Source organism: Tamandua tetradactyla, chromosome 15 (genome assembly GCF_023851605.1).
Source record: "Tamandua tetradactyla isolate mTamTet1 chromosome 15, mTamTet1.pri, whole genome shotgun sequence".
Lineage (NCBI taxonomy): Eukaryota > Metazoa > Chordata > Mammalia > Pilosa > Myrmecophagidae > Tamandua > Tamandua tetradactyla.
This window is the reverse complement of record NC_135341.1, coordinates 74,330,400-74,574,192: the sequence shown is the minus strand read 5'-3', so window position 1 is coordinate 74,574,192 and position 243,793 is coordinate 74,330,400. Positions and strand designations below refer to the sequence as shown.

Here is a 243,793-nt window from a genome sequence, read left to right as displayed (position 1 = left end):
GCCCAATTTATGCATTCCACCCTCTCTGAAGCCCGAACTGGCACAACTCTTCCTAAACAACAAAGCGGAAGGGCCACACTCTGCTTCTGGGACAAACTCATCCTTTCCATATCTGTGGGTCAGTCTGCTCTCTTGACCCAAGGTTTCCTGGCTCCAGACCTTAGTTCTACCTCTGAAGAAATTTTTCCTTCACTTTGTCCCTTTTTTGCCTCTTAGTCCAAACTGACAATGGTTCTGATTACACAGATCCCACAACACTCTTGTTGGTTTTCTATGCAATATGCTGGGATCATGCCCATCAGATGCCTCAAATCCTTTCTTGATAACTCAAGTCTCCAATCCTGGATTTTCTGAAATTGTTGACTGCTTCCACGTTTTCTTAAATTCCCACATGGGACCAACCATATTCACTGAGGTCTTACTTTATGGGAAGCCAGAATGTTTCAGACCATAATTTCTGGGTTTCTGTGTACCCAAGAATTCAGTCCTTAGCTTATCTCTTTTCTGTTGCATTTTACTATAAGCTGCAAAGAGAAGCCAGGATGCCTTTTCCACAATTAGTTTGGAAATTTCCTTAGCTAAGTATCCTCGGTCATCACCTTTAAATTCTAACTTTCATCCAGCAGCTGTACTCAGTTTGGCCAAATTATTTGCCATTTTAAAACAAGGGTCACCTTTCTTTCAGCCTACAATGACACATTCCTCATTTTTGTCTAAAGCCTTGTCAGAAGTATCTCTAGAGTCCACATTTCTACCAACAGTCTCTTCAAAGCATTCTAGGCTTTCTCTATCAAATGCCTCACAATTCTCCCAGAACCTTCCCCTTATCCATTTAAAGAGCTGTTCCAACATGTTTGGCATTTGCAAACTACAGCAGCACCTCACTTCACCGGCACCAAATCTGTTCTAGTTTGTAAACTGCCAGAATGCAATACACCAGAACGGAATATACCCAGGGAATTTATTAAGTTACAAGTTTACAGTTCTAATGCCATGACAATGTCTCAATTACAGCAAGCCTATAAAAACATCCAAATTAAGGCATCCAGGGAAAGATACCTTGGTTCAAGAAGGTCGATGTTGTTCAGGGTTTCTCTCTCAAATGGAAGGGCACATGGTGACAGTCTGCTAGCTTTCTCTCCAGGTTTCTTAAACAGCTTCCTCGGGGCTCTGTCCGTTCTGTTGGTTCTGGTGGCTCTGAAGGTTTTTCCAAAATGGCTCCCTCTTAAAGGGCTCCAGAAAGCAATGCCACCTCAAATGGGTGGAGACACATCTCCATGGAAACCATCCAATCAAGTTACCAACCCCAACTGGATGGGTCACATCTCCAAGAAAACACCCAGAAAAGTGCCACCCAGCAATACTGAATGAGGATTAAAGGACACGGCTTTTCTGGGCTACATCGTATCTTCAAACAGGCAAAGATATTTTCACTTCTTCCACAAATGCCAATACTTAAATTAATTCTGAATGCAAAGAGAAAAATACATCAAATTTCTGTCTAGATTTATCAAGGAAGTGGCTTAGACTTAAATTTTTAATGCTTTCTAAAAATAAAATCCACAAATTTATGCCCAAACTTATGGCTGTATTTACTCGACAGTGTTTACAAGAAATATTACCTTCCTTCCACCAACACACATACCCCTTTGGAGCCATCTGGGAAAGCTTCAAGAGGATGGCTGACATTTCACAGCTGGGCTTTAAAGAACAATTAAGAAGTTTAAGTCTTAAAAGTAGGATAGAGGAAAGAGGATTTCAAGTTGAAGGACAAATGTCCAAAAAAAAAAGACCTGAAAGTAGACCGTGTCAGAGCCTTGTATGGGATGTGAAGCTAGAAAGGTCCAAGGAAGAATTAGGAGTAAAATGTACAAAATCAACACTTTTTCGACTCTCTTGCCATAAGTTACTTGTTTAGACCAAGTAAATATTTTCTAATGTCAGTGCTATTCACTTAGTAGGTTTCCACGCACAGTGAACTTCAGTGTAAACTGTGCAGCTCTTTGCTTAACATAAACTCTCATTTCTGAACAGTGTCTTACTGCAATTATCAAAAAGATGTGCTACTAAGACTTCTATTTTCTAGTCAATAACTTTAATAACAGATTAATTTTGAAAGCTCTATTACAAATTAGGCAGGAATGCTTTCCCCCCTTAGGGAAAAAAAATTGGATTTTGAATTTATACAATTGCCTGTTGTTTCTAACAACTATGCTAAAGAAATTCTGTTTTCAAAAAAAAAAAATCTTATTCCATCAAAGCTGAGTTTACTTTAATTTAGGCAAAAAAATATATACTGATGCTTATGAAGGGAAACTGTTTTGCTACTAGCTTATAATTAGTGAGCCATGACTTCAATCCATTCTGTGCTAGAAACTTCGTATACACATTCACTGGGAAATCTCAAGGACATCACAAACTTCTCGTTTCATATTAAGTTGTCTCTTAATAAAGCCTGCATATTTGGTTATTCTGTCAATTGATCTACCATATAAGGTTGAAGGGCAATAACAAGCATTTTGTACTTTTTCTTTTTCCTCCCATCCAGTCATGCCAATATTCTCTCTATGAAAGGCTGAATTTCCATGTTTTCCTCTCTGACTGCTTTGGCTCAATTATCCTTTTGTCCCTTCCTTCCTTAAGCTTCCAAAATTGCTTGCTCAGTCTCCCCATTTCCAGTCTTTATAATATACGCTCTGCGCTGCTGTCAGCAACAAGATAAAAATCCAAACTTACATCATATTCTTGAAATCCTCCAGTACTCTATGAGACAAAATCAAATGATCCCACCTTCATTCACCACTAGGTCCTGCCTATCTGTCCAATCCCTCACATTATACCGCCTTTCTGAGTCCTTCCTGCCTTAACCCAAACACGCCTTGCCATTTTCATATGTGCCTTCCAACTTCTAACACCTCTGCAAAGGCTATGCCATTTAGTATCAATATGCTCCTGCTTCTCTACTGGAAAGCCCTAGTTTAAGAAATCTTAACTCAGATGCCTCTAGTTTAGGGAAATTTCTCTGCCAACCTCTTCCTGTGAAGTTATTTCCTTACTCAAGCCACTGCAGCAATCTGGACAGCATTTACCACTGTATTCAGATGTATTTCACTATGGTCTCTAGAGTTAAGCTGAGAAGTTCCTGAAAGCAAAATACTACCTCTTATTTCTTTATGCACACAAAACTTAAAACAATGATTACAGGATAATATATCTGCATTAATAAAGGACGGTTAACCTTTATCCATTATTAACAATAACCAACTCTGGCAACCAAAACCCAAAGAAAGGTTGTCAAACAAGAGTCAATAATCATACCAAGTGCTAACTGAACTCAAGGAAACTTAAGCAGGATAATCTGTTTGTTCAGCCACACACCAGTTGGAATTAGTATTTATCCACATCATGTGTGAATCACTACTGTTTGGATCATAACAGCACCAGCTAAAAAAAGCACTTCAAAGATTTTCAAAGATAGTGCCAAGAAAAACTTCCAATTAAATGTATCTGGACACATTTTAATGTAAGTGTACTTTTCAAATACATGTACAAAGACCACCATTAGCTTTCTTGAAATTGTCTGTTGGCAGTTATATCCACAACACCACTGTTCGTGAGCTCCTGAAGGTCACGGATATCATCATTTTTCTCTTCCAAGCACGATCCAGGTGCTCAATAAATGTTGTCTGACAAGATAATCAATTCATCCATTTCTTCGATGAGTGACAGAGGTAGAAAACAATGTGAAGTTAATTAAGATTCCTAGATATATTTTAGACCCGAATTCATTTCAGTGAGAAATTATTTTAAGTATGTTTAATACTCATTTTACCCATGTATTCTATTAAATAGATGAAAACTTAAAATGATTTCTGAAAGACTACCAATGTACAAGATGTACTGTGCATAGGTATGAAAGGTAAAAAATGTGCCTGCCTTGCCCAGGTGAGTTTTGGTCACTATTGTTAAATAGAGTCTTTCTCCTGAAGTAGGGGGTTCTTTTGGTTGCCTGATTTCACTTGTTTCATCTCTAGGGCATGCCATCCATGTTCAGCACAAATGTGAAAGAAGACACTCAGCCTTAATTCTGTGAGGGCAATTTTGATCATTTGAGAACTGTCCAACTAGCCTGGGAATCACCTCAAGTTCCTTTCTATTCTTCCCTGATAATATCCACTTTTAGCCACTTTGGGCCCAAATAACACCATGAGGTAGTTTAACAGGGGAAAAAAATCGAACAAATGAGTATTGTTAGGGACCCTAGCAAATTCCAGAGCTAGGAAATGAGGTTTAAAAGTAAAAATTTTAAATAGTAGGGCATTAAATTATCTAATTTGTATTAATATAGCATAGAAAATTGAAATCTACAGTAGTATACCTGTACTGTACATTTAACTTCTTTTTAAATCACAGACTCTGTGGTATGAGTAGTCTCTGATTTTTGTACCTTCAACATCTCTATGGGTAATTTTTAATGTGAATAGGCCCAACTAGGAGGTCATTAACTTAAGAAAATTTTTTTAAGGTTCAAAATCTAAATGACAGGATAGGTACATCTATTTCATACGAGCCATACTGTAAACCTATCAGGCAAAGCAGGCGTTTACTATATATTTCAAGTCTTCATAATAATGAAAGATAATTACAAGATTTAGGCATGAGATATCCAGTCACTAAAGATAGTTAATTAGAAAATTTCTTCCATGTGAAGTAAGAAAATGGAACAATGTACTTTTGACTATTAAGCCTTAAAGGGTATAGCAGAATAAATGACAGGTATCTCAGCTACTATAATCACTGTTTCGGTAACAAAGACTCAATGAACAGATATTTTCCCTATTATTAAGGACACTGTTTCAGTGCAAGCAACATGAAATTTAATACTGGGGATAAAAGTCAGAGAGTGGTTTATCTTAACAATTTAAAAACTTGTTAATGGTTAGATTATAAAAAACAAAATTCACTGAGCTTAAAGAACAATCAAACCTGTAATAATTGAAGACCTGTTTCTGTTTATAGTAAGAACAAGAAAATGAATTTATAATTTTGAATTTCTGGCCCTAATTTGCCATACACTCGAAACAAGTTACCTACATACGTCTCATCAAGCCATTACAATACTGATGGCATTACACAAAGCAAATCTATTTCTCTAGCAAGCCCAGTGAAATAGAAATAAGAAGTTAGAGAACAAATTGGTAGAAATAAAAGAAGGGATGGACTCAATAGTTGTGCTACGGAATGCTGCAATCTAAGCCGATGAAGCTGCAGGACAATGAAGCACAAGACTGGCATAGAATCTTACCCTTAATCTATTTCATAACCTGTCTGCTTATGTTTGGGGTGTTTTGTTCTATGAAATATATTAGCCTATACTTCCTAAGAACTATGCTTAAAAATAACATTAAAGAAAATGAAAAATAATGAAATTCAGTTATTTAGTTGAGATACTTGGATTTATATTTCAGGAGTAACAAAAAAGATGTTTGACAAGATATACATTTATATTTAACTCAAAAAATAAGCATGACATGGTAGTATAATGTTATAGATTTCAGCCCAAACAGTCTTAAGTGTTTTCGATTCTATAACTCAGAGTTAAATACAGACATTACTACCCTAACTGGAAAGCCACTGGATAACCCTGTGTGAATTTTTCTAGACAAAAGACTCATAACCTAAAAAAAGAAGCAACCATTTACACTTACTAAGAAAAGCAAACATTTACTTCAAATTGTAGTATAGGCTTTTCAATCACAAAAAGAAAGAAAAGAACAGTAATCTGACAGTGGTCACATCCTGTGCAAAAAACTTGGAGATACAAAATGGTATGCACAAGGTATCTGAGCTGCTTACATTGCAGGAAAAAGGAAATACAGTAGCTGAAATATGGCACTCCTGGGACTCGATTTCTCAACCAAACAGAATGCCTTTGAAATAATTAAATTTATTTGCGTATTAGTAAGAAAACCCCACCACCATAAATAGTACAATATTTAAAATAAAAAAAAATAAAAAAAAACCCTGACATCTATCTAAGATAGATAGTGTATTTGTACTGTTAAACTTCTTTAAGTGCAGACGGTAGTTCAGGCTCTGCCTTTTTTTTTTTTTTTAATTAAATAATTGCCCATATGCTTCATAAAGTTCCATTCTATTGAAAGAACCAACTTAAATCACGGAGTATGTTACCAAAGTTGCATAATTTCATTCAGGACTATCAGCAGGTTCAAGTCTCATATCAAGTCTTTAACATTAACACATATTTAGTCAATGAAAAGTTATAAGGTTCTTGAATCTTCATTAATCCTCTTGAACTTGCCCTTCTAAATGATTCTCAGACTGCAATTCCTAGTTTGCAAATAAAAGAATGCAATATGCATCATACTTCAAGAAAAGACGACGGTGTCGAAGTAACATGCTTCTGGATCTTTTCCCTGCTCCTTTCAACTTTCTTTATAATTTCTGCCACTATGCACACTGAAGAAGTGAGACCCAAAAGAAACAGCAAATCTGCAAAAGAAAATGAGTTGGGGTTTTACAATTCTTTGAAACTCACAGTTGCAAAACTTAATGGCTTACTTTTTTTTTAACATTTAACCACAGATTTTAAATATATTGTTTCATAACCATTCCATTAGGTAGACAATCATCTTCGGTTTTAAAGATGTAAAAAATAAGACTCAAAGGTATTAAGTGACTTATACATAGCCATATAGTTAGGAAAATGGGTAGTCAGAACTAGACGCCCTCTGACTGGTTAACCTCATTTGGCTAGTCTTTAACACAGGCAGAGTGAGGAGTTTTCTACTTATTAATCATACAACTTATAAAAAGCATTTTCACATAGTGCATATTCAAGCGGAAATATGCACTATGTGAAAATGCATAGTTGACGATTACTCAGATATCGGCATCTATTTTTCAATTTCAAAGCACAGTTAAATTTCAGAGATCATCTTTTAAAGACCATGTATTTAAAATACTATCCATACCATCTCAATCTGTATTTGTTGCTTTAAAAAATCTCAGTTGTCTCAACGGTCAAATTTTTTTTTTTTAAAAAGGAAGAACTAAACATGGAGTTAAAATATAGAAATTAAACTAGTTCAACTTTAAGGTAAATTTTAATTTATAGTAAAAATACAGTCAGGCTGTATCACTCATTTTCACAAATATACCAAATTAATCAAAAAGCCCAAATATTAAGGGTAGCATTAACATAAAATACTTTCTGGTACCTTACATTTACATAAAATTAATTTGTAAATATACTGTATACTGGTTTAATGCATATTATGTGAAAGAATAACGTCTAACCTTCCACAGAATAGTAATGAAACTTTCTACTTTTAACAGGGTCTGACCGATATTTCATGAACTTAGAATTTGCAAATTAGCAAGTAAGAATAGTGACATAGCTTAACATACAAAATTTTTAATTTTAAAGAGGAGCAATTTCTGTTTAGTAAACCTAGGTCTGTATTGTTTTCTGGCCACATAAGACTGAAAAGTATATAAACAGTTTAAAATAAAATAGATTTTGATTTGCCATGCTTCAGAATTACCAATGGTTTCTTAACAATTGATACCTATAAAAAAAGTAAAAATAAGAAAGAGAAAAACAAAAGGCCTCAAATTAAGAGAATGATTCCCTGAAATTCCCCAATTGAAGAACTATACCAAACTCCTTTCTCAAATCAAGTTAGTCTTTTTTATATTTCACATTTTAAAAGATGAAATGTTATTAGACTAAATGCATTAGAAAGCACTTATGACAATTCATGTAAAATAAACAAATTATAAACATAAATTTTTTTTTACCCAGTATGCTTAGGCCCTCTGTCTGAAAAACTTTCTGAAGTGGAGGAAAGTAAATAACTAATAATTGTCCCATGATAGATCCAAGAACAGCATAGCAAAACATTTTATTACTGCAGAGTCCAATCTCAAACACAGATTTGGTCTGTTGACAGAACAAAAAAGTTCAATTATTATTCCTCGGTCACAGAAACAACTTCTTTATTGTTACATTCACCTCCACCATTGTAAGAATCTAGAAATAGTACTTCTATTGAGTTACATTAAAAAATTACATAAGGACTTGTGTAGTCACTGAATCCTATAATCAATGACTATAACCTTGTAATGATTATAGGGTTATAATAACTACATAATCCGATAATGACTATAATCCTATAATGTCAGTACCATGAAAACTAAATTTCAACTATTATTTCGGAATAATTCAGAATAAGGAGTAAGGGTAAATGCGAAAAGTTTCAATTTTTCAAGAAAAGACTCAGTTAAAAAAAAATGGTAGTATATGACACCAAAGGTAAAGGGGAAACTTACCTTTCCAAAGCATTAAATCAAATCACTTCTATCCATTCATTAATGGACAGAATGGACCTACTATTTATATATGTAGTGAGAAAGTCAAATTGTCTTTTGTGAAATATAAAACTTTCATTACAGGTCCTTCAAAAACTAGTTCAAATTAGTCACAATTCACTGTACAAAGAAAGATCTAACATGGCTACTAGTAATAGATAAGTTTAGGATTCATAAAGTGTTTTAAAATTGAAATGAATAGGATCAGGCCTCAAATGTAACTAGTTACATTTCTGCAAAATGGTATGTTCTGAAAAATAAGGTCCTAGCCTATTATTTTCCTTCAAAGCACGTCATTCAAGAGGCAATCATTTTCAGATACAACATGGGAAGAAAGGCAAATTTAAAGTATCTTAAGCTTTGATACACTGACAGAAGTCATGGAAAAAATCAATATGCACAAAATTAATCTAGCACTTTCAAAATATTAGTTCCATCTCAACAGAATGAATGGGGTTTTGTTCTAGGCACTCAGATAATATTAGCTTGAACCTATAGTATAGCTATAGCTAATAAAAGAATGGAGAAAAATCAGATGACAACAGCTATGATTTGTCTTCTGGTGAAAGGAAAAAGGAAAGGCTTATTTCCCCACATACCCCACCCTCATTGTGACCAATGGCACCTGTCTGTAGGAAGGCTTTGTCTGGGGATGTAATTATGATTACAACATTGAGCAAGGCTAAAAATCTATAATCCTTGTCTATTTATGATTACAGCATTCTCTACACAATTAAGTCAATCAGCTAAGATCACTTGAGCATACCTGGGATCTGGAACTTAGTGCATTGAACATGTCAAAAAACACAAAGCACGTAAAGGTCATTGTTGTATCTCGAGGTGTTATCACATTGTCCCGTAGCTGAAAACAAAATGAAACGACTTTTCAGCAGCTAAATATTTTTGTTTTATTTTGGTTTTTAATTTGGTGGTTTTATGTTCCATGGCTGCTCTGATGAGAACCAAGGCATACATGAGGCATAACAATGGTGGCAGAGATGAAGACAATTGAAGGAATACTGGGCCTACTGTGGAGTATGCCTGAATCATACTCTGGGGTGCTGTCTGGTTTATAACGACAGGAGTGATAGCATTATCACCTGCATTAGCAAGAAAAGAAGAGGAGGCATGGGGAGGGGCCTATGGCCTCAGCTTAGGTAACCTGGGGTTCAAAGAAAACGGGCTGGAATTCTTTGTCCATCCTGTCCTGCCCTCCTTTCCTTCCTCTACATCAGAGGAGGCTCAGAGTCCATCAATGCCAGTTCCACCCTGTCACTAGTTGAATTAAATGAACAATACTGCATATTTTTAAAGGGTCAACATTTTATCTCAATTAGGACAAAAGAGCTTTAATGTATGAAACATAAAAGCTACTCAAATGCCATTTAAGGAAGTTGTCTAGTGAACAGGTAGTCTGCACAGTGAAAAGTAAAAAACCTTCTCATGAACTACATGTTGCATGTTGAAACAACTTTCTTTTTCAATGACAAAAAAGTAGCTACATTAAAGACTCTCAGATTTCTTCATTTCTCCCCTAAATTTTCATACCTAAATTTCTATTGTATTTGATATTTCTGCAAATTTAAATTATTCTAATAAATCAATCAGGAATTCTATCAACCCATAAATACCGAAATTGAACTATTTTTAAATTTCTTTACTGTCATTTATCTCCAAGAGCTCTCCTACCTTATCAGCTTTTGGTGTAAAATACCAAACAAATAATTTTTAAGAATCTTATACAGAATTCATGCTAATAAAGTAGCTTATCCAGTGAATATACCTCCCGCCAGAAGACAAACAATGTCCCACAAACAATGATTATTGATGACACGAGTATTTTAAGTATCAAATTTTTGGTCAAAATGCTGTCCTTCCAGTTGCGTGGAGGTTTACGAATGACATCTTTATCCACTGGTTCTACTCCAAGGCTTAAAAACAAACAGAAAAGTGAGTTATTTTAAAGTTTTAAGGTTTGGATTTTTTACCTTCACAAACCTATTAACCTCAATTATCCAGTAAAGTAAATGCTTTCTAATGGAAACAAAATGTTGAACGAAGAAAACTTGGCTATGATTACCCTTTTACTCTATTTATCTGGCACAGTTCTCAAGGAAATTATTAGTTAAATTTCAAAAAGTTATTCCAATTTCATTTACATCTAAGTTTAGTTCTGTTAAATATGATCTGAACTACATGACCTACCAACTGCGCTTTGAAATATATTATATTCAAAGAGGTTTTGACTAGCTTAACTTATTGCAATGGTCAATAATGTATCACATAACTACCCCTTGAGATTGGGAAGCAACATATGTGGCCCTATTTTTATAAAAGGGAATAGTTAGACCCTTAGGTACTTCAATACTTTCTCAAAGTCTCTAAAATTGATAAGAGGACTTAGGTATTAACATTGAACTCAGAGATTTTTCTACTTCATTGTATTCTTAGTAACAAAAAAGCTTACTTCCTGAGGGCAGGGACTGTGCCTGTTCCATGATCTGTTCCTAGAGTAAGGCTGGGCATCTAACACAGTGTAAAGGTTCAGGTCCATACTGCATGAACAAGTACCCAAAGAGAACAAATGACATGCACACATCACATGATTAAAACAAACACGTTGCTGCAAAGTTTTCTGATGCTACTCATGAAAGAAGTTTTAAAACTAAATTATCACTAAATTGGGTGGCCATGGTGGCTCAGCAGGCAGAGTTTTTGCCTGCCATGCCAGAGACCTGGGTTTGATTCCCAGTGCCTGCCCATGCAAAAAAAAAAAAAAAAAAAAAAAACTTATCACTCTATATCATGCTTTTCTTGCCTTTCCAAATTTATGCATTAAAAAAAACTCTAACCTCTGAGCTGGAGGTCCATCCATAATAATATTGATCCACAAAATCTGCATGGCATTGAGAGGATTAGGAAAGTTCATTAATGTAGCCAATGATATTAAAGTTAATGCTGCTATACTCCTATTGAAAACAAAAGTCATTAAAAAATTTGTCAGCATTGTAAATTTCTAATGCAATATCATGTTCTAAGTGTTTAAAAATCTTTTTACTACTGCGTAAAACTTTATTAAGAATGCCTACATTTCCAGTAAGCTATGCTTCATACATATGAACATTTTGAAGCCAAATGTATGCCTTTACAATCCACAGTATTTTACAAAAGTTTTGCAAAATATTGTACAACAGCAGCAAAGAGAGGAACACTTTAAACCTGAGTTCAGAATAGCTGTTGCTATGCAACAGTTAACAGCTCAAAGGATATTTTGGTTAATTGTTTTTTTAACTACAGAAAAGCCATTCTAGATGTGCAAAAAGATACCATGAGAAAACACTGAGATTTGACACCCTTTCCCTAGGAATCTTAGGAGTAATTAAATGAATTACAAGGCTTTATATATTTTGATAATGGAATAGATATCTAATTATCACATTTAGAAACGATTCATTATGCCATCTTAAATTTCAGAATACAATTAATTTTCATGTTGGGAAATTTCCATGTGAACAACCCTCAAAAACAGAGCCCAGAAGCTTCTAGGCAGTCTGCTTGAATTCTACTTTTCATACAATTTAGGTAGAAGACCAATGGTGACAAACTTCTGACAAACTTCTTACAAACTTACGTGCTCAGTTGGAATCTAACAAAGTTTTTAATATTGTTATAAATCCCTTTACCCTCTTCAATTGCAGACCTGAAATTAAGAAAATAAAGATGAAGCAAGAAATACTATCACACAAAAACAAAGATACACCTATACAAAAATATCACAAAGCTAATTTTGAAAAAATTTCCAACTGATATAATACATGTAACACTAAAAGAATATACTATTTTTTTCACGTAATTAAGATTAGGAAAAAAACCATTTAGTTAACAAGGAATAAAAGCCAAGCCTGCTAAGCTCTCCCAATTTCATTATATAATACAAAAAAAAAAAATGTATCCTTAAAACGAAATTTCAAAATTAGAATCATACAATGTCTCTCTATAGAAGACTCAATTCATAATATCAAAATGATGATTTTTTAAAATCCCTTTCATTTCATTTTTCTTATAAGGGTTTAGATTAGTGTATACCAGCAATTAAATGGCAAATCAGATATGTAACAACTATGGAATTAAAGTTGTCTGTTGCTCCAACACACAATTACAAATATGTTGCAAAGAAATTATATAAATTTTGTAAAAAAATATGGTTTATAAAAATTCATGTAAATGCTCTCATTCATTTGGCTGATCTCTAGGAAAATATGTGTTTATTAAACAACTTCCCCCTTCTTTCATGATTTTTATACATATCTAAGAATGAAAAGAAGAAGAAAGTCTTAAATCCTTGCAAATGCTCAGGAGTCCTGGGTTCCCACATGCTCAAGTTTAGGCCACAGTGAAATAATGTATAACCCTGGGGCGTGAAATTTACATGTATCACTTAACTGAGTAGGACCCAGTCATCCAATAGTTGAACATCAAAAGAGCAGGATTCAAGTCACCCACCAGAACACTGAGAAACTAACACTGCCAGTATTTACACTGGAATCGTCAATCAATTAGAAACTGGCTGAAAGAAACACCACTTCTAAGCTATTCAAATTTAATAAATTACATTATGAAACCAGGGCATCAAGAACAATTACTGATATTAAGAAATAGGAATGTATAGGGAACCTGATCAATTTTAATACTGGCAAGGCCCTGTACAAGCACAATAATTCTGATAGCACAAATTCAACTAAAATAAAAGCCCATTAGGATTCACTGCTGTATCATGCTAATCCCCAGAAAAATGTGATACTTGGCTAGCACTCTAGAAATATTCTTAAATGAATGGTCCTACCATTTATTATGCTCTTTCCCTTCCACACAGATCACTGTCTCTAGAACTACACACTAAGGCCATAAGATTAATCTAGTAAAATGGCGTAGGTTACCTGATATTTAAATACTGCTAATTCTTCAATGGCTGAACTGTCTGGAGATGGAAAGTAGTAAAGAAAGGAGAAGGTTCTTCAATGTGCATTCACTAAAACAAAACTTACATTATGGTTTGGAAATCATCATCCACTAGGATCATGTCTGCTGCCTCTTTGCAAACATCTGTACCAGTCTGGCCCATTGCAACTCCAATGTCTGCAGCTTTCAGAGCAACTGCATCATTTACTCCATCTCCTGTCATGGCTACAACTGACCCATTCTTCTGGAGAGACTGGAGTAGGGTGGGGATCACGAGAGGTGGGTGGAAGAGTTCTAATAAAAATGGTGCTTACACAAAAAAGGAATAAACAATTCTCTCAATTATTTTCTTCACAAAACTAAGTTTAGTTTTTCAATGAACTTAACATATGGAGGTATTACGATAAGTTTTAGAAAAGGTTGTCATGAGTATTCCCGTTTGTAAGATGATATGTCTAAAGTCTGACCCACGATCAACTATACCAGTTGTTCTCAACCATGGGCAATTTTGCTCTCCTGGGGACATTTGGTAATGTCTGGAGAGTTTTGTTATCACAAATGAGGTTGCGGTGCTACTGACATCTAGTGGGAGGCTGGACCAGAGATGCTGCTAAGCACACTGCAATCATAAAACAAACTCCCATAACAAGAAATTATCCTGACCAAAATGTCAATAGTGCCAAGGTTGAGAAGCCTTGAAGAATATAATGGCAGGCAACTGTAATTAGTAACTTAAGTCCAATAACTGATGAACACTATGTCAACTGCTTTGTAGCTTTTTAAACAGTTTGCACTCTTCCAACTTTTTTCTTGTTGTATTTATTCAGTTTCTGATATTATTTACACTGGGATGATGCGGCTATGGAACACTATTCAGAACATACATCCATACTGTCAACTGTTTAAAAACACTTAATTTGTAGATATTTCACTAAAGTTTTTCTCTGCATCTTCTTATGCCAATTAAATTTCCTAGTGGTGTTTCCATTACAGACTTTAAAAAAAAATACCTGTTTTGTTTCAAAGTACTTCTGACTTTAATGCTCTATCAATATACCTACTAATGAATAATGAAAGACAAGAAGTAGCAATTTATGAGATAAAACAACATGATTCTTAGACACCCACCTTAATAATTTTCATCTTGTGTCTTGGACTGGCTCTATAAAACACTGCAACCTGTTAAAAAGAAGACATGCTAAAAATCTTTAATGTTAAACAAAATCAGAATACCCCAGGCACTTATAACCAAGCATGATTTCTCACTTACTTGACCTGTATTTAATATGCCAGAGAGATCAATCTTAAGTAATACATCATATATTTCTCAGAATACCTACTGCTACAATCATTTCAAACTTTTACCAAAGGTACCAGAGTAAATGAACAATCTAAACAAATCATCCAATTTACCACATTATGTTTAAACTCTAAAGGATAGTCTTATTTTGGAAAAGTTTCAGAGGCAAAGGAAGCACAAATTCTTTTGCATCTGTTTCTTCATGACACTCATGTACAACTTAAATGGCCTTTTCCCTATGTCTATCTTCACAGGAGATAAAGAACAGCAGCTTCCCAATGCCTGTAGCACCATCCCTTTCCATGTCAAGTTTCTGCTCATTTTCCTTTACGTTAATTCATTAGTCTCTTTATCGCTAAACTGGTTCTATAGCCTTATCTCTCCAAAACATCTATTTGAACGTTTTTCTGATCTCTTCTCCTGGTGTCCTGAAATCCTTTCACTGTGCCACAAAGTCAAGTCATCAACAAAATCCCTGTATCCGTGACTCTTGCCTTCTTGCTCTAACCTGTTTTCTCCATAAAATATTGCTCCTCAGACAACCCTCTCTATGAGAACCACCAAGAAGAGCCTGAAGGGGGAGGAGGTGTTCTCCATTCTCACTTGCTCTTCCATAAAATCTCCATAAAACTAGACTATCCCATTAACTAATCCTAATCCAATTTTATGGAGGCAACATTTCTCTTGATTCTCATTCACCACTGTAGGTTGTAAACTTCATGAGATTATCTCCATGGAGATGTGACGCAATTGTGGGTATGACCTTTTGATTACATGGAGATGCAACTCCATCCATTCCAGGTGGGTCTTGATAAGTTTACTGGGATCCTTTAAAAGAGAAGTATTTTGAAGAGAGTCAGAAACTATGGAGCCTATAGAAAAAAGCTTCAGCACTGATAGAAATTTCAAAGCAGAGCTGACACAGATGTAGACACATGGAGAACAAGACATAGATGTTTGGAGATGCATGGAACCCAGCAGACATTGCCATGAGATGTTAAACAAGCCAGAATCTGGGGAGAGCCAAGGGAAGCAAAGAGATGAAAGCCAGCCCCAGAGAAGCAAAGTGAGGAACCCCCACAGGAACAGAGAATGAAAGCATGAAGCCCAGGAGCAAGGGACCAGCAAGAGACAAGCATGCCTTCCCAACTGACAAAGGTGATCTATATGCATCAGTCTTTCTGGAATTAAGGTATCTCTCCCTGGATGCCTTAGTTTGGACATTTCCAAAGGCTTAGAACTGTAAACTTATTAAATTCCCCTTTGAAAAGCTGTTCCAGTTCTGGTATGTGCATCCTGACAGCTTGCAAACTAATACAACAGACAAAACTTAAGCCCTTTAATTTCCAAATAAAATTGTCCCTTCTTATCCTCTGTTAATGTCAACCATATCTTTACAGTTGCTCAGTTTCCCGATTTTGAGAGCCATCCTTAATTCCACTTTTTCTCTCACATGCCACAAGCAGTTTGGCAACAAATCCTGTTGGCTCCACCTTTAAATATATCCAGAACTCAAGCACCTTACATCACAAACATTGCCAACACCGTGTCAACACATCTGAACCAATCTTTTAATCTCGATCCTTGCCTCCTACAGTGGTCAGAGTGAAACTTAAATCAATTAGATTGTCTCTCTTTTGCTCAAATCCTTCCAACAACTTCCCATGTTTCTCTAAGTAAAGGCAAAAGTCTTTTATGTACTTTAGGGACACCCAAATCAACAGGCCATGCCCTCGATCCTGAGACTTACTCTTGTGAAGCTAATGTAGGTAGCAGAGAAGCTTAGACTATCTATAGGCATGCCTAAGAGTTACCTCTGGAGGATCTACCTCTATTATTGCTCAGGTGTGGCCTCACTCTCAAGATCTTAAGTCTAACTCTGCAAGGGAAATCACTGCCCTCCCCCCTACGTGGGACATGACATCCAGAGGTGAAAGTCTCCCTGGCAACATGGGAGATGACTCCCAGGGATGAATCCTGGCCCTGGCACTGCGGGATCAACAATTCCATCCTGATCAAAAGGGGGAAAAGAAGTATAACTTATAAAGTATCAGTGGCAGAGAGAGTTCAAATAGTCGAGAGACTACTCTGGAGGTTATTCTTATGCAAGCTTCAGTTAGATCTTACTACCTCTCATAACCTGCCAATCCCCAACCAGGACCATACCAGCCAGTCCTAAAGAACACCTAGGGCAATATATAAGATTCCACAAGGATTCCATGTGCTAGAGTAACTTTCCAGAAACCTACAACCTCCAGATGGGTCCATGGTCCAGATATGTTCTGAAACCTAGAGGACCCATCCTCTCTAGAACATGAGATAGTTTCCTCTCCCTACCCCATATTAGTGACAGACCCTCCCAATATGAAAAATTTAGAATGGCCATAGCCCGAACACCCCTAAAGAGAGGAATGGAAAGATCAAAGGTGATGGTGGAGTTATACAGTGAAGATAGGATTTAACACATGAATGTGAATGCTAAATCACTAAATTGATAAATCTTTTAATCTCCAGTATTTTAGACCAGCTGGAAGTAAAAACCTAAAATTGTGAAATTGTAACCAATATCAAACTCTGAAATATGTTCTATAACTAATTGTGGTGCTGTGCTTTGAAATTGTTTTTTTGTATATATGTTATTTTCCACAAAAAAAAAAAAAAGGAAAAAAGTCAACTGTGATGATGAAAAAATATTTAAGCCTTCTAGCCTCCTATATTCTGGAGCAGCTAGGAGGAAAATTATGAGAGGCTTATATGGTAGCCCATGACAAACTCTGGGATCTGTCCTGTAACCACTTGTTGAAGAGTACTTTGAAAACTACTGGTTTTTTTATTTCTTTGCTTTGTATATATGTTATACTATACAATTTTAAAAAGAAGTCTTTTATGATCTACCAAGTCCTACATGAAGTGCACTGCACACCCATCTTCCACTTGAATCACACCAGCTTCTCCACTGTTTCTCAAACATGACAGGCATACTGGCCTCAAGGCACTGTCCCTTGGTCCCTCTGCCTAGAACATTTTTTCTCAGTTCCACATGGACTGCTCCTTCATCTCCTTTAGGTCTTTAATCAAATAGTAACTTTTCAGTGAGGTCTTCCCCAGGACAGTTAACTATAAAATTTTAATCTCCCTCTCTAACCTTTCACATGCCTCTTCCCTGCTTTTCATTTTTTTGGTAGGGAAGCACTTACCTAAAATAATATATGTATCAATTACCTCAGAATATAAGCTCCATAAGGGCAGAGATTTTTGCCCTATGTCCCCTAGTACTCTATAATACACATATAAAATGGCTGAATGAATCTTTAGTATTATCATCAAACGTTCTAGTTTCTTTCCCCATTTTAAAAAAGTTCTAAAATCAAAGCAGTCTTTGGTCTGGACCAAACTCTGGACCAAAGACTCAGTTTGAACTATTATAAGACATTACTGATTATTTCTAGGTCTTCCAGGTGCCATGAATCACATAAATAATATGTGGAGAATATTCTTCCTTAAAAAAAGAAATTTTAATTCCTGGAGCCTACTCATGCCAAAAAAAGAAAAAAAGAAATTTCATTTTAAACCAAAAGATACTGTTTCAGTTAGCTAAATGTTGCCAGAATGCAATATACCAGAAATGCAATGGATTTTTAAAAAGGAGTTTATTAAATTACAAGTTTTCAGTTCTAAGGCCATAAAAATGTCCAAACTAAGGCATCCAGATAAAGAAAGTTTGACTCAAGAAAGACCAATGTCTGCACATGGGAAGGCACATAGTTGGCATCTGCTGGTCCTTGCTCCCAGTTCTGTTGTTTCCAGCTTCTAATGCCAGGAGTATCCTCTTTAAGCATCTGTGGGTATTTACTTAGCTCCTTTGGGACACAACTCTGGGTTTTGGCTTAACATTTCATAGGAAGGAACATGGATCTCTCCAAAATGGTTCTTTCAAAATTTTTTTGAAGGATTTCAGTAAGTCACCCTCCTTGACTGGGCAGAAACACATTTCCATGGAAATCACTTAATCAAAAGGTCCCACCCCCAACTGGGTGGGTCAAATCTCTATGGAAACAAGCTAATCAAAATGTCTCACCCTAAGCAATACTGAATCAGATTAAAGAACATGGGTTTTATATGGTACACGAAAGTTTCAAACTGGCATACATACAAATAAGTTGAAAGTGAAAGGATGGAAAAAGATATTCCATGCAGGCAGTAACCAAAAAAAAAAAAAATTGCTGGAGTAGCTATACTAATATCAGAAAAAATAGACTTTAAATGCAAAAATGTTATAAGAGACAAAGAAGGACATTATATATTAATAAAGGGGATAATCCACCAAGAAGAAATATAAATACTTATGAACTTAAATGCCCCAAAGTACATTAGGCAAACTGGAAAAAATGGAGTAACAGACATCTCTACAATAGCAGAAGACCTCAACACACCACTCTCTTCAATAGACAGAACATTTAAACAGAGGATCAATAAGGAAACATAAAGCCTAAATAATATAACAAATGAACTAGACCTAATAGATACATACATAGAAAATCGTAGTGCCAAAGAAGAAGATATCCATTATTATCAAGTGCTCATGGAACATTCTCCAGGACAGAAATATGCTGGGACACAAAACAAACCTTAATAATTTTTAAAAGACTGAAATTATACAAAGCACTTTCTCTAATCATAATGGAACAAAAAAGTTGGAGACCAAGGCCTCAATTTTGAGGCTTGTCCTTACAAAACTTATTTTTCTAATAGTAAACCCAACCTATTAGGATTAGTGCCTAAAAGTCATCTCCAGAAAATCTCTGCTGTTTCTCAAACGTGGTCACTGAGCCAAACTCTGGGCGTCCCCCCAACATGGGACATAATTTCCAGAGGTATAAGCCTGGCACTGGCAGCATGAAACACAACTGGCCCTGGCACTGCAGAACATAAGTGGCTCTGGCACTGTGAGCCAAGGATAAGCCTGGGCCTGACATGGATAAACGGACCAAAAGAGGGAAAAATAATAGAGTTTCAATGGTTAAAAGATTTCAAATTGCGTCAAGAGGTCAATCTAGAAGTTATTTTTATGCAAGATTCAGCCAGATACTGCAAACTGCCACAATATGGCAAACAACCAACAGTGTTTCTGGAAACCCTAAAAGACATCCAGTGTTCTATAAAATTTTACTTATTAAGTCTGTTTTTCAGAGACATGAAACCTTCAGATTGTTCCAATGCCAGAGAATCTCTGAAACCCAGAGATACTGGACTCTCCAAATATAACAACTGGTTACATTAGTTCATCCTTTGCCCCTTAATAGCAATGCCCTTTTTGCAGCCGTGAAGCAGTTAGAAAAGTCATTGTCCAGATATCCCTCAAGACTGAGAGACAATTATCAAATGAGAGGGAGAAACTGTAACCGAGAAATTAGATTTAAGGGATGATTTTGATTACTGAAACATTCCTTTTTGCTTTCTGGGATACTGAAATACACAGGGGAATATACCCGAAAGCCCTAAAGTATAATTCAGCTGCCCTGATATCTGAAATAAGTATAAAAGCCTTTATCCTGTACCTTTGCGACTATAAAAGCTATTTCACCCGTTATCTGGTCATTCTCTTGTAAAACAAAGGCCTTAATGTTAATGAAGTGGGCCATTAACTACTTCCTTCCTTTCGTTTACATCTTTAGTACTGAAGTGATAGCTCTGCCTCCCCTCCTTTCAACTTAAGTTCTCCTCTTGAAAAGATAATGATAACACTTGTCTCCTTTTCTGCTTTGAACTTACTATCAGAAATGACCTTATTTTCTCTTCCTAAAAATCCTTAAAAATCTTGAAACACCTAAACTCAGGGAGACAGATTTTGGGCTGTTAGGCTCTCTGCTCTCCTACCAAGCAAGTAGTAATAAACTCTTTCTTTTCTCTCTCTGAAAAAAAGAACGGCTAGAGAACCAGAAACACACGAATATAAAGAGGTTAAACAACCCACTTTTACACAGTCAGTGGGTCAAAGAAGAAACTGCCAAAGAAATCAGTAAACATCTTAAAATGAATGAAAACAAAAACACAGCATAACAAAACTTAAGGGGTTCAGCAAAGGCAGTGCACTAAAAGAAAAATTCACAGCCTTCAAAGCCTATTATAAAAAGAAGGAAAACGCTAAAATAAAAGCCCTAGCTGAAACACTGAGAAACTAGAGAAAGAACAGCAAACTAATCCCAAAGCAAGGAGAAAGAAATAGCAAAGATTAGAGCAGAAATAAATGAAACTAAGAACAACAAAACAACAGAGAGAAGCAATAAAACCAAAAGTTGGTTCTTAGAGAAGTTTAATGAAATTGACAAACACTTTAGACTGAGAAAGAAAAAAAAGAGAGTGAAGACGCAAATATATATAACATCAGAAATGAAGAGGGAGTCACTACCTCAGAACCTGGAGAAATAAAAAAGGTCATAGGAGGATATTATAAACAACTGTATACCAACAAACTTTAATTATCAGAGGAGGAAATCAAGACAAAAAATATCTTTCACAATAGTACCTAAAAAATTCAAATATCTAGGAATAAACTTAGCCAAGGATACAAGGAACCAGTATACAGAAAACTACAAAACATTGCTAAAAGATACCAAAGAAGAATTAAACAAATGGAAAGGCATTCCTTGTTCATTGATTGGAAGGCTAATTGTTGCTAAAATGTCAGTTGTGTCCAAATTAATCCACAGATTTAATGCTATACCCATCAAAATTCCAATAGTTTACATTACTGAAATGGAAAAGCTAATTATCAAATATATTTGGGAGAGATGGAGATCTTGAATAGCTGAAAACATCTTGAAAAAGAAGACTGAAGTGAAAGGATGTGCTGGTTTGAATCTGTTATGTACCCCAGAAAAGGCTGGGGGCAGACCTATTGTAGATAAGACTTTTCAGTTAGGCTATTTCAATTGAGGTGTGATTGAGACCATTCAAGGTGTATCTTAATACTTCACTGGAGTCCTATATGAAAGATAAAAGGCAGATAAGTTTGGAGGGGAAAAAAAAAACACCCAGAGACATCTGGAGAGAGCCACTGAAACAGAACCAGGAGAGAAGGACCCAGCAGGTGTCACCAGGTGCCTTCCCATGTGACAGAGGAACCCTGGATGCCACCAGCCTTCTCTGAGAGAAGATATCTCCCACCTGATGCCTCACTTTGGACATTTTCATGGATTTAGGAATATAAATGTATAACCTAATAAATCTATATTGAAAAAGCCAACCATTTCTGGTATATTGCATTCTAGCAGCTTTAGCAAACCAAAACAGAGGACTAATACTTCCTGATTTCAAAGCATATTGTAAGGCCACAATGGTAAAAACAGCATGGTACTGGCATAAAGACAGAAGAAAATGGAATAAAATTTAGAGTTCAGACACAGACCCTCAGGTCTATGGTCAATTTATTGGTGGCAGGGCTCCAAAGCCCGCTCCACTGCAACAGAACAGTCTCTTCAATAAATGGTGCTAGTAGAACTGGTTATTCCTATCCTAAATGAAAGAAGAACCCTATCTCACTCCCTACACAAAAATCAACTCAAAATGGATTAAAGACCTAAATATATGAGTCAGAAACATAAAACTCCTAGAAGAAAATATAGGAAAACATCTTCAAGATCTAGTGATAGGTAAACAGTTTTCTAGATTGTACAACCATAGCACATGCAATTAAAGAAAACTGAATATTTCTGTGCTTCAAAGAACTTTATCAAAAGGGTGAAAAAGCAGCTTACTCAACAGGAGACAATATTTGGAAACATATGTCTGACAAGGGCCTGATATACGAAGAAATACTACAGCTAAACGATAAAAAGATAAACAACCCAATCAAAAAATGAGCTAAAGATGTGAATAGACATTTTTCCAAAGAGGAAATGCAAATGGGTAAAAACCACATGGAAAGATTTTCATCTTAACTAGTTATTAGGGAAGTGCAAATCAAATCCACAATGAGATCATTTCACACCTATTAAAATGGCCACTATTAAATAACAGAAACTACAAGCGCTGGAGAGAATGTAGAGAACTAAGAACACTTATTAATTGCTAGTAGGAATGTAAAATGGTATAGCCGCTGTGGAAGGCAGTTTAGGAGTCTTTCAGAAAGCTAAGTATAAGAGTTGCCCTACAATTCAGCAATTCCATTACTCGGTATATACCCAGAAGAACTGAAAGCAGGGATGCAAATAGACATTGTGCACCGATGTTCATGGTGGCTCCATTCACAATTGCCAAAGGATGAAATCAACCCAGGTGTCCATCAACTGAGGAATGGACAAACAAAATGTGGTATATACATATGATGGAATATTATTCAGCAGTAAAAAGGAATGATGTCCTGAAGTATGTGACAACACAGATGAACCTTGGGGACATTACACTGAGTGAAATAAGTTGGACATAAAAGGATAAATATTTATGATCTCACTAAATGAACTGATTACACTACATAAACTCACAGACATAGAATCCAGGATACAGCTTACCAAGAGACAGAATGAGGCTAGAGAATAGGGAGCGGCTGCTTAAAACATGCAGAAATTTTAACTAGGCTGAATTTAAATGAGTGGAAATATATAGAGATGATGGTAGCAATCACTGTAAGTATAATTAGCAGTGCTGAACTGTGTGTGAAGCTGACTGATAGTGGAAGTTTAGAGTCATATGTCACCAGAAGGAAAGCCAGAGGTTAAAACATGGAGTATAACTCAGTAAATCTTGTGGAAAACAATGGCTGAGATTAAAGTATAAATATAAAAAATTTCTTCCATGAACTAGAATAAATACATGAAACTTTTATAAGGAGTTAATAAGAGTGGTATATGGGAAAAAATGCACCTGTTGAAAACTACAGTAGGGAGTACAGGGTATGCGATGTTTTGGGTTTTCTCATTTTCCTTTTTTTTTTCCTAGAGTAATTTAAATGTTTTAAAAATGATTATGGTGATGAAAGCTCAACTATATGATGATACTTTGACTCATTAATTGTATACTTTGGATGGACTGTATGATGTGTGAATATATCTCAATAAAATAGCATTTTAAAAGGAATACAAGCCTTAAATTATAAGGCAGAAAGAGCTTAAGAAAATTCAACATTCTCTAAGACTATATAACTTGCAGCTGAAGAAAAATGTGTTAACTGTCAATAGATGGATAGAAAGTAGCTAATGAAATAAATGCCAGATGATAAGCATTTATACACAAACATATACACAGAAAGATCAAGTAACAATGAGGCCAAGAAATGTGAAACTTTCAACAACTTGTACATAAGAATGCTGCCCACCTCTTCTAGGCATTGCTACGGGACTTGTGCATTCCTTGTGTACCTCAAACCAGGCTTTCTAGGTCCCCACAGAGCGTCCTAAAATAACAGAACAAGTATCTCACATAAGGGGTATCTGGGACTAATGGACTTGTTTTGTGAGATAGGAAATATTTGTTTTTTCCTACAAATAATTTGTTAGAATAGCATTATATGCAAAAAAGGCATCTTTTCAACAAATGGTACTGGACATCACTAGACATGTACTAGAATGGGAAAACCTGACAATCCTAAGTGCTGATGAGGATATAGAACAATCAGAATTTTCAGATATTGCCAGTAAGAAGGAAAAATGATAAAGCGACCTTAAAATCAACTTGGCAGTTTCTTAGAAAAACTTAAATATACACTAACCATGTGATCCAGCAATCACTCCTACTATTTACAAAAGAGAAACAAAAACTTAGGTCCACTCAAAAATCAGCACAAAAATATTGACAGTAGCTTTACTCATAATCACCAAAAGCTGCCAATGACCTAAATATCCTTCAAGTGGTGAATAGATAGGGTACATCATACAGTGGAATATTACTCAACAATATAAAAAGAACAAACTACTAATACATGCAAGCAACACGGATAAATCTCAAATTCATTAAGCTATGTGAAAGAAAGATTGGAAGTCTCATACTGTATAATTTCATTTCTAAAGCATTATGAAAAAGGCAAAATGAAAACCAGCCAGTGGTTGCCAAGAATCGATTACAAAGCAATACAAGAGAATTATGGAGGGTGTTGAAACTGTTCTATATCCTGATTGTGGTAGCAGTTACAAGATAGCATGGATTTGTCAGAACTCAAACTGTACACTTATAAGGGTGAACTTTACTATAAGTGGTACCTCAATTTTTAAGAAAGCATTACATATTAATGCTAAAATCAAAATAAAACAAAAGGGCAAGAAGTATAAAATAACCTATCTTCATCCTCTACTTTATAAATAGAACCACTGTTAAGTTTTATAGTACTTTCCTCATAGGAAATTCAGTACTTGCTAAAGTTAATATTTTTGCCTGATATTCATAAGGATCACTTCACATTATAAATACTCTCAATAAGACTTAAAGATAAGATTTCATTTCACATTTGCACTGACAGATTTGGTGGTCTTTCCCCAGTTGTTTTCAAATAAACAGTTTGTTAAGATTATCAGTAGAAGGCTTTTCAGTGTAAAATGTCTTAGTGTTAACCTACCTTTGGAACTATTTGTGAAAGCTGCTGGACATCCATTGTATCAATTTCTTCTCCTGAGACTGACTGGGAAGTTTTGGAATATAATCCCAGACGACTGGCTAAAGTAAAAAGTAAGAGAAAATGTAATTAACCAATTGTTTTTGCTTAATGGGGAAGTCAACAGAGAACTCATTTAATATGATTTATGTTATCTGCTCTCTTTCTTTGTAACAATAAAGCATATCTATATCAAGGGTTCATGAGACAAATTATTAGGAAGACAAACTTATCTGAATCAGTAAAAAGTCTGGGGTTTTCATTTGACTATTGTGTTTTGTTTTTTTATGTAAGAAAAGGGAGTTTTCACTATGTAAGCCAGTATACATGAGAAATGAAGCTAAAACAAATTCTGCTCAGCAGCTTAATTGTCATGAAGATCAGATTACACAGTGGAGTGTCTAAAGCCAGACAAAACGGGACTAGATCTGGGACAATCATGTAGTTGTATATACATGAAAATAAATGTTGAGGCGTTTTTCTAGGTATGATCTTTCTAAAATTATGTGTCTAGAAAAGTTGATAACTCTTGCCCTACCTTCTTCTCCAAATTAATAAAATCAGAATTAATGGAGTTTAACAAACTGTTTAAATTTATCAGTTATGAATTAAAATTTCAAAGCATTAAGAAACTGAATTTCAATTTCAACTCATGTTTTTCCCTTATTATTTCTTAAGGGAGTCTTAAATGCCATTAAAATGAGATAGATAAAATAAAAATAGATATACTACTATTGAGAATAGAAATATAAACACAGGCTACTTTCTTCCAATTAGGTAGGCGTCTATTTTGAAAATTATACTTAAGTAGAAAGGAAAAACTAAATTTCAAGTTTCCTTTGACATTCATGATCTGGTGCTTTTGTCTGTCAGCACAGTAGTAATCAGAGACTTGAAAATAATCAAATAGCCTTTTGTGAATAAAACAGACATGATTTCACAAATATTCAGCTATTTATTTTCAATAATAGTATGATTTTTAATCTATTTCTGTGACCAATATAAGTGCATGAGCAAACAAATGAGTAGATGATTAGATTTTAATTTTATCACCTCAATATTTCATAGTCACAATTCATGCAAATGGTTCACAAAACTATGTAATGGAGTATTTTAAGAAAAAAACAAAAACAAAAAGAGTAGCTTAATGATACCAATCGCAACTGCAGTCTCCTGTGAGTCTCCAGTAATCATTTTTATTGATACTCCTGAGGCAATGAGTGTTGTCACAGCTTCTTTCACCCCAGTCCTAGGAGGATCAATGATTCCCACCAGGCCAAGAAATGTCAGCTGTCCAAGTTCAGGACCAGAAGCCAAAGCAAGAACTTTGGAAACAATGATAAAATCCAAGTAAGAAAATAGGAGTCAAAAACATTAGAATGTAGCTGATAAAGTAAAACCTGGAGACAGTAACACTTCTCAAATACATCACTTAAGACTATAATATCATGTGTACTTATATAATCTTTCACAATCAAAATTATAACATACTATGACACTTCAGTGGTTGTGGATATGGGTTGCTTTAAGCTAATAAAAATTAAGTCTAAGGAACTATTAAGCAGAAAAGTCATGTGAGGAATAATACAGAATTTCTTCACATAGAACCATATACATATACTTTCAACAGAACTACTCACTCTTTAGAAAATGTAATTAATTATCTGGAGAAATTATGAGTTTGTTAAGCTCTAAAGTCAGTTTCAAACTGACTTTGAAGGTGGCGTCTGCTAACGAATCCTCACCTTTCTATTTTGTAAGTCTTCAGAAAAATCCAATAGCTTAAAGAGAAGGCCATATTAAGTAATTATAACAGCCTGTATCAATTTCATACATGATCTCTGGGGAGGTCGCAATAAACAATAAAGTGGTTATGGTTATAAAGCCATCAATACCAACAACAGTTTACATTCTAACATTCTTTCCGTAACATCAACTGACAAGTCTTATTTGTAACTTTTATTCTCTTAGAGAATATAAATAACACCAACACATCATTACTTATACTTAGTTTCCTATCATACCCAGATACTTAAAATATAGCACAAAGTATTATTCATTCCCAAATATTTAAAATATTCTCAGAATTCTGGAACCTCTGGTAACTCCACTTTGGACCAGAGAGATGTGCCTCGAACTGGGATAATATTAGACTGAACACACAAAATATCACAAATCAAACATAAATACCTCATAGGGGAAATAAAATGTCCCAGGGAAACCATATGAATTATACATTCTTCATCAAGTTTAAGGTATGGAGGATCAGATATATTTGGAAAGCCAAGGTTTACAGGTAAATGACTTATTTTTCCAATGTAAGAGACATACCTAGCCATTTACATTGTGATGTGTACCCTGCAGGCTTTTAATCTGGAGAGAATGAGTCACTTTAGCGTCACTGGTGCTGGGACAGAGGGAGATGGCACCAGAAAGAGACACTAATATGAATTTGCATGTTAGCAAATCCTAAAAAAAGTGACATCAGCTATAGACATTCCCAATGGAGGGATGCCACTCTCCTAGAGACACACTAGCCTTGATACCTTAGTCTTCTTTAAAGACCTTATATTTATTTGCTTACTTCTTTAGCAGTAACAAAGAACTACTGTCACGCTCTGGGACAAGAGGTAGACTTCTTTGGTGTGGAGTGCCCCTGTCTAAAGCATAAAACAAAATATACTCTGATTTTAAAATTAAGGATGACCATATATTTCTAAACATCAACAATGAATAATCACAAAATGAAATGTAGAAAACAATTGCATTAACAGTAGCATCTAAAAGAAGAAAATAACTGGGAATAAATTTAACCAAGATGTAAAGGACTTGTATGCAGAAAACTACAAATCATTACTGAAAGAAATTAAAGAAACTCTAAATAAATGGAAAGATATTCTGTGCTCACAGACTGGAAGACAATATCATCAAGATGTCAATATGATGCAAAGTGATTCACAGATTTAATGCAATCTCAATAGAAATTCAAACAGCATTCTTTGCAGAAATGGAAAATCTAATTATCAAATTCGTGTGAAAGGGCATAAAGGACCACAAATAGCCAAAACCATCTTGAAAAAGAAAAAAAAAATTGAAGGATTCACCATTCCCAATTTCAAAACTTAACTATAAAGACATGTAGTAATGGTATAAGAGCAAACATACAGATCAATGGAATAGACTTGAGAGCACAGAAGTAAGCCCACACATCTATGGCCAACAGATTTCTGATGAGACAATCAAGTCCACTCAATAGGAAAGAACAGTCTCTACGACAGAGAGTGCTGGGAAACCTGGATATTCACATGCATAAGAAGGAAAGTGGGACCTTACCTCACATAATATACAAACTAATTCAAAATGGAACGACATACATATAAGAATCAAAACTATAAAACTCTTAGAAGAAAACGGAAACATCTTCTGGACCCTGTGTTAGGCAATGGTTCTTAGGTTTTACAACAAAAGCACAAGCAACAAGAGAAAAAAATATATATGTCAGACTTCATCAAAATGAATAACTTTCGTGTATCTAAGAACATAATCAAAGAAGTGAAAAGACAACTAACAAAATGGTAGGAAATATTTAGAAATATATGTCTGGTAAGGATTTAATATACAGAATATATAAAGAACACCTATAACACAGTAACAATAAGACGACCCAATTTAAAAATGGGCAGAGGAATTGAATAGACATTTCTCCAAAGAAGACACACAAATGACCAATCAGCCCAAGAAGAGATGTTCAACATTATTAATCATTAAAGAAATGCAAATCAAAACCATAACGATATAGCACCTCACATCCACTAGAATGACTATCACTAAAAAAAAAAAAAACAAACCAAAACAGAAAATAACTGTGGGTGAGGATGTGGAGAAATAGGACTCCTTGCACACCGTTGGTGAGAAAGTAAAAGGGTGTAGCTGCTGTGGAAAACAGCTTGGCAATTCCTGAAAAATTAAAAATAGAGCTATCACAGATATGGCCTCTTTCTCTCCAAGCCCAACTCTGCAAGGAAAATCATTACCCTCTCCCCTATGTGGGACATGACATTCACGGGTGAAAATCTCCCTGACAACATGGGACAGGAGTCCCAGATGAGCCTGGTCCTGGCACCATGGGGCTGAAAAGAAGGATAATAAAAAAAGGTACCAGTTGCTTAAGAGAGTTCAAATAGAGTCAAGAGGATATTCTGGAGGCTACTCTTAATGTAAGCTTCAGCTAGATTATTGCCTACTGCCATAATTTGCCAAACCCCAACCAACATCATTCCTGTTGACTCTTAAGAACACCTAGAGCTCTGAGACTCTTTCAAAGTTTGATGCACTAAATTTACTTTCCTGGAATCTATAACTTCCAGAGGGTTCCTAGGCCAGAAACCCAGAGGGAACAGCCTCTCCAAGATTATCAACTAATTATACCCTCCTATTCTTTACGACTCCCCTTCTCAACCTGTGAAGTCAAAATGGGCATAGCCCAAAGATCCCTATAGATTGGGAGAAGGATCAAAGGAGAAGGAGGAGTTATAACAGAGAAAACAGGATTTAACAAATGAGTATGACTGCTGAAATCACTACACTGATATTTCTTTTAGCCGCCAGTGTTTTGGAGTAGCTAGAAGGAAAAAATTAGTGAATGCTAACCCATAACAAACTCTGAAATCTGTTCCACAACTATTTGCTGAAGCAATAATTAGAAACTTGTTGCTTTTTCTTTCTTTTCTTTGTATATATGTTATATTTCAAACTTTAAAAAAAATGTAAAAAAAGAAATAAAACACTTAGGACAGATTTAACTTAAGAATGTATAGGACTTGTACACCAAAACCACAAAACACTACTGAAAAAAATTAAAGAAGACCTAAATAAATGGAAGGATATACTGTATTCATAGACTGGAAGATTTAAACTTGGTAAGGTGTCAGGACTCTCCAAAGCGATCTACAAAGTCAATGCAACCTCCCAACAAAATCCCAAAGGAAATTTTTACAGAAACAGAAAAGCAAAAATGAGTATCATAATGTGGAATTGCAAGGAACTCTGAACAGCCAAAACAATCTTGAAGAAAAACTACCTGATTTCAAAACTTACTAACATGCTATAGTAATAAAACATTGGGGTCAAGTACAAGGACAGACATATAGTTCAGTTAAATAGAGCTGAGAGCCCAAAAATAAACCCATACACCTAGGATCAATTCATTTTCTAGCACGGCATCAAATCCATTCAACACACAGACCTGGGACAACGGAACACTGACATGGAGAAGAATCAAAGTGGACCCTTGCCTTATACTACAGAGGAACATGAATTTGAGATGGATTTAAAGACCTAAATATAAGAACCAAAACTAGAAGAAGAAATCATAGAAGTAAATCTTCATGTCTTTGGATTTGGCTATGGTTTCTTAAAAATGATATATATAAAAAACCAACAAGAAACAGAAGGGAAAATAGATAAATCAGACTTTGTCAATTTAAGTACTTTGTGCATCAAAAGGTTCAAGAGAGTGAAAAGGCAAAACAGAAGGAGAGAAAGCATTTGCAAATCATATATCTAGCAAGGGTCTAATATCCATAATATGTAAAGAACTCAAAATTCAACAACAAAAAGACAAACCACTACCCAACTAAAAATTTAGCGAAGGTTTTGAATAGGCAGTTATCTAAAAAAGATATAAAGTGGCAACAAGCCTATGAAAAGATGCTCAACAGAATCAAGGAAACGCAAATCAAAATCACAAGATGCCACTTCAGACTTATTTAAGACGGCTATAGTTTAAAAAAAAACAAAGGTAAACAGCAAGGATGTAGCAAAATTGGAACTCTTGTACATTGCTGGTGGAAATGGAAAATGGTGGAAAAGAATTTGGCAGTTTCTCAAGAAGTTAAACAGAATTACCATACGACCTAGCAATTCCACTCCTAAATACATACTCCAAAAAGTGAAAAGTAGGAACTCAAAAACTTGATCATGAGTATTCACAGCAGAACTATTAAAATAGCCAAAGATGGAAACATCTCAAATGCCCATAAATTTATGAATAAATAAATATGGTAAATTCATATAATGGAAAAACATTCAGCCATAAAAAGAAAAGCAGAACTGAAACATGCTACAACATAGATGAACCTTGAAAACTTAAGCTAAGTGAAAGAAGCCAGACACACAAAAGGACACATACTGTTACAACTTCATTTATACAAAATATCCAGAATAGGCAATTCCAAAGTGGTAGAAAGCAGATTAGTAGTTGTAAGGGACTGGAGGGTGGTGGTGGAGGGGACAGAAGTGACTTCTTAATGGGTATGGTGTTTCCTTTTGAGGTTGATGAAAATGTTCTAGAACTAGATAGTGGTGATGATCAAATAACACTGTTAAAGTACAAAATGTCACTGAATTGTACACAACATATTTAAGATGATGAACTTTGTTATGTATATTTTAATCACAATTTTAAAAATCCACGTGTGGAAAAAAAAAAATAGAGCTACCATATGACCTGGCAATTCCATTTCTAAATATACACCGAAATGAAATGAAAGCAGGGACTCACATAGCTGTACACCAATGTTCATAACAGGGTTATTCACAATAGCCAAAAAGTGAAAGCAAACCAAAAGCCCATCAGCAGATGAACGGAGATAAATAAAATGTGATATATCCATAAATGGAATATTACTCAGCCTTAAAAAGGGACGAAGTTGTGATATATACCACACTACATGGGTGAACTTAGAAGACATCGTTTTAAGTGAAATAAGTCACACACAAAGGGACAGATTTTGTCTCTTCATATATCCCACTTACATGAAATAGCTAGAATATGCACACGTATGAAGACAAAGTAGAAAACAGGTGGCTGGTACACGATACCACTAGCAATATGTTAATGCCTAATGGTACACATGATATCACTTCTGTATGGGCTGATGGGAAAGTTCTGGCAATGGATGGTGATGAGGACAATACAGCATTGTGAATGTGATTAAGCTCACTGAATGGTACTATTTGGGAACAGCTGAGATGGGAAAAGTTTGTTGTATGTGTTTCCACAATTGCAGAAGAAAAGAAAAGAGCAACTAACTGAACAGACAGTGACAATTAAATACAATACACGATCCTAGATGGATCTAATAATGATAGAGAAAAGGTCAAAATGGACATTACTGGGACACATGAAAAATCTGGAGTATCAATGAAAGTTTTATATCAATGTTCAAAATCTTGAATTTGATAAACTGTATGTCAGGTGGTGTGGTGGTTAAGTTCAGGTGTCAACTTGGCCAGGTGAAGGTGCCTAGTTTTATTGCTGCAGACATGAGCCAACGGCATGTGAACCTCATCTGTTGCTGATTACATCTGAAGTCGGCTAGGAGGCATGTCTGCTGCTTAAATGAGAGAGCTCAAAGTAGCACAGCCAAAGCAAAGCAGCTCAGTATACCTCATTTCAGCACTCACAGCTCAGCTAAGGCGTTTGAAGATGCATAAAGGAATCACCCGGGAGAAAGTTGTTGGAACCCAGAAGCCTGGAGAGAAGGCCAGCAGAGATCACCCTGTGCCTTCCCAAGTAAGAAAGAACCTCAGTTGAAAGTTAGCTGCCTTTCCTCTGAAGAACTATACATTAACTAAATAAATCCCCTTTTACTGAAAGCCAATCCATCTCTGGTGTGTTGCATTCTGGCAGCTAGCAAACTAGAACAAGTAGTTACATAAGTGAACCCTTGTTCTTAGGAAATATACATGAAGTATTGTGATTTCAAGCAGCATAATAAACATTCTACTCTCAAATGTTTAGATAATTGATAGGCATGCAGGAAGACAGATAGATGATATAAGATAGATGAACTGGTAGAATGATACAGCAAATTTGGCAGGATGTTAAAATTTGTAAATATGGGTACAGGGCAGAGGGTACAATGGAGTTTTTAATGTGGGCTGAGTTTTAGTTTTCAACTGTCCTTTAAGTTTGAAATTATTTTAAAATAAATAGTTCAAACACAAAATTAAGGACCACATGCATTTTATTAGGCAACTTGAATTTTCTAAGTTGCAGCATAAATACTTATCAACCTTAAATTATGACTATTTCTGTTTCTCACTCTGGTAAATTCAGGAAGAAAAGGGGAGTGGCACACAAAGAGTAGAAAATTGGAAGACATAAGGAAGTAAGAGACATGGCCAGAATATTTTCAAAAGCCCTATAAAACAAAGATTTCTCTCCTCTGCCAAATCTAGTCTATTTCACAATGTTACAACACCAAACCACATAAACACAATCCTCCACAACCCTTCAGATAAAAAGAAGTATTCAAAATAAAAAAGCATACAAATTTTTGTTTCAAAAATGAAAGAAAAACAGGGAGTGTATATGGACATTTAAGACCTCTTTAATAAAGGTCTCTAAATTAATCCTGTCTGTGAAATCCTCTCGCTGCAGGCTGTAAGAGTAAAAAAATCTGCCCTTAAATAAAGCCATGAGGATATCCCCACTGTACACTCCTGATACCTTCCCAAACCTAGCTGGTTGTAAGAACAAAAATCCTATATAAACCTATTCAAATTAAAACCAATGAAAAACCCTTGCTGAAGGGAACCACAGATAAGAACATTTTTTTATATAACTTGTTTCTTTTCTCCCAAAATTACAGTGTTTGACTTCCATTTTGTTAAAATAATAAAAATAAGTAAGCCAACTCTTCCACTTTTCTTGAGAGATTTTATAGGTATGCATATACCCGACAAGCCAGATAACTATCCAGAAGGTAAAGAAACAAGTATGGCTTTAACCCCAATCTGCACACCATGTCCCTAAGACAACAGGCCTAACGTGTACATGCACATAACAGATCCTCTCTCCTCGTCATTGTTCAATCAACAGTATAAACATAGTGTCTGGACACTTTGCCTCACTGGGGAAAAACAAGGGAAGAAAATGGTAAATGAGGATAGAGTTAGCAATTAATTCCGTTTAAAAGGACAAATTAGAGACTTAAAATTACAATTTTTAGGAACTATTTTGAGTTCTATTAACAAATAAAGACAGCTAAAGTGATGAAATAAGGTGGGAATAGCATTACTTTATGTCTCTCCATCTCCCTTATCACAAAGTGAACACGTTAAAAATAAAATTTCTATTACCTATTCAGACTCCACTGCAGGTCTGGAAGAACCTAAGGTTTCATATGTATTTTTTTAATTCCCAACTTTCCATGTATTTGAGGCCAGCTAGGAAACTAAAACATAATTCAAAAAGGCAATAGTTCTACCACATCAGACAGCTCAGATGTGAAGCATGAATCCACCTGTAATTAAAAGGTACTACCTTTCTACCCAGGGGAATATCTGAAATGGCATTACCTCTGAGTCCTGCTGAGCCCATCCGTGCCTTCTCTTGTTGATACAGATCTCTCTGCTGCTGGGTAAGTGTCAAGGTTTGCCCTTTGCTGTGGTATGTAGTACAGTACTTAATCACCTGTTCATAAGCTCCCTTCATAAAACAAATCTCTGGTCTGTCCTAAGAAGAAAAACATACCAAATAAATTCAATTTCAATTTCAATTTATACATATCTACCATTGGAGTCTCAAAACAAGTGGCATGTACTTCTCATAATCCCTGGGAAATTTACTCAAGCACAAGGCTTGGAGCAGCACTGAAGATCAAAGGCTCACATTTGGGAGAATTTTATCCCCTCTAGAGAAAACCACATCTGCTCCCCAATCCAACACACATATGTTGAAGGTTATATTATAATAAGCCCTGAATTAGGCACTTTGGGATGATTTGGGGAAAGGCTAATAATATTTCCTTTTCTCACAGGAGAAGGAAAAAGATATAACATCAACCCACAATTAAATGGTACAGGCTCTCTAGTAGCCGTTTATATGTATGTGTGTGTGTGTATACATGTGTGTGTGTAGTTTGTGAGATTCCATTTAATCCTCATACTATGACATAATTAATGGTAATATCGCACTTCTTTTAATTTTTATCAGAGTAAAATAATATATAAAATTACTTATAAAAAAAAAAAAACTGCAGACCCTTGCCCAAACTTTCTCATACCTGCTCCTATTCCATAGAGGCAAACCAATTTAAACTCTTTTAGTTGTTTTCCTTGATATTTACCTCCACATTTAAAAATTTATTTATATTGCTTTTTCTTTCTTCATCAGTTTCAGACATTGCGCACTGGGCAATGGAAATTTGGCAATCCTCACTACTTATTCCCCTCCACTGCTGATCTTCGTACTAGAGTTAAAGCAAAATTTGTCAATGTTCTGTTTACATTATGTCTTCCTACTGTTGAGCCCAGGGTGATAGTCAACAAAGCAATTCACAACATCCCAGGTCTTCTGTCTTAATATGAAGGGTAGGGAGATGCCAGCTGCAGGCATTCTAATTTCCAAGTAGATTTAGGACCTAAAGAGTCCTACCCTTCAGGAATGATCATCCCTTAATACTAAGTTTGCAGTTAAGTCTTAACCTTGCCCTCCACTTTTGTCCCTCCAGTCAGATGTGCTGATATTCTACAGGAGTAAATGTGCTAATGGCATGAGTGCTAATGGCATGACCTTTAGAAGCATAAAAGCAGTTGGGGGAGGTCTAATGTTCCTTATTCAGAATTTCAGTCTACGCCCCTATTTTTAGCTTTGAAGCTTAGGACTAAGGCATAAAGCTAAAAAAGGGGGAAAGAAATGCCTTAGCCCTCACCTTCAAAGGTACCTGGCATCTCAAATCTTTTCCATACTTTGTCTTCATGGGATTACAACTTTTATTCTTTGGTTGGCATTCTGGTAATTGGTATGTCTGGTTTACCTGTGTCAGGCTAACTTCTTTTAGATCCTGAGTGAGGCCAGTGGGTTTAGGCTTTGTCTGTTTGTCCATTCGGTTGTTTTTTTTTAACATGGGCAGGCACCAGGAATTGAACCCAGATCTCCGGCACAACAGGCGAGAACTTTGCCACTGAGCCACTATAGCCTGCCCTGTTTTTGTTCTATAAGAGGGAACTTTCAGGCCAGAAAGTGGGAAGAAGCATCACATAAATGTTTCCAAAACTATATCTTGCCTGCTCTCCCCCAACTCCCATAACTGAGAAGTTTCAATCATACAATGTATAACTTCGGAAAGGTAAGATTGCTGAAAAGTCAAATCATACGAGCCACATTGTTTTGGAGTACTGTGTGATGGATTATAAAATACAGTGGGGGGTCCAACAGTGGCTCAGTGGCAGAGTTTTTGCCTGCCATGCTGGAGACTCAGGTTCAATTCCCAGTGCCTGCCCATGCCAAAAACAAAAAAAGCAGTGAAACAGATCTGCAAGATAAACTTTTATATGTGTTGCTTCTACATAATTATATGGTCAAGGGATACCAACCGAAAATTATTTAAATCTAATGTGATATTTGGAAGCTCTACATTACGAGGTTTAAAGTAACAGGCTTTTTTTTTTGGTATGCTGTATGGTGGGGTCATCTTTCATTCTTTTCCAGGTGAGTATCCCATTATTACAGCACCACTTGTTTAATTTTTTTTTTTTTTCATTCGTTTGTTTGTTTGGGAAGTGCATGCGCTGGGAATCAAACCTGGGTCTCCTGCATGGCAGGCGAGAATTCTACCACTGAACTACCCTTGCAGCCCCAGGCATTTTATTTTTATAGTTTGTTTCTATTTCAATTGATCTCTTTCCCAGGAGTGTGTAAAAGTTCCTTTAACTCACCAAAAGATCCTATATACAATGGGATCCATACCCACGGGAATGGATAAACTTTAAAAACCTACTTTTCTGGGGCACATAAAGCTTCAAACCATCACAGAATCCTTTTCCCCCACCCGCTCAGTGAAGTTATTTTATACATTTTAATACAGTTAAATTCTCTTGTCATTGTTTGCATTCGTTCTTGGGATTGTTCGAATAACTAAATGATTTTCTTCTGAAATTTTCATACATTAAGATTCACTCTTTGAGCTGTAAAATTCTATGGATTTTATTACTAAATAATATTTTGTTGTATGAATGTACCATAATATGTTTACCCATTCCTCTATTTAAGGATATATTGGGTGATTCCAGTTTTGGGAAGTTATGAATAAAACTGCTATAAACATTGGGGGTGGGGGGGGTTCCTTTAAAGCTTAAAGTGAAATCCTTTTCTTCCATCATGAAGAGAGCTGTCTGACAGACTTCTATTTGCCAGAAAAATGTTGGCTTACTTGCCCTTTCTTTTAAACCAATACTGTATTTTCCTACTTTTATGGCTAGGGAGACTCCGCTCATTCCTGTGTAGAGATATAACTGGTTACTCACAGGGAAAACCACATTATCAATCATTAATTACTCTTAATGATTAAATATACTTCTTTTAAGGGCAAAGTAAGTTGAAGACTCAAGCTGGTAATGGTAACCACGAGAGGTATAATTATAAATTGTAGATAATTGAGAAGAGCGTGAAAATTCCAAAAGCATCCAGAAACAAGATGGTAGGATGCATTATCAGTTCATGCCACTTTACCAGTTTGTCAGATGGGTTAATTAATATGAATTTTACATTTGTGAACTATTTTTCTACAAAACAATGTGGTATGGTTTGTTCTGAAGATAATATATTTTTTCAGTGAAAGAACACAGACTGACAACACTGCAGAGATTTACAATGAGTTATTACCAAGAACAAAAATCAAGTTGAGAGAACCTGATATCACAAGCTCTAGTAAATTAAGACCAAGCTCCAGCTCATTTAAGGAAGGAATGTCTGCTCACAAAGTAAACTGGATACATCTATATGTAAATTTTATAAAGTAGTAGTATCAAAGAGAACATGAAAATAAGGGATAAGTGTACTAATATCTATATAAACTTTAAAGCAAAAGATCTTTGTTATGTTCAATGTTTGTTTAAATTTGAAGATGGATGTATTCATCTAAGCTGAACAAGATATTTCATAAGTGTGCTGGTTTGAAAGGATATATGCCCCCTAGAAAAGCCATGTTTTAATCAAAATCCCATTTCAAAAAGGTAGAATAATTCCTATTCAATACTGTATGGTTGAAACTGTAATCAGATCATCTTTCTGGATGACGTGATTTAGTCAAGAATGGTTGTTAAACTGGATTAGGTGATGACATGTCTCCACCCATATGGGTGGGTCTTGACTGGTTTACTGGAGTCCTATAAAAGGAATCATGTTGGAGAATGGAGATTCAGAGACAGCAGAGAAGAACGACATAGCCACAAGAAGCAGAGTTCACCAGCCTTCACCTTTGGAGATGAAGAAGGAAAATGCCTCCAGGGGAGCTTCATGAAACGGGAAGCCAAGAGAAGAAGTCAGCAGATGACACTGTGTTCAGCATGTGCCTTTCCAGATGAGAGAGAAATTCTGACTGTGTTCACCATGTGCCTTCTCACTTGAGAGAGAAACCCTGAACTTCACTGGCCTTCTTGAACAAAGGTATCTTTCCTTGGATGCCTTTGATTGGACATTTCTATAGACTTGTTTTAATTGGGACATTTTCTAGGCCTTAGAACTGTCAGTTAGAAACTTATTAAATTCCCCCTTTTTAAAGCCATTCTGTTTCTGGCATATTGCATTCCGGCAGCTAGCAAACTAGAACAGTAAGTATTCTTTAAAGAGAAGGATACCTGTTGTGTTCGATGTACACATTTAACAGCCATCCACTTTTGCTCAGAACTAAAAGGGTACTCAGCTTTTCTGATATAGTCCTGCTGAAGTCCATCAAGACCCATCTGTATGGCACATACATAAAAAAGTTAAATCTCACCAACATGGGACTTTTTTCCCTTTAACAAATAACAAGGTTCACAACTTATAGCTAAGTGGGATAGACATACTTGGATTATTGTTCAAATAACAAATAACAAGGTTCACAACTTATAGCTAAGTGGGATAGACATACTTGGATTATTGTTCAAATAACAAATAACAAGGTTCACAACTTATAGCTAAGTGGGATAGACATACTTGGATTATTGTTCAAATAAATACTGATGGAATAGCAATGTTTTCTATATATAGACCTTATACCTCGAATAGCAGCATAGATTTTCAACAGAAATGCTTCGGTGTGCAAACACAATTTAAGGCCATAAAACCAAAGCATGCTATCTGGGCTTGTATGTAGACCAAACCTTCAACACATATAATATTAATATCTCTACTGACTCAAATTCTGGAAGGTAGCAGAATACAAAAAAACACAGGTACCTAAGAATTTGGAGTACGTATTTTTATAATCAGTAGAAGTTTCAGATTCTATCCCTCCTATCTTAGGGATTCAAATCTGTCTTATCTGTTGCTACCATGCTAGTTTCTTACTCTCTACCATTTTATATCCTATTACCACTGACATGTCCTATTATATCCTATTACCTCCCAATATCCTTTTGTATCTTCCTCTAAATATTTTTTAAACTACTAAAAACCTACAATTTAATTCTTTTTGGCGTCTACTAAATCACATTCAGACTTCTTCTTGGCTTTCAAAGGCCCTCCACAAACCAACCCTTCACAGTCTATTTAACAATACACTTGTTCACTCAAACACCTTTCATTTCATCCAGATTAGACATCTCATTGACAGCAACCCATCCTGAGCTTATGTATGCTTTCATTCTAGCATTTTCCCCATCTTATTTTCTAAGTACTTGTGACCCTTAAAAACCCAGTTTCCACCCCTGAATTTCCATTGTTCTTTTATGTGGTTCAGTGTTTAGGGCTTTGATATCAACTGTCTTGTGCTGCCTTTATTTGTTTCACATATGTCAGTATTAACTTCCCCACCTAAATTGGGGGGTTCCTGCCCAGAAGGAGATGGTTTCACACTTTATCTTTTAAAGAACCTAATATCCTTTGTTAAGCATGCAAAAAAAGCAAATACTTGTTAATGTTAACTGACTCATCTTTTCAGTAATTTTTAAAAAGATGTACGATGCTATTTTAGTTAAAATTAGACCAAATGATGAAGACATGGCTTTCTGTTGAAGAAATATATACATTTTTAAAATATCAATTTTATTTTTATCAAATTAAATATAAATGTTTTAATAAAATACAATTCTATTTTGGATCTTATTTCAAGCAATCTCTTTTAGAGCCATGATGCTCACGAAAGTCTCAAAGTTTTCTCAGACTACTCCTACTTTTATTTGTGTGTGTGTGTGTGTGTGTGTGAGACAGACTGGAGTTTTATATTTCTCATTAAAACAAATGTAGGACCAAGCAGACAGGGAAATCAATCGGGATTGGGGTCATCTAGAACAGGATTTCCATCTCCCAACACTATTTCAGACTTTACACTCATTTTGAAAAACTGATAAAGGAGGAAAAAAGAAAACTGGGAATAGAAAAGCTTTTCTCATGAAGTTTTCTCATGACCACCATAATATCTTTATGTAGAAATACTAAAGAATGTTGCCTTTTCCTCACTTGACAGTCACTTAAGAGCAGATGAAATCATTTATTAGAAATTATACACCTTCACAAAATTTTTCACACAAAGCCCTCAATAATATGAAAGACAAGAACACTTCCTGATAAGAGATGATGCACTGCTCATTAGCTTGGATCTTGCATCTAAACTAATTTTTCACTGTGAAAAAATTTCATGCTCTCTATTTCCAAGCAAAATAAAACTGGTTCCCAAAAGACAGTAAAAACAACAAAGTGTTGTGAGTCTTTATTCTATACCTAAATACCAGCAATACTGAAATCCATGGCCTCACACTTTTGTGAGGGTAATGTTTCATATGCCAGAGAAGAGAGACTAGATGCTTCACAGAAACATACCTTCATTGCAAGAGCAATCAAGGCTCCTTCAGTTGGCTTCCCCATTAAAGTATTGTTTCTAATTACTGCATCATTGCACACACAGCCTGCCTAAAAGAAAAACACAAACTATGAACCCGTCATTGTGTCCTAAAGTCATTATGAAGAACGTCACCTTCCTGGAGAATATTTACCTCAACAATTCTGCTAACAGATGGGTTATAGAATCCATGAACAACATCACCATCAACAATAACTTCTCCAAACTGATTATAGCCCACTCCAGTAACCTAAAGAATATAAAGTGGGATCATTAATACAAATACTATACACAGATAATGTTTATGAGAATCAAAACTATGATGGGTTGTGTTAACTTCATCTTGTACATCATGATATTGTTAATGTATATAGAAAAGTACTTTAGTTTGTTTAAATGAAGTATAGTTCTATGAATATAGATTCCAGTTTTCACCTCAATGATAAACTTATAAAGGTACTGGGTTGTTCTCTACTTGCAATATATTACAAAAAGAATAAATAAACCATGAAAATTTCTACACATGAATAAGCTAGCTTAAATTATACAACCTTACATTTTATAGCATACAATAGGTTTGCAAAAAATTCAAATCCTATACCACATCTAATTTGAGCACAAACCTGTAACCTTGACAAAAGCAGGATTCTTTCTGCAAACATGCACGTGCAGTGGCATCAGGTGATTTATCCTAACCCCTTACTTAAACACAGCATTTACATGTCAAATTTAAAAAGTAAAATTTGATGAATTCACAGATAGAGACAAGCCAGATACTTATTCTGTGTGGCTAAGACAAACCAGGTCAAACAAAAGCAAAATTTCCCAATAAAAGAGACAGTTTAGAGAGAACTTAGCAAATGGTATATACTTGACATACAAAACAAGGTACTTTGAAAGAGAATTTAATATCCTGCCTTCCATATCTGGACCATATAAGCACATATAACCCCAATGACTCTTGTGAATCATCCAGTGAAGGGCATAGTCACCAACAAAGGATTGGGTATACTTCACTGAATCTCACAGACTAAATGTCAACAGACTCATTCTTTACCTACATATAAATAAAATAAACATACCCAAGTACAACTTTTATCAATTTGTCTAATGCATAATTTGCTCTGTCAATTAGCTGTAGATTCATTTTAAAATACTGTACCCATTCTAAGTAGTGTCAATGAGCGTTCCAGTCAGAAATTCTGCCAAGATTAGGTCAGACGGGAACTCATCCTGAGCAAACTTCAGCATGAACCAATATACACATAGTAAAATGCACTTCCAAACCTTAAATATATAATGAGTAAATTAAATGTATTCATTTATTTATTCATTAAAGAAGTGTTTATTACTATGAGGGTGGGTCTGTGTTACGAAACATGGCTACCGTTCTCTTAGAATTTATAGAATAACAGGAAAAGAGAGAGAAAATTTCACCTGGAATAAGGGTTCAGAGATATGGAGTACTATGATAATATAGGTCCAGTTTTGGGTAGTCAACAAAGTTTTTCTGAAAAAGTGGGCAGGAAGTAAGATGCAAAGGATGAAGAATTAGCCTGCTCTAAGCAACGAAAAGAAAAATAAAGTCTACAAAACAGGAGGAATTTTGTCACACTGCAATAATTATAAAGCCAGTGTATTTATTGCACTGTAAGAAAAGGAGACTATATAAAACTGGGACAGGAAATATAAAATAGAACATGTAAGGCCTTGAGAAATCACAACTCAGGACCCTGGTCACAATGGAAAGCAACTGAAGCATCTATTTTTTTTTTTTAATATTTTGTATTATGAAATACATATACAAAAAAGCAATAAATTCCAAAACACACTGAAACAATTAGTTATAGAACAAATTTCTGAGTTTGGTATGGGTTAGAGTTTCACAATTTTAGGTTTTTCCCCTTCTAGCTGATCCAAGACACTGGAGACTAAATGAAATATGAACATAATGATTTAGCCATCATACTCATTTGTTAAATCTTATCTTCTCTGTTATAACTACTTCTCCTTTGATTTTTCTCTCAATCTCCAGGGATATTTAGGGTATGGCCACTATAATTTTTTCATGTTGGAAAGGTTGTTGATAACATGGGATAGGGGCATGGAACTAGCTGATGTTCTTGGAGAGGCTGGTCTCTCTAAGTTTCAGGACTTAGCTGGCCTAGGAACCCATCTGGTGGTTGTAGGTCTCTGAAAAGTAATCTTTAGTGCATGAAACTTTTACAGAATTTCAGACAGAACCCTAGGTGCTCTTTAGGGTTAAGAGGAATGGTTTTGGTTGGGGTTTGGCAAACCATGGTAATTAGCAATATCTAGCTGTAGTATATATAAGAGTAGCTTCCAGAATAGCCTCTTGACTCTATTTGAATTTTCTTTGCCACTGATACCTTACTTTGGTATATTTCTTTTCCCCCTTTTGGTCACGAAGTCATTTTTGTTCCCACAATGCCATGGCCAAGCTCATTCCTGGGAGTAATATCCCATGTTTTCAGGGAGACTTTCACCCCTGAATGTCATGTCCCACGTAGGGGGAAGGGTAATGATTTTCCTTGCAGAGTTGGGCTGAGAGAGAGAGAGGTCACATCTGAACAACAAAAGAGGTTTTCCAAAAGTAACTCTTAGGTATAACTATAGGTAGGCTTAGCTTCTCCACTATAAAAATAAGCTTCACAAGGGCAAGCCTCAAGATCAAGGGCTTGGGCTATTGACTTGGGAGTCCCTAATGTTTGAAACAGTATCAGAAGTTTTCCTGGTGGTAAAGTTTAATAGTTTCGTATTTTCCACTGAAACATCTCAATTTAGGGAGCAACAAGCTCAAAATCTGGCTAAAAAAAATCCTTCAGGATGCACATGGGGGCATCAAGAGTAGATATAGGAAGGCCAATCATGAAGCTTCATCAATAGCTCAGGTGAGATATTAACATGGTCTAAGAAGACTGGCCATGAAATCAAGAAATGGATGGCTAGGAGAGTTATTTAGGAGATAAAAAATCAGCAGTATTTAGTAATAGACAGACAAAGGGAAAAATAAAAAAGAGGTGACAATAAGGATTCAAATCTTGTGGATTGTGGGACCACAACTGGACCAAGACTTGGTAGAATCATATGGGAAATAATATCTCTGCTGCTAATTAATTTATAGCCCTGTTGAAGGTAAGACACTAGAATTGTTCTGATTGTTAAACACCAAGTTTCTTAGCAAAGGATTAGTGATGTCAAAAAGGGAAAATAAAAAAAAGACCTATAAAATACCTCAGCATGTAGACCATCTGAAGTAAATACATGAGTAACAGTCATTTCATTCTTCGTCAGTGTTCCAGTTTTATCTGAACAAATTACATTACAGCAGCCTAAAGAATAAATCATTAGTTGTCACCAAAAGAATCAGAGAGAGAAATACAGGTTCACAATGAAAACAAATCAAAGACTCTAAGAAACCGTCTTGTTTTTCTAAATGGAAATGTCCAAATTTATTGATACTTTTAGATTAATTTCTCTCATTACGCTTGCTTCATAAGGTAAAAATTTTGAAATACGACTTAAAAATTAGATACTAAGTGATGACTTTTTATTTATTTACAACTGGATTTCTACCAAGCTTTATATAATAATTTTACGTGATAAATATTCTAGAAATTTTGAGGGGTTCCTAAATTTAAGACTACAAATTTTTTTCAGAGAGGAATTTTCAAGGTAATTTGCCTTCTTGGTATTAAAATGTAAATTAGAAATTAAATTTGACATATTTGAATACCCTAAATTTTTTTAAAAATTTAATAGTATACCGCCCATAAAGTTACAACAATATAAAATTCTTATAAGCAATTTCAATTCAAGTATGAGATTCAGAAATCTGTAATTATTCTTATAAGCAATTTCAATTCAAGTAAATTCTTATAAGCAATTTCAATTCAAGTATGAGATTCAGAAATCTGTAATTATCAATTATCTCTCTCGAGATGTCAAAGAAAATACTTTTTAACTTTACTTCTAGGTTTCAATTGCTGAATAGATTTTTTTTTTTTTTTGGTTAAGTTTATTTAATCATCAGAACAGTTCATGATGCAAAAAGATGTTCTTAAAGTTTCTCACCCTGAGTGAAGTGCAACTTTAATTGTTTTTTGGCAGTTAAAACTATGCCCAACATTGACATAAACCGAACACCAATATGCAAACTTCTAAAACAAAAATTCTAAACCCAAAGATAATTCACTGAGGACATGAACTGACACATGCTTTTAACTCAGACTTACCTAGCGTTTCAACAATAGGCAGTTTTTTCACAATGGCCCTTTTCTTCACCATTCTCATAACACCAAGGGCCAGAGTCACTGTGACCACAATGGGAAGACCTTCAGGAATTGCTGCTACAGCCAAGCTATAACAATATGTACATAGTGTTAAACTGTGAATTAAATGGTACAAACAGCATGAATTTGAACTGTATGTTACTTAAAAGAAAGGGTAAAAAAAGAGTAAAATTAATATCATCAATAAAACTTCAAAAATGGCCTTCTCAAAAGGGAAGGAGAGTAGATTACCATTTCCTGGATACCAACTGGCTGCCAGGTTAAGTGTAGTAGTTAAATAATACAGGTTCTTAAGTCATACTCCTTGGATTTGTACCCTTGGCTCTACTAATTTTTACCTGTGTGACCCCAAGCAACTTACTACCCATCTCTGTGAGTTTACTTTCCTCATCTGTAAATGATGGGTAACAATAATATCCACCTGATCAGATTTAATGCAAGGGTTGTTAAATGACAAAGCATGAAATGCATTTAGCATAGTAATACATAGTTATCATTCAATAAATATTGGCTACATTATTTATCACTGTGCTATATCTCACTATATTCTCTCTAAAGCCCCATCATAGATTATATTCCAATCTGAACAATTTCACAGAAGAAAATAAGAGTCACAGGGAGTTTAATCACAAATCCCAGATCAGGGCCAAAATTTAAACAAAGTTCTCCCATTTAAACACCAGGCTTACTTGATTACACTATACTACCAAAATTAATAACTTTTTATCTTTTTTTTTCTTTTTTCTTTTTATTGACAAAACATAACATACAAACACAAACATTCTTAACATATGAACATTCCATTCTTGGTATATAATCAACAACTCAGAGTATCATCACATAGTTGTATACTCATCACCGTGATGATTTCTTAGAACATTTGCATCACTCCAGAAAAAGAAATAAAAAGAAAAATCTCATACATACCATAACCTCTCCCTTCAGTTGACTGCTAGTATTTCCATCTACCCAATATAGTTTAACCTTTGTTACCCCTATTTTTTTCTATACCCCTTACCACTCCCTTTTGTTGAATGACCTTTGATCTTGACGGCCCACACCCTGTACTCATATAATGGAAACTTTATTTCCTTTGGGAAATGTACTTCACATGGTTCAAATACAGGAGATTCTACCCCAACACCTACCTCCACCAGAGGTGTGGGTGTCTAGAAGCTGCTTCAGAAGCAGGCACCTGGCTCTTCAATCTACCCAATCAGGAACGTAACTGGCCTGTTTCTATTAGAGTAACAATCCATTTCTATTAGAATGATCCAGGAAAGTTTCTTTCTTTTGTGGTTATAAAGAAAACAGGATATGAATGTAGGTCTCAGCAAACCACCTTACTTGCAAGAACCTCTTTGAAGAATAAGGCCAAAGCGTGAAAAAAAGAATTTCTAAAACTTTTATAAAATTACTTCAGCCTCTGTGTGTGTGTATCTATCTATCTATCTCTCTCTCTCTATATATATATACTCATCAAGGAAAACTGCTATAAACTGAACATCCCAGATCTGCATGCAAGCCAATAGCATTTAACTGTTACATTAGGCTTGGGTTTTATGAAAGTAAAAGCATCATAAACATACATTTTAAAGTTCACTTAATTATAAAATACAGATTCTGACATTTTACTATATCCATGTGAGTTGTAAAAATGGGCCAATTTAGCTGAATATCTTAGCCCATGGGAAGCTGAAGATATCTCAAATAAGGTAAACCACAAATTCAATATATTAATGATAAGTAAAAATGCCCAATTCTTAGGAGAGCAATTCCCATAATAATAATGAATTTAAGAACACCTTATTTTTATCTGTGAGCCTGACATCACACATAATAGCTCTACCTCAAAGAATACCTACTATATCTTTCAAACATCAAACATACACTGATTTTTTAAAAAGACACAGAATGTTGGTTTAGTGTTAGAATGCTTGCCTTCTATGTGGAAGACCAGGTTCAACTGCAGGACCATGTTCCCCACGACCCCCCCCCCCCAAAAAAAAAGAATGAAAACAAAAAAATAAATAAAAAAGACACAGAAGGTTTTAATGAAAAGAAACTTATGTGTAAACCTTTCTATATTCCTCTCCACAAACTCCCTAGAAATAAGCACTTCTAAGTGTTTGGTTTTAGCTCTTCTAATAGCTACTTCCATAAAACTAAATAATATGCTTATACTCCTATTTCCTAATTTATCTCTAACCTGCCTGCCCCCATCCCTGCCCCCAACTATGAAAGGGTGGATATTTATAAATAACTAAACATGCACCACCATCCCCTCTCCTAATAGTTGACACTGTTAAAACTCTTTCACTTTTGACTTCTTCAACCTGATAATATTTATGAACACCCACAGCGGACATTGTACTCGATGAAAAAGAGAAAGCTTTCCCCCTAACTTGCTCTCACTACTGCTATTAAACATTATACTGGAAGTACATTTTACTGAAGGTTTCACCAGATCAATCAGGCAAGAAAAAGAGACAAAAGGCTTACAATTTAGAAAGGAAGAAGCAAAATTGTATCTGCAGATGGCATGACTTTTTACGCAGAAAAGCCCAAAGAATCTCCCCAAAATACCAGTTAAATCAATTCAGCAAAGTATCACGGTATACAACCAATGTGAAAAAATCAACTGTATTTCTATAAACTAGCAATGAACAACATGAAAAGTAAGTTAGGAAAACAAATGCACTTACAATATCATAAAAAAGAATATATTAGGAACTTTCCAAAGTGATTCATGATAATCCCTATCAAAATCCCAAAGCCTTTTCTTCAGAAATAGCAAAAGTGATCCTAAATCTCATGTGGAATTATAAGGAACCTCTAATAGTCAAAACAGTTCTCCAAAAGAACAAAGTAGGAGGGATTTACACTACACAATTTCAAAACTTACTATAAAGTTACCAAAATCAAAACAGCAGAGTATTGGAATAGGACAGACATATAGGCCAATGGAAAAGAAAGTCCAAAAATCAAAAGCATAACTGATTTCCTACAAGGGAACCAAAGAATTGCCTTTAGAGCAAACAGTAAAGGGACAACTGGATATCCTAGTGCAAAAGAATAAAACTGCACCCTTACCTCACACAACGTAGAAAAATTAACACAAAATGGATCAAAGACTTAAATTTAAGAGATAAACTATAAAACTAATCGAAGAAAACGTGTAAATATTCAAGAACTAGGAACTGGCAATGGTTTCTCAGATACGATGCCAAAACCACAAGCAATAAAAGAAATAACAAATAAATAAAGAATTTTTTACATCAAAAGACACTATCAACAGATTGAAAAAGACATTATTAAGAGACGGAAAAGTCCACAGAACGAGAGAAAATACTTAATATCACTTATCTCATAAGGGTGTCGTATCCAGAATGTATTTAAAAACTCCTAAAATGCAACAAAAATAAACAATCTAATTTAAAAATGGGTAAAGGGCTTGATCAAGATTTCTCCAAAGATGTACAAATGGCCAACAAGCACATGAAAAGATGCTCAACATCATTCGTCACTAGGGAAATGCAAATTAAAACCACAACAAGATACCACTTCTTACTCACTAGAACAGCCAAAAAAAAATTCTTTGATATAATTTTTTTAAAAAGTAAAATAAGGACTTCTGGGCCAAGATGGCAGCTTAGCAATGTGCGCATTTTAGTTCGTCCTCCAGAACAACTACTAAATAACCAGAAACAAAACAGCTCCTGGAGCCATGTCAGTGACTGGTCACACAGCGTACCCCAGTCTGGACCACCTGGACCAGTCGCAAGGCCCCCAGAGCCATGAGTGCCAGCACCCCTCCTCCACAGGCTGCTTCCCAGAGGGGAAAGGAAAGAGATATGACCAGCAGCAGGGGTTGAGCCCAACCAAACACCAACTGCGGAATTAATTAACAAATTCTGACTACTAAAAATAGGACCCAGCTCAGGTAAACCTGGTCAAAGTGGAGGTTGCTCATTTTTGAAAAAGCAAAACAAAAAAAATGAAACAGAGGTTTCTGTGGCTGTGTTTCTACAACGGCTTGAATGCCTTTGGATACAGTGGCAGGACTTCCCAGGCTGCAACTGCCCCAGGCATAGGGAGAAACAAGCTCATTTGAGAGCTTGTCTGGAGCCTGTGTCTTCCCCAGGGGAGGGGTGAAGCCCAACTCAGGTGGAATACCTCCTTCAAGGAATTCAGACACCAGGGCTTGGTAATTTGAAGCCATTAAAACCAGCCTACAACCTCTCCTTTGTCTCCACCATGTCCCCAGCAGAGAGAGTCTGCTAAAGTTAAAGGTACCACATCATCTTATGCTGGTGGGACCAGCAGGCAGACAAGCACCACATACTGGGCAGGATAAGAAAAACAGAGTCCGGAGACTTCACAGGAAAGTCTTTCAACCTGCTGGGTCTCACCCTCAGGGAAAACCGATGCAGGTGACTCTTTCCTCCTGATAGGAGGCCAGTTTGGTCTGGGAAAATCCAGCTGGGCTTTATAATACCTAAGTAGACCCTCCTAAGGGTGGGGGGTAAAAGGGCACCATACAAGCAGGGCAAGAAACAAGAAAACAAGAACTGAAAAATTCTCCTCTATTAAACAAAACCTAAGCTAGAGGTCCAGAAAAAGCTGAACTGAATATCAAAGAACAGATAGACAACAAATTCATCCAGCAAGAAAACCATAGGTAAAAAAAGTGAAAGCAATGTCCAGAATAAACTAATTAATGTAATTAAATGCCTAGACGCCAGCAAAAATTAACAAATCACACTAGGAAAATTGAAGATATGGCCCAGTCAAAGAAACAAACCAACAATTCAAATCAGATACAGGAGCTGAAACAATTAATTCAGAATATACGAACAGACATGGAAAACTTCATCAAAAACCAAATCAATGAATTGAGGGAGGATATAAAGAAGGCAAGGAACGAACAAAAAGAAGAAATCAAAAGTCTAAAAAAACAAATCACAGAACTTATGGGAACGAAAGGTGTGCTGGTTTGAAAAGAAGTATGCCCACTAAGAAAAGCCATGTTTTGATCAAAATATCATTTTGTAAAGGTAGAATAATCTCTATTCAATACTGTATGTTTGAAACTGTGATTGGATCATCTCCCTGGTTGATATGATTTAGTAAAGAATGGTTGTTAAACTGGATTAGGGGACAACGTGTCTCCACCCATTTGGGTGGGTCTTGATTGGTTGCTGGGGATCTATGGAAGAGGAGATATTTTGGAGAATGAGAGATTCAGAGAGGGCAGAACAATGTAGCCATTAGATGCAGAGTCCACGAGCTGGCAGCCTTTTGGAGAAGGAGAGGGAGAACACCTTCCAGGGAGCTTCATGAAACCAGAAGCCAGGAGAGAAGACTAGCAGATGACGACGCCGTGTTTGCCTTGTGCCCTTCCAGCTAAGAGAGAAGCCCTGATTGTGTTCACCATGTGCCTTCTCACTGGAGAGAGAAACCCTGAACTTCACTGGCCTTCTTGAATCAAGGTATCTTTCCCTGGATGCCTGTGAATGGACATTTCTATGGACTTGTTGTAATTGGGACATTTTCTCAGCCTTAGAACTGTAAACTAGCAGCTCATTGAATTCCCCTTTTTAAAAGCCATTCCATTTCTGTTATATTGCATTCCAGCAGCTAGCAAACTAGAACAAAAGGCATGGTAGAAGAGATGAAAACAACAGTGGAAACCTACAATGGTACATTTCGAGGGGCAGAACATAGGATTAGTGAAGTGGAGGACGGGGACATCTGAAACCTGACAAGAAAAAGAAAATATAGGGAAAAAAATGGAAAAATATGAGCAGGGACTCAGAGAAGCAAATGACAATATGAAGCGCACGAATATACGTGTTGTGGCTGTCCCAGAAGGAGAAGAGAAGGGAAAAGGAGGAGAAAAACTAATGGAGGAAATTATCACTGAAAATTTCCCAATTCTCATGAAAGACTTAAAATTACAAATACAAGAAGTGCAGCATACCCCAAAGAAAATAGATCCAAACAGACATACTCCAAGACACTTACTAATCAGAATGTCAGAGGTCAAAAAGAAAGACAGAATCTTGAAAGCGGCAAGAGAAAAGCAATCCATCACATACAAGGGAAGCTCAATAAGACTATGCATAGATTTCTCAGCAGAAACCACGGAGTCAAGACAGTGGGATGATATATTTAAATTACTAAAAGAGAAAAACTACCAACCAAGAATTCTATATCCAGCAAAACTGTCCTTCAAAAATGAGAGAGAAATTAAAATTCAGACAAAAAAATCACTGGGAGAATTTATGACCAAGAGACCAGCTCTGCAAGAAATACTAAAGGGAGCACTAGAGACAGACACGAAAAGACAGAAGAGAGAGGTGTGGAGAAGAGTGTAGAGAGGAAGACTATGAGTATAGGTAAAAAGAAGGAAAATTAGATATGACATATAAAATTCAAAAGGCAAAATGGTAGAAGAAAGTACTACCCGTCCAGTAATAATACTGAATGTTAATGGATTAAACTCCCAATCAAAAGACACAGACTGGCAGAATGGATTAAAAAACAGGACCCATCTATATGCTGTCTCTACTCAAAGGACATGAGGGCAAGGACACAAACGGACATTTGCACACCAATGTTTATAGCAGCATTATTTACAATTACCAAGAGACGAAAACAGCCAAAAAGTCCACCAACAGACGGGTGACTAAATAAAGTGTGGCATACACATACGATGGAATATTATGCAGCTTTAAGACAGAATAAAGTTATGAAGCATGTAACAACATGGATGGACCTTAAGGACATTATGCTGAGTGAGATTAGCCAGAAACAAAAGGACAAATACTGTATGGTCTCACTGATATGAACTGACATTAGTGAATAAACTTGGAATATTTCGTTGGTAACAGAGACCATCAGGAAATAGAAATAGGGTAAGATATTGGGTAACTGGAGCTGAAAGGATACACATTGTGCAACAGGACTGAATGTAAAAACTCAGAAATGGACAGCACAATACTACCTAATGGTAATACAATTATGTTAAAACACTGAATGAAGCTGCATATGAGAATGATAGAGGGAGGAGGGCTGGGGGCATAAATGAAAGTACAAAGAAAGATAAATGATAAAGGCTGAGATGGTTTAATCTAGGAATGCCTAGAGTATGTAACAATAGTGACTAAATGTACAAATTTAAAAAATGTTTTTGCATGAGGAAGAACAAAGGAATGTCATTACTGCAGGGTGCTGAAAACAGATGGCAATTAATATTTTAAAATTTCAACTTATGTGCGAGACTAAAGCAAAAAATGTTTATTTGGTACAAAATTTATATTTTGACTTGTGCATCTCCTAATATAACCTATGTAGACAGTTGATTGAACACCTTAAGTACATGGAACTTTGTATAGGACATGAGATTTTGTTGGTTTGTCCAGGTGATGCCCTGATGAATCCCAGAGTGATTTGATCAGTGAGTGGAAAAGTATTTGCGCAAAAAGTCCCCTTCGGGGAATGGTGAGTACAGGGGAAAACTCAACTTCCCCAAGTTGAATTCTTGATATTCTCACAAGCAGTGTGGACAACCAAAGCTATAGGCTGAGCCCCCAGTCTTGGGGTTTGTTCATATGAAACTTAACTCCACAAAGGATAGGTTAAGCCTACTTAAAATTAGGCCTAAGAGTCACCCCCAACAGAACCTCTTTTGTTGCTCAGATGTGGCCTCTGTCTCCAGCCAACACAACAAGCAAACTCACCACCCTCCCCCTGTCTACATGGGACATGACTGCCAGGGGTGTGGACCTTTCTGGCAACCTGGGAAAGACATCCTAGAATGAGCTGAGACTCAGCATCAAGGGATTGAGAAAAACTCTAGAATGAGCTGAGACCGAGAATCAAGGGATTGAGAAAACCTTCTCAACCAAATGGGGGAAGAGTTAAACGAGACAAAGTGTCAATGGCTGAGAGATTCCAAACAGAGTCGAGAGGTTATTCTTACACATTAAGTAGATATCACCGAAAGGCTGGAGGGAACTGCCTGAAAATGTAGAGCTGAGTTCTAGTAGCCATGTTTCTTGATGATGATTGTATAATGATATAGCTTTCACAATGTGACTGGGTGATTGTAAAAACCTTGTGTCTGATGCTCCTTTAATATACCTTGTCAACTGATGAGTAGAACATATGGAATAAAAATAATAGGGGGAACAAATGTTAAAATAAATTTAGTTTGAAATGCTAGTGATCAATGAAAGGGATGGGTAAGGGGTATGGTATGTATAATTCCTTTTTTTCTGTTCTCGTTTTATTTTTCTGTGTCTCTTTATTTCTTTTTCTGAATTGATGCAAATGTTCTAAGAAATGATCATGATGATGAATATGCAACTATGTGATGATATTGTGAATTACTGATTATATATGTAGAATGGAAAAAAAAAGTAAAATAACAAGTGTTGAGAAGTATACAGAAAATTGGAACCCTCATGCACTGGCTGGTGGGAATGTAAAATTGTGCAGCCATTGCAGAAAACAGTTTGATACTTCTTCAAGGTTAAATACAGAATTACCAAATGACCCAGCAATTGAAAACAAGGGCTCAGAGATTTGTAGACAATTTCATAGCAGCATCAGTCAAATATCCAGAAGGCAGAAACAAGAGAGTGTTCATCGACACATGAATGGATAAACAAAATGTGATACAGCCACATAAACGCATATTTTTCAGCCATAAAAAAGGAAGGAAGTACTGGGTGGGCAACAATGGCACAGGGGCAGAGTTCTCACCTGCCATGCTAGAGACCTGGGTTCGATTTCCAGTGTCTGCCCATGCAAAAAAAAGAAAGAAAAGGAATGAAGTACTGACTTCATGGATGAACCATGGATGAACCTGGAAAACCTTATGCTAAGTGAAACAAGCCATAAATAAAATGGCACATATTGTATGATTCCGTTTATATGAAATACCCAGAATAGGTAAATCTACAGAGAAAACAAAAAACAGATTAGTGATTGCCAGGGGTTGAAGAGATGGGAGAATGGGGAGTACAGCTTGACAGATAGTAGGTTTCCTTTTGTTATGATGAAAATATTCTGTAACCAGAATGTGGTGATGGTTGTATGACACTGTGAGTATACTTAATGCCACTGAAATGTACACTTTAAAATGGTTAATATTGTATGTATTTATATGTATTTTATCACAATAAAAAGTAAATTATTTCACTGTTTTCCCTCTGCAATTTTTAAAAAGAGACATAAGCTTCTATTTCTTATTCCACTTCAATTATTATTGCTTGATAATAATTGAAAAGCACTACTATCCTTTACCACCATTTCCTCCATTGCTTCTACTTCCCAGTTTCTATTACCTACTTCTTCTCTCACTTAATCTAGCTTGACAACACTGGCATCTATAACCATAATTAATTCATTTCTATATCACCTATTTCTTGTAATTACCTTTATATTCACACCAACCTTTAGCATTTGTCTACTTATAAACCATATCAAATAAATTTTAATAAATCACCACACTAGCAAAAAGGGATGGTCCAGATTCTTGTCAAAAACACTGAATGATGAATTCCTTCCTGTAGAAAAACTACCCAGAAGAGAAGATCTCTTCCCTTTTTGTCCTTAGAAACAAACTATTCATTCATCAGTTCCTGCGTTTGAGAAAATATATGGTATCATTATTCAAGGACTCATGGTCTAAAATTTCACTTATAAGATTTGTTTCACCCTCATCATCATGAGACAATACATTCATTTTCTGATTCATTTAATAACTGCGAAAAGTCTTCTGTCAATTATTCTTGTTGCCTAATATTATGGTGGAAAATAAAAAATTCTAAATTCTAAACTTTGTTCAATTAAAGTGATGAGAATGATGATGACTTTATAGTGCCTCAAGCCCTCTTTATAAGAAACTAAAGGATAATGAACCAGTGATGATTATTTTATTACATCAATCTTGAGTCATTCCATATACTTTCATTTTCTTTTTATTTTAATCTCTCTTAGCACAGTTCAGAATAATTATTAAAATAATTCCCAGGGTGATGAAATAGCAAAATGTTTCAAGATACAGAAAAAATAAAATAACAAAAGATGCCATGATGTACCTAAGATTTATAAAAGGATCTACTGGATCCATATAGTAACTGGAAAATAGGAAAAATTTTTTTCTTTTTAAAAATTAGGAAATTTGGGCGGGCCGCGGTGGCTCAGCGGGCAAAGTGCTTGCCTGCTATGCCGGAGGACCTCGGTTCGATTCCCGGCCCCACCCCATGTAACAAAAACGGAGAAACAGAATACAATAAAACAAGAAAATGTTTAAAAATGTTTCCCTTTCTTCCTTCCTTCCTTCCTTCTATCCTTCCTTCCTTCTCTCTGTCTTTCCTTTAAAAAAAAAAAAAAAAAAAAAAAAAAAATTAGGAAATTTTCTTTTTATTTTATGATGACCTTGAAGAAGGAATAAAAGTCATAATATGTGAATCTTTTTAAAAAATTTTATTCTAGTCACATATATACAACCTAAAATTTCCCTTTTTAACTACCTTCAAATATACCATTCAGCAATGTTAATTACGTTCACAGTATCGTGCTACCATCACCACCATCCATTTCCAAAACTTTTCAATCAATCTGAACAGGAACACTGCACAATTTAACCATGAATACCCTAATTTCCTACTCCCACCCTATCCCCTGGTAACCTATATTCTAGATTCTGACTCTGAGTCTGCTTTTGCTAATTATTTCCTATCAGTGAGATCATACATTTTTTTGTTCTTTTGTGCCTGGTTTATTTCACTCAACATGAAACAAGGTTCATCCCTGTTGTTGCTTATATCAAAACTTCATTCCTTTTTTTACAAGGCTGAATAATATTCCATTGTGTTCATATAACACATTTTGTTTATCCAAACAGAAATGCTTGAAAACAGCAAAAAAAAATCAAAAACTAAAACTGGGTCCAAAAAATAGGACATTGAGTATTAATATTTAAATATTTGTATATAATCCAAGTTTTATTCATACAAATTTAAGCCAAGTGTTTTAAAATACATTTACTTCCTTTAAGCAGAAAAAAATACTCCTGTACCATATCACAAATATTGTTTAACTTCTTATACATTCTACCTACTCCTTGTAATCTATTCCATTTCTCTTCTTGAAATCCATTGTATTTTGTTTACATACTTGAACAATTACTTCCTAGGCCTACCAGAAATCTATTACCTAGAATTTCTTTTCCTTAGATACCCAAGTTAGTTCCACCATTTCTTTCATACCAGGTGATCATCTTGATTTCTTTCACCTCTGTTTTGCTGGAATTCATATAAGTATAGGTAGGAGACAGATTTTCTGAGCACTTGGATTATTTATTTATAAGTAATAATGATACTTTGGCTAGGCAGAGATTTATAGACTTACAATCATTTTGTAATCTATAAATCTAATGTGATAAAAACTACTCACTGTCATCTAATGTTATCCAATTGTGCTACAGATGAAGGGTAAACCAAATCTTTTTCCTCTTCTGCTTTTCATGAACTCTCTAGTTCTATTCTTCTAGTGATCTGATAAAGGTATTATGTCAACTATGCTGACAGGGAGATTGCTTATGAGAAAGTGATTCCTGGACTGACAAACTGTCTCTGAAATTGGAAAAGTAGGATTTTATAGGAAGTCAAGGCTCTGCATTTCCTGAGTTTGGTAACTCATCTAACTGGAAATATCCCTGGCAGACAACTGGACATCCTGTTTCAAGAGATGCTGGCTCTTGTGGAACATGAGACACATTAACCCAGGGCAGTTCCTATACTCACAATATTGATATCATTTCCTTGTATCTGAACTATATTCTGCCAAAAGCTGCCCTGCTGTGTTTAGGATACAGGTACCAGACATGGTCTATGAAAGTCTTATGAGTTGTAATGTTCAGAACCTAAAAAGACAGCATGGTGGGAACAGAAGCTGCTAATGAGAAATCTGATACCAGTCTAATTATCCTTCCTTCGTAGATGGCCTAATTGGTTTCAGTTTCAGACATATATAGGTCAGAATTTTTGTCTCTCCCTCTTTGCATTTGGTGAACCCTTTCTAACCAATGATTTCTCACTTAAATACAAGAAAATATACTATATCTTAAGTAATTTCCTATTATCTCTCTTTTGAAACCCCTATTGTTAGACATGTTATTTCCTGAATTATTCTTACTTTTATCTCATTTCCTATTTGACTTTTACTCTTATTTTTGGAGAGACCTCTTCAATTTTATATTATAGTCCTTCTACTGAATTTTTAATATTGGCAATCATAATCTTAATTTCTTAAGTCTTTTTTTTGTTGTGTGATGCTCTTCTAAAGAAATCTGTCCCTTTATTGGGATAAGGTTTCTTCAAAAATCACTAAAAAATCCAAGTATTTTGTTTGTTTATTTTTAATTTCTCTCAATTGGATTTTTCTGTTTCCTCTAAGATTGATATTCAATTTGATTAGGTTAGTCTTTCTCATTCACAATGCTCGTTTTCAACCTGGCAATCCTTAATTGTTTATTTATACTTAAGAACATACAACTGGGTTGATAATTCCAGATAATCTGAAGTGGGTTTTCTCCATTGCCACATATGCATTTTGAATTATTTACAGTATAATGTGTTTCATAAAATACTACTATCATAATCAACATAAGCTATGCTTACCAGAGATAAGAAAGGCAAAATAGATTTCTATTAATAAGCACTCTATTAGACTTACCTTACACTAATAGTAAACATTTCCAAGATATCTTTTCCTAGTAACCAGCCAACCAACATGATGATACCTGAAAGAGAACCAAACAGCTATTTGTCCCTCTTATACAAAATGAACTAGGTTGGAAAAAAAAAAAAGGATGGAATATTGAGTTGAGGGTATTGAAAATGTCCCTGATATAAAAAGAAATGTGTATCAGATCATTATAATATATTACAAAACTCTATTAAGCAGAGGAGAGAAAAGTTAGTGCTGCATGTGTGCGCATATATACACACATGCACAAAATGTTCCCTGTTGTTGCCACTGCCCCCATCCATCCCTTAGAACAATATCGGAGAGTTCCCAGTATAAAAAAAATTACCAGTTTTTTCATACAATGAGAAAAAAGAAGGCAGTACATAAGAAATACAGGTCTTCTATTTACTATCAACTTTGTAAAAATGAGCTGTGAAGCTTTACTTTTTTTTCCCTTAAACTTTTTATTCTGAAATAACTTCAAACTGACAGGACAGCAACAAAAATAATAAAAACTCATATAGGCTCTTTCTCCGACGGCGGCGCTCCCGCCGCCAGCCAGCCCTCCTCTCCCTCTTTCTCCGCCGGCGGCACTCCCGCCGCCAGCCAGCCAGCCCTCCTCTTCCCCCTTCTCCGCATCAGCGCTCCCGCCACCATCTTGCCCTCCTCTTACCCCTTCTGCTACGGCGGCGCTCCATCTGCCACCTTATCCTTCCCTTTCTCCTCCTGCTCCGGCGGCTCTCCAACCACCACCGTGCCCTCTTCCGCCTTCACCGGCTCCTCCGCCACCGACCTCGACAGCCTTGCCACCCTCACCTTTCCTCCTCCAGAACAGCTACTGGGGTAGTGGAGAGATACAGAGCAGCTCCCGGAGCCATGAAAGAGATCAAAGGGACGGCGTACCCCATCCTGGAATGCCTGACTGTCTGGGAGAACCAGCTCCGGTGAGATCGCCGAGGGGCGCGGGATTTCCCGGGCGGGACGGCAAGCGGCCGGAGTCCCTCACTTCCTCCTTCCCAGGCCAGCAGGCAGAATTGGGCAGGCGGTCCCCTCGGGCTGTGGCGGCTGGCGCCCCACCACGCAAGAACTCCGGACCAACTGAGAGAGTTGGGTCAGAAATCCCTAGACTGCGGAGAACGGTGACCGGGGGGGTCCCTTCCAAACACGTGACTCCCCGGTCCGGCTGGGAACGGTGCAATCTCCCGGGCTGCAGTGGCTGGCGCGCTCCCACCACACTTGGCGCCCCGGGCCGACTAGGAAATTCGGTCGGGCACTCTCCCGGGCTGCGGCGGCCGGCGACCCTCCCCGCGTTCGGACCCCCGGGCCGGCTGGCACTCTTCCAAGCCACTTCGGCTGGCGAACCTCCCCCACAGTGAGAGTTTTCCAAAGTTAAAGGACCAACACCACCTTTTACTGGTGGAACCTGCAGACAAACGTGTGCCACGAGCGCCACCTACTGGGCAGGATAAGAAAAACAGAACCCAGAGATTTCACACAAAAATCTTTCGACCTGTTGGGTCCATCACCCAGGGAAATCTGACTAAATGCCCAGACACCAGCAGAAGATAACGGATCACGCTCAGAAAACTGAAAATATGGCCCAGTCAAAGGAACAAACCAATAGCTCAAATGAGATACAGGAGCTGAAACTAATCCTTAATATACGAACAGAAATGGAAAACCTCTTCAAAAACGAAATCGATAAATTGAGGGAGGACATGAAGACATCGGCTGAACATAAGGAAGAAATAGAAAAACTGAAAAAACAAATCACAGAGCTTATGGAAGTGAAGGATAAAGTAGAAAAGATGGAAAAAAACAATGGATACCTACAATGATAGATTTAGAGAGACAGAAGATAGAATTAGTGATTTGGAGGATGGAACATCTGAATTCCAAAAAGAAGCAGAAACTATCAGGAAAAGAATGGAAAAATTTGAACAGGGTATCAGGGAACTCAAGGACAATATGAACCACACAAATATACGTGTTGTGGGTGTCCCAGAAGGAGAAGAGAAGGGAAAAGGAGGAGAAAAACTAATGGAAGAAATTATCACGGAAAATTTCCCAACTCTTATGAAAGACCTAAAATTACAGATCCAAGAAGTGCAGCACACCCCAAAGAGATTAGACCCAAATAGGCGTTCTCCAAGACACTTACTAGTTAGAATGTCAGAGGTCAAAGATAAAGAGAGGATCTTGAAAGCAGCAAGAGAAAAACAATCCATCACATACAAGGGAAACCCAATAAGATTATGTGTAGATTTCTCAGCAGAAACCATGGAAGCTAGAAGACAGTGGGATGATATATTTAAATTACTAAAAGAGAAAAACTGCCAACCAAGACTCCTATATCCAGCAAAATTGTCCTTCAAAAATGAGGGAGAAATTAAAACATTCTCAGACAAAAAGTCACTGAGAGAACTTGTGACCAAGAGATCAGCTCTGCAAGAAATACTAAAGGGAGCACTAGAGTCAGATACGAAAAGACAGAAGAGAGAGGTATGGAGAAGAGTGTAGAAAGAAGGAAAGTCAGATATGATATATATAATACAAAAGGCAAAATGGTAGAAGAAATTATTATGCAAACAGTAATAACACTAAATGTTAATGGATTGAATTCCCCAATCAAAAGACATAGAATGGCAGAATGGATTAAAAAACAGGATCCTTCTATATGCTGTCTACAGGAAACACATCTTGGACCCAAAGATAAACATAGGTTGAAAGTGAAAGGTTGGGAAAAGATATTTCATGCAAATAACAACCAGAAAAGAGCAGGAGTGGCTATACTAATATCCAACAAGTTAGACTTCAAATGTAAAACAGTTAAAAGAGACAAAGAAGGACACTATATACTAATAAAAGAAACAATTAAACAAGAAGACATAACAATCATAAATATTTACGCACCGAACCAGAATGCCCCAAAATACGTGAGGAATACACTGCAAACACTGAAAAGGGAAATAGACATATACCATAATAGTTGGAGACTTCAATTCACCACTCTCATCAATGGAGAGAACATCTAGACAGAGGATCAATAAAGAAATAGAAAATCTGAATATTACTATAAATGAGTTAGACTTAACAGACATTTATAGGACATTACAGCCCACAACAGCAGGATACACCTTTTTCTCCAGTGCTAATGGATCATTCTCAAAGACAGACCATATGCTGGGTCACAAAGCAAGTCTTAACAAATTTAAAAAGATTGAAATCATACACAACACTTTCTCGGACCATAAAGGAATGAAGTTGGAAATCAATAATAGGCGGAGTGCCAGAAAATTCACAAATACGTGGAGGCTCAACAACACACTCTTAAACAACAAGTGGGTCAAAGAAGAAATTGCAAGAGAAATTAGTAAATACCTCGAGGCGAATGAAAATGAAAACACAACATATCAAAACTTATGGGACGCAGCAAAGGCAGTGCTAAGAGGGAAATTTATTGCCCTAAACGCCTATATCAGAAAAGAAAAAAGGCAAAAATGCAGGAATTAACTGTCCACTTGGAAGAACTGGAGAAAGAACAGCAAACTAATCCCAAAGCCAGCAAAAGGAAAGAAATAACAAAGATTAGAGCAGAAATAAATGACATTGAAAACATGAAAACAATAGAGAAAATCAATAAGACCAGAAGTTGATTCTATGAGAAAATCAATAAGATTGATGGGCCCTTATCAAGATTGACAAAAAGAAGAAGAGAGAGGATGCAAATAAATAAGATCAGAAATGGAAGAGGAGACATAACTACTGACCTCACAGAAATAAAGGAGGTAATAACAGGATACTATGAACAACTTTACGCTAATAAATACAACAATTTAGATGAAATGGACGGGTTCCTGGAAAGACATGAACAACCAACTTTGACTCAGAAAGAAATAGATGACCTCAACAAACCAATCACAAGTAAAGAGATTGAATTAGTCATTCAAAAGCTCCCTAAAAAGAAAAGTCCAGGACCAGACGGCTTCACATGTGAATTCTATCAAACATTCCAGAAAGAATTAGTACCAACTCTCCTCAAACTCTTCAAAGTAATTGAAGTGGAGGGAAAACTACCTAATTCATTCTATGAAGCCAACATCACCCTCATACCAAAACCAGGCAAAGATATTAATCAAAAAAAGAAAACTACAGACCAATCTCTCTAATGAATATAGATGCAAAAATCCTCAATAAAATTCTAGCAAATCGTATCCAACAACACATTAAAAGAATTATACATCATGACCAAGTAGGATTCATCCCAGGTATGCAAGGATGGTTCAACATAAGAAAATCAATTAATGTAATACACCATATCAACAAATCAAAGCAGAAAAATCACATGATCATCTCAATTGATGCAGAGAGGGCATTTGACAAGATTCAACATCCTTTCCTGTTGAAAACACTTCAAAAGATAGGAATACAAGGGAACTTCCTTAAAATGATAGAGGGAATATATGAAAAACCCACAGCTAATATCATCCTCAATGGGGAAAAATTGAAAACTTTCCCCCTAAGATCAGGAAGAAGACAAGGATGTCCACTATCACCACTATTATTCAACATTGTGTTGGAGGTTCTAGCCAGAGCAATTAGACAAGAAAAAGAAATACAAGGCATCAAAATTGGAAAGGAAGAAGTAAAACTATCACTGTTTGCAGACGATATGATACTATACGTCGAAAACCCGGAAAATTCCACAACAAAACTACTAGAGCTAATAAATGAGTACAGCAAAGTAGCAGGTTACAAGATCAACATTCAAAAATCTGTAGCATTCCTATACACTAGTAATGAACAAGTTGAGGGGGAAATCAAGAAACGAATCCCATTTACAATTGCAACTAAAAGAATAAAATACCTAGGAATAAATTTAACTAAAGAGACAAAAAACCTATTTAAAGAAAACTACAAAAAACTGCTAAAAGAAATCACAGAAGACCTAAATAGATGGAAGGGCATACCGTGTTCATGGATTGGAAGACTAAATATAGTTAAGATGTCAATCCTACCTAAATTGATCTACAGATTCAATGCAATACCAATCAAAATCCCAACAACTTATTTTTCAGTAATAGAAAAACCAATAAGCAAATTTATCTGGAAGGGCAGGGTTCCCCTAATTGCCAAAAACATCTTGAGGAAAAAAAACGAAGCTGGAGGTCTCACGCTGCTGGACTTTAAGGCATACTATGAAGCCACAGTGGTCAAAACAGCATGGTATTAGCATAAAGATAGATATATCGACCAATGGAATCGAATAGAGTGCTCAGATATAGACCCTCTCATCTATGGACATTTGATCTTTGATAAGGCAGTCAAGCCAACTCACCTGGGACAGAACAGTCTCTTCAATAAATGGTGCCTAGAGAACTGGACATCCATATGCAAAAGAATGAAAGAAGACCCATATCTCACACCCTATACAAAAGTTAACTCAAAATGGATCAAAGATCTAAACATTAGGTCTAAGACCATAAAACAGAGGAAAATGTAGGGAGATATCTTATGAAACTTACAATTGGAGGTGGTTTTATGGACCTTAAACCTAAAGCAAGAGCATTGAAGAAGGAAATAAATAAATGGGAGCTCCTCAAAATGAAACACTTTTGTGCATCAAAGAACTTCATCAAGAAAGTAGAAAGACAGCCTACACAATGGGAGACAATATTTGGAAATGACACATCAGATAAAGGTCTAGTATCCAGAATTTATAAAGAGATTGTTCAACTCAACAACAAAAAGACAGCCAACCCAATTACAAAATGGGAAAAAGACTTGAACAGACACCTACCAGAAGAGGAAATACGGATGGCCAAGAGGCACATGAAGAGATGCTCAATGTCCCTGGCCATTAGAGAAATGCAAATCAAAACCACAATGAGATATCACCTCACACCCACCAGAATGGCCATTATCAATAAAACAGAAAATGACAAGTGCTGGAGAGGATGTGGAGAAAGAGGCACACTTATCCACTGTTGGTGGGAATGTCAAAGGGTGCAACCACTGTGGAAGGCAGTTTGGCGGTTCCTCAAAAAGCTGAATATAGAATTGCCATACGACCCAGCAATACCATTGCTGGGTATCTACTCAAAGGACTTAAGGGCAAAGACACAAACGGACATTTGCACACCAATGTTTATAGCAGCGTTATTTACAATTGCAAAGAGATGGAAACAGCCAAAATGTCCATCAACAGAAGAATGGCTAAACAAACTGTGGTATATATATACGATGGAATATTATGCAGCTTTAAGACAGGATAAACTTATGAAGCATGTAATAACATGGATGGACCTAGAGAACATTATGCTGAGTGAGTCTAGCCAAAAAACTAAAGGACAAATACTGTATGGTCCCACTGATGTGAACGGACATTCAAGAATAAACATGGAATATGTCATTGGTAACAGAGTCCAGCAGGAGTTAGAAACAGGGTAAGATAATGGGTAATTGGAGCTGAAGGGATACAGACTGTGCAACAGGACTAGATACAAAAACTCAAAAATGGACAGCACAGTACTACCTAATTGTAATGTAATTATGTTAAAACACTGAATGAAGCTGCATCTGAGCTATAGGGTTTTTTTTGTTGTTGTTTGTTTGTTTGTTTGTCTGTTTGTTTGGTTTTTTTACTATTATTATTACTTTTATTTTTTTTCTCTATATTAACATTCTATATCTTTTTCTGTTGTGTTGCTAGTTCTTCTAAAGCGATGTAAATGTACTAAGAAATGATGATCATGCATCTATGTGATGATGTTAAGAATTACTGATTGCATATGTAGAATGGTATGATTTCTAAATGTTGGGTTAATTTTTTTTTTTTTCCGTTAATAAAAACAAACAAACAAACAAAAAAAACTCATATAGGATGTGCCACAGTGGCTCAGCAGGCAGAGTTCTTGTCTGCCACGCCGGAGACCCTGGTTCGATTCCCGGTATCTGTCCGTGCAAAAAAAAAAAAACTCATACAGAGAACTCCAACGTACCCCATCCCCAGATACACAGATCTACCAATTTTAATATTTTGCCATATGTGCTGTATTATTCTGTCAATCAGTATATCTTCCTGTTATCTATTTATCCACCAGTTTTCTAAACTTTTGAGGGTAGGTTGTATACACCATGCTTCTTGAACCCATAAAACTTTCATGTACATTTCCTAAGAACAGGATATTCATTCACATGACAACATAAAGTACAATTATCAAGTTCAAGAACTTCAGTATTGATATAAAGCGTACAGTCTATATAATAGTTTTTTCATATGTCCCCAAATCATCCATTTTCTCCTCCAGTATTAGATCCAGTCCAAGATAATGTTTCTCATGTAGTTGTCATAATCTCTTTCATCCATTACTTTTTTTTTTTTTGACACGGGCAGGCTCTCATTGCTCTTTTTTTAAATTGTGGAGACATATATACCACATAAATTTTCTCATATCAACCCCTTTCAAGTATACATTCAATGGAATTAATCCCATTCACAAGGCTGCACTACCCTCACCACCATCCATTACCAGAACTTTCCCATTACTCCAAAGAGAAACCCTACATCCATTGTGCATTAACTTCCCATTTTCCTTCCCCACTGGAACTGGATTTTAAAGCCAGGTTTATCTGATTTCAAAGCATGTCCTCCTATCGGTGCTGCCTTCTGGAAATGGAGTCCAGGTCACTTTATTGGAAGTTGGCATAAGAATAGCCTGATGGGCTAGAGGTGCACTTCCATAGAGACACACAAGAAAGGAGGTGAAGGTGGACTTTGAAAGACAGATGATGCTCACCAGGTGCTGAGTCTATAGGAGGGAGTCCAAACGGCATTCCAGAAGGAGAGCCCCTGGTCAGCTAAAGTCGGGAAAGAGGCAAACCCAACAAAGGTAGATGGGGGGGGGCAGGGTAGAGCAACTTTACTTTCTATAACTTAGTATCTAGATAATTACACATTAAGTTTGTACAAAATACCAAAGAGCCCTTAGAATTTTGCTTAAAGAATGACACACGTTACTTAAGACATCTAAAACCACATCAACATTTTAAAATTACTACTTTCATGGCATTTAAAACGAAAAAGTCAATTAACATAAACCATACAAATGACGCCATGTCCCCTATTTTAATCCTTACTTTAAAAAAGAATGGAGTAAGGAATGTACTACTGGGCTTGTCAGAAACAAGGAAACACAGTAAAATAAAGCCACCTTAAGATTATGTCCTATATCAACATGTATATTTAAAACAAACTTTTCTTCACCTTAGTACAATTATAAAATAATGACTCGAACTGTGTTCTGCTGAGATCTATCTCAAATACTACCTTGAAAAAAGAAAATTATATCCAATGAATTACACCACCAGTAGGCAAATCTGAGGGCTGTTTTTGTAAATAAAATTTTGTTGGAAAATTGCCATGCTCATTCATTTCTATATTGTCTATGGCTGCTTTCATGCTGACAGCAGGATTGAGTATTTTAAACAAAGATCATATGGACCACAAGCCTAAAATATTTACGATCTGGTCCTTTACAAAAAATGTTTACTGATCACTGATCTAGATCTTGACCCACTATGGTCTTACTTTATAATCCTGAAGAGAAAAAAAATTATTGAGTGCATTACAGTAACATAAAACCAGGTTGTCATAAAGGTGAAAGATTTTTATCACTAACTTGAAAGAGTTTTTGGTATACTCTTATTACAAATTAGAAAGATTTAATTGTTTAGAATGCCCTTCAAAGTACCAAATTCACTATAAAAATTCTAGAAAATACATAGAAAGGATCAAACGAAGGGAGCTATGAGACATCCATACCAGTTAAATAAGAAGCACTAATTACCACCCTACTTTGAGTTGTTGTGATAAAAACAGATGGCTCAATAGTGTTAATGTTAAAGGAATTATTTCACCGAAACTGCATCAAGAAATACTGCTATATTTATTTTTTTAAAAACAATAAGCTAGAATAATTAACATAGATTAATAGAAAAGTAGAAAAGATGCTGAGAACTAGGTACAACTGTTTAATGTAAGATAAAGATGCCATTTAAACTCAGTGAATAAAATGTATTATAGAATTGATGGCACTGGGATAACTAATTCCGAAGAACAAAGTTATAACTTTATTCCAGGTTATGTACTAAAATAAAGTCTAAATGCAACAGAAAAATTAAATGTCAAAAATAAACTATAAAATAGTAGAATGATATTTAAATAAAGGTTCTTATAAATATAGGGTAGAGAGAGGCTTTATGACTAGAAAAGATAAAAACCATAATTGCAGAGATTCTTAATAGAAGACACCAATCAAAATCACAGGGCAAAGGGGGTTTCAATTATTCATATCTCTTCCATATTATACATCCCCTCAAGGGCAATTTACAAAATGGAAAAAAATTCTTGTAACTTAAGAGACAAAAGGATTGATATCCTAATTAAACATATTTAAAAAGACCTTACTAAACTATGACTCAAGCCATCAGTGAAGAACAAAAGAGACAGACTGGCACAAGCCACAACAGAACAAAAGAGACAGATCCGCAGATCATAAAACGTAATTAAAAGGACCAATACATATGAAAAATTGTTCAATTCCTCTAATAATGAACTGTAAAATAATGAGAAGTCTTTTATTCACCAGTGAAGTTAGTAATGGCACTCAAAAGTTGGCAAACATGGTAGAAGAGAAACATTTTTATCCTGTTGTCTAAGGATATATTTGGCAATATGAAGCAGAGGCCTTAAAAAACATGCCCCAAATTAAAAAGTAATAGGCACACCCTTCGACCCAATAATTTCACTACTAAGAATTTATCCTAAGGAAATGAAAGGTGTTTACAAAAAGATACCTGCTCTAGAGAGTTATTTACATGAGTATTATTTACTATTTAAATGAGTAAAAAACAAAGAGATCTGATTATATGTATTTGCACAATGAATACTACCTATATATTTGTTTGAGGGGAGCATTTTTCTAATGACAAGTTGTTCATGATAGAATGTGTGAAATAAAAGAAAATCAGTCTATAAAACAATACTGTCACATTTCTTTTAAAAACTCTACAAACAAACACTAAAATACTGACAAATGCTTTCTCTGTTTAATAGGAATTATAAGGAGTTTCATTTTTCCTTTGTATAAAGCACAATAGCAGGGGTCAGTTTTATAATGAAAAAAAAAAACAAAGGACAAGAATAACGCTTCTTCCCACACCTACCGAAATAAAACTATGAGATATACAAACCCACTTATCTCTTACCTATTATACCAAAGGAGTAAAAAGAAAGTTGTTTTCCTAAGAGGTCCATGCTCTTCTGCAAAGGAGTTTTTGGTGCCTTGAAAAATTGGAAAAGAAGTGTCACTGAAATTAATGCACAAACATCATTTTAAGATAATTAAATGCAAAAGTGTATCAAAACAGGTTGAACTCCTGGTGCCTGCCCATGCCAAAGAAAAAACTCAAAAAAAATCCAAATGCTTAAAAATAATACAGGGGGCCGGCAGAGTTCTTGCCTGCCATGCCCAAGACCCAGGTTCAATTCCCACTGCCTGCCCATGCATTTAAAAAATAATAATAATACAGGTAAAAACATTTAAAATGCCAGGCAAATAAATATCAGCTACAATTACTATAATAAACAGAATTTACCAAGCTGTACCAGATTCCAGGGACTCCGCAAAAATGGTAGACATATCAAAGCTTTTAAATTAACCACACAATTCTCCAATAAAGTAAACAGTATTACTCCACTGAGGAAACTAAGGTTAGTGTCCACTGTCACAAGCAAGGAAGGCAAAAACTTTCTATTTTCAATTTTATTTGAAAAGGCCTAATCTCTGTTTCTCTTAGAAGAAAAATTCGTTTTCCCTCCTACCAGTTTCTCAAGGACATCACACCATCAGGTGACCTATTACGTGTTTTCCAATCATTCCCTTTTTTGTATCGACAACACACTAGTAACCCAAGTCTTTTAACCCTGTTGTCTCTCTAATTTGCTACACAATCCCCCTCCATTCTTCTTTTTGCTTCCCTTCACTGCCAAGCTATTTTGAATGATTTTTGGTACTGAACCCCATATATAGAAGTCCTAACAGATTATGTGAGGAATCCTGATGATTTGGGGGTAATATGACATTTGCTGAATGCAACTTCTTTTTTCTATGTATAAGAAAGTATTTTAAATCAAAGAGAACTAGTCTTTCAACAATATCCTTACACATGAATATCATTTAGGCTATTTATTTGGTAATCTTTTTTTCTTGTGTGCCTAAGCAGAGATGAATGATACTCTGGATAACAGGTTGTTTTCAAAGTACATGAGGTAACCCACCAACAATATTCTCTTTTCCTCTACTTACAATAGAGAATTTCAGATTTCAAATTAAAAATCATTAACAAAATTAAGTACTCACTTCTTCCGCTTGCATCATTTTGAAAACCTCCCCAAATTCAGAATTTTCTCCTGTTCCAATGACAATACCCTAAGTGAAAGAATGGAAAATACATTAACATTCACATGAAACTACCTCTCTCAACCATAAAAACAAAACAAAACAAAAAAACCCTCATTACCTTTCTTCAAAGACTTGTCCAAAATGGAGATGTCTCACATACACATCCATGGTTCCCCTAGCAAATTTATTTTTTGATGTTACCATAGATCATTAGTTCGTACCCCTTTCGATGGAAACCTTGTAAGCAAACATGTCATTAAACTTAATATTGCCACAAGTCTGAGGCCTATTTTTCTTCCCGAGGTTATTTCTACTTCATTTTAACACTTCTGAAATCTGAATCTTATATATTCAATATGGACATTTAATGTACTTACTTTCCTCACCTCAAATGCTGTTTAATTGTACGTCTTATATTAGTAGATTATTACAATCAAGGAAATACAATGTTTGACATCAATCAGTAGGTAAACAATATGTAGCTAGAATATTCATAGGACACTAACGAAAATTATATTACCCAATAATGGATACATCCATGAACCCCTATTTCTATCTTAAAAAAGGAACAGGTACTGGGGACTATGTTTTTAAGGGGTTCAATATCTGGTAAATGGCATAACTATGGACAGATCATACTTCAGAAATATACCCTCTTCCCAATCTCATAAATGACTGTCATGGGTTAGGTATTTTAATTCCTTCGTTTCTTTGTCACATATTTTGAAAGACCACATAAAATAAGCAAAAACATGAGAAAACGGCTGAAAATCAAGAAACTTTTTATTCGAAACAAGGAAAATAATTACCTTTGCTTTGCCACATCTGACCAGTGTTCCCATGAAGGCAATGTTACTTCTTGACGCAAGATCTCCATTAGTTGCAGCTGGCTGAGGAGCTGTCACCTTAGAACAAGGAGTAGTCTCTCCTGTCAGGCTGGACTCATCAATGGAAAGATCCACAGCCTTGGAGAACATAGAGCATACCGTAAGTTCAAGTCTGAAATATCTCTCTGCTATGTTTAACATCTCAAGAGGTCATAACTGTCACTGCTTTCTCAAATATCTCTTCCATTCTACTGACTACCCACATTCTATATCATATATCATTTATGGTAGTTAGATTCAGTTGTCAACTTGGCCAGGTGAAGGTATCTAGTTATGTTGCTGTGGACATGAGCCAATGGTAGGTGAACCTCATCTGCTGCTGATTACATCTGCAGTCAGCTAGGAAGCATACCTGCTGCAATGAATGATGTTTGACTTAATTGGCTGGTGCTTAAATGAAAGACCGCAATGTAGCACAGCCCAAACAGCTCAGCACTTGCAGCTCAGTCTTTGGAGATACAGAAAGAAATCACCCTGGGGTAAGTTGTTGGAACCCAGAGGCATGGAGAGAAGGCCAAATCACCCTGTGCCTTCCCACGTAAGAAAGAACCTCAGTTGAAAGTTAGCTGCCTTTCCTCTGAAGAACTAATGAAATAAAATCCCCTTTTATTAAAAGCCAATCCATGCAAGGGTGTGTTGCATTCTGACAGCCAGTAAACTAGAACACCATTACTCTAAGACAGAAAATCATTATAAAAATGAAGCTAAGTCAACAAAATCTGACATATGCAAAGCAGGATGCTGTACTATGAAAACAGATTAGCTAAATTTAAAATACAATTAGGGAAAAGGAGACACTAGCTGAGACTGTCTTTATCTAGGAAAAAAATATGATAGAATTTGATGTCCTAATTTTACCATATCCTAAAGTTTTGGAAATGTGTGTGGGAGATTAAAAACAGGAACTGTACAAATAAAGGGTCAAAAAAAAAAAAGTACTGAGAAAAATGTCATCAGTTGACAATTTTCATGAAATTCTTGCTAAACATCTTTGCATTTATTCAAAATGAAAACTAACGAGACTCAAAAAAATGTATGTGGATGCTTTCATGGAAATCATGAATATCATAGTAACTTCCAACTCTGCAATAGGGTTCAATTCTGAGGGTTTCACTGCTGATCAGTTAGGAATCCACCTACCCAAACCTGCAAAGAATCGTCATTTTATAAGTGAAAAATACTGCAGATGTGACCTGGGCTTTTGGTTTCTCAAAGTAGGGCCCACAGAACAATAGTTTCCAAGGATATTAACAGTCATTTAGAAGTCATTGTGTATAATGTAAAAGACAGATAAACACACATATATTCATACATGGTGATGGGGGGAGAACTATGATCAAAACGTTTTGGAAATACTGAGATAAATTAGAGTTGAAAAGCTTCCTGAACTGCAGTGCTTCTTAATACCTTCAACATATTACTGTGAAACACCTCAACAAGGAAATACTAAATTCAAAGTATTATAACTTTAAATATTTTTTCTCTCTTTTTTATTTTGGGAGGGAGGGGGTTAAATGAATCATATATTTTTAAACAATCATTTCCTCATAAGCACAAATGCTTGAAGTTATCTCATAGAAAATAGTTCTTAAAATGTGATTCATGACACCTTCTCAACCAAAAAGGGGAAGAATGAAGTGAGACAAAATAAAGTGTCAATGGCTGAGAGAATCCAAACAGAGTCGAGAGGTTATCCTGGAGGTTATTCTTACGTATTAAATAGATATCACCTCGTTAGCTGGGATGTGGTGGAGAGGCTGGAGGGAACTGCCTAAAGGTGTGGAGCTGTGTTCAATGGCCATGTTTCTTGAAGATGATTGTGTAATGATGTGGCTTTCACAATGTGACTGTGTGATTGTGAAAACCTTGTGTCTGATGCCCCTTTTATCTACCTTATCAACAAACGAGTAGAACATATGGAATGGAAGTGGATGATGGGGGAACAAATGTTAAAATAAATTTAGATTGAGATGCTGGTGGTTGGTGAGGGGGGGGTGGTGGTGAACGGTGTGGTATGTGTGAATTTTTATCTGTTTTCCTTTTGTTTCTTTTTCTGGATGGATGCCAGTGTTCTGGGAAATGATCATGATGATGAATATGCAACTATATGATGCTATTGTGAATTACTGATTATAGATGTAGAACGGAAAGATCAAGAGTTAAGAATGTTGGCGGGCCGCGGTGGCTCAGCGGGCAAGAGTGCTTGCCTGCTATGCCGGAGGACCCCGGTTCGATTCCCGGCCCTAGCCCATGTAAGAAACAAACAAATAAACAAAATATAATAAAACAAGAAAATGTTTAAAGATGTTTCCCTTTCTTCCTCCCATCCTTCCTTCCTTCTCTCTGTCTTTCCTTCCCTTCCTCCCTCTCTCTTTAAAAAAAAAAAAAAAAAAGAGTTAAGAATGTTTGTGTTTGTTTGGTGTTTTTTGGTATTAAAAAAATTAAAAATTAATTTTAAAAAATGTGATTCATGGATTCTTCTTCCTTCCAATCTCTTAGAGAAAAAAAAGATTTCACTGCTTCATTGATGCTATTTATTCATATATTTATTCAACAAGTATCACTAGTGCTTATAATCCGCCAGACCATTTTCTATAATACAGTGAAAATCAGCAGTGACTAAAAATAAAGCTCTTGCCTTCAGAGATTTTATGCTGATGGGAAAGTGATTTAAAAATAATAAACAAGAGTATATGCTAGGTAGCCACTCCAGAACATCAACTAGCTCCATCCCCCATTCCATATTATTGATAGCCCCCTCTACCATGAAAATGTTAAAATGGGCATAGCCCAAATACCCCTAAAGAGGGGGGGAAAGATCAAAGATGATGGTGAAGTCATACGGAGAAGGTAGGGTTTAACAAATGAGTATGACTGCTGAATCATTATATTGATATTTCTTTTAGTTTCCAGTATCTTAGAGCAGGTAGAAGTAAAAACCTAAAATTGTAGAACTGTATTCCATACCAAATTCTGAAATCTATTCTACAACTAACTGTTGCAATGCACTTTGAAATTTATTGCTTTTTTGAGTATATGCTATTTTTCACAAAAAAGAAAAAAAATGCAGGTAATAAAATAATCTCTATATTAAAAATAAATAAATAAATAAAAAGCCAACCCAGTTCTGGTATATTGCATTTTGACAGCTTCAGCAAGCCAAAATACGTCCCACCCTTCTCTATTAAATGCCTTAAGAGTAAGCACTAAAAAGATATGAAATACGTTTTTCTTCTTTTGAAAGCAGAGAATATTATGCACACATACATCAAGTTTGAGAAACAAACCATTTGCTCTTTTTTCAATCTATTACATTTATTTTAACATTTGTTCCCCTTATTATTTATTTATTCTTAATCCATATGTTTTACTCATCTCTCCATAAGGTAGATAAAGAAGCATCAGACACAAGGTTGTCCACATTGCAAAAAAGATCAAGCATTTAATGGAACTATTAAACTTTTCCACCTGGGAAACCCCTGAAACTCTCTCAAACATTAGGGACTTCCATTAATTGGCCTTGATCTTCAGGCTTGCTCTTTTGAAACTTATTTCTATAGCAGAGACACTAAGCCTATCTTTAATTACCTAAAAGTTACTTCCTGAAAACCTTTATTTTGCTCAGATGTGACCTCTCTCTCAGTCCAACTCTGCAAGAAATCATTACGCTCCCCACTACATGAGACATGACATTCAGGGGTGGAAGTTTCCCTGATAATGTGAGACATGACTCCCAGGGATGAGCCTGGCCCTGGCCCTTGCACTGTGGAATCAACAACGCCTTCCTGACCAAATGGGGGGAAAGAAATATAACAAAATAAGGTATCAGTGGCTCAAAGAGTTTAAATAGGGTGGAGAGGCTATTCTTATTCGAGCTTCAGCTGGATATCACTAAATTGCCAGGGTTTACTAAACCCCAGCCAACATCACTCCTGTTAACCCTAAAGATCACCTAGTGCTCCGAGATTCTACAAAAGGTTCACACACTAAGATTACTTTCCAGAAACTTAAAACCTACCAATGGTTCCTAAATCAGATAAGCCCGGAAACCCAGAGAGGACAGCCTCTCCAAGACATCAACTAATTCTATCCCCCTATCCTACATTGTCAACACTCCTTTTCAACATGAAAAATATCCCTAAAGAACGAGAAAGTTAAAGGAGGAGTTATAACAGAGAAGTTAGAATTCATAACAGTGAATATGACTGATGAATCATTACATTGATAATTATTTTTAGTCTCCAATGTCTTATCTTGGGGCAGCTAGAAGGAAAAACCTAAAATTGTGTAGGAGTAATCCATACCAAACTTTCAAACCTGTTCTATAACTACTTGTTAAAATATACTTTGAAATCATTGCTTTTTTTATATTTCACAATAAAATAAGTTTTAAAAAATCAAGCATTTTAATTAAATCTGAACTCTTTCATCAAAAAAAGAAAGTATAGATTCTTTTTTTGTTGCTGTTCGAAAGGAAAGGTGTGATCACCCAGTAAGAAGGTAGAAAAATTACTAGGAAAATGATTAAGACCTGGAATTAAGAAATTTAGTTTGCAATCCAAGAGTGAAATTCGAAGTTCTCTTTGTTCATGATTTTGAATTCCTCTCCAACTAACCCAATGCATAGTATAAGCTGTGTTTCTTCTAGACCCTCACTATGTAATAATGAATATATATTGAAGCATGGTGCTAATAGTGTTATCTTGAATGCTAAGTGTCCACACTGGGGATATATGGGTAATAGCAAATCTTTCTCCTTTTTTAAGTGAAGAAGCAAGCTCTTACCGAACTTTTTACATAGGTCAACTTGACTGAGGAATTCTTTTATCTTAACTTTTTAAATGCTATCTATGTTAGTACTTTCCCCCTTAGATGCCTAGTGACCCAATTTCCTTCAGCATCTACTGCCATGGTACTTCCTCCCATGTCAAACTCCATATTCCAAAAGGCATGTTTTCATTCCCTCACCTTCTCTTCAGGTCTATGTTCAAGCATTACCTTCTGAAGGAGACCTTCCTTGACTGTACAATTTTAAATCACTACTTTCTACTTCTCGTGTGCTACCTGCCACACGCTCTTTTCCCTTTCCCTGCTTTATTGTCTCCATAGCATTTATCAACATCTCCTTTATTTATACCTTTTCCCTACCAGAATGCAAATCCCTGAGAAAAATCCTGGCACATCAGATTTTTCAGAAATATACCTACCATCCCTCAAAAACCCAACTAAAATTTCTCCAAATTATAGCCAAAAGGAAATAGTTTAATTTAAACAATTAACATTGTGAATATTTTGTGCTCTGCCCAGAATGAGTTTTTTGTGAGATGATGAGGTCATCATACTGACCAACCCTGGATCAGGAACATACTGGATGACTGAGATTCTCAGTTTGATCAATTCCAAAGGTACCCCAGTTGCATCCAGTCTGCCCCCAGTTTCGCCAGGATGCCCTGGATGGAAAGTCACTCTGGGCTGAAAGTCCTACATGACAAGAATGAACCAAGCCTCACAACTTTACATCTCCCCATACATCTCTTCCCCAAGTCCTATTTCACAACCTCACAATATAAGCGACCTTGACTTCCAAAAGACATTGCTGTATCTTCATATTATTTAGTAAAATGAAATAAGTTGTTAAGATAAATATTTTGGTGAATACTTAAACAGGTTTATTCAAGGTGATGTGTCATACTCTAGGATGGATGGAGAGAAGAGACAAGAAGTCCATCCTAGTAGTGTTTTATAAGGAGCTGCAAAGAGACCTTAGGGGCACTACGGAGATTTGTCAACTTGATAAAATGTAGAATCAGAACAACTTGATTCAGTCCTCCATAAGAACTCCTTTTCTCAATCATGAAAGAGAACAAAATGTTCAATTTTTCCACAGATGATCATTTCTACCATGCTTTCATCAAAGCACCAATACTGAGACAGGTAATTTGTGAGGACTGAAAAATACACTTCACTGTAGCCAAGAGTGAACTCTTTGACAAGCTCTACCAGAAATGCCAAGTTTGGAATCAGGACTGTCATGAGGCTATAACTTTCTTAAGATTTCTGAGTGTTGGTGTGTTGAGCAGGAAGCAGGTAGTTGCCTCTCGGCAATTTTTTTTTTTAACCCACACTTCTTGTGTGGTTGGTGGTTAACATCGCAGAACACAGAACAAAAAGTCACCTTCTTTCAATGGTTGAAACTCAACCGATGTAGAGTACAAGACAGCCATAACCTGTATCTATTCATTAAAACTGAATTATATTCAATAAATCAAGCCAAAAACAAACAAACAAAAAACCTAAGAACATTTCAAAACTGCTTGCGCTTCTTAATATATCCTTGCTGCTTCATTTGGAATTAGAATATTTTTTAAAAAATTACATGTTGTTGTTTCTTAGCTGTGATTACAAGAGTTTTCAGTAGGAAGCAGTGTTTTGAGGGAGGAGAGGGAAGGTCAATTCTAAGAAGGGTGATATTTAATACATAAGGCAAGTTGATAACGCTTTAACAAAGTCACAAGTCATGTAAGAAGAACATTATGAGTCAATTATCTATTGCATTCATGAGAGAAAGACAGTATAAAATTAAATTAAAAAATCAGCTCAATAATTCCTAGCCAAGTTTTAACACTAAAACTTCAGGAGAGCTGCTAATGCGTAAGTATCTAAGTTTTACTTTCTCTTCATTTTTTTTCAGGCACTCTGATAGAGGTATGCATGTCATAACAGCTCAAAAAACAATATAATTAAGAAGCAATGTTCATACATAATCCATAATCTGAATACTTAACACCTGCAAAAAAAAAGACAAAAATTTACAGGATTATTGTTCCTATAAAAACACTAGGCAGGTGATGCAACGGTGGCTCAGTGGCAGAATTCCCGCCTGCCATGCTGGAGACTTGGGTTCAAATCGCGGTGCCTGCCCATGCAAAAAAACACTAGGCAGAGGGGGTGCAAGGTTTGTTCAGTGGTAGAATTCTCGCATGCCATGCAGGAGACCCAGGTTCAATTTCTGGCCCATGCATTTCCCAAAAAACAAACAAACAAAACCAAACAAACAAACAAAAACCAACCAAACAAACAATTCAACTGGTGCTGCAATAACAGGACACTCACATGGAAAAAGAATGAAATGTGACCCCTGCCACACAGCATATTAAAAAAAAAAATTCTGCACAGAAAGAAAGCATATGCAGAAGTCACAAAGGTTTCTTAAAAGGCAAAAAGTGATTATTTTAAAAAGGTTAATAAAAAACAATTGGGAACTACAAGTTAAGTTTTTAGAAAATAGTATATAAAGAGGACAACCAAATCAATAGGCTGAGCCCTTGATCTTGGGGGTTGTCCCTATGAAACTTATTCCTGCAAAGGAAAGGCTAAGCCTACTTAAAATTAGGCCTAAGAGTCACCCCCTGAGAACCTCTTTTGTTGCTCAGATGTGGCCTCTCTAAGCTGACATGGCAAGCGAACTCACTGCCCTCCCCTCTCTAGGTGGGACATGACTCCTAGGGCTGTAAACCTCCCTGGCAATATGGGACAGAAATCCTGGGATGAGCAAGGACCCAGCAACAAGGGATCAAGACAACCTTCTTAACCAAAAGGGGGAAGAGAGAAATGAGACAAAATAAAGTATCAGTGGCCGAGAGATTTCAAACAGAGTCAAGGGGTTATCCTGGAGGTTATTCTTACGTATTATACAGATATCCCCCCCCTTTTGAGTTTATGGTGTATTAGAGTGACTAGAGGAAAGTACTGAAACTGCAGAGCTGTGTTCTATAGCTATGTCTCTTGAAGATGATTATAAAATGATATGGCTTTTGCAATGTGACTGTGTGACTGTGAAAACCTTGTGTCTGATGCTCCTTTTATCTACGGTATGGACAGATGAGTAAAAATATGGATAAGAAATAAACAGATAATAGGGGGAACAAAGGTTAAAATAAATTGAGTAGATTGTACTACTAATGGTCAATGAGAGGGAGGAATACAGGGTATGGCATGTATGAGTTTTCCTTTTTTCTTTTTTCTTTCCTTTGCTGGAGAGATGCAAATGTTTAAAAAAATGATCATGGTGATGAATATACAACTAATGTGACAATATTGTGAGCCACTGATTGTACACCATGTATATAATGTTTGTATGTCAAGAATGTTTGTATGTTTGCTTGTTGTGTACTATAAAAATATTTTAAAAAGGGAAAAAAAAATACTACACAGTATACTGCTGAGCCAATCACCTCTATAGAGTTAAAAGCAAATCATTAAAAAAGCAAATTCTGAATCAAAAGGTACTAACTGCTGAGACACAAAACAACACACAGAAACGGCTCTGAAAGACAAGAGACCAAGGTAACACTGGTCTTAAACAAGATCACTGCTTTAAACAAGCTGATCCAAGCCCTAAAGAGTTCTCTCTGCCACGTTTTCTTATTTTTAAACAAAAAGAGAAATACTTTTCAACTTGACTCCCTTAATGCACTTTGCCCTGTTGCTTAAGAACAAGCAAGAGGAAGAGAAGCAGGAAGACAATGAGATGGCTTCCAGATTTCCTTCTCAACATCAACCGAGTTTTCACAACAGAAACTAGAATCTGCTTTAGTGAGATACTTTCCCTGAAAGAAGGCTTATTTTTGGCTGCTACGTAAAGGAGAGTTCAGGGCGTGGCTTCTCAGAAATGGGCACATAGCTAGAACTCATCTCCCAGGCACCGCTGCAGTTATATATAAAAAGTCCAGCCAACAGAATGTGTACAGACTTCATGCCTACCCCTCAGGCCTGGCCCATAAAAACCTCCCTTGTTTCCTTCCCATCCCTACAGGTGGGAGGAAAGTCACCAGACAGAGGTCCTGAGTCTCCACTTGATGGGAAGGTACCAAGGAACACCCACACAACCAAGGACACCACACATCAGACTGTTATAAATGAGAATTAAAACAGTACTATATGGAGGTGGTTTCCTAGACCTTACACCCAAAGCAAGAGCCCTGAAGAAAGAAAGAAAGAAATGTGAACTCCTCAAAATTAAACACTTTTGTGCATCAGAGAACTTTGCCAAGAAAGTAAAAAGACAGCCTACACAATGCGAGACAGTATTTGGAAACAATGTATCAGATAACGGTCTAGTATCCAGAATATATAAAAAAACTGTTCAACTCAACAACAAAAAGACAGACAACCCAATTACAACCCAATTACAAAATAGGCAAAAGATGTGAACAGACACTTCTCAGAAGAGGAAATACAAATGGCCAAAAGGCACATGAAAAGATGCTCAACTTTCCTGGCTATCAGGGAAATGCAAATGAAAACCACAATGAGATATCATCTCACACCCACCAGAATGGCCATTATCAATAAAACAGAAAGTGATAAGTGCTGGAGAGGATGTGGAGAAAGAGGCACACTTATCCACTGTTGGTGGGAATGTCAAACGGTACAACCGCTGTGAAGGCAGTTTGGCGGTTCCTCAGGAAGCTAAGTATAGAATTGCCATATGACCCGGAAATACCATTGCTAGGTATCTACTCAGAGGACATGAGGGCAAGGATACAAACGGGCATTTGCATACCAATGTTTATAGCAACATTATTTACAATGGTAAAGAGATGGAAATATCCAAAGTGTCCATCAACAGATGAGTGGCTAAACAAGCTGTGGTATTTACATACGATGGAATATTATGCAGCTATAAGACAGAATAAAGTTATGAAGTATGTAACAACATGGATGGACCTTAAGGACATTATGCTGAGTGAGATATGCCAGAAACAAGAAGATAAATACTGTATGGTCTCACTGATATGAACTAACATTAATGAATGAATTTGGAGAATTTCAGTTAAGAACAAAGACAAACAGGAGATAGAAATAGGGTAGATATTGGGTAATAGGAACTGAAGGGACACAGATTGTACAAAGGGACTGATTATAAAAATTCAGAAATGGACAGCACAATATTACCTAACTATAATACAGTAATGTTAGAACACTGAATGAAGCTGCATGTGAGAATGATAGAGGGAGGCAGCCTGGGGGCACAAAGGAAATCAGAAGGAAAGATACACGATAAAGACTGAGATGGTATAATCTAGGAATGCCTAGAGTATATAATGATAGTGACTAAATGTACAAATTTAAAAATGCTTTTGCATGAGGAAGAACAAAGGAATGTCAATACTGCAGGGCGTTGAAAATAGATAGTAATTAATATTTTAAAACTTTAACTTATGTGTGAGACAAGCAAAAAATGTTTATTTGTTGTATTTTGACTAGTGCAGTTCCTAATATAACTTATGTAGACAGCTTAACTGAACACCATAAGTACACGGAACCTTGGGTAGGGCATGAGATACTGTAGGTTTGTCCACAGTGATGCCCCAATAAATCCCAGAATGATTTGAACAGTGAATAAAAAAGTATTTGCAAAGTCCCCTTAGGGGAATGGTGAGAAAGGGGGAAAAATTTCCCAAGTGGAGAATTCTTGATATTCTCACAAGCAGTGGGGACAACCAAAGCAATAGGCTGAGCCCCCAATCTTGGGGTTTGTTCATATGAAACTTAACCTCGCAAAGAATAGGCTAAGCCTACTTAAAATTATGCCTAAGAGTCACCCCCAAGAGAACCTCTTTTGTTGCTCAGATGTGGCCTCTCTTTCAGCCAACATGACAAGCAAACTCACTGCCCTTCCCCTCTCTACATGGGACCTGACTCCCAGGGGTGTGGACCTTCCTGGCAACATGGGACAGAAATCCTAGAATGAGCTGGGACTCAGCATCAAGGGATTGAGAAAACCTTCTTGATTATAAGGGGGAAGAGGGAAATGAGACAAAATAAATTGTCAATGGCTGAGAGATTTCAAACAGAGTCGAGCGGTTATCCTGGAGGTTATTCTTACGCATTAAATAAATATCACCTTTTTAGATAAGGTATAATGGAGAGGCTGGAGGGAACTGCCTGAAAATGTAGAACTGTGTTCCAGTAGCTATGTTTCTTAAAGATGACTGTATAATGACATAGCTTTCACAATGTGACTGTGTGATTGTGAAAATCTTGTGTCTGATGCTCCTTTTGTCTACCTTTTCAACAGACAAGTAAAACATACAGATTAAAACATACAGGAGAACAAATGTTAAAATAAATTTAATAGATTGAAATGCTAGTGATCAATGAAAGGGAGGGGTAGGGGGTATGGTATGTATGAATTTTTTTCTATTTTCTTATTTCTTTTTCTGAATTGATACAAATGTTCTAAGAAATGATCATAATGATGAATACACAACTATGTGATGATATTGTGAATTACTGATTATATATGTAAATGGAATGATCATATGGTAAAAATGTTTCTGTTTGTTGCTATGTTTAAAAAAATTTTTTAATTAATAAACAAACAAAAAACTATAAAAAAAAAAGCAAATTCTAAACGGATTTCTTGGAGAAAGATCAAAGGAGAAGGTGGAGTAATAACAGGGAAGATAGGATTTAACACATGAGTATGACTGCTGAATCATTACACTGACATTTCTTGTAGTTTCCAGTGCCTTGGTGCAGCTAGAAGGAAAAACCAAAAATTGTGGAATTGTAACCATACCAATTTGTGAAATCTGTTCTACAACCAATTTGTGCAGTGCACTTTGAAATTTACTGCCTTTTGGTATATTTCTTCACAATAAAGAAAGAAAAAAAAAAGATATCTTTCCCCAGAAAAAAAACTTCCAAAATATTCATCTGTAGATACCAAATCATGAAAAAATTTCTTACTTCTGTTCTCAAAAATTAAGATTCCTCTTACCATTTATTTAAATGAAGGAAAATGCAATTAAAAATTCCTTATGAGCCCTATCTTTTAAATACTCAAAGCCCAGTCAACCAAATATTACACACTATATTGATAAGGCTACATGAAATTGATTTTATCGCACCAAAAATCCATGGATGATGTCCCTTGGGGACTGGGGAAAAAGGAGGCAATATTCAATTTCCTACTTCGGGAATTCCTGATATACTGTACGCAAGCAGAGGAGACAATAAATTCAATAGGCTGAGCTCTCGATCTTGGAGTTTACCCCTATGAAACATTCCTGCAAAGGAGAAGCTAAGCCTACTGATAATTCTGCCTAAGAATCACCCTCAGAGAACTTTTTTGTTGCTCAGATGTTGCCTCTCTCTCTCCTTAAGCCAACTTGGCAGATGAACTCACTGCCCTCCCCTTTACATGGCATATGACTCCGAGGAGTGTAAATCTCCCTGGCAATATGGGACAGGACTCCCGGGATGAGCCAGGACCCAGTATCATGGGATTAAGTAAGCTTTCTAGACCAAAAAGGGGAAGAAAGAAATGAGACAAAATAAAGTTTCAGTGTCTGAGAGATTTCAAACAGAGTTGAGAAGTTATCCTGGAGGTTATTCCTATATATTATATAGCCATCCCTTTTTAATTTATGGTGTACTGGAATGGCTGGAGGGAAGCACATGAAAACTGTTGGGCTTGTGTAGCCTTGATTCTTGAAGATGAATGTACAATTATAGAGCTTTTCAATGTGACCGTGTAATAGTAAAAACTTTGTGTCTGATGCTCCTTTATACAGGGTATGGAAAGATGAGTAAAAAAATAAGAATAAAGAATAAATAAATGAGGGGGTGGAAGTAAAGGGTAAAAAACTGAGTAAACTGAAATACTAGGGGATACTGGGGAGGGGTAAGGGGTAGAGGACGTATGAGTTTTTTCTTTTCCATTTTCATTTTTTTTCTGGAGTGATGCAAATATTCTAAAAATGATCACGGTAATGAATACACAACTATGTGATGATGCTGTCACTGATTGTATCCCTTTATGGACTGTATGTGTGTGAAGATTTCTCAATAAAAATATATCTTTCTAAATAAATCAGGTATACAGATTCAAATTACCGATAATGTAAAAGCCAACATTCAGTTAATGCGTCCTAGGATATTTTACTATGACTACTAAAACAAACTGAAGTTCAAAAAGGGTTCTACTTTTGAAACAGTGCTTTCCTACTAACATGAAATAATCTTAAATAAAAAGACAGTCTCATTGCTTTTTTCACACATTGTCTTTTTAAATTCTACTTAATTCTTTAGCATTTTAAGCATGAGTAGCAATCTTCAGTCTGCACTGTTTTTAAGGCACTGAACTACAAAAATCAGGCAACAAAACACTAAGCAGCTCAAGCTTATATTATCTAAGAACAAACACTCTGCATGTTCTAAGTACCTTTGATGTGATTTTCTGATTTGTATAAAGCTAATACTATACAAAATGTACATCCTCTCCAAAGTCAAATACATGTAATTAAACAGATTTTAGTGAATAGAAATGTTTCTAAATTGCACAAATGTACATCTTTTCAAACTACTAGTCAAATTTTTTGAAGTTAATTTAAAAACTTCACTAACAAAAATATTCATAAGTTGTTTTTTTCCAAGTCAGTTTATAAAGCTTAATAACTCAGCAACTTTTAAAAGCAAAGAAAAAAACTAAAGCACAAATAAGGGGCATCTACAAAATGATCTATTAAAATTACCAATCAAAAATATCATACTAGTAAGAACAAAGGAACGTCAATAACGCAGGGTATTGAAAATAGATGGTAATTAATATTTTAAAACTTTAACTTATGTGTGAGACTAAAGCAAAAAATGTTTATTTGGTACAAAAAATATATATCATACTAAAAATCATTTTTAAAGTATGTTTCATGCAAAGTTAACATTTAAACTTAACTCTTGGATGGAGCAAGGACAGCTCAGAAGTAGAATTCTCACCTGCCACATAGAAGATCCAGGTTCATTTCCCAGACCCTGCACTCCACCCCACCCCACACACACACAAAAAAAAGAAAACTTAACTCTGAGGAGAAATATCATGGAAATGGTAAGAGTACACTGCTCAAAGCATTGGTTCCTACACACTGAAACAAACTAACAAAAACTGACAAAAAACAGACTGATTCAATTTTTCCAAAACTCTGGAATCTAATAAAAATTAGATTTTTAAGCACAATGAAGTACTTAACAAAGAAAAGGGTGGCTAAAGAAAGTAATGTAGGGTTTTTCAATTACCTGTCTACCATCCTCCATTCCCTAAGAGTTGTGGCATAAGGACAGCAACTGGTGCCAGAGGGCTAACACACACCTTGCTCTTAAAAAGTACTATCATCTTGTGTTTTGACCTGGAATGGGTATAGCAGCTGACCTTTGTTTTACTTCCTATTCTCAACCTAGAATGGCGTTGTGCGCATTGGCAGCATTTGTGGAAATATTTAGATATAAGTTAAATGTGTCCTCCTGAGACAAGGGACAGCAGACAGGGACAAGCAGCAGAAAAGCCCAAAACTCCAGTAAAGGGGGCTGAGGGGGAAACCTATTGGATGAATAAGAGCTCATAAGCTCTTATCAAAGATACCAGAAAAAATGAAGTACAATGAACATGTCCATGGACTGATGAATGTTCAGAAGAGACCTGAGAAGACTTTAGTTGTGCACCTCTGACAAATCTGCAGCCTCAATGCAAGCATGAAATGAAACATAAGGCAGAGTTTTAAGTGGCCTAACTTAGCATCAAAGGAATGTCCCAGCTCAGAGCCAAGCTGTAAAATCTGAAAGAGCAGCATAATTTGTTTTTGTGTTTGTTTTCCCCCCATTTTGGCTCTAAGGAAACTTCTGGTAAGGTCATCAGCTGTCTACTGAATAAATAGAAGAGAAACTTCAGTATCCCACATCACAAGAAATATAGCCTTCACAAAATCATTTTGCAAGTCACTGCACAAATAGAAGACTGCGGTCTGAACAATCAACAACAGCAATCCCTAGAGAAGGAAGAGAATGTGATTTCCACTTACCACATGATATTCAAAGTATCACATTTTCAATAAAAAACATTAAAAGGCATACGCAAAAAAAATAGGAAAGCATGGCTCATTCCAAGGAAAAAAATTTGACTGAAGCCATCCCTGAGGAACACAGATATTGGACTTACTACAAAAAGCCTTTACATCAACTGTCTCAAATATGCTGCAAGAACTAAAGGAAACCAAAGACAAGGAATAAAAAGAAACCAGAAAAAGGATGGATGAACAAATACAAACTATCAATAAAGTGGAGGAAATTACAAAGAGGAACCAAATAGAAATTCTGGAATTAAAAAATATATGAATTGACGAAATGAGAACGCCTTCTTGACCAAAAGGGGGAAGAAAGAAATGAGAAAAAATAAAGTCTCAGAGATTTCAGAGTCGAGAGGCTATCCAGGAGGTTATTCTTATGCATTATACAGATATCCCTTTTTACTTTATGGCACATTGAAATGGTTGGAGGGAAGTACCTAAAACTGCTGAGCTGTGTTCTAGTAGCCTTGACTCTTGAAGACAACTGTATAACGATATAGCTTTTACAATATGACTGTGTGATTGTGAAAACCTTGTGTCTGATGCTCCTTTTATAGAGGGTATGGACAGATGAGGGGGAGGATAAGGAATAAATAAATAATAGGGGGTGAAAATTGGGTAGTTTGAAATGCTATGGATCAATGAGGGGAAGGAGAGGGGGAATGGGATGTATGAGTTCTTTGTTTCTTTTTCTGGAGTGATGTAGGTATTCTAGGCATTACCATGGTGAAGAATACACAGCTATGTGATGATGTTGTGAGCTACTAATTGTATAATATGGCTGGACTATACATGTATATTTCTTAATAAAAATAGAAAAAAATAAATATGTCAATTGAAATTAAAAATTTATAGAGGGGTTCAACAACAGATTTTAGCAGACAGAAGAAAGAATTATGAACTTTAACATAATTAAAATTATCCAAACTGAGGAGCAGAAAGGAAAACAGTAAAGAAAAATGAAAATAACCCATAGACCAAGTGATATCAACCAGCATAATGACATATGCATTAAGGGAATACCAAGAGGAGAAGAGAGAGAGAGAAAGGGGCAGAAAGAAAATATTTGAAGAAAAATACCTGAAAACATCCAAAATTTGAAGAAAGACTGTAATCTGCACATCCAAGAAGCTCAATAAACTCCAAGCATGATAAAATAAAACAGATCTATATCAAGACATAGTATAACCAAACCATCAAAAAGCAAAAGACAAAGAGAATCTTGACAGCAAGAAAGAGGTGCCAGGAATCCTCCATAAAATTAACAGAAATCCTGGAGGCAGAAGGCAGTGACACAACATATTTAAAGTGCTAAAAGAAAACTGACAGCCAAGAACTCTATATCCAGCAATACTATCCTTCATATAAATGAAGAAATAATAACATTCCCATAAGGGTGAGGGAGTTCAGCAAAGGAACTGCCCTACAAGAAATGCTAAAAGGTAAATTTGTGCTGAAATAAAAGGATAATAAGCAATAACTCAAAGCCTTAAGAAGAACTAAAGGATTCTGTTAAAGGTAAATACAAAAACCAGTATGACTGTACTCTAGTTTTTAACTACTCCTTTTGTATCCTAGATGATTTTTAAAGTAAATTAATAAACCAAAAGTTATAAATTTATATGGATGGGAATATAAGGTATAATGATATAATCTGTAACAATAACAACATACAGGGATTGTGATAGTTTGCATTATGTACCAGAGGAAACATGTTCTTAAACTTAATCCATTCTTGTGGGTATGAATCCATTCTAAGTAGGGCCTTTAGATGATATTACTTCAATTAAGGTGTGGCCCAATAAAATCAGGTTGGGTTTTAATTCTATTACTGCCGTCCATTATAAGCAGAATGAAATTTAGACACAGATAAAGTCATGGGAAGCAATGGAACCCAAAAGAGAAGGGAAAGGCCAGGAGAGGCCGCCATGCACATTGCTATGTGACAGAGGCACCCAAGACCAAGGATCGCCAACAGCCAGCCCCAGAACGTCAGTCTTAGGGAAGAAAGCAATGCCTTGATGTGGCCTTTATTTAGACTATCTATTAATCTCAAAATCATGAGCTAATAAATACCCATTATTTAAGTCAACTCATTGCAAGGTCTTTCCTTGAGCAGCCAAGGAAACTAAAAGAGAAATGGTGGGGCAGAGGTGTATAGAAGAGTTTTTGTATGCTATTGAAGAAAAGTTGGTATCAATTCAAACTAGACTGCTATAAATTTAAAATAACTCTTATCCCCATGTTAACCACAAGAAAATAGTTTAAAACATACAGAAAAGGGGCCCAGTCCCTGAGCCGCCACCAAAGACTTAGCAGCCTCCTCCTCGAACTCCCTCACCTTCTGATACTCCGTCCCCTCTGTCCACCGTCTCCCGCCACCACCTTCCACAGGTCTCTCCACTGCAAAGGAATCGTATCATATGTCCGCTATCGATAACTTCCACTCTTTCGGCTTCTTTGCTGATACAAGTAAAGGTGATGACCTGCTTCTTGCTGGGACTAAGAATTATATCCATACAAGAATTCAACAGAGAAATGGAAGAAATACCCTTACAACTATCCAGGGGATCACTGATGATTGCAATAAAAAGAAACTAGTGAAGGTGTTTGAGAAGAATTTTGTCCTGCAATGGTACTGTAATTGAGCATCCAGAATATGGAGAAGTGATTCAGCTACAGGGTGACCAAGAACAAGAACATATGCCAGTTCCTTGTAAAGATTGGACTGGTTAAGGACGACTTACTTGAAGGTTCATGGGTTTTAAGTACTTGTGGCTCATGTTTAAGTGAGGATTTCCTTGCAATGAGTAGAAAATTTCCCTTCTGTCCCTTGTCACAAGTTTAAAAACATCATAGTCTGTATAACATAACCATCTAAATTCCGCTCTTAACTTAAACTAGTGTAACTCCTTCATGCAATAAACTGAAAAGAGCCACGCTGTCTATTTAAACAGTCCCTCATTTAAACAGAGGTCAAGAAGCAGACACCTGGCAGTGTTCAGCCTGAAACAAAGCAATAACGTGATGTCTCAGCTACGCCCAGCTATGTTTGGCCAGAAGCTCCTTGGCCCTTCCTATGCAGAGTTACCTGCCCTAAGAGAATGTCACCACCTGACCAGACTTTGGTGGAGCTGAAAAAAGCAGTGGCTCCTCAAGAAGGGAGTCTTTTGGTAGCAAAAGAAAGATACTGGTATCTCCAAGCTGACCAGGTAGGGGGGCAGAGCTTAGAGAGGTCACCTTCCAGCTAGTGAGGTGATAGGACATCTGGCTTACCACCAAGGTCTTTGTTCTTTTTGACAAGACAGAATATACTAGCAAAGAGTTTTCCAAATCAAGAGCCACCAGAATGTGAGGCCAACCTTCTATTGAAGTTTTGACAAGGGAACAAATTTCAAATTGATGTATTGGTCATATAGCTAGCTGCAGAGCTTGCATAACAACACTGTCCAATGCCATGTTGAGTAACACTGGTTTTGGGTTTTTTTTCCCCAACTTCAGTTTAATGTTATGTAATATATTTAAACTTTTAAATAAAACTTGTTTTCAGAGAAAAATATAAATATAGAAAAGGAAAAGAAGAGAGAATCAAAAAGGCACTGTAGAAAAAAAATCACTCAAAGGAAGGCAGGACCACAGAAATTAATTAAAAATACTACAGTACATAAAGCACAAATAACCAAATGTCAAAATAAGCCCTTTCCTATTTGTGAATCACTTTAATGCAAAATGGGTTAAGCTTACAAATTAAAAAGCAGAAACTGGCATAATGGATTAAAAACATATGATCCCAATTCCAACTATATGCTGTCTACAAGAGATATACTTCAATTGAAAAACATAATTAGGTTGAAAGTACAAAAATGGAAAAAGATATTACATTCAAATAGTAACCAAAAGAGAACAGGGCTGGCTATACTAACATTAGACAAAAAGAGTAAGTCAAAAAATTTTACAAGACATGCAAAACATCATTACATATGGACCAAAAGATCAATTCATCAAAAAGTTACACCCATTATTTACACCTACACAACAAACAGACGCACATAATATATTAAAAGGCCTGAAAGGAAAATAGTCAGTTCTTCAATAATAATTGGAAATGTCAGTACAACATTTTCAATGATAAATAAAACATTTAAACAGAAGATCAGTAAGGAAATACAGGACTTGTACAACACTATAAACTAACTAGACCTGACAGATAGAGAATACTTCACCAAACAACAGAAGAATACACATTCTACCCAAGTGCACAAGGAACATTCTACAAGGTGACCATAGGTTAGGCTATAGAAAATAAATAAGCTCAATAAATTCAAATAGACAGAAAACATACAAAACATCTTCTCTGACTACAATGAAATGAAATTAGAAATCAGTAACACAAGAAAACTTGAAAAATTCAGAAATATGTGAAATTAAACAACACACTTAAATAATCAATCAAAGAAAAAATCACAAGGGAAATTAGAAAAAAGAGACAAAAACAAAAAATTGTTACACCAAAATTTATGCAATACAGCAAAAGCAGTGATGTGAAGGAAATTTGTAGCTTTATGCTTACAATAAAAAAAAAAGATCTCAAATCAGTAATATAACACTACACCTAAAAGAATTTAAAAAAGGAAACTAAACACAAAATGAGGAGAATGAAGAAAAGGAGATTTAGTGGCTGCCAGGTACTATAGAATGGAGAATGAATGCTAAGAGGTAAGGGTTTTCTTTTGGGAATGATGAAAATGCTTTGAAACTAGATAGAGGTGGTGGCTGAACAGTTCAACACTGTGAATGTACTAAATGTTACTGAATTGGTCACATTAAAATCAATAAGACTGATGGACCCTTAGCAAGATTGACAAAAAGAAGAGAGGATGCAAATAAATAAAATCAGATATGGAAGAGGAGACAAATCACTGACCCCACAGAAATAAAGGAAGTAATGACAAGATACTATGAACAACTTTATGCTAATAAATTCGACAAGGTAGATGAAATGGACAACTTCCTAGAAAGGCATGAACAATCAACATTGACTCAAAAAGAAATAGACAACCTCAACAAACCAATCACAAGTAAAGAAACTGAATCAGTCACTAAGAAGCTCCCCAAAAAGAAAAGTCCAGGACCAGATGGCTTCACATGTGAATTCTACCAAACAGTCAAGAAAGAATTAGTACCAATCCTGCTCAAACTCTTCAAAATAACTGAAGAGGAGGGAAGGCTACCTAATTGATACTATGAAGCCAGCATCCCCCTCATACCAAAGCCAGACAAAGATATTACAAAAAAAGAAAACTACAGACCAATCTCTCTAAATAATAAATATAAATAGATGCAAAAATTCTCAACAAAATTCTAGCAAATCAAATCCAGGAGCACATTAAAAGAATTACACACCATGACCAAGTAGGATTCATCCCAGGTATGCAAGGATGGTTCAATATAAGAAAATCAATGAATGTAATATGCCATCATCAACAAATCAAAGCAAAAAAACCACATGATCATCTCGACTGATGAAGAAAAGGCATTTGACAAAATTCAACATTCTTTCTTGTTGAAAACACTTCCAAGGATAGGAATAGAAGGGAACTTTCTCAACATAATAAAGGGAATATATGAAAACCCCACAGCTAACATTATCATCAATGGGGAAAAACTGAAAATTTTCCCCCTAAGATCAGGAATAAGACAAGGATGTCCACTATCACCACTGTTATTCCACATTGTGTTGGAAGTTCTAGCCAGAGCAATCAGACAAGAAAAAGAAATACAAGGCATCAAAATTCAAAAGGAAGAAGTAAAACTTTCATTGTTTGCAGATGATATGATACTATACATCGAAAACCGTGAAAAATCCACAGCAAAACTACTAGAGCTAATAAATGAGTACAGCAAAGTAACAAGATCAACACTCAAAAATCCGTAGTGTTTCTATACACTAATAATGAACAATCTGAGGGGGACATCAAGAAAAAAATTTCATTTACAATTGCAACCAAAAAAATAAAATATTTAGGAATAAACTAAACTAAAGATGCAAAAGACCTATACAAAGAAAACTACAAGAAATTGTCAAAAGAAATCACAGAAGACCTAAATAAATGGAAGGGCATACTATGTTCATGGATAGGAAGACTAAATATAATTGAGATGTCAATTCTACCTAAAATTGATTTACAGATTCAATGCAATACTAATTGAAATCCCAAAAATTTACTTTTCAAAACTAGAAAAACCAATAACCAAATTTATCTGGAGGGGCAGGGTGCCCTGAATAGCTAAAAATGTCCTGAGAAAGAAAAATTAAGTCGGAGGCCTCACGCTACCTGACTTTAAGGTGTATCATGAAGCTACAGTGGTCAAAACGGCACAATGCTGGCATAAAGATAGATATACTGACCAATGGAATTGAATAAAGTGTTCAGATATAAACCCTCTCATCTATGAACAATTGATCTTTGATAAGGCTCTTCAATAAATGGTGCCTAGAGAACTGGATATCCATATGAAAAAGAATGAAAGAGGATCCATATCTCACATCCTGTACAAAAATTAACTCAAAATGGATCAAAGACATAAACATTAGATCTAAGACCATAAAATTTTAGAAGAAAATGCAGGGAAGTATCTTATCAATCTTACAATAGGAGGCAGTTACCTAGACCTTATACCCAAAGCATGAGCAGTGAAGAAAGAAAGAAAGAAAGAAATGGGAACTCCTCAAAATTGAACACTTTTATGCATCAAAGATCTTTGTCAAGAAAGTAAAAAGACAGTCTACACAATGGGAGACAATATTTGGAAATGATATATCAGATAAAGGTCTAGTATCCAGAATATATAAAGAGATTGGTCAACTCAACAACAAAAAGACAACCCAATTACAAAATGGGCAAAAGACATGAACAGACACTTCTCAGAAGAGGAAATACAAATGGTCAAAAGGCACATGAAAAGATGCTCAACTTCCCTGGCTATTAGGGAAATGCAAATCAAAACCACAATGAGTTACCATCTCAGACCCACCAGAATGGCTATTATCAATAAAACAGAAAACAACAAGCATTGGAGAGGACGTGGAGAAAGAGGTACACCTATCCACTGTTGGTGGGAATGTCAAATGGTACAACTGCTGTGAAAGACAGTGTGGCGGTTTCTCAGGAAGCTAAGTATAGAATTGCCATATGATCCAGCAATACCACTGCTAGGTATCTACTCAGAGGGCATGAGGGGAAGAACACAAATGGACATTTGCACACCAATGTTTATAGCAGCATTATTTACAATTGCCAAGAGATGGAAACAGTCAAAACATCCATCAACAGAAGAGTGGCTAAGCAAACTGTGGTATATACACACAATGGAATATTATGTAGCTGTAAGACAGAATAAAGTCACGAAGCATGTAACAACATGGATGGACCTTAAGGACATTATGCTGAGTGAGATTAGACAGAAACAAAACGACAAATACTGTATGTTCTCACTGATATGAACTGACATTAGTGAATGAACTTGGGAGAATTTCAGTTGGTAACAGAGACCATCAGGAGATAGAAATACAGTAGACAATGGGTAACTGGAGCTGAAGGGATACATATTGTGCAACAGGATTGATTGTAAAAATTCAGAAACGGATAGTACAATACTACCTAACTGCAATACAATACTGTTAGAACACTGAATGAAGCTGAATGTGAGAATGATAGAGGGAGGAGACCTGGGGATACAAATGAAATCAGAAAGATAGACAGACAATAAAGACTGAAATGGTATAATCTAAGAATGCCTAGAGTGTATAATGATAGTGACTGAATGTGCAAATTTAAAAATGTTGCTGCATGAGGAAGAACAAAGGAATGTCAATAATTCTGGGTGCTGAAAATAGATGGTAATTAATATTTTAAACTTTACCATATGTGTGAATCATGCAAAAAATGTTTAATTGGTACAAAATTTATATTTTGACTAGTGCATTTCCTAATATAACTTATGTGGACAGCTTAATCGAATACCACAGTACTTGGAACCTTGCATAGGGCATGAGATTTTGTAGGTTTGTCCAGACTGATGCTGAAATAAATCCCAGAGCGATTTGAACAGTGAATAGGGAAGTATTTGCAGAGTCCCCTAGGGGGAATGGTGAGAAAGGGGGAAAATTGAACTTCCCCAAGTAGAGAATTCTTGATATTCTCACAGGCAGTGGGGACAGCCAAAGCAATGGGCTGAGCCTCCAATCTTGGGGTTTGTTCATATGAAACTTAATTCCACTAAGGATAGGCTGAACCTACTTAAAATTAGGCCTAAGAGTCACTCCCAAGAGAACCTCTTCTGTTGCTCAGATGTGGCCTCTCTCTCTCAGCCGACACAGCAAGCAAACTCACTGTCCTCCCCCATTCTACGTGGGACATGACTCCCAGGGGTGTGGACCTTCCTGGTAAAGTGGGACAGAAATCCTACAATGAGCTGGAACTCAGCATCAAGGGATTGAGAAAATCTTCTCGACCAAAAGGGGGAAGAGTGAAATGAGACAAAATAAAGTGTCAGTGGCTAAGAGATTCCAAACAGAATCAAGAGGTTATCCTGGAGGTTATTCTTATGCATTAAATAGATATCACCTTGTTAGTCAAGATATAATGGAGAGGCTAGAGGGAACTGCCTGAAAATGTGGAGCTGTGCTCCAGTGGCCATGCTTCATTTTTCACATGGGCAGGCACAGCCATGCTTCTTGAAGATAATTATATGATGAGATGGTTGTCACAATGTGACTGTGTGGTTGTGAGAGCCTTGCATCTGATGCTCCTTTTGTCTACCTTATTGATGGACAAGTAAAACATATGGATTAATAATAACTAAATAAATAATAGGGGGAACAAACGTAAAATAAATATCGTAGATTGAAATGCTGGTGATCAGTGAAGGGGAGGGGTAAGGTGTATGGTATGTATGAATTTTTTTCTGTCTTTTTATTGCTTTTTCTGAATTCATGCAGATGTTTTAAGAAATAATCGTGATGATGAATATACAACTATGTAATGATAGCATGAGTTATTGATTATAAAACAAGAACAGAATGATCATATAACAATGTGTTTTCATGTGGTTATGTATCATAAATAAAAAATAAATTAAAAAAATAAAATAAAAAAAACAATAAAAGGGAGTTGCAGCTAGTGTCTAGATCTTGAAGACAGTTCTCAAAGACACTGATGTAGGTTAACCCTAAGCAAATTAAACCAGAAAAGAAACTATCAGTGGTTTTTTCATTCAGAAAGGAAAGTGAAAGAAAACCTTGCTACCAATTCAGACAATGTATTTGGCTTAGTTACATAGTTATTGCTGAGAGAAGTAAAATATTTTCAACAAAAAACTTCTTTCATTTGACCCTTTTTCTTATACAGGATTATTTGTTCAAATACTGATGTACAGACTTCCCTTACGAAAAATAAACTCTATTTTTCAGAAAGGCAAGATGTTAAGACTGCTTGATCTCTAGTCACTGATCCATCTATGGACTACCAGCAATTGGCCAGTGGTTTCTCTTCTCGCATACTGTTAAAAATTATAATTAAAACCCTCAGTTAAAAAAAGGAAGACATGCTCACAGATCAATTCCTTGAAGTTTTACTATCCTACTTCTACCAGTACCTCTCAGGCTCCTGAGCTGGAAAGGCTACTGCCACCAATACATCTTGTCACTTCCCTGGCTTAGGGAAAACAGACTCTAGCAAGGAAAAAGAAAATAGAGAATTCCTACAGTTATCAGTATTAATCTTCTTTAAAAAGTTTTTACAAAACGACAGTCTCAGCCTATGACGAGATGATACTAGAAAATGATACTAGAAAATTTGTATAGTAGTCCAGTCACTGAACATGCTGAAAAGATGTTGCTAAAGTCCCAATCAAGATTAACACCCTAAATTTAAAAAACAACACCTGAAATTTATAATAAGAACTATGGCATTGCAGCATGACAGTGTTAAAGGAGCAACCTTGGGCCCAGTCTACAAGAAAAAAACTATATATCAAAAACAATGGCTCACTTTTTCTAAAGCAAAATCCAGTTATTTTGCTTGCGAGAAATTCATAATATCCCACAGTTGACTGTGTAATTTTCTGGTACCTTGGAACCCTAATGAAGAGTTTATCTCACATAGGAATACCAAATGACCAACTAGCCTTGCAAAATTATTCAAAAGCCACAGCCAAACTGAGCAAACATAACTCCAATAAGTTATATAAACCCAAAACGCTAGTAGCCTTTGTATCCAGAAGTGAAATCAACATTAGCCTTATTATGCCTTATGTCAGTACAGTTAAATCTAAAAGCAGACGCAGATCTTTTAGAAAGGTTGTCTTAATCTACTGTCAAAGTTATTGCAAAAGCCTTCTTTGTAGTACCAAATAGTAGGCAGAATTGTAGTAGGACAGAATTGGGGAAGGGGAATCAAAAAACTATGAATGTTAAAGTAGATTAACTAGATCAAATCAATGAAACTACAAAACAACAGAATAAAACATGCTCATTAGTATTTGAGAAGTTAACGAGTGGGGAGAAAACACTAATAAAGTACTCTAGAAGGCATATGCTGTGCCAGTTTGAAGCTATTATGTACCCCAAAAAAGCCATATCCTTTAGTCATCATTCAATCTTGCTGGGTGGGAGCTTTCTTTTTTTTTTTTTGGTGGTACATGGAGTTTTTTGTTTGTTTCCATGGAGATGTGACCCACCCAATTGTGGGTGGTAACCTCTGATTAAATGGTTTCCATGGAGAAAGGTCTCCACCATTCAAGGTGGGGTTGCTTACTGGTGCCTTTTAAGAGGGAACCACCTTGGAAAAAGCTTTAGAGTCACCAGAACTACAGAGCCAAAAGAACAGACAGAGCCCCAGAAACGCTGTTGAAGATGACTGGAGGGAAAGCTAGCAGGTGCCATCATGTGCCTTTCCAGCTGAGAGAGAAACTCTGAAAGTCCTTAGCTTCCTTGAACCAAGGAATCTTTCCGCAGATGCCTTAGTTTGGACATTTCCATAGCCTTGCCTTAATTTGGACATTTTCATGGCCTCAGAACTGTAAACTTGCAACTTAATAAATTCCCCGTTTTAAAAGCCATTCCATTTCAGGTATATTGCATTCTGGCAGCTTTTACAAACTAAAACATAGGCTTAATAACTCTTAAAGGATTAACCATTAAGCTTTAAAAAGGTAAAAAAAATTTCTAATTCCTGACTTCACAATAAGTCTTCAACATGTATCGCTGAGTTACATCTTTCTAAGGATAAATTTTAAGTAATGGGGGGGAAAGACCTCTATTTAAAGATTAAATGAAATTTATTATTATAGCTCAAAGGTTCCTCAGGCTTTCCATATGTAAAAGTTCCAGTTTAAAGGTAACATCATTTGCCAGGTATACATGATCTTTAAAAGAAAGAGAACTGCTAACCAGTAAAAATAGAACTGGAGTTTCAAATTCAAGGCCCTCTTGAATCTGAGTCCCTCATACATTTTCTACCTTAACATACCTTAGAGCCCCATATTAAATACTGGAATGCTTGCAATGATCTGAATACTGTTTCTAAATTTTGTCTTCCCCAACTTTCTGTCTAGTACTGTGTACCAGTTTGAAACTGTTGTGTGCCCCAGAAAAGCCATGCTCTTTATTTTACTTTGTTTTCACATGGGCAGGCACTGGGAATCGAACCAAGGTCTCCGGCATAGCAGGCGAGAACTTTGCCACTGCGTCACCATCACCCAGCCAAAAGCGTGTTCTTCAATCCTTAATCAACATTGTTGGGTGGGAGCTTTTGATTAAGCTGTTGCCACGGAGAGGTGACCCACCCAACTGTGGATAGGACCTTTCAATTAGGTGATTTCCATGGAGAAGTATTTCTACCCATTCTATGTGGGGTCACTTACAGGAGTCCTTTAATAGAGAGCCATTTTGGAAAAAGCTTTAGAGCTGACACAGACTAGAGACCTTTGGAGATAAAGAAAACACCCAAGGGGCAGCCATTTGAAATGAGAAGAGAAGCTGGGAGAGAAAGCTAGCAGAAGTTACCATGTGCCTTTCCAGCTGAAAGAAAAACTCCGAACATCATCGGCCCTTTCTTGAGTCTTCCCTGGATGCCTTAGTTTGGGCATTTGTTACAAACTTAGATCTGTAAACTTGCAGTTTAATAAATTCCCTCTTTAAAAGTCATTCCATTTCTGGTACATTGCATTCCACCAGCTTTAACAAACTAAAACATACTGCCTTTACAATTATCACCATCAAAATCATGTTGTATGAGGTATTCTCTGATCTCAGCCAAATCAAAAGTAGCTTCTATTTCTTCCTTTTGAGCTGCCATACCACTTTCTTTGTACTTCTCATACTCACTTACGGAGATCTATCTTTTTTTACAGTGACTGACTTGTGTACATAAATAGTATGCTCCCTGATGACAAGAATTCTCTTATTTTTGTGTTTCTCACAATGCCTAATACACAGGCTACATAAAGACCTGACAATGACTAAACAGACCATTCATTCAAGATTCTGCAAAAAGACAGTTATTTAAAAATGTCCACATGTTATGGGTTGAACTGCGTCCTCCCCAAAAGAAGTCCTGATACCTATTACTGCAGAATGTGACATTATTGTGGGAATAGGGTCATCACAGATGGAATTAGTTAAGACAAGATCACACTGGTGAATGATGGGCCTTTAATACAATATGACTTGTGGTACTGCAAGAAAGGAAGAAAAGACACACATAAGGAAGGCCATGTGAAGACAGGCAGAGATAAGAGTGATGCCTTTGCAAGCCAAGGAAGGCTGAGGATTGCCAGCAAACATCAGGCTAGAAAAGGCAAAGAAGGATTCTTTCCTTCAAGTTTCAGAGACAATATGGCACCTTGATTTCAGACCTCTAGTTTTCAGAACTCTAACACAATAAATTTCTGTTCTTTTAAGCCACCTAGTCTGTGGTACGTAGTTACCAGGTAACCAAGACAATATATATTGGTTTTTAAACTAGAAAATTTAATGTTTCAAAGCAACTATGTATTAAGCCTTAAAACTGCCAATGATCATCCTTTCATCTACATCCAAGTATTTCCATTTCTCACAAATAGATTTCCAAACCTACCTCAAACAAGCGTAAGTCAGCAGGAACTCTGTCCCCAACAGAAAGGCAAACTGTATCACCTGGAACGAGGTCTCGTGCAAGTGTATGCTCCAATTTTCCTTCACGTACACTGCAACACAATACCAAAAATAACCATGGCTGAAAGAAGAAAGCCATGTTACTTGTCCAGAAAAAAACTGTTTCCGGTGGACTTGCCTGACAAAAAACATATTACATTCTTACCACTTCACCAAGGAGATAAATCAAATATAAGAGCCAAGGAAAGGATAATCTCTGTGCACTTTATAATTAAGATGCTCAGAGGGCTAGAAAATCATTGGAAAAAATTTACTAGCTGTTCAAATGCAAAATGTGAAAACTGTGTATTTATCCACGACCTGGCACAGTGCTTAGCACATACTTGTAAACGCAAAAAAAAACATGTGCTGAATAAATTCAGGTCTGAAGTATCTCAAAGAATTTTTAAAGGTGTAATAGTACAATTTGCTACTATGTACAGATGATAAATTTCCACATCAAATTAACAGTTTCTGTATCTTTAAACAAATCTGGGTCACAATGTTGTTTGTACTGGTGACATTCCACTTACATTTTTAAAAGAAGAGAAATCTGTATCAGAAACATACCAATGGCATTCTGGTGGCACAAGTTTACTTAATTCTTCAAGAGATTTTTCTGAACGATATTCCTATTCAAAAGAAAAAGCCGAGGTTAATATTAAGAAAAAATATTTATAAAGAAATGCAATTATATATATGTCCTTATGAACATATTACATGAGAAACACAGTAAAACTATTAATCTCAATCACTGGTTAAAAAATTTCCCCTACTATCTTTTCTTTTGTCTGTGCTACCCATAAAAGCTCGTCTCTTGTTGAGACTCATAAATTATGACAATTTTACCCTTAGTGTTCAAAGACCAACGTAGTCAAAGACAGTTAACTGACAAGACATTTGCTTTGAGGACTGAAGCCCAGTTCATTGGAAATGAAAGCAGGGACACAAACAAATATTTGGACATCAACGTTCATAGTGACATTATTCATATCTGCCAAAAGAAAGAAGCAACGGAAGTGTCCATCAACCAAGGAATGGATAAATAAAATATGGTATGTACATACAATGGAATATTATTCCGCTCTAAGAAGGAATGAAGTCCTGATACATGCAACAACATGGATAAACCTTGAGGACATTAAATTGAGTGAATAAGTCAAACACAAAAGGAAAATATTATATGATCTCACTAATGTGAACCAATTATAAGAAGCAAACGCACAGGGTGGGCCATGGTGGCTCAGCAGGTAAGAATGCTTGCCTGCCAAGCCCGAGGACCCGGGTTCGATTCCCGGTGTCTGCCCATGTATAAAAAAAAAAAAAAAAAGAAGCAAACTCACAGAGTTACAATCTACAATATAGGTTTCCAGGGAAGAGAAAAGGAGTAGAGAAAAGCGAGCTGATACCTTATTTATGCAGAATTTCTATTTAGATTGACTGTAAATGTTTCGAAATGGATAGTGAAAATAGTATTACTGCCAGCGTAATTATCTGTGCTGAATTATGGTGGTGAATGTGACTGAAAGCGGAAGTTTTGGGTTGCGTTATGTTAGCAGAAGGAAAGTTATAAGATAAAACATGGGACTATACAACATAGTGAACCCTGTTGTAGATGATGGACTGTGGTTAAGAGTACGAATGTAAGAATGTTCTTTCATGAGTTATAACAAATGTACAACACTATTATAAGGTGTTAATAATAGGGTTGTATATGGGAAAAATACACTAATGCAAACTGTGGACTATAGTTGACAGTAATATTTTATTACTTTCATCAATTGTAGTAAAAGTACACATTAATGCAAAGTGTCAACAACAGGGGGGTATATGCTGGTTTGAAACTGTCGTGTACCCCAGAAAAGCCAAGTTCTTTTAAACTTAAATCCAGTCTTGTGGGGGTAGACATGTTCGTTTAATCCTGATCCAATATTGTAGGACGGGACATCTTGATTAGGATGTTTTCATGGAGATATGACACACCCAATTGTGGATGGGACCTTCTGATTAGATGGAGATGTGACTCTGCCTGTTCACGGTGGGTCTTGGTTAGTTTACTGGGGTCCTTAAAAGAGCAAACACAGAGCTCAGACAAAGACATCTGGAGATGCTTGGATAACTGACAGAGAAGCTGGAAGCAATGGAACTGAGAAGGACTAACAAATGCAGCCACATGCCTTCCCATATGACAGGCATCAGCCTTTCTTTGGAGACAAGGTATCTCTCTCTGGATGCCTTAATGAAGACATTTTTAAGGCCTTAGAACTGTAAACTTATAACTTAATAAATCCCCTTTCTAAAAGCCAGTCCATTTTTGATATATTCTATTCTGGCAGCTCTAGCAAACTAAACAGGGGGTAAATGGGAATGTTACATTTTTTGCATAACTTTTCTGTAAACCTACAATTAATCTCTCTGATTTGAAAAATAAAAACAATTTTTTAAATTATGCCAAGTGAAAGAAACCAGACACAAAGTACAACATATGGTGTGATTACATTTATATAAAATGTAAATATAAATAAATTTATAGAGGCAGAATTAGATTAGTGGCTACGCAGGACTAGGAAGGACAGAGGGACTGAGAGGTGACTGTTAAGGGGTATGAGGATTTTCTTTCTGGAGTAATGAAAAATGTTCTAAAATTGACTGTGGTGATGAATGTACAACTCTGTGATTATAGTAAAAGCCATTAATTGCATACTTTGGATAGATTGTTATGGTATGTGACTACATCAATAAAACTTTTTAAAATGATGAAACATTACAAAATTCTGCTAAATTTTTGTTAAAGATTTTCTGTTAGAGCATTACAATAGGTTCAATTGATAGTCAATATTATCTTTTCAGAAAAGATTATTTAATTGCTGTTTATATTTTGTCAGTTTCATAGGCATATTAAGGGGAAAAGATCACATCCATCTTAAGAAAACAGATCTACCAATGTGAAACTGGAATTCTCAGACATATTTTGATTCTTCCTTGAGTTTACCATCAAGTAAAACAACAAGATAGTTAGCAAACTGTCTCAGCCATTGCATTTCAAAAGTGTATAATAAACTATCACTGTGTAAAATTCCAACCAGTGGAATTTTGTAGGGTTTTCTTGGGGGTAGAGATTCTCCTTTTAACAGAAAGAACAAACTACAGTTTTCCATATGCAGTGATAATATTTGGAGGAATCATTCTCAAGGGCATCCCTTCTACCTGAAAAATATTAAAGATGCCAGAAAGTTTCAATTACTGGTACAGTACCACTCACTTAGCTTCCTGAATAGCTACTCTGAGTAAGGCCTAGTCTGGAATGACCAATGCTAGACTAACTAGCTTCACCTGCCCAAGGCAACTTTTGTCCATTATAAGCAAGAGGATTCCCTAGAATCAAGATCTCCACTGTTATTCTAACGAAGCTCATAAACTTGCTACAGATGATCTGATTCCACCTCACTTTCTTTGCTACGCTACTATCGAACATACTAAATTAGAGATCACTCTAGGAGACCAGGACACTGATGGGAAATTCCAAGGGAATCATTTGTGAATTTGAGATACCCACAATCACTCAAACTACAGTCAAGATTCAAAAGAGCATGAACTTAAAGATCATACAACAGTACTTCTTTTCTCTAAAATTGGAATGATTCTTCTACTCCTATTAACCATGTTTTAAAACTTTAAGCTAAGAAAATGAACCCTACCAATACTCTCAAACACTTTTCTAAAACTGCAGATGTTATCAATATTTAAATAAACTTAAAACTAAGCCTACATGCTAATTTATGCCCACACTCACTAATAAAAATTCTGATATTATCTTGACATTATTTACATTGCTTTTTGAAAGATTTTTTTCATATGTATTATTTACTGTTTGGCTAAGCTGAATAGGAAACTTGAATCAGATCAGAACTTTCTAAATGTGGAGAAATGAAGAATTTTTTTAAAAAGTCAGCAATGGTAGTGAGAAGCATTTTGGTTACCAAAAAAAGACTTAAATGAGATTTAAAAAAAAGAAATTGAGTTAAATAAACCATTCTGTAGAGAGATCAGTCACAAAGATCTATGGATTACTGACCTTTTAACTTTACACTCATTTCTTGTTACTTCTAGACTTAGCTCTAATAGCTATTAAGACATATGGGGTCATAAGAATATAAACTCTGACTGAAATTTTCTAATAGGAAAAATACAAAAACCTATTACTGGATTTTATTTTCTCTATTATTGTGCTTTTTGTGTCTATCTGTTTCAGTTATCCTTAACACTATCAAATTAAAAACAAGCTTTCTTCACCCCAGTGTTCAACCAAAGCAAATTAGTCCCTCTGAGTTCCCTGGAGAGCTATCTGTATATAAAATTATTTCAAAGACAAAAAGAATAAAATATTTTGATCAGATATTACCAAGCCCCAATGTCTATAGATATTACCTTCAGCCATCTTAATATACATATATTTTTTTTACATGGGCAGGCTCCGAGAAATGAACCAGGGTCTCTGGCATGGCAGGTAAGAACTCTGCCACTGAGCCACCATTACCCCACCTCAGTATTTTTAAGCTACTAATTAAAATACCATTTTCATGTTGGCAAAATAGGTTAATTACTCACCTGAACAAAGGCAACTGTAACAACAATAAGTATTGCCTAAGTAAAAAAAAAAAACAAAAAGAAATAGCCTATAAAATCAGATATTAACTTTAGAAATAATTTTTAAGCACATTTTATTTTTTTGACTCTCATTGCATTCCCATAGTACCAGATCCTAAGCACTGAGAAAAGGTGGGAGTAAAAAAAAATAACACTTGCCCAGAGGCCTACAGGAGAAGAAACTGACAGATGACAGTTCCTTGGCTTCCCCAGGGCAGCTTCTCAATTTTTTTGATATCAGATCACACTATTCACTTATAAAGAGAGGACCACAAAGAGCTGTCCTTTATGGGGGTTATATCTACTGACATTTAACTTTATGGGGGTTAATTTCTGCTTATTGTTTTATCTAAAAAAGAAACCTATTACATGTTGTGCCAGTTTGAATCTGTTATGCACCCCAGGAAAGCCACGTCCTTTAATTTTCATTCAATACTGCTGGGTGGGAGCTTTTTGATTATTTCCTTGGAGATATGGCCCACCAAATTGTGGGTGGTAACTTTTGATGAGATGTTTTCCATGGGGATGTCTCTACCCATTCAAGGTGGGGTTTGCTTACTGGAGCTCTTTAAGAAGGAACCATTTTGGAAAAAACTTTAGAGCCCACTAGCCAGAGACCCTTGGAGATGAAAAAGGAAAACACCCCCGAGGGAGCTTCATGAAACAAGAAGCCTGGGGAGAAAGCTAGTAGACGCTGCCATGTTCCTTTCCAGTTGAGAGAGAAACACTGAACATCAGTGGCCTTCTTGAACCAAGGTATCTTTCTCTGGATGCCTGACATAGGACATTTCTACAGGCTTGCTTTAATTTGGACATTTTCATAGCCTCTGAAGATGTAAATTTTCAATTTAACAAATTCTCCTTTTTAAAAGTCATTCTGTTTCTGGTGTATCACATTCCGGCTGCTTACAAACTAGAACAGAATTTGGTACCAGAGAGGTGGGGGTCTGCTGCAGTTCACAAATACCGAACTGTTAGAAAGGCTTTTTAAATGGATAAGGGGAAGATTCTGGAAGAGTTGTGAGGAGCTTGTAAGAGAAGGCCTAGAAAGCTCTGAAGAAACTGTTGGTAGAAATGTGGACTCTAAAAATACTTCTGATAAGGCCTTAGACAGAAATGATGAACGTGCTGTTCTAGACTAGAAGGAAAGCATTCTTTATAGATGGAAAGCAGAATGTGAGAGCAATGAACTTGGATATTCAGCAGAACATTTAGAAAAATGCTGTCTGGCTGCTCCTTGAAGCTTATTGTAAAATGCAAGAGGGGAAAAAAATGCAAGGGGAAAGAGGTAAGTTGAGAACTGTACTCTTGGGTACAATGAAACCAGAAACTCATGTTATGGAAAATTCTGGGCTTCTGGAAGGGAGACCCTCAGAGAATAGTGTCCCACATGAGGATTTAACCAAACATGGAACCAGTCAGCCATTACAAAAAAAGCCAGGATTAAAGATGGAACTATCCAAGAAGGACTTGTGGAAATTCCTTGTCTGATGGGCATGATCCGAGCCTACAACAAGTCACCAAGAGTGTTGTAGAATCTGTGTAAATAGAATGACTGCCAGTCTGGACTTAAAGGCTCAGAAAAGTGACAAAATGAAGGTAAAATGTGTTCACAGGCAGAACCATGGAGGCTGAGGTTTGAAGTCAAGAAACTTAGGGCCAGAAGAACGGACCCACCCAAGTACTTGGAGAGGGTGAGTTTACCCCGAAGGCAGAGAATGGGTCTTCCACTTCCTTGCGGTGGAAGAATGGTGTCACCTCAGGCCTTGGAGAGGGTGGAGCACATTCCTTGGGGATTGGGGAGAGGCTGGCTGCCATGGAGGAGTTAAGTGTGTACCCTGGAGATAGCAGGAAGCCTCGGTGCAGCTCCAGTGCTTGGAGAGGGTGGAGCCGAGAAAAAGGTGGTCTCCCCAGCGTTCCCCAAGGTTGCACTTGGAGAGAGGAAGGCTGCTACGCAGGTCCTTGGAAAGGGTGGGACTACTGTTTTCTAAAGCCCCAAAGATAAATGAGTATCAGAATATGAAATCTACTGGAGTTTGCCCTGAAGGTTTTCGAAACTGCTTGCATCCGGTGACCCCTGTGTTCCTTCCAATTTCTCCCAATGAATATGGGAATGTGTATCCTATGACTATACCTCCTTGTATGTTGGCAGCAAATAAGCTGCTCTGAGTTTTTATAGGTCCAGAGCCAGAGGAGAATTTTGCCTTAGGGCAGACCATGCCTGTAGCTGACTTGGGTGAGATTTCATACTGTTTCTGACTTTGTATTGCATCTGCATTTTTACTGAAATGGTTTAAGGCTTTCTGATATGGTTATGGAATGGATGTATTTTGCGTTTGGAAAGAACATGTCTTTTGGGGGTCTAAAGGGTGCAATGTGCCAGTTTGAATATGTTGTGGATCCCTAAAAAGCCTTGTCCTTTAATCCTCATTCAGTACTGCTGGGTGGGAGCTTTCTGATTGTTTCCTTAGAGATATGATCCACCCAATTGTGGGTGGGAATTTCTAATTAGATGTTTTCCAAGGAGATGTGTCTCTACCCATTCAAGGTGGGGTTTGCCCTTTAAGAGGGAACGATTTTGGAAAAATCTTTAGAGCCCACACAGCCAGAGACCTTTGGAGATAAAGAAGGAAAATGGCCCTGAGGGAACTTCATGAAACAAAAAGCCTGGAGAGAAAGTTAGCAGACATCACCAAGCTCGCCCAAGTGTCTTTCCAGTGGAGAGAGAAACCTTGTATGTCATTGGCTTTCTTGAACTGAGGTATCTTTCTCTGGATGCCTTAGATTGAAGATTTCTATCACCTTGCTTTAATTTGGACATTTTCACAGCCTTTGAATATGTAAACTTGCAACTTAATGAATTTTCCCTTTTAAAAGCCATTCTGTTTCTGGTATATTGCATTCCAGCAGCTTACAAACGAGAACATATGTTAGCACAAATTTTTTAATGAAAATCGCATTTTTAAAAAAGTTTTGGAGAAAACTGGCAATGTTTTAAATTTTTCTAAACGTTTTATTTTGGGCTTAATAGAAAAACATGTTTTATTTTGGGCTTAACAGAAAGCTGGATACCTAAAGCTGGATTCTGATATCTCCTTCTTTATTCAATTCATTATGATACGTTGCTTAGGTTTAGGTATATGAAGAAAATCTTGCCTCACAAAAATAAGCAGTTGGAAAAGGGAAGAATACATTAATAGCTTGTTAAATGATTGTGGATATTATTCTTAGCTACTACACCAAAATTCAACAAGTGTCAGTTTCTTAAAGATAATTTTTTTGGGGGGTGCATGGTCCAGGAATGGAACCCGGATCTCCCACATGGAAGGTGAGCATTCTACCACTGAACCACCTGTGCACCTCTTAAAGATAATTTTGAATGCAGAATCTGAAACTTATTAATGAACTTCTCAGGGCCTGTAACATTAAAATCCATTATCTATGTTATATTTTGTACGGCTCTTAAGATTTTCTAACAATAACAATAAGTGATTTGGAAAATATTGTTACACTGAGCTATTCAAACCTTTTAAAGGTTGACATATTTCATAAAAGCAAAAAGAATCATATCTTTTCTTTCCACTACTGATCTAATCAGAAAGTTCGCTGCTGATCTAATCAGAGAAGTACTAGGAAACTATTCAGCTCGTGGTGGTAAGCAAAAATCTTCTAAACTCTGACAGTCGTTCAAAAGCTTAAATTTTATCACTGGCAACAAATTCTGTCAGTTGTCTCCTTGGCGTGACCAGGCTTACTCTACATATTAAAAAAATAAAAAGTTTGCCAATTACCTCAGTCTTAGTAACTAGTTTGTCTCCTACAACTTAAACAATTGTCTTTACTTGAAGCAATCATCTTATTTCAATATGTAGAAATTCCTGATGCATACTTCAAATCATCACATACGTTTTAAAGAGGCATGTAATCAAGGATACAGATTCAATAAAATTAATTTTTAACTCTTTACCAAGAACATTCTTAAGAGAAACAGTAACAGAAAACAACGGCTACTAGCAGTTTGGCATCCTTGCCTTGATTTGCAACGTTTTACCATCCACAGCTTTTGTGCCACTGATGCAGATGTCAACACAATGAAAAGTATTATGAAAACAGTTTAACTTCATACACTCCCTGAAGGTCTGAGGGACTCCTGGGAGTCCGCAAACAACACTTTGAGGACTGCTGTTTTACATGAATATCTACTGTAATTTTAAGCATAACTTAACACATCTTTTAATGAATGCTTGTACTTGTTATAAATTTTTACACCACAAGGAAAAAAGGAGCAAGGAAAAAAAACATGAAGAAACTTATCAGTGAAAGCTAGAATGAACTAGCTAGAAAGAATAAAACTGTACACAGTAAATAGTGACCATGATAAAAAATCATTTTTAATTTCACGTCAGACTTTAGTTCGCAATTTGTGAAAACATACTCTCAATTGGAAAGTTTAAAAAATGGAAAATTTAACTGGATAATTATAAAACATTTTATTCTAAAAAACTAAATTCCTAAATAATTTTCATGTGGGCCAATCACCTACTGTTAGACATTACTGGAGACTATAGCAACTAAAAGCAGAATTTGGATATTAATAAAAAAAACTCTGAAGAAACATTAAGTATTTCTCAACTCTCCAAATAAAAACCAATCTTAATTTATATAATGAATCAACAGTTTAAAAAATTGCAGTTTTCCTTACCACAGTGATACTGACAGCATCGTCAAACTGATGCATTAAAATACTGATGACTGCAGAAGCCAGAAGCAGCATAATAAGGGGATTTTTAAACTGCAAGTAAAAACAAACAGCAATTCAACACTATTCAACATGAATGACAGGTCTGTTCTATCTCTGAAAAGCCTTAAAAAAAAAAAACATGGCAGCAAGATTTAAAAATTATAAGAGTACACTGGACTTATTTATCTTTTCAATTTATATTGTTTACACTAAATATACACTTAACTACACTGAGAAGATTCCACTTCATAACAGTTTCTTTTTTAAAGAAAGAAAAATATCACTACTTAAAACTAAGAATTTAACAATTCTTCATAGAACATATATTTTAATCAATTAATAAATATAACTTCTGAATTTCTAGTGGGGCTAGTAAAAGAGGGGAATGATTTTAAGCTAAAGATTTCAGTTAGACACTGGCAGAATAGCTAAATTACGAGATTCATGGGATCAAACATTTCTCATATAAATTAGTGCAGATTACAATTCTGTGACTGATCCAAACACCACAGGAACAAACCTCTGGAGGTAGCTAGGAACAGATAAGTAAGATCCTTTCACAGGAGAAGCTAAAGATTTTCCTCAAGACGGGTTTTCCTGATATCTTCCTAGCTAGACAATAGTATGCAAAGAAACAGGACCATAGCAACAACACTATCAGGCAGCACTTAAATGACTAAGCACCAAGTCACCTCAAATTCTTCCAACTGGACATCCTGTTCCCCAAATGTGAGGGCTCTGATGTCAGAATCTGCTCCTCTGCCAAAGTGGTGCCAATCACTGACAAAGTTGCAAAGTAAATGGGCTACAAAGAGTATATCCCCCCAGACAGCCTCAACACCTGGACAGTATAACCTGAAGGTCAGATGCCACTACCCCTCACCCTCTTTGAGAACCAAGGCTTCATTCCCAGGCACAATGGTTCCAATCCTTCTTCACATCAGAATCATGTGAGGAACTTCGAACAAATCCAATATCAAGGCCCATACCAGACCAATGAAATCAGAATCTCTGGACATAGGGCCCAGGTTTCAGCATTTCTTTGCACATTCCAAGTTGAGTCTAATGCACAGAGAAGATCGAAAATCACTGCTCTAGCAAAATCAAACTATAACTACAATATAGTTCAAGGCTGAAAAATGATAAACCTCACTAAGTCAGAGTGCCCTGGGTTTGAATCCAGTTCCTGCCACCACCTGTATATGATGTTGGTGTTTTTAGGCACCAGGTTCCTCATTTATTATCTTATCCCAAGGTAAAATAGTATCTTAACAAATATTCATATAAATTACACAGTAAAGGAAGAAATAAAAATCTCACCTGAGAAACATACTTCTTCCACAATGGTTCATCTTCACTGATGTCAAATTCATTCCAGCCATGGAAGGCTCGCCTATGACTAACTTCACTTTTGTTTAGACCATTCTGAAGATCAGCCTTTAGATTTTGCACAGAAATTATTGTAAATTTAAGTACGGAACAAATGAAGAAAAATACAAAGAGTATATCTTTATGATCATATCTACAGAAAATTTTACAAGTCAAAACTAATCTAAGGTAATAGAAAGCAGATCAGAGATTGCTTAGGCCCAGCAGTGACAGCTGGGGGGATTAACTGCAAAGGGACACAAGGGGCTTTTGGGTGATGAAAAAGCACCAATTGTGGTTGTAGTTACACAAGAACACAGATTTACCAAAATGTAAACTATACACTTAAAATGGGTCCATTTTATTGAATGTAAATTATACCTCAATAAAGTTTGGGTTTTTTTTTTAAATGTAACCAGTAAGCATTCAGCATACAAACACATGTTTTTCTATAAGGAGGTATATAATACAAACCAGCCACAAGCCTTAAAGAGAAGCAAATATTGATAAATTTCATTAGTTTTTGTTGTTATTGCTGTTAGGCTGTTTTCTAAAATTATTCTTTCCAAAAGAACATTCAATAGGCCATAGATACCTTCCTTGTTCTATAAGCCTACCAAAACCCTGAGGGTGGTATCATATTTGCTCTTGCATTACATAATTATTCAGTAAAAAATTTGTATGATAAATTAATCAAAATAATAAGTTAATAAATTCATAAATAAGATGAATTAATTGGCTCTTGGGACAGACATTTTATGTTTAATGAGTACCACTTACATCCTTCAGTCACTGTCACATGATTTATTATCATAACTATCACTGAAAAGTGAAATATACTGTGTTTTCAAAATAATTAGTTTCTCTGGCCAAAAGCTTTATACTAAAATGTGATCATGGAGCCATTCAAAATTTAATTTATTAAACATAAGTGTTTTTTAGCAGCCGAGGAAGAGGGTGGGTACTGGGTTTCTGTTTGGAATGATGGAAAACTTTTGGTTAATGAATGGTGGTGATGGCAGCATAACATCATGAATGCAATTAACACCACAGAATTGTATACTTAAAGCGGTTAAAATGGAAAACTTTTTGTGTATCTGTTATCACAATAAAAATTTAAAAGAGTATAAATATTAAAAAACTTACAAAAATATTTCCTTCATGTTTTTCATTAGAATGTTTTTTAAATAGAAGAGATTAAATTACATTGTTTGCTGTTCTGAACTTGTACTTAGCTTTTACTTACCTTAGAAACAGCTATGAAAAAAAAGGTAAACTCCAAACTCTACTCATGTTAATAATTAAATTGATACTTGAAATAGCTACATTTCAGTGGCTACTGTAATAGACAGTGCTGAACAGGTATTTTTATCATCATATAAAGTTCTATTGACAGCAATGATCTATAGAACCTAAGTGACTGATTTTTACAATCTTTTTCCTTCTCTACCAAGCACTTACTTGGAGAATGCTTGCCACTTCACTGACTGGTAATTCACTTGCTTTTTTTGATGTCAATACAGGAATCATTGTGTCATTTTCACCATTAGGTATTTTTTGAAAACGTGCAACCTAGGAAATAACACCAAAGGAAAAATATTTTTAATATACCAAACAACTCTAATGCAGGCTGAACAATAAGTGAAATCTGAATATTCTCAGCAACTTATTTTCCATAGTTAAAAAAAAACAAGTATTTTCATACAATTAATGGGTAAAAATAAGAAAATTTTATACTATGTGCTATTTTACCTGAAAGCACACTTCAAAAACTAAACCAGTTTTAACACTAGAGCAAGGTACAACAAAAATGATTTTTACATAAAAGTTAAAAGATTTTATTTCTGCATCAAGGGTAAAAAAGTGCAACAGATGCCCTGCGTAACAGATCCTGATTGACTACACATAGTCTTAACCCTCTAAACTCATTATGTTTAAAACAAAGGACAGCTAAGTTTCTTCATTTTAACTACCCTCCCTGGCCAACTCACTATCCATTCAAAACAGGACATTTGGCTACTCTAACTACAGAAACATCATGAAGCAAGTCAGACTTAAAACGCTATTCTCAAACCATGGGGAAAATGAGAAGCAAAAGATACAAACAGCAGAGGTGAAAAGGTGAGTAAACCGGCTGTTGACAACCAAGTTAATCATATGGTAAAGCAAATACCTACAGAAAAACTTTTAACAGCAATGTGAGAAATAAATCCCCAGTCCAGATTTCTCCTGGGTCCTAAATTGAGGTTCTCTATAGACAAAAAGCTTTGAAAGCAAGTAGGAGACAAAAACTCCAGACTACTGAAACTTTAGAAAAGAAAACTCACTAAATAAAATGATCCTGAATGCCAAGATAAAAGGTTTAAAGCTTTCAGGTAGAATGTTGCCAACCTTGGATGATCAATATTTTTAGGATAACACTTCTTTCAGAAAATGGGATCACAGAATAATAATTTAAGATTCTACTATTTTTAAAAATGTCATTATAGAGTCTTACATGCATAAACATTCTTTGTACTTATTCTCAAAACTGGTAAATAGCTGAAGAAATACATTCTCTCAAGCATCAATGGGTTTCTGGTCACTACCGGAAACATGACTATATTATACATTTTCCAAACTCATTTATTGAAAAGACACTGATGAATGTTTAAGTACCTTAAAGCAAAGATATTTTCTCACTTTAAATGAGAAGATATTAGTATCCAAATATTCTGAAGAAACTGGGAACAGATTACCTTTCCTACAAGCCGAACAACAAATGTTTTGAGATTATTTTAAGGTATAACAGGTTTTACATAATTAAGAAATTTAAAACCTTAGAGAAAATACGGTAAATTTCATATAAATTATGCATGTTTTAAATACCATTCTTTCACATCTGTATAACAAACTAGGATGCAGAAAAAACTTCACTGAACCACCTCCAAGATAAACCTCGAAGAAAAAAAATACCCCTTGAAAATTACATGATACCTAAAACAATGAGTACTAAACCAACTGGCAGGGGTTTTATTTATTGTGTGGGTATCTTGTCTGTGCACTCTCTCTCTTTCAATCTCTGTTTCTAAAGGTCTCTGTATCTCCTTATTTCTTTAATTTTTAAAGCAGTTTTATTGAGCTATATTCACATACAATACAATCCATCCAAAGTATACTGTCAGTGGTTCACAGTATCATCACAGAGTTGTATCACCACATGTTATTTATCACCACAATCAATTTTAGAACATTTACATTAATCAAAAATAAAACCCAAACAAACAATACCATGTACCCTTCCACCACCATGATTAACGTTTAACATGAGTGTAATACGTTACTATTAATGAAAAACTATTAAAATATTACTGTTAACTATAGTCCATAGCTTCCCCCATATATGACTCTATTATTAACTCCTTGTAATAGTGACCTATATTTGTTCTAGTTGATGAAAGAATATTTTTATATTTGTACCACTCACTACAGTTATCTTCAATCACAGGGTTCACTGTGTTATACAGTCCCATGTTTTATCCTCTAGCTTTCCTAGTACTGACGTAAACAGCTCAAACTTCCTCTTTCAACCACAATCACAAACACAAACACAAACCAGAGCTGTTTATTTCTCTCATGAAAATGTGCTACCATCAATGCCCTCTATCCATTTCCAAATAGTGGAATTCAACCTAATTAAAAATTCTCCACATTAAGCATCTGCTCCCCATTCTTTACCTTCATTCTATCTCTGAGTAACCTGTATTTCAGATTTCAACTCTTTTGAGTTTACTTACTATAATTAGTTCATAGTAGTGTTACCATACAATATGATGTCTGACTTATTTCACTCAACTTAATTACTTCAAAGTTCATCCATGTTGTCACATGCTTCAGGACATCATTCTTTCTTAGTGCTGAATAATATTCCATCATATTCATATTTTTGTTCACCATTCATCGGTTGATGGACAGTTTGATTATACCCACCTTTTGGCAAATGTGAATTATGCCACTATGTACATCAGTGTGCAAATATCTGTTTGAATGCAGACTCTCAGTTCTTTGGGGAATATACCTAGCAGCGAAACTGCTGGATCATATGGTAGTTCTATATCTAGCTTTCTGAGGAACAACCAAACTGTCTTCCACAGCAGCTGTGCCATTTTACATTCTCACCAGCAGTGAACAAGTGTTCCTATTTTCCACATCATCTCCAACACTTGTAGTTTTTTATATGTTTAATAGTGGTCATTCTAGTAGGTGTGAAATTATAGCTTTTTACGGTTTGGGTTTGCATTCCCCTAACAGGTAGTGAAGTTGAGCATCTTTTCATGAGCTTTTTATCCAAACATTTTACCTCTTGGGAAAAATGTTTATTCAAATTTTTTGCCCAGTTTTTAATTGGACTTTCTATTGTTGGGTTATAGGAGTGCTTTATGAATTCTGGTTATCAAGCCTTTCTCAAATATGTGGTTTTCAAATACTTTCTCCCATTGAAAAGGCTGCCTTTTAATCTGACAAAGTTCTTTGAAACACAAAATTCTTCAATTTTGTGTTTTTCTTTCACTGCTTGTGCTTTGTTTGTAAGGTCTGAGAAAGCATCCCACCCACCCACCTACCCACCAATAGATCTTTAAGATGCTTCCCTACAATTTCTTCTAGTTTTATGGTACTGGCTCCTGTATTTAGGTCTTTGATCCATTTTGAGTTAATTTTTCATACAGGGTGTGAGATGGGGTCCTCTTTCATTCTTTTAGGTATGTATAACCAGTTCTACCAGCACCATTTATTGAAGAGACTGTCTGTCCCAGTTGAGTGGACTTGGCAACTTTGGCAAAAAAGTGAACCAATCCACTACTGGTAGGGAAACAGAGAGGTGTAGCCCCTCTGAAGCAGTGTGGTGGTTCCACAAGAGGCTAGGGATGGGATTGCCATATAATTCTGCAACCCCACTGCTAGGTGTATATACCTGGAAGAACTGAGAGTGGAGACTAGAATAGACATTTGTACACATCAAGAGGGCATAAATCAAGAGGGCATGTGAAACAAAAATAAGGCCACAGAAATTAAGTAGGATCCTACAGGGTCCTTTTTGTCCTACTATGAAATTTTTATCTTAATCCTAAAAGACAGTGGAAGACCCTGAACTACAGTTAAAAAAAAAAAAAGGCAGTACATGGCCCATGTTGGAAAATAAAAGGAGTGGGAGGTTAAGTGGAGTGAGAGTACATCATTTTCAATACTAATACAAAAGTCTAGGCTACAGAGGAACTAGAGAAAGAAGAGCAAACAAACCCCAAAGTAAATAGAAGAACAGAAATAATTAAGATTAAAGGTGAATTAAATGAATTGGAGAACAACAGAATAAAGAAAGAACCAATAAAAGCAAGAGTTGATTCTTTGATAAAATCAATGGATCCCTCCCTAGGCTGAAAAGGAAAAGAAGACAGAGAATGCAAATAAAATCAGAAATGAGAGAGGGGGGCTGTTACCACGGACCCTGAAGAAATTTTTTTTAAAAATCATAAGAGTATACTATCAACAACGATACACCAATAAACTGGACAACTCAGATGAAATGGACAAACTCCTAGAAACACACAAACAAGCTACACTGATTAGAGAAGAAATAGGTCTCAACAAACCAATAAGAAGTAAACAGATTCAATCAGTCATCAAAAATCTTCCTATAAAGAAAAGAAGCCCAGGGCCAGATGGTTACACAGGAAAATTTGAGCAGACATTCCAAAAAGAACTAACATCAATTCTGCTCAAACTCTTAACAAAAATTTGAAGAAAAAGGAACACCATTTAACTCACGTTAAGAAGTTAACATGAAAAAAAAAAGAAGTTAACAAAACTTTAATACCAAAACAAGTATAGATACTATAAGAAAGGAAAACTACAGCAAAATCTCCCTATTGAATATAGATGCAAAAATTCTCAATAAAATACTGCAAATCAAATCCAATGACACATTAAAAGAATTATACACCACAACCAAGCGGTTTTAATACCAGGAATCAAGGGTACTTCAACACAAGAAAATCAATCAATATGATACAGTACATTAATAAATCGAAAGAGAAAAATCACATGATCATCTCAACTGATGCTGAAAAAGCATTCAACAAAATTCAGCATGTTTTTCTGATAAAAACATTTAAAATGCAGGAATCAAAAGTAAATTCTTCAATATGAAAAAGGCATATATGGAAAAACCCATAACGAGCATCATATTCAATGGTAAGAGATTGAAAACCTTCTTCCTAAGATTGGGAATAAGATAAGGATGCCCTCTGTCACAACTATTATTCATCATTGAGTAACAGCTCTAGCTAGATCAATTAGGCAGGGAAAAGAAATAAAAGGCATCCAAATCAGAAAGGAAGAAGGAAAACTCTCATTATCTGCAGATGACATACTATGCTTTGAAAATTCCGAGAAATCTATGACAAAGTTTCTAGAGCTAATAAACAAATTCAGCGAACTTTGTAAGATTCATATGCAAAAAATCATAATTTTTCTATATACAAGCAATGACCTAACTGAGAAGAAAATAAGGAAAAAATTCCATTCATAATAGCAGCTAAAAGAATCAAGTATCTAGGATTAACTTAACTTGGGATGTAAAGGACTTGCACACAGAAAACTATATACCACTGCTAAAATAAAGATCTAAATAGGTGGACAGACATTTCCTGCTCATATAGAGGAAGACTAAACATACTTAAGATGGCAATTCTACCCAAAGTGATCTACAGATTCAAAACAATACCAATCAATATTCCCACAACCTACTCTGAAGACTCAGAAAAGCTAGTTAAATTAATTTGAAAGGGAAGTACCTGAAACTGTTGAGCTGTGTTCCGGTAGCCTTGATTCTTAAAGAAGACTAACTATATAGCTTTTACAATTTGACCATGTGATGGTAAAAACCTTGTGTCTGATGCTGTTTATCCAGGGTATGAGCAGATGAGTAAAAAAAATAAGGATAAAAAGTAAATAATAGTGGAGAGCTAAGGAGTAAAAAAAATTGAGTAGACTGAAATACTAGTTGTCAATGAGAGGGGGATAAGGAGTATGGGATGTATGAGTTTCTTCTTTTTATTTCTTTTTCTGAAGTAATGCAAATGTTCTAAAAATGATCAGACATCTATGTGCCAATACTGTGGGCCACTGACTGTATACTTTGGATGGACTGTATGTGTATGAAGACAGATCAATAAAAATATTTTTTTTAAATTGACCAATAAATAAAATTAATTTCAAAGGAGAGACCACAAATAGCTAAAAAGATCATAGAACAATGTAGGAGGATTAACACTTCTTGATTTTAAAGCTTATTATAAAGGCACGGTGGTCAAAACAGCATGGTACTGCATAAGGATATAAGTACTTATCACTGGAATCAAATCGAGAGTGCAGAAATAGACCATCAAATCTATGGTCTTTCACAAGGCCTCCCAAACCCACTGAACTTGGACAAAATAGTCTATCAATAAATGGGCATGGAAGAACTGCATATCAATAGCTAGAAGAATGACAGAAGACCCTTACCTTACACACTATACAAAAATTAGCTTAAATTGGATCAAGTACCTACACACAAGAGCCAGTATCAAAGAGCTCCTAGAAGAAAATGTAGAGAAACATCTTTAAGACTTAGTAATAGGAGATAGCTTCCTAAACTTTACATCCAAAGCACAAGCAACAAAAGAAAAAATAGATAAATGGAAACTCCTCAAAATCAAATGCTTTTGAGCCTCCAAAGACTGTCAAAAAGTTGAAGAGGCAGCCAACTCAATGGGAGAAAATATTTGGAAATCACACATCACACACAGGCTTGATATTCTGTATACATAAAGAAATCATACAACTCAACAACAAAAAAACAAGCAACTCAATTATAAAGTAGGCTAAAGATATGACTAGAAATTCTTCTGAAGAGGAAATACAGATGGTTAAAAAGCACATGAAGATATGCTCATTCTCATTAGCTATAAGGGAAATGCAGATCAAGATTACAATGAGATACCACTTCACACCTATAAGAACAGCTGCTATTAAACAAATAAGAAACTACAAATGTTGGAGAGGATATGGAGAAATCGGGACATTTACACACTGTTGGTGAGAATGTATAATCGTACAGTTGCTATGAAAGACAGTCTGGCAGCTCCTCAGAAATTTAAATAGCAAGTTGCCCTATGACCCAGCAATACCACTCGGAATAAATCCAGAAGAGCTGAAAGCAGTGATACAAAACAGACATTTGCACACCGATGTTCATAGCAGCATTATTCACAATTGCCAAAAGATGGAAACAAATCCAAGTGCCCATCAACAGAGGAGTAGATAAACAAAATGTACACATAATGGAGTATCATGTAGCAGTAAGACTAAATGATGTCCTGAAGCATATGACAACAGGGATGAACCTTGAAAACATAATGCTGAGTGAAATAACCAGACATAAAAGGATAGATAATACATGATTTTGATTTTATGACCTTGGTAAATGTAAACTCAGAGGCTTATAATACAGAATACAGGGAACCTAAAGAAACATGGAAGTGAGAGATGGATAAATAGTTAGCCAACAAGGTTGAACTTAAATGTAAGGAAATGAAGAGTAGTGAAGACAATTCATTAGTGGGTCTATAAGTAATACTTCCATGTTGAAGGTAAACATAATGGAAAGGAGTCTTACAGAGACATGTATTCCACCAATTAACACTACACACATACAAAGTAGTTGCACGAACTACTTCAAAGGTATGAATCTTGTTCAAAGAGTTTATAATATTGGGGTATATGAGAACAACTATTATTGCATGCTATGGCCATCACCAGTACCACGCAATACCAGTTGTAAATAATGGGGGAAAGGACAAAAGTTAAGGGGAGGTTTGGATTTTCTATTTGGTGAGGGTGTGTTTATTGGTTATTTTTCTCTTGGGAGAAATGAAAATTGTCCAAAATTGAGAATGTTGATTATACCACTAAGTAAAGATAATGTGAGACATGGACTGCTGACTTTGAACATTATACATGATGCCCAATGGATGGAGTTGGCTGAACAATGCACTAAGCAGCAGATTTTCTTCTTCACAATGCAAATTGTAGTGTATATATATATATGATCCACTATTGTGCTGCCATAGAAAGGTATGAATTCCTGAAGCATACAACAATGTGAATGAAACTGGGGGACATTATGTGATACAAAACAAGCCAGAAACAAAAGAGCAAATATTGTATGGTCTCATTTATAAAATACTTACAAGAAAATTGGGGCCTAGATTATGAGCTCATATAGCTGTCACCATTTAGTCCGGAGCTGTAATTATTGTTTCTGTATTTTGAGAGGCTGTGCTATATATGTATAACCTGGTATTTCTCTGGAACTCTGAGTACCTATGTGATACCTAAGACTCAAGAGTAGGAATTCTGCAAATCTGAAAGTCAGGACTGCCATACAGAACAACTGTTAAACTAAAAAAGAGATCAAACTTCAATTAGTGATAAGAATGAAGCCAATAGGGGTCAGGACTAAGTAAATCAGAATACAGGGGTAAGGAGGACATTGTTCGTATTTTCAAACTTCATCTACTCTTTGAGACCAAAGGAAGAGGGGCTGTTTTTGTCCAAAACCTAAATTTTCAGTAGCATATAATCTAACTCAACCTGTCTGGATAGTTTATTTAAACAACACAAACACATGGAACCCAGAATGGAAATGAGGGCTTGTAATTCTCCATAGCTTAATGTAATGCCCAGACACATCCCAGAATATGATGAGCAGATAATTTTAAAATATTGGCAAAGTCCACTAGAGGGATCGGAGAAAAAAAAATATGTTAGTAACTATTAAAAGTCTTGGCCTAGACATCAGCATCACTGCCCCCAACTTCAGTAGAATGTAGACATCCTCTGTCATGCATGGTAACTCTTCAAGATGGAGAGACTTTAGCACAAGTGATAGAAGAAAATTTGAACTGTCTTGGCCATTTAAGCACTATTATTTGTGAAGCAAATTAGGAACATGGCAGTAGTTTGATGAATCTTGATTGGAGTTGGTTAACAGAATGATCTGCTACTTGTTCACTGTCACCAAATTTATGGAAGATGTCTCAGCACATGTTGGAAATTTGTTTTTCTCCCATGAAACTATTCTGCAGAACCAGCCAGTGGAAGAAATGGTTATTATCAGAAGTCACTCATGATTTTACCTGTGCAATGCTTTGAGTTTGATTACTTTTAACCTCCTTAAAGACAGGATTTTATAAAAAGTCAATGGACTTGTTCAAATACTACGGCTACTTAAGAGCATCTTTGTGACCCACATGTCTCCAAATCTGGTATAAACATTACTTATTTAATGATTAAAAATGCCTTTTAAAGTTTTGCCTTTTGGGCATAAGGCTGAAAATGTATATAGAGAAGAACACCTCAACTAACATGCATATTAAATGTTGTCTGCCTGTGTTTCTGTTGGGACTGCTGCAAATAAAATTGAACTTGAAGAATAACCTGATCTCCTTGTGTTGAACTTAACAAGTGCTCTTCCTGGCATCATAAGCAGTTGGTTTAATTCCATTTTCAGTTTTAGGGCACATCTGACAGGATTGTGCTTCTGTCTTTAAAACAGTTGACTCTCATAAAAATTGTTAAATGTGCTATGTGTACTGATAACGTATATTATTTAAGATGTACATTTAAAAATATCAAAAGGAATTCACCCACGTTAATTTATAATGTATTTGTAAGCTTATGTTTTTCCTCTTGTAAAAATGCATCATTTGTTGAAAGGATTTTTCATGTCTTATCATATAAATTTATAAAAGTCTGCACTCCCTTATCTGTAATTCCAAAACCCCAAAAGCTCTGAAAATGAAATGTTTTTCATAAGCTTGGTGACAAAATTCATTTGCTTACAAATCTAATCTGAAATGATACTGAATCTACTTATCCCATTTAGTGTGAATATTCATTTTATTTGTTGTTGGAGAAATAGTGATGTATTTGATTATGGGGTGCTGCCACAGACCCTGCTGGGGGGTTATGTAGTATATAGTGTATGCATTGAAGTACCTTTCTAAAATCTGAAAATTTAAGAATTATGAAACATCTGGCCCCAAGAGTTTCAGATAAAGGATTGTGGATCTCTGTTATCTGTTAAGTAATTTAGAAGATATTACTTGTTTTTTTAAAAAATGTGAAATGTTTTTGTATTCAAAACAGTTTTTCACTCATTGTATTAAATGATTTTTAAATTACAAAAAAAAAAAAAAAAGTCTTGGCCTAGGGATAAATGCAGCTTAAATCATTCCCCTTGGGATATGGGAATGGCAGAAGTGGAGATAAAAATGACTGGAGATGAGGCTTTCCAGGAAGATAGCAGAATATGATAGGTTGAGTTCACCCCTGCCCTGTGGAACAACTAGAGAAGTGACAGAAAACCAACCAGGAAACAGTTTCAGGGTGCCTGTGACCAGAGAAGGTCTTCAACACTATACAGGGAGATTCTGGATGCAAAAGCAGAAAAATTGGGATGGAGAGAACAGGGTGAGTGTGCTCTGTCATGACTCTACCTGGGTGGTGTGCAGGAAGGAACGGGTTTAGAAGGAGCAGGGCCAGCCTATGCAGCTAGCTTGGGAGATCTCCCCTCTCAGCTCCACAGCCAGGAGCTCCCATAGGGAACCCAGAAGCCAGCAGACTTGGTTTGCCTGCACATACACTTTCCAGCCAGTGTACAGTGCCAGGCTCAGATCCCTGAGACAGGCCACTGTGGATACCTGTCTTGTAGGCAAAGACTAGGGGGGTGGAGGGTTTCCTTTTGGGAAGAGGGGGAAACACAGAAAGAATCCAGTCTAACTGGCTAGGGAAAGAGATTCGCTGGGTCCCACCACTGACTGCTTCCCTTTCACCATGGAGGCCTGGAGCCCTCAGGTGTATATGGACAGAGAGGCAAGGTTAAAGAAGTGAGCAGAGTTGAACTACACAGTCAGGCTTTTCTGGGTTGGCTGAGGGCAAGGACAGTTGAAATACTCAGTCCTGAAGTCCAAGATCATTCCAAGTGGGGGCCTGGCAACCATCAGACCCACTGGGACCCAAGCAGATTCTCTGCAAGGTACACAATGCCCACACCCCAGCCCCATAGTTGGTGACTTTCAGTGCACACTGAAACCAGCGGCCTTGGCTTCAATTGCACCAAGTCTCCATCCTGCTAAGCCAGCTGCCATAGCTGGGGAAAAGTGGGCCTGAGAGGAAGAAGTGGCCCAAGAATTCCATCCACTGGGAAGACATGGAAAAGTTTTCAACAGATCTTCATTAGAGTTGCATCACCAGCATGAGATCGGGGTCTTGGTTTGGCAGGAAATTACTGACAAACCAAGAGCAAAAGGAGACCTTCAACATAAACCCAAGAAAATACAAAACCTTAGACAAGCAAGAGAAATCAACTTTTAAAATAACCTTATCAAGATAATCAAATGCTTGGAAGTCAATAGAAAATCACAAAGCACATGAAGATGCAGATAGATATGGCCCAGTCAAATGACCAAATTAATACACTGGAGGAGACACAGAACTTGGAATAACTAAGCAAAGACATTCAAACAAATCTCCTAAATAAATTCCATGGGTTTGCTAATGGCATAAAAAATATCAAGACGACACTAGAAGAGCATAAAGAATTTGAAAGAATAAATAGTAAATGGAAAAACCGTGGTTTTAACAGACACTGTAGACAAAATTAAAAACTTACTAGAGGCACACAACAGCAGATATGAAAAGGCAGAAGAAAGAATAAGTGAGGAACGTACAACTGAATTTAAACACACAAAAAAACAAATGGCAGAAAAGAACTGGATCTCAGGGAAATGATGCACAACACAAAGTGCACAAATATAAGAATCATCAGTGTCCCAGGAGAAGAGTAAAGGGCAAGAAGGATTAGCTAAGGAGCTAATGAAGGAAGACGTTCCAACCCCTATAACAAGCATAAATACGCAAATCAAAGAAGCCCAACAAACCCAAATAGAATAAATAAATCCAAATAGACCCATGCCAACACAAATACTAATCAGACTTTCAAATGCTGAAGAGAAGTATAAAGACCTGAAAGCATCAAGAGAAAAGCAACTCACCATATACAAGAGAAGCCACATAAGACTAAGTTCGGACTACTCAAAAGGTACCATGGAGGCAAAAATTCTGAAAAAGACTTCCAGCCAAGAATTCTTTACCCAGCAAAGCTGTCCTTCAAAAGTGAGGGAGAGATAAAAATTTTTACAGACAAATGCTAAGAGAATTTTTTTACAAGATACCTGCCATACAAGAAATACTAAAGGGAGTCCTGTTGGTTTGAAAAACAAAAAGATAGGAAAGGGAAGTCTGGAGGGGGGCACAGAATTGAAGAGTATCAATAAGGGTAACTTGAAGGATAGAAAGAGAAAGTGGGAAAAGAACATATAGATTTGACAGAAAAAAAAAAAAAAAGGACATGATTGAGGATTCAAGAACTGCCTTTACAGTAATAGTTTTGAATGTTAACAGACTAAACTGACCAATTATAAGATACAAATTGGCAAAATGGATTAAAAAATAATCTAACACATTCCTCTATAGGTAGAACAACAGACAGAGGATCAATAAGAAAAGAAAGAACCTAAACAATGTGATAAATGAATTAGACCTAACAGACACATACACATCATTATACCCCAAAACACCAGGATATGCATTCTTCTCTAGCACTCATGGAATGTTCTCCAGGACAGATCACATGCTGGGGCATAAAACAGGTCTTAATAAATTTAGAAGATTGAAATTATTCAAAGCACTTTCTCTGACCACATTAGAATGAAGATGGAAATCAATAACCACCAAAGAAACAGAACTTTCACAAATATACGGAGATTAAATAACACACTCTTAAACAATCAGTGGGTTAAAGAAGAAATTGAAAGAGAAATCAATATATATCTGGAGATGAATGAAAATGAGAATACAACATATTAGAACTTAAGGGATGTGGCAAAGGCAGGGCTGAAAGGGAAATTCACTGCCCAAAATGCCTGCATTAAAAAAAGAAGAAAGACCAAAAATCAGCAACAAAAAAATCAGGAGCAAAAAAAAGAAGAACTAGAGAAAGAACAGCAAACTAAACTAACCCCAAATCAAAGAGAAGAAGAGAAATAATAAAAATTAAAGCAGAATTAAATGAATTGAAGAAAAAAAACATTAGACAGAATCAATAAAACTGAAAGTTGGTTATTTGAGAAAATAAAAAATAAAAAATAAATGGACCCCCGGCTAGGCTGACAAAGAAAAAGACAGCATGCAAACAAACAATCAAAAATGAGAAGGGAGGGCGGGCCGCGGTGGCTCAGCGGGCAAGAGTGCTTGCCTGCCATGCCGGAGGACCCCGGTTCGATTCCCGGCCCCAGCCCATGTAAAAAACAAACAAACAAACAAAATATAATAAAACAAGAAAATGTTTAAAGATGTTTCCCTTTCTTCCATCCTTCCTTCCTTCTCTCTGTCTTTCCTTCCCTTCCTCCCTCTCTCTTTAAAAAAAAAAAAAAAAAAAAAAAAAAAAAAATGAGAAGGGGCGGGGGTCGTTACCATGGCCCCTGAAGAAATAAAAAACATCACAAGAGGATGCTATAAAACAACTACGATGCCACAAACCAGACAACCTAGATGAAATGGACAAACTCTTAGAAACACACAAACAATCTACACCTACTTGAGAAGAAAGAGAAGATCTCAACAAACCAATGTCAAGTAAACAGATTCAATTAGTCATCAAAAATCGTTCTATAAAGAAAAGGCCATTGCCAGATGGCTTCACTGGGGAATTCTACCAAACAGTCAAAAAAGAACTAACATCAATCCTGCTCAAACGCTTCCAAAAAGCTGACGAAAAAGGAGCAGTACTGTGCTGGGCTGAAATTGTTGTGTACCCCAGAAAATCTATTTTCTTTAATTCTATTCAATATTGTGGGTGCGACTTTTTTTATTAAGTTGTTTCCATAGAGATGTGACTTTCCCAATCGTGGGTGGGACCTTTGGATTAAGTGACTTCCATGGAGATATCTCCCCACTCATTTAAGGTGAGTTGTTTACTGGCATCCTTTAAGAGGGAACCATTTTTTGGAAAAAGCTTAGGCTCTCTTTTTTCAGCTACAGTCAGAGATAATTTGAGATACAGAAAGAAAGCTTTCCAGGGGAAGCTGTTTGAAACAAAAAGCTGGGAGAGAAAGCTAACAGACATTGCCATGTGCGTTCCCAGCTGACAGAGAAATCCCTGAAGTCATCAGCCCTTTCTTGAGTCAAGATATCTTGACTGGATGCCTTAGCTTGGACATTTTTATAGCCTTAGAACTGTAAACTTGTAACTTAATAAATCCCCTTTATAAAAGCCAACCCATTTCTAGTATATTGCATTTTCCAGTTCTAATATCTAGTATATTGAAACCTCCTTAATACAATAAAGGGCACATATGATAAACCCTCAGCATTAACAAACTAAAAGAACATACCTAACTCATTTTATGAAGTTACTATCACTCTAATACCAAAACCTGATAAAGATATTTTAAGAAAGGAAAACTACAGCCCAGCCTCCCTAATGAATATAGATGCAAATATTCTCAACAAAATACCGGCAAATCTAATACAGCGACAGATTAAAAGAATTATACACCATGACCAAGTGGGGTTTATATCACACATGCAAGAGTGGTTCAACACAAGAAAATCAATCAGTGTAATACAACACATTAACAAAAACTGAAAGAGAAAAAAAATCACATGATCATCTCAACTGGCACTTTTAAAAAAGCATTTGACAAAATTCAGTGTTCTTTTCTGATAAAAACACTTCAAAAGGTAGGAATTGGCTTTATAATAAGCTTTAAAGTCAGAAAGTGTAAGTCCTCCCACCTGTCTTCTTTTTAAGGATGTTTTGGCTATTCGAAACCCCTTTCTCTTCCAAATAAAGTTAATAACTAACTTTTCCAAGTCTATAAACTAGGCTCTTAGAATTTTTATTGCTATGTATTGAATCTGTTGATCAGTTTGGGTAGAATTGACATCTTAAAGACGTTTAGGCTTCCTATCCATGAACACAGAATATCTTTCTGCCTCTTTAGATCTTCTTTGATTTCTGATAAAAACACTTCAAAAGGTAGGAACTGAAGGAAATCCCCTTAATACAATAAAAGGTATATAGGATAAGCCCTCACTTAGCATCATACTTAATAGTGAGAGACTGAACACATTCCCCCGAATATCAGGAACAAGATAAGGATGCCCAGTGTCACCACTGTTATTTAACATTGTGCTAGAAGTTCAAGTAAGAGCAATTAGGCAAGGAAAATAAATAAAAAGCATCCAAATTGAAAAGGAAGTAGTAAAACTTTCATTATTCGCAGATGACATATTCCTATACCTGGAAAATTCTGAGAAATCTGTAACAAAGCTCCTTGAACAAATAAATTCAGCAAAGTGGCAGGATACAAGATTAATCTACAAAATTAAATGATGTACCTATACACAATTAATGATGAGGAGACAATTAAGGAGCTCCATTCAAAACAGCAACTAAAAGAACCATGTATCTAAGAATAAACTTAACCAAGGATATAAAAGACCTATATACAGAAAACGACAGAACACTGCTAACAGAAATCAAAGAAGATCTAGAGAGGCAGAAAGACATTCTGTGTTCATGGATAGGAAGCCTAAACATCTTTAAGACGTCAATTCTACCCAAATTGATCAACAGATTCAATACATAGCAATAAAAATTCTAACAACCTAGTTTATAGACTTGGAAAAGTTAGTTATTAAATCTATTTGGAAGAGAAAGGGGTTTCGAATAGCCAAAACATCCTTAAAAAGAAGACAGGTGGGAGGACTTACACTTTCTGACTTTAAAGCTTATTATAAAGCCATGGTGGTCAAAGCCACATGGTATTGGTACAAAGATAGACATATTGACCAATGGAATCTAACTGAGAGTTCAGAAATAGACCTTCAGATCTATAGTCAAGTGATCTGGGACAGAACAGTCTCTTCAATAAATGGGGCTGGCAGAACAAGATATCCATAGCCAAAGAAATGAAAGCAGACATCTACCCCACACCTTGCATAAAGATTAACTCAAAGTGAATAAAAGATTTAAATACAAAAGCTAGTACCATAAAACTCCTAGAAGAAAATATAAGGAAATATCCTCAAGACCTAGTGATAGGAGGTAGTTTCTTAGACCTTATACCCAAAACACAAGCAATGAAAGAAAAAATAGAGGAACAAGAACTCAAGATTGAGCATTTCTGTACTTCAAAGGACTTTGTCAAAAAGGTGAAGAGGGAGCCAACTCAATAGGAGAGAATATTTAGTAACTATATATCTGATAAAGGTTTGATATCCAGTACCAAGTTTAATATGATATCCAGTATCAAGTTTAATATCCAGTATTTTTACATAAAGAAATCCTACAACTTAACAATAAGAGGACAAACAACACAATTATAAAATGGGCAAAATACATGAATAGACATTTTTCCAAAGAGGAAACACAAATAGCTTTTTAGCTATTTGATGAAACGGTATTCACCTTCACGAGCTATTATGGAAATTCAAGTCAAAACCACAATCAGATATTGTCTCACACCTACAAGAATAGCAACTATTCTTTTTATTATTTATATAATAACAGAAAAATATTCTATTATTATTTTTAATTAAGTTGCTTCTATGGAGATGTGACCCACCCAAATGTGGGTGGGACTTTTTGATTAGATGGTTTCAATGGAAACAAACAGGAAACTACAAATGCTGGAGAGTATGTGGAGAAATTGGAACACTTACTCACTGGTGGTGGGAACGTAAAATGGTACAGCCACTGTGGAAGACAGTTTGGTGGTACCTCAGAAAACTAAATATTTAGCTATGACCCAGCAATTCTGCTGCTCAGTACATATCCAGAAGATCTGAAAGCAGGGACTTTAACAGACATTTACACACCAATGTTCATAGAGGCATTGATGTGTAAATGCCTATGGTCAACTGATTTTCAATTGGGGTGCCAAAACCATTCAATGCAAAAAAAAAACACTCTCTTCAATAATAGTGCTGGCAATACTACCTGGAATGTAGCATAATATAAATACACTGAAAAAAATAATCATGGTGCTGGACAACTGGATAGCCATATGCAAAAAAAATGAAGGAGGGCCCCTATTTCACACCATATACAATAACTGACTCAAAATGAATGGATCAAAGCCCTAATTTTAAGATCTAGGACTATAAAACTCCTAGAAGAAAATATAGGGAGGCACCTTCAGGACCTTGTGTTATGCAATGGTTTCACAGGCTTTATATCTAATTCATAAGTAACAAAAGAAAAAATAGATAAATGGGACCTCCTCAAAATTAAAAGCTGTTGGGCATCAAAGGACTATGTCATGAAAGTGAAAAGATAAAAATGGGACCTTCTCAAAATTAAAAACTGTTGGGCATCAAAGGACTATGTCACGAAAGTGAAAAGATAACCTACTGAACAGACAGGAGAAAATATTAGGAACCCACATAGTCAATAAGGGTTTAATATACAGAATATACAAAGAAATCTTACAACTCAACAATAAAGACAAACAATTCAATTAAAAAATGGGCAAAAGACCTGAACAGACATTTCTCTAAAGAGGAAAAAAACAGCTAAAACACAAACACACAAAAAGATGCTCAACATCACTAGCTATTAAGGAAATGCAAATCAAAACCATAACAAGATACCATTTCACACCCACTAGAATGGATACTTTTTAAAAACAGAAAATTACGAGTGCTGGAGAGGACATGGAGAAACAGGAACATTCATTTGTTGCTAGTGGGAATATAAAAAGTGGTACAGCTACTGTGGAAGACAGTTTGGCAGTTCCTCAAAAAGCTAAGTAGAGAATTAGCATATGACCCAGCAATCCGTCTACTGGGCATATTTACCCAAAAGAATTGACATAGAGTTAGAATCTAGAATATAGATTGGGTTGGGGATAGAGAATGGGGAATTAATGCTTACTTTGTACAGAATTTCCATTTACATTGATTGCAGAGTGTTGAAAACGGATGGTGGTGATGGTAGCACATTATTGTGAGTGTAATTAACTGTACTGAATTACATTTGTGAATGTGGTTAAAAGAGGAAATTTTAAGTCTTACAAATGTTACTAGAATAAGAATTAAAAGATTGAAAAAAGGAAAAATCGGGTGGTGCAACAGCAACTAAGTGGCAAAATTCTCACCTGCCATGCCTGAGACCCAGGTTCTCACATCAAAAAAAAAAAAAAAAAGGAAGAATCACCACATGGCTTGTTAAAGCACAGGATACTGGTTCCCACCCCAGAGATTCAGAATCAACAGGTCTGGGGTGAGTGCCAAAATCTGCATTACTAGCAAGTTTTCAGGTGATGCTTATAGTACTTGTTCAGGGATCCCGCTTTGAGAACCACTGCTCTAGTAAAGGTCAGAGCTTGACTAAAATTCCAAGTTACAATCCCAATTTAAGTCTTGCCAACTTGTGTGACCTGGAACAAGTCACTTAATTTTTCCTCAGAGAGAAATTAGATAACATCTAAAAGAAACAGCATTTATAAAAGTGTGTGGCACAATGACTAGCATATAGTAAATGCTCAAATACAAGGATGAATTCAACAAAATGCAGGCTGTGGGAAATTGTACAGGAGCGTCGACCTGGTTTTGTCAACAAATAAACTACAAGGAGAAAGAAGGGAGACATTTTCAGATTAAGAGGTACATCAACAAATTATAATGTATGCATTTTATTTCAATTCTGAGTAGAAGAAATGAACTGTTTTTGAAAAACTCAATTCAGGATGATTTTATCACTGATTATTATCAATTTGATCACTGAATTTTATCACTTTAGTCTCCTAAATCTGGACATAGTCTTATCTTTCATGACCTTGCACTTCAAGAGTACAAGCAGATTATTTTGAAAAATATCCTCAATTTGGGTTTGTCTGATTATCCTCATTAGAGTCAGGCAATGTACTTTTGGCAGGAATACCCAAAGTGATGGCATATCCTTCCCAATACATAATATAATAATGCATTAATTAATATTAATTACTATTAATCACTCATTGTACTGATTTGAAAAGATTATGTGGCTTTGACAATCCCTTAATCCTGATCCGATTTTGTGGGAGCAGCCATTTCTTTTAATCCCTATTTAGCACTTCAGGTTTGGAACCTAGATTAGGTTATTTCCTTGGACGGAGATGTGGTACACCCAATTGAGGGTATTAACCTTTGCTTAGAGGGAGATGTGACTCCACCCATTCCAGGTGGGTCTTGATGAGTTTACTGGGATCCTTTAAAAGAAGGAAACATTTTAGAGAAAGCCCCTTTTCAGAGCCATGAGAACCACAAAGCCCACGCAGCCAGAGACCTTTGGAGATGAAGAAGGAAAACGCCAGGCCACGGTGGCTCAGCAGGCAGGAATGCTTGCCTGCGATGCCAGAGGACCCGGGTTCGATTCCCGGAGCCTGTCCATGTTAAAAAAAAGAAAGAAAAAAAAAATCAGTGTAGTTGGGAATGCTCGCGATCGAAGAAAGGAAGGAGACATAAGGGCTATGGTATGGGCGCAGTTTGGGGCAGGCCACAGTGGCTCAGCAGGTAAGAGTGCTTGCCTGCCATGCCTGAGGACCCAGGTTTGATTCCTGGTGTCTGCCCACGTAAAGAAAAAAAAAAAAAAAGAAGGAAAACGTCCACAGCGGAGCATCATGAAAGAAGCCTGGAGAGAAAGCTAGCAGAGGTCACCATGTTCACCATGTGCCTTTCCAGTTGAGAGAGAAATCCTGAACTTCATTGGTCTTCTTGAACCAAGGTATATTTCCCTGATGCCTTAGATTGAACATTTTTATAGCCTTGCTTTAACTGGGACATTTTCATGGGCTTAGAACTGTAAACTTGCAATTTATTAATTTTCCTCTTTTTAAAAGCTATTCTTTTTCTGGGTTTATTGCATTAAGGCAGCTAGCAAACTGGAACACCCATTAATGGTGATGTTAATTTTGACCACTTGACTAAGGTAGAATCTGTCAGATTTTCCTACTATCAAGTTACTGTATTTCCCTTTTTAGGTAATAAGTACCTTGTGGGGAAATAATTCAAGACTATATAAAATATCCTGTATCACGCCATCCTTTTGTTCACTATGGACTTCTTGACTGGAACATTATTATTACGGTATTTATGAAATGGTGATTTTTTTGGATTCCATCCTTCTGTCTACATTTATTAGGTGAAACCCTATAGTAAAGAAGAGCTTTCTTTTCTTCCCCATTTAAATGCTTATACATATATTCACTTTCTATATTATGGGTTCTTATTTTATTTTATGGGTTATAAATCCTTTACTAACCTCCTGTTGCTCAAACTGTCCCAGGTTTGGCAAATGAGAAACCTATTAGAGCTGGATCCTATATACTTTTGACATGTAGTAATCAATTTTGAGCACTTCTTTACTATCTGGCACCACAATGTATCCTAGGCTTATCTTACGTTTTCCCTCACACAATATTAGAATTAGCCATTTCTCCAGAAAGCCCTGGTTCCTTATATTGATGAACAGTATTCAGAATCTGGGCACTAGTATAGGGTCTCATGACTTCTAGGTCTTCACAGCAGACAGAGCTAAAAAATACATATAGACACCTCAAACTCACACATATTTGTATCTATTTTTATATCTATCTCCTATATGTCTAAAGATTATGGACTCATACTGATTCTGAAAATTCCAAACTAACTCCTTAAGAGTTTCATTCAAGTTTTTTACCTTTGCTGACAGTAAGAGAAAGCTAACTTTCATTATTATATTTACTTAATTGCCCTATCCTAGAATACACAGAGTAGTTTTGGAATTGATATCCGTACCATTGTGAAAAAAATCTACCAACTGGCATACACATTTGAGTATAGTTCTTTCTGTCTTTAGTCTTGGGTTTATAATTCTTTTTGTCTTTGACTTTAGATTATATAGTAAAAAATACTGTATTCGAAAGTTAGGTTAATTCTCTCCATGCCTACCATTTGGTGTAGTTATGCTGATCATCTGAAATACATTTAGGTTTATTTGCTTCTGTTTGCAGTATATACTCCTTTAGAATTTTTGGATTTTTTCTCTCCTGTTTCTAATCCTTATTAATTTCATTTGAGTAAATGAAACATTAATTTAGTTTCAAAAGCTAAAAATATTCTAAAAAGGTATGAGAGGAGAGTCATACCCCTTCATTCTTTCAATCCCTTTCTACCCCATTCTCTTTAAGTAACCAATCCTATTAGCTTCTAGTTTGTCTTTCCTATTACCTCTTGCACACATGAGCAGATACATATTTATTTTGTTTCTTCTTCTTTTGTATAAGGTAACATAAGCTATAAACATTTTTTTATTCAACAGTATATCCAAGAAATCACTCCAAATTAGTAGAGCTCTTCCTCATTCTTTTTACAGCTACATAGTCCTCCATTATGTGAATATACTGTAGTTAATCCAACTACTCCTTCTATGAGACTGAAAACAATGTTCCATGAAAAATTCTGCATATACATTTTCATATCATTGGAGGTAAATCACAGGGCAAATTCCTAGAAGTGAGACTGATAGTCAAAAAGAAAATGCTTAAGAGATCTGGGTGAATTTTACTGGATACTGCCAAATTCTCCTCCAGGAAGGTTGCAATGCTGCCTTCTCATCAACAATATATTTGTTTCCCAACAGCCTTGCCAACAAAAATACTCTAAATTTGTGCCAGTGTGATAAGTGAAAAAAGACATCCCTGTATTCTGAGTTTCTAACTATCAATGTCTGAAATAATTTCATATTTAGGGGCCTACTTTGGGGATTATCTCTTTACACTAGTTAACAATTTTTATCAGCTTTTTATAATTTATTCTCTTAATTTTTAAGAGTTCTTTATATATTGGGGATCTCTGCCCTCTGTGATATTTTACAAATATTTTTTCCCAGTCTATTGGTTGTCTTCCTTTGTTTTTTTGCTGTGCAAAAAAATATTTTTATATAGTCCAATTTATAAATCTTTTAATGTCCCTATATTTTGATTCATTCTTTTCCATATTTTAAGAAAGAACTATAGTACCCAATTCCATGAATTATTTGATACTCAATAAATCAGTATCAAATAATACTGATAAAATATTATACAATGTAACCCTCAGAGAGTAACTGTCAAACTTGAAATATAGAACCTTAAGGAGAAGTAGCAGTAGAACTTAGCTATAACTACAAAATCCGATGCTACTTTCCAGTCTAATCAACTGGATTCTGATATTTATAAACTGAGCAAATCAATCTACTATATTACTCTGGCACATATTACAATTTTCTCCCTATCCTGAAGTTGAAGGATTCATCCTTCATCCAGGACTTTCTCATCACTCTTTATCTTTCTCACTTACCAGAGAGCTAAGTACTTTCTTAAAAAGGTAAAAACAGTAAAAAATATTACATCAACAATCCCACAAATCTTCATTTCTGCTTATCTAATCCAGTGTAATCCTTACACTCAATAAGATTTACATGGTAGTGGGTGGGCCACGGTGGTTCAGCAGGCAGAGTGCTCGCCTGCCAGCCAGAGGACCCGGGTTCATTTCCCGGTGCCTCCCCATGTAAAAAAAAAAAAAAGATTTACTGGTAGCAACCAGACTTTTTTACCTGAGCCCTTTAGTCAATGTTTAACCCTGGCAAAGGATGTTGGCAGCCTTCTAATACCCTTCTGGAATGAATCCTTCTTGGTTCTTCCCTACCTTCTGTGGCAAATATACTTCATTTCTTATCCTATATGGCATGCAGGGATAAAAAACAGGATCACAGAACCTTTCCAATATTCTCCACATTACCTCCAACTCGAACAAATTTAGATCTATACATTATTTCTTCAGGAACAAAATCCTTCCTGAAGAGCTTTATAAGGTAAATCTGTACCTTTTCCTATAAAAATGCAATATATACATGCAATAGAATGTTATTCAGCCATTTAAAAAAAGAATCCAGTTCCTTTCTAACTACAACATAGTTGAATCTTGAAAATATTATGCTAAGTGAAATAATCCAGACACAAAAGGACAAATATTATATGATCTCACTTATATGAAATACCTAGAACATAAAAATTCATGGAGACAGGAAGTAGATTACAAATTACCAGGGGCTGGCAAGGAGAAAGGAGGTAATCCAAAAACTTCAAAGTAAATCCAATCCAGAGATACCAATTTTAGAAACTAGATTTAAAATCTTCTAAGACAAAGCTTCGTTTTAACAAAAAATAACCTTGGTGCAAAGAACTCCCCTTCCTATCTGCCCCACCTCAAACATACAGCAGAAAATTTCACATAGACACACAGATGATTTTTCACTTTTTTGTTTTTTAGGTGCATGGTCCAAGAATTGAACTCGGGTCTCCCGCATAAAAGGTGAGCATTCTATCACTGAACCACCTATGCACCCAATTTATCACATTTTGAAAAGGAGAAGGTGATTACCATTTTAAACCAGTCTGTGTCCACTAAGAATTTCTGACAAGGTTAGAATACTGAAATTGCAATCTTTTGATTCCAACAAATTCTCTTTATTTTAGTCACTTTACTAAATGATAACACATGGGTGGATTTGGGCTAGGTAAGCCAACAGTATTGACAACTCAGTACCACCAAGTGTGGTGTGTCAACAGGCTCTGTCCTGTTTAATATTTTATCAACAATTCAAATGAATACCTAAATAGCATGTTTACTAAAACTGTCATCAACTCAAGGCTGGGGAAGGGTGGTCATCTTACCTCATAACCAAAACAAAATTCAAATGAGCTTATTACACTGAACTAGTGAGCAGAGGCAGGATATCATCACCTCTACATTTACAAAAGCACACATATAAGTATGTTCTTATTAGAAATAAATGAAAAAACCTACTACTGAAGTACCAAATAAGGCTCTAGAAAAACAATTCAGATAAGCACATGGAGTAAGTTGACTTCAAGCATCATTTAAAGAGCTGTAAAATTATTCTCGGGGTTAACCTATTGCTGAATAGGTAGCCATCATCTTAAAACTGCATTATGAGAAATAGAACTTTTAGACCAGGGAAGATAATGGGCCCAGAGTACTCTACACCAATCCAAGCACACCTTGAGACTTCTATTCAGTTCAGAGCATCATCAGAGCCTACTTTGAAGCATGGCATACAAGGATGACATTTTTGGAAACGCAGTCTTAAGAAGATCAGTAGAAGGAAGAGTTAAGAATAGTTGGCCTGGAAAGAAAATTACAAAGGGCAGCATCTGACCATTAATGGGATTTAAATAAAGATTTCTAAATAAAGGGTATTGTGCCAGTTTGAATATGTGGTGGACCCCAGAAAAACCATGTCCTTGAATCCTCATTCAATATTGCTGGGTGGGAGCATTTCAATTATTTCCATGGAGAAGTGACCCACCCAAATGTGGGTGGTAACTTTTGATTAGATGATTTCCATGGAGGTATGTCTCCACATTGAAGGTGGAGTTACTTTACTGGAACCCTTTAAAAGAGGAAACATTTTGGAGAGTCCCTTTTTTGTAGAGCCACGAGAAAGCCAGCAGACACCACCATGTTTGCCATGTGCCCTTCCAGCTGAGAGAGAAACCCTGAACTTCATCGGCCTTCTAGAACCAAGGTATCTTTCTCTGGATGCCTTTGATTGGACATTTCTATAGACTTCTTTTAATTGGGATTTTCTTGGCCTTAGAAGTGTAAACTAGCAACTTATTAAATTCCCCTTTTAAAGTCACTCCATTTCTGGTATTTTGCATTCTGGCAGATAGCAAAGTAGAACAGGTATATAACAAGTACCTTTAAATATTTTAGAATTGTTATTTGAATCTGCCTAGATTAAGAAGAGAATCAGCATTAAGAGAGAAAAGTAATGAGTTTTCAATCATCAAAAACTTTCTGGAGGACAATGTTGGGGATTTTTATGTGGGAAGAGAAGTTGGTCCCCTGCAACCCTAACATTCTAGGAATGGTTTGGCAAGGCACTGGGAAATCTAACTGCCTTCTTTATTGCCTGTGATACTAAAGTTTCTGACAATGCTCAAGGAAGCATGGACCCAAAGAATACAGCACAGCCAAGTTCCAGTGCAGAGCAACAATTAAATAATCTAACTAAAAACTAACACAATCACAACTCTTAAAAGATAAATCATATTTTTCCCCTGCACTCACAATACTTAGAAATGGCACAGCAGGTTCTAAATGCTATTAAATATTTGTATCCAAAAGTCAATTCTAATCTACTTTCAGAACAGCAATAAAAATCACACGCAAAAAAATGCATTTAGGGCCATGTGGTGGCTCAGCAGGCAAGAATGCTTGCCTGCCATGCCAGAGGACCCGGGTTTGATTCCCAGTGCCTGTCCATGTAAAAAAAAAAAGAAAAGAAAAACAACAACAAAAAAAGATGCATTTACCTCTGGAGACCAAAAGGGATTAACAGAAAATAATCAAATTGACAGAAAGGACAAATCTCTTATTCCAAAAGGAATTTTAATTATACTACTAAGTCATTTTTAATGATTTTTTAAAAAGAAAAGTAATAAGAAAGAATTTAATTTAACAAGCCCATCACATCAATTCTACTATCCAGAAATAACCTCTGTTAAATGTTTCTATGGATACTGCCAGACATTTTTTATGCAGAGGTGTGTATAAATTTTGAGGTTTTTTGTTGTTGTTGTTGTTTAATAAATGGAACCACACAAAAACACCTTTTTCCCTCACTGGACCTCCTCCTAGTTCACCATGCATACTGCTCTGCTTCATTGTCTTTAATGGCTCACAGGGCATTTCATATATAGCAGTACCCACATTTAACTAGCCCTCTTGATAAGAGATGTTTGGGTCACAGCTCTATTTTACTATTACAAAAGTTGTTGCAGTGAACACCTTATACAAACCTCTCTGTATGCTTTTGCAAGTACAAATACAGAATACATTTCTGAATGTAGAACTGCTGGGTGTTATCTGTATTCTGAAAGCCATTATTACTAAACGGCCCTTAAAGGGGTTGTGTTACATGAATGTCTAGCAACAGACAGGAGCTCCTATTTTCCCTGCAATCCAGCCACATCCAGCTATCATCATACAGTTTAATTTTTGCCAATCAGATGACTGGAAAAATGGCTATTTTGTTTTAACTTACATTTCTTTTTTACTGAGCTTGAGTATCTCTTCAAGTATCTTTTTGCCATCTGCATGTATTTCTGTAAACTTCTTGTACACGCCCTTTTGCCCTTTTTTCTGTATAAGTTACTGGCTGTTTCTTATAAATTTAAAAAGCCTTCAATAGGGCAGTAACCTTTTGTCATTTATTTGAATTATTTTTATCATTGGTTTATAGATCGTCACTGACTTTATGGGGTTTTTTATTTCTTTGTAAAAATTTTTATGATCAAATATTTCAATCTTTTCCATTATGGTTTAGGGGTTTAACATCTTATGCTTAGTTTTTAAAAAGCCATTCCAAATTTACTATTTTTTTTTCCTAAGAGTTAGTGTCTCTATATCCTTTATTGAATAATTCATCATTTCCCCTCATGAAGTTATTCTTAGAGGAGGCAGAGAGAGAGAGGAATAGAATAGGCCTAACTCAAGCTTTTTTTTTATGCATGCTTATTTTTATATTTGTATTCCTTTTCAATACTATATAGCTAAGCATAAAGCAATAAATTGAGGTGGGAGTAAACCCTAGTTTCAACATTCGCAAGGAATTTTAGACAGTAGTTATACAATCCCTTCATTCTTTTTTTAAATACCAAAAACCACCAAACAAACGCAATCATTTGTAACTTTTGATCATTCCATTCTACACATATAATCAGTAATTCACAATATCATCACATAGTTGCATATTCACCATCATGATCATTTCTTGGAACACTTGCATCTATTCAGAAAAAGAAATAAAAAGGAAACAGAAAAAAATTCATACATACCATACTCCCCATCCCTCCCCGTCACCGATCACCTGCATTTCACTCTAAATTTATTTTAACATTTGTTCCCCCTATTATCCATCTTTATCCCATATGTTTTACTTGTCTGTTGATAAGGTAGATAAAAGGGCATCAGACACAAGGTTTTCACAATCACACAGTCACATTGTGAAAGCCACATCATTACACAATCATCTTCAAGAAACATGGCTACTGGAAGGAACACAGTTCCACATTTTCAGGCAGTTCCCTCCAGCCTCTCCATTACATCTTGAATAACAAGGTGATATCTATTTAATGCGTAGGAATAACCTCCAGGATAAACTCTGGACTCTGTTTGGAATCTCTCAGCCATTGACACTTTATTTTATCTCATTTCACTCTTCCCCCTTTTGGTTGAGAAGGTTTTCTCAATCCCCTGATGCTGAGTCTCAACTCATTCCAGGGGTTTTCTCAATCCCTTGATGCTGCTAACTCAAGCTTTTAAAGCCACTTTGTATTGTTACTTAGAATAAGGTGACACCCAAATGCTCAAAAAGATACTCTTATATTTGTACCTATATAGGAAAAGTGGAGCCTCAAAAAGAGATGACAATTCAATCCCTATGAAAATTACAACTGCTTTTTTATCTTTCTTTTTTTTTTTTTAACAGAAATAGTAAAACTGATCCCAAATTTCATATAGAAATGCATGGGAACCCGAATAGCCAAAACAATCTTGAAAAAAAAGAACAAAGTAGAAGGTCTCACATCCAGTTTCAAGACAATATTGTACTGGTATAAGGACAGAAGTATATACAGACTAATGGAATAGAACCAAGAACTTAGAAAAAACCCCGACAGCTATGAACAACTGACATTCAAAAGGTTGCCAAGACAATTCAATGAGGAAAGAACAATCTTTTCTCAGGACGACTGGATTTCCACGTTATAGAATAAAGTTAGTCTCCTACCTCACAGCATATACAAAAAAAAAAAAAAAAAACACAAACTGGACCAAAGACCTAATGTGAAAATTGAATTATTAAATTCTTAGAAGAAAACATAGGTGTAAATCTTCATCAAAATTGAAAACTGTATATGTCAAAAGACACTACCAAGAAAATGAAAAGACAATTCACAGAATGGGAGGTATATTTATAAATCACATAAAAAATAAAAGTCTAGTATTGAGAATACATAAAGAACTCTAACAACTTAACAGTAAAAGAACAAATAGGGTGGGCAATGGTGGTGCAATGGTGGTGCAATGGCAGAGTTCTTGCCTGCCATGCCAGATACCTGGGTTCGATTCCAGGTGCCTGTCCATACCAAAAGTAAAGTTATTTAAAAAAGAGAGAGAACAAATAACCAAATTACAAAATCAGTTTGAACAGACTTCCCCAAAACAATAGGCCAATGGCCACAGCACATGAAAAGATGCTCTAACATTTCTAGCCATCAAGAAAACACTACCTTGAGAACAGTAGCACAACACTGTGGATATAATTACCACCACTCAATTTTATATTTGAAAACAGTTAAAATGGGAAATTGAGTTGTATATATACGTTACTACAATAAAAAGTTTTTTTTTAATGGAAAATGTTAAGTGTTGGAAAGGATGTGGAGAATTTGAATCCCTCATACATTGCTGGTGGGAATTTAAAATGATGTAGCCACTATGGCAGTTCCTTTATAAGTTAAACATAGAGTTAGCATATGTTCCAACAATTTCACTTGTAGTTATACACCCAACTGAAAACATGTTCACATAAAAACTAGTACATGAATGTTCACAGCATTATTATTCATAACAGACAAAGAGTAGAAACAATCCAAATGTCCACCAACTGAAGAATGTCTACATAAAACATGTTATATCCACACAATGAACTATTATTCAGCCAAAAAAAAAGGAAGAAATACTGACACATACTATAACATAGATGAACTTGGAAAACATTATGCTAAGTAAAAGCAGCCAGGTACAAAAGGTCACATATTGTATGGTCCACTTACTTAAAATGTCCAGAATAAACAAACCCATAGAGACAGAAAGTAGATTGGTAGTCCTCAGGAAATGGGGGAAGGGCCGTACAGGTAGTGACTGCTAATGGACCTGGGGTGTATTTTTAGGGTAATGAAAACGTCAGCAGTAGTTATCAATACACACCTTTTGAATACAATAAAAACCACTGAACTGCATACTTTAAAATAGTGAATTTTATAGTATGTGAATTACATCTCAAAAATAAAAAGTAAAGAATAGGGTCTGAAAATAACAATTCATGATGTACCCCTGCAGAAAGAGAATTATCATTCAGACTACAGGTGACTTTGGGTCATAAATTATGCAATTAGAACAAAGAAAAAGAAAAATTCAGTTGAGGATGAAGGTTTTAAGCACTTACAGTTACTAAACCATTGCTGGAATAAAAAAATCCCCAAATACAGAAGATGTAGAAATGAGAGCCCGTAACTAAGGAGCCAAATAAGCAATCTCAAGAGAATGAACCAGAGCACAGCATCTTCTTTCAAGTTAAAGGCAAAGCAATTACAGCAATACCTTATCTTTAAGTGAATAGTCTTTTTAAGATAAAAATCTTCACTATAGACATAAGGGTCACCATTTACTTCAAAAGATTTAAGAAATAAATAAAATGAATCCCAGAAATGGGAAATACCCAAAATAGAATACCAAGAGTAACAAATGAACCTACCTGTATTATAAATGAATAATATAACCATACAGAAGAGAGTGGGGAAGAAAAGAACCTAAGTAAATTTGGAAAACAGAATTTTGACTGTGTATTGTAAGCTGAAGACAAATACTGCACTCTAGCTTAAAAATTTGTTTCTCATAGGGTAATGGGTTAGCAATTTTGAAACTACTTTTTTTGTGCATATATTAAAATTGAATAAATAAGCAAATATAAAGGATTGAACAAAAAAGTAAATACACTCACTTTTACAGAAGTAACAAGGAAAGGGAAAAGGCGAGAATGGCCCCAAAGTGTGAGGACTTGAAATGTAACATCAGTGTGAGCTCACAGTTTCTAATTTATTTATAGAGATGGATATTATATTCATTTTAATTTCCTGGTTTTGACAATTGTGCTATGGTTAAATAAAAGGTTAACTTTAGAGGAACTTGGGGCAAAGGGTATACGGAAACTCTACACTATTGTAAGTCTGAAGATATTTCAATCAAAAAGTTCAAAGACAGCTTTTAGAAGAACCTCTCAAAGTAAAGCAAATCTTTCCCTTATAATTGGATTCACATCCAACAGTTGCAGAATTACATGTGGATTACACTGCCACTTTCAAATGAATTTAGCATTTTTTTGATCATACAGTTAAAAGGTGGACATAACACTACATTTATTGATATGTCAGTTCTGTATAAATTATTCCAGATTCTGACAGAAATTTGGTACAATGATGGGCTTTGGGGTAATCATATAAGCAACAAATTTTTAAAATCATTTTAAGTTATTCTGCAGTAAACATGCAACTAATATTTGTTAAAGCCTTCAGCTAGCAACATTTTCCTAGTCATATTATTGTTAGGGGGAAAAGTTTAAAAAAAAAAAGGACAGTGGTCTTCCTTTGTTAAAGATGTCACTTTCCTTGATATCTTCGTCAATGATTCAGTTACTTAATTACAGTAACAATTGGTTGATTCTGTCATATCTTCTCCTAGTACCTCTATATGACCAAGAACATTAATTTCATAATACGCTAATTGGTGTGCTTAATTTACAGGCTATGACAAATCAAATTCCAAGATACGACCATGGCATCCTCTGCACCCTAAGCTTATTAACGTAAATAGCTACAGGTCCAAAAGGGAATCATGCAGGTTGCTAAAAGTAGTTTATGACCAGATACAATTTAATATCATTAAAAGTTACAAAATTTTGAAACCTACAGGTCTAAGTTGAATGAGAATTCCTTTGGCTGCTGCCACAAAATGTACTCTATCACTTATACATTATTTTCCTTTTTAAGTGGTTTTCTTCAAAAGCTATTTAATTTTCCTAACCAACTATTTAATGAATGGAATGTTTAAATAATCTTAGTTTAATGTTTAAAACGAGAAGAATGTATTTCTAAATTCTGACTGCTGTTAATAAAAGACACATTAATAAAAGTAAAAAAAAACAGTTTACTAAACTCAAGCACCTTTACCCTTAATTCCATGTTACAGATGGGGAAATTAAGGTACAGGGAGACAAAAGAACATTCCTAATGGGAAAAGAAATAACAGCAAAAGGCTTCCAGCAACTCTCTAAAAATGAGAATGCCACAGAACTGTGTGCATACAAGTGGACTGTGAGCACGGTAAGACTATGAATGTAATCCATCTCCAAGGAAACAGATTCAGAACTGAAAATGCCTATGTCTCATTCCAGTATGAGTGAAGGAGATAGTGGTAACAACACCTTATAAAAGATTGTAAAAAGGTACTTACAAGCAAAAGAAAGCCACCTAAGGAAGGCCCTAATAGGCAAATCTGAGGAGTATAGGGAGGTTGTCTGCTGGAATTTTGTACGTAAAAACAGAAAAGGTCCCCTATATGGGACAGGACATCCAGAGGGTAAAAAGTCTCCCTGGAAATGTGAGACATTAACTCCCAGGGGTGAGCCTGGCCCTGGCACTATGGAATTTGCAATGCCTTCCTGACCAAATACCCCTAAAGAATGGGAAAAGGATCAACGGAAAAGAAGTTATAACAGAGAAGGAAGGATTTAACAAATGAGTGTGAAGGCTGAATCATTACACTGATATTTCTTTTAATCTCCAGTATCTTGGAAGAGCCGGAGGGAAAACCCTAAAATTGTGGAACTGTAACACATACCAAATCTGAAATCTGTTCTATAGCTACTTGTTACTATGCACTTTGAAATTTATTGCTTTTTTGTATATGTTATATTTCACAATAAAAAATGTTTAAAAAAAAGAAAACAGGCATGACAGACACAGAATGTCTAGCATTCTCCAAAAGAAGTAACTTCGATCTTGATTTCAAAGATCAGTGAAATTGCTTATCCTTATTGCCACAGAACCGGGAAAGTTCTAAGAAAGGGTAGATAATACTTGAAATGTATTTACAGGTTAAAAAGTAAAAATAAAGTTTTAATCCCATTGGTTAGCAGGCAAATTTATAATCCAGATATGAATATTTTTGGCTACTGCTAGTTACAAATCATGAAATATTCAAAACCCAAACCAAGTAAAGTAAAAATCATAGCTAAATAAAACCAAGAGGAAAGCATTACCTAATTATAAAAGTTACTACAGGTTTTCTGGGCATCCCTTTCACCTCTTAGAAAAACATGTAGAGCTTTGAAACTAGAAGTTGTTTAAGAAACCACTGACCAAAATTAATTTCCCCAAATCTATTCATCAATCAAGCAAAGTAAGGGAAATTAGCATTTGCTGACCAGTTCTTATTATACCTTGCCCTATTCAAACCTGAGGTAGAGTCATAATCATCCCTTTATAAATTAAGAAACCAAGAATTAGAAGAGTTAACTTCCTTGCCTCTGGTTAGGAAGTGTTTCTTAATCTTCCCACCGGTGACATTTGCTGTGGGGGACTGTCCTGTGCATTGTACGATGTTGAGCAGCATCCCTGGTCACTACTCACTAAATGCCAGTATCATTTCCCATCCTCACATCTCCCCCAAGTCCTCACCCCCACTGTTGTGACAACCAAAAATGTATGGAGACATCGTCAAATGTCCCGTGGGGGGAGGGGGGGCAAAATCACCCCCAACTGAGAACCACTGGATTAGAGGAAGCCAGCATTTTCATTCAATTAACAACAGCTTCACTCCCAGCAGTTCAAACTGAGTAAGGCACAAGGTTTCTACTCTCAGAAGCTCACTTAAAGCTTTAAACTGAACTCTGAGGTTCAATTTAAAACCTCTCTCTACACATAGCCCTACAGCACATATACCATGATAATCTACCTTCACCTGTCCCAAATCAGCTCACTCCTCCAACCAGTCAGTGGCACCTCCACTAGTCCACTCATCTAGGTCTGACAGCTTATAGTACTTCTAACGCAACCTTCCCCTTCATTCCGTCTATCTAGGTACTCCCCAAGTCCTGCTAGTTTTACCTGTAAAATGTCTTTCTTACTCATCCCTACTCTCTACTGCCACCATTCAGATACAAGTCCACTCACATACACACACCTTTATCCTCTAACAGAAAAAAAAAAAAAAACATTAGAAGGCAACCTCTCTAGGTCCCTCAAGTGCATTAAGAGTATACATCATAATACCATAAGGGAACTATCAACCTCTTGAATAGGGAGCAGGCTGACCTAAAAGACTGGTCAGCAAAGACCAAGTCCACTTTTTTCTAAGGTGGGGAAGAAAGCCAGAATAACGAACACTAGATTCACAGCCAGATGTTAACTCTTTCAATAAATAGCAGCCCTGATAAGCATTAAGAAAAGGACTTCACAGTCATTAGTTTGCATGCCATTAAAAAGCGGCTTGCATGCTATTCCTGGCATTAGAGCCATGAACTTTTTTCACCTGCTCCAAAGGAATGCAAAACTGACACTCAAAAGAGCAAATGAGGTAAGACTCCAAAAAAAAAGTTTGAACCTATGAGCATTTCTGCTCCTGCTCATGAAATAAACTCAGATAAAGTTAGGTAAAGAAAATATTGCACTAGGGAAACTCTAAAACACATGGCTAAACAAAATCTAGTAAAATCACTGCATACAAAGGCAAATACACACACACACACACACACACATACATATATATATATATATATATATATATAACTACAGCACCAAAAGGCTAAATTATTCATATTATAAATAAAAGGTTCTGATTCAAGATGAGAGGAAATCCAGGACATGTTTTAAAACTGATCTCTCCCTCAGGCATATATCTTTAGTGTACTATTGGTTCTTAGGAAGTGCTGGATTCTTTTTAACTTCAATACCTTAATCAAGAGAAAGTTCAATTTCTGAAATATACAACATAATCAAAACTTTTTATTTATACTTTACCCTTTTAATAAACAATGTTCAAAGAAGTATGGTGGCTTTGGATGGATTTTATATGGTGTGTGAGTATATCTCAATAAAACTTGTAGTTTAAAAAACAAAAGTATGGTGGGTGACATGAATATTTATGCTTCAGTTACATCAAACAATGAAGAATGGCAAAAATATTTAGGGTCCTGCTGAGATAGCCCTCAGGTTATTTAAATAAAAAATATAATGAATAAAAATGAAAATTTCTGTAAGTATGCTTCAATGTCCCAGAGTTTTCTAAAAATATATCAAGCTAAACTGCTGCATTTCCTCTTGGGATACAAGTTTAGGTCAGCACCTTACCAAGTATCAAGCCAAAAGGCCTTACATTACTAAAGAAATTATAATTAAGAGGTTTATTATATAATTTCAATTCACACATTCTAAGTGAGACTGAAGCTGAATTAGAAGACCAGTCACAGCTAATTTAGGATAATACGTCTGACTCCTGCTATTAATGTCCTTCTGCCTATAACCTACAGTAGGTTTGCAACATTTTCATTCAAACTTTTTCTTAACATATCACAAACTTAGCCAAAGCTACACTAATTCAACACAATCTGAGTAACTTCCTTATGGTTCTGAGATTCATACTTTTGTCGATAGCAACTAAAAAGGCTTAAATAAGGAAGATATGTTAACAAATGCACTTACATTTCAGCTATATAAATTGAGGAGGAAATGCATCAATTTATCCTGCCATATTTTCTTCTCAAGAAATCCTGTATAAAATGATGGCATTAATCTCAGAACTCCCCCAACCAGTTTTTACTTTACTGCTTTTTACCAACACTCGTCCACATGAAAAAACATAGTCAACCTCGTCACAACTGATACCTGAAACTATTATAAAAATAATCTGTCAGGCTGCAAGCGTAGTTAATTTAGTAGTAGAATTCTCGCCTGCCATGCAGGAGACCCGGGTTTGATTTCAGGCCTATGCACTTAACAAAAATTTTAAATATAAAATAAAATTCAACAAATGGAGCTGCAACAACCGGACAGTCACACAGAAAAAGAATGAAATGTGATCCCCAGTATACAGTATACCAAAAAAAAAAAATTTGTCTTTTACAAAAATGTGGGGTAACTTTTAGATTGATCATGAAGAAATCTTTAAGCCATTATTACCTGTAACGACAGTGTAATTTAAAATTCACCCCAGCTAACTTTAAACCATGGTGTTCTTTCCACTTTTAAAACAAAAATTAACCTTATAAAGCAGATTATGGTTAAACAAAATCTCGAAAGAAAACCAGCCTAGCCTCCCAAGGGATTTTCCCTAGGTGATTAGTTCGTTTCATAATGCTTCATTTAACAGAGTTCAATTCTGCTGACACTAAATGAAAGATAAAAACATTAAGACCAATCAGTATTTAGGATTTAAATGTCAGTGGGCTATTGCCTACAAATAATCTCTGCAGCATCCTTTGCCTGGCTAGTTTATAAAATGACGTCACATACATTAACTCTTTTAGTTTCAACTCTTTTCCAGCTGTGCTGATTAAGAATACTATTTAATTTACAAGACTTAGCAAATAACATTCACTATATTTTCCACACCTAAGGATATAAAATATTTTTATAACTTGGTTTACTATTTCCAGTTAAAGGAATATAATTAAGGTGGCTCCTCGAACTGTTTCCCTTATAATTTCTCCAACTATCCTAATCCAGTCTTTTCTTGAGACATTCCTAGCTGATTAACAATTTCAACATGGAATAAGAAACTATTTTAAAAAGTAAAGTATAACTACAAATACAATCATTTTCAAATGCTATCCAAAGGGGGGGAATTATTTCCTAGATCTATTAGCCCTGTTTATAATATTTATTGAGCATGTCTTGAAATCCTGAAGATTATGTTTCCATTCATTATTCAAAGAAACATATAAGGCTACATTAGTTTCTTATACATTAAATTTACATTTTCCCCTCCAATAGGAAAAGTCAAATTCATTCCAAAGAATAACTCCATTACTGAAAAGGAAAAACTGTTTGCAAAATTCTCCAACTAGAAATATATTTTTTAATAAGTCATTCCTTTAAACTGAAAACAATTTTTAAAAATCAGGAAACAGGGTAGCTATGGCTCAGTGGCAGAGATCTCACCTGCTGTGCTGGAGACCTGGGTTCGATTCCCATGCAAAAAATAAATAAAAATTTTTAAAAATCAGGAAACAGCCATTTACTTGTGCATCCCAGATTCCTAAGCACTGTCCATTTGGATTTGTGATAAGCATGTAAAAGGACTTCCAAAAGACTTTGATAGAACACTAATCTACAAAATGGAAGTCTAGGGCCAGCCCCTGAAATTCCAGGAAATAAATACTGGCAGGAAGTATCCATGAAGGATCCTAAGTCTAAAGCTAAATTCCTGGTCATGCTTCTGCTGGGAGTTGAGTGCACCCTGGGAGACTAAGTGCCAAAGAAAATACTACTGCTGCAAAAGGGAACCACGTGGGTGAAGTCACTCCCTCCTCCAACAACCACTGTAAATATGGCACACTCCTCTTGAACCCTGAAAGACCTAAGAACTTTCATGTTCATGCTCCAGGAAGCCACAATCAATCCTACCCTTTTCACACCTAAACATGTCATTTATTTGCACATCTGCTGTTGGTTCTCTGTTTTGGGAGAACAGCAGCCATCATTTGATTACTCATGCAGCCTAAATGTTTGCCCATCATTATTCTGGCCACTTCACAAACTAGGTTTCATTTATTCCTTATACCATTTAGATGGAAAAACTCAGAAAATAAGAAAAGATGAAAGCTTAGAAGCACAGTAATTTGTCAAGTTTTTAATAGGAAAAAATTACCCATTAGGATTTAAATACAAGACTCTCTTTCTACAATGATGCCCTGGCTCTAACTCTCTATGGCTTGAAGCCCTAAAACTATAGAAATTTTCTTAACTCCAGTCTTCCCCTAACTATTAATGACAACCTCATACAGCATTTTGGCCACTACTGATTGCCTTGCAACATTCAACTGTCATAACAGCAATATTAATGCCAGTTGGCTATTATTATGCATTACATACTGTATTAGCTATTTAACAATTGATATGTATTGAGTACCTGCTATATGCAAGACACTGTTCTAAATACTTACAACAACCTCAGGAGTTTGAAGATGAAGAAACTGAAGCACAAAAAGTTTTAATAATTTTTATCAGTCCAAATAATGGTAAGTGGGGATGTAGCATTCAATTCAGTTTATGTACCTGGCTCCAAAGCCCATGCTCATAAACTCTACCCTCTCCTCTATCCCAACACAATTTCCACAAGGTTTCTCATTTAATCATCTCAGCTATGTGAGCTAAGTATCAATTCCAATGTATAGATGAGGAAATGGAAACTCAAAAAGATAACTTACTTTATGCAGAAAGAGTATAAATGGTTAAGGCAAAATATAAACCTATTTTTATTTCATCCCTCAAGCTGTTACTGCTAAATCATATCAAAAGAAGATACTACATATACAAAGGAATGCAGCATCAATCTATATATTTTAAGATGGCCAATAGCTTTGGAAATTTTCTTTGCAGGGGTTCTCAAAAACAGTAAGAAACTGACAAAAATTACCTCTTGATGACCACGAATAATGACGCAGAAAATCCCACAAGTCTTTAAGAAATGTGTAATCTTTTACTGAGACCAAATCAATCATACTTGGCCATAAAATACAGACTGAAGCATGCACTTCACTCCTGTCTCACAACTACTCCCTCCCACCTCAAATGATAATGTGTCAGCTTTATTAGTCAAGCTCTTCTATGTAAGTAATCAAGAACTAAAAGCCACATCTAAGAATCCACCTACTTTAGGCTACCCTCAAATTCTGACAGCAGAACCTCACCAACATGCAATAGGTTTTAGATGTTATTTAGGATGCAACTACCAAGAAACAGTGCATGAATGCATTTAATATCCTTTGTCACTTGTACAGAACAGATTTGCCTTTTTAAAATCTATAAAAGACAAAAAGCCTCAGAAAAGTGATTTTCCATATGAGCAGACAAAACTATTACTGCTTTGAATTGCTGTTTCTAAAGACCCAATTGCAGTTTTTCACTTCTCTGCAGTTAGATGCTAGAATTTTAGAAAATGTCTCCCACCAATTATCCCTCCAGAATAAAATTGGGCAATATAATCGTGCTGTCATTATATTTCCTACACATCCTAAGGGTCTCAGATAACAAACCAGACTGACGCATTTATAAGGAAACTCTATTTTTAAATTATTACTTCTACTTAGGTCAATCAAGCTTACATTTTCAACAACAGAAAAACAACGGAGAAAACAGCCAGCTAGCTCACTGCAACTCCTTTGTACCAGGGACAGATTTTAAAAACCAAAAGAAACAAGATGAAAATCTGTAATGTATAAGCATCTTTTATAGCATAATATTGTAGTCCAGCGAAAAAGTTAAAAAAAAAAAAAAAAAAGAAGAAGGTTATCACACAAGAAGAAAGAAGTCAGTCCCACGAAAATAAGCATGGTATGATTGTTTCAGGAGAAAGATTGTTTATTCCGGGTTGTTCAACTCTTTAAAAATAACCGGTGCTGTATAAAAAATATTAAATATTTTAATGAGGTTGAAGGAATCAAGCGCATGATAATCTAATACGTCCATAGCATATAGTGGGCAAACAGGTTCCACTGTCAATCTCCTAAAAGATGTTTTGAAATAGGGTGGAACATTAAAAAAGAAGTCACCTGATAATATTTAATTAAACTCAGAGTTATTTTTAATGGGATCTCTCATTTCTTAAATTGTAAACTGGGGGGCAATGAGATTTTTTTTTCAAATCTGGCAATCAGGTAAAATCGGTTTCTTTCCTATAGATGAATTAAGTCGCATACCACACCAAAGCTAAATATGCAAATATACAGAAATGCAGCCCAGCCCCACCCCACCCCCATTTCCACTTCCCCTCGGTGATTCCTTTCAAATAACAGTTTAAACATTCATAGATGCCATCTGAGATGAAAACTTCCCTTCCATTTCCCAAGCTAAAAAAAAAAAAAAAACATGAAAGTCACTATTGAATCTTACTCCACAAAATGCCCCCATGTTACCAAAATATGAGCTAAATACCCAAAAGAAAGTAAATCCTTGGACACTTCGCATGCAAAGGAAAAAATAAAATCACGAAAATAAAAGGTGGAAAAAGAAAGGCAACTTAAAAGCAAAACCACCACACCCTCAACTCCGCGTTTGAACCCGTCTGCCAGGGGCCTTTACCTTCATTTTCCATCGAAACTGTACTTGGGTTGATGCTAAAAAGTCTTTAGTGTCAGCCGCGGCCACAGAGGTAATAAGGACGAGAGACGTACAAGGAAGACAAGCCCCCGGAATCCCAGGCTGTCACCCCCGCTCCCGGCCACGCGTCCCACGGCTGCTCCCACCACCCCCAGCAGCAGCATCTGCAAGAGAAACCAGGAGAAGCGGCGCTGACGAGAGGGAGGACGAGAAGGGAGACCCTGGCATCTTGCGCTCGCCCCCTCGGCCCCCCACGGCCCCCCGAGTTCACGCCTGTGGGGCGGCGCCCTCGAGACACCCCCCCCCAAGACAGGGCATCCAGACACCCCCTTCCCTCAAGACCTGGAAGTTTCTGGAAATGGGAGGCAAGAGGTAATCCCAGGTGCCCCTCCTGCGGGTTGCGGGGACTCACCCGCGGGGCTCGCGGGAGCACCCCGCGCACCTGGGACGAAGAGGAGCGGCTCGCGGGGTGGCGGCGCAAGCTCGCAGAGCGAAGAAACAGCGGGCGGGGAAGGGAAAGGGAGGTGAGGGGGCCGGTCACGCTCGGCCCAGCCGGCTCCGCGCGACCGCGCTCTCCTGCTCCCGCCTTCGCCTCGGCCTCGGCCTCGGCCTCCGCCTCCACCCCACCCCACGTCCGCCTCCTACGTTCCGCCCCTCCCCGCCTCCCGCCGCCCCGGCGTGTCCCGCACTCCGGGTCTCGTCGCCGACGGAGCTTTGTCGCTCCTACTTCCGCTGCGAGCCGCGCGCGCGCACGCGCAGCCTCACGCGCGGGCGGGGACGGCGGAAGTGAAAGGTGGGCCTGGTGGCGGGCCCTGAGTCGGGTGTGAAGCCGCAGACTAGGGGCGTTCGCCGGGTGGGAGACCGTTCCCAGCCCAGTCCTGGTCTGCAGGCGGCTCCTCACCGATCCCCGGGACTGGACCTGCCGGTTCCTACACACCCGCGGGGCGCCAGGGCTCGAGACCCGCCCGCCCTCCTCGTCGGCCATGCGTTCCCATGAGGCGGCCGCGAGGTTGGGTCGAGCGGGCCGGCGCTGGCATGGCCGCTGTCCCCGAGGCGTTTGAGCGCCCTCATCAAAGGCGACAGGGAACGCCCTTCTCGTCGGGGCGGCCGTCACAATTCGGTAGGCGACGCGGAGGCTACCGAGGGAAGAGGGCGAGTGCGGAGATCGCCCCAGTTCCTACCATTACCTAAGGGACTGCGAACACCTCCCGACCCTTGCACCCTCACTTGCAGACCCCTCTTCTGGCTGCTTGGTTCTTCCTGCAAAGAACAGCTCCTTACGCAGCGATTTTCTAAAATCCTATCCTTGTCAGGGGGCTGCTTCAGTGTCCGTGCCTAATGAGAAGGCATGAATTAGCCTCAAAGAGCTCCAGGGAGGAATTCTTGACCTTTTTCTTTGGTTTCAAGTGTATAAAACCGGGGAGAGACTAGAACAGCCGCTAGAAACCAAGTATTCAGAGATCGAAGCTGAATGGGCATTACCTTCGGTCGTTATGCCTTTTGCCACGTGAAATTGAAACTTGCTCAGCACCTCACCCAGACCCCTATAAAGTGTTCTTTAAGGCATGATTGACTTGAATAAACCTTCGTGAGCCAGACATTACAGACACTGACCCGCAGTCTCTCACATCTACATCCACTAGATGGCATGTCTAGTTCGTGTGCCTCCTTCAAAGAACTCTAGGCTGTTCAAAAAAGAATTTCCTTATATGTTAGAGGTATTTTTCTCCATCAACTTATACCCACTATAAAGTAACCCCTGGGGGGTGCAAGGGTAATTCAGTGATAGAATTCCTGCCTGTCATGTGGGAGACCCATTTGGATTCCAGGCCCATGCACTTCCCCCAAAAAAACAAAAATTCAAAAAGTGATGCTGCAATAACACAATACACATACGGAAAAATAATGAAATGTGACCCCGTCACACACCATACAAAAAAAAAAAAAGTTACCCTGATCTCAGGTTCTGTAACATCTAAGTTCTCTCTAACTACAAGTTCAACATCAAACAACTGGGCAGGTTGCCTGTTTGCCTAGGTTTGGTTCCAAAGAAGTGGAACTGGTATAGGATCAAAAATCCTAGACGGTTTTCTAGATATACCTTCCTTATAAGAAATGAGATTTTTTAGGGAGAGAGGTCACTTTTAAATTTCAAAGATGAAACTATAAAAACCAAGATGAATTGATTTCTAGTTTGAGTTACTGTTTTTGGCCTACTTCTGGTTTGCATGTTTAGTGATTTATGTCTGGACAATGGCATTATATGCCTATGAATTGTACAACAATGTTCCATCTCTTCATCAATGTGTAGTCTATTTGTAACAATTATTCGTTACTACTTATTGGTCCCACGTCTTAATGTCCACAGTATCATGTTAGAAACAAAGCCTTTGCTCTAAATAATAATAATAAGCAAAAGAAAGCATCTAAGGTTGGAAATGTACAGCATATAAACAATATTTGCTATTAACATGGGATTTACAAAAGAGAGGGTAATTTCACTGTACAAATTAACTGTTAGATTGATTTAATTAGCTCAAATATTTTATCTAAGACTACTTTTAGAAGTAATCTATTGTGCACCGCAATACCCCAATATTAATATTGAATCCATAATTAACTTACCCCCAAATTTATAGTTCCATGGCTTATACCTAGGTAGTTTTCACTGAAATTTTACTATTTTTGTTGCCTAAATTCTAAAAGTCATAGCTCCTATTACTAAGCCAAGAAACAAACAGGATAGAACCAGATTTACCCAGAGGAATTGATATATACTTAATTTTTAATCCACTGTCAGTCATCTCACAAATTTCTAGGCTTGGGAGTGCAAAGAACCTTAATCATAGAGCTGTTTCTACCACTTCCTTGAACCTCATCAGCTTTTTCTACAGAGTGATCCTGAGTTCTGTGCCTGAACACCATCCAGGCCAAACTAACCGTTATCAGTAGAACCAACATCTACTTCCTGTATATATGAACAATAGCATCTACTAACACTATTCAAACCAGAGCAATCGGGAATGCTTGAACCACAGGTTTCAGAAATGTACTTTCTTATCCCAGCAGTCCCTCCTCAGACCAGTTAACCCGCCATGAGACAGTGTTGTGTTGCAATATAAAACACCTCCTAATCATATTAAGAAGGAGACTAAACCATATATGAATTACAAATATATATTTTTTTATGAATAATAACTACCCACCTTTCCCTCAAAAGATTGTTAGAAGGATCTGATGCGACAACAAAATTAGAGAGGTAAATTATGAGCACTGTAGGAGTATAGGACTATCGTACAGAGAAACAAGCAAAAGTGTGAGATTTTAACTAGCTATAATAAAATTGATGGCAACGAAATATATTATATACAAGTTTCCTCCTATTTCTTCCTTAGAATCAATGCCTTAAGAATCCTTTCTAGGAGATTGTATGATCTCATTGACATAAAATAATTAGAATAAGCAAACTCATAGACTTAGAATATAGGTTACCACAGGCTGGGTGGGGGTAGAGAATGGGGAGTTAATGTTTAATTCATAAGGAGTTTCTATTTAGATTGATTGTAAAGTTGGAAATGGGTGGTGGTGATGGTAGCACAATATTATGAGTATAATTAACAGCACTGAATTATGAATGTGGTTAAAAAGGAAACTTTACGTTATATGTATGTTACAAGAATAAAAATTAAAACATAAATCATAGATAACACAGTAAGCCCTATTGTAAATGATGGACTATAACTAATAGTACAAGTATACAAATGTTATTTTATGAATTATAACAAATGCTACACTAATGCAAGGTGTTAATAATAGGGTGGTATATGGGAAAAATACACCTAATGTAAACTATGGACTATAGTTAATAGTACAATTTTAATATTCTTACATAAACTGTAACAAAGGCACCACATTAATGCAAAATGTCAACAATAGAGGGTATATGGGAACACTGTATTTTTACATGATTTTTCTGTAAACCTATAATTTCTATAATTTAAAAAAATTTTTTAAAGAATCTTTAACCTACACAATTAAATATATCTGATGCAAAAAGATCATTGCAGGAGAAATTTATCAGGCATATCTGCTTAAGGGAAATATTACAAATGGAGGAAATTGAGGAAGAAAGGTCATGATGTTCTAATTTTAATTAAACTGTGCCTTATTCCAGAAAGAATGTGAGGCATCTTATTTTCAATATCAAATTTGATAGCTTACATTGTTATAAATCCGGATGGAAATGGAATCCGTGGCCTTTTCAAATTTGAAAACTAACTTGGAAAAGGTTATTTTATAATTTTTCCTCGATTAATGGCTTATTTAAAGGCTGTTTTAATACTATTTTAAATGCTAGATGTTACTGGATCTTAACTACCTACAGAAATGAAGTTATTTTTTAAGTGGGCATTTTAAAAGCATATAAAGATATAACCCTTTATTTTTAGAAGCTAATCCATAACCAAACAACAGAAGTATTGTTCTACTTATAAAGGTCATGCAAAGCATCAAGTTTGGGGAAATGTAATCAATGCAAGAAGTATCATATGAAATCAGTGTCCAGCAACCGCATGCCAAACTGCTATAAATCTAACTAGTTTCATGTTTTAACAATGCTAGAAGAATAAAAGTTGGAAGCAAGAGTAAAATCAGAATGGGCTCAAATATTTGATTCCTGTGATTGGTTGATTTTAATAGCACATAGATCCCCAAGCATCTGCAAACATTTCATCCCACTGAAATCCATATCCTCTTCCACACTGACTAGCAACCTACACACGAAATATTTAATGAAACAGCAGAAGTAACTGAAATGGAAAATTTTAAGTGTACTCTTTTAATTTTTAGTCTGAAAAAAAGTTTAAGTATAACATTTTCCCCATTCAACAGATTTCACCCTGTGATGATAGTTGACATCTTTGGTATGTACCACCAATCAGATTACATTCTTCTGCATGGCTGGAAAGGATGGGGTGGGCTGCAGTTAAGGATCAAAAAAGGAAGGCAGAAGAGCAAGGTGGGTGTGTGAATTAACTCTAGACCTCATTATTTCACTGGAAAACAGTCATTCAATAATGTAACCAAGAAGTTAGAAGCTAACAAATGATTATGATAACTGAATCATTATATAAATTTTTTTTCTTCATTTCTAGTATAATATAGAAGAACCAAAAGAAAATATCTGAAATTTTGAAACCTACTCAATTGAAAGTTGTAGAAACCTAAGAAGTGGCTATGCTTTGTACCCCTTATAGTCTAACACAAAGGCAACCCCCAAATGTTAATGAAGGAACTTAGAGTCAGCTCAGAACTAACCGTTGACTTGCTCCTGTTTTATAACTTTAGAGTTTTATAATCACAAAGACAACCCCCTAATGTTAACCATAAAACTCAGAACTAACCATTGTCTTGTTCTTTAATAGCTAGCTTAGTTCTAGCATAGCTCCATTCCTTGTAGCTACTTATACTTGCTATTGTAATAGTAGCAACTCCATCTCCCTTTGTTTGAATCCACAAAAACCTTAAACCGCTTAGACTTGGGGAGACAGATTTTTAGGCCCATAGACCATCAGATCTCCTGCTTTGCACACAGCAATAAACTCTTTTCTTTGAAACCCCATTGTCTCAGGAATTGGTCATTTGAGTGCATTGGGCAAAGAACCTCCCATTTTTAATCGATATCAATTTGGCAACCCAGATGGGACAATGTCCTTAAGAAGTAAGGAGTCCACCTGCCCCAAATTCTGGAACCCCAACAGGACAGGAAAGCACAGTCATTGAGGCTTTTGCAGCCACTAGACCCTTTTAGTCTAGAGGCTCAGCAACTCAGTTTTCTTCTACCCTGGCAGCAATTAATTGGTATTTAATGAAATTAAGGAAGCATTTAATGTATATTTAATTGTTAATTGGCATGTTACTTAAATACATAGTGTCAAGTATCTGTTTAATTGGTAGTTGGTGCATTGCTACATTTATTGTTCAAGTGTTCCTAATTGATTACTGATTACTAAAATTCTTTAAAATGGGAAATTCTAATACTAATAGCATTCCTGAATGTAGCTCTTTGAGCTGTGTTTTGAAAAATTGGGAAGATTTTAGTTGCTAGCCCATGAAAAACACACAACCAAACAAAAAGTTTATTTCTGTAACACAGTCTGGCCTCAATATAATCTAGAATTAGGAGAAAAATGGCCTAAGGATGGCTCTATAAAAAAGAACATTGTATTACAGTTAGAGTTGTTCTGCAAAAAAGATCAGAATGGGATGAGATGATGTACATCCAATCCTTTGTCTCTCTCAGCAATGAATGTTAATAAGAAAATGTAAAATTTTACCTGTAAATACTGGCAGAGAAAAGAAAATGTCCTCCCTGATTCAAATCCAGAAGATCCAATAGAACCTTTATTAATACCTTCATCTGCTCCACCTCCACCCTATAACCAAGTCAATAGATCAGGAAAGGAGGAAGTTCCCTACCTTTTCCTCCTCCCCCTCTGCCTCCTTTTCTCCCCTTTACCAAAGATAAAAGCATATGAAATAGAAATGATCTGCCCTCGCATGCCTGCCAGAGTACTCAATTTGGCTAGGGCTACCCTGCAGCAAAACTTCTACCCCTGCAGTAAGTACCAACGGGAGTAGAAAAACAGGAAGGCCTAAGATAATTTGCATGTGCATACTCCATTCTGCACATTGGATTTATATAACTAGAAAAAATAAAACCAATTATTTTAGACAAAAAAAAATTGAAAGCTTTGTTGCTTTGATATTTGCAACCTATAACCCAAATTGGGGACTATCCAGGCCTTGTTAAGTGCCTTGATAATAGGAGAAGTATAGAGAATGGTAATAGAAAAGGCAAAGCAGAAAGCAAATAATAAACAAGGAGAAAATACTGGCAACCCAGTGTATGCTGCAGCAAATTTAGCAGTACCAGTAAGAATCTTGAAGGGAATCCAAATGATGCAGGTGACTGGGCAAAATTAAAGCATTATTGTGGGTCTACAAAAGGGGTCCCTAAATAAATCTATAAACTTACAAAAGATGATCAAAGTAAGACAAGGACCAAAGGAAAGTACCTCAGCTTTCCTTGAAATAATTTATACTACTTAGCAGCAGTATACTGATATAGATCCAGAAAGTTCAGAGAATGTCAGAAATTTAAATTTGACCTTTATATTACTTGGAGTTTTCCTGATATAAGTGAGGCAGGATAGAATAGGGCATCAAAGCAGTGGTCCCTGGTTCCTCTCTAGCTCCAGAGGAGTTAATATACAACTGCACACTCCCTAGGACAAAAATTCCCTGAGCTAAAGGACACATGAGAAACCCTGCACACACGGCCTCAGTTAGTGAGTATCCCCATGGCTCTTTCTTTACAAGAGAAGCATCCTGATTGATAGCCTCCCGGGCTGAATCCTGAAAAGTTGGAATGACCTGCTTACCATTGAACTAAAAAAGAGAGAGCTGATCTCTTATTTTAATGTTGCTTGGCCTCAGAATAAATCAGAAGGAGGAAAAGAATGACCTCAAAATGGCACTTTTGGCTTTAATGCCTTCCTCCAATTAGATCTTTTTTGCAAAAGGGATGAAAGTGGTCTGAAATCTCATATGTCCAGCTTTGCATGGCTCTATATCAACAAGACCATAGGAGGACTTTTAAATATGTTATCTCAAAGGGAAGTTAAAAGATGTATCCTTCTCATCTGAGGCAAAGAAGGAAGCAGATATATTAGATGACCCATTGTCAGCCCAAATCCCAAAACTTAAAACCCCACATAGGCTCAGGGATGATCCCCCCAGGCCCAGACCCTGAGCCTACCAGACCTGATGCCCTCATAGACATTTCCCCTTTAAAGGAAAAGGCTTCCAAACCCACCCCACCCACTTCTTATTCAAGTCTGGCAGGATATACTCGCAGTGAAGGGACTACCTCCCCTTCTACCCCCAGAGAAGGAAAAGAAGGATTTAGAAGTAAATGAAATGTACCCTTTCTGGGAAGTGGCCAATGGGGAGATGGGAACTATAAAGGTCTATGTCCCTTTTTCTATAAATGACTTAGCACAGTGTAAGAAACAATTAGGAAAACCTTCTAAGGATCCCTCCAAGTTTCTGCAGGAAATAAAAAACCTGATCCAAACCTATGAGTTCACCTGGAGGGATGTCCAAGTCATTCTTTCTACTTGCTGTACTCCCGAGGATAAATGAAGGATCTGGGCAGAAGCCCAAGGACACCAAACAAGTTGCATGGGGAATAGTCCACACAGTATAGGGTGGGGGCCAAGGCTGTCCCAAATACAGATCCCGGCTGGAACTCTCAAGGAGGACGGCAAGATCTTGATGTAAGAGACCATATGATTTCTTGCTTAATAGAGAGTATGAAAAAAATATATTGTGAAGCCTGTAAATTACAACATACTTCAGAGAATAATTTAAGAAGACAAGGAAAATCCTGCTTTGTTTCAAGGGAGACTAGTGGAAGCTATGAAAAAGTATACTGTGCTGGTTTGAAATTGTTATGTACCCCAGAAAAGCCATATCTTTTTTCCTAATCCAATCTTGTCATGGCAGACTTACTGTTTGGGGTGAAACCTTGATTAGATTGTTCCGACGGAGATGTGGCACATCCAATTTTGGGTATGATCTTTTGATTAAATTACTTGCCATGGGTCTATGACCCACCTAATTATGGGTGTGAACTTTTGATTTCCCCTTCATTGTGGCTCTTAATTAGTTATGGGAGTCCATAAAAGAGCTCATGGAGAGATAATTCAGAATTGACATAGATGCAGACATTTGTAGTTTCTTGGAGTGCTGACAGAGACCCTTGTATGGCCAATACAGTGAAAGCTAGGATGCAGACGTTTGGAAATGCAGAAACCCTAGGAAATGCCAGGAGTTGGGAGAGCTGGCAGATGTTAGACAGGGACCATAACCCAGCAGATGTCACCCCATGTGCCTTTCCATGAGATGTTAAGCAAGCCAGAAGCTGCAGAGAGCCAAAAGAAGCTAAGAGAAAAAATCTAGAGTTGCCCCAGAGAAGCTAAGAAAGGACCAGTAGCCTTCCCATGTGACAGAGGAAACCCGGACGTCATTCGGCCTTTCTCTGAAGTCAAGGTATCTTTTTCTGAATGTCTTAGTTTGAACATTTTTATGGCCTTATAATGGTAAACTTGTAACATAATAAATTCCCTTTATAAAAGCCAATCCATTTCTGGTATATTGCATTCCAACAGCTTTAGCAAACTAAAACATATACCAATGTAGATCCAGACTCTGAGGAAGGGCAAATCGTGCTACAGATCAACTTTATAGGCCATTCAGCCTCAGACACAAGGAGAAAACTGCAAACGATGTCCTCAGGGCCCCAAACGGCTATGCCTTTTCTGACTAATGCCTTTTCTGTCTTTAATAACCAGGACAGGAGTGCAGAGGAGGACAGGAATAAAGCAAGGGTCCAGCTATAAAGGGTAAGCAGCCACCTCAGAGCCACTCTGGGCAGAAGATGCCCAGAACTTGTCATCAATGTGGAGAGCTGTGGCACTAAAAGCAGAAATGCCCCCAGGGCGGAAGGAGCCCTGAGGATGGGGAGATCCCCTGGACATCTGTGATACAGGAAGGCTGGACACTGGGCCTGAGCCCTCAAGGGGAAACAAAGGTCCTGTTGATTGCCCCAAACTGGGCTGAAGGGGCCCAGGGCCAATGGTTCCATGTGGATCTTGCTGAAGAACATCAATCCCATTGCGCCCTGGGTGATATTTGACATGGCAGGTAAGACTGATAATTTTTAATTGATACAGGAGCCACATATTCTGTCTTAACCTCTCACTCCAGCCCTCTCTCCGCAAAGACCTATCCATAATAGGAGTAGATGGGAAGTCTCAGACTCGAGCCTTGACCCCAGGAGTGTATCTCCCCTACCAAGTTAGTAGTATTCTTCTAAGTCATCCATTTTGAATAATACCACAGTGCCCCTCCTCACTACTAGGAAGGGATACACTAAAGGCATTAAGTACCCAAATCCAAATAATAGGCTGTCTGCCAAAGCAAGAACCTGAAAGCCCCATTGAAAATATCGTGGCTTTAAGTATGATGGTATTGGGACTGAAAGCTCTCTAGAGTTTCTCCCCTCAGAGTTAAAAAGTCAAGTAAACCCCAAAGTCAAGTAAACCCCAAAGTCTGGGAAACAGAGCTGCCTGGGAATGCAATTCACATCCCTCCTATTGTAATCCAGTACAAAAAGAATTTACCATTTCCCATAAAAAGACAGTAGCCTCTTAAGCAGAAGGACTTAAGCAGAAGGTATCCAATGTCTCATCCAAAATTTCTTAAAGGCAGGACTCCTCATCCCCTGTAAGTCCTCTTGTAACACCCCCATTCTGTACCTTAAAAAGCCAAATGGGACCTACTGGTTAGTGCAAGATCATAGAGCCATAAAACAGTTTGTCATTCCCCTCCACCATATTGTAGCTAACCCTTACACCCTCCTCAATAAAATCCCAAGCCCCACCATGTGGTATTCAGTTCTTGATTTAAAAGATGGATTCTTCTGTATACCTTTAGACCCAGGTTTTTCGTTTCTTTTTGCCTTTGAGTGGTACGGGTCTGAAAACACAATCCCAACCCAGATCACATGATAGTCCTACCCCAAGAGTTCAGGAACAGTCCTCATCTTTTTGGGAATGTACTAGCATAGGATATCACCCTTCTGTGTTTAGAATCTAGCTCCCTTCTTCAGCACATGGATGACTTATTAATAGTAGTTCTACTAGGGAGCCTTCCTCATATACATTGTTCCCACCCGTAATTTCTTAGCTGAACCAGGGTTCTGATTTTCACCTTCTAAAGCTCAAACCGCCTTGAAAAAAATCCCTTGGGTTTGCCCCACCCCAGGGAAGTGTGCTCCTTGTCATCTGAGAGAGTCCAGGCTATGCTCTCTGTGCTAACCCCTGAGACAAAGAAACAATTAAGAGCATTCCTGGGGGTGGCAGGATTTTCCAGGATCCAAATACCTTGATTTGGAGAAATTGCATGGCCTCTGTATGAAGCCATCAGGGGACCAGATAGTGCCCCTGTAGAATGGAAAGCTGAGCAGGCTACTGCCTTCACAGCCCTCAAGGATGCTCTTACCAGCCTGCCTGCCCTGGGCCTGCCAAACTTAGATATTCCCCTTTATCTATATATAATTGAGAAGAAAGGGGCAGCATTAGGAGTCTTAGTGTAAAAGCTTGGAAACTTTCCCAGACATGTGACATACTTTTCAAAGTCATCAGATACCACAGCCCAGGGATGGCTGCCCTGCCTCAGATCAGTAGGAGCCACTGCCTTATAGAACAAGTCATAAAGTTGACGTGAGGACAAGCTCTAACAGTGTATACCCCCACCAAGTTAAGAGACATTCTGGAAGCATGGGGACATCAGTGACTTTCAAACAATAGACCCCTAAAATATCAAGCCCAGCTCTTGGACATGCCAGAGGTTCAAATCCAAGTCTGTATCACTCTGAATCCAGCTACCCTGTTGCCTGTAAGCCCAGATCAGGGAAGTGCACCCCTTGAGCACACAAGCACAGAAACACTAGTTCAGAATTATTCTTGCAGGCCAGACCTACAAAACCATCTCCTAGTTAACCTGGAGTTAGGATGTTTCATGGATGGAAGCAGTTTCATGAAAGAAGGAGTTAGAAAGGCAGGATATGCTATTGTCTCCCTGCAGGAAATTATAGAAACAAAGCCTCCACCCCCTGGGACCTTGGCCCAAAAAGCTGAACTCATAGCTCTCACTAGGCGGTTAACATTAGCAACTGGGGAGAAAGTTAATCTCTACACTTGACTCTAAGTATGCCTTCCTTGTGTTGTATGCACGTTCAGCTAAGGGAAAGAGGGCTGCTCGCTCATAATAAATCTCCTGTCAAGCACAGTCAGGAAATTCTCAACCTGCTGGAAGCTGTATTGCTCTCCCAGGAGATGGCAGTAATTCACTGTCAAAGGCACCAAAAGTCCAAGTCTCTGGTGACCAAAGGAAATAACAGAGTAGGCAGAGGCGCTAAGGCGGCCATGTAGGACCCAATCTCTGTGCTAGCAAAGTCCCTGACCTCTCTCTCTCCCCCTATTACTGCTGTTTATACCCAAGAGAAGAGAAACTAGCAAAGAGATCAGGGTGTACCTGTGAAGCAAATGGATGGTTTATAGAAGAGGGGAAAATGTTTCCTGCCTAGTGAAGTTCAGTGGAAAGTTCTCCAAGGCCTCCACCAAGCTCTCACCATCATAGCACAAAAGTATGTGAAGGGAAAAATTGGGCCAAAACCATTAAAAAGGTTACTCAAAGTTGTGCTTTGTGTACCATTAACAACCCAAATTCTAGCTACCTTGTCTGACCACCAGCCCTAATACCCCCAGTTCGGTGGTGAAGAATGTACCAGGAGAAGACTGGCAGGTCAACTTTACCCATATGTCACCTGTCAAGGATTCAAATACCTTCTAGTCTTTAGATACCTTTAGATGGTGCCTAGAAGCCTTTCCTACAGCTAAGACACTCCCTAAGCTGCTTCTTAAAGAAATTCTCCCAGAATTAGGGTTGCCTGTTTCTATCCAAAGGAACAATGGGCTGGCCTTTGTTAACCACCATAACTCAAGGGGTAGCAATGGCTTTGGGCATAAAATATCACCTCCATTGTGCCAGGAGACTACAATCCTCCAGGAAAGTAGGAAGAGCCAACTGCACCTTAAAACAAACATTAACAAAGCTTTATCAAGAGACTCATAGACCATGGTTACCAAATCTTCCCTTGGCCCTCCTCAGAACGCACTTAGCACCAAAGGACCCCCTCTAGCTGAGCCCTTTTGAAATAATAAATGGGAGACCCTTTTTAAACCAGGATTTAGTGTTAGATCCAGAAATCCATAATCTAACCAAAAATCCATAATCTAACCAAGTACTTCACTTCCCTAGGAATCACACAAAAATTTATACAGGACATAGGGACCCAATTTCTCCCTGCCCCAGAGCCAGATATACCCATTTCTAAGATAAAACCTGAGGGCCCAGCATTAATCAAAACCTGGCCAGAAAGCAGGCCTGGCTCCTAGCTAGAACCCGAATGGGATGGACTTCACTTTGTAATTCTTTTTACTCCCACAGCAGTTAAAATCAGTAGAATCTCCAGTTGGATTCACCTGTCCAGGGTCAAGCTCCCAGCCAGGATCCTGCAGATCCTCCTGACCAGAAAGAATCCTACAGCTGTCAATCACTAGACAAATTAAAACTCTTACTAAAAAAGCAAGAGTTAAGTATAGTGAGCTCTCTCTATATATTTTGTGCTCTACTATTCCTTGTATCTCTCATCCTATCCAAACATGCCTTAAAAGGCCTTTTAAATTACACTGACCACCACCTCAATCTGTCCATTGTTGACTGTGCCCTAAAGAGTCTAGATCTATGTAGCTTAGCCAGCCCACAGTTCATATTGGGGAACTGCAAGCCTTCCCATCTCTTCAACTCTGCAGTGCACAGAACCTTGGTCTCATTACACATGGGTCCCCCTAGACTCCTTTCCAAGGGTACTCTCCCACCTTTTAAACAAATTTAAATCTCATCAATTTACAACATCTCCTATTACAGGTGCCTCCTGGCCTGGTAGACAGGCACACCCAGTCCTTGACCCTCGCCACTTCCTGCACCTGTGTGCGCACCTGGACTGCGCATCTGACATCTGGGTGCTCCATGACCGGCGCGCCTGGCTCACGTCCTTCCTGCAACCTGGCAGCCACCACTTGGACCAGGCCTTCTTCCTGTGCTGCCTGCTCAAGGCACCATGCATCAGCCGAGGTGGTGGACTGCCAGTGATCATCTCCATTAGAGGCAACTGAAAATTTCATATTAAAAGAAATCTGGGGCAATGTGATGTTGGCTAAGTGGCAGCATTCTCACCTGCCATGCCAGAGACCCAGCTTAGATTCCCAGTGCCTGCCCATGCAAAAAAAAAAAATCTGGTTGGCAGCCCCACAGTTCTATGCAATAAGAAGATTTGAAAACTTTACCTTGCTCTCTGATTTGCACACATTTTGGTTGGAGCCTGCAATAGAAGGCTCCATAGCTGCCAAATCACATGGTTAACTGCTGATGGGCGCTCCAGCTTTTACCAGGCAATGAGCTATACCTGGAAGATTTCAGACCATTTAGAAAAATGTTTATCCACTAAAAAAGAGGATTGAAGAAATCATGGAAGAAGGCAAAAAAACCTCACCAACTTGTGATGATGACTGCAATCTTTATAGTCTTTATGTGACTGTTCAAAGTATAAACAACTTTAATCTAAGTCATATGTCATATGCAAGAGCCATATGTAGAGGTCTGCTTGTTTGCAAGCTTTCCTATTTGAAGTCGTCCTGCTGAATAAGGAGGGTTGACCAGACTTATTTGAAACTCAAGGAACTTCATGCCTGTAAAAGTTATAGCACAGCCTTTCTTATTTCAAATGAACTATTGAGCTTTCTTGCTTATTTTATTCTTTAAACCTTACAGTATGCTCAAAAATAAAGTATTAATGCTCTTGTTACCGACATGAGAAAAAAATCATAGGGGTCCCACTTCTATATTGTTTTATCTCAAAAGTTCAAATAAGATGTTGTACTGTCTTTGTTTTGCTAACTATCCAGTGTATTAGCAATTTCCTGATGTGCTTAGCAGGTTGATCCATGAATTCTGTAAACTTTCTGTTGGAATTAATTTAAGGGTGTCATGATTAGGTGGTAAAATAGATTTGAGACAACCTTCAAGTTGATAATGTCATTTTCTTGCTATGTCTTTAGTTTTATGGTTAAAATACAATTCTGTTTAAAACCAAATAGCATTATCTGTTTCCCAGATTAAAATCTGCTTTACTTAATATCTTAAAGAACTATGAAGCTACACTGAAATCTATTTTAGTTAATATCTTAAAGAAATATGAAACCATGTATCAATTTAACAAAAACCATAATTATCTTTACTCTGAAGTGCCAACTAATAAATGCAAAGAATTTAGAGAAATGTAGAGCTACTCATCATTTAATGGTGTTAATGATGTTTATTGTCAGTATGTCTAATACAGGTAATTTTTCACCTCTTTGAAAAGAGCAATAATGTAAGTTGATTAGGTGGGAAATGATGAGTAAGACACCTTCTGTTTCAAGATCTTTGACTATATTGTCAAATGGATTTCATTTTTCATGAAGTGACTTAGTTTTTATATCTGTAAAATAGTAATAATAATAAATAAAGCTCTTGTGTGTTATTTAAAAAAAAAAAAGATGTGAGAACAATGAACCCTAGATAACATAGACATAACTAATGCAGATCCGAAGAAATGGCCAGTTAATTTAGAAATCCCAGGGACATCGAATTTCTTTTTCTTATAATTTAACAATAGAAAGAGCCATTCAACATGCAAACCATTTAGACAACAAGGCTGAATGTTTAACCTTTAGAGAAAAAGAGGGACATTCACAACTTCGGGACAGTATGGTATGGCTAACACCTGGATCTAGAAGATTAAGCCAGAAAGCCCCTCCTTGTTAAGAACAATGAAAACACTCCCACCCTTCTATACATGAAAATGGGCTGGCTGCCTCCAGAACAAGATGTCTCCAAGCTATAATATCACAGGAAAGTGGTTTGGGACAGAATGGTTTAATGGACATGATATTTGCTAGGTATCTACAAACAGAACTCAGTGGTTAAGTGGCACCAATTTACCACCCTGGTTGCCCCCAGGTTGGATAGGCAGATGCATTTTAGGATTTCCCCGGGGTCAAAGAATTATTCATAAAACTTTCCCATTATGAACAAATCTACCTTTATTAAAAGCTCAATGGTCAGGGATAAGCCTGGCCCTGGCACTGTGGGATTAACAATGCCATCCTGACAAAAAGGGGGGAAAGAAGTGTAACAAATAAGGTATTGGTGGCTGAGAGAGCTCAAAAAGAGTTGAGAGGCTACTCTGGAGATCACTTTTATGCAAGCTTCAGTTAGACATTGCTACCTATCATGGCTTGGCAGACCCAGACAAAACCATTCCTTCTGAAAGAATGCCTTGGGAATTAGATAGGATCTGCAAAGGTTCCACGCACCAGGGTAACTTTTCAGACACCTACAACCTCCAGATGGGTCTCTGGACCAGATAAGTCCTGAAATGCAGAGGGCCCAGCCCTTCCAGAACATCAACTAGTTCCATCTCTCTCTCTCCCATATTATCGACAGCCCCATCCAACACAAAAGAGTTAGAAGGGCCATAGCCCAAATACCCCTAAAGAGTGGGAAAAAGATCAAAGGTGATGGTGGAGTTATACAGAGAAGGTAGGGTTTAACAAATGACTATGATTGCTGAGTCATTATATTGATATTTCTTTTTGTCTCCAGTACTTTAGGGCAGCTAGAGGTAAAAACGTAAAATTGCAAAATTGTAACCCATGCCAAGCTCTGAAATCTGCTCCAGAACTAATTCTTATGATGTACTTTGAAATTTATTGCTTTTCCGTATATATATTATATTTCACAATTTAAAAAAAATAAACACCTTCATTTTCAAAAAAATAACCTCGATGGGCCTGATCTGTATTTCATAGGGTATGATCGCCTAGCTGCTGTACTTCTGCCTTCATTAGGCATAGAGGACGTCATATTTAGCATTGAACAATAAGCTTTAAGTGATAGACCTGACAATAAATATCTTTTAAACAGTGAATTGACTCTAAAACATTTCACTGAATGGCTTCAGAAGTCTTGACAGCTTCACAAGGAGGGACATATGCTGTAATAAAAACTGAATGTTGTACTAACATACCTGATGAAACTGATAACGTAACTGAAATGTTAGAACATATGAAAAGTCAAATTAATGCAGCAGACATTGGCCCCCTCTCCACTGGTATATTTGACTTATTTAGCTGGCTGCACACAGAAATGGGATCTTGGTTTCATTCAACATTACAAACAGGACTAATGATATTACTACTAATAATTACAAGCATACTTATTTTTAAAACTTGTCTCTGCTTCTTCTCCCATCCTTATTGCACCAGAGTTACTGAAAAGAAAAACATTAATTCTCTAGCCAAAACCTGAAGTTAAGGGATGTGTACAACTACAATCTAAGAAATTCCATTCCCCCAATCCCTAGAGTCGATGCCCCTTTGCAGCATGAAGTCAGAACAGTCATTGCCAAGATATCCCTTAAGATTGGGGAATGACCGAACAAGAGGGAGGAATTGTAACCAAGAAGTTAGGAATTAACCAGTGACTTATAATTACTGAATCATTATATAGAGTTTTTTCTTATTTTCTAATATATTATAGAAGAACCAAAAGGAAATACCTGAAATTACTGAAACCCACTGAGTTGCAAATTGTAAAAACTTTGGGACTGGCCCCACCTTGTACTTATAATCACAAAGTCTTAAAATCTTATAGTCTTATAATCACAAAGGCAACTCCTCACACTGAGAAATTTGAGTCAGCTCAGTACTAACCACTGGTTTGTTCTTGTGATGGTTCGCTTTAGTTTTAGCATTTGTAAATTGTAGCTGCTTATACTTGTTATCATAATGGTAACAATGCCATCTCCCCTTGTTTGAATCCACAAAAACATTAAACTCCTTAGCCTCTAGGGAGACAGATTTTTAGGCCAATAGGCAATCTGATCTCCTGCTTCATGCTTAGCTATAAACTCAACTTTGGGAAACCCCGGCATCTCAGGAATTGGTCATTTGAGCACATTGGGCACAGACCCCCCCCATTTTTTTTTTTCAGATTGTCTTTTATTTATTTATTTATTTAAAAAAATTAAGAAAAACAAAAACATTAACATATCATTCCGTTCTAAGTATATAATCAGTAATTCTCAATATCATCACATACTTACATATTCATCATTTCTTAGAACATTTGCATCAATTCAGAAGAAGAAATAAAAAAACAACAGAAAAAGAAATAAAACTATAACAGAGGGAAAAAAAAAGATTATACATACCATACCACTTACCCCTCACTTTCATTTATCACTAGCATTTCAAGCTAAATTTATTTTAACACTTGTTCCCCCTATTATTTATTTTTATTCCATGTGTTCTATTCATCTGTTGACCTGGTAGATAAAAGGAGCATCAAACACAAGGTTTTCACAATCACACAGTCACATTGTGAAAGCTATATCATTATCCAATCGTCATCAAGAAACATGGGTACCGGAACACAGCTAAACATTTTCAGGCAGTTCCCTCCAGCCTCTCCATTACATGTTGAATAACAAGGTGATATCTACTTTATGTGTAAGAATAACCTCTGGGATAACCTCTCAACTCTGTTTGGAATCTCTCAGCCATTGACATTTTGTCTCATTTCATCCTCCCCCTTTTGGTCGAGAAGGTTTTCTCAATCCCTTGATGCTGAGTCTCAGCTCGCTCTAGGGTTTTTCTCAATTCCTTGATGCTGAGTCTCAGCTCATTCTAGGATTTCTGTCCCACGTTGCCAGGAAGGTCCACACCCCTGGGATTCATGTCCCACGTAAACAGGGGGAGGGTGGTGAGTTTCCTTGTTGTGTTGACTGGAGAGAGAGGCCCCATCTGAGCAACAAAAGAGGCTCTCTTGGAGGTGACTCTTAGGCCTAAATTTTAAGTAGACTTGACCTATCCTTTGTGGGGTTAAGTTTCATATGAACAAACCCCAAGACTGGGGGCTCAGCCTATAGCTTTGGTTGTCCACACTGCTTGTGTGAATATCAAGAATTCAACTTGGGGAAGTTGAATTTCTCCCTGTTCTCACCATTCCCCAAAGGGGACTTTGCAAATACTTTTCCACTCACTGATCAAATCATTCTGGGGTTCATCAGGGCATCACTCTGGACAAACCAACAAAATCTCATGTCCTACCCAAGATTCCAAGTATTTATGGTAGAACCCCCCACTTTTGATCAGTAGGAATAATTCATATTATATAAAGCCCAAGATTTGTTTGGAAATTAAAATGTGTCCATTTAAAAAATACCATTCTCTCTACTTTACAAATTGGCATAATTCATTTCTGCTCCCAAAACCTTTTGCCTGTAGTAAATACATAATAAGGGCCTATTGAATAGAAGTGTAATCTGGAAAATGGTCATCTTAAGTAAATATTTGTTGAATGAGGAAAGCATAGTACCATTTTGCCTTTCTACTTGCTTCCTCTGATCAAACTAAAACCTGAGCTCTACTTTCCCGTAAAGCAAAGAAGAGTTAGCAGATTTCAAAAGGTTTAAAAATAAAACTGCAATTTAAAAAAATAAAATAAACAGATAAACTTACATCTCTGAAACCACCAAGGAATTAGCTACAACAATCTGGTCCGAAAAGAAAATAAATACTAATCACTGAAAGAAGTGTTAAATATTTAGCACTGCTCAGAGCAGATGAAATTGCACATCCAGATTTTTGAGTCCAGGAGACCATTTAAAATTTAAAGATAACAACTTTGAGGTGGCTGATTTCGTGCACATGGGAAATTTCAACTGAATTTGAGATTTTTTTTTTTTTTTTTTTTTTGCATGGGCAGGTACTGGGAATTGAACCCAGGTCTCTGGCATGGCAGGCAAGAACTCTGTCTGCTGAGCTACTGTAGCCCACCCTGAGCTTTAGATTTTAACAGCATGCATATCAATGCCTGACAAAGCCAAAAGTACTATAATTTGCAGAACATTTTTAGGCCGTTACCTTACGAACTAGGAATCTGCACTTAATTCCTGGACAAGATAGCTAGTAGGCTATATATTAAAAACAGGCCTTAGAATACCTACGTAAATTAAAAGTGAATATCTTCTACTACCTTTAAAAGCTTTGCTGATGGTTTGGTTGTCATAAATAGTTGAAATTATGGGTCAGATTCCATATCATGCTCTGCAGGCTTCCTGCAGAGTTTGCAGTAATAGCTCAGGCCTCCTCCCTCAGCTTTCTCAACTTCACATCAGAAGCAAATGTTTCAATCTCTCTTTACCCTGCGCACACCAGAATGTGAAAGCGCTTTGGGAAGGCTTCATTTTCTTGGAGTCTACAAAATGGCACATTTTGTGCTTAAAAGATATCTATCCCACCGTTTTCTGAAACAAAATTTTTTGCAAAGCTTGCATCTTTGCCTGAATTTGTCCCATGTCCTTCCAAATATCCTGCAAAAATCATCTCTCTCCATTGTGCTTCCCATGGTGAGAATAAATGAGGGAAAAAAGGATACAAAAACGCCATTAAGTTAATAAACTAGAGAGGGAGCACACGCTACAGAAATAGCCCACGGCTTTATGAGGATCCTGAAGCTTAACCCTGGAAGATTATGCAAACAGACCATTACTCCTATTTAGCATACTAAGCAGAATAGGAACCCATACCAAAGAGATATTTTGCAAGATAGATGATGGAGAAAGGAAATTATAATTTGGCAAGATTGCTGGCAAGATAAATGATTAAGAAAAGGAAATTACAATGTTGGCAGGAAGGAGTTTTTGCAACATAAGCAAACTGTTAAACCTTTGGGTTAGAAAGTTCATGGCTACAGATAAAAGAGCTGGTAGAAAATCAGATTAGAGGCATTTATGATATACCTTCAAGCAACTTTATTTTTCCTTTCTTAGTTATAATAGACAATGCTTGTGTAGCCTGTAATAGAAGATACTAATAACTTTATATTGCCAAATATTCTATATTTGGGGAGATTAGGAATATGGGTGTCTGGAAAGAGAAGAAAAAATTGTTTTACAGGCCAAGAATAAATAAGCTGAACAGCAAATTTGGGGCTTGAACCTGTCCAACCAGCCCCCAATTCAAACAGCCGCGTGTAAAACCATTTTTTAAGAAACTGCTCTTTCAACCACTAGGAATACTGGTATTCTAAATGTGCACAACCCAGTTTAGAATAGTGAACAGGAAAGCTGACAAACTAGAAATAGCTTCAGGCCCTATGAGAAGAGTAAAGGGAACTTTGTTAGATTCCAAATGATAAGGTATATCTTGTAATGAACATTATGAGCCATCCTCAAGTGTCCATTCCTTCCAGAATCATTAGACTAAGTGTTTCTCAGGGTGTAGCCCCAGAACCAGCAGTATTAGTGTCATCTCAGAATTTATTAGAAAGACAAATTCCCAGTCACCCAGACCTACTAAACCAGAAATTTTGGGAGTAGAACCCAGCAATCAGTGATTCAACAAGCCTGGCTGGTAGTGGGCAGCCATTGGGTTAGGCTTCTCTCCCCACATCTCCAGGGAAAAGCCAGCACCAAGGATGGCAGAGTTGTGATGGAAAGAAGCCAAGTCCTTTAATATATAAGTAAGCTAATAAATACACTGAGGCTGTCCGACCACTAGAGTACCTTTAAGGTGAGATAATAAACAAGTTGCATTTTCTATTACTTGCAGCTAAGAAGCATCCTAATCAATAGAGTATTAAATGAGAACAAAATAGTTTACTTTGGATAAATGGGTTGGTGTTTACTAGTCGCTTGAAGCTTTGGCTCCTCCAATAAAAGTAAAAAGAATTCAGTACAAGATGATATATTCAAATTATAAAATGTTAAATCAATTATTTAACATGCTAAAAGCCACTGTAATGAAATTGTTTTCTTCTCTCTAAAGCGTGGTATAGTCATTTCTTTCAACAAACTTGGCAAAGATAGTTATTGTGGAGTTTGTAACTTCTATTTTCTGACTTAGAGCAATCAAAAACTAGGGCATTTGGTTTGTTTGTTTGTTTTTTAATGTACATATATTCTTCCCTAGTTTAAACTATCAAATTGTTCATTTAACCCTGGAAAAGTACTTGGACAGATAAAGCTGCCAATGTGTAGATTTGACTAAAGATTAAAAATTATTTTTAGTGGAATGAGAATCAATTTTCACTGACCAGCCACCAAAACTACACACTTGTTTAAGGGTTTTTGTTGACATAGCATTTTCATGTACATAATTAAATTTAATTCTCACAATAACCCTGTGAGTTAAGCAGACTAAGTCTCATTAATTGCTTTTTATAACTGACAAAGCTAAGACTCAGGCAGGTGAAGGTCCTTGCACAAGAATTTCTAACTATTCAATGTCAAAGTCAGGAGTCAAATACCAATCTTAGCTTCAGTTTCTTTAATGCTTCCGCAATGCCCCATCAGAGAATATATAGGAAGCCACCCTGCTTATTAAATTACATTTTGTAGTTTATCATTTCGTTTTGTAAAATTCCTGCCTCTTTCAACTTGCTTGGGGCCCCTTCCCTTGATGGACACTAATTCCTAAGCTTAGGGTTTCTGCTCATAGCTCATTTGATGGCATTCAAGAATGTATTAATGAACAAGGACTTGATTTTAAAACATCCTTGGTCACTGTCTACATGTATTCACTTGTTCTTATTTAACCTTAGCATACCATTGCTGGGCAAATCATGCTCCAAGGGGAAGCAATTCTAGAATCCCTTGGGTTTATCTTCTCAGAGTTGAAAAGTCCTGCTAAAATAGGAGTATAATCTTATGAGAAAAATTTTTTATGAGTAAATAATCACTGAATAATCTTATCTTAGAAAGATTATTCAATAGGCAATTGAAACATGTTCCTTAACATGCTCTATTGAATAATCAACAAAATACCTATTAAATACATATCCTAGGATCTAAAAGCCACTAAATTTGTATCAGGAATACTCATTTTATTTTTCCAAGTGGTTAAACTTTTCTTTGTTCTGAGTTTTTGTAATTATATTTGTAACAGAGAAATCAGGATTTAAGGGATGATTTTGACTACAGAATCATTATACTGTAGGAAGCAGACCACCCCACCCCCACCCCTTTCCTGGTTCAGCTGTGCTCTCTGGAAAATCCCCAAACCCCCTCTCCTGACCTTCAGGAACCAGTAAAACTGCAGGCAAGCAAGATAAGACATATTCGTGGGATAGAAATCCCCTCCCCTAGCCTTCAGGAACTGGTGAAACTGCAAACAGGCAGGATAAGACGTTCCTGGGGTGGGGACCCCTCCCTTAATGGTTCAGCTTTGGGCCATTCTCAACTTAAACCAGCCAATCCTCTACCTTGTCTTTAACATGTCATCCTGTCTATAAAAACTGATGTTAACTTTTCCTTCCGGGCTCAGACTTTCAGAGGCTACTCGGCTGAGCCCTGTGGCCATAGAAAATAAAACCTGCTTCCTGAAACTACGGATCCCTAGTCTCGGCCTGTTCTAATTTCATGGAACGTTTCTGGAGCCCTGTGGCTTCATTCCTGGTGTTCGCGCCACAATGCAGATATTCCTCTTCGCTATCTAGTATATCGGAGTGGGCAGAGAGAAATTCCTGAAATCTCTAAATTGTAACCCAGCTGCCTTGATCTCTGATAATGCCTGTGTAGCCTTTATCTTCTGCCCCTGTGATTGTAAAATCCTCGTGACTAACCTTCATTTGTACCCAGTTATCCAGTTATTTAACTTTAGAGTCTTGTAATCACTAAAGGCAGCCCCTAATGTTTATTAATGAAGGGCCTTGGGTCAGCCCAGAACTAACCTACCCCAAGTCAAAAGTTATCTTGATAAGGGAGACTGGTTCTAACCAAAGTAGGCCTGCCTGAGTGCTCAGTAGCTTAGACTTTAACCTACAAGTCACCAAACCTCATTCCGCCATTTTCTTTCATACATAGTGTAATCAATCTGCACATGCTCAATAATTAGATAACCTCTAATTATATCATCTGGGGCCAAGGTGCTCATTATCCTAAACTCTGCCACCTTTTCCCTAATAAATCTATCAGAACTGCTGCAGTTTGGGGAGACAGATTTTGAGCTGTCAGACCATCTGCTCTCCTACTACGTGCCTAGTAATAAATTCTTTCTCTCTTTGAAACCCTGGTGTCATGGGAATTGGTTATTAAGGGGTCGAGCAAAAGAATCCACAGCTTTTGTCCAGGAACATATTTGCATGATAAACCAAAGTAGGGGCAAGGGAAAGATTGAGAGATTTTTTTTTTCTTTCTGTATGCTGTATGGCAGGGGTCACATTTCATTATTTTTCCACATGACTATCCCCTTATTGCAGCACCCATTTGTGGAATTTTTTGTTTGGTTGGTTTTCCTTTGTTTATTTGCTTGCTTGCTTGGAAAGTTCATGGGCCGGGAATGGAACCTGGGTCTCCTACGTGGCAGGCGCGAATTCTACCACTGAACTTCCCTTGCACTCCCAAGAGATTTCATTTTTAATGTTAAGACCTCCTAATGGCTTTAAATGGTACAGAGGACATAACAAGTATTATACCTTTTTCATATCCCACAATTTAAATCAACAAAGGTCTCAGTTGTTTTTTAATCAGTAGATGGTTATAACTAAGGAATTAAAGAGATAAAACATTTTAGATTATATTCTTATGGCAAAGACATTGCTTAATGATTTCTTACATTGCTAAGCATTATATAATGCTAGGCATGGGGCAACAGCGATCACAAGAGGTCAATTAAGAACCTATGAAGCTGTAATCATCACTATCCCTCTGGCTTCAACAATGACCTTCCATCTTCTAAATTGCATAGTACTATTCCTGTGAAGGTTTGGCAACCCCTGTCAACTTTGATTTTGAAAATATGCATCACCACATTTGATCAAAACTATATCATGCTTCTCAAAGTGGGGTTGCTCTCACTGGGAAATTTTTAGAAATGTAAAATTTCGGGCCCCACCCCTACCTACTGAATTAGCATCTCTGGGGGTAGGGTCCAGCAGCCTGAGTTTTGACTAGTGATTCCAACGCACCCTAAAGCTTAAGAACTGATTTACAAGAAGAATAAAACCTTCATCCAAAAATATTTTAATCATACTAATAGTCGGCAATTCTATAAGTTAGCCTCCTCCAAGCTGATTTGAGCTTCTTAAATCATAAAGGGCCTTGAATTTCTCTGAGTCTAAAGCTGTTATTTTTAAAAGACCAAGGGAAAGATCATTACAGTCATAAAGAGATCATACTTTGCTCTTGGGTAAGTCTCAGCATCACATAAGCATAGCCAGTGGTTTGGTACAGATAAGGACAAAAGTTAGAAGGTAGTGCAGTGGTGATGCAGCTACAATTGTGCTCCCAGCTCTGAAGCCAGGCTTTGTTCTGTTATCCCAGGTCAGGACTTTTAGAACAATGCTTCTTTGACCAGGTGTGCCAGGCGACTGCAGCACCCAATAGATGAAAGAAGCAGTGGGGTGGGGGGTGGGGAGGATGGGGGAAGGAGAGCTTCACACAATAAATAAAAAATGCTATTTTCTTGAGACAGTATTCTTCAGAGAAATTACTGCAGGCTTAAAAAAGATTCCTGTATAACATTTCAGAGGCTAAAAAAATTTTTTTAAGTACATTATATGGAAATAGGACAGGACAAAAGGGTAGTTTTTTTCAACCTTAATGAAATAAGATGTCATACTATTTTGTTCTACTCAATCACTTTAAGCCATTTGATTGTAAGCTTATTATATAAAGCTAAAATACTTCCATAATTTGCTTTATTTATTTTGAGATGTGCTTAGAGGTCATAGTTTAGTTCAGTGATAAATATTGTAATTGGGTTAATGGTATAATTATAAGGATGACATATTTAAGGACAGCATTCATAGACAAAACAGAGAAAGAGGACTCAGCAAGAGTTTTTACTCCTGATTTTTAAAAGGCTATGCATGAGAAAGTGAAACATTTGATATGTTACTGATGAGCAACATTCAGCAAAGAAATCCAAAAATTCAACATAAAGGTGTTCTTTTTTCCCCAGAATATCAGGCAAGTTACAGTAATTTTGTTATAAATGCAAATCAGAGATGAGTTTGCAAAAGACTCGATTACGTCTTAATGATTTCTTAAGACTTTGTTTCATGGTGTTATGGTTTTTTTTACTGTATAGTCTTTAACAGCAATAACATGCCCTGTCTCTTTCTATGTGCATTAACTGGCCTGCTTGGAAAGATAGTAAATGCTGTGTTTTTATTAATTAGTAATATAGGAGTATTGCGAACTATTTGTATTTGCAAATAATCCCTTTGCAAATAGTTAGTCTTTTCCAAATATGAATGGAAGATGGGATGAGTGAACTTTGAGATTTAACAGTGCCAGGACATCTCCATCTCCACAGTACTGTTTACTATTGAACAAAATACAATGAGAGAACATCTTTTTCTTTATTCAGTGTGTTTGGGAGTTGAAGCTGCTCAGAACCGGACTTCATAGGACAGCATATATATATATATATATATATATATATATATATTTTAATATTTTTATTGAGAAATCTTCACACACATACATTCCATACACGGTATACAATCAATGGCTCACAATATCATCACATAAGGACTGCTTATTTTGAAGCCACTTTATGGCATGGGCGCTTGCATATTATAGTACAGCACCTTTTCTTATTGTTGTTGTTGTTATGCCATTTCTCCAAAGTTGGGTTTTCTTAGAAACCCATGAAGCTTCAGTTTCAGGGTCTTCACTTGCAGAGGCCCCTTTGAAAGCCCTGGGAAAGATTCCAGCAGTGTTCTTATGGTCTCAGGTTTTGGCAAAATTTGCAAAAGATATTTTAACTGCAATTGATTTTAGAGCACTCTTTTTGCTGACCTTCCTTCTTTTGTTTTTTCCCTACTATCAAGTAGCACTGGAGTGGGTATGGGCATATTTTGGACCCAGCTCAAAAAAAGTTGCAATGTAGATTTTGTTTGGATTTAGTGGGGCATGTGTATATGGCTTGTGGTTGCTTCTGTGTATGGTTAAGTATTGCTAGCCGTCCTGGTAGGGAAAGGACATCCAGGAATATTCTTCTTATCTTTGAACTAAGTCACAGAGCCTGAAATATTCATATAAATGTGCCCCATGGTGCCCAACACCTGAAGTATGTGGGTAGTAGAGGAGAAACAGATCCAGAAATTATTTTATAGAACTTCTTAGACATTTATAAATATATTAACTATGCTAGAGGAAAGTCTGCAGTATCTTTCTATCATCTTTTTAGAAAATATTAGAGAAACCATTATCATGTAAAGAGGTGATTAAAGACTCTGCAGCCAAAAATGTGGGAGCAAAACCTCTTAGGGTATGTCAGTTAATCAGTAAAATCACTGTTATTTTTCTGGATTTTTAGATGGTTGCAGTATTTGTCATTCAGATTTATTTGTGGTGATTTCTTTTTTTCCATTCTATGTAAACAATCACATCTGTATCTAATTTATTGTTTATAATTTTGATTCTTTTTCTTAAAGAAAGTCCTCCAAATCAAATAGATTTCAAACTTCTCAAAAAACCTAGGATATCTGCCTGTATTCCTTGTTCCAAAAAAGATTCAAAATGTCATAACTGCCACAATAATAATAATATTTTCTGTTAACCTCCTCCTTCTTAATAAATGAAAGAAAATATAGTATCAAGGAAAGATAGAAGGAAGAAAAAGGGAAGAAATAAGGGAGAGAAGGACATCACTCTTGCAAGGTGGCTCAGTAGGATGGAATGAATCAAACTTTGGAGTCACACAGACAGACAAACCTGGAGCTAAAATCTTACTGCCATCACTTATGAGCAGCATACCAAATCTCTCACCTCTTTGAACCTCAGTTATCTCATCCATAAAACAGGTATCTTGTAAGGTTATTATAAGAGTTAAATGACAACATCTGTAAAGTATCTTGCAAAATACATGACATATATAAGCTATTAAATAAAAATCAAAACTTCCTTAGTTTTGAATGCATAACCAAAATAGTATTTCATGAAATAGCCTTACTAATATTCTGTCTTTTTAGGATAAGCAGGAAAGAAATAATCCCAGCAAATTATGAACAGTACAGCATATGTGGAAAGTACATTTCTTTTCCTATTAAGGCATAGGAAGAGAACCATATAACTGTCCGCATAATGTGTAAAAAGATGTCCTCTTCTATCTGAACTAAAATTAGCAAATAAAACTAAGAAGTGGAAAGGGATGTCAAATTGAGGAATCTGGATAAAAAGCTACACTGTAGATCATACACACTCAAAAAAGATTTTGCATGGAGTAAATGTGCCACCGTTTTAATATCCACACATTTACTAGCTCCTGTGTTTCAAAGGCATTGGAACACACTAGATAAGGGAACTTGAAGTAGATGAGAGGATGACAGGTAGCTCAGAAGTTAACCCAAGGTCCAAGCATCTCCCACACATGTCTGATACCTCCCAGCTGTGACGATGCAGACAGGGAGATGAAACACTTTCAGAAGGGACCCTAATGAGCCGCCAGTTGGCAGCATTAACTCTGAAAAATAGTTGAAGGTAAAAGAGGTATGGTATTGAGGTGTGTGTGGGGTGGGGAACCACAGTGGTTAAAATGCCACAAAACAATCTGAAATTTCTTAGCATGTTTTTCCATCAATGGCTAAGCACATTGAGTTATCTATCCTTATTTTGGAGGCGGTTATAAAACCTATAAGACTAGGGTTAGAAACAGTTCAGTGGTCCATCAGGCTCAGAAAAGCTAGTCACGGGTGCATAAGTTTTTCACCTGAGGTGTTGGCTGGATATAGCTGTATTTCCTTTTCTTGCCAGAAGATTACAGGCTGCTTGAATCTCCAAAGACATTTGATTCTATCTTCATTGGTACTAGAATCCAGACCAGCATGTTCAGACTGTGGAGTTTTTACCATTAACCAAATAAAACAGATGAATCCTACTGGTCCACGTGTGCCCTCTTTGTTTTTCCTATCAGTCCATCTTCTCTATTCTTACCCACTGAACTAGAATCTCAGGACTGGTAGCACCCTGAGAAGTCATTGAGTCTTCTCTCTTATGATGCAGACACCATCTAACATCCAGCAGAGGGGTCACATACACCTGCTCTTTGCAAAAGGTGGTCCATTCCTTTAGCTCTCATTTTTAGAGTGCGTCCTTATTATTGAATCATAAACTCTCCTTGCAATTGTACTCATTAGCCATGGTTGCTTCTTCTGGAACCCCTCAAAGGCAGTCCCATCTTTTCTCTATGACTCAGCCTTTGTGGTTCTTACAGGAAAAAAAATCCCACACATACACAAAAACAATCCCACCTTAAGTCTCTTCCTCACAGAACCTAACGCACAGCACAGGACGGTTTTGCTACTTCTGTCTCAGGATAGCATTCCTTACCCCCATCCATTCATTCCACAAATTTGTATTCAGTGTCTACTGCCTGATGGGCACATTGTTAGTCATCTGGGACATATTGGGACTCAGCCCCACAAATACATAAACATTTGCTGCTGGAATAAATATAGCAAAGGAGAGTTACAAGGTGCCTTCAAACCGTATAATGGGAGAATGGGAGATGGGACCAAGGGGGGTTGTTAATAAAAGGCTGCCTTAAGGTGTTGATATGAATTTTGATCCGAAGGAAGAGTATTATCTGTTAAATGGGGGTGGGGCTTGGGGAGGAGGGGTTGTCATGGTGAGGGGACAATTGCAAAAAAGGCCAAGCTGAGGAAGTGGAATGGAAAAAGGGGGAAGCAAAATAAGAGGACTGTGGCTGGGATGCAGAGAGCAGAGGAAGCAATGTGAGCATCCAGGTGGAGAGACACTGAGGGCTGGATCACATATGCCCTCCCTGTTAGGGGTCTTCCTCTTGACCCCAGAAGCAACTGGAAACCAACGAAAGATTATAAGCATAGGGCTGGGGGATTGTGGGGTCAGGCTTTTTTGTCTTTAGAAGACCGCACTGCCTATAGTGTAAAGAGTTAAAAGGCAGAAGTGGATACAGAGAGACCAGTGAGACTAATACAGGACTTCAGGCAAGAAGTGATGATGAACTCTTAGGTTAGCATAGCAACTGTGAAAAGAGAGATAAAAGTAGACTGATTGATTGGAGGGATATTTAGGGATAGAATTGAAAGGACATGGTGATGGATTAGATAGTGACTGAGGGAGCAGAAAATGCAAAAGATAACTCCTAAGTCTCTGCCTGAATGACGGGATGCATGGTGGTTGTGTCATCTGCTTAGATAGGGAAGACAGGTTTGGGAGAAGGGAAGTCCATGCGGGTGGGTGCTGATGACTAAAGCGCCATTAATCTTCATGCAACCCATCAGGAATCCTACAGGCTAGGGAGAACAATGGGGGTGGATTTTTTTTTTCAGTAAATACACAGGTCCTTTTTTATTTCTTCCTTCAGATTAGAGGAGGTTGTTCTAATTTACATGCTAAAATAGTTCAAATTTTAATGTCACATTAAATAACTAAAAATATTAAGGCTGAGCTTCATAGTATCATAGCCATTTAAATGTTAATGTTTCCTATATATAATTACACAAATTCCTTCCGGGGAGTGGTGTAGAATCTCTGCCCTTCATCTTAAATTCTACAGGGGTGGGTGGGTCACAGTGGTCCAGTGGCAAGAATTCTCGCCTGCCATGCTGGAGACCCGGGTTTGATTCCTGGTGCCTGCCCATGCAAAAAAAGAAAAATATTGTTAAATTCTACAAGGGTAATCTTGTTCCTTTTCTCCCAAAGGACTGAACTTTTTTCTCTACCCAAGCACAAGGATTTAGGGCTTTCCATTTTCCCCTGAGATGTCATTTGAAGCGACTATCAATAGCGTTATATCACATTTTGTCTTTGTTTTTAATTAGGGAAGTTGTGAATTTACAGAAAATTATACAAAATTACAGGGTTCCCATATACCATGTGTGGTGGTTTGAAGCTGCATGTACCCCAGAAAAACATGTTCTTAAATTTACTCCATTCCTATGGATGTGAACCCATAGAAAGTAGGACCTTTTGATGAGGTGACCTCAGTTAAAGTATCACCCACCTCAGTAGGATGGATTTTAATCCTACTACTGGAATTATTTATAAGCAGAGTGAAATTTAGACAAACAGAGAGAAAGCCACAGAGGAAACCACCAGAAGCTGAAATCAATGGAACCGGAAAAGAAGGGAGAGGCCAGGAGATGCCATGTGCCTGGTCATGTGATGAGCTAAGGGCAAAGGATCACCAGCAGCCCCAGAACACCACAATCTTGGGGAGAAAGCATTGCCTTCATGACGGCCTGATATGGACTTTCATTTAGCCTCAAAACCAGGAGCGAATAAATTCCCATTGTTTAACATGACCCATGTGCCATTTTGAAAGGATTTATGTACCTGAGAAAAGCCATATTTTAATCCTAATCAGTCTTTGGAGAGCAATGGTTTGTTCTAGTTGCTATTCAGCACTATAGATTGGGAATTTGATTAGGTTATCTCCATGGAGATGTGGCTCAATCAATTGTGGGTACTGAACTTGATTAGATGGAGACGTGTCTACACCCATTCTATGTGGGTCTTGATGAGTTTAATGGAACCTATAAAAGGAGACATTTTAGAGAGAGTTCCTTTTGAGAACAAGGAGAGAGCTACAGAACCGTGGCAGAAGAATAAGAGAACCACAGAGCCACCAGCCAGCAACCTTTGGAGATGAAGGAAAACGCCTCTCAGGGAGCTTCATGAAGCAAGAGGCCTAGAGAGAAAGCTAGCAGATGCTGCCAGGATCACCATGTGCCTTTCCAGCTGAGGGAGAAACACTGAACGTCACCAGCCTTCTTTTTTTTTTATTGCTTAAGTTTTATTGTGAACTATTTGCAACATATAATACATAGAAAATAATATAAAGACTACCATATAAAACTATTGTTAGTTAATCTCTACAAAATGACCCATTTGCTGCAGATATTTTTTTGAAAGTTATAAGATATTAATGTTGAGCCCACCCTGGCTGATTTTATTCCTTTATCCATTTTCTGCAATAAACTCTACTATAAATTTAATGTTCTTAATATTAAGTAGACATATCATTTGTTAAGTATGTATCCATAGAATTATACAGTATTGTTTTGCAGGATTTGAAACTTGATACAAATGAAATAATTTTAAGTAACTTTTATAACATGTTTTGCCCCATTAAACAGATTTATCCATACTGATTCATATAGCTAGTAATTTTCTCTGCAATATTATATGCCACTATATAAATGTCACAATATAGTTATACATTCTATTATTGATGAACAATTACCTTCTTATTAGTTCATTGATAATAGGAATTTTTAGCAATAAAAGGCTTTGTAAACTTTTACATTGATACTTCTGAAAGGTTTCATTTTGGGTTTACACCTTACCCTAATTTCTGAGTCATAAGATGTGTCTTTAAATTTGCTACATATTGTCAAATTGCTCTATCAATTTATATTCCTACCAGTAGTGTGTGAGAGTTACCTTTCTCCACGTCCTGGGCAACACAATATGTTATCACACATTCAAAATGTTTGTCAATCTGATGAACATAAAATATATTTTCATTTTTTCTTTAAGGTTTTGGATCTTAAAAATATTATGAATGACAGTGTTTATATAAATTCAAGGTTACTCCTTTTTCAGTTGGATGTCCACATTCATTGTCCACTTTTACTCAGGTTGTTTCTTTTTTTTTAATGTTTTTGTTGACAAATCTACACACATATAAGTTCCATACGTGGTGTACAATCAGTGGCTCACAATCTCAGCACATAGCTGTGTATTCATCGCCATGATCGGTTTTTCGAGCATTTGTATCATTTTTGACAGCAGTAACAGCAGAGGGTTGTAGAAGCCTGGGGATGGAGGTGAAGGCCAGGCTCAGTACCCTGGAGACAGAGAAGTCTTCATTTTAGAAGGCTTCAGTTGGAAACTTTGTTACCACGGAAAGTAACTTGGATCTTCTGAGAATAAGAAGGGCTGACAGTTTGAACTGCCAGACTCCTCATGCTGGTGGTGCCTCCTTAGCACTCTGCCCTGAGCCACCTCACAGAAACCTATTTCAGGCAGAGCTATGACCACCGTCACCATCTTCAGTCCATCGCGGCTCCCTCGCGAACTGCCCGACGCTCCTCTTTCTGCGTTCTTGAATTATCTGGGCGGTGACTCACCAGCCTTCTTGAACCAAGGTATCTTTACCTGGATGCCTCAGATTGGACATTTCTATAGACTTGTTTTAATTTGGACAATTTCACAGCCTTAGAACTGTAAACTAGCAGCTTTTAAAATTTTCCTTTTTAAAATCCATTCCTTTTCTGGTATATTCAAGTCCAGCAGCTAGCAAACTAGAACAACCCATTTCATGGCATTTGTTTGAGCAGCCAAAGAAACTAAAACACCACTCGATTATTAACACTTTGCATTGGTGTGGTACATTTGTTACACTTGACAAAAGCACAATTTTATAATTGCACCTTAACTGTAGTCCATGGTTTATCTTAGGGTTCACTGTTCGAGGTGTGCAGTTCCATGGAATTTCTTTTAAAAGTTTTATTCTGGTAACATATATACAACCTAAAATTTCCCCTTTTAGCCACATTCAATTATATAATTCTGTGGTGTTAATTGCATTTCTAATGTTGTGCTACCATCATCACTATCCATCACCAAAACTTTCACATCATCGCAATGGAAACTCTGAAGATTTAAGGCTTACCCCCTATTCCCTATATCAACCCCATCTCCAGGGATCCTATCCTTTAAATTCTGACTCTATAAGTCTACTTATTCTCATTGGTTCATATCAGTGAGATCATATCCTTCTGTGTCTGGCTCAATTCACTCAACATGATGTCTTCAAGATTCACATGTATAAACGCTGCATTCCTTTTTACATATGAATAATATCCCATTGTGTGTATATACCACATTTTGTTCATCTGTTCAGTTGATGGACACTGGATTGCTTCCATCTTTTGGTTATTGTGAATAATATCACTAGGAACATCAGTGTGAAAATAAGTGTTCAAGTTCCTGCTTTCAATTCTTTTGGGCATATTGAAGTGGGATTGCCCAGTCATACAGTAATTCTATAGTTAACTTTTTTGAGAAAACACCAAAAACTTTATACTTAACTTTTTTTGAGAAAACACCAAACTGCCTTTCACCTGTGGTAATATTTTGTATCATATCTATATTGTATATATATTCCCACCAGCAATGAACGAGTGTTCCTATTTCTCCACATCCTCATCAACACTTGTAATTATCTGGGGTTTTTTTTGTTTATTTTAAATAGTAGCCATTTTGGTGGGTGTGAAATGGTATTTCATTGTGGTTTTGATTTGCATTTTCCTATTGGATAACGATGTTGAGCTTCTTTTCATGTGTTTTTTGGCCATTTGTATATCTTCTTTAGAGAAATGGCTATTCAAGTCTTTTGGGTTCAAGCCTTTTTTTGGGTTGTCTTTTTGTTGTTGAGTTGAAGGATTTCTATCTATATTCTGGATATTAAATCCTTATTGGATGTATGGTATGGTGGTTTGAAGCTGCATGTACCCCAGAAAAATATGTTTTAAAGTTTAATCTATTCCTGTGGGTTTGAACTCATTCTAAGTAAGAACTTTTGATGAGGTTCTTCAGTTAAGACATGGCCCAGCCCAATTGGGATTGGTCTTAATCTTATTATTGTGGTCCTTTTATAAGCAGAATGAAACTCAAAGAGAAGAAAACCATGGAAGCAAGAAGCTGAAATTCAACAGAATCTGGAAGAGAATGAAGAGGTCAGGAGACCCTGCCATTTGTCCTGCCATGTGATAAACTAAGGACCAAAGGGTGCCAGCAGCCAGCCCCAGAATGACACAGTCATCTGGAAGAAAACATTACATTGATGATGCCTGGATTTGAACTTTTTCCCAGCCTTAAACCATCAGCAAACAAATTCCAGTTGTTTAACCTGCCCCATTTTATGGTTTCTTGAGCAGCCTAAGAAAATAAAAATGTGATTTCCAAACATTTTCTCCTGTTATGTGGGTTGTTGTTTTTCTTTCATGATAAAGTCCTTTGATGCACACAAGTTTTTAATTTTGATGCGATACCATTTATCTACTTTTTCCTTTCTTGCTTATGCTTTGGGTATAAAGTCTAAGAAATCATTGTCTAACCCAAGGTCTTGAAAATGAGTTCCTGGGTTTTTGTCTAGAAGCTTGATAGTTCTGACTCTTACATGTAGGTCTCTGTTCCATTTTGAGTTGCTGTTTGTATTTGTATGAGGTAGGGTTCCACCTTCATTCTTTTGCATGGGAACATCCAGTTTTCCCAGCACCATTTGCTGAAGAGACTATTCTTACCCAATTGAGTGGTCTTTGCCTCCTTGTCAAAAATCATTTGACCACAGGGTGCACAGGTGGTTTAGTAGTAGAATGCTCGCCTACCATGCCAGAGACCCAGGTTTGATTCCTGGACCATGCACCGCCTCCAAAAAAAAAATCAGCTGACCATAAATGTGAGGGTTGACTTCTGGACTCTCAATTTTATTCCATTGGTCTATTGGTTTGTCCTTATACAAGTACAATGTTACTATGATTATTGTGCCTTTGTAACACGTTTTAAGAGTGGGAAGTGTGAGTCCTCCAACTTTCTTCTTTTGGGGGGATGGCTTTGGCTATTCAGGGACCCTTACCATTCCATGTAAATTTGGCTTTTCCATTCTCCAAAGAAGCTTGTCAGAATTTTTATTAGGATTGCATTGAATCTGTAAGTCACTGTGGATCAAATTAACACCTTCGCAATATTTAGTCTCCTAATCCATGAACATGGAATGTCCTTCCATTTATTTAAGTCTTCTCTCATTTCTTTCAGCAATGTTTTGTAGTTTTCTGTGTATAAGTTCTTTATGTACTTGTTTAGATTCAGTCTTAGATAATTGATTATTTTAGTTGCTATTGTAAATGGATTTTTTTCTTGATTTCTTCTTTTGGTTATTAATTAGTAGTGTATAGGAACACTACTGATTTTTGGGTGTTGGTCTTGTACCCCACCAATTTGCTGAACTGTTTATTGTGGATTTTTCAAAATATTTTGTATAGAGGATCATGTCATCTGCAAATAAAATGAGTTTTACATCTTCCTTTCCAGTTTGGAAGCCTTTTATTTCTTTTTCTGCCTAATTGTTCTGCCAGGAATTTCCAGTGCAACATTGAATAACAGGATGCAGACATTCCCGATCTTACAGGAAAATATTTCAGCCTTTCACCATTAAATACGCTGTGAGCTGTGGGTTTTTCATATATGATCTTTATCATGTTGAGGAAATTTCCTTCTATTTCTAGCTTTCTAAGTTTTTTTTTTTATCAATAACAGGTGGTGGATTTTGTCATATATATTTTCTACATCAATGTAGATGACCATGTGGTTTTTTTCCCTCCACTTTGTTAATGTGGTACATTACATTAACTGATTTCCTTATGTTGAACCACCCTTGATCATCGTGAATAATTCTTTTAATGTATTATTGAATTTGGTTTGCTCATATTTTGTTGAGGATTTTTGCACTTATATGCATAACAGATATTAGTCTATCATTTCTTTCTTCTGGTATCTTTATTTGGCTTGGGCATGAGGGTGATGGCCTCATAGAATAAGTTAAGAGCATTCCCTCAAATTTTTGGAACAATTTTTAGCAGGATTCTTCTCGGAATGTTTAGTAAAATTCCCTTGGCAGCCATCTGGTCCTGCACTTTTCTTTATTGGGAAGTTTTTGATTACTAATTCGATCTCTTTATAGTTATTGGTTTGTTGATATCTTCTGTTTCTTCTTGAGTTAGTGTAGGTAGTTTGTGTGTCTCCAGAAATTTGCCCATTTCATCTAGGTTATCAAATTTATTAGTATGCAGTTGTTCATAGTATCTTCTTATAGTTCTTTTATTTTTGTGGGACCAGTAATACTGTTCCCCTTTTCATTTCTGATTTTGGTTATGTCCTCTCACTTTTTTTCTTGGTCATTCTAGCTAAAGGTTTGTCAATTTTATTCATCTTTTCAAAGAACCAACTTTTGGATTTTGTTTGTTCTGTTTCTTTTTATCATCTGTTTCATTTACCTCTGCTCTAATTGCTGTTATTTCCTTCCTTCTGCTTGTTCTGTGTTTAGTTTGCTCTTCTTTTTTAAGTTCTTCTAGTTTTGAGGTTAGGGTCTGATGTGAAATATTTCTTATATTTTAATGTAAGCATTTAAAACTATAAATTTCCCCCTCAGCATTGCCTTTGCTGCATCCCATAAGTTTGGGTATGTTGTATTTTCATTTTCATTTGCCTCAAGATATTTTCTAATTTCCCTTGTGATATTCTCTTTAAACCATTGGTTGTTAAGAGTGTGTTGTTTAATTTCCACATAATATTGAATTTTTCATTTCTTCCTCTGTTATTGACTTTTAGTTTCATTTCATTATAGTCAGAGAAGTTACAATGTATGATTCCAAAATTTTAAAATTTATTGGAACTTATTTTGTGATCTATGATATGATCTATCCTAGAGAATGATCCATGTGCCATTGAGAAGAATGCGTCTTCGGTTGCTGTTGGGTGAAGTATTCTATATATGTCTGTTAGGTTTAGTTGGCTTAGAGTAGTGTTCAAGTCTTTTATTTCCTTATTGATCTTCTGCCTAGAGGCCCTATCCATTATTGAAAGTGGGGTGTCGAAGTTTTCTACTGTAATGTAGAGATGTCAATTTCTCCCTTCAAATCCCTTAGTATTTGGGCACATACTTTTGGGCTCTACTATTCAGTGCAAATATATTTAAAATTATTCTGTCTTCTTATTGAATTAGCCCCCTTTATCAATATATAATGACCATCATTGTCCCACATAACCGTTTTTACGTCAAGTCTATTTTATTTGATATTGATATAGCTAACCCTAGCTCTCTTTTTGTTATTACTTGCATGGTATATTTTTTCCCCTATCCTTTCACTTCAACTAACCTATGTCATTGATTTTTAAGGAAAGTCTTACTGATAGCCTATAAATGTGTCATGTTTTTTTGCCCATTCTGCCAATCTCTGTCTTTTGACTGCAGAGTTCAGTCCATTTACATTTGTTTTTGTATGCTGTGCGGTAGGTCACATTTCATTCTTTTCCATGTGAATATCCCATTACTAGAACACCATTTATTTATTTATTTATTTTTTGAGTGCTTGGGCTGGGAATTGGACCCAAGTCTCCCACATAGCAGGTAACGATTCTACCACTGAACTACCTACGCAACCCTCCTGTATGTATTTTTAAAATTTCTAGTCCTTCTTTACTTCACTTTGTTAGACTTTTTAAAAATATTTTTTATTGTGAAGTACGCATACAAGAAAGCAAGAAATTTCAAAGCACACACATAGCAAGTAGTTATAGAACAGATTTCAGTGTTCAGTATGGGTTATAGTTTCACAATTTTAGGATTTTCCTTCTAGCTGTTCCAAGACACTGGAGACTAAAAGAAATATCAATATAATGATTCAGCAGTCACACTCATTTGTTAAATTGTATTTTCTCAATAATAACTCCTACTTATCCTTTGATTCTCCTCCAAATCTTTAGTGATATTTGGGCTATGCACATTTTAACTTGGTCATGTTGGAAAGGGGTGTCAATAATACAAGCTAGAACTACTTGATGTACTTGGAGAGGCTGGCCCTTCTGGGTTTCAGGACTTACCTAGCCTAGGAACCATCTGGAGGTTGTAGGTTTCTGGAAAGTAATCTTAGTGCATGGAACTTTTGTAGAATCTCAGATAGAGCTGGTATTCTTTAGGGTTAACAGGAATGGTTTTGGTTTGGGCTTCTAGAATGTGCATAACTTTTGTCTTTTGCTCAGTTTGGAAAGTTTTTTGTCATTATTTCTTTGAATTTTCCTTCTACCCCTTTCTCTTTTTTCTCGTTCTGGGACTCCCATAATGTGCAGATTGTTGTGCTTGGTGGGGTTCCACAGGTCTCTTAGGCTATTTTCACTTTTTTAGTTCTTTTTTCTTTCTGCTCTTCAGCCTAACTCATTTCAATTGTCTCTCTTCCAGATTATTGATTCTTCTATTAGCTTTAATCTACTGTTGAAATCCTCCTGGGAATTTTTCATTTCAGTTGCTGTGGTCTTCAACTCCATTAGTTTTCTTTGATGGCATTTTATTGAGATTCTCATATTGCTTGTTCATTGTTTTCCTAATATCCTTTAGTTCCTTCATGTATTTTCCTTCATTCCTTGAGTACATTGAAAGCAATTTTTTCAAAGTCTTCGTCCGGTATGTCCACTGTCTGGTCTACTTCATTCATGTTTTCTAGATTCTTATCCTCTTCCTACAGATGGGCCATCATTTCTGATTTCTTTGTTTGTCTTGCAGTGTTTTTTTTACTATTTTAAAATATTAACACTGAATTCATTCCCTAAGAGATCTATTTCTTGAGTTTATATCCAGCTGGTGATAAGACAGAGATTTTCTTGCATGTCAGAAACTAACAAATCAAGCAAACCTAAGCAAAAAACACCTTTCGCTATCTTGGCAAATTGGCTTTTCAGTGGCTGGTTCTCTCTTCTCCTTCAGGTCCTATCAAGAATGTCAGCCAGGGCAGGCCGCGGTGGCTCAGCGGGCAAAGTGCTTGCCTGCTATGCCGGAGGACCTCGGTTCGATTCCCGGCCCCAGCCCATGTAACAAAAACGGAGAAACAGAATACAAGAAAATGTTTAAAAATGTTTCCCTTTCTTCCTTCCTTCCTTCCTTCTCTCTGTCTTTCCTTTAAAAAAAAAAAAAAAAAAAAGAATGTCAGCCAAAGAAAAATGCAAAGTGCAAGGTCATCCCTGTCTTTTCAGGGCCTGTGTCTTGCCTTTAGGAGTTCCCCTATTTACTGGAGTTCGGATGCCTCCTGTACTTTCCAGGAAACCTTCTCACTCCCCAGGGTATTCCATTGCAAGACTTAAAGCAGATAAACTTCTGCTGCAGGCTGCTCATCTTAGTTATTTTTTACACTGTTTTCATTGTATAAAGGTTTTTTTTTTGCCCGGAGGGTAAATTATGGGAAAGGGGCATTCTGAATAGAAGTTTTTCAAGTCAGTTTAGCAGTGAAAAAGTGCTCCTATTTTTCCACATCCTCTCCAACACTTGTAGCTTTCTGTTTATTTAATAATGGCCATTCTAATAGGTGTAACATGATATCTCATTGTGGTTTTATTTGTATTTACCTGATAGCTAATGATGTTCAGCATCTTTTGTTGTGCTTCACTATATTTTCTTCTAGGAGTTTTTTGGTACTGGCTCTTATATTTAGGTCTTTGATCCATTTTGAGTGAATGCTGTATAACTCTATAGGCTTTACAGTGTGACTGTGTAAATTGTGAAAACCTTGTCGCTGATACATTTTACAGTCTGATTAGCATGCGTCTTGGAGTAGGTCTGTTAAGATTTATTATGCTTTCAGTACATTGCACTTCTTGAAATGGGTTTATTTCTTTCATTAGCGTTGGGAAGTTTTCAACCATTATTTCCTTAACATTCTTTATGTCCCTTTTCTCTTCTCTTTTCTTTCTCGGACACCCAGGACATGAATATTTCTGTGCTTTGTGCTATCATTCAATTCCCTGAGAGCATGCTCAAAATTTTCCTTTACTCCATCGGTTCTTTGGTCTTAGGATTTCAGATCCCCTGTCTTCTAAGCTACCATTTCTTTCTTCTACCTGGTCAAATCTACTGTTGTATGCCTCTAGCGTATTTTTAATCTTACCTATTGTGTGTTTCATTTCCATCAGTTCTGTTCGTTTTCTTTATATGCTTTTAAATTTTTTGTTGTGCTCACCTAATGTCTTCTTAATATCCTTTATCTCTTCAGTCATATTTTCCTTCACCTCCTTGAACTGGCTTTGGAGATTTGTTTGAACATCTTTGATTAGTTGTCCAAAATCTGTATCTCCTCTGACTTTTTAATTTGTTCCTTTGACTGGGTCATACTTTCCTGTTTCCTAGTATGGTTTATGAGTTTTTGCTGATATCTGAGCATCTGATTATCTTGATAAGATTATTCTGAAGACCAGTTTCTCTCTCTGTTCTGGGATTTTGTTGGTGACTGGCATGTTAGGGCATTTCTTTGATCCTTGGTTCATCAGTATTTCGCAGCCAAAACAATGGCAGGGACGCATGCTGGGGGCACAGATCAATTCCAAAGGACACTATGGAGAAGGTCAGGAAAGACGCCAAAAGCCCTTTATTTCAGCTCCCTGAAGGTGCATTTTTTCTGGCTTGTCCAGCAGATGACACTTTTCAGCAACTTATTCCCCTACAACCCTAAGAAGACAGGGTATTTTTAGCCCTCTGGAGTTCTGTTTCTGATGGAGTTGAAACAACGGCACAGGTGGCACCTGTCCAGGATGGGCTAAAGTGGTGGGACCCAGCAGTCTATATTTGCCAGCTACAGCTGGCTCAGTATTGAACCATGTTCCCTTCTATTCTTGGGGAGAAGGGCTTCCATGACCCTGCCAGTCTGCAGCAGCCTGCCAGGCAGGGACTGGCCGACCCAAAGCTGCTTGTCTTGAGGGGGGCGATAGGTGCCAGGAGCCTCAGCCACAGGAGTTACTCACAGTTTTTCACTGTAGTTTCTTAGTTACTGAATTCTATTCTCCACTGGACGCTGTGTAGTACTCTCCTGGTCTCCAGGGCCCCATAACAGTTGTTTTGGACAATTTCTGCCTGTCCATTAGCTGTTTTAGGGAGAGAAGTGAGCCCTACAACTCCCTATTCTGCTGTTTTCCTGAAAGCCCTTAATTTTTTATATTGTTATTCAGGGCCGATATAAGAACCAAAAGGAATAATTAAGTGTCTAAAGTTCAAATTAAATTCAAATTGTTTATTAACAACCCAACTTTGATGTTCACTTTCATCAAACCATCGAATAAAAAAAATAAAAACTCAGTGATCCTGTTTAAACTAGAAACATTTCCTTAAGCCAGAGAAGAGCAAGTTTTTGAAACAACTCCCAAAACAAAATTTGGTTCTAATCCTCAATTAAAATATAGCTACTGTTCATGCCTCCTGGTGTTCCAAAGACCACCCTCCCCGTTTGAATTAGATACACTGCTAAACAAGCAAGATTTGTCAGGTCAGCTCTTAGATGATATTTCTCACTCAGAAAGAAGATTTTCTATTCAGAAGAGTAAAGGGTAAAGATCATCCCGAATTCTTTTCTGTTAAATTAGCCATCTTGTATTGTATTCTTCAGCTGTTTTTCCCCAGAAGGACACAATAGGAGAGGAGAGTCAGGTTGGTAAGACTGCTCAAGAGCAGTTTAAGTTTAGTGACAACTTAAAGGAGCAGGCTCCTCTCTGCCTCACTCTTTTATTGGAGTGCATATTGTTGACAGCTTGATCCCCAGACTTTACCTACCCTCTGAACCCAGACTGGAAAGTTCTTTTGTGTTTGGTTGGTAATCATATTGCCTTTTCTATGAGTCTACAGGAATTCAAAATAAACATGGTAAAGAGCACTCAATTAATACATGGAAGTAAGTGTCAATTGAGCCAAATTTTAATCCCAGCTCTGATGTAAATGTGTTGTTTGACCTTGAGTAAATCTTTTAATTTCTAGCCATAGTTCTATATACACAAAATAATTTACTCTACACTGTTTCCCTATATATCACCATCTTCTGATTACTATGGGTAATAATCCTATTTTCACTATCTCTTATCCTCACCTGCATAACAGCATCACTGCCTGAACCCCAGGTCCTTCCAGCTTCTCTAATAATGAAGGAAGTCCTCCTTCACTCATTCAGTTATGTAAATTTATCACCTAATATGTACTAGATTTATGCTTGGCACTAGGGATAAGATAGCAAGTGGAAATCATGTTCCCTGCATTGGGTTGAATGAGATTTTAATTTAAAGAAGATAATTCTGACAGCTATGAGGAACAAGAATTGTACGGTAGCAAGAGCGAATGTTGGGAGACAAATTACAATGCTATTGCAGTAGTCCAAGAGAGAGAGGATAGGACAGCAGTGTTTATGGGGTGAAGGTAGAGGCTTCAGCAACTAGTAAGAATAAAAATTGACAAGACTTACTAAAGGATTTGGGAGGGGAGGAAGATTTAGGGAGGTGGCAAGGAGACTCCCAGGTTTCTGATTTGAGCTACTGGGTTGATTTGAAGGGGAAACCTGGGGAGAAGCAGGTTTATGGATGGAGTTTATGGATTCACATTCAGACTGCAACATCTACAAAAAATTCAGATGGAATCTCAAGTAACCAACTGGATAGACAAGGCTGTGAAGTATGCAGAGAGGTTTAAACTGCAGGTAAACATTAGGGACTTTTTGCTAGCTTTTTAAAGCTGTGGGAATGGAGGGGTTCACCACGGGAGAGCTAGTAGATCATTAGCATGAGCTCAGAAACTTCCTCATATCGTTTGAACGTGCACCCATGAATAAGGGTGCTGGCACCCAAAAGCAGTACTCCTGGTCATTCTTAGGTCACTCTGTTCTCTGCAGGCCTCACTGGGCTGAAGCCAGTCTACAGTGTTCCCAGAAATGGAGCAAATTCTCCCTTTCTTACTCAGTGTTACACTTGGTTGTCTGAGTCACAGAGCAGGTTGTTGGGTCTCCAGTACTTATGGAAACATTGCCCACAAGCCCTGTTTATTTCCCACAAGTTCAGAGCCAACATTTGATCCAGACCCTGGCTGTTCCCCTCAGACCAAAATAAAGTAGTTAAACCATATGCCCTCATGCACTGTTCAGCAAACCTGCCCAAACTCATCTGAGACTGCCCACCACCACCACAACCACTGTGACACCATTTGATTAATACTGATTTAATACATTTCCTAATCACATTTTCTCAATCTTTACTACCTTCATCTAGTTAAAGACCATCGTCTTCTACCTATTCAGGGATGCAGTGTTTGTGAAACACCTGCTACAAGACAGTCTAGGAAAGCAAAGGATGAGATAGTTGTTCTCAGTTTGATAAGTAACAGGTTGACCCATTGATGAGCATATCACAATCAGAAGGACAAGAAAAACAACAAAAATGATCCAAAACAAGAACAAACCAACCCTCATGGCAAACCTTCAAGCGGGCGTGGCACCAAGTGCCAGGGGGAAGAGCACAGAGAAAACACTTTCAGCAAGAATGAATTTGCAGAGTATAGCAATGGTCATGACTTGGGCCAGGCAAGGAGGGCGTGGACAGAGGCAGGAGTCATGCTCTGTAGCATCCAGTGGGTGCCCGTGGGGCGGAGCTTGTGCCAAGCTCCAAGCTGGGCCTGAGAAATGAAGAACTAGATATCATCTAGTGTTATCCGCGTGTGTGAGCACATGGATGCACTCATGTGTGTATGTGTGTATCTGTAGACATGTACACAATACAGACACTGCATTAAATAACAACAAATTACTCGGTGAGAAAATTGTCCGCTGCTTAATTCCTTTCCATCCTTGCTCAAGAGACTGTCTCAGCTGGCTACAAGGGTGTTCTAATATCTCTCTTAAAAACTATTCTTCCTTCTTAACAAACGGAGTAGGCTTTAGGCTAGAGGTTTCACATGTCAAAGTATCTAGCTAGAATTTAATTTAATTTTGCTTTTATTATATTTATGCTTCTCTTTTATCTATGGCAGAAGACAGTGGTTTTCCATTTACAGTAATGTTATGAAATTTTCTTTTTAAACAAATAAGTTTAAAAAGTATGTCATTGAAATATAAATATAGAAAAATATTAAGGATTTAATCACACAGATGGTAAATGCACATGATGACAATTATGACCGTGGGGTGTGAATATCTGAAGTTTTGGAAATACCTCCTAAGAGAAAACTTAACAGTTTGACATGTTGTTATCTCTAGATAAAATAGATAAAATTTAAAGCCAGGCAGACAGGATTTCAGATTTTGCTTCCGTTCTTGCTTGCTGGGTAATTTTGTGCCAGACCTCTTAAGGTCTCTACATCTCTCCTTCCCCTCACCTTTCTAAAAAGGATCCATCTTACAAGAATGTAAAGATTAAAGACAACAAATATGAAGGTTGTAAAATTTTAGACATCACTAACCTCCTTTATAACTTTCCAACAAGCTTTCCAAGGTTAGCCATGTTTGACTCCTCTGCCCTAGTTTTTCTAATTTGGTGAGACATTACACCTGCAGAGCTGTAATTGGTTTTAGAAAGGAATCCAAACTATTATTTTTCTGTATTTCCACATTAAGTTATAGAGGAAATAAAAACTTAGCACAATGCATTCCCAGGTCACCCCAAAGGCTTGTGAGTTGGGGGTACAACCACCTACACAGTCCAAGTCAGATATTTCCATGTAAGATTCGAATGTCCTTGTTGAATACATTTTGTAACACTTCTTAAATACACTTAAATATAAACATTCCATGGACTATCATTCAGCCATAAAAAGGGATGAAGTGCTGGTACATGCTGCAACATGCATAAACCTTAAAGACATCATATAGAATGAAATAAGCCAGACACAAAAAGCGAGAGATGGTATATTCTGCTTACATAAAATAATTATAATATGCAAATCCATAGAGACAGAAAGTAGATTCCAGGTTTCCAGGGGGGTGGGGAGAGAGGGATTGGGGAGTTAATGCATTAATGGGTGCAGGGTTTCTGTTTGGGATGATGCAAAAGTTTTGGTAATGGATGGTGGTGAGGGTAGCACAACATTTTGACTGTGATTCATGCCACTGAATTATATGCTTCGGACTAGTGAGATAGGAAATTTTGTGTTGTATATATGTTACCACAAGTTTTTTTAAGTGACAGAGATTAAAGAAACAATGACAATTAAATGCAATCCGTGATTCTAGACTCAATGTAATAATGGAGGACAAAATGCCCAAAGGACACTACCAAGACAGCTGAAAAAAATTTGAATATAGACTGTATGATTTATATCAATATTAAATTTCTTGAACTTGATAACTGCACTTAATGTGGTTACGTAAGTGAATATTCTCTTTCTTAGGAAATGTACATGTAAGCATTAAGTGTTAAGGGAGCACGATGCATACAACCTATTCTCAAATATTTACACAATAGATGACAGATGGCAATTCTGAAATAACAAATGTGGCAAAAGGTTAAAAATTGGTAAATTGGGGCATCTGAGTAGGGGGTATACTGGAAGTCTCCGTATTGGTTTTGCTTTATTTTTGCAACTTTCCCGTAGGCTTGAAAATATTCCAAAATTAAAAGTTAAAGTTTGTTATAAGCAAGATAGCCACATCCAAGAAATACTGAGAAAACGGGGGTGGGGGGGGTGGGCGGTCACAAAATTTACATTTTGCACTGCTGTTCACATCCTTTCAGCCACCTCTTCCCTCTCCCTCTCCCACATGGCCTCTTCTTCCCCAGAACGAATGAGGCCCAAAGAAGCCTGAGAACCCCGAGATTCTCAGCTCCAGTGCAGGCTTTCCTGGTTTTCCCTTTCAAAAAGTACGCACATGCTGAGATTTGGAAACCCATACAGGGCTTGAAACCCTTGTGATTGTGACACCTTGCCTAAATAAGAGACAAGCCCGACCTTCCAAGCCGCCCTAGAGAGCAGTCTTTGAATTTCCAGCTCCTGTAAAATCATTAAAGCACGGCATAAAAGCAGTTTTCTCTAAAACGGACGTAATGATCTTTATTTTCGAAATTATGCATCGGCTTTTTGGGAAACCTGGCAGAGGATGTTCTGTCACTGTCCATTACTTGCGTTTCTCAGAAGTGCTGTATTAAGTAGGTCATCTCACATCACAAAGGAGAACAAATACAGAGCAACTGGGAATACCTGCGGGCAGTTTGGCAGTTCTAGTTACAAGCTCGATATGCAATTTATGAGTCTATCAGAAACTCTCCGCGCGCGATACATTCCTTGTTTACCCCCCACCACACTTCTGACATGAACCACCAAATTCAAATAGATCAAATATCGTTATTTTTTCAAAAAAATTGGTATGATTCATAAATAGTTTTTATAATATTAATGCCTTTGCCATAGATTGTAAAGAATATAATGACACCAATCTCAAGCAGTAAAATGAATGCATGATTTTCAAAGAGAAGTGACCAGACATTTTAACAGTTTTTTTGTTAAGCTCATATTCCCATATGCTACAGTCCGCGGCTAAAAATCCTAACTTTTGATTGGCTAAAAGGACCGACGCCTGGCTCCACCCCCTACCTTCCACCATTAAAAAAAACAAAAACAAAAACAAAATTACTTGCTAACTCTGAATGATCTTCATAGCTCATTATGATCTGTTGCAGCCTATTATACTAACAGTTCACAAAATCTTGTTTTGTTTTGCAAATCCTGGCGATGGTAACAGTCATAAATACATACAAGAAGACAGGTGTACTTCTAGGGCTTGGTATTTTTCTTTGTTGAGATATTAATAGTTTCAAAATTTGTATTTGAGACATTGGAAAATTATCAAGGAATCCAAATTTAACTGATAGAGTAGTTTAATCTAGCTATTCTCAAGAAAGAAAAGCACACAGTTTCATTTACAGAACTTCAGCTTAACCTCAGGATCCAAATGTTTCGGAGTTCAAGTAAATCCTCACCACCCTGCTTTTTCTTCTGCCTGCCAAGTCTGAGCAGCCCGACGCCTATAAACATGTAAACTCACAGAAACAAAATCACCAACCAACCGAAAAGCACCACCCAGGGACAAACACTCGTTAATTTCAAAGATAATATAAACAAAATGATACCTGATCTTCGGTTCTTTGGTTTCTCAGTGTTGATAAGTACTTCCTAATTATATGGAGAGGATATTTTTTGAAATAAGAGAATCTAGACTGAGGCAACAGATTATCCATAGCGAGGAAAGCAAGAGGATTCTTATCTGCCCCTCCCTGTCAGCAACCATAGAAAAATTCTTGAAACTTGGCAGCTCCTCTGATGGTTAAAGATTTGCTTGTAGCTCATCTACTTCTCTTCAAACAAAGCTGATATTCTCCTTCTCCTTGTTGCTTCCCCCTTTGGGGTAGAGTTCCTGGTGAAAAACAGATAGCCAAGTCGGAACACCTTCTAGAGGCTTCCAGAAATGCAATGGCCAAAGGGGCTGGTCGACAGAATGCAAATTGCCTACTGGTAGTGATGTGACTGTCCTATTTCTAGCAACAGTGTTCTGTTGCATCTATGTTAATATTAGCTAGCTGGTGACTTGCCACGCCCACAGACTCTCATGAGGTTTAATTTTAATTCTTCTGACAGCTTTCTGGCTCTTAAGGAGGGCATGACATGTGGTATTTTCCAGTTTCCTGTTAGATTTCTTATCATTAGGAGCACACACAGACAGCCCAAAGCAGCATCTTGGTTCTAAAGTGTCGATTCATTCAGGAGGAGAAGAATTGTTTGAGGGGACATCTAAAGAAAATTAACAAATTACCTCACTCTTCCTTGTTATCAAGGAGTTCAGTGTCAGCCCTGAAAAGGTTTGGTTTACACTATGATGCATTATGCAACATGCCCAGGAACCAGATACTTTACATTAACTGAACAATAGCTGCAGACAGATTCTGTTCTGAGTTAAAAGGCTTCTCTCCTTGAATCCTTATCTCAAATCCACAGGCTGAATCCAGTAACATTTTCCCCCCCAGGTTTTATTACTCTGAATGTAAGGGAGAGAAAATGTCATCCATTTACTTTCTCACTATTATAATCAGGATCTATGCTTTTAAAGAACAAAACAAAAACATGATGAAAGGTCTATGGTACTCGAGGGCATGAAATCATAAAATTTGAAAGTTCAGTATTTTCTTACCCTTTAGATGTCATAGGATTTCTGAACAATGTCCCCAAATAGGCTTTCTATTTTATTAACCTTTTTTAATTTTGCAGAAGGTGGTTCATTTGATGGAAACTTCTGAGAGGGGCTGTCACAGAGGAGACTGGACATCAACCAAAAATCGTGAGGCCCAGAGAGCGCTGCAGGGGTCTGGTGGAGGAGAGGGCAGGCAGGGCTGAGGATCCCCCTTTGCAGCTGGAGCTCTCCCCTGGCTGGGCCACCTGCCTTCTGGGAACACACTTGATGGACATAACGCAGGCTGTGCTACAAGCAGCCCATGCCATCTGGCAGGCTGGCGTCTGGCCCACTCGCAAGGTGCTCCTTCAGCCTTACCAGGGCTAGGCTGGCAATTCCAAGTAGTCATTTTCATAATACTGCTGGGACCAGTCTCTCCTCTGAGGCCCTGCCCTGTCACCTCTCCAGGTGCACTTCTACTTGTTTACAGAGGCTCTGTCTGTCCTCTGTATGCTGGAGACAACCTACTGTAATGAGGACAAGAGAGCAACACTGTGTGCTGAGCTGCCAGATTGCTAAGGGCATGGTGCTGTGTGCTCCGCGCCAGCTCACGGCTCGGAGAAACAAGATGCTTGGAATTCCGGGCACCCTGGGTCAACTAAAGGCCCTGGAAAGTGCAGTGATCCCAGGGACAGTGGGGGTAGCTAATGACGCCATTCACCCTCACCCTCAAGGAATCCAAAAGCTGCGCTTTCGCTTCTTTCTTTTTAATATCTAAGCCTTCAGAGATGCCTCTTAGCGTAGGCAGAAGCTGGCAGCCTGCCAAACACCCACAGCACAGCTGGTGATCAAAGCCATTTCCCAACGGACAAGCACAAAGGAGATATTTTGGATGATTGTCTTATGATCACCTTCTCCTGGGCTAAGAAAAGTCATGAAAAGAGATGGAGACAGAGGGATAAAACCAGACTCCCCCTCCCCCCAAACAAAAACTGTGTCTTGGTTAGATTGATCAAAAGGAAAAATTGCTGAAACAAATGCAACTCAAATTCCCTTAGGTGTTCAATTGGTAACAAACATAACTCGTACATGTAGCACCATGTAAACCTACAGCACCTGACCGGGAAACTGAGGTATGGAGAAGTTAAAATCCTGCCAAGGTCACACAGCTACAAATCAGAGGAAAAGGGATTCCAGCCAGATAGTATAACACAGCACTAATAAATAGACTTACTGAATCATTATCTAAATGCTTTCTAACTTTTTGATACATTGTAATGTAGCCCAAAGCAAATATCTGTACCTGTTATAACTCACTAAACTGTAACCCTGATATCTTGTTTCTTTAACGCTGAGGGTATATTTTGAAATTGTGTTATCTTTAGCCTGTAACAAGACAGTAACGAGACAACTCGTGACTAGCCCTGCTTGCATACCCTTATCTTGTTTTGCAACTTTGAAGTCGGGTGCCCTTGCACAGAGGCCCCTGAAGTCTGGTGCTCCTGCACGTAGCCCCCTTAATAATTATTAATGAAGTAACGTAAGTCAGCCCAGAACTGACCACCTTGCTCATTGTCCTAAGCCTGCCTGCCTCTGTTTGAATGCTTTAAACCATCAAAAGTTTCTCCAGTTCATGCAGACAGACATATGGCCCATGGGCATTCTGATCTCCTTGCTTTACACTTAACAATAAACTCTCTTCTCATAATCTCAGTGTGCATTGGTCAAAGACTCATGTTTAAGTCCTAGCAATAGGCTGATTCCAGAGTCAATTAATTCCTGAGAACCAATTACTTGCTGGGGACCTTAGTATGTATTAAACTGAAGAAGGAAAGGCATGGAGTTGCTTTGATAAATAGAAATACAAACATCTACTGCTAGGAATTTGCAATCTAGGAGTATTAGACTAGAGATCTGGTGCATCTTCATAAAAAAAATCACACAACTTTAATGCTGAATTCTCTATAAATGAGGTTAATAGTCATTACCAACCTCTTTAAGATTCCTTTATGAAGTGATTCTAGGGCGCTTACAAAGAGGTCGTATTTTGGATTTAGGTTTTCTGCTTCCCAAATTTTGAGAACTGTTGCAACCTCAGTTTCTGTTTGACATAGGTTACAATGGTTCATTTCTCTCAATATCTAATACAAATCTGAACATGGGATTTTGTAGACTTTGCTTTTTGGGGGGAGTCATACCCTCCTTATATTCACAATAGTGATATCCTGTCATCTCAACCTGGAGAAGTGCCATTTGTGACTCAGCTGCCTTTGTGAAAAACAGCTGCCCAGAGTCCTGCAGCTACAGGGTACGCCTGAAAAGCCCAAAAGAGCCCAATATATCTGCCTTAACCAATAAAAGGTCTATTCTGCCCCCTGCGAAGTAGCACAGTAGAGAGTGGAAACAATTACCTGCAATTCTCATGTCTCACTTTCACTTCTTGTCCTCTATTAAACAGAAAAAATAACCACTAGAAACCATGAACTCAGTAGAATCATAGATCAGACTGCGGTAGCACTGCAAAAGAACGTGCCATACACCCACTTTAGTTTCCAAGAATTCCTTACTTTTTCACAAATGGCTTAAAAGATGGGAAATTCTGATTTCTGCTCTCGAAGTGCATCATGAACTGGCAAAATCAATATAGGAAACATAGTGGCAATGTGGTGAGGAGAGGAATATTTTACCGTTCACTCCTTTTTGAAAGTTGGAGAAGGATGGAATGTGGGTTTGTGACATCATCTAGCCCAATGCATGGCACTCAGTAGGTTTTTCATTAGCGCACACCCATTTGTATTTATTAAAGGAGAAAAACAACAAGAAAAGAATGGGACACAAGCACTAAATTCAGGATGACAAACAAGGATGAAAACTGAGAAAACCTCACTCAAGATTACCTTTGTGTTGAGTGGGTTTCCAAACTGCATCAGGCCAAAAACTTAAAACCCCTTCTCTTTCCAATCAGTGCTGAGAATTTCCACCAGGGAAACAATTCCATACTCTGGGAATTAATCCAGCCCAGATAGAGAGTGAAGGGCAGGCAGCTAGGATGATGGAGAAGCTGCTAGGCCAGAAGACAGAAACCATTTTTTATTATGATCTCCACTGAGAAATCACTCTCATCCCACTAAGTCTGGAGATATTGACCCAGTCTCATGTTTCCCCCAGGAGAGCGTTGAATGAAATCAGGAGAGAGAGAAGAGAGGAAGGCACTTAACAGTGTTCACACACCAACGTTGTACCTTTTTGCATGGTTAAAGCACATCTGCTACTTTATATGATGACGTTTTCTTGGTGCCCCCATCACATAGGTAGCAATTATCTTACATCCACATATAGTGCATTTTTGTTTCCTCAAAATTCAAGCTTAAAATCCCCGTGTGTTCCCATTACAATCACAATTCGACAACTGATGTTTTTAACTGCTCTCTGAGTTATACACCTTCTATGCCTTCTGCTTTCCAGTTTGGGGTATTGACGTCTCAATTTTAATAATAACCCTGCACTCATGGGATGCTAGCTCTCCACTTAGGGAAAAAGACCTTCTTCTGCCTAGTTTAGGCCAAATGTAAGCATGCATCTGCAACACCCCAAGGGCTTTTTACAAGCACAGATTGCTGGGTTCTGTCTTCAGAATTTCTGATTCGATATGTCTAGCATGGGGACTGAGATTTGCATTTGCAATGTCCCTGAAAATGCTTCTGCTGCTGATCTGGTGATCTCATTTTGACAGCCACTGGTTTAGGGGCTGTCTGGTATGGGCAGGGCTGTAGAGGGATTTCTCAGGTGACGTTTGATGGATAGACACGCTGTTTGCTGGAGCAGTTTGAGGGCTTTACCAGATTGACCTTTGAAATGAACTTCCCCAGTAATGGATGCTGCCTCTTTTTCTAGCAACCACTCTTCCATAAGTGAGCTCCTGCTGTTGTTGGGATTCACATGGGCCTCCAGCCAAGTTCTGTCTTCTTCTAAGTGATATCTCTGACTTGATATCTGATTAGTCTCAAACTTTCTCTTGCTCACTTCCTCTTGTCAAGTTACAGTGGCTCAGGGAGGTAAGAACCTGAAACCACAGCCAGCTCTCCCCAACACTCCCTCCTTCTCTCTTCTGCCACTGCTAATCCCATTCAAGTTGGGGAAGAGCATCAAGTCCCCTCACTACCAAGAGTCTTCAAAATCACATCTGCTCACTTCTGCTGTGACTGTGATTTGGGACAGATGCTCCACTAACCGCATCTCCTTTCAACCAGACTTGAGTGTTTCCATTCAAGATTTAACTGAAAACTCTTCCTTGAATGGAAACATAAAAAGTCTCAGCAAGTTTACCATTTCTGGTGCTTTGGAGGCAGGCCTTTGGAGCTGCATTGCTTTCTTTTCAGGACTTGATATTCTTACACCTTGCCTTCAGCAGCCAGGCTTTGCCACTTCTCAGAGGCCTATTACCAACCCAGAAAAAAGGAGGAGAGAGAAAGTGGCTCAACCTCAGGAGAACTTTCGAATTAGGAGTCAAGCAACCTATAATTCTTGTATAGAAACTAATAATATGTTTTAGAAATAAGAACAATAAATTTTTCTCGAAGTGTTCACATAGTTTTGCCTAAACAGGAGGATGGGAATGAAGGGTCTGGGTGGGGCAGGTCTGGAAATTGAGAATGCAGCTGAAAGTAGAAGTATGCTTGGGCTAGGCCTGCCTTGGCAGGTGATGGCTTTTGGAATTAGAGAAGTGGTTCTCAGCCCCGTTTCTCTGACTCCATTGCTTGGGTGGAAGTTGATGGCCAGAAAGCATGGTGCCTCAGATGATCCTCAATGACTTGTCTTGGGTTCTGGTGGAAAGACCCAGGCTTGAGGTGTTTATCTGGGTAACTCACCCAATTCCCACTCTTCCCTCCTATAAAAAAACACAGTTGGGATGGTGGGAGAAGTTTAAAGGAGGTGGCTAATGGGATCTAAAAATAAGATAATATGCCTGCAATTTGGAGGAGAAAAATCACTTGTCACATAGACGCTTATAAAGTAATGTTCCTCCACACCACCATGCATGAATTTTTTAGGTACCAAAAAAAGCAATTACTCTATATATGCAAATGATCTGCCTTCTTTCCATTGGATCATCAAAGGAGCATTAATATTGATGTAACAATATTGATGTAATACAGCCTGAACACAGGCAGGGTGGTAATTATCAATCTTTATTGCTAAAATCTTAGATAACATAGCCAGGGATGTATGTAATTTTATTCATTCATTCATTCATTCATTCATTTTTGCAGGCCTGAGATGGGGAGAGTTAATTCTCTGAGATGCTGGTTAGGTGTTCCCTGGAGCCTTGGGACCCAGTATGGTCCACAGACCAGCAATATCAAAATCCTCTGGTCTCGGGAGCTAATTAGAAATGCCGACTCTCAGGCCCCACCATGGACCTACTGAATCAGAATCTGCAGTTTGATGAAATCTCCATGTGACTGAAAAGCACATGAAAGTCGGAGACCCGCTGCCTAGGGATAAACAGAGGGCTCCTACCTGCAGCCGTTGCACCAGCGTATAGGTGCGCTTCATCCTACTCCTCATCCCCCACATTTCAGTCATGAGCTATTCTGGGTGCACCTTTCTTTCACACATTCTTGAAAGGCTCTTCAACTTCAACTCCCAAGAGCCCCCTTTCAATCCTCCCCTCCTCTTCTGTCTCGAGTGATACACCTCTTGGCATAACTCACAGCTCTTACTGTGGGTTCCTTACCTGGCAAGCTGCTCTGCTTGGCAAAATCTCTTCTGCAGGGAACCCAGGTCACCATTGCAACCTCAGGTTCCACACATGAGTCCTAGAATTCCAATACCTTTGTCCTGCCACCATAGTGAGTAAAGTTATTTATTAGATACAGCCCCCCACCTTGTTGCCATGGATTACATCTCCTTTTCTCAGGTGTGAGTCTTATCAAGCTCTCCAAGTGCTTCCATAAAAAGTTGAAGGGAGGGATACACAGCTTATACCTTTATCCCTGGTGAGATTTGGGACCAGCAGCACTATCAGTGACTCTCCAAAAAAAAAAAAAAATACTTCTCATAAAATCATTTTCCTGTTTCTCTATTCTCTTGATGTGTTTTTCAATGTGAGTGAGAGGTTCAAGAGAGTTTTAAAACTTTTGAACGTTTTCATAGGGTTCTAACCCAGTGCTTCTCAATCTTTTATTTGCATATGAATCTCCTGGTAGGTCTTGGGTAGAGCCCAAGATTCTGCATGCCTAACAGTCCTGGGTGAAGATGATGTTCCACGAACCCTGCTTTGATTAGCAAGAGACCAGCACCTCCTTCAGAAGGCAAAATCAGTAATATCTCAGATCCTTGGTGGAAACTTCAATTTTAATGTCCTGTTCTATGAGTTTCCTCCATAACATTAATCACAGTCTGCAATTATTCTATTCATTTGTTTACTTTTTTTCTGTCCCCTTCACTGACATATTAGCTGCATGAGGACAGAGCCATGTCTGTCTTGGTTACCATTTTATTCCTAAGTATCAAGCATAGCTAGCAATGTAACAGCGCACCCACACATATAATTATAGTTACTGAATCATTATTGAAATGCTTTCTAACTTTTTGATATATTGTAATATAGCTAGAAGAAAATATCTGTACCTGTTGTAATTCAAGGAACTGTAACTCAGGTGTCTTGTTTCTTTACCGCTGAAAGCATGTTCCTACAGAAGAGGCCTGTACTTAAAATGACGAACACAAAATATCCTGCAAGCCAAATCAAAGTGAGCAGGAACAGCGGGAAAGAGGAATCCCAGACCTGAAAGGAAACAAGAGGTCTGACCATTACAAATTTCTGCATCATCATAAGGCCACTCCTCAAGACAACGGAACTCATCAGCCAGAGATAATAGCTAACCTGCAGCCCTAAAAATAAATGTTTACTAACCAATTCCAATGTGCCAGTAGCCCTAACATCCCTATCCCCACTTCCATTTGTTTAATCCAATAAATATCCCTCACTTTTCCAGCTCAGGGAGGCAGATTTGAGGAAAATACTATTTACCTGTCTTTGCAAGGCTAGCTTTGAGACCCCCGCCTGAGGACCCTGCAACCCCATGCTGTTGACCCTAAAGTGGCCACTTAGATTCCTTTATTTAGAAGCTCTACACTGAGATTCAACTTTGTCCTTGCTGGCGTTGCTGACTCCAATGGTGCTTCATTTGGGGGATGAAAAACAGTCCTGGAAATAGACTGCCTTTTGGGTGATTTTGTTAAAGTACCTGCTCTTATACAACAGCTGTCTGCTGTTCTGGTTTTTGGTTGCTGGGTTAAGATTGGAAGTTAGAGTCCTACATTAGCCCAGCTTGATCTTAACTGGGTTATAGGTCCAAGGCTTGTAAGTCAGTCACTAAAGAGCTCACACTGGTGGCCTTGGATTCAAGTCTCATTCTGTGTCCTTTCTTTTACCACTGGAGGTTTAGAGGTTCCTTTGTTAAGGCATCAAAAAGGGAACTTATGACCATGAGAAATGCGAATAGTTCTACTAACAATGGCTGCGGGACCCTAAAATATGTTCTTGGTGATTGGTCAACATTTGGATAGGAACCTATGAAAAAGGAAAAATGATATTTCTGTGCACAATTACCTAGCCCCAATGTGATTTAAAATTGAGAGAGAAATGACCTGAGGATAGTTCTATAGAAAAACTAGTATGTCACAATTAGGCGTGTTATGAAATAGAAGAAAAATAGGATGCAATCCCATATGTACAATCTTACATGTCTCTGTATCGGAAAAAAAAGCGGGGACGGGGGGTGCAAAATTATGGTTCATGCTAGTGAATTTTGTATTTCTGTGCTTTGTATCTAATGTTCTAGTTGTGTCTACCTATTGTTTTATGTATATTTTCCTACCTCTGAATGGTAATACCAAATTAACAAATAAAAATTGTAAGAGAGCTCTATTCAAATTGCTTAAAAATAAATAAGTGTAAACACACACACACACACACACACACACACACACACACACACTCCTGGTGTCCCAGAAATTGGATAGGCCCAGCTGGTGCTTTTTGAAACCCTCATCTTCTGCCTCTATGTCCTAGCTTAGCCAACCTCCCCAAACCCTACTGAAGACTCATTGGGTCTTGCAAAGAATTTTGCATTTCTTAATAATCTTATTCAGACTTATGAGCCTGGATATTCAGAACTTTGCCAATTAATTTACAGGATTGCTAATGAAGGTCATGCAGGATCTAGATAGACAAAAGTATTAAAAAAAAAAAAAACTGAGAAAGAAGTAATCATTTCAAGCTATAAACTGCAGCTAAATAATCCTCAATAAACCCTCGTGGCACCAGGTTCCAGGGTGCTAGTGCTTACAATTACTATAAAAACCTGAACACTGAAAGAGAAACTCCCTAAACCTTCTCAAAAATAGCAGCACAGGCCTCCACCCCATGCTCTTTGTACTCTAAGAAAGCGAAGTGCCTTTCAATACAGTCTACATTCTGAGACTCTTCTAATAGTAATGGAATATAATCTAAAATAAATATTTAGAATGCTTACTACTTACCATAATTAAAAGTAATTTGTTTAGGAAAAACTTCTCTCCAAATTTTATATGTATTAAATTTGCATATATAGCTAATTACAAAGGATTTAGAAAAAAAAATCCATAAAACTGCACAACCCAAACCATGAACCCTAGGTTAATCCATGGACTATAGTTAATACAATTATAAAACTGTAAAAATATACCAATGCAAAGTGTTTTGCATATCATGTGATTTTTACGTGATGGCAGTCATAGTAAAAATATGCTTTTGCATCATGTTTAGCTTTTATCAAGCATTTTGCTGTATTGTTACTTAATTTGTGGTATCATATTTTTTAAACATTTTTATTGTGAAATAAAACATATATGCGAAAAAGCAATAAATTTTAAAGTACATTTTAACAAGTAGTTATAGAATATATTTCAAAGTCTGGTATGGGTTACAGTTCCATAATTTTAGGTTTTTTCTTCTAGCTGCTCTGAGACATTGAAGACTAAAAGAAATATCAATATAATGATTCAGCTGTCATGCTCAATTATTAAATCATATCTTCTCTGTTATAATGCCTCCTTCTCCTTTGATCCTTCTCCCCATCTTTAAAGGTATTTGGGCTATGCTTATCTAACTTTTTCATGTTGGAAGAGGAGGTTGATAATATGGGATAGGAGGATAGAATTAGTTGATGTTCTTGAAAAGGTTGGCCCCTCTGGGTTTCAAGACGTATCTGGCCTGGGAACCATCCGGAGGTTATAAGTTTCTGAAAAGTAAACTTAGTGCATAAAACTTTTGTAGGATCTCAGATAAAGCCTTAGATGTTCTTTAGGGTTAACAGGAGTGAAGTTGGCTGGGGGATGGCAAACCAGAAACGGTGGCAATTAGCAATATCTAGCTGAAGCTTGCATAAGAGTAGCCTCCAGAATAGCCTCTATTCGAACTCTCTAAACCAGATACCTTACTTTGTTGTATTTCTTTTCCCCCTTTTGGTCATATAGGCATTGTCGATCCCATGGTGCCAGGGCCAGGCACATCCCTAGGTGTCATGTTCCACATTGCCAGGGAGACTTTTACCCCTGAATGTCATATCCCACATAGGGTGGAGAGTAATCATTTTCCTTGCAGAGTTGGGCTTAGGGAGAGAGGCCAAATTGGTGTAACAAAAGAGGTTTTCTGGAAGTAATTTATGGTTTTTAATGTTACTATTTCTCCTATAATTTTTATCCATATTTTAGTCAATAAAACAGTATCCCTTTCTACAAGGAATTGTTTGGTTGCTTTCTGTATGAACTCATAGATTTTTATATTATGCAATGGATTATAATCTATTAATCCAATTATTCATCTTCATATTCAAATTGTCACAGCTTTTTCCAGCAGAAACCCTTTAATTTGGTTCTTATGCTCTTTTTTTAACAGTTTAATTTACACACCATACAAAATGTACACTCAATGGCCTTTAGTATAATCACAGAATTGTGCATTCATCACCACATCCATTTGAGAACACTCTCATTGCTTTGAGGAAAAAAGTCCCATACCCCTTATGCACACCTATTACTGATATTTGGCTTTAGTATAGTACTTTTGTTACAATTGGTGAAAGAACATTGCAATGTTACTGTTAAATAAAGTTCTTAGTTTGCGTTCATTGTATTTTTTCCCACATAGTACCCTGTTATTAACACCTGGTAATAGTGATGTACATTTGTTCTAGTTCACGTTAGAGCTTTCTTATATTTGCACAATTAATCAGTCATTGTCCACAACCGATTTTGCTGTTATACAGCCCCATGTCTTATCCTCAAGCTTTCCTTCTAGCTGCATACTTAACCCTAGACTTCCCCTTTGAACCATAAGCACAGTCTGCACTGTTAATTACACTTCCATTGCATTTTTATTCATATAGCATATATTCTATCCAAAATAAACAATCAATATCTCACAGTATCTACACTTAGTTGTACAATCATCGTCACTCTCAATTTTAGACAATTTTTATTGCTCCGAAGAGAAAGATAACAGTTAGACACACCTACACCAAAGAAAAAACCCTCAAGTCCCCTTAATTCTTATCCCCCCAATTGTTTACCCTAGTATTTTTGTGGTACTATTGAGGTATTCCTGTTACATATAGACCATAGCACACGATAGGAGGGTATTTTTCCCATATACCCTCCTATTATTAACTGTTTGTACAAGTGTCATAGCTTTGAAGTAGTTCACACAAGAACTTATTTCTATTTGTAGTGCCAGTTGGTGAGATACATAGCTTTAAACAACTCCTTTCAATCATATTCACCTTCAATACGGCACTATTACTTTAATCGCACTAATGAACTACCATCACCTCTATCCATTCCCATTTATTTAAGTTCAACCTTGTTAACAAGTCCGTACATAATAGGTAACCACCCCTTATTCTCTAGATTCTCTCTATCTGTAGTTCTCTATATTCTATTTTCAAAGACTCTGAGTTTACATTTACTGAGTTTAGTGAAATCATACTTATCTATCTTTTTCTGTCTGGTTTATTTCACTCAAGATTATGTCCTCAAGGTTGATCCATGTTGTCATATGCTTTAGGACTTCATTCTGTCTTACTAATGCATAATATTTCATCTGTTCTAGTCTGCTAGCTGCCTGAATGCAATATATCAGAAATGGAATGGCTTTTAAAAAGGGGAATTTAATAAGTTGCTAGTTTACAGTTCTAAGGCTGAGAAAATGTCCCAATTAAAGCAAGTCTATAGAAATGTTCAATTTAAGGCACCAGGGAAAGATATCTTGGTTCAAGAAGGCCTACGATGTTCAATGTTTCTCTCTCAGCTGGAAGGTCACATGGCAAATATGGCTGCATGTGCTGGCTTTCTTGTGGCTCTACCAAAAGGGACTCTCTCCAAAATGTTGCCTCTTTTAAAGGATTTCAGTAAGCAACTCCACCTTCAATGGGTGGAGACACACCTCCATGGAAATTATCTAATCAAAAGTTACCACCCATAGCTGGGTGGTTCTCCATGGGAACAATCAAAATGCTCCCATGAAGCAATACTGAATGAGGATTAAAGGATGTGGCTTTTCTGGGGTCCACCATAGATTCAAACCAGCACACCATCGTATGTATATACCACATTTAGTTTATCCACTCATCTGCTGATGGGCACTGGGATTGTTTCCATCTTTTGGCAATTGTGAATAATGCTGCTATGAACATTGGTGTGCAAATGTCTGTTTCTGTTACTGCTTTCAGCTCTTCTGGGTATATACCCCAAGTAGTGTATTGCCACGTTGTAGGGCAACTTGATACTGAGTTTTCTGAGGAACACCACACCGTCTCTCACAGTAGCTGTACAATTATACATTTCCAACAGCAGTGAATAAATGTTTCAATTTCTCCACATCCTTTCCAACATGTATAGTTTCCTGGTTTAATGGCAACCATACTTGTAGGTGTGAGATGATATCTCATTGTGGTTTTGATTTGCATTTCCCTTATAGCTAAGGAAGATGAACATCTTTTCATGTGCTTTTTAGTCATTTGCATTTCCTTTTTGGAAAAAATGCCTACTCATATCTTTTGCCCATTTTATAATCAGGTTCTTTGCTCTTTTGTTGTTGAGTTATATGATTTCTTTATGTATACTGGATATCAAACCCTTATCAGACATATGATTTCCAAATATTTTCTCCCATTGACTTAGTTGCCTCGACATCATTTTGACAAAGTCCTCTGAGGCACAGAAGGATTTGATTTTGAGGAGTTCCCATTTATCTATTTTTTTCTTTCATTGTTTGTGCTTTGGGCATATGGTTTAGGAAGTTACCTCCTATTACTAGGTCTTGAAGATGTTTCCCTGTATTTTCTTCTAGAAGTTTTATGGTACTGGCTTTTATATTTAGGTTTTGATCCATTTTGAGTTCATTTTTATATAGGGTGTGAGGGAGGGTCCTCTTTCATTTCTTTGGCTATTGATATTCAGTTCTTCCATGCCCACTTATTGAAAAGACTATTGTGTCCCAGTTCAATGGATTTCAGGGCCTTATTGAAGATCGATAGACCTGGGGGTCTATTTCCAAACTCTTAATTCGATTCCCTTCATCAATTTGTCTATCTTTGTGACAACACCAATGCTTCCACTGCATTTTCTTGAACCTTTATCATAACACTGCTCACTTGTATAAAGAAGAATTCAACATCTATCAGCAAGCTAGATTACAAGCTCCTAGGACTCAAATAATTAAATTATTTAGATCATTAATTATTAATATTTAATATCATTAGTGACCATTTATAGTTGACTTACTATGTGTCAAACACTATGAATTTTACTTGCACCATTTCATAGCCACCCTGGGAAGTAGAAATAAGGCTCAGAGAAGCCCAGTTACTTGACTGAGGGCACACAGCATTTAAGTGACCCACTTAAGATTCCAACCCTACTCTCTCTGACTCCAAATTCCAAACTCTTAACTGTTACAAGTGTTGATTCTAATGCCTTTTGGCTTTCCTTTTCATCTCCAAACAGAATTCCTACTGCACAGTAGGTGCCTTATGTATGTGCTTATAAAATGAACTAAACTGAAGAGCATACCAACCAATATTTATGATGTCACCCTTTCTATTTAAAGCCCCTGTGGCTAGCGAACTATTTTAGGTATGGATTTCTGTGACTGAAGTAACTGATGTGTGGTCAGAGTTATCATCATACCCATGACACAGAGAGCCTGTGCTTCCAAATTATAAGTCAACTTTTTCCTCCTGTACCTCCCTGGTCTTTAACATAACCTCTTGGGCTCAATCCAAACTTCATTACCATTGTTTGCTGGATGCCACCATTTCTCAGCTTGTCGTTCCAATGCCATAAAAAAGTTTTCAATTAAAGTTTAAAATAAAATAACTTTTGTGCAAGAGCGTAGAACACAGGCAGTCAACAAATGCTAATTCTCATATACCAATGTTTATAGTGACATTATTCATACCTGCCAAAAAATGGAAGCAGTTCATGTGCCCGTCAACTGATGAATGGATAAACAAAAAGTGATTTATACATACAATGGGATATTATTCAACCATGAAAAAGAACAAAGTTATGGTACATGCAACAACAACACGCATGAACTTGAGGACATCATGTTGAACGAAATAAGCCAGACGCCAAAAATATAAATACTGTATGATCTCACTGACATGAAATAATTAGAATGAGCAAACTCACAGAGTCAGAAACTAGAATATATGTTACCAGGGGCTGGGGAGGGAGTAGGGAATGGAGAGTTAATTCTTAATTGGTCCAGAGCATCTGTTTGGTATGATGGGAAAGTTTTGTTTTGGCCATATATAAAGGTGAGGGTAACACATCATTGTGAAATAATTGTCACCATTGAATTATATATCTGAATGTGGTTAAAAGAGGAAATTTTAGGTGGTATATATATTGCAAAAAAAAGTTAGGAAACAAAAAGCAAACAAAGGACTGTGCAACCCAAACAGCACACCCTAATGTAAACTGTGGACTATAGCTAATAGTACAAGTGTAATAATACTCTTCCATCCGTTGTAACAGAGGTACCGCATTGATGCAAAATGCTAAAGGGAGGTGCAATGGTGGCTCAGTGGGAGAGACCCGAGTTTGATTTCTGGAGCCTGCCCATGCAACAAACAAACAAACAAAAAAAACCCAAAAAGTTAAAAATGGAGGTGAGTGAATGGAAACTGTATTTTCTGCTTCATCTTTCTGTGAACGTAAAACTTTTCTAATTAAAAAAAAGCGAATCTCCACTGTCATTGAGAATTTATGCACTGCTTTTCCTATGAGTGGTATACTATATAACAACAAACGTGATTTGGTGGGTTGTTGACTTGTGATGGAAATACAGATCATAGCACATTGTTGGTTGGGACCAGTAAGTATGACTAGAACAATACCTGTTTATCTTTAAACTGCTCTTTCTTTCTTATTGTGAGGAATCCACAACTCTACAAAATTTTGAATAATAATGTAATCTCTTCAGAATTTATTTATAATATGGCTGCATTTCCTGGATGAATGAGCCCTATGTTATTTAATGGTGTAAAAAATTTCATCAGAATGAATAGTCTCCATTACTTTCTTGCTTCAGCATTAAAATGTAATTCTCATCCGAATTCACAGCTGCTTTACTTAAAATTGTTTTTTAAAAATTTATTTCCTCAAACTATCCCAAACAATCTCTTTCTTCCTTTATATTAGTTTTCAGACACTTACATATAATTCTATGTCCCCAGAGGCCTTTGTTTACAGTTATAAAATTTTTATTGCTACAGAATTCCTTTTCAGCTCTTGCTCCAAGGTCTGGTCTAGAGCTGACACCTTATGATTCTGTGATGCCCCACAATGAAAGCAATGTTTTAAACTTTGGGTTTGTCAAGCTCAGAAAGTGTATAAGTTTGAAGAGGAGGATAAAGGAACAGAAGTACGTTATTACTGCAGTTCTGCAGAATTGGAAAAGAAGCTCAAAGTGACAGCAGGGGTTGACTACCCTTCTTTCATGTCACTGTAAGTTGATAGACAAATATGTGTCCTGAGAGCATATTAAGGGTCTCTCCTTCACAAGAATTTCCCCCCAACTGTTTTCTTATTTTTTATAATCTTTTAAAAAAATTTTTTCTTAATTTTTAAATCAAAAAAATATATTACAAGAAACATAAGCTGAGTCTCAGCTCATTCCAGAATTTTTGTCCCACATTGCCAGGATGGTCCACACCCCTGGGAGTCATGTCCCACGTAGACAGTCCCCCTAAGTGTTTTTGATGCCTTTCTATCAGACATATCTTATCATGTAAAAACTGGGTTGTTTTTTTTTTTTTTGCATGGGCAGGCACCAGGAATTGAACCCAGGTCTCCAGCCTGGCAGGTGAGAACTCTGCCTGTTGAGCCACCATGGCTCGCCCAGGCTGTTTTTTTTTTTTTTTGTCCTTAAAAGTCACATGCCCAACTCTCAACTTCCATCTGCATTGTTTCTTCTGCTTCTTTCCTTACTAGTAGCTTACTTCCTTTGTTTTCCAAAGAGCAGCTTTTTAACAGGTGCCTCCACTTGGCAGGTAACATTGCCAGAGCTGCTGAGTTTCCTCCAGTCTGTAATTGGGTTTCTCAGTATTTGTAGAGGCGGATGTAATGCAGAGACTTCCACTTGAAATTTAATGGGCATCAGATTGGCCTAGAACATATGACTGTGCAATATCACTTTGCTAATTTTAAACAAGTAAAAGCGAAAGAACAGATTTTAAAAGAAGTTTGCAGATCACTAGCTTTCAGTACTGTCCTGGCTTAGGTCCTCTCTCTCTCCCTCATTCTCCTCAAATGCACAGGGTTCACCCTGTCCCCAGAATGAGGAGGGTTCATTTATGACAGAAATTGTGCTCTGCCTTCCCCTCTGAGTACACACCAGCTCCATGTGTCTGCCAAACAAGACAACACAGCTTTAGAACCATAATTCCCTGTCAGAGCCACAAAAAGAGAGCAGTTTGTAAGGAACCCCTCCCCAAAGCAGAGTCTTCCAATAATCAAATTATTGTCCCTCAACTCTACAACAACCCTTCTTTACTCTACTTAGGGATGCAGGGATTCTACAAACCATTTTTATATTTGTCAGCTGCTCTCCATTAGGCTTTGCCAATGGAGGGCACTGGAAGGAGACAGCAAGTTTCAAGAAATAAGAAGGGACTTGCTCTTTCCTGTTCCAATTTAATTCCTGTTCCTGAGAGTCCCTCCAGCAACACACTCTCACTGGGGCAGCAGAACTTTGGCAGCAGGAGTTCTTTTTTTGTTTTGGTGGGAGGAGTGGGGTGGTGGTGCATGGTCAGGAAATTGAACCCGGGTCTCCTTCATGGAAGGCGAGCATTCTACCACTAAGCCGCCCCTGTACTAGCAGGAGTTCATTTTTGTAGTAGCAGTTGAATACAGCTTGCAGTTTTTCACCACCCCAAGAATCAGCTCCCTCATCCCTCTCAGAGGTACCAGCATAGCCAGCCAGTGCTCTCTCCTCAGGGGTCTGGATCCCAGACCCCAGGGTACTCAGATTCTGAGTCCAGAGACAGACCCCAGCCCCAGCTAGTCAGACCACTGGCATTTGCATGTATGAGATGGAAACTCAAGTCATTTTATTTGGATATTAACAGTAAGGAAGTCACAAGACGGCTGGAAGACGGAGACATTCAGATTCTGTGTTAATGACTCCCAAACCTGTATCTAGTCCAGACATCTTTCCTGAGGTTAAGTGCAGAGCCGATATGCACATCAAATTCAGCATTCCAAAACTAAATCATTATCTTCTCTCGTAGCTCAATGAGTTCTGACACCATCTACCAGTTCCAACCAAAAACAGTTTTTCACTTTCACATATAGTCTTCAAGTACTTTATCAATTTCACTTCCTAAAATGTCTTTTCCATTCCATCTTTACTTTCCAACCCTAGATGAGTCCACTGAACTCACTGCATTACTGTAAGACCCTCATAACTTGTCTCTTTGCTTCCTATTTCTTTTCATCTATCTTAATATTTCTGTAGTGTATATGATTTTAAACAGATTTAAAGACAATAAAAAATGTAATTTCCAGAACCCACCCCCAGATCTGCCCAGTGACTCTGAAATACTGTCCCACAACGCCAAATTACATAAGATTTTTTTCTTAAATGGTTTTGAGCAATTCGATTATGTGTCAGTGTTGTTTTTCTCATGTTTCTTGTGCATTGTTGTTCATTGAGCTTTTTAGATCTGTGGTTTATCGTTTTCATCAAATTTAGAAATTTTTGGCTATTATTTCTTCAAATATTTTTTTCTGCCACATCCCACCTTTTGAGGACTCTAATCACATGTATGTTAGGCCACTTGAAGTTTTCCCTTAGTTCACTGATTCTTCTTCTTTTTTTTGGTATCTTTCCCCCATACTTGTTCCATTTTGAATTGCCATGTCTAATCTGCCACTAAATCGATCCACTGTATTTTTCATCTCAGTCATTGTGTTTTTCACCTCTAGAAGTTCTACTTAGGTCATTTGTTGTATTTTCTATGTACCTACTTAACTTTTTGAACAGATGGAAGATAGTTGTTTTAACGTCCTTATTTTCTAATTCTAATATGTGTGTCAGTTCTGCTGCTTGTTATGGGTCATGTTTTCCTGCTTCTTTTGTATGTCTGGTAATCTTCGTTTGGATCCAGACATTGCACATTTTACCTTGTTGGATGCTGGATGCTGGATGCTTTTGTGCTCCTATAATTATTATTGAACTTTATTTTGGAATGTTAAATTATCTGAATACAGTTTGATCTTTTGGAGTCTTGCTTTCATAGTTTATTAGGTGAGTACATAGCTGTGTGCAGTTAGGGCTAGCTAATTATTTCCTGCTACTGAGGCAAGACCTTCTTGAGTTTACTATCCAAAGCCCTGTGAATTTCGAGATTTTCCAGTCTGTATGGTGTGGATGAGCACTATTTCCTGGCCCAGTATTAACACCAGACACTGTTCTTTAATCTTCTGGATGTTTCTTTCCCCCCAGCCTCAGATCATGCATATGTGGATTGGCTCCCAGTGGAATGCTGAAGACTGAACTTGAGTAGGTCTCTGGGGTTTTCTGGGGTTCACTTCTTGGGCAGCTCTCCTCCAGTTCTGTGTCCTGCAAACTCTAGCCATTTTGGTCTCCCTTAAACTCTCAGTTTTGTCCCCTCAACTGAGGATATCTGCTGGGCTCTGACTGGGTTCCCCTCTCTGCACTAGCCTGGGACCTCTCTTAAGGCAGCAGTCTGGAGGAATAATCGGACTCACCCTGTTTCTTTCCTGAGTCTCAGGCATCACTGCCCTTTATTGCGCAATATTCAGAGTCTTAAAAACCATTGTTTTATACGGTTGTCTGTTTCCTTAGTTGTTGTGACTTCAGGTAGGAGGGTAAATTTAGATGTTTCTCCATCTTGGGTGGAATCAGACGGCATTAATTTTTTACAACTTTACAATTTTATTATAAATTATAAAATTTATTATTAAATTCTATTACAGCTTTACAATTTTTTATAGCCCCATAAGCCATGCATACTTCCCTTTTGCCACTGTTCTATGTGGCTTAAAAAACAATATATCAACTAGTATGTTTTGGATGTTAGATGGAAGGTCTTCAAGTGATGAGGTGTAAACACAGTTAGCCAGCCATCTGAGAATGCATGGGATTACAGCTTTGTTAGATTAAAGGGCTGGAGGGGAGAGCGAAGAATGAGGGTGGTGGATGGGCCCAGGGCTTACCTAACCTAGACTCTAGTGAGGGTCTGTGGAGAAGGGGGAAAGAGAAGCATATGTGGGTCCTGGCTTTTTGTTTTTTTGTGGCCCAGAGGAGCAGGGTAGTACTTTCCAATGGGTACTGGGGACTGGCAATTTTAAACTACATGATATAAAAAGCAGAAGTGGCATAAGCCATTTGGAGAAGCTGAGGGTTGCTCTTATCATCCAAACCATATGGAGCTGCATGCCTTACTAGTTGTAGTTACACACAGGGCAGGGCCAGTTGGGTGGTCATTCACAAATGGAACTTATGACTAGGCAAAATGACCAGGCACCAAAAATAATTTCATTTATGCCGTTACAATCCACCCCATTGTGCCCAGGTATCATTTTTAAACTGGCTATGCTATGAATAGTTGAGATACTTAGGGATGTATTTAAGCTGTCCATTATGGTTCAGATGATCAGCCTAAATCAGGGTACCATAATCATAATTAGAATTAGTCTCATGACTAGTAATTGGAAGACCTGGCAGAGCCAGTTTCCCCAGATAGTGAAGCTTATCTATGAGAAAAAGTTCTGTGTGGGCATGAGGATAATGAAGGGTTGGGAGGAATTATACATTTTAATAAAGGTGTTGGAGATATTATTAATAGCATATATCCATCGCTGCATCTTTAGTAAATTATACTGGACTTGCTCTGAGTTGGTGATATACGTGTGACAGGCCAAGCTGGTCATAGCACAGACCCCCTCTCCTAGGTCAGCAGGAGAGTTGACAGTAGTGAAGAGAGTGGCTTACAGTTTTGCAGGCTTTGAGGTACCACATGGACCTGTGCAGCAGGCACTTGGCAATCTCTATGGGTATAATTCCGAGTCTGAGTCCCAGGGCTGCAAGCAGGGTTGTAAACACTATAATTTAATCTCTGAATTCTTAAAACTCAGGACATAAATTGGCAGTGGATTGTTTGTGACAAGCCAAGAACCGGGTGTTACTGAGTTCTGATTGCCTGAATTTGCTTCTGATCCTATAAATCCAGATATCAATGTTTTATGAATATCAATAGGAGTACAAAATGTATAGGTTGCATGCTATATGATCACTTGTGTTTGTTTCATGCAAATATATAAAATGATCAATTGGAAAGGTTCTGCAATTCAGAGGCCTCCAAAAGTTTTGTTGAGTTGATATCAGCCAGACACCAGGATGAATATTGCATGGTCTCACTAATATGAACTAGTTATAATGAACATACTCTTGGAACTAAAATCTAGAGTATAGGTATTTTGTACTTTTGCTGAGTATTTTGTTTGTTATTGGTTTTGTGAGTTTTTCATTTAAACCGGTTACCAGGAGCTAGAAAAAGGGTAGAGAAAGGAGAGATGAGACTTAATGTGTACAGATTTCTAAATAAGGTTGATGCCAGAAACAGAATGGCTTTTACAAAGGAAATTTATTAAGTTGCAAGCTTATGGTTCTAAGGCTGTGAAAATGTCCAAATTAAGGCACGGCTATAAAAATCCAAACTAAGGCATCCAGGGAAAGATATCTTGGCTCAAGAAGGCCAATGATGTTTGGGGCTCCTTTCTCAGCTAGAAAGGCACATGGTGAGGTCTGCTAGCTTTCTCTCTAGGCTTCTTCAGTGGCTTCCCTGAGGACATTTTCGTTATGCATCTCCAAAGATCTCTGACTGTATGGGCTCTGTTGACTCTGTGGGCTCTGGTGGCACTAAGCTTTTCCCCAAATGACTCCCTCTTAAAGGGCAACTCTACCTTGAATGGGTGGAGACATATCTCCATGGAAACCATCTAAGAAAAGTTACCACCCACAATTGAGTGGGGCACATCTCCATGGAAATAATAACAAAGATCCCACCCAGCAATATTGAATGAGGATTAAAGAACTTGGCTTTTCTGGGGTTCACAACAGATTCAAACTGGCACACCCTAGAAAACAGAGCCTGAGGCAAAAGCATATGTGTTGAAAAGCTTTGTTGGGGTATAAAATTCAAAGGAAACAGGAGAGCCAGTTCTTTGTAATGAGTAAAGCTGATGCTTGGTCTCACTAGTCATCTTCTAAGAGGCCTCAAGAAGTCACTACTCCTCAGAACAGTCCTTCTGGTGGAGGGATGAGGGAGGGAATCAAGGAGAAGTATTTATCCATTGGCTGCTAGGAACACAAAGCAAGAGGCCAAGGCCTTGGGGGTTGGGAGGAAGGCACAGACGTCCCAATCGGGAGTAGCAAATAAACCAAATCTGGTGCTGTCCTTTTGCCTCTTTTCTGCCCCCTCTATGCTTTCAATGTGCCTGAATTATTACACTTAACATACATTCTTGCAACGATTTGTTTTACATGTCTATATCCATTACTAGACTGTGAACTCCTTGAGGACAGATTTTAATCACTTTTATAACATTAACCTTTAGAGAAATGCCTTGCACATGGTAGACATGCAATAAATGTGAAATTTTCCATAATAGTTATCACTTACTGAGAATTGACTATGTGCCTGACACTGTGCTTTATTTCATGAGACAGAAAATTCATATAAATCCTTTGAATGTAGTGTTATCATCCCCATTTTACAAATGGAGAAAATGAGGCTCAGCAAGGTTTTGTAAGTTGCCCAAGATTATGCAGGAGATCGGTGATGAACTCAGGATTTGAACAAATCCCAGAACTTATGGGAATGAAAAGCACAATAGAAGAGATGAAAACAACAACAATAACAGTGGAAACCTACAATGTTAGATTGCAAGAGGCAGAAGATAGGATTAGTGAATGGAGAATGGGACATCTGAAATCTGACAAGCAAAAGCAAATATAAGAAAAGAATGGAAAAATATGAGCAGGGACTTAGGGAATTGAATGACAACATGAAGCGCAGAAATACATGGGTTATGGTTATCTCAGAAGGAGAAGAGAAGGGAAAAGGAGGGAAAAAACTGATAGAGGAAATTATCACTGAAAATTTCCCAACTCTTATGAAAGACTTAAAATTGCAGATTCATGTGTACCCCAAACAGAATAGATTCAAATAGATGCACACCAAGACACGTACTATTCAGAATGTCAGATGTCAAAAAGAAAGAGAGAATCTTGAAAGCAGCAAGAGAAAAACAATACATCATATACAAGGGAAGCCCAATATAACTATGCATAGATTTCTCAGCAGAAACCATGGAGGTAATAAGACAGTGGGATGATATATTTAAGATACTAAAAGAGAAAAACTGCCAACCAAGAATTCTATATCCAGAAAAATTGCCCTTCAAAAATGAGGGGGAATTAAAACATTTTCAGACAAAAAAATCACTGAGAGAATTTGTGACCAAGAGACTGGCTCTGCAAGAAAAACTAAAGGAGCACTAAAGACAGATAGGAAAAGACAGGAGAGAGAGGTGTGGAGAAGAGTGTAGAAAGGAAGACTATATCAGTAAAGGAAAAAGAGGAAAAATCAGGTATGACATATAAAATCCAAAATGCAAAATGATAGAAGAAAGTACTGCCCTTACAGCAATTAAAACTAAATGTTAATGGATTAAACTCCCTAATCAAAAGGCATAGACTGGCAGAATGGATTAAAAAAACAGGATCCATCTATATGTGGTCTTCAGGAGATGCATCTTAGACCCAAGGATAAACATTGGTTAAAAGTGAAAGGTTGGGAAAAGATATTTCATGCAAACAACAATCAGAAAAGAGCAAGAGTAGCTATACTAATATCCAACAAATTAGACTTCAAATGTAAAACAATTAAAAGAGACAAAGAAGGACACTATGTGTTCATAAAAGGAACAATTCAATAAGAAGACATAACAATCATAAGTATTTATGCACTGAGCCAGAGAGCTCCAAAATACATGAGGCAAACACTGAAAGCACTGAAAAGAGATATAGACACATCTACCATAATAGTTGGAGGCTTCAACTACCCACTCTCATCAATGGACAGAACATCTAGACAGAGGATCAATAAAGAAACAGAGAATTTGAATAATACAGTACATGAGCTAGACAGACATTTATAGAATGTTACACCCCACAACAGCAGATATACCTTTTTCTCAAGTGCTCATGGGTCATTCTCAAGGATAGACCATATGCTGGGTCACAAAGCAAGTCTCAACAAATTTAAAAAGATTGAAATCATACAAAACACTTTCTCAGATCATAAAGGAATAAAGTTGGAAATCAATAATAGGCAGAGGGCCAGAAAATATACAAACATATGGAGGCTCAACAACACACTATTAAACAACCAGTGGGTCAAGGAAGAAATTACAAAAGAAATCAGTAAATATCTCGCTGCAAATGAAAACAAAAACACAACATATCAAAATTTATGCGATGCCGCAAAGGCAGTGCTAAGAGGGAAATTTATTGCCCTAAATGCTTATATCAAAAAAGAAGAAAGGACAAAAATTGAGGAGTTAACTATCCACTTGGAAGAACGGGAGAAAGAACAGCAAACTAACCCAAGAGCAACCAAAAGGAAAGAAATAATGAAGATTAGAGCAGAAGTAAATGGAATTGAGAACAAGAAAACAATCGAGAAACTCAAAAATATCTGTAGCTGGTTCTATGAGAAAATCAATAAGATTGGTGGACCTTAGCAAGGCTGACAAAAGAAGAAAAGAGAGGATACAAATAAATAAAATCAGAAATGGAAGAGGAGACATAAGCACTGACCCCACAGAAATAAAGGAGTTAATGAGAGGATACTATGAACAACTTTATGCTAATAAACTAAACAATGTAGATGAAATGGACAACTTCCCTAGAAAGGCATGAACAACCAACATCGACTCGAGAAGAAATAGACGACCTCAACAAACCAATCACAAGTAAAGAAATTGAATTAGTCATTAAGAAGCTCCCAAAAAAGAAAAGTCAAGGACCAGATGGCTTCACATGTGAATCAAACATTCAAGAAGGAATTAGTACCAATCCTTCCAGATAAAGATACTACAAAAAAAAAAAAAAAAGAAAACTACAGACCAATCTCTCTAATGAATATAGATGCAAAAATCCTCAAAAAAATTCTTGTAAATTGAATCCAGCACCACATGAAAAGAATTATACACTATGACTGTTCTAGTTTGCTAGCTGCCAGAATGCAATATGCCAGAAATGGAATGGCTTTTAAAAAAGGGAATTTAATAAGTTGCTAGTTTACAGTTCTAAGGCTGAGAAAATGTCCCAATTAAAATGAGCCTATAGAAATGTCGTATCAAAGGCATCCAGGGAAAGATACCTTGGTTCAAGAAGGCTGATGAAGTTCAGGGTTTCTCTCTCAAGTGAGAAGGCACATGACAAACACAGAGTTTCTCTCTCAACTGGAAAGGGACATGGCAAACACAGCATCATCTGCTAGCTTCTTCTCCTGGCTTCCTGGTTCATGAAGCAATCTGGGAGGCATTTTCCTTCTTCATCTCCAAAGGTCGCTGGCTGGTGGGCTCTGCTTCTCATGGCTATGTTGTTCTCTGAATTACTCTCATTCTCTGAAATGTTTCCTCTTTCATAGGATTTCAGAAACTAATCAATACCCACACAAATGGTGGAGACATGTTGTCACCTAATCCAGCTTAACAACCACTATTGATTAAATCACATCTCTGGGGAGATGATCTAATTACAGATTCAAAACATGCAGTTTTGAATAGGGATTATTCTGCCTTTACAAAATGAGATTTTCATTAAAACATGGCTTTTCTAGGGGACATACATCCCTTCAAACCAGCACAATGACCAAGTAGGATTCATCCCAGGTATGCAAGGATGGTTCAACATAAGAAAATCAATTAAAGTAATATGCCATATCAACAAATCAAAGGAGAAAAACCACATGATCATCTCAATTGATGCAGAAAAGGCATTGACAAAATTCAACATCCTTTCTTGTTGAAAACACTTCAAAGGATAGGAACAGAAGGGAACTTCCTCAACATGTAAAAGGAATATATGAAAAACCCACAGCTAACATCATCCTTAATGGGGAAAAACTGAAAACTTTCCCCATAAGATCAGGAATAAGACAAGGATGATCGCTATCACCATTGTTATTCCATATTGTGTTGGAAGTTCTAGCCAGATCAATTAGGCAAGAAAAAGAAATACAAGGCATCAAAATGGAAAGGACAAAGTAAAACTCTAACTGTTTGCAGGTGATTTGATACCATATGTCAAAAACCCTGAAAAATCCACAGCAAAACTACTAGAGCTAATAAATGAGTACAGCAAAGTGGCAGGTTACAAGATCAACACTCAAAAATCTGTAGTGTTTCTATACACCAGTAATGAACAATCAGAGGGGGAAATCAAGAAAAAAATTCCACTTACAATGGCAACCAAAAGAATAAAATATTTAGGAATAAATTTAACTAAGGATGCAAAAGACCTATACAAAGACAGCTATAGGAAATTGCTAAAAGAAATCACAAAAGACCTAAATAAATTAAAGGGCATACTGTGTTCATGGATTGGAAGACTAAATATAGTTAAACTGTCAATTCTACCTAAATTGATTTACAGATTCACTGCAATACCAATTAAAATCCCCAAAACTTACTTTTCAGAAATAGAAAAACCAATAACCAAATTTATCTGGAAGGGCAGGGTGCCCCGAATAGCTAAAAATATCCTGAGAAAGAAAAATGAAGTTGGAGGTCTCACGCTACCTGACTTTAAGGTGTACTATGAAGCTACAGTAGTCAAAACAGCATGGCATTGGCATAAAGATAGATATACTGACCAAGGAATTGAATAGAATTTTCAGATGTAGACCCTCTCTACATTGATCTTTGATAAGGCAGTCAAGCCAACTCACCTGGGACAGAAGAGTCTCTTCAATAAATGGTGCCTAGAGAACTGGATATCCACATGCAAAAGAATGAAAGAGGATACATATCTCACACCCTATACTGCTCTAGTTTGCTAGCTGCCGGAATGCAACACACCAGAGACAGACTGGCTTTCAGTAAAAGGGATTATTTAGTTAATGTATAGTTCTTTAGAGGAAAGGCAGCTAACTTTCGACTGAGGTTCTTCCTTACCTGGGAAGGCACATGGTGATATCTGCTGGCTTTCTCTCCAGGCCTCTGCGTTCCAACAACTTCACCCGGGGTAACTCCTTCCTGCATCTCCAAAGGCCTGGGCTGAACTGCCAGCGCTGAGATGAGGTATGCTGAGCTGCTTTGGCTGTGCTGTCTTTAGCTCTCTCATTTAAGTACCAGCCAATTAAGTCAAACATCATTCATCGCAGCAGACACGCCTCCTAGCCGACTGCAGATGTAATCAGCAACAGATGAGGTTCACATGCCATTGGCTCATGTCCACAGCAAAGAACCAGGCACCTTCACCTAGCCAAGTTGACACCTGAATCTAACTACCACATATACAAAAATTAACTCAAAATGGATCAACACCTAAACATTAGATCTAAGACCATAAAGCTTTTAGTAGAAAATATAGGGAAATATCTTATAAATCTTAGAATAGGTGGCGGTTTCTTAGATCTTACACCCAAAGCATGAGCATTGAAGAAATAAATAAATAAATGGGAACTCCTCAAAATCAAAAAAGGATAAGCAAGAACTATTGAGTCATAAGCCAGGCCAATGCATGCTTCACAAAATTGTTTCCAACTCTTCTACAAGACTACTTCCCTTTGCTTTTTGCCCTTGTCCTATTTCCCTATCAGTAGACAAAATTTGCTGATCATTTCCTATTCTTCCTATAAGCATCACACCAACAATACTGCTTCACCCCAGCACCAGCGGTTTCCTTCCCATGACAGCAACTGAATCCAGTTCGCAGTTTTCCCAACACATGAAGAACCAGCTTTACTGCCCTCCTCAGAGACACCAGTCCCAGCTGGCCAGGCATCTCTCCTCAGAAGCACGGGTCTAACCCTACAGGAACCTCCACAAGTGTCTACATTTTAACAATTTCAACCCTATCTCAAGATGGGTTGAATAATAAATACCCTATCTCAAGAAATTTACGTAGGGCAAAGGCATATTTATTGTAATATATGTAGTATGATCGGTTAGTGGCTACTTTGAGGACACAGTCTCCATCTTTTGCTGTTTTCAGTGAATGGCACATAGGATTTATATACTTACTGCAGGTCACTTCCACCAAGGAATCATGAGCCCAGCCTACCTAAGTTTGAAGGAAGAGTCAGACTTAGGAGAGGTTCTTGAGGCCCCAACTCTGCCAAACATCAACATCTGGAGACCTCCGTGCACACTATTAGTCTTTTCCACCCATGCCAGAGAGTACTCAGAATCAGGAGAGGGGGGGCAGTCCTGTCCTGAGTTAAGCTGCTATTCCAGTTGTGCTGTGTGAGGATGTGCCTGCAAACTCCAGTCTCTGAGATGATGGTCCTCAGCGTGATGGGGGATTGGTCTCACTTTTCCTCCCCGTACGTTGAGTTCATCCCCTGTGGAATGTGATAGGTAGCATATCATTTAAACTACTTTTGCCCTTTGCATCAAAGCCAGTCTCCTCAAAGTTCACTCAATCAAATGAGTAGATAACACAAATTCTGAGAGTTCCCAGCGTCTGTCTGCACTCCTTTTTGTACTGCAAACCTGCCCTGTTTGAAAGTGTATATTTGGGCTTTACTTGTTTGCCAGGAGCTTCTGAGTGCAACAGTAGAGAAATCATTGATTTAGATTCAGAACAGATGAAGACAGCATTCATCAGCTGTATCAATTAGCATCAAGACAGGAGATAGAAAGCATACTAGTTATTTGGACCAGTAATGATAACTAGGACTACATCGTTGAAAGGGTAAAAATAATGTTTTACGGAGGTTTCAGCGGTAGGAAGCAAATACCATCCCTAGAATTGAAGAGGTTGAAATTGTTAAAATGTAGACACTTGTGGAGGTTCCTGTAGGGTTAGACCCGTGCTTCTGAGGAGAGATGCCTGGCCAGCTGGGACTGGTGTCTCTGAGGAGGGCAGTAAAGCTGGTTCTTCATGTGTTGGGAAAACTGCGAACTGGATTCAGTTGCTGTCATGGGAAGGAAACCGCTGGTGCTGGGGTGAAGAAGTATTGTTGGTGTGATGCTTATAGGAAGAATAGGAGGCAAACAGGAAGCAGCACCCTCTTTCCTCTTCCTTCAGCCCTGTGGCCACCCCTAGTGCTCCCCATTGGCAGAGCCTCATAGGGGAGCAGATGGAAAAACCGAAATGTGGCTCGAAGAATCCTATCCCAGAATTGCAAAGCAGTGAGAATGGGGAAAGTGATGTTCACTTCACATGTCAGTTTAGCCAGGTTATGGCATCCAGTTGCTCAGTCAAGAAAGCACCATCCTGATTGTCAATGTGAGGGTATTTCATAGAGGGATAAGCTACCGTAATCAGGAGGGATCACTTCATCCAGTCAGCTGGAGGTCTTAAAGCCAGAAATTAGGATTTCAGAAGTCAGAAAGAAGAATTTCTGCCTCCACTTCAGCAAGCCAGCATCCCCCGGGAAATTCAACTTCCTCTTCATTGGAGTTTCCAACTTGCAGCCTGCTTTATGGAATTCAGACTTGCCAATTCCTATTATCAGTAAGAATCAATCTCTCTATCTCTCTATCTATCGATCACCATCATCTCTCCTCTCACTAGAGAACCCTCATCAACAGAGGTATGGAAATGAGAGACCATAATAGTAAACAAGGGCCTCAGACAGATCAGCTAACCTATCAATTCCTCATCTGAAAAATAAAAATAGCCAGGATAATTATATTTTCTCAGAGAGCAGTTGCGAGGATCAAGTGTTTATATATATTTATATAAAGACATCTGTCCTGGCGCCTGACACATAGTTCAGGCTCAATAAATATTTTTTGAATCTGGTTTAGAGCTCCACATGTTAAACATCTTTAGTGGACATTTCTCATTCTTTTGACTACCCAACATGTGTAACTTCTTCTAGTGAGACAGAGCCTGTCTCCCAGATTCTTATTTTTCCTGGCATCATTACTGCTGGGATGTGAACCCTTGACTTAGGTTTAACAATATTCATACTTAGTCTAGATCTTAAAGAAGCAGCAAGTACAGGGGAAAAGCAGGCGCCACTCTGAGTTGATTGTGGGACAGGAAGTGGCAGCAGCAGTGAGAGCAGCTACATCCATTCTGCAGAGGCAGTGTTCCTAGCGGCCATGGTAATGGCGGCTGAGCATGTGGCCATCTGGTACCCAGCAGTGCAACAGCAGGGTTTTCACTAGACCTGCTCTGTGCTGACATTGGAGACTCAATTTTAGCTGTGTAGGCTGCTAGCACAGTTCTCCACAATTTCTTTCTAAAAATCCTGTATGGCATCCTTTGACATTTTTAAAATAAGAGAATAACACATATTCAGAAAAGTAAACACATAGGTGACTTTTTAGAAACTGAGCGTGGATAGGTAACCAATGCACAGATCAAGAAATAGGATATTACTGACATCTTGGTTCTCCATCTAGTAACTGTCCTCTGCCATTCAAGAATAACCATAATACCCACTCCTCAAAGCATAGATTAGTTATGCCTGTGTTTTTTTTTTACTTTATACAAATGGAATTATATAATTCATATTCTTTCATGTATGTCCAATATTGTGTTTGTGAGCTTTCATCCACATTGTTTTATGTAGCTGTAGCTCATTCATTTTTATTGGTATAGCAAAGCATTCTGTTTTATAAATATACTGTAATATATATATATATATATATATCCATTTGTGTTGGGAGTCCCCAAGACCACTCTCGGGTTTGATGATTCACTAGAAAGAGTTACCGAACTTAGAAAAGCTGTTTTCTTCATAGTTATGGTATTATAGTAAATGGACATAGGTTAAAATCAGCAAAGGGAAAAGATACAGGGAGCAGAGTCCAGGAGAAGCTATGCGCAAGCTTCCAGCTGTCTTCTCCTAATAGTGGCACAGACAACGCTTAATTCTCCTAGCAACTGTGTGTGACAACATGTGTGAAGTGTTGCCAACCAGGAAAGCTCACCTGAGCCTTGCTGTCCAGGGTTTTTATTGGGGGTCAGTCACATAGGCATGCAGTCCCCGCATGACTGATCTTATCAGTCTCCAGCCCTCCAGGATGGTCAAGTTGATAAAGCGTGGCCTGAAGCATGAGGCATAAAAAACCCACCCATGATCAGGCAGGATATTCCCAGGGTTCAGAGGTTGCCCCCAGGAGCTTGGCCAAGGGCCAGTCCCCAAAGATCTTGGGAGTGTATAGGATTTGAACAGACTAGACCTGCTGAGTTAACCCTTTCCTACACATCATTATACTGTTGATGGGCATTTAGGTAGTTTAAGTTTTTGATTGACACAAATAGTGGTACTATGAACCTTCTTGTACATGTTTTTGGTGGACATCTATGTGCATTTCTGTTGGATCATTAGGTATGGAAATGGTAGCTATGCTGTATGTGTTCAGCTTTAGTAGATAGTGCCAAAAAGTTTTCCAGAATGACTGTATCAATTTATACTCACAAGGTCAGTATTCAGAAGTTTCCAATGTTCTTTTGTTCCCCTTTTACAGCCCTATTGAGATGTAATTGGCATAGCACAAACTGCGCATCAAGTGGACAATTTCATAAATTTTGACGTACCTATAAAATCACCACCACAAGCAAGATGGTGAATTTAGCATTCAGCCCCCAAAGTTTCCTTGTTTTCTCAATACCCTTTCACTGAATTCATTTTTCTACCTCAATCAGCCAGTTACTCTTGGTTACAACTAAGGCTTTCTAGAGGAAATAATCCCATTGTGCACTTGTCTCACCTTTATGCCCTGCTTGGTCATCTGCATTTCTTTTTATTTCCATAGATTCTTGCTGAGCATCTGCAAAATAAGCAGGCACATGGCCCTGATCTTTGCCTGTGTAACTCATTTTGGCCTGACTCCAATCCCCTCATTTCAGCTTTGTCCTCAGGACTCTTGGTGACTCCACACATCCTTTATCCCTAGTTCTTTGCACACACATCTCCCTGGCCCAGGTCCCCCCTGCTTGGCCCATTGCAAAACTCCTCTAGGCCCAACATCTGACAGAGGTTCCCTGGATGTAAAGAGAAATGGCGCCTCCCTCAGCAACACCTCAAGTTGCATAGACCAGATAGATGCATCAGCTTTTCCCAATCATTTTCAGATCATGCGGTATAATGACAAGGTATTTGCTTTAAAACACTATTTGCTTTAAAAATAGAGGTTATGGGAGAGGAACTTGGAAAGAGCCAACTGACTACAGCTTATTTGACTCTGGGCACTCACGAGACCCTGAACAAGAACCGACTCAATCAGGAAGTTCCATATTCCTTGTTCTTTTCTTTTCTGTCTTCTCAAATTGCTAAGTGTGATTCATTTTTCAACAGTCATCTGTGGGGACACATGGACTACTTCACACAGTGGCTATTAAGATCTGTTCCCTTGTCTGAGGGGGCAATATAGGAATGCTTTTCTCTGAGATCTGAAAGCAGAAGATTAATAAAAGATAGGGGCAGGTACAGCGTGTCTTGAAAATGCCCTAAAATATTTTCATGACCTTTACTCAGGACATCCGACAGCCTACCTTCAAAGAACCTGACAGCAGGCTGAAGCTTTAGAAGGACTGAATTGTGTTTTATTTGTTAAATGTTGCATAATCCCAGAATTCCTATTTGCCTTGATGGGGTCAAACATTTGATTAAGGAGGAGAAAACAGGGAGAAGGAAAATACAACAAACAGAAATTACATTGGAAATATTCAGTGTATTCAGAGCAGAAGATCTATCCCCCTTTCAGTTCAACCTGGAAATAATGAACATAATAAATGTCTCTCCCCCTAGGAGTTTCTTTTTCTTTTCAAGTCCTTCTTTTGGGTATTTTCATCCTCAATCCCTGCCCCCTTTTTTGGTCTTTAAGTTTGGGTTTGAAGAGGTTTCGGCAAAGTTTCATAAATAACACATTTGGTCAAGCCATGGGGGTCAGATTCTGAACACTGCTTGGAAGTGAGCATAACAACATCCCCTCAGGGCCTTTTTCTGATGCTGTTAATGAAGTTCTTGATTTTTCAGAAATCATAGATCCCTCCTCCATCTCTGGGTCATTTCCCCCACGCTTCTATGGTCTAGTGTCACTCCTCTGTCCAGAGAAGCTGCTTTTTAAATTTTTTTTAACTGTTTTTAAAATTGAAATACAATTTACATAGTACACCACTTTAACCTTTTTAAAGTGTACAACCCAGTGACTTTTGGAAATATTCACAATGTTGTGCAACTAACACCACTATCTAATTCTAGGAAATGTCCATCACCCTAAAGAGAAGCTTCATTCCCATTAGCTGTCACCCCCTGATTTTTCTATTCCCCCAGCCCCTAATAACCACCAGTCTACTTTCTGTCTGTCTAGATTTGATTACTCTGGACGTTTCACATAAATGGAATCATGTAATATATGGGCTTAGAGCTTGGCTTCTTTCACTTAGTATAATGTTTTCAGGGTTTATCCATGTTGTAACACATATCAGTATCCTGTTTCTTTTTAAGGCTGAAGAATATTCCATTGTATGTATATATCACATTTTGTTCATTAATTCATCTGTTGATGAACATTTGGGTCGTTTTAACTTTGGGGCTATTATGAATAGTGCTGCTGTGAGCATTCATGTCAAGTTTTTTTTGTGGATGTGTTTTCACTTTTCTTGGATATATACCTAGGAGGAGAATTGCTAGGTCACATGATAACTCCATGTTTAACTTTTAAGGAACTGTCAAACTGCTTTCTAGAGTCGTTTTTGTTTTTTTAAAGGGGGGAATAAAAGGGAAAGATTGATTGCAGATACACTAATGTTGAACGGAAGGTGAATTGCCAGTAAGAATGCTGACTGTGGGGTTGAAGATGCAAGAGTGGAGACCAGGTAAGAGATGGACATTGCATATTTCAATTTGGGAATAATTCAAATGCAATAATGGTTAAGGCTGTGGGCAGATGAAGTCAATGAGGGTGATAATATGTGGAAGGTAGGGAATACAAGGGGCCTACCATGAGCCAACACTGTCTTGAACTGTGCTTTGAACGGTCTCATTTATTCTTCATGACATGATGAAATGGGTGCTATTATTAGCCTCATTTTATAGATAGGGCGGCAGAGGCTAACCAAAGGTCAGCACATGGAACAGGTTTGGATAGTGTGTACACAGCAGAACCAGGATTTGAACACTTTGCTGGTAAGGACCACAGATATAGCCTGAAGATTCAGAAATTTAGGGAACTAGAGGTAGAGAGAGAGAGAGAGAGAGAGAGAGAGAATTAGCAATTTCAATAGGATGGGATAAATGACGTAGTGTCCCAGAATAGAAGGGAGACTTTTTTTTTCAATTTATTTTTTGTTTTAGAAAAAGAAGGTTATCAATTGTGCCAACTGTTACAGTGAGGTCAACTAAACCCGTGATAGATGCGTATAATATCTAATTATCCCATTCCTGACCCATTACATTCCTTAAGTTGTTTTCTTTTCTGATTTTAGTGAGCACTTCCGGGCCATATGCTGCAGTTCTACTCGCATTTCTTTCTGTAACACACCAGACATCACTAGGTCTCTACTCTAGACAATAATTGCATTTTTGAAGCAGTAAGGAAACTCATCATTTACAGAGAAAACAGTCTCACAAAAACTGGAATTCTAAAGCAAAATGAGATTTTCTCACATTAAACAATGAAGTAAAATTCTAGTGCATAAAACTAAATAATTCTTGCTACTAGGAGGAAAAAACTATATTGCAATGTTGAAATAAAACTGTATTTTATGGGTAATGAAGCAGTACCTTCAGCTTTCCTCAGTATTTTATATCTCCAGCATTTTTCTCCCTCTTCAGACACTGATTAATAGACCTGAGATTAAAGTGCCATTATTTCAGAGCACTGAAGCACAACCACATAATGATGATGTCCAGAAAGTTTGGGCAGTTGCGGTCAGTCAGATCTTTTTTATTAATAATCTCAGCACTGTTGGGGCCAGTCTTTCCTCCACATCAGATTGTTGGTTTATTTGATACTTAAGGATGTTTTCAAGGATAAAACAGTTGGAACTGGATTCATGTAAAGTTGTTCATGATGCTTTTGCATGGAAAATTACCATGAAAGAATCAGAAAAATTTTTTTCAGAGTAAAATAAGGTAAAAATGAAGTGACGTCAATTCTATAGTAAGTCCCTGTTACTCACAACCCAGTGAATAAATGTATTCTACTTAGTTGCTTGATTTCTTTGTTTCTTGATCAGACAGAGTTTAGTTTTTATACAAAGGAGTAAAGGAACATGTGTGCTTTTCAAGTGCAGGGAGGAGGAGAGCCTCTTTGGTTCTTCCCTGGGGTGACCTAGTGTCTGCTCGAAATGCCCTTTAGAGAAGATCTTTTGGTATTGCATTTGCAGGTATGGATGCTTGATGAGATGTATACTTTCCAGGGTTACCTGTGGGCATACAGAACACGAGGCATACGGAATACTGGAGGAGAACAGTCATTGCTTCTTGTGACCATGTGTATCACGTGGCCTTTGTTAGTTTCTGGGAACAATATAAATCCTTCTAGTAGATCTAATATTTAGTCATTAGATATTAACTTTCATGTTTTGACTGCTGGTGCTCATGTCTTTATGTAATCTTCTCCCCTCGAGTGCAAAAGGGACCTGTGATTTGCTTCTACCCATTAAAATATGGCAAAGGTGCAATGGCATCACTCCCATTATTGTATTACATTATATAAGCCTCCATCTTGCAGCAGACTTGCTCTAGAGACTCTTCTTTATAGTCTGATGAAGTGAATAGCCATACTGGAAAGCCCGTGTGGCAAGGAACTCAGTCTGCCTGTAGCAGCTACGTGCTTCTCCCACCCAAAGCCAGCAAGAAGCTGGGGCCCTCAGTCCTACAACCACAAAGAAATTTTGTGGATTCTTCTCCAGTTGAGTTTCCAGATGAAGACACAGCCCAGCTGATAATGTGATTACAGCCTCATGCGACCCTGAGCAGAGGACCTAGCTAAGCTGTGCCTGGGCTCCAGACCCATCAAAAGTGTGAGATAATAAATGTGTATTTTCTTAAGACACTTCATTTGTGGTAATTTGTTATGCAGCAACAAAAAACTAGTATATTCATGTATTTTGTCTGTCCATCCACCAACTTAATTCTAGGTTCAATAAAGAATCCCATTCTTCTTTGATTACAACACTTGAGACCAAAGATTTACTGCTTTGAATAAGCACCATGGAATTTTAGGATACATAAGCAGAGTCTATCAAGAGCATTTTTTCCCCTGAAATTTGTTAATTGTCATGGAAAAGGTTAATAGGAAATTGTCCTATTATGAATGTGAAAGGTTTGAATGAAAGTGGAGTGTTGAAGGAAAAGAGTCCAAGTTCATTGGATTCCTCCAAGTTGTGGCCATTTCCTAATGTAACTTGCACCTATGTTGACTATTCAAACTCACTCCTTCTATTTTGTTGGCTCCAGAGAGATTTATAGTCATTTTTCATCTCTTTTGCAGTCATTTTTTTTTTCAGGGTTCTGTGTCTTCCTTGTCACTGGTTCTTATTGGTCTGTGCTCCTTTAAATGTTCATTAGAGTTTTGACATTGCTATTTGACATTTTGAGTATTTTTACTTCTTTCCAATCTTTTAAATATTTGAATAAATAGATAAGTCTTCAAAATTATGTGAGTATACAATTCACTGAGTAATTATTGAATAACTAAGCTTTCACCTTAATACAATACTGTTATAAACCCTGTGTTTGATTCAAAATGAGACACATTTTGACTCTAATATTAATTAGTAAAAAATTTCAAAACACAGTCTTTAAAAGAGTAAGTAAAGAAATGCTCAGGAACTCATTCTTTCTGAACTGTCACCTTCCAGTGTCTACATTTATTAATGCCCCCTCCATGTTAGAATGGCTGCCTGGCTAGCTCCCTTCATCAGAAAGAACTCTGATAGAGCATATAACTAATATTCCATCTTCCTCCCTGTACAGAGTCAGGTGACAGCCATAAGCGGCAAATCCTTCCCTTTACTAACAAAGAGGGAACAAGATTAGAGTTCAGTGCTTGGGCTATTATTTCATAAAGAGTTCAGTGCTTCAGCACAATTGCCTGATCTTTATCATCACAATTGAATTTTTCAGGATGCAGCGAGAGAGAAAAATTCATTCAAGTTATCTTCCTTCTTGTACAAGAGCATTCAACAAGAATCCCCTCCTCCCAATTCCCAAAAGAGAACAGCAGCCACTACAGCTACTGAATGTCATCAGAAATATCAAGATCAGTCCCTTCAGTTTTAAGACTTGATGGCTTTGTGCTTTTATAGTCACAGAGAAGTGACCTGACTTTTCTTCTTCTGATAGCTTTCTGCACAGCCCTGCAGAATAACTTTTGTTTGATTACCCAGTGATTTACAGCCCTTCTCATTTGCTTTTCATACCTTGTATTTCCAAGGTATAGGAGGCTCTCCTCTTACTCTGCTACCTCAAAGCAGTTTTCCTTGTCGTTTCCCAAAAGTTCAAGTCCCGTCCTCTTTATGTACTTCTAATTCTGCTAAATGGTAATTCCCTGTTTTCTTTCTTTCTTTCCTTCTCCTTTTTTCTTTCTTTCCCTCCTTCCCTCTGTTCTTCCCTCCTTTCCTGCCTGCCTGCCTTTCTCCCTTCTATTCTTTCTAACATCAGCATTGTCATCATAATAGCATATTTTGTATTATGTATAGAGTACTCTACTCTTACTGATGATTGTTTAATAGAGAAAGAAAATAATATTTTCTTGGTCTCATATTTTCCTGGTTAAGCATCTTCAGTTATTCTTGTGCATTGCAGAGCTTTGTGGTATCAGTCATGTCAACATTCTTAATCAGTAATAGGACAGCATTCAGGTGTAGAGAAAGGGGTCAACAGGGTTCCTCCCAGAAACAAATCTAAGACAAAGATGAGTGCACATGGTTTACTCTAGAATGCTGGGAGACATGGACAGAGGAATGCATGTGTGTGTATGTGTGTGTGTGTGTGTGTGTATTGGGGGTAACATAGGGAGAGGAAGGTAGCCTGTAAAGGGTGCACTATTAAGGCAGCTACCCATAGATCAACTGAAGATTTTTTTTTTTTTAGCTATTTATTTTGAAATAATTTCAAACTTACAAGACAGTTGCAAAAATGATACAAACCCACCCAAGGGCATTGTCAAGTGATGGAAAAGCCAAGGAACCCCAAAGATTACTAGCCAGTCAGAAGATACCCACCCCAGGAGGAAGCAAGCCTTTTAGGCTTTGAAACTGTGAGCCAATAAATTCCTGTTGTTAAGCCAACCCACTGTGTTGTGTTTGTCATAGTAGCCTGGAAACTAGGACACCAGGGTGTTGGCAAGTGATCTGGGCTCAGCCATTCAGACTCATACCTGTGACTCCTAATCTTCTGGGAGTGAGGCCAAGATGAAGGGTCTGTGGGGAATTGCTCTTTTGATGGTGCTGTTGGGAGTCAGGAGCAAAAGCGGCAGTGGCAGCAGCTCAGGAGCAGTGGTGCAAACGTGACTGGCTGGGCTTCACCTCTTGTTCCAACCTGGCCCCCCTGATTTGTACCCATTTTCCACAAGTCCTTCCAACAAAGTCATTTCCTGTTTTACTTTGCTCCACTCCAGGAATAAAAAGGAAAAATTAAAAAAGCTCATACATCCCATATCCCCTACCCTTCCTTCCCACTGACCACTAGTATGTCAACCTATTCAATTTTTTACCCTTTATCCCCTCTATTATTTATCTGTTTGTTTATTAATTAATTAATTTATTATCCTTATTTTTTTACTCACCTGTCCATACCCTGGGTAAAAGGAGCATCAGACACAAGGCTTTTCACAATCACACGGTGGCACTGTAAAAGCTTTATTGTTATGCAATCATCTTCAAGAATCAAGCCTACTGGAACGCAGCTCGACAGTTTCAGGTACTTCCCCCTAGCCACTCCAATCCACCATAAACTAAACAGGGATATCTATATAATGCATAAGAGTAACCTCTGGAATAACCTCTTGACTCTGTTTGAAATCTCTCAGCCACTGAAACTTTATTTTGTCTCATTTCTTCTTTCTTCCCTTTTTCGGTCAAGAAGGCTTTCTCAATCCCATGGTGCTGGGTCCATACTCATCCTAGGAGTCCTTTCCTGTATTGCCAGGGAGATTTACAACCTGGGAGTCATATCATACATATGGGAGAGGGTAGCCAGTTCACCTGCTGAGTTGGCTTAGAGAGAGAGAGAGAAAGAATGCTGGTCTCTTTTGTCTGCAACTAAGAGCAATTGATGCTTGGAGAATGACAAATGTCTGAATGCAGGCAGTGCCCTGTCCCTAGCAGAGCACTATTCCAGGATCGAGAGAGGAGGCTGAGAGAAATAAAGACAATGGATGGTAGATGCTCAGACTTAACAAATTCACAGTCTAATTGGACAGATAAGAAGTAAATTCACATGAAACAACCTTAACTATACACTCTTACATTATCTCATTTATATTCAATATCTCTTTTACTCAATTATCTTTTATCTTCTTATGGCCATTTATCTGCAATAACCATGTGCAGGAGGCCTATTGCTTAACTTTTGCAGAAACTGAGACATGGAAGAGTTAGACAATAACCGGGTTTTACAGTCAAGATGTGACAAAATTAAGAGTTAAGTGCCATTGTGTCCCTTCTGTCATGTGCTTTCACCATCAGAGTTCTATTTAGAACTACCTCTTTCCCTATGTGGGCATAGGATGAGAGCAGTTGGCATAGGGTGACAGCACTAGTCGGCAATCTCTGGTCTGTAGGGCAAATCCAGCCAGCTAATTGTTTTTATAAATAATGCTTACTTGGAGCAGACATACCCATTCACTTATTGTCAATCATCACTTTTGAGCTGGCACAGTAGAGTTGAGTAGTTGTGACAGAGACCATATGGCCTGCAAAGTCTAAAATATTTACTACCCACTCCTTCACAAAGTTTGCTGGCTGCTGGGTTATGGCATAGTTCTGAACAATTTAGTTTACTAAATTAAGCTCCTCAGAGTCTACTAACCGATAACATTTGATCAGAACTGTCCCAGAAACATTAATGACCACATGATAAATCAAAACCTAAGCACAAAGCAATTACCATATGTACTGGTTTGAAACCGTTGTGTATCTCAGAAAAGTCATAGTCTTCTAATCCTGATCCAGTCTTGGCAGTCAGACCTGTTCTTTTAATCCTGATCCAATATTGTAGATGGAACCTCTTGATTAGATTATTTCCATGGAGATATGACACACCCAACTGTGGGTGGGACCTTTTGATTAGAAGGAGATGTGACTCTGCCCCATTCAAGATGGGGCTTGAATAGTTTACTGGAGTCTTTAAGAGAGCTCACGGAGCAAGAAAAAGCTCAGAATTGCCATAGATGCAGAGTTTTGGAGATGTTTAGAGAGCGGACAGAGATGCTTAGAGGAGCATGAAACCAGGACACAGATGCTTGAACAGAAGAAATCTCTGGCCCCTGGAGATGCTAAGCTAAGAGATGAAATCCAGAGTTTTGTCCCAGAGTAGTAAAGTGAGAGCCCACAGATGCTTGGAGAGAAAACCACTGGAATCAGAAGAAACAAACTGGGAGCAATAATCTTAGATACCAGTCATGTGCCTTCCCATGTGACAGACATTGGCCTTTCTTCAGAGTCAAGGTATCTTTCTCTGGATGCCTTAGTTTGGACATTTTTGTGGCCTTATAACTATAAACTTGTAACTTAATGCATCCCTATTGTAAAAGGCAATCCATTTCTGATATATTGCATTCCAGCAGCTTTAGCAAACCAAACTAAAATACAATAATAATAATAATAATAATACAGGCATTAATGGAGTCTCCCTATGTATTTTAGACTCTAAAATACAGACTCTATTTTTTTTTTTTTTTTTTTTTTAAAGAGAGGGAGGAAGGGAAGGAAAGACAGAGAAGGAAGGAAGGAAGGAAGAAAGGGAAACATCTTTAAACATTTTCTTGTTTTTTATTATATTTTGTTTGTTTGTTTGTTTTTTTTACATGGGCTGGGGCCGGGAATCGAACCGAGGTCCTCCGGCATAGCAGGCAAGCACTCCTGCCCGCTGAGCCACCGCGGCCCGCCCACAGACTCTATTTTAATAACATGCTTTTACTCTTCTGACTTCAAGTTGAGAGATACTAAACTTGTGCAGGAGCAGAGCTAGTAAGCGGCAGAGATAGACTTATCCCAGGCTAGTCTGGCTTGAGAGGCTGGGATCTTAACCGCCATGCTTTACTGCATTTCATAGCCACATGAAGAGTTAAACCCAGGAAAAATATCAATTTTAATGCTCTGTGAATGCAGGTGGAAAATCAATAAGTACTCCAAAAGTTGGTATAATGAGAGAGTGGGTGTCAGGCTACCCAGAAAGGGAAAGTTTGATTGTGATGCTACTTCTACCTCCCAAGTTGTCAAGGTCCCACTTGTAATTACCAGTGTCACTTACTGTTTTCTCAAAGAAATATGTTGACAAACCATTCAAGATATAGTTGCTGTATACACCTGACAAAGAGGAAATGGAAGCCCAAAACTCCTGCTCCTACTTCCACTAACATTTGGCTTCTAAATATTTTGAGTGACCTAACTCCTAAGCTTTTAAAACTTCAATGATAAGATGGAGAGCATTTCTGCTCTTCCCACACTAGTCTAGCAAAGGAGTGGGTCATGAGTCCTTACACTGATGCTAACGCCTTACTTCATTCCCTTGATTTTAACTGTCACCTATAGCTAGGTTGCTCATGCCCTATCAGAAACCTTATTTACCCCAAGATGTAAATGCCTAAAAATGTCCACTGCACCCAAAATATGGCATTGACTACCCTCAGATTTTTAAATTCCAGTTCTAAATCAAGAGCTCTAATGTCAGTCTTAGAGTTTAACCTGTAGCCATTAGGTTGTGAACTCTTAAGGGAAGGGAGGACCTCCTTCTCTTCTTGGTATTATCTTGTGCCTAGTACAGGCTGTGCACAGAGTAGGAGATCAGAAAAATATTTAGTAGACCATATTAGCTTCAGGAGCTGAATCAGAAAACAATTGGATTATTCTCCTTTAACCAAGCACGGCTTTCCCTGGGCCCCTGTGGCGTAGAGCAATGAACTGGGCTTCAACTCCTGAGGCCCAGCTTTGTGCTTTGAGTCTCGTCACCTGTCTTACTCTGGCCACAGAGTTATGGCTCTGTGAGTTATGGCTTACAGAGTCCTCACCTAATGCACAAAGAATCAATCAGTGGATGCTGGAGTTTTGAGAGAGAAAGAGTTTATTGTTAAAATGTTTATTTGGTGCAAAATTTATAATTTGACTAGTGCATTTCCTAATATAACTTATGCAGACAGTTTAATTGAACACCATAAGTGCATGGAACCTTGAGTAGGGCATGAGAGTTTGTAGGTTTTGTCCAGAGTGATGCCCTGATAAATCCCAGAGTGATCTGAACAGTGTGCTGATCTGAAATAATGTATGTACCCTAGAAAAGCCATATTTTAATCCTAATTCCATTTTGTAAAGGCAGCCGTTTCTTCTAATCCCTATTCAATACTGTATGTCTGAAACTGTAATTAGATCATCTCCTCAGAGATATGATTTAATCAAGAGTGGTTGTTAAGCTGGATTAGGTGACAACGTGTCTCCATCCATTTGGGTGGGTCTTGATTAGTTTCTGAAGTCCTACAAAAGAGGAAACATTTTGGAGAATGAGAGTGATTCAGAGAGAGCAGAGCAGAATGGCATAGCCACAAGAAGCAGAGCCCACCAGCCAGCAATCTTTGGAGGTGAAGAAGGAAAATGCCTCCCAGGGAGCTTTATGGAAAAGGTAACCAGGAGAAGAAGCTAGCAGATGACACCAGGTTTGCCATGAGCCCTTCCAGAGGACAGAGGAACTCTGACCGTGTTCACCATGTGCCTTTCCAGATGAGAGAGGAACTCTGACTGTGTTCACCATGTGCCCTTCCACTTGAGAAAGAAACCCTGAACTTTATTGGCCTTCTTGAACAAAGGTATCTTTCCCTGGATGCCTTAGATTGGACATTTCTATAGACTGTTTTGATTGGGACATTTTCTCAGCCTTAGAACTGTAAACTAGCAACTTATTGAATTCCCCTTTTTAAAAGCCATTCTGTTCCTGTTATATTGCATTCTGGCAGCTAGCAAACTAGAACAAACAGTGGATAAAAAAGTACTTGCAAAGTCCCCTTGGGGGAATGGTGAGAAAGGGGGAAATTCAACTTCCCTATGTGGAGAATTCCTGATATTTTCACAAGCAATGGGGACAACCAAAGCAATAGGACAAGCCCTCAATCTTGGGGTTTGCTCATATGAAACTTAACCCTGCAAAGGATAGGCTTAGCTTACTTAAAATTAGGCCTAAGAATCACCCCCAGAGAACCTCTTTGTTGCTCAGATGTGGCCTCTCTCTAACAGCCAACATGACAAGCAAACTCACTGCCTTCCCCCTCTCTTCACGGGACATGATTCCCAGGGGTGTGGACTTTCCTGGCAACGTGGGACAGAAATCCTAGAATGAACTGGGACTCATCAAGGGATTGAGAAAAACTCCTAGACCAAAAGGGGGAAGAGAGAAATGAGGCAAAATAAAGTGACAAGGGCTGAGAGATTTTAAACAAAGTCGAGAAGTCATCCTGTAGGTTATTCTTAAGCATTATATAGATATCGCCTTTTTTAGTTAAGGTATATTGGAGAGGCTGGAGGGAAGTGCCTGAAAATGTAGAGCTGTGTTCCAGTAGCCATGTTTCTTGAAGATGATTGTATAATGAATGATACAGCTTTCACAATGTGACTGTGTGATTGTGAAAACCTTGTATCTGATGCTCCTTTTATCTAAGGTATGGACAGATGAGTAAAACATAGGAATTAAAAAATAAATAAATAATAGGGGGAACAAATGTTAAAATAAATTTAGTAGATTGAAATGCTAGCGATCAATGAAAGGGAGTGATAAGAGGCATAGAAAAAAATAGGAGAAAAAAAGGCTAAAACATATTAGGTAGGTGGAAATACCAGCAATAAATGAGAGGGAGGGGTGAGGGGTATGGTATGTATGAGTTTTTTTTAAATTTATTTTTCTGAATTGATGCAAATGTTCTAAGAAATGATCATGGTGATGAATGTACAACTATGTGATGATATTGTGAGTTATTGATTATATACCAAGAATGGAATGATCATATGGTAAGAATGTTTGGTTTTGTATGCTGTTATGTTTAAAAAAAAATGTTTAATTAAAAAAAAAAAGAGTTTATTGGGCGGGCCACAGTGACTCAGCAGGCAGAGTTCTCGCCTGCCATGCCAGAGGACCCGGGTTCGATTCCCGGTGCCTGCCCATGTAAAAAAAAAAGAATTTATTGCTAAGAACAAAGCAAAGAGATCAGAAGGCCTATGGGCAACAAATCTGTCTCCCTGAAGTAGAGAAACTTTCAGTGTTTTAAAGCATTCAAGCAGGGCAGGCAGGCTTAGGATCATGAGAAAGGTGGTTAATTCTGGGCTGACTCATTACTTCACTAATACTCATTAAGGGGGCTACATGCACCAGACTTCAGGGGGCACTGTGAAAGGGCACCCAATTTCATTTCAAAAGAAGATAAGGAGATACAAGCAAGGCCAGTCATGAATTGTCTTGTTACTGTCCAGTTACAGGGTAAAGATTATATAGTTTTAAAATATAGCATCAGCATTAAAGAAACAAGGCATCTAGGTTACAACAGGTACAGATATTTGCTTCTTTTTACCTTACAATATATCAGAAAGTTATAAAGCATTTAATAATGATTTGGTAACTATAATTATATTTGTTAGTGCTTTGTTATAATTCCTCCCATATATTTATCCATTCCTCAGTCTTGAGGGATATGTGGGTGATGACTAAGCCAATTTCTTCATTCTCAAAATGGGCATAGATATTACGGGGCAGAGGACTAGAAATGTTTTGCTTGCAGCTGAAGGTATTCATGAGTTCCTGGTTGTTCTCGGAGGGACTGGTGTTTCTGAATTTCAGTGCTTAACTGTTATAGAAATAATCAGCAGGTCTTAAGTTTCTGAAAAATAACTTAATAGGGAAATTGAAAATTATAAGTTCAAATAAAAGAGCAGAAAGATTATGTTTAGGGGCTTTACAAGCGAATATACCCACGTCATACTGGAGAAATAGCTTTACATCCCCAGAAAGAATTCAGGGTGTTGGTTTTATGTAGCTATGTGGTTTGCTTATGGTGTCCAGTGTCTGCAGGACCCTTAAAAACAGTTTTGCTCGAGTCTTTGTAGGTTGTGGCAGTTTGTGGTATCCAGTGAGACTTGCATAAGCATAACCTCTAGAATGACTTCCTGACTCTATTTGAAATCTCCTAGCCATAGAAACTGTATTTCATTTCTTTTAACATTACCCCCTTTTGATTAATATCTTTTTCTGAAAGCAATGCTGATTAACATTTGGTATTTGTCCCACGGCACCAGGCAACCCCATCCATGGGAGTCATGTCCATGTAGGTGGGGAAATTAGTGAGTTTATTGGTAGAGATTGGCTTAGAGAGGCCACACTGAGTAACATGGAGGTTTTCTGAGGATGATTCCTAGGTGTTAATAATAATTAGGCTTAGTTTTGTCATTATAGAAATAAGGTTTATAAGTGCAAGCTTTAAGATTGTGTGTGGCTCATTAGCATATTTCTTTTTAATAGGCAAGGTTTATGTATTTTAGAATTTACCTTATAGGTTTTCTTGTCACAAGTTTAAATGGGGATAATTTTCTTTCTAATAAGAGTGGGTCTTAGATTTAGAACTTGTAGAGTTTTTTGATTACAGTTTCAGGCTGAGAGAATAACAAGAATTCTTCAGGTAGGGAAGTTTATAGTTCAATGCTTTTCTTCCCTAGTCCATTAAGGGACTTGACAAATTCTTTTCTATTTCATGCTCAAAATGTTTTGAAATGCATCAAGGTATTACATCTACCTATGCAGAATACTAAGATTTTATTTCTTATTTTAGGTTCTATGTTAAATAAAGCTGAGTTAGGTTGTTCAAATCTGGCAATACTGGTTAAATCAAATAGTGTGTCATAGAAAATTCAGAGTTTGGATGAAATAAATCTCTTTTTCTCAATTTTATGTAGAAATTAAAGTTTTAAAATACAGATAACATTATTCTTTACCTTGTATTCTGATTCACTTTAATCAGATCAGTTTTATTTACATTCTTTTTTTTTTTTTTTTTTTTTTTAAAGGAAAGACAGAGAGAAGGAAGGAAGGATAGAAGGAAGGAAGGAAGGAAGAAAGGGAAACATCTTTAAACATTTTCTTGTTTTTATTGTATTCTGTTTCTCCGTTTTTGGTACATGGGCTGGGGCCGGGAATCGAACCGAGGTCCTCCGGCATAGCAGGCAAGCACTTTGCCCGCTGAGCCACCGCGGCCCGCCCAGTTTTATTTACATTCTTAATTGACATCTGATCCCCTTTTAATTTCTTTAACAGATGCTGTATGGAGTTGGCTGTTTTTTTTTTCAGAATTAATGCTGCTTTTTCAGACCCTTGAGAGCTAGAAAATTCTAACTCTGAGCCTCACACAGACACCTAAAATTCCAGAGAGCTATCAGATTACACACAAAGAGAAAAGCATCTCAGAATTTAGAAATAATGACTAAAACTCAAAAACAAATGTGACTGCTGCAAGACTTTACAATTTAGATCTCAATTTCTTTAT

At 37.2% G+C, this 243,793-nt stretch overlaps 1 protein-coding gene and 2 pseudogenes across 10 annotated transcripts; 2 read left to right on the top strand and 1 right to left on the bottom strand.

The window, feature by feature from the left end:
• Positions 1-5,708: 5,708 nt before the first annotated feature.
• On the bottom strand, positions 5,709-200,962 carry ATP2C1 (ATPase secretory pathway Ca2+ transporting 1). Of its 10 annotated transcripts, none has more exons than XM_077130098.1 (28): positions 200,836-200,962; positions 197,235-197,518; positions 110,817-110,927; positions 109,308-109,424; positions 107,949-108,038; positions 103,208-103,243; positions 99,170-99,231; positions 98,544-98,652; positions 70,421-70,576; positions 69,570-69,638; positions 68,416-68,491; positions 58,132-58,198; positions 45,322-45,446; positions 44,321-44,418; positions 41,220-41,315; positions 41,047-41,136; positions 38,883-38,987; positions 34,602-34,758; positions 26,390-26,560; positions 25,200-25,297; positions 14,482-14,532; positions 13,440-13,606; positions 12,026-12,094; positions 11,247-11,363; positions 10,178-10,325; positions 9,161-9,256; positions 7,825-7,966; positions 5,709-6,513 (listed from the first exon to the last, which is right to left on the bottom strand). In XM_077130098.1, exons 2-28 carry the CDS (start codon positions 197,340-197,342, stop codon positions 6,383-6,385), a joined length of 2,862 nt encoding a protein of 953 aa, XP_076986213.1. In that variant the 5' UTR covers positions 197,343-197,518; positions 200,836-200,962; the 3' UTR covers positions 5,709-6,382. The 10 variants fall into 10 exon arrangements, with proteins under 10 accessions (XP_076986213.1, XP_076986218.1, XP_076986217.1 ...); XM_077130103.1 differs by lacking the exons at positions 197,235-197,518; positions 200,836-200,962 and adding exons at positions 149,735-149,916; positions 150,654-150,752; XM_077130102.1 differs by lacking the exons at positions 197,235-197,518; positions 200,836-200,962 and adding exons at positions 149,735-149,916; positions 150,165-150,271.
• LOC143657770 (sulfotransferase 2A1 pseudogene) lies at positions 75,232-77,198 on the top strand (annotated as a pseudogene).
• On the top strand, positions 87,828-88,172 carry LOC143658056 (eukaryotic translation initiation factor 1 pseudogene; annotated as a pseudogene).
• Positions 200,963-243,793: the final 42,831 nt, after the last annotated feature.

Excerpts from the sequence above, each read along its gene's own strand:
- ATP2C1 (XM_077130098.1), bottom strand. The coding sequence starts at position 197,342 with ATGGATAATCTGTTGCCTCAGTCTAGATTCTCTTATTTCAAAAAATAT. Across the intron at positions 26,561-34,601 it reads GGGCTCAGCAGGACTCAGAG|TTCTTGCTTTGGCTTCTGGT; the intron begins GTAATGCCATTT and ends TTGTTTCCAAAG. Across the intron at positions 25,298-26,389 it reads GGAGACTGCAGTTGCGATTG|CCAGTCGTCTGGGATTATAT; the intron begins GTATCATTAAGC and ends TTTTTACTTTAG.